Source organism: Vicugna pacos, chromosome 12 (assembly GCF_048564905.1).
Source record: "Vicugna pacos chromosome 12, VicPac4, whole genome shotgun sequence".
In the NCBI taxonomy this organism is placed as follows: Eukaryota; Metazoa; Chordata; class Mammalia; order Artiodactyla; family Camelidae; genus Vicugna; species Vicugna pacos.
In genome coordinates, this window is record NC_132998.1 from 10,750,367 (window position 1) to 11,007,216 (window position 256,850).

Genomic DNA, 256,850 nt, shown 5'->3' on the forward strand with positions numbered 1-256,850 from the left:
ATCCAACCTCACAATGTTATTATAAGAATTAAATAGCTTAATGCTTGTGACTGACCTGCACATGGTCTGGCACAGACTAGATCCTCAATAACTTATTTCCCTTGTAAGTGACCATGATGGGGAGGGCAGAACTGAGTGCATGGATTCAGAGTTTAAGACCTGAGAACAGAGGAGCTGATGGGAAGTCATGGGAGGGTCTGCAGTGTGTGCTGCGAATCTGGGCTGGCAGGAGGAGGGTAGGCGGGCTTGGGACCCAGGCCTGCCCCAAGTCCACATTCCCAGGGCTGGTCCTGCCCTGGGTGGGGTGTTCCCCATGATGATGAGAGGGGCAGGAAGATGGGCTGTGGCCAGACATGCCATTGAAATGAATTCAACAGAGTGGTCTTTGATCTTCTCTGGCCAAGCCCAGTTCTTGGAAGGGATAAAAGTCAAGGAGAGGAGGGGAAAGCGAGACTTTGAAGGCTTCTCATCCCTTTGACATTTTCACTCTTCTGACCCTCTGGCACCAGCACCCACCATGACTCAACGATCCTCCATCACCATCAAGTCAGGGGGCACTCGGAACTTCAGTGCATCCTCAGCTAGCCTCCTTCCAGGCTGCCGCGCCAATTTCAGCTCTGTCTCCATGTCCCAGGGCAGGAAGAGCTTTGGGGGTGGCTTTGGAGGTGGTTTCGGGACCAGGAGCCTCCACAGCTTTGGGGGTAGTAAGAGGATCTCCATCGGTGGGAGCTACCGCTCCGGCCAGGCCAGCTTCGGAGGTGCTGGCTATGGGCTGGGTCTTGGGGGCATTGGGTACAGGGTAGGGGGAGCCAGCAGTGGCTTTGGATTTGGAGGTGGGATGATATGTGGCGCTGGAGGCATCCAGGAGGTCACTGCCAACCAAAGCCTCCTGACCCCTCTTCACCTGGAGATCGATCCGTCCCTCCAGCGGGTGCGGATGGAGGAGAAAGAGCAGATCAAGACCCTCAACAACAAGTTCGCCTCCTTCATCGACAAGGTGAGGGGCCAGTGGGGTCCCTACCAGGAAAGCGGCTGACACCCAGGGGGGTCTCTGCTTTCTGTGTTCCTCTGAAGTCTTGGGGGTTGAGAAGACTGCCGACAGGGTAGAGGACAAAGTTATTTCTTACTTTGTTGAGATGAGAGAACTGTCCATCTCCAGACTCTAGAGCTGTCTGACCCACAGTAAGAACTTTGCCCTCTTGATGGATAGTGATCTTGTACTTGGCTTAAAATTAGACAGTGAAAAAGAATCAGTTTGGAAGGCAGGAGATAAAGGAAGGAAAGGTTCCAAGTTCAGCTCACAGAAATGGGCTGGGGTATGTTTTCCTGCCATTTGACAGGGACAAGGCCTGGGCAGCGTCTCTAGTGATTCAGGTGTGGTTGGCGGGGGGCATGCTCAGTCGTTCAGAATTCCTTTTGGTGGGAGGAGAGGTCTCCTTGCTGTTGGTCTAGTGTCCTAGGGATCTTCCCAGTTCCAGCGGAAGAAACAGTCTAATTTACACCACCTCCAGTTCACACCTGAACCGGAAGAACAAGTTCAAGGATCCTGGATCATTCAGGCTCCATACCTGGAGTCTGGAAGAAATAGCACTAAACCAAAGAAAAAGAAAAAGAAAGAAAGAAAGAAGAATGTCAGGGACGGAGGGCAAGTAGCCCAGGATCCATCCTCAGCTCTCCTGCTAGGAGCATCCCTAAATTCTTGGGCCTCGGTTGGGTTGGACAGATGGACTCTAAGGTCCTCTTGCAGATCTAACAGGACATGAAATGCCTCATCATTTGGACCTAGACCTTTGAAAGTATAAAGTTAACCAAAGGTACTGGTGAGGACTTCATCACTCATGCCCCACAGTCAACCTGGTGTTTGCACCAACAGATGTGAGATTTCCAGGAGTCCAGTTCTTCAGGGAAGGATGTGGGCCCTGCCTTTCCTGGGTTCATCTGGAGGGGTCCTGGGGAATGAGGGGATGGGGCTGGGGAGGACTTGGAGCCAGGACAAGGAAAGAGGAAGTAGGGAGTGGGGAGTGGGGTGCGTTTGTTACAGACCCTCTGCAGGCACACAGCCAAAGTCTTGGAGGCTCTGTTTTTCCATTCTCTGAGGCTGTGTGTCATTCCAGCTACTCCCAACAGAAGGATTTGTTTAGGCAGAAAGGTTTTGTGTATTCCCAAGTCTACCTCCCGGACTGAGGAGCAAATAAATGCAATTCAAGAAAACCAGATTAGTAGCACAGGACCACAGGGACCTAAGAGAGCTGAGAAAAGAAGGGGCTTACCCAAGGCCATACAGCAGTGAGGGACATGGCTGGGATTGTGCCCAGGCCCCCTCAAGACAACTCTAGAGTGACCCATCCCAGCATTCCTGGACTGGTGAGTCCAGATTCTAGGTCTGGAAAAATCATGTTGGAAAGAAAATGAATCCAATTTTCTGCCAAGACCCTCCTGCCCATTTAACAGGAAACAAAATCTCAGTAACGTGGTCAAGTATCCTTCCCTTCAGCTACTGCACATCAACATGGTTTTGTGTATTTAGACAGTTTCCAGCCTCTATGGCCCTACTTACTGACCCATCTTCAAACCAAGCCACTGCCTGTCTCCCAGGCTCATTGCACCAACACTGGCTTGGCTTTAAGTTCCGGTCTTCTTCCAGACTCAAGACAAAGGGGAGGAGCCTGACACCTGGACTTTGAGGTCTTGCAGGACCCCTGCAATGTTGAGGGTCCTGTATCTCAGAGCCCTCCAGGAGACTGATGCTGCAGGGAAGTGCTAACAGTCTCTTATCTCCGGCTGGGGCAGGTGCGGTTCCTGGAACAGCAGAACAAGGTCCTGGAGACCAAATGGAGCCTGTTGCAGGAACATAAGACCACCAGGGCCAACATCGAGCCCATGTTTGAAGCCTACATCAGCAACCTGAGGCGGCAGCTGGACAGCCTGGGTGGAGAGCGCTTGAGGCTGGAGACAGAGCTGAAGAGCATGCAGGATGTGGTGGAGGACTTCAAGATCAAGTGAGTGGGGGCTCAGCCCTGAGGTTCCAGGGGAGGCTCTGCTCTCCGGAAGTGCCCAGTCCAGTGGGAAATAGGGCACACACTTTGGGACTGGAGGTGGAATCAGAAAAAGAACTGGGACCCTGAAGTCAAGAACATTGAGGCTTTGGGAAGGGGCTGGGGTTAGATGGTAACTAACACGGGCACAAAGGGCATGATACATGCAACGTGGTCAGCTCTGCAGATGAGGAAATGTAAGGCTCTGAGATAGCAAATGACTCATCCAAGTTTATACAAGTAGCAGCTCATGAGTTATGAACTCATAGAATCTCATACTCACATTTGTTTGGCTCCTTCCCATTGCTGACTTCACAATGTTCATGCATCCACCACAGCCCTGGCTAAGGTTGGGGAATGAAAGAAAAGGAGGCCTATTTGCTGCCTTCTCCCTGGAACTTCACACACACACACACACACCACTAAATATAATGGTATGTTTCTACTATAGATATGAGTAATTTCTCATTTATATTGTTTTAATTTATTTCTAATGTTCTTGGTCCAAACAAAATAAGTGACTTGATAAGTTTTGGTTGCTGTTTGTATAATGGAGTAAGAATCCAGGTTTTAGAGTTGTGCTAACATGATAGCCACTAGCTACTTAAATTTAAACCAAGTAAAGTTATATAAAATTTTAAATTCAGCCCCTTAATGACACTAGCCACATTTCAAGTGCTTAGGTGCCACATGTGACTAGTGGGTCCCATAGCAGATGCAGATACAGAGCATTTCCATCACCACAGAAAGTTTTGTTGAACAGCACTATAGAATAGAGCACCAGATTTAGAAACTTGGTTCAACCACTCACTAGCTCAATGACCTAAAGAAAACTAACCTCTCTAAGCTCCAGTGCCTTTGTCTGCTAAAGGGGATATTAATAGTACCCATCTCATAGAGGCATTGAGACTGTTAAATCAAAACGTGCATATAAAGTGCTTGGTAGGCTGCCCACTGTCTGACACATAATAAGCTGCTGTTAATACGTGTTAGCTATTTTATTGTATTGATGATTAGGTATATGCGTGTACGGATGCAAACATAGACAAGAGAAGCAGATGGGTAATTTATAACAGCATGCAAAGGTGGGGTAACAGTGATTCAATCCAAGAGGACTTCCTGGAGGAGGAGGTAAAAGCTCAAGGTTGAGTGGGGGATGTGTCGAAGAGCCCTCTCCTGGTTAATGGACAGCAACGTTCCAACGGCAGGTGTCTAAGAGCCCTGTGCAGGGCCACATGATTCTTGCCCTCTGGCAGGGGGACTATGAACTGGGAAACACAGGACAATTGCATGAAGTCAGGTGAAGAAAAGATGGTCAGATTTAATGAAAAGACACCTCAAGGAAACAATAAGGCGAGCAAGATCAGTTTCCCAGAGCGCTGGGGAGGAGGCACAGTACTGAAGAGTCAGTGAGTCAGTGGCAGAAAGAGGTTTCTTAGATACTTCTGGACAGTAGAGGCAATAAAAATAAAGGTGGAGATTTTGGATGTATAGTCGTGTGGGATAGTACTTTGTAGTTCTAAAAACATAACGAGAAGCCGATTCATAGGTGGGAAAGAGCCTCTGAGAGGTTAAGGGACCTGCCCTGGGTTATTCAGCTAGTAGGTGGAGGAGACAAGCCCAAACCACAGCCGTCAGGAGCTGCCAAGAGGGTGGGATTGGCTGATGCTTAGAAGGCAGGGTTACCTAAAGCAGATGTGAAACTTCCTTCCCAGAGATCAGAGGGTGGGGGACAGTGGGGAGTGGGGTTGCTGCCTAGGGGCAAATTGAAAATGAGGAAACTTGGTGGAGAGGGTAAGTGGGAGGTGTCTTATTAACCTGAGGGCTGCTTCCCAGGCTGCGGGTCAATGGCTGAGAACAGGACAGTGAGGCAACGTGAGGATGTCCCGGGGTGCAGGCGCCAGCCGAGGCCTGGGCCGCCGGCCTTACTGCTCTCTCTTCCCCCTCCCATGGCCCTTGTCTGGCTTGGGGTGAGACCATGGGGTAAGAGGAAGCAGCACACGCCTTCACGGGACCTCTGTGGAGCAGAGCTGTGAGAAAGCGACCTCACAGGGAACGAGAGGTGGTTCTGTTTTGCTGTTGCTTTGCATTTGGGTTTTGTCTGCGCAGCGTGGATGTTTGATGGATTTGGGATTGGGGGGCCCACGAGAGCTATGCTGTAGCAGCACGTTTTCCAAGTCTTCCCTGGAAACCCACCTACAGCCCCTGCCTTGGCCCTCACGCCCAGAATCCCTCGCTCTGAACACCCATCCGCTCCTTCATCCTTCCCGCAGGTACGAAGAAGAAATCAACAGGCGCACAGTGGTGGAGAATGAGTTTGTGGTGCTCAAGAAGGTGAGGGGACAGGGATGCTCCCTCCTGACTCTTGGACCCTGGCAGCCCCTTCTGGGAGTGACAGCTGCCACTTAAGCCAGAGGCCCTGTATACATGGCTTCATTTAATTTGCATGATCTTAAAAGCAGGTCTTACTTCAGAAGTGAAAAAATTCAGGCTCAGGGAGGTTAAATCGGTTGCCCAAGGTTACCCAGATCATCAGAAGCGAGTCCAGATCCAGGACACCAAAGTCTGAGCTGTAAATCACTACACCAGTTCTCTCCCCACGTGGGTCTGGTGCAGGGAGAGGCGAAGCAACATGAGCCTTGTGCGGAGCTGAGTCTCCAGGACCTCAGGTCAGGCTTAGGGGACAGGCATGGGACGGGGACCGACTCCAGGAGTTGTGGACCTTCCTGCTCAATGAGGATGTGCAGAGGGAGGGAGAGGGCCCGCCCCAGAGCTAATCTGGAGGAAGAGGAAAAACAGAGCAGCAGTGTGTGGAGGGGAGGAAGGGGCAGGGTGTGAGGAGGAGGGGAAGCCTCGGGGTGGGGGTGGGGGGCTGGGAGAATCAGGAGGCAGCGGAGGACCGGGATGGGTTGTCTTCACCGTGGGAAGGTGACATGTCTTTCCACGTGGTACCAGCTGATAAGCAGGTGGGCATCCTTGAGTGCCCTGGTCCTCACACAGTTTGGACCCCCCTGGACATTTCACTCCATACACAGCCTGGGATAGGGAAACACTCTCATCCCTGGCAACTAAAGTTCTCCAGCCAAACTCACAGACGGAGGGTCTGGCTAGCCCAGGAAGGGTGGGACTCGGAGTGACAGCATGTTCTGTGCCCAGGACGTGGATGCCGCCTACATGAGCAAGGTGGAGCTGGAGGCCAAGGTGGAAGCCTTGATGGATGAGATCAACTTTCTGAGGGTGTTCTATGATGCGGTAAGCCATGCCAGGTGCTCCCCCAAGAAGGGCTGGAGGTTGGGGGCCTCAGCTGGGCATAGAGGCCACCAGCCCCTTCCAAGGCCTCCTTTCTACTCCTCACCCAAGTTGGAATTGATGGAGCAGATGCCACTTCCCCTACCAAAGGAGAACATGAGGTTTCCCAGGGCAGCTGGTGGATCAGGCAAGGTGAGAAACTGAAGCATGTGCTGTGGGCCTGACAAAAGAACTGCCTGCCGTTGAATGACGTGCAGTTCCATAGAGCTGAGCAACCTGGCACCCGGCCCAGCTCAGATGTATTACCTGCTGCTCTTCCTAGAGTGGAGGCAATTACGCAAATCAAGTGGCAATTGATGAGCCCTCAGGTGCTTCTAGAAGCACCCAATGCAAATGCCTGGCTCTCCTGTAGGCACATTTTGCTGTGAACCTCTGGACACCCGACCCTGCCCGGGGCTGCAGGCACAGCACTGGGCAAACACAGTCAAGGCCCTAAGGTCTGGGAGCTTCCATGACGGGAGGGGAGACAGGCGGTACAGGGAATCAAGTCAGGATACCATTTCAGGCATGATAGGGGCGATGGAGAAAACGCCAACAGGAAGCAGCGGCAGGCAGATGGTGGGTGATAACCTGAAGGAACTGGGGTTCCAGAAATGCCAGGAGGAGGCCCAGGTGGCTGGAGTAGAGACAGAGTGAGGCGGCAGATGGGATGAGCATGTCGGGGAGCGGGTGGGGGACAGGATGCACTGTGTGCCACAGGCAAACCTGGTAAGGACAGGTGATCCGCCCTTGGGGTACACGTCTGATGCCCAGCAGAAGTTGGTCATATTCCAGGAGCAGGAACATGGGATCTGCATCTGTAGACAGCTTCAATGATCATCCCACCCACTCGGGGCAAAAAAGACATCATTTTCTCTGCTCATTCACTTCAGTGCCAGGGTGGTGTTGGCTCCCAATTCCAAACAGCAAGCCTGTGGGCTGAGATCTCCCCACCCCACCCACTGCCAGCTTGGTCAGCTACCAGGAAAAACTATTTCAGAAAAACAAATTGCAACACAGCAACAATAAAATAATCATTTCTTGAAGCAGGAAGTGCATGAACCAATTGTTAATGAGGAAAGGAAAGGGATATTTAGATTTGGGCTTTGGATCAGTGGTTCTCAAATTTTACAGCTCGTCAGAATCTTCTAGAAGTCTTGTTCGAGCACCAATTCTCAGGAAGTCTAGGGTGGGGCCCAAAATGTTGCATTTCAATCAAGTTCCCAGGTGATGCCGATGTTGCTGCTCTGAGGATCACATTTGGGGAACCACCACCACCCTACATGATCCCGGAAAGTGATCACTGACAAACTAATCGTGGGTTTTCTGTTTCAAAACCCACCTTATGTGTATTTAATGCTCACAGAAATCACGGGCAGCAGCACTCTGACCAGCCCCGCTAGACTCAGAGACGCTAGCCAACCTGCCTGGCAGAGCCAACGCTTGATTTGTCCAGTCTTTCTGCTGTTTCGAGCTGGTTTCCACTTCCCATCCCCGAGGAGCAGGGAGGAGCAACGTTGGGAAATGGCGCTGGAACACAGCACAGCTTTCTGGCTCTTTCTGGCTCAGATTTCTTTCACAAGATGATTACTTTATTTGGTGAGAAAGGCTGCGTTTTCTCAGAACGTGAGCCGTTGTGGCACTGACAGGTCGCGGCAATGTGCACTGAGAATGGGAGTAATTTCTGGAGAAATTCCCTTGGCTGCTGCTCCCTCTGTGCAGATGAGGCGGCAACAGAGGACGGGCGTAAACCCAGTGACCTCCCTGATGTCCTTCCCAGCCCTTTCAGACCTAAGCAGGCTGGCAGGCCGACAGTGTGAGTGGGGCCCTCTATGCCAGAGCCTGGGGGCTGGTCACAGCCTCCCCCCCACACACACACATGCTCACACATGCACACGCACGCACACACCCTGCCTCAGCTCTCCTGTCTCGGTCCTCGCAGGAGCTGGCTCAACTTCAGGCCCAGATCTCTGAAACCAGTGTGGTCCTGTCCATGGACAACAACCGCAAGCTGGACCTGGACAGCATCATCGCTGAGGTCAAGGCCCAGTACGAGGACATCGCCAACCGCAGCCGGGCTGAGGCTGAGTCCTGGTACCAGATCAAGGTGAGACATCGAGGTCAAGTTTGTGAAACAGTCATAAAGAACTGAGATTTCAAAAGCAAATTTAAGAAGAGCCTTGTCCTCCCAGTCTGATGGGGTCAAAGGGATCTGAGTTCAGTTCAGGGCTTACCCTCTGTTCTGAGTACTCTTCAGGCAGCACCGTCAGAACCTGGGGGAACAGCCAGACAAAGGCAGGAGGTGGTCAGACCTTCTGCCACAGGGAGGATGGACATAACTCCACTGCCCTACAGAGGAGAGGTGCGGGACTGCTGGATAGTCCCGGCCACCAGTGCCAGCAGGAACGAGAGAGGGAGGGTGGGAACAAGAGGCAGGTTTAGCCTCCTGAATCAGGAGAGGAGAACCAGCTGGGGCCAAGGGGCTGCGGCAAAGGCTGGCTAGGGGTCACACAAGGAGAGTTTCCAAGTTAGAGCGAACACGCTGAGCTGGGGAGTCCTGGGGATATGAGATGTGTTGCCAAGGAAAACAAATAGGAAAGAGCTTTAAAATCCGAGAGTGACAGGAACCCTGGCATGATGCGGAGTTTGTGAGAGTGAGCTACGTGGTGGTGAATAAGAGGAATGAAAGATGGGATACAGGAAGAAGGGTCCGGCTGTAGGGTGGAGCCTGCAGATATGGAGAGTGAGGGGCAGCGCCAAGAGGCAGTGGGCTGGACTTGATGGAGAGAGCGGGGTGGGGTGCGGGGGTGCACAGGGACATGCCTCCAAGCAGCGCATCGGAAGCCTGCTGAGCCCTGGGAAACCGCCACCTCCTCTCCTCTGGCCTGACCATCCCGCCTCCTGCCTCCCCTTCCCCGCAGTACGAGGAGCTGCAGCGGTCCGCCGGCCGGCACGGGGACGACCTCCGCTCCACCAAGATGGAGATCTCCGAGCTGAACCGGGTGATGCAGAGGCTGCGCTCTGAGATTGACAACGTGAAGAAGCAGGTAGGGCTGAGCTCCCAGCAGCCACCCCATCCCTCCCTGCTTCTAGGCAGACCTGGCCTGGTTTTAACACAGCCCCGGCAGAGAGAAGCCCCGCACCCCCAGCCGAGTGACCGTCCAGGAGTGTAAACGTGCAGTCTCCCCACCCACCAGGGACATCAGGACCTTCCTTCTGAGATCTGTGCAACATCAGCTCCTCTAGGAAAGGTGCTGTCCTCTGGAGGTGTGCATGGCAAAGCTCTGACTTGCTTTACTTACCCACAATCCAGAGAAGTTCAGCATTGAAAGGGACCCCAAACCATTTCTCCATCCCCTCTAATCCTCAGCTTATCCAAGGGAAACAGACATGAATCTTAGCTTTCAAGATGATGAAGCCCCCACCTTCTTGGCATGAAATTTCAGAAAATCCTTCCATATTTTTAACCTAAAACCCACATCTGACTGCTTTCCCTGTGTCCTCCCGGCAGTGTGCCGCGCTCCAGGCCTCCATCGCCGATGCGGAGCAGCGTGGGGAGCTGGCCCTCAAGGACGCCAAGCACAAGCTGGCCGAGCTGGAGGAGGCCCTGCAGAAGGCCAAGCAGGACATGGCGCGGCAGCTGCGCGAGTACCAGGAGCTGATGAACGTCAAGCTGGCTCTGGACATCGAGATTGCCACCTACCGCAAGCTGCTGGAGGGCGAGGAGTGCCGGTGGGTGACCTTCTCCTCCTATCACGGTTCAGATAGATGCCACCAGAGCACTGGAGCGATGCCACAGAGGCCGAGAGCCCCACGGTGCCAGGCCCCAGATAGAAAGGCCCAGGGCAGAAACACGATTGAAATGCAGATGCTCCCTGCAGGCAACCTGTGGTTGCAGGCGCTCCCATAGCTCCTGGGGCACCCAGGGCAGGGACCAGGGTGAAAGGCTTCAGGGAGAGGTGGCCCTGACTACCTGGAAGGCCATAAACAGGGCCATTTCTACCCAGGCCTTGTGACAAATGAGGCCACACTCAGAATGAGGTTCAGGGGCTCCATATTTGCCCAGAGATGCCAACCATCTGACGGTCCCTCTAGACATCGTGAGCATGGGATCCTCTTCCCATTTCTCTGTGTATCTTGACCTGATCTCTCTTCTGGATGTCCCCTCCCAGATGCACACCAGCTTCCTACAGCTTACGAGATGAATGAAATGCTTGTTAAGCACAGTGCCCGGCACACAGCCAGCCCTCTGTGCTGATAGCTTTAAATACAAAGAACCCAAGGCTCTCTAACTTCTCAGCGAATGAAATGTCTCTTTCTTTCCCCACCTGCAACAGACTCACTGGAGAAGGTGTCGGAACCGTGAATATCTGTGAGTAAATGTCTTGAGATGGCAGGAAAGTGGGCGACAAAACGGAAGCTAAGGGCATCACCAACAAGGATTTGGTGACTAGATTGCGAGCAGGCTGGGGCGAGACATCATTGAGGCCGTTTGGGGGGCTCTGTGGAGACCCCCCTCTCCTTTGGCCCTTCCTCCCAGTGGGCTCGAGAGAGAGTCATGGTGACATCCACCCCAGAGGTCCCAGTGACATCACGTGTCCACAGGAACGGACTCCAACCTGGTCTCAGAGGACCCTATTTGTGGGACAGGACTACGCACAGAGCAGTGGGTCCCCCGTCTGAGTGCCTGATTCCTCAGCTAGTTCCCGCAGGAATTCAAACCTGCAGAGCTAATAAGAGGCTGTTAAACAGCCTAAATCTGAAGACCTGTGTTTAGAATTGAAGCCAATTAATTGAACAAGTAGAGCAGGGAAGCTTGGCCTGAGGTCCCAGGGGGAAAGCCAGGGGGAGTCATCCTGTAGGAGGACCCAGACCAGCAGGCTCAGGTGGCATCCGCGGGGCACTGAGCCCCGGGCTCAGGAAGTGGAGTTCCCTTGGGCGCCACGTGAGTCAGACCACATGAAGGAGGCTGGTAAACCAGGACGGGGGAGGGCTTGAAACCAATGAATACAGGGAACACCGATGCTGCAACTGGAGAGACAAATACTGAGAAGGGAGGTGGAAGAGGCGTCTTCAGATGTTTGGCAGGCTGCGAAGAGCTGCATCCCGGGACAGTGAGCTCCGATTCCCTGAGAGGATTTGCAACTAAGCCACTGGCTCTCAGTGATGCAGTAGTGGGGATTCCAACCCAGAGGCAGGTTCACCTGGGTGGCCTTCGGGCCCCCCCTATATGGGGGCCTGTGATCCCCACACAGTTTATGGGGCCTCGCATTCCATCCAGCATTAGAGCCCGGGGTAGAGATGAAGGGCAAACAGCACAGAGACCCAAAGTGCTGGGTTCTGGCAGATGTGACCTTGGCATGCTACTTGTACCTGTGCTTCCTCCCCTATAAAATGGGGGTGATCAGAATAAGGGCGTCCTCTCAGGCCTGTGGAGGAGACCAGTGTGGTCACAGCTGGGAGCGTTCTGACACTTGCCATGCCCTGTGTACATCGAGGCAGCGTGTGACGGGGACAGCGAGGGTCCTCGTGGAGCGCTGTGGGAGGGAGGTGGCCAGGGTAGGAGACCCGAGCTGGGGAGGAGCCTGCCAGTGTGCTCTGTGTCTTCTCTCCACAGCCGTGGTCTCCTCCTCCGGGGGCTCAGGCTACAGCGGGGGTGGTGGCCTCTGCATGACGGGGGGCAGCTATGGCAGTGGCCTCAGCTACGGGGGCAGCGGCGCCAGCTTCAGCTCCACCAGCGGCCGCAGCATGAGCGCCAGCAGCTCCAGCATGCGCATCATCTCCAAGACCTCGTCCACCAAGAGTTACAGGAGCTAAAGGGCCCCCTGCCCCGCTGCCTGACCCCAAGACCCCCTGATTCCCAGCCCTAAAGCCTGCTGCTTTGCTGACCACCCCCTGCACAGAATCAACAGGAGGCACAGGGAGCGGGAAGTGGTCTGTGAGTTCCAAGGCCATCTTGTCCATCTCTCTGCCTCCAGACAAGTCCCCACAAAGGTACCTCACTCACTTTTCAGCCAAGAGCCCTCCAGGGTCCACAAGCATCCATTCCAACTGCCATGTGCCCAAGACCGGGGCTGGGACATTCTCTTCAGTAGCCTCCTACTGTCTGACCCAGATCCCCTGCAACCACAGTCCTCCCTGGGGCTGCTTATAACAGACCTTGGTGCCCCCAAAGAAGTTGAGTGCAGTCCGGGCCAGTGCTTTCCCGCCACACACAGAACATCTGCCCTGCAGGATCCCTCAGACCAGGAAATGTTGCAAACCCTGCCCACATATTCCCTCCTCACCTCTGTCCTCCTTGTCCCCTCCAGGCACCCAGACATATCCCCCAATAACTCCCATCATCAGGATATTTGAATGAGAAATCAACATCCTTCAAAATATTACCAGCTTGATTATTCATAGTAGATCAAAATAATGTTATCAAGAACTCCAAAGTTCTCCGTGGCCCGGGGCTACATTACGTGAGAGTTCAAAGTCAAATTCCTTCCACATCTGCCCCATTTAAGCCAATATTAGAATTTCTGTCCCACAGAGAATGTCCTGGTGATGAGGGGGAGGGAAGCAGGCTCACGTGAGGCTGCAGGAAACGCCTGCAACCAGCACATCAGGGACCCAGTTAGCCTGTATCAGAACTGCCCTGGGAAATGGTCCTCCCCCGAAGAAGCCCCTGAGCTCAAGAGTTTTCTCTTTCCTTGGTGCTAGCCACATCTCTCTTCTGGGAAGTTTTCTTTCCTTTCTAGCCAGCCCTTTTCACCTCCTCCCTCACCCTCAGTCCCCTTTCTGGTCATCCTCTACAGCCCCGTGTGTCTCCTCTCTCAGTTGCCCTCCCTTCCTCTCCTCGCCCTTATTTCTCTTTTCTTCCTCCCCTACTCATCCATTGGCAATACATTTCCTGCTCTCAATCTCCCGACCTGTCTTCTTCTATCTCCCTGTCTCTGTAATGTCTAAGATGTGGATTTGCCTGTGCCCAGACCTGGCCAGAGGCAAAGCTCTTTAAGGCAGGCTGCCAGATTCCCTGCCCACGGGGAGGGCGCAGGATAGCAGACCGGGAAGAGAGAGGGAGTTCTTCCTTTGGTGTTTCTCCTTGCTCTGAGAGGGGCGTTGCTCGGCCCCTTGAAGAAGCAGAGGTGGGGTGGCGGTGGAATAAGGATGCGAGGAGGCACAGGGATCTTTTTGAGTGGCCTTTAAGGGTGATTTCCCCATTGAGTCTGAAGAGTTGTAAGCCCTCAAGACACCTGCCATGTACTCAAGACCAAAACACATTCCAAAAGCATACAGACAGGCTGCCATGCTGCTGACCTGAAGACAGGAGAGTTCACGGTTTCAAAAAAAAAAAGTCACTCCCGCTCAGTCAGTTCAAACCCGTCCGAACTGCCTGCTCCTTGTGCTTGCCCACTCCCTGAAATCGCTTCAATAAACTGTCACCGAGCTTTCAAGGTCTTGACTGAGTCTGTGTCCCATCCCACACTCAGAGGACGACCTTGGAAATGGAGTTCTTCGGGAGCAGGGCCCTTCCACCCACAACGCTTACTCCAGAGCAGGATGAGAATCCCCTTCCGCTGCCACCGAGCAATAGGAGCCCCACGCCGCTTCTGCCTCCCACCCTCGCCCGTGGTCTCTCGTCACACCCCTTACCCCTCCAAGCCCCAGTGTTCCCTCCCCAGGACTGGGACCCAAAGTCAAGACGATGTAAAAAGGGACAATGTGAAATATCACAGTTAGACTGAGAGCTCTCGAGCACAAGAAACATTTGTGTTCCAGTCTCCGAATCCAGAGGTGGGGAAGCCAGGAAACACAATGTGTATTGACAGCAGACCCCTGATTCCTAACCCCGGCTACTCCCCAGAGCAGTAGGGCATGATGACATCAGAAAGGATGGGGTTGGATCCCAGCCTACCCCGGACAAGCTGTGTGGCTTGGGAGTTACTTAAACCCTCTGCTCTTCACTCTCCCTATCTGTAAAATAAAAGCTACGTCATGGTGTTGTCATAAGAACTGAATGAGATAATGGCTGTATAGCTCAGGGTGGTACCAAACGTGGCAAACACCCAATAGATGTTACTATTATCGTGTTGACTCACTTTTGACCTGGGAAAAGGTCACAGTGTGGAAGGGAAAGACCAGTCAGCCACAGCAGTGGTTTCACTAACGGGACTGAGGGAAAGGCGGAGAGGCGACACAGGGAGGAGGTGTTTCAAGCATCTCCAAAGAGCTGTGACCTGGGTGCCAGGGAGGGAGCCTGTAACCTGCATCTCCCTGAACAATTCCTGAGAGCAATGACCATCCCCAGGGATGCCCTCGGGCAAGAGTAGACTCAGCCTACCTCAGGGAGGCTCAGGACAGGGTGGGAAGACAGGCGAAGGAGCCCCCCTAATGGCTGACATCAGTGCATCTTTAGGGGGCCTGTTGGGAGATGGAGGGAACAAAAAGTGCCCAACCAACTGAGAAGGTATCTTGAGACCAAAGAACGAGGCAGGCAGCTCCATCTAATCAATGGATCAGTTTATTACAGGGTAACTTATTATAGGGTGGGATGGGGTGGACAGTGATTTGGAAGCATCCACAGCTGCATTCTGTACCATCAAGGAACCATTGGGACAATTTTTATAGTTAACTTGGGGTACTGGGGTAGGTGCTTGGAAACAAGACTTGCATTCCTAAGTCAGGATTTATGAATGTGGGTGGGGGTATAGCTCGGTGGTAAACTGCGTGCTTAGCATGTGCGAGGACCTGGGTTCAATCCCCCGTACCGCCATTAAATAAATAAATAAACAAACCGAATTACCTCCCCCTCAAAACAAACAAACAAACAAACGATTTACAAATGGTTAACTAGTCTCATGAGTGCCAGGAATATGTCAAGGAAGGTCTTCAACATTGTTTGGGGACTAACAGAGCAAAGGGGCCACCTGGTCCTAATGATTATTAAACAATATCTATTAACTACAAAACCCTTGATGACAGAGAAGTGACTCACTGCCCAGTACAGTCCTGGGTAAGCTCAGCAGAAGTTCAGGAGGAAGCGCACAGGCCCAAGATGGTGTCAGTTATGCTAACAGCCATACAAGGCCCAAAGAGTCCATCCTCTCCCCTCCTCAAGCACAAGGCATCCCCTCTTGAGTCCCCTGCAGCCTTTCTTGGACTAACCTGTCACTGGAGACAAGAGTCTGTGTCTGGAGCCTTCTACCACAGGAGCGCCAGTGGGACGAGGTTAGCTGAGCCAGAGCCAGGACCCTGCCTGACCTGAGGAGGGCCAGGGCCCTGTCTGCTTAGGGAGGCTTCTCTCAGCCCAGATCCTTCCTCCTTGGAAGCTCCTAGGATCACCCATAGCGGGCACCTGGGTCTGGAGCATCTGCAGAAAAACTTAGAAACAGCCTTGGGGATACAGAACATCCTCAAGCACCTCCAATTTGGTCTCTAATCCCAGAGCAGCCAGGGTTTATAACTCATGCCCCCATGAAGTGGCATAAAGTCCCGACTCTCCTTTTCCTCGAGGCCGAGCCACTGAATTAGCCAAACGTATCTGTCTGGTTGACCCCTTTCATCACCCCTGTAAACAAGGAAGGAGGACATATAGGATTTTTATGGGGCCCACCAGCATTGACCATTGGCTCCAGCTCTTTGCTCTTTGCTACCCTAATTATCCACCTTGGTACCTAGCAGCTGCCAATATGCCAAGCTCATAAACCTGATTTCATGGTGATCTGGGGTGTGGCCCAGCTCGGCCCTCCATCCCCTACCAGATAAAAGGACGGAGGCTGAGCTGAGCCGATAACTCGCACCTCCACCCTCCTGCCAGTGCCCCGTCTCTCTGCCCCCGCCCCCGCCATGTCGTGCCGCTCCTTCCAGCAGGGCTCCAGAGGTGGCTTCAGCTCATGCTCAGCTGTCCTCCCCCAGATCATCACCCACTATGCAGTGAGCAAGGGGCCTTGCAGGGTCGGGGGTGGTGGCGGGGGTCTCCGTGCCCTGGGCTGCCTCGGCTCCCGGAGCCTGTGCAATGTGGGCTTCGGGAGGCCCCGGGTCGCCTCCAGGGGTGGCCTGCCTGGCTTCGGGTACAGAGTGGGCGCCACCTGCGGGCCTCCTGCCTGCATCGCCCCTGTCACCATCAATGAGAGCCTGCTGGTCCCACTGGAGCTGGAGATCGACCCGACAGTGCAGAGGGTGAAAAGGGACGAGAAGGAGCAGATCAAGTGCCTCAATAACCGCTTTGCGGCCTTCATCAACAAGGTAAGGGGCGGGCCCGCGGCTCCAGGGCCGTGGGAGGCAGGAAGCACCTTGTGTCCGCTCCAGAGGGGCAGGGAGAGTGAGACTGCAGAGAAGCCGCTGTGGATCCACCGGCCTCCCCTGTGCTCCGTGACCCCTAATCACTGAAAGCTGGTCAGATTAGGCTCAGCACTTGACATTTCTGCTTGCTAGTCCTTTTTTTTAACATGTCATCTCTCTCTGAATATTATCTGATAAAATCACAAAGGGGCCTGAGATCAGACTACAAGAGGAACTTCCAGAGCAATGATAGATACTGAGAGAAGCAACCAAGAGGCAAAGACCTGTCCTCCCTGATGAGCCTTTAATGAAAGAGCTGCCTTCTGGGTGTCTGAGCTGGGGTGAGACCCTTGGGCCTGGAGGCAGGGATGGGCACTGTGACCCCAGAATTTGCCATTAGCTTAGGCCTGGAATGAGGAGAAGGTGAAACAGTCAGAGCCAGGGACACGACAGGACCATGACCAAAGTCTTACATCTGTCATTCCAGAGCCACAGCTCTGAAAGTCTTCAGGGAAGGGTGACATGCTGCCTTTGGAAGGTGCTAGACTGGCCTGTCACCCTCAGCTACCTCTGGGCCTGTCCCCACTCCCCAGGGAGATTCTTTGGGTCAGGATGCATGCCAGGGGCTGGGTCAGTGTTTCTGGTGACCCCAAGGTTTAGGACAAAGAGTCCTGGGCCGGCAGTCAGGAGAGACGGAGGCCCGGGGTTAGCTCACTCCTGACAGTTACCCTCAGGCCCTCTGCAAACCACTCACCTCCCAGTCGCAGGAACCCTGCTGCCCGGTGGGAAGGGGGTTGGTGATGATGCGAGAATTGAAGGAGGTAATATATACAAAAGTGCTCCAAAAAAAAACTTGTTCTAGTACAGGGGAATTGTTGAACTTATTCGTTTGAAAGCTCTTTAAGTTCTGGTTGTAAACCCATTCCAACAACGTGGGCCCCAATTGTCTGCTACGTCAACCACATTCTATGAGACTGGGGGCATCCTGGCGATGGGGCCGTTGACCAGAAGCAGGGCAACATGGTGAGATGCAAAATCCCAGGGCGCAGGCTGGAGACCATGTTCTCCCTGCCAGTGACCTGGGTGGCTGTGGCCAACTCACTCAGCTTCTCCTAACCTCGGTTTCCAAGCCACAAACATGGAGGAATAGGCCAGTAGCCCTCCACATTACAGTGACAGGGACATTTTCTGGACTCAGCCATACAGGATGGGGCAGAGTAGGTCAGAGTGCTAGGACGCAGCCTTTGATCTTCCTCCCCTGGGTGGCCCTGGGCGCTCCTGGGCCGTAATTGAGGAAACCCCAATTTCCAGTGTAATCACAGGCTTACATTAGTACGATGTACAAAATGCTTCCCATATGATCCCAAGTAAGAGCTTTAGGCAGCAAAGTGAGGGCTGGATTGGGTTGGCCCAGGTTACAGGTCTCGTGGGAGGCAGGCAGGCAGGGCTGGAAGGAGGGTCTGCTCAGTTCTCTTGGGGCAACCCTCTTTTCACCACTGCATGTGACCGTGCGTGGAAGGTGGGGTCCCACACACTGCCGCGGGCAGGAAAGAAACAGAGACACAGAGACAGCCGCAGGGGCCGGTCCGCACAGAGACCCTGAAAGCGCTGGCCCATCGAGCAGTGCATTGGGAGTGAGAGTGAGCGCACAGACCGATCTCACTGCCCCCACCCCTGCCCCAGCACTTTCTCTCACCAGCCGTGGTCCCCAGGGTCCCTGCCTCCCCACAACATCCTGTCCTTGGCTGCAGGTCCGCTTCCTGGAGCAGAAGAACAAGCTGCTGGAGACCAAGTGGAACTTCATGCAGCAGCAGAGGTCCTTGCAGAGCAACATTGAGCCCATCTTTGAGGCTTACATCTGTACCCTTCAGAGGCAGCTGGACTCCTCGGCCGGGGACCGGGCCCGGCTGGAGTCAGAGCTCTGCAGCGTCCAGGATGCACTGGAAGCCTACAAGAAAAAGTGAGTTGGCTCTGCTGTCACCTGGTCGGGGACATAGGGCAAGTGACATAAACAGTCTGGGCTCCAGTTTCCCCACCTTTAAAATGGGAAGCCAGAAACTTAGTTCACCAGGTGGTAGCGCAGGTAGGTGGGATAACGTAGGCAGAGCATCCAGGGTGTCTGCCCGCTGGCACGGCAGAACCTCCAAAACTCTGAACTTGTCATCACCTGCCTTCCCACCACCCTCTTCCTCTCTTTGCGTCAAACAAGCTTTCTCCTGCATTTCTGGGCTCTACCTTATCTTCCAGCAGTCCCTTTGCAGACCCTGAACACTTCCATTTTCCTCAGCAGATCCCCAAACCCTCCTTCTCCTCCCTTCAAGCTTCAACTCCCCTGTTCCTTCACCCTGATGAGCCTCTCTCAGTGTTTCTTCACGACATCCTGGCTAATATATCCCACTCCGCAACCGCCTGTCGCAGCTGGAAGCCATCGCCCCTTCTCTCACTTCCAGGTGCTCCGTCTCCCTGTCTCCCTCCCAGTTCTTGGTGGTTAAGGGTATGTAGCCGGCTCCAGACCTGACTCACACAGCAGCAGGTAGCTATGGCACATGTCAGTGAAGAGCTCACCGGCTAATAGATCCAGTGCTTCTTGTGAGAAGTGGAGGCCCAGACAAATTGCCATATGGTCCTGGGTGGGTGTCTTATGTGAGTGGGGAAGGGTCAAGAGAGATACATTTCCATTGACAAGAGACGTACGAGTATGCAGAGAGCCACGTTAGGGACACACATGCTGCAGGTGTCAACTATATGTCTACTCGGGGCCAGCTGCTGTGCTGGGCAGTACGGCTGTGATAGAGTTGGGAAGATCTGGCTGCTTCCCTCAAGCTGTCCTGGTCCAGTAAACGCAGACCTCTGTGCGTGCGTGCGTGCACATCAAAAGCTACAGCGTGGTACAAGGCAGAAGAGGGGAGGAACCCCAAGAGACTGAGAGAGCAGAAGGGGCCCAGGAAGGTTTCCCAGGGGAGGGGACATTTTGCAAAGGGCCTTGAAGGCCATGTTTCATTCCAGTTGCTTCTTGTAGAAGAGGAGCCCAGAGTAGACCCTAGAAAAGGAGACAAGGAAGGACCAAGTGAGAGAGAACAAGTCAAGCACACTGTGACAAGGAAGGACCAAGTGAGAGAGAACAAGTCAAGCACACTGTGACAGGCGAGATGCGGCGAGACCGTGGCTGGGGTGAGGCCAGCGCTCTCAGCAGGAATGATGCCTTTTGTGATGGATAAGATACGAGAGGTGGAGGAGATATATTTTGCAGCTCCAGATGAGGACTTTGGGTTTTAAAAGTGGGGCAATTGGAGAGGGATGAGAGCAGAGGGGATTTTTAACAAGAATAGCAAACGCACAGTACCCTGTGCCAGCACTGGCCTGGCTTGGCAGACGTTAGCTTGTGTGATATTTTTAACGCACAGCACCTCTGTGAGGCAGAACCAGTGTTATCCTCATTCTACAGATGATGAAGCTGAGGCCCAGGGAGGCCAAATCACTTACCCAAAGTCACATGACTAGCACAGGACAGAGCCAAGATTGTAACCCAAGCGGCCGGCTCAGCGCCCAGTGCCTTTGCCGCAGCCGAGTTCTGCTGGAAAACGGAAGGAGGGGCTCCAGGAAGCGCAGGGAAGCTGAGTCATTCCGCCTGACTGAACCCCCTGATCCTGATTCCGTTGCCTTGGGGGCCAGTGAGTGGGCGAGGAGCTCCCTTGGAGCCCAGAGGAAACAATCAAGCTGTCTCTGAGGATCTGGTAAAGTGGGTAATTGCTACCTCTGCAAGTGAGCTGCAGGTAGAGGCCAGGCTCAGAACTCCTGGGCAGCAGAGACACAGGATCAGTGACTGCAGTCAACTCGGAACAGCTCAGAAAAGACAGCTGTGCCCGCAACAGGCAGCCAGCTCTTCATCGCCTTCCCAGAGGAAATGACTAGATGAAGTAAGCTTCCTCAGCAGCAAGATAGAATAAAGGGTAGCCTTCAGAAGGACTTCCCAGAGAATGATTCATCACAGGGACAGGTTGCTGGGCAATAGGGTAGGGGGTAAACTTGCAAAGGGACAAATGAGAGTCTATGATAAAGATCATCTTGAGTAGCTGGAGGAGCCAGAGGTGTCCAGAGACACAGCTGGACCTGGTGCCTCCTTCAGACAGTCAGTCAGTGAGCGACGAATTTGCCCCCTTAGGCTCCTTTCCTCAGGCCTCGTACCAACACCCCTTCCAAACCCTACGAGCCCAAATAAAACATCTTTTTCCTGCCCATTCCACCAGATACGAAGAGGAGCTCTCCCTGCGGCCCTGTGCTGAGAATGATTTTGTTGCCTTGAAGAAGGTGAGGGAGGATGTACGCCTCCTAAGCTGGACCAGTGGGCCTGGGGGCCACTCAGCCTCTGGACAGTTCCCAGACGTGCCTGCAGCCCGCCCACCCACAAACCCCGATGCCAGCCCCACTGGCCCTGGAAGAGAGGAAGGCCAGCCTCCCACCCCTGGCAAAAGGGCAGTGACTGACCTGGCCACCACCTCCCACCTCACATTAAGGGTTGTGTCTACACCTGCCCAAGAAGCTAGAGATGTAGCTACCAAAACTCTGGCTCACACCTCCAAAAATGAAAGCCATCATGATCAGCCCTCAGATAGATAGCTCCGTATTTTCTGGCCTGAGTTCCAGCTCTAAGGACCTACATTCAAAGCTCCTGGAACCCTACTTCCTCCAAATCCTTCCCTGCTGGGATGCCAGGCCCAGGCATGGGGTCCTGGGGCTGGCGACCCCTCTCTACATCTGAGCTTTGTCACCCCTTCACATCCATACGGGCCTAACTGGGGAAAAGTGGGTCCCACACCTGCCACCAGCTTGCCCGGGAGGTGGCCCCAGGTTATGATTGTCACTGCTCTGGCTGCAGGATGTGGACACGGCTTTCCTGATAAAGGCTGACCTGGAGACCAACGTGGAGGCTCTGATCCAGGAGACTGACTTCCTGAGAAGCCTGTATGATGAGGTCGGCCAGAGACCAGGCCGGCTGGGTGACGGGGTGGGGAAGCCCCTGCCCTGTGGGTACGATTCAGGACAAGCTGACTTAAAAGTGAGCAGATGACAAAAATCAGCATGGGACAGTGGTTCTCAGGCAGAGAGACTCGCAGAGTCGGATGGCCCGGACCTTGGCTCTTGGGTCTCTGTGTAACTGGAGGGTGGGGATGGGGAACAGGTCAGTGATCGAAGGCCAGGACAGCTAGGCAAAGTCCCTGCAAGTCTGCTGCGGGAAGGCCAGACCCTCTCCTCCCCACCCCCTTTCTCCCCCACGTTACCCTCAAAGAGCTCCCCGATTCTCACCCGGGCCACCCCCCACCCCCAGGAGATCTGCCTGCTCCAGTCTCAGATTTCAGAGACCTCGGTCGTTGTGAAGATGGACAACAGCAGGGAACTGGACCTGGACGGCATCATCACCGAGGTCAAGGCCCAGTATGACGACATCACCAGCCGCAGCAAAGCCCAAGCGGAGGCCTGGTACCAGCGCCGGGTGAGGCCCACGGCGGGCGGGAGGGGCCCCGGAGTCATGCTCCCCCAGGAAGCGGGTGAGGAGGTAGTGAGAGCCACGCTGCAACCAGCCCTGCTGTTTCCGCCAGGCACCAAGTCCCAGGCCCCAGGCCAGGTCTCCGCTGAGCGTGTGGGAGACCCCGCAGACAGCCCAGGCCTGTCATCAGGACGCCCCAGCTTTATTCACCCACAGACTCGCTGAAAGTGCTCCTCTAAGTAACCTTTACGGAACACTAATTGGCAGTGATGGCAGAGGGCTCTGGGCTTCAAGGCGTAGGTGGAGGTTAATGGCATGGAGTGGTTACTAATGGTAGAGCAGAAACAGTGATTAAGGTGGCCTCATACTACGGTAATGAGGGGTTTGCTGGGAAGCCAGTTGGTGTCCCTGAGGGCAATTCGATTTAACAAGTATTATCATCTCAGTCTCAGCCATCCATCTGTGAAAAGCCCCATTCATTCACTCACTCACTCACTCACTCATTCACTCATTCAACAACTGTTCATTGAGCATCCATCGTGCGCCAAGCACCATTCTAGATGCTGGAGACCCGCAGGGAACAGAACAGACAGCACCCCCTGCCTTCGTATCTCTTTCATTCTAGAGGCAGGGGCAGGGGCGGAACAGACATATAAGTACAGTGAATGTATGTCAGATGGATGCGTGCTAAGGAGAAAATAAATCAGGGTGACACGTAGGGAGTGCGTTGGGAATACAGTTTCAAATAAGGTGGCCTGGGAAGAAGGGCCTTACTGAGGTGTGTGGCACCACGAGGATTCTAAGAGTCAGACCAGCCCTGTTCTCAAGGAGAATTACAGTCCTCCGGAGAGAAACGCGTAACCAACCAAACAGAAATACAAGGAAGTTAAGATCGAATGACAGGCTAAGGGAGTCTGACCATGATGGAAGCAATAAATTACATCTGGAAAGGCAGAGGCACTGGCATTGGATCTGGCTCTTGAAGGCCAAGTACGATTTCAATAAGCAGAGCATGGGGGAAGGGTACGCCTGGCTGAGGGCCAGCAGGAGCCAGGCTGCGGAAGCATGAAAGGGAGGTGCCGGTATGAAACACCACAAAGGAGATGGGGCTAGAGACACAGGGCCAGATCACAGCAGAGCCACAGAGCTTGGACTTTTTTCTGAAGTCAACGGGGACCAGTGTCCAGGAAGTATCCTGAGCAATGTTCTGCCCTTTGTCTGGAGATCCATGGTTATCAAGGTATCAAACCCTGGTCTGGAGTCAGCTCCCTATGACTCAGTCTGTGGCCTATCCACGACCAGGTCTCACTCCAACCTTTCTATCCAGTCAGGTGGGCTACCCATCAGTCAGGTATGCTCAGGGAAACCAACTACAGTTTCCCCTAAGTTAGACCAGAAAGCTAACTCTATTATTTAATAATTGTATTTATCTGTAAAACAAATTTCACTTGATATTTAGCTTTTTTCTCAAATAACTTGAAGTACAGAAATAGATTGCCTGTGGATGACACCAGGGTTCTATGCTACCATCAGGAAAACAGGCTCCTTCTAGCTTTCCATTCTGCCATTCTTAATGCATTGCTTTAATCTTCATGGTTGCCTCATGTCCCAAGATGGCTGCAATACCACCAATCTCACATGTTCATTCCAGGCAGAAAGAAGAACCGAGGGCAAAAGAAATATGCCAATTGAATCATCCCTCACTATAAACAGCTTTCCTGGAAACCCTATCTAGCAATGGCCATAGGCATCATTGATGAGAAAGCTGCGAAATATTCTCTTACTGGGGCTTCTGTTTGAAGAGGAGAGTGGATATTAATTAGGCAACTGCAAGCTTTCCCACAATAACTAAAGAGAGTGATTTGTGCTTAACTCTTGTTATACATTTTCTATGCAAAATGCTCTCATCCTTTATAAGCAGGAAATATAAAGTTAGCTAATTTTTAAAAATTTATAAATGTAATCTATAACACTCTATTCAGAAATTAGCTTCAAAGTGCAAGGTTAAAAAAAAAGTATTAAGCCAAGATAAGAAGTAACACTGCATTTTGTTTTCAATTGTTTTGAAAGAGAATATACACATCTGGTGGGCAGACACGGTGTGTCCTCAGTCTTCAGTCTGTTAAACCCAAGACCTGTTAGATCCCAGACTGAGCACAGAAACCCCTTCCACGGTCCACAGCAGGGGTGGAGCAAAAGGAGGGAAAAAGAGAGAAAAAGATGAGACACAGAACAGCTAAATAGAAGGGAAGCCAGCCTGGAGCTTAGAGAAGAATTTAATAAAGCCTGGAGGTTCAGGGCTGGGAGGTGAGAAGGGACCGAGGAGCAGCACAGGAAAAGACCGCAAAATGGACCAGAAATGGGAAGGGGATGGGGAGCAGGACAAGTCTAAGAATCCAGAAGCACCTGAGCCAGGAAGTCACAAGGCGAGAGACTCGGGACAGTGTGAGAAGGGGCTGGGAGGTGCCACAGTGTAAGCACCCAGGTTCTGACCTCCCTGTCCCACAGTATGAGGAGCTGCAGCGCACTGCCGGGAACCACGCGGACGACCTCCACAACCGCAGGAACGAAATCCTGGAAATGAAAAAGCTGATCCAGCGGCTGCAGCAAGACATTGAGAATGTCAAAGCCCAGGTGAGGCTCATTCCAGGCTGACCCACCGTCTGGTCCTGGTCGTGCGGGCGGGTCCATCCCCTCTGGGAGCCCAACTGAGGAGGGAATGAACTTGCACTGCCTCCCCTGGAGGGAGCGAGCCCTTTCTACAGAAGAGCTGAGCCACAGCAGGACGAGCAGCCTCAGGAGCCGGCAAGGTCCACAGCAGGCTAAGCGACTTTTATCAAGATGAAATAGCAAGGACGCTCACTAAATGGGAGTGTGGAAAGGGTGCTCTCCAGGCCCCTTCCAACCAAAGACTCTGTAATTCTATGCTCCTGAAATTCAAGGTGACTCTGCAGATTCATAAAACAAGACTCATTCTGTTCTCCTAGGCTAGTGAAGGCCAGGCAGATGCTTAAAATCTATTAACATTTATGATTATTTAATGTTTAATTAAAATATATTTATTATTTAAAGTTATTAAAATCTATTAGCCATAAAGCAATCGCTCAGCATATCTAAGAGGAGACTCTCAGATCTCCCTGAGGTGTTCTAGACAGGAGAACTGGTCCCAATCCCCTGGAGGAACTAGATGTCACAATCCTAGGGTGAAGCCCCAGCAGATTGGAATCTGGCCCGTAACCATGACTGGAGGAAAACCTCAGTCTTCCGCCTGTGTCTCTCCTTTACTCTCACACAATTACACTCCCACTTTTGACATCAGTTGTATGGGGGAGTTTCCCACATCAGCCAGTTCTGCAACACCAGCTGGGTGTTCTATCATTTAACTCAATTCTGACACTCTTTACCTAGAGATAGCATGAGATCCCACAGGTCAGGGGCTGCCCACTAAGTCCCACAAGACTGCCGCCACTTCAGATGCCCATCACAGGTCCAGGTGGTGCTCCTGGTGGTGCCAGGAACCGGGAGCAGAGACCAATACGATTATATATTTTTTCTGTTATCTCACAATGACCATGCTCTGCCTGTTCTGAGACTCAGTCCACGGCTCCAGGGCCCCCAGTAATGCCTTTCTCTGCCCTGCCCCCCAGCGCTGCAAACTGGAAGGCGCCATAACCGAGGCGGAGAAGCAGGGCGAGGCAGCCCTCGAAGATGCCAAGTGCAAGCTGGCGGGGCTGGAGGAGGCCCTGCAGAAGTCCAAGCAGGACATGGCCTGCTTGCTCAGGGAGTACCAGGAGGTGATGAACTCCAAGCTGGGCCTGGACATCGAGATCGCCACCTACCGGCGCCTGCTGGAGGGCGAGGAGCACAGGTGAGTCAATGATGCGCACCGGGTGTGTACATTCCCCCGTCCTCGGGTTGCTGCTGCTGTGACTGCTCATCCTGCAGTCGTCGAAAGCCTAAAACAGCACACAGCCTGCAGGCCCTCCTCATTGACGGGGTCCGTGGTGCGGGCAGGCAGAGGGGGGCCGCGCGTTTCCTGGCCTCGTTCTCTGATGCAGTTACCTTGTCTTCCTTTTCCTCTCCCCCTCCCCAGGCTGTGTGAAGGCATCGGGCCCGTGAATATCTGTGAGTAAATGAGCACTCCTCAGGGGCTCTGCGGTCTTGGGGGCTGATCAATCCAACACAGACAGACCACCCTGCCCGGGCCCAAACCTCAGCGTGCCTGCCCCACCCAGAGGAAGAGTCCTGTCTGCCCGGAGCTCCTCGGGGATGGAGAGGCTCTCCCTGGGAGCTGTCCATATGTTTGGCAGTCAGAATTAGGAGCAGATATACAGCATGATCCCAGTGCTTCAGGGCCCAGAAGCTGCCAGGAACCCTCCAGACAAGGGGATGCTTTTCTGGAGAAGGGTGTTAAAGTAGACTCAGACAAGTAGAAACAGAGAGGGTAAAACAGAAGCTAGAAGACAGACATGTGGGGAACTTCCAGCACTTTACATGGATGGGGTGGGAGCCATGGAAGTTGGTAGCTGGGGTAGGAGTGTCCTTAGAGGTGGGGACATGGCCTGGCTCAGATGTTTCGGGGCAATGTCCTTAGCGCCACGTGGTGCAGGGCCCTGAGCATCCCTTCCTTCTCCGCAGCTGTGAGCAGCTCCAAAGGCGCTGTCCTCTACGAGCCGTGCGTGGTCAGCACACCCGCGTACTGTCCAGGGGGCACCAGTTTCCTCGACAGTAGTGGGGGCTGCAGCATCGTGGGCGCCGGTGAACTCTACGCACCCTGCGCGCCCCTGGGCTGTGGGGGCGGGCGGGGCTCTAGCCTGAAGCTAGCAGCTGGGGGCGGCTCCTCCTGCCACAAATGTTAGTGCAGCTCCAGAGGCTGGAAGCCCAAGGGGCAGGGCACCAGCCCCCAGCCTGGATGTTGCCCCCACCCACCAGAGTTGAAGACAGGGCTATTTCAAAATCCCACCTTCCTATACTAACCAAAGTTTTCCCTTGAGTTTACACTGGGAGCTGCCCCATAGGTATCCTCAAGCGTCATCTTTCACTGAGGTGTGTGCAGACCCTGAACTAGACCCTGGGGTGCGGGTGGGATGCAAAGAAAAAGAACGCATCCCCGTATCCGTGGACGGCTGGCAATCAGGCCCCAGTGTGGCCAAGAGAATGGCCGCAGCCCCCAAACACTTCTCTTCCCCATGAGAAGGCCAAATGGGCACATCACAGTTCTGCTTTGTGGATTATCCCATGGAAATTTCCCCACCAAGCCAGACTCCCCTACCCCTGGTGGTTCCCCACCTGTCTTACCTCTGGCTCTCATGCGCCTAAGAAAAGTAAAGTTCTTTTAACATCCACCTCATACATGCACATTTGCAAATATCAAAAAGAGACAACCCAGAATCCCATTCTGAATTCCAAAGCCAAGGGCCAGGATTTCAGGATCACTTAGGATCTGTCAGTGGTCATCAGCTAGCATACAGAATCAAGAGTTGGTCTTTGGGCATAGGTTTATCTGCTCAGGTGTGTTGAACTTGCACTATAGAAATCCTTCTTTTCCCTGAGCTCACATTGGCAGCCAATGGCTGAGAAATGCCTATCACAAAGGCCAGGAGACATGGAATATTTCTCAACGAAGGGAGACTGACTTTATCTGTTCAAAGGGAATCAACCTAACCCCTGCCCGTGTACATAGGAACCCCTGTCCTGCTCCCTCTCGAGTTCTGCTTGCTTTGGTCTAATACGAACATGATTTCCTGGCTACAGTGATGAGGGACTGCCTCAGCGGACTTGGAGGCTCTGGTTCAGGGGCTGTGAGGAAGGAGGAGGTGCTCACCTGCCCTCCATCTCCCCGTAGTGCAGCATCTGCAGAAGCCCCACCCACCCAGGGATCCACCGTTCAGCCATGAGCCTCTGGGCACTTCTGCCCCCAATAAACTGACTGTTCACAGGCTACAGGAATCAAGATTATTCACCCTCTTCTGTGGAGGGCATTGACGTGGAAGGAGAACTATGAGCCGCTTTTGGGGGCCGGGGGCCAGGGGAGGGGAAATGGAAGGTATTATACAAATGCAAAAACTACATATGAATGACTGGCAAGTAAATGGAATAAATGTGGATCTAGATTCTAATGAAAATCTGCCCATCCCACCCCAATAGTTGGTGAGTCACTTGCCATGTTAGAAGCCATGGGCCTCGTACCCATAAGACTCCTCACCACATGGTCCCCTGCATATGTCCTAGGGAAAGGCCATGGGGCCCCTATCATGTCTGTACTTAGCGGCCTCCAAGCCTGGGCTTTGCTTCCCCATCCTGGACTATGTGTCCCAGGTGCTCGGGGCAGGGCCGCTGCAGGCCTGGGGAAAGCAGGGAAGATGGGTGGCTGCTTGGCCAAGGAAGAGCACCCCCATCCTCCTCTCCCTCTCAGGAGCCCCAAGACCTGGAGATGAGACTCAGTGGCAGCAGTGCCACCCTCTTGTTGCCCCACTGATTCCCCAGGACCATCCCCCCACCACAAACTCCCCCACGGGACTCCCCTCTCCTGAGCATTGGGATGCAGCTCCCCTTCTCGCACAGCCTCGCACAGGGCATCTCTTCTGTGCCAAGCCCTGCATTAGAAGCTGGCGATGCCACGGTGACTATGACACCTTCTGAACCCCGGAGGGGCTCTCTGCCTCTCAGGGGAGTCACACGTAATGAGAAGCAGAGAGGACAGGAGTGACAAGGGAAAGCATCTCCCGATTAGGTCCGGCAAGGGAATCAGAGACAGGTTCACAGAGGAGATTGCAAGCACAGAGTCTGAACGAACAGGGGTTTCAGATTGGCGGGCAGCATAGTCAAAAGAACCCACCCACTCACTTTTTCATTCACTCAATATATTTATCAAGTACCTGCCATGGGTCAGCTCCGCCCAGGGGCTGGCTACACAGTAGTGAATAAGGCAGACCCAGTCAGGGCCCGCCTACCAGTGGGGTCAGTAGACACAGTATCCAGAGGCCGTGGTAGGGACTGTAAACTGGTGTGGCCACTTTGGAAAACAGTGTGGCAGTTCCTCAAATGTTGAACATGGAGTTACCGTATGACCCAGCAATTCCACTCCTGACTTTATACCCAAGAGAAATGAAAACACATCCACACAAAAACTCATATGTGCATGTTCAGAGCAGCACTATTCACAAAAGCCAAATGGTGGAAATAACCCAAGTGTTCATCACGGAGGAACGGATAATCAAAATTTGATCTATCTATACAATGAAATAACTTATGGCCATAAAAAGGAATGAAATATTGATACATGCTACAATATGGATGAACCTTGAAAACACATGGTAGATAAAAGAAATCAGACATAGGGACCATGTATCTATGATTCCATTCATGTGAAAGCTCAGAATAGGGAAATCTGTAGAGATGGAAAGCAGATAAGTGATTGCCTAGGGCTGGAGGAAGGAGAAGATGGGGTGGGGGGGAGAGTTAAAGGTTTCTTGTTGAGGTGATGAGAATATTCTAAAAGGGACTGTGGTGACGGCTGCACGTATCTGGGAATATATTAAAACCACTGAACTGCACATTTTAAAGGAGTGAATAATATGATACGTGAATTATACCTTAATATAACTGTTTTTTAAAAATGGGGCCCTGGCCTGAATCCATGCTTCTGGGGCTTACAGCCTAACCAGGAGAACAGACCTAAAATAGGAAATTACAGGTGCAAGGCTTTTTGTAAAGGACAACATAACTGAGGGGCCCACCCTGACCCCTGGGCCTCAGGAAGCTTCCTAGGAGGAGGGATAGGCAAGCTGGATCCCAAAGGCCAGCAGGACAGAGGGGACAGAAGGAAGCAGGGCGGAGGCTCCAGGCTGAGGGCTGAGCAGCCACCATGAGCCAGAACGCACGGCATCTGACCGGTGAGGGTTGGTGATTCCTGGGACGTACATCCACACCCGGGGAAGGAGAGGGCGGAACGAGGCCTCATGACCTCCTTCCCACTAGCCCTGTGACTCTGGACCGGGCCCTAGAGCCAGCTAAGCTCCTTGCTGATTAATAACTCAGAGATCTGAACAGTACAGGGATGCTCTGGAGTCAGCAAAAACAGAGATTCCAGCAGACCTCCCAACTCTATCGCAAAGATGACTACCCAGAGCCCAGGAGACATCCCAGTGGAGGAAAGGAGGAGAGGGAGGGAAGATTCCCCAACTCTCGCTGCGAGGTTGGCTCGGGCCTGGCGACCATCCCTTTGGGGATTCCCATTCCAGAGTGGCCTAGGCCCCGGGGGAAGGAAGGCTTGTCTGGAACAGTCCACCAGGCAGACTCATCCCAATTGGGAGGGCGCCCAGCTCAGTCCTGGACATGAGCTTGAGGCCGGAGCACGTCCCTCTGGAGCTTTCACCAGGGGACCCCCTCAGTGCTGTGCTGGGCACCCCCATTCTCCCTTGAGACCCAGGGAGGAGGAGGCAACTCTAGGCAGGCGGGACAAAAGTGCCTCCTGGTGGTGGCCCAGCAGCTCACCTCCATTCACCAGGGCAAACATCTGCGCTTCTCCCAGGACCCGCCCCGCACCAGGTGCTGGGATGCTGGGAGCATCAGGCCCTGGCCCTGCCCTTGGGAGGCCAGGAGAACAGTCTGTGTGAAACCAGGGCCTCACTGCAGTCCGTTCCGCCTGGAGAATCCAAATTCCAGCCACTTCCAGAGCGCCCCCTAGAGGACAGGTGGTGAATAACCCCAGGAGGCCTGGGGAGGGTGAGGACCAGGAATGGAGTCCCTTGTTTCTGGGTCTGTCTCCCCAGAATGGCTCCCATTCCCTTGTCCCTCTTCTCCCCAGGAGGCCCTTCCTTGCCGCACCACACCCTCCCTCAGGAGCTGCTGCCTCTCCCTCAAAGGCCCTCGTCTCACCCAGATCCCTCCCTCATCCCAGTCCCATCCGTGGCCCCAGGTGGACCCTCTCCTGCCACTCTCCACTTGGTGCTCGGATTGGGGGAAATGGGGGCAGAAACGGAACTGTGAGCAGAGGAGGGGAACTCAGGATCACTGAGTCTGACAGAAGGAAGCGGGCAGCGCCCAGCAGGCAGCCCAGCACCAAAACGCGATGTCGGGCACACATCATCTCCCAGTGAAGGTGCAGTTTTTCAAAGCAGACTGACCTGCACACCCATAAGGAGCATCACTTCATCCCAGCAGGTGATAACTGTGTGGGCAGGTGAGGAATTTGGGTCAAACCTGGAAAAATCATCCTGCCTGAAAGTGTGGGGATGGGCCCAAGAAAAAGGGGTGTTTTAACCTGGAAAAATCATCCTGCCTGAAAGTGTGGGGATGGGGCCAAGCAAGAGGGGGGTCTTATCTCTCCTGAGAGGTGTTTTGATTTCCTCCACTCATCATTAGTCTGACAGGGCGGAGGGGTGGAGGGCCTCAGCCTCTCCCATTGTCCCCCTCCTTCTGCCAGGGGACTCCTGAGCTTCTCTTCCCACCAGGGCAGGTCCCAGCATGAACACCTCCCAGTGAGTACCTCTCCTCAGCACAAACTTGTCCCCAGGCAAAACGGAAGCATTCTGAAGAAGGCGGCTTTTAGCAAAGGCCTTTCATCATCTGGGATTTCCCTGTCACCCTCCTTCCCTCCCACTCACTCGCACGCTGACAGCCACACACACACAGCCACAATGTGCCCAGGGTTCCCAGGCTCTGCTCAGCCAACCGAGGCGGCACCCTCCCCTCCCACCCGCTCCTCCCCACGCAGATAGCAATGAGCCAGCAATGGTCCTACAGTAGCGCAGTGAGGAGCTGGGGCTGGGCTCAGTCAGCAGATCTATCTCAGGATGACGACCAGACTGACTCCTAAAAGGAAAAAGAAACTGTCAGAGCAGCAAAAACCCCAGCCCAGAGTTTCCAGAACAACTCCTCCCCTCTCCCCTGCCCCACCTGCCACCCCCCCACCAAAAATGGCTGAGGGTTGTGTTATGCACCGACTGGCAAAATAATGCCTCAGAAGTATAAATTGCTAATGGTGACAGCTCATCCCAGAATGGGGGCTATGCTTGACTGGTCTCAATTACCCCCACCCCGCCCGGCCGGTTAGGGTTGAAGAAAGCTGAGACGCAGGGTGGCCCCAGGAATGGCTGGTGAGGCAATGATGCCACAGCCACTAGAGCGGGAAGGAGGTGGGGTGCTAGGCGGGAACAGGGATGACTGCTTGCAAGTGAAAGGAGGACTATGCAAAAGAGAGGAGAAGGGGCAGAGAGAGAAAAAGAGGGAGGGAAGGAGAGAGGGAGGACAGCAGGGGAAAGAATGGCTGACAATAACCACACGAGGCTCCCCACACCATACACCCCAAACATTTGCATATGTAGCCCTCACAATACTGTGCAGTAGGTATAATTCCATTTTACAGATGAGGACACTGAGGCTTAGAGAGGCTAAACAGTTTCCCCAGGTCATTGGTCTCACGTGGAGGGTGAGTGTTTGCACAGTGATAATAAAAAGCAGACTTTTACTTGGGTGTATCATTGTTTATAAGTTCTTTACAGATAAGCACCCTTTCTGTCTGTACCTGGAGAGTGCCACGACCGTGCCCTGGGTGCACCACCGTCCAAGGTCACACTTGGCAGGTGGCAAAACTGGGATTGCCCCCATTTGATTCCAAGGCTGGGTCAAGCCTTCTGTCCCCAGCCTGGCACACTCACCGGTGTTCTCCATGCCATCCCTTCTGCCCTCCTCCCCACTTTCTCCTTCCCAGTCTCCTGGATCCCCCTGCCTGCCCTCAGAAGAGGAGGATGCCCTTTCCTGCAAGAGGCCAGATTCACGCCCCAGGAGCTTGGAGCTGGAGGGCAAACTGAGCTGGTCCCCTCTGAGCGCTTGGATTTCTATACCCCACCATCCTCAGAGCCAGAGTCTCCTCTTCCTGAAATACCTGCAAAACCAAATTCCTCTTTTTTCTTTTCCCACTCCTTGCTCCTTTCCCCATTTTCCTCCTGCTTTTAAACTTTGAAGTGTCTTCATTCATCCAACAAAACCATATAGCACACCGCTCACCCCCGCCCCGTTCTCCTATGCAGGGGACGAGGAGGTGGTAAAACACACACAACAGTGCCTGCCTCCTGGAGCTTATGTTCCAGCCTGGAAAGACAGATGATAAATAAGCGAATTTGTGTAGGAGAGGCTCTCAGATGTTGAGAACCACGAAGGAGAAAAGGAGGGGGGTGGGTGATAGAGAATACGTGGGGGAGGGGGCTTCAAATGGAAGAGAACCAAAGGATCAAGACCTGGAAGAGTTGACAGACCAGGCCATGCAGCTATTTCAGGAAAAAGAGTTCCCAGCAGAAAAAAAAAAACAGCAAGTGGGAAAATGTGTGAGCGGGAGTTTTCCTGCCTGTTTGATGGACACATAGGAGGCCAGCGTGGCTGGAGCAGGGTGAGCAGTAGGATGGATGGAGGGGAGTGAGGTCAGGGAAGGGGAGGGGGAAGGCTATGTAGAGTCCCACATGGCATTTACTCTGAGTGGGATGGGAAACCACTGAAGGGGTCTGAGCTTAGAAGTGGCATGCCCTGCCGTGTTTTTAAAAGACCACTCTGACTGTGGTGTTAAGGAAAGACAGAAGGGGCAAAGGAGGAAGCCAGGCTACTAGCTAGGACCTAGGACACTTCAACAGACCCTGTGAGGAGTGATGGGCTTGGACCAACATGGTAGCAGTGGGATGCTGAGAGCCGGTAGAAGCCCAGATACATTTTGAAGGTAGGCTTTGCCAATGGATTGAATGTGAGATATGGGAAAAGCTGAGGAACAGGAATGGATGAATCCTAGATGTTTGGACTGTGCAGGGATAGTGAGTCTGGCAAGTAGAAAGTATTTCGTAGGAATAATTAATCAGGAGGACAGTTCTGGATAGATTAAGATTGAGAGGCCTAACTGATACCCAAATAGAGGTACTGATCAAAGCATACATGTGGGGCACAGAAGGGACGTCCGGGATAGAGATACACCTTGGCGGTCATCAGTGGATGGGTGGTATTTAAAGTCGTGGGGCTGTATGATGTCACCGAGGGAACTAGCATGGATAAAGATGTGAGCAGGCACAAGGGCTAAGTCCAAGGGTGCTGTGGTGTGTAGAGGCTGGAGAGGTGAGAAGAAACTGGCTAAGAAGACAAAAAAGAAGTGGCTAGCAATGTGGAAAGAAAATCAGAAGAACGTGGTATCTGGAAACCAAAAGAACAAATTGTTTTTTTAAAAGAAGGGAATGATCAACTATGCCAAATACTGCTTAAATGAGGGCTGAGAACAGACCACTGAATTTAGTGACATGGAGGTCACTGGCAATCTCCACAAGAGGTATTCTCTTTTTCTCCTTTTAGACATACACCTGACAGCTGCATCTACGCAAAATAGTAGTAAACAAGGAACAGAAGGAAAAGTCCTCAACTTTATTTTTAAAAAAACTGCAAGAAACTTACAACTAACATCATTAACAGTGAGAAATCTTAAGCTTTCCCACCAAAAATCGGGAATAAGGCAAAGATGCCCCCTTTCACCACTACTTTTCAGCATCATGCTACAAGTCCTAGCTAATACAGTAAGACAAGAAAAGGAAATAAAATGTGTGGAGATTAGGAAGGAAGAAAATAGTGAAGACCTGGGCTGGATAGTTCCAAGCAAAAGCACACATCGCCTTCCAAGTAGAATCCCAAGCAAGCATCCAGTCAAACACAAGCCGCCCAGGCACAGACAAGTAGGGCAAACCACGTCCAGGTTTGGCCACGACAGGGTCAACACCTGTCTCTGGGTCCTGAAATATCTGCACTGTTGGTGACAATGATGACGATGCCCAGTGGCTGAGAACTTTTCATTTTCTACCCAGATGCTTATTGCTTTGTGTCTCTCTGTCCTAACCAAAGATTCACCAGTTATGTGAGGATCTTGCACAGACAAGACTATACATGAGCCCTAATGTGTTCTGGGGGCTCAAAATCATGCGGTTAACTTTCCACACAGATCCATGGCCAAATTATTGGCAAGTTTTGGTCTCAAATTATGCCACAAAACGTTGACTGGTGGAAGTCCTCACGGTTTAATCTTTCCCCATCTTTCCCCATCACCATGAGAGCCTACCTTTTTTTATCTCTGTACCTTCAGCATCAAGCACCTAACCTGAGACAGAGGAGGCACCTGGTTAATTGCTGAATGAATGAGTGAATGAATGAATGAATCTCCTTTAAGTGTTTCAAGTCAGACATGTATCTACACTAATCCAAAGGAGTTTCACTGATGATCCAACACTTATGTAAACAGTCAACCCAGATCATGGAGGACAGATAAAACACTGCAAAAGGTTTTTGGACTGTTTAATTCATCGATGGGGATATAGCAAACTGTATTCTCACCTGATCGTTTCTTACTTGGAGCTCTGTAGATCCTGCCTGTCTTTCACACATCCTTCATTGTTTCGGAGATTGTATCTCTACAGATATATCCTTTGCAAGCCTCTTGCTGGAGCTGGTTCCATCCTAACTTTCTGGTGGTTAGCCACCCTTGCAGCAAAAGTCTATTGGATTTATGACCAAAGCAAATGAATGTCCCCATAATGGCAATTATGGTGAACTTGCGGGGAAAAAATAGGACCATAATGTTTATGTGTTGATGTGTTTTTAATATTTATAGATTTGGTGTTGTGGGCCTGATCCTGAGGAGAATAGGTGTGTCTGAGATTAGCTCATTATAAAGGAGGTTATAAGCATGAAGAATTTCTGCTAACTACCCAAGCTCATAAATGCATCCAAATGGCTTTTTTCATTTTTATGGGGCCAGTCCTCAGATCCACACGCACATAAAAGGGGTGAGAGGGATCCAGTCTCCTCAGAGGGACTCCAGCTCCAGCTCTGCAGTTGCCGCTTTGCTCTCACCCCAGAAGCCAGCATGTCTTGCCGCTCTTACCGCGTCAGCTCCAGTCGCCGCGTGGGCAACTTCAGCTCTTGCTCATCAGTAAGCCCCCGGAACCTGAACCACTTCCGGGCCAGCTCTGTCTCCTGCAGGAGCGGGCCCAGCTTCCGGGGTCTTGGCGGCTTTGGCAGTCGGAGTGTCATCAGCTTTGGATCGTGCTCACCCCGGATAGCAGCTGTGGGCCCTCGTCCCATCCGCTGCGGAGTTGGCTTCAGTGCTGGCAGTGGGATGGCCTTTGGTTTTGGTGATAGGAGTGGTGCTGGTCTGGGCTTTGGGCCCAGCAGTTGTTTGGGTCTGGGGTTTGGAGCCGGCAGTGGCCTTGGCTATGGCTTCGGTGGCCCTGGCTTTGGCTACCGAGTTGGAGGAGTTGGAATCCCAGCTGCCCCATCTATCACAGCAGTGACTGTTAACCAGAACCTGCTGACCCCCCTCAACCTGGAGATTGACCCCAATGCACAGAGAGTGAAGAAGGATGAGAAGGAGCAAATCAAGACCCTCAACAACAAATTTGCCTCCTTCATCGACAAGGTACCTATCACAGCTCGGTCTCTGGGTCTGGGATGATGAGAACCAAATGCACTGGGGTGTTCTTTCCCTTTAGAAAAGCTGGTCCAGGCCTAGGGCATCGACCTTGACCAATGCTTCAGGCATCAACCAAAGGCATGGCAGCATGATTTCTAGGTTGCCCTACTGCAGAACAAGGGCGAGCCTGAGGAGGCACTGCACGGAGGGACAGAATAAGACAGTCGTGCTGTCTTTTGGAGGAAACATCCAGCCAAATCTGAAGGCATCTGGACAAACTAAGACCTACGACCTAGTCACTTAGAAATATCTCCTGCTAGCAGTTCCACCAGGTGTGCGCTGGTACATGTTTAAAAGGTTTTAATCCTTTGAGATCCTCATGCTCTCTTTGAAGTTTTCATGGTTTCTGGGACTGGGTGGCCACACCTGTTCAGGCTTAAGAAATGGAGAATGGATTGAGTAATTTTTGTGCAAAACAAACAAAGAATTCCTACCTGCCCCCATGTGGGGTACCCAGGTTCAGCCGAGCTGCCTAGATGGAGGGAAATGGTAGCAAATGACCACTAGTGGTCACTGACCTTCAGGTTGATGAGGTGAACAGAGATGTGGGACTGACATCCCAGAAACCATGTCTCCACAGAGCACGGATGTTCTGATTGTGTCTGAGGTTGGAAATTCACCTCTATGAGCTTCAGTTTCTTCATCTCTGAAATGAGGCGCGGGACCAAATAGTCCCTTAGTTCTCCTCCAGCTCTATGAGTCTCAGAGAATGGGATATCTTTGATGATGGGTATGACCTCTGACCTGAGAATTCCCACCTCGTAATGCCACATCCCACCCCAAATGTACTTTACTCTGCTCCTCATTCCCTGCCAGGGATGGCTGACATCAGTGTTTAGATGTAGGTGAACCTCAGCTTGGGCAGAATCAATCTCCAACTTCCCAGTAAACAGGCTCTCACCTTCCTCAGAGGGCAGAAGGGGAAACGGTACTGACGTGCTTTGGTTCAAAAGCTTCTGTCTGTAACTAAGTCTAAGGAGGAGTGAAAGTCAACAGAGGAGGGAACAAGTCACTTCTGGCCATCTGAGCAAAGGGTCGCTACGTAGGTGATTGTATCAAGCACTTCAGCTGCCGTGTCCTTGCCCCTGTGGATTTAGGTGCGGTTCCTGGAACAGCAGAATAAGCTCTTAGAGACCAAATGGAGCTTCCTCCAAGAGCAGAAATGTGCCAGGAGCAACCTGGAGCCCCTCTTCGAGAACTACATCACCAACATGCGGAGGCAGCTGGACATAGTGAACAGCGACCGGGCTCGGCTCGAGGCTGAGAGGAACAACATGCAGGATGTCCTTGAGGGTTTCAAGAAGAAGTGAGTAGCATCTGGAGTGTACTGACCGAGGATGGGCGTGGGCTGGTCCTCAAAGCAGCAGCCAAGCTCAGATGAGAGCAGCTGGAATTGGAGAGCAGCTGGAAGCATCAGGGTAGAATGCGGGTTTCAGTCCTCAGCTGGGAGGCAGCAATGGGGCAGTGATGTGTATGGGAGGAGGAGGCCCTCAGTGGGGCCTGAGGGAACAGGAGACTTGGATTTGGGCATGATTCCTCCCTAAGCCTGCTTATGGGAATGGATAAGCTGACCCCAGGAAAAGGAGCCCTCTGGTTTTGAGACCCATGCCCAAGTTGGGTCTTAACTTCCTCTAAAGTCAAGTGCAATGACCCTAAGGATTTTCCAGCAGAGAAGCATAACAAAGGTCCAGGTTTTCAGACCCCACATGTAATTTGAGAAAGTAAAGGGGATTTGGAGAACCTGAGGGCTATTGACTCACAAAATGCGTTAAAGATGGACAGAGGGGATGAAAGCATGTGGGTGGCAACAGGGAGCCAGGCTCTGAGATGCAGCAAAGAGGTCGTGACTGGGGAGCTGGGGTAATTGGTGCTCAGTTCAGAGGGAGAACTCACCCTCTTCATCCTTGTTGTCCAGGTACGAAGAGGAGGTGGGACTCCGGGCCAATGCTGAGAATGAGTTTGTGACACTGAAGAAGGTAAGAGAGCAAACAGGTCCAGGCAAACTTCTCCTCCAGACAGGCAGATATCCTCGAGACCCCCAGGAAACTGCCTGAGCAGCCCTGTGAATACTCACAGTGGAACCCTTAAGGTCACAACAGTTTCCCTTCAAAGTTCTGACTTGGCTTCCAATTACTTAAAATTAGATCTTCATGAGAGCAGAGGTCTGAAGAGATGACATTTTAAGAGTCTTGGATTATGCAGATTCTCTTTGCCTCTAAATAAGCATCAGGAAAAATTCAGCATCCCTGGGGGTTTCGTGTTGCAGGAAGGAAAAGAACAAGAGAAGAACAAGAGTCACTACATTTCCACCCAGTGACTTTCTCATCAGTCCCAGCTGACCCGGCGCTGAGGGGATGGGCCTAATCTTCCCACCCATCTCCAGACCCTGCCAAGATGAAGAGGTTAAACAGTGTACAAGAAATGAGCATTTTCCCCTTCTCTCTTTTATGCAGGATGTGGATACAGCTTTCTTAAATAAGTCTGATCTAGAGGCAAATGCGGATGCCCTAACTCAGGATATCGACTTCCTGAAAACCCTATACATGGCGGTAAGGGCTCATCCCCTCTGAGCTGCCCCAGGAGATCAAGGCATGGCCTGGACTCCTGGGAGGCTTCACTGGACTGGCATATTTTCTAACATTTGGTACCACACGTCTTTCTTCCCACTCAAATCTATGTCCTTTCTATGTTGATCTATCTGTAAGTGGAGAAGGTAAGGGGAGGAGGCTTCTCAGAAACCTGACTCGGGTCTATGAATAAGCTCCTTGGATCAATGATCCAACTTCTTGTTGGCCAATCCAAAGACTGGGGTCTAAGAATGTCACTTTCTGTCTACTGATGAGACGACTCAGGCAAATTGACTTGCTAGGAGATGTAAGAAAAATTGGGTTACCCTAATTAGTCAAATGAACTAGATATTTTTTGCTTCATAAGGTCTGTTTGGTCTGGATAGACCTGATCAGAGCTGTATGTCTGGCTCTGAGTGGAAAGGCTGAAAAAACTCCCTCTGGGGCCCTCACGATGCTGGCCAGTTCCCAGCTTTCCCCCTCCCTACCTTGGTTCTATTAAAGACTTGGGATGTAGGAATTCCTAGATCACTATTTTCTAAAATACTGTCAGCTCTCAATAAGCCATGACTGGCACAGACACTGTGCAGATCATCCAAAGAAAAGTTTAAGCTTTAGCATGTCTCTCACTCCCCGCCACCAAGTTCCTAGGCCCCCATGGTTTTGATAGTCACCTAAGCAAGTTAGTGGGTGTTAAAGGATGTCTCCAAGTGTATACCAAAGGTTTAAAGTCAAATCAAGCAGTTCTGGGTCACATCTTTCCCCTCCTTGATTTGGATGGTCTGCTCCTTTGCATTGCCCGAAATAAATAAGCAACGTCCCTCTCTTGACTCTGCATCCTGGGAACCCTGTGGCAGAGCCCTGACCACTGATGGGACTCTGAGCCCATCTGTCTCGCTGATCCTCCAACACAGGAAATCCAGTTGCTGCAGTCACACATCTCAGAGACATCGGTCATTGTGAAGATGGACAACAGCCGAGACCTGGACCTTGATGGGATCATCTGTGAAATCAAGACCCAGTATGAAGAGATTGCCAGGCGCAGTCGGGCTGATGCTGAGGCCTGGTACCAGACCAAGGTGGGCAGGAGGGCGCTGGGGAGGGGGTGTGGTCAGCCCCAGGAAAAGAACCATGGACAACGGAGTGGGCTGTGGTCTTGCCCAACCATTGAACCCTTGGAACATCCCCTTCTCCCCTCCAGTATGAGGAGATGCGGGTGACAGCTGGCCAACACTGTGACAACCTGCGCAACACTCGGGATGAGATCAATGAGCTGACCCGCCTGATCCAGAGGCTGAAGGCAGAGATCGAGCATGCCAAGGCTCAGGTGGGCAAAGGAAAGGAAAGAAAGCCCCAGAGGGAGCAGAATCAGGGCACCAAGATTTGAGGAGCCAGAGTTGATATGGGGGAGGCCACCAGGACCCAGAAACAGAGGAATGGAGGAATTAGTCCAGGAAGACTTCCTGGAGGAGGAAAATGTGGAAGAAAAGGAGAGTCTCCCATATAAAAGGGAAGTCCTGGGGCAGACTTACAGGGGCAGGAGAGGTAGAAAGAACAGCTTTACTCTCTGGACCCCATGGGCAACAGAAACCAATAAGTGTAAAATCAGCCCCTGGTGACATCAAACTACAGGGTGACAATCCTGGGAAAGCAGCCACCATGGGCTCATCACTGGCTTGGCACCAGGCTGTGTCCCCGCCCACAAGGGGCAGTGTTTCTAGCTCCACCTGGGGATCCCCTAGTCCCTGCCAAAGCCAACCTGCGAACTGCCCTCCCTGCAGCGGGCCAAGCTGGAGGCCGCGGTGGCCGAGGCGGAGAAGCAGGGCGAGGCAGCCCTCAATGACGCCAAGTGCAAGCTGGTGGATCTGGAGGGCGCCCTGCAGCAGGCCAAGCAGGACATGGCGCGGCAGCTGCGCGAGTACCAGGAGCTTATGAACACCAAGCTGGCCCTGGACATCGAGATCGCTACCTACCGCAAGCTGCTGGAGGGCGAGGAGAGCCGGTGGGTGCTGTCAGCACAGCAGGAGGGAGTGGGGTCAGACCTCAAGATCTAGAAGGACTAAGTGGGGGGAGGGGTCCAGGTGAAGAACTGCTGAAATGAGCCATCTCTAGAGGCAACTGTTCTTTTTCTGCAAACCTTATTTGGTTTGCCCTTGGCAGGGAATTAGAAGATGGCTCTAGATCTGTGTCTTCTAAGTGCAAGTTTGTAGGCAGGCTGTACCAAAATCACAGGGAGTTCCATTTGATTGGTTAGCTTATTAAAAAAAAATTAGAGACTAACACACTTCCTCAAATATTTTGATTCAATAGTTTTGAGGCAGGATCTAAGAACATGCAGTTTTACAAATCTCCCTAGATACTTGTGCAGCCAGGGGTGAGAACCGCTGGTCCACTGATCCACTCAGCCAAGAAAGCCCTCCGATAGCACACAAGTTTTCAGGGAATGACACTGCTTGTGAACTGACTTGCTTCTTTCTCTCTCCAGGATCTGTGAAGGTGTTGGACCAGTAGACATATGTAAGAACCTTAAGTTTTTCCCTTTTCACATATTTCTCTCCCGGAGCCCTTCGAACGTCCTTTAAACTTGGGTCCACACGGGCCAGGAGCCCATGGCTGGACTGGCCATGACGGCCAGGGGAGCAGGGACCCTCTGGGCCCTGGACTCAGAGCATCCCCTTAGCTGAGGTCTCAGACCTCTCCAGATCCTGCTGAGCAATCACAGAGGTCTGCAGGGCCTGGTAGGTGAGAGAGGGTTCAAGAAGAGAGGCAGCCTTTTTGCTTTGAGAGGCCTTGTCCTTCAAGGGCAAAGAGCAGGAAAGGAATGGAAAGGCCTGTACCAGGGAGTTCCCTCCCCTCCTGATGGGAGGGGATGGGACACAGCCGAACAAAATTCCCCTGCTGTTTCTGCCAGACAAAGTATTGGTTGTACCCAAAGCATGCGGGCCTCCACTGGGCCCTGCAGGGTGGGGACATAAAGAAGGGCGAGCCCCAGACCCTGCTCTTCAGAATCACAATCTGCCTGAGACGAGTCCTATCCACTGGCCCCCTTCCATTTCAGCCTGAATGTTTGCCTTTAATGGAGTCACAGTCTTTGAGTCACCCAGACAAGGGAACAGAAAAGCGGGTATTGACTAGGTAGATAAGAGGAACCAGATTTCCCCTGATGCCACTGGCCCATCCCAGGGGAGAGCATGGAGGACAGGCAGCCTCACTGATACCGTTTCTTCATCCCGCAGCCGTGAGCAGCTCCCGGGGCGGCCTGGTGTGCGGGCCTGAGACCCTGGTCACCAGCTCCAGCCTCTGCCGTGGCGGGGTCACCTTCTCCGGCAGCAGCAGCATCCGGTCCGGAGGCTTCTGCGGCTCGAGCCTGGCCGCAGGTTCCCGAGGGGGCTCCGTGCTGGTGGCTGAGGCGTGTGCCCCCAGCATCCCCTGCCCGCTGCCCACCGAGGGCAGCTTCAGCAGCTGCAGCGGCAGCCGCAGTTCCGGCGTCCGCTTCGTGTCCACCACCACCTCCCGCTGCACCAAGTAGTGAGAGCCGAGCGCCAGCCGGCCGCTGCCCAGGGAAGAACGGTCTCAGCGCCTCCTGCTTCTGCCCCCAAGGGCATCCAGCTACCCCTCCTGCCAAGAAGCCAGGGGCCGCTGTGCCTGGTCTGTATCCTCTGGGGGAACTTCCCCCACCCCCACCATGCGCCATCCACAGGCCCCAGGGGACTGGCTTCTTCCTGACTCCCAGTTTCCTTCCTTCGATCACTCCTCACCATCCAGGCAAACAGCTTCAGGAAATGCAGACTCAATACAACGACAAAAATCAGTGTGTCGTGAGGAACAGATTAATTCAAAGCCAAGAATGAGTTTGGGCACCATCGCCAACCTAGCTTTGGATTGATTAATTTGGACAAGGGAGAATGTCCACACAGCAGGTGTCCTCAGCCCACCTCTGCTTCCCTGCTCTTCCTTTCCCTGGCTGCAGAAGTTTCCTTCCTTCTTTTCCTGATCCAGAAGGATCCACCATCTTTGGTGGCCAAGAGATGGTTCTTCTCAGAGTGGCAAATGTCCTGGCTGCTTGCTTCTCTTCTTGGGCTGTTGGTGTAACCCCGGCACGTGGGTCCACAAGGTGGGTGGGTGCGGTAGAGAAGCGAGCCCCGCAGCACTCCACTCCCCTGCTGGTGGTGTGAGGGGGGCCCTGCGCTGTCCCCTGCAGGAAAGCTTATGTCTGCAAGCTCCAGGGAGGCCTGGGCTGGGGTGGGTGCCTGATTGTACCGCTTTTTGTGTTGCTGGGTTTTCAATAAACTTGTGAAGCTAACATCACTTGGATTCTGGCCTCTCCTTCCAGATCATGCCAGGGATGGGAGACATTGCCTCCTAGACTCCACTAGCCCACCCTCCTGGGGACTTGCCAAGGGCAGAGACTGGTGTCCTGGGACAGAGGAGATACTGAGGAAAGAGGGCTCAAGCCCTTCCCTGGGGGGGCTCACGGTTCAACAAGGGAGGGGAAACATAGAGCAAAAGCTCTGAAAACACATGCCAGGCAGCCCACTTCTCTCCAGGCACTGCCCGCCATCCTATAAGTATGCTCCTCCCAACCAAGGCAAACCCTTCCACTTGTCCCCCACATCCCACCCCACCCCTCGCTCCTCTGGGGTCATTGCTGGGGCCTCCTGATCTTTCCATTCCCTTTCTTGTCCCCATCCAGTGCATTTCCCATGTTGCTGTAGAGGTCTTTCTCACATGGAAAACGGACCATGGCTCTCCCCTGCTTATAGCCCTCGGTGGCTCCCCATTGCTTTCCAGAAATAGTCCAAACTTCTCAACATGGCATACAACCCCTGAGTAAATCCTTGCAATTCCCCATATATACCACTTTCAGCCTCTCATCCTTTACTTATTCAATCAACAAACAGCTGCTCCAGGCTAGGCATGATGCTGCGAAAATGGCACTAAACAAGACTTGGTCTTTGCCCTCAAAGAACTTACAGTCCAATTGCTTGATAATATGGACAAGCAGTTATATGACTTGATATACTAAGTGCTGTGTTAAGAGAAGAATCGATGCCACAGTCCACAGAGGAGAGGCTCCAACCCAGACTTAGGGCACCATTAAAATCTTCCTAGAGGGTATGATGTCTTAGCAGAGATGTGAAGGATGATGAACTAGCCATACTAAGAAGGAGAAAGTATCCCAAGCAGAAGAAATGGCATGTGCGAAAACCAAAAGGATGGAGAGAGCATGCGCAGTTCTGGGATCGGCCCAGAGCTGAGTCTGACTGTAGCACAGAGGGCAGAAGTAGCACAGGCGGGGGCAGGAGTCAGCCGCAGTGCAGTCAGTGAGGTCTGGTCTCAGCCACAGCCCATCCCTGGGGCCTCAATCACAGTCCAAAAGGTGGCAACTGTCCCTTACATCTGTGCTTACTGTACTCTTTAGAGGTCTCTTGACTTCTCACTAGCCAATCCCTCATGCTCCAACCCCCAATATTATCTATATTAAATTTCCCCTGTTCAGGTTACCGTGGGGTACCATAATACGGACGTTGGAATTAACGCACAAAGACTTTAATGCACTATTATAACTGTGTCCCATGAGATAAAGGTAAATGTATTCGAAGTAAATGAAAAGGGAGATGTTCTTAGCAGAAAATAGAAACTATAAAAACAGAAACCCAAAACTGGCTCTTTCAGAAGATCAGTAAAATTGGAAAAACTCTAGCCAAACTGATCAAAGGGGAAAAAAGAGACAGAGGATAAAGGTTATCACTATTAAGAGTGAAAAGGGGGACATCGCTAGAGTATAAAACACTACAAACAGCTTTATACCCGTAAATTTGAGAACTTAGATGAAATGGATCAATTCCTTCAAAGACACAGATTATCAAGGCTCATTCAAGAAGAAACAGATAACCCAAACACAGGGCGGCTTCATGGGCATGTATGATATTGACTTATAATAAGAAATACATATTTGGTTTTCATCCCCTCCCTGACGTAGAGCTCCTACAATCCTTGGAATTTCCTAAGTGATGAATGGAAGCGTCTCTTTTTATATTAATAAAGCACTTTTTAGACTTCACTTAAGGATGGGGGCTCATTGCCAGGGAACCCATCCCTGTATTTAGAAGATTAGAACTTTCAGTCCCACACCTCCCCCAACTTCAGGGAGGGGAGAAGGGTTGGAGGTTGAATCAACCAATCATGACTAAGTAATGAAGCTTTGTTTAAAAAAAAAATAAAACAAAGGGACTGGGTTCAGAGAGTTTCCTGGTTAGTGAAGATACGGAGATGTGGAGGGATGGGTGCAGGAGGTGGCATGCCTGAAGCGAGCACAGAGTCTCTGTACCCATTCCCCATACCTTGCCCTATGCATCTCTTCCATCTGGCTGTTCCTAACTTATGTCCTTTTATAATAAACTGGTAATCTAGTAAGTAAAATGTTTCTCTGAGTTCTGTTAGCCACTCTAGCAAATTAATCAAACCCAAGGAGGGGTGTTTGAAACCTCTGATCTATAGCTGGTTGGTCAGAAGTCCAGGTGATAATCTGGGCTTGCGACTGACACCTAAAGCGGGGTGGGGAGGGGGCAGCGGGCAGTCTTGTAGGACGGAACCCTTAACCTGTAGAATCTGATGCTATCCCCAGGTCTATAGTATCAGAATTAAGTTGAATTTGTGGGACACTCAGCCGGTATCCAAGAGCTGCTTGTTGATATGGGAACCACCCCCAACACATCACACACATCAGAATTGTGACCACAACTCTTAGGGTGCGTCCTGGGCAACCACACAGGGTCCCGCACAACAAGAAGTCTCCATACATGGTTTAATGACTATTGTCATCATCTTATAATTCTTAAGAATTTTTTAACAAGGGGCCCTGCATTTTTATTTTACATTAAGCCCCATAAATTGTATAGCCGGTCCTACCTGAATAGCTATATTTCTACTAAAGGAATTGAACTTGTAGCTTAAAATCTTTCAACAAAGAAAACCTCAGGCCCAAATACCTTCGCTGGTGCATTCTGCCAAACATCTAAGGAAATATGCAACCCAGACTCTCCAAGAAAATGTGAAAGGAGGGGAGAGTTCCCGACTCCTCTTATGAGACCAGCATTTCCCTGATACTAAAACTGGGCAAAGACATAATAAGAAAAGAAAACTACAAATCAGTACCTGTCATGCTTGTAAATGTAAAAATCTTCAACAAAATACTCGTCAATTGAAGCCAGCAACAATTAAGAAGATAACACATCATGCCAAGTAGAGTTTATCCCAGGAATGCAATCCTAGGAATGTTCAACTTCCAAAAATTTGTTAATGTAATTCATGATATCAACAGACTGAATAGGAAAAATCATATGATTATCTTAATAGATGCACGTAAGGGATTTGGCAAAATTCAACATCTGTTCATGATAAAAAAAAAATCCTCAGCAAACTAGGAATAGATGAGAAGTTCCTTAACCTAAATGATATCTACTAAATAAATAAATACACACACACAAAAACAAACAACCAACCAAAAAAACACCCTACAGCTAATAGCATACTTCATGATGAAAAACTGAATATTTTCTGCTCTAAGATTGGGAGAAGTTAAGGGTGTCTGCTCACACCACTCTCAGTGTTACATAAGCCTGCCTGCCAATTAACTAAGGCAAGAATAAAAAATAAAAGTCATACGGGTTGGAAAGGAAGAAATAGCACTGTTTCCATTTTCAGAAGACATAATTTTTTGTACATAAAATCCCAAAGAATCTTTTTTAAAAAAGACCTACTAGAACTAATACGTGAGTTTAACAAGGTTATGGGATGCAAGGTCAATATACAAAAACCAATTGCAGTGGGAAGGGATAAATTGGGAGTATGGGATTAGCAGATACAAACTACTACATACAGAATAGATCAAGTACATATCCCTACTGTATAGCACAGGGAGCCATACTCGATAATTTGTAATAACCTTTAATGAAAAAGAATATATGTGTGTGTGTGTATAACTGAATCACTGTGCTGTACGCCAGAAACTAACACAACATTGTAAATCAACTATACTTCAGCGGGGAGGGTATAGCTCAGCGGTAGAGTGTGTGCCTAGCATGCCTGAGGTCCTGGCTTTAATCCCCAGTACCTTCATTAAAAAGAAGGAAAGAAAGAAACCTAATTACCTTCCCCCCTAAAAAAAAAAAGTTAAAAAGAAATAGAAAAACAAATTAACTATACTTCAATAAAAAACCGAATTGCATTCTAGATACTAGCAAAGAACTGTTGGAAATTAAACATTTTAAAGTATCACTAACAATAACACTCCAAAAATTAAATACTTAGGAATAAGCCTTTTTAAAGGATCTGTATGCTGAAAAACACAAAACAATAATGAAAGAAATCAAAGACGATTTAAATACACGGAGACACACACCATGTTCATGATTTGGAAGACTCAGTATTATAATGACGTCAGTTCTCCCCCAATGATGGCATAAAGTTCAAACCTGCGGACTCTGATGTAGGTAGATCCCAGTTCAAATCCCAGGTTCTCTACTTAATGGTGGTGTGGCCAAAGGCAAGAATAATACTTAACCCAGATTGAGCTGAGCAGTGTTCCAAGTGCATTTTGTGTTTCAACTTACTTGATTCTTTCAACAATCTTATGCAGAAGGCACTTTAATTATTTCCCTCTGGGCGGATGACAAAATCAAGCCCCGGTGGTCAAAACAGAGCCAGTCTGACTCCAGAACCCACACACATCACCACCATGCTGTTCTGTATGTCACTTAATCTCACTAAGCCACTTGTGAAAAGTGGGGAAACAGTTCCTATTTCAAAGAGTTGTTGTGGAGATTACATACAATGGCATTACAACAGTGTTTAGCACATAGCCTGGCATACAGTGGGTGCACAATAAATGCTGCTGTTTTGATGGTGACGGTGGTGGTGGTTCTAGTTTTATTACTAATGGAGAGGAGCTGTGTTTGGCAGTTCAGTCACTTCAATACCAAACACGGGTGGATGCTGAAGTGCCAGCCGACTGTTCCAGCGTCTGCAGCCAAAGCCCTGCAGGCAGGCAGCTCCCTACCCTTTCCTGTTCCTGCAACCAGGACCGAGCCTCCGCTGGGCTGCCGGTGGGGGGTTGCTGCCCTCTGCTGGCCACCAACTTCCCAGGAGGCACCGCACAGGGGATTTTCAGAGTATTCCCTCGGAATGATATTGTGGAGAGAGAGGGGGGTAAGAGTCCTTTAAAAACAAGTTTTTTCCCTCCAAAATTGTGTTTAGGACACAAACATCGCAACAATGAATAGCAAACTTTAAGAAATCCACCCTCTCACTCACCAGCCCTCCACAGCACGGTTTTCATCATTCTGTGTTCCCACAGATGCTCAGAGAACCACAGCCTTGAAGCAGGAAAGAGCCATGTTAAAATCCCGCTGCCACTAGGAGCGCTTCTTGGATTTGTCCAAAGATAGGTGAGCGTTGACACCTTCCCGTCTTGCCCTGTCTGTCTTTAGAGCTGCCTGTTGGCCCTTGCAGGTTTGTATTTGTCGCTGCCTGGGATCTCAGGGACAGTCTCTATCTTTCCTGGCTGACTGGTCCTCTAGGACTGACCCTGATGGATTCCCATGGACAAAGGCTGTTCTGAGCAGGCCCTTGGGAGCTGTCCACACAGTTCATTCAAGTTAGGCATCCCTCATCATTTCTGCAGCTTTTCTCCACACTTATTATGGGTCCAGGTCTATGCCACCTCCTGGTGCTGGGACACAGCTCTTGAAGGATCTGTTAACCCCAGGATGCTTTCTCTGGCTTTTGGCAAGACTTGGGCATGACAGAGACCCCATATGAGAGGAGTGAGGTCTGAGCAACAGGGAGGCCCTGGATGAACCCTGGACCGTCCCCAGTGCATCTGGGCTGGGCCCCTCATCCAGCTGGCAAAGCTGCTCCCTGGGTTGTCGCATCTTTCCTCTCAAGGAACTCTAGACTTTCCTCCCAACCCTGTCCGCATCCTTCCTGCAGGCAGCTTGCCCTGGTGGCTTTGCTGCTTCCCAAGGCTGCACTGGGCCAGAGCAGATGCTTGGTATAAACAGAACCCCTAGTTTCAAAATTGGACCATATGCGTGGTTTTGATATTTCCTTCTTCTTCCTTCTTCTTTCTTCTTCCTTCCCCCATCCCCCACCAGTAGAACCATCTTTCTAAATCTTGGGAGGAAAACAGGGACCATCTGCAATGGGTGTGATCTCGAGTAATGAGGCTCCTGAGGAAGTCAGGGCAATGAACTCCAGGAATGCAGCAGATTCAAAGGGAGTTGAGGAAGTTGCCTAGGGCTCCAGGGTGGAGTAAAAAACCTGCCTCACCCAATTAGCTCTAGAAGACTTCCTGGAAGAAGCAGCCTTTTCAATTATGGGAGGAGCATTTTAAATTATGGGAGGATCGTGGATTCTCGAGTGAACATGCCCGACAGTGGGTGTGGCCTTCAAAAGGTGTGGGGGCAGGAGGGGACAGGATCAAAGAGGGTGACGAATGCCAGCACGAAGGACAAGAGGGTGCGGAGGGGGATCGGGGACTTACCAGTGGAGCCAGGGAAAGGGCATTTAATGTACTGCCTGCTGAGACAAATGAGGAGAAATCACAGCCTCCCTTAGACTAGTCCATAAAGGCTTCCTGGAAGAGGTGGCCGGCTATTCTGGGACATTCCAAGCAAAGGTGTGGCCAGGGAGAAGGCTTAGGGGTAGGGAAAGGGGTACAGGAAACCAACAGGGCACATGTGGGCGGTAAATGAGAAGGAGGCAGTAAGGGGAGGTCCGCAGCACTCAGACAAGGCTCTGGTCCCACTAAGCCGCATGCCTGGATGATGGGTAGACATGGGCGTGGGGCTATGGGTTCTCTGTCCCTCCCTTGGGTAGAACCAGATGGCAAAGACCCAGGTCTCATGTGTCTACACATGACGTTGTTCCAGATTGGCCTGGTCTATGAGTTTCTGCCCTGGATGACATGGGAACAGCTTCATAAGGACTCAGCCTCCCTCTCCAGCTCAGCCCCTTCAATCCCAAGCACCATGTGGATGGTCCTACTGAGCAGCCCCCACCAGCCCTGGGCTTAGCTGCCACCTGCAGGGATGCACATTTCACGCAGGGGCAAGAGCATGTCCCTGTGCGGGGCTGGGCCTGCCCTCACTCCCGGCACACCCGCCCAGGGGCTCACACCCTTGATCTGGATAGTCCTCCTGGCCCTGGGTGGGTATTTTCTTTCTGAAGGCAGTCAGGGTTTCCCAGGTCTCCTGAGTCCCCGGGCTCCCATTCCCCATCCTCAGTGCCCAGAACCAATTCGAGGTAGAGGTTTGGGGGGTTGTGTGTGTCTGTGAGTGTGTGTGTGCACGCGTGTATTGGGGGCACAAGGGAGCAGTTGACACAGGATCCTTTGTCTGAAGCAAAGCCTTCACGCACTCCTGCTACCAAGAGGCAGAAATGGGTCTTCCATCCTCTTCAGTAAGGATAAGGATGAGCAGAGGCTTACAGGAGTGGAGGAGAGGGTGAGGTTTTATAGACTCTCCAAGCTGCCAGAGCAGTGAGTCCACACACCACCATCCACGCTCAGCCCCCACCCTCCTCACCTTCAAAGGGCCCTAGTCCCTCTTGGCCCACACCACACCGCTCCAGGTCTACACCACCATCAGTCAGTGGGCTCACTGTCCAAAGCACAAGAATATAGCCCTGGACCCAGGCCAGCAGGGCCCCCACTGAGAAGTGGAGGCTGGGAAACCCATCCCCTCTGCTCCCCAATAGATCCTCCTCTCTCCACCCCAGAATCCACCCTAAATTTTTATACTGGTGAAATCAGGTTAAAGAAAATATTAAAAAGCAGCCTTGAAATGATAAAGACCTCCTAAACGGGCAGAGGAGTGAAAGACTGTGGGTGGCCAAGGAACCAGGGGTGCAGGGTGTGGTGTTTCTGAAAGGAAGCAAGAGGCCTTTTCCTTTATATGGAGTGTTTTGATCCCCAAAGCACATTCCTGTATATTATCCACTTAATCCTCCCAACAACCCTGGAAGATAAGAATGAATACCACATTGCAGTCAAGGAAACAAAAGCTCAGAGAGGTTAGGAACTTCCCCAAAGCCACACAGCTAGGAAATGGCCAAGCTGGCACTTAAACTAGGTCTCCCAACTTGGATTTCATTGCCCAGTTGCTAAATCCCAGCTGCTTCACCGTGGGTGACTATGATCTGAAGATTATCTGGGGCCAGCTAGTGAGGCCACCTGCTCCTCCCCTACCAGCTGCCCAGGGTCTCTCTGCCCTACTCATAAGGACAGGTGTGGGATGTGGAGATAGAAACCAGTCAGCCTGGTGCTCGGCAGAGACCTGCAGTGGGCCTGGCCACGGAGACAAGGGCACACCCAGGACAGAACATTGGGTATCTGAGAGGGGATTCAGGGAACGGTGGCACAGTGACAGCATTTGGTCCTGGAAAGCTCCCTGGAGGGGTTGTCACCCTCTGAGGAAGTTCCTCTGCTCCTCTTCCTGAAGTTCCTAACACGTTGGGTGACTTTGGCTAGCCTCCCTGGGGCAGAGACCACAACCTCAGGTCTGTGCTCAATGAACGTTAAAGAAGAGCAATCATTATCGTAGTAAGGGGCCCCAGGACACAAAGGGAAGCAGGGACGTTAGGAGGAGCCAGGATTCCAGAGCCCCCGGGAGCCAGAACTCACAGCATCCTCAGACAAGAAAAGCCATCTTCCCAGCTGGTCTCTGCACAGAGCAGTCTGTGAACATTCCTCTAGGGGTGACAATTCCAGGGCTAGCAAACAGGATGAGTACCTCCTCTGGCTGATGGTCTTGGAAGGACGTGAGACTGACAGGACCTGTTTCTTCTTAAAGAGCCAAAAGGAATCCCATTCATGGGCATAATATTTACAGTAGCCAAGACATGGAAACAACCTAAATGTCCATTGATAGGTGACTGGATAAAGAAGATGTGGTGTATACACACACACACACACACACACACACACACACACACACACACACACAATGGAACACTACTCAGCCATAAAAAAGAAAGCAATAATGCCACTTGCAGCAAAATGGATAGACCTAGAGATTATCATACTAAGTGAAGTAAGTCAGACAGAGAAAGGCAAATGTCATATGATATCACTTATATGCATAATTTTTTTAAAAAATGACACAAATGAACTTATTTACAAAACAGAAACAGACTCACAGACATAGAAAACAAACTTATGGTTCCCAAAGAGGAAGTAGGGGGGAGGGATAAATTGGGAGTTGGGGATTAGCAGATGCAAATTACTATGTACAGAAAAGATAAACCACAAGGTCCTTTTGTATAGCACAGGAAACTATATTCAATAGCTTGTAATAACCTATAATGAAAAAGAATGTATTTATGTATAACTGAATTACTATGCTATATGCCAGAAACTAACACAACATTGTAAATCAACTATACTTCAATTTAATTGACATAACGTTAACTGACTATACGTCAATAAAAATAAAAATAAAAACTAAAGTAAAAATTATTATTATTATGTTTTTCTAAATGTTAAAAAAATAAAGATCACTTAAATTGGGTTATTCGTGGACAACAAAAAAATTAAAAATAACTTTTTAATTAAAAAAAACCAACTATACTTCAATTTTTAAAAAGGACCCAAGGGAAGATACCTAAAGCAAGTTCATAGAAGCTGGGTTATCTCAGGACTGAGTTCTCCCTTCCTTGAGCCAAGTGGGAGGAAGTGGCTAAAGAGGAGGCTCCCCATTACCCACCAGGGGCCATTACTGTGGCCACTGAGAGTTGAATGGTTTGCAGTTTTGCAGGTAAGAAATGAAGGCTCTGGAACAAAGCCTTCTGGGCTGGAATCCAGAAGGTTCTAAGAGACCATGTGCTGCAGCCGTCTGTCCTGCACGGAGCATAGTCAAAACGGCTCCTCTGGACCCAAACCACCTTCCAGGCAACGCTGTCTGAGTGGGTTTGGACTCACCTGATCTATCAGCCCCTGAAAGATGATTTAATTGACAGGGTGTCCTGTGTGGAGCCAGGAGGACAAGCTAATGACCTCTGGTGGTCTCACCCAAACTGGGACCCTAGAACTTCCCCAAGCGGACTGTGGCCCCAGACTCTATCCCACACCCAGCCACCTCAGACTGTTGTGGGGTTCAAATCCGTCTCCAGGTGTGGGCTGAGGCCATCTCGCAGGGAGACTGAGAGAAAATTAATTACCTAATGTATGTAAACGAGCTTTGAAGATGAAAAGTGCAAACACAGTGTCCCTAATAACATCTTCAATACTTCTCCGGAGCCCCAGAGTCGCCACTGAGCTCAGCTTTAAGATGAGTCTTTGGGGAGTTGCTGGCAAACTCCCCAAGCCAATAAACAACATAAAATGGCTTTTCACTCCTTTCATGCTGCCAACCCCAGCTTTCCCCACCAATAAAAGGACCAGGGAAGATCAGAGGGGCCAGAAGCATCTTAAGCAGCGCACCTGCCACCCTCGAGACTCCGGTGCGCTCAGCCTCTATCCGCTCAGACTCACACCATGTCCTGCCGCTCCTACAGGATCAGCTCAGGATGCGGGGTCACCAGGACCTTCAGCTCATGCTCGGCTGTGGCCCCCAAAACTGGCAGCCGCTGCTGCATCAGCGCCGCCCCCTACCGAGGGGTGTCCTGCTACCGGGGGCTGACGGGCTTCGGCAGCCGCAGCGTCTCCGCCCTGGGCTCCTGCGGGCCCCGCATAGCGGTGGGCGGCTTCCGCGCCGGCTCCTGCGGGCGCAGCTTCGGGTACCGCTCTGGCGGCGTGTGTGGCCCCAGCACGCCCTGCATCACCACCGTGTCGGTCAACGAGAGCCTCCTGGCGCCCCTCAACCTGGAGATCGACCCCAACGCGCAGTGCGTGAAGCACGAGGAGAAGGAGCAGATCAAGAGCCTCAACAGCAGGTTCGCCGCCTTCATTGACAAGGTCAGTGAGGCCTGAGATGTCCAGAGTCTGCCCCAGTCCTGCTCTCTGGGGAGGGTCCCATTGGGTAGGAGAGCCAGCATGGCAGCCAGCAGCCGGAGAGAGATGCAGACCAATATGGGCGGAAGGATTCGTCTTCTTGTTTAATCCTGCGAAGTGTATAGAAAATCCCGTGTGGTCCAGAAATTGAGCCTGTGGTTCAGTCTGTGTGTGCTTCCTGCGACAGCATGAGAACAGCAGAGCTGTGGCTGAAACACTAAGCCCTGGGTGCTGGGAGAACGGGAGACGGTGGGGAGAGGGAAAGGCATGTGCTGGGCAGATGGCTGCTCAGAGCCGTCCTGCCTCCCCATCCCGGCTCTGCCCCTCAGCATTGCGAGACCGCAGGCCTGCTGCTTGTCTGCATGACAGAACCCGCCTCGCATGTTAGGTGTGAGGATTAATGGGTACATAACCGCACAGTGCTGGCATATAGTAAGTGCGTGATAAATGTTAGCTGTTAGCATTCTTTTCCAAAGACAGCAGTGGGAGAGGAGGTGACAGTTAACCAGGCTGGGCAGCCTCCTTCATGGATGCACAACTAGGAATGAGGAAGGGGACACTGCCAGGCTGGCGGAAGGAGACCCACCGGCGCAGAGTGTGAGAAACCTCGCACTGCTGTGCGGCTGCCTCCCCAAAAGGCCACCTGTGCCCGTCCCTCCATGTCGGCCCCTCCTGTGTCCAGGAGGCCTCACCCCTGCAGAGGAGATAGGACTACACTCTGTAGTCAGGGATCAGGGGAGACGGGGCAACCAGGGGACCTTCCTATTACCACTTCCTCTTTAGTGATCTCAGTTAATCCTCAAATGACCCAATGGGGTAGGTATTATCATCTCCATTTTTTGAATAACAAATTGAAGCTGTGAGTTTAGTGAGCTGCTTAGATAGACTATGGGGGTGGGCGGGCAGACAAAGGAGCCTCAAGAGACATCAGATCCTGACTCCATAACTTACTAATTATGAGATAACGAGCTAGTCATTTCACAGCTTGGGGTCTCCTGTTTCCCCATCTGTATCATGGGAGAAATATTTTCTCCCCGCAGAAGGATGAAATTGATTGATAGCCATAGACATAGACAAAGGGGTATGTGTGTGTGTGTGCGCGCATGTGTGTGTCTTAGCACAAGCCCTGGCAGCACACAGTAAATATTCAATAAATGTTTGTTGCATAAATGAGTAAATGAAGAGCAACTGGTAATTAAAGTCATAGTTAAATGGTTGAACACTTACTGTGTCAGAAACTGTTCTACGCACCTTACATGTAGTAACTTGTTTGATCTTTGCAACTTTAAGAAGAGTACTATCATCATCCCTGTTTTGGAAGTTAGAAAACCAATTACCCAGAGGTTAGACAGTTTGCTGTGTACAGTGGTAGATCTGGGACTTGAATCAGAACTTTGACTTAAAGCAGGGGCTGGGGGACACCTTCCCTCACACTTACACTGCCTCCCTGAGGGACTGAGAGCAAAGCCCCCTGAGTCACAGACACTCCGTGGCTCAGCCCTTGGCTGGCCCTGAGTATTCATGGCTGTTCAGACAGCATCAGGGCAGAGAGAGCTCTGGGGTGCCCGGCATCTCCCCGGGCTCCTCCTGAGTCTCTTTCTCCCGACCTGGGCGGCAGGTGCGCTTCCTGGAGCAGCAGAACAAGCTGCTGGAGACCAAGTGGCAGTTCTACCAGAATCAGCGCTGCTGTGAGAGCAACCTGGAGCCGCTGTTCAACGGCTACATCGAGACCCTGAGACGGGAGGCCGAGTGCGTGGAGGCCGACAGCGGGAGGCTGGCCTCGGAGCTCAACCACGTGCAGGAGGTGCTGGAGGGCTACAAGAAGAAGTGAGTGCGGCAAGACCCAGGGATAGCAGGGGAAGGTGGGAAGGCTCCACCCACATTCCTTCATTAAGATTCCTGCCTGTCAACGAGAGCTGCCTGGGACCCAAGGGAATGTCCAGTAGGGGCCTCAGTTTCTTAAGATTCTTTGGCTCCATCTCTAACCCCTAGAGACCTGAGGGTCTTAGAGCTGTTTTGAGAGGAGTTAGGAAATCCAGTAGGGTTCTACAGCTCTCTTGTTCCTCCTCTTCCCAGCTCACCTTCATGACACGGGCTCCGTGTCCTCCCAGCCCATGGCACTAGGTCTCTGGATCTAGGAAGCACAGATGACTTTAGACTTGGGGGATGGATTGTGGATTCCCTAATCTCATCCCAGAGGCAGCAGGACTAGGGAGGAAAAAACCAGGTTGGGGACAGGGCTGGCTGTTGAACAAGTCACAGAATAGACCAAGGAGCAGACAGGAGACCGTTTGCAGAGTTCATTGCTTTTGACCCCTGAAAGAGTTTGTCTCAGAGCTGGGATGGTGGCCAAGCCCTGAGCCCTCAGCTCCAGCCCCTCTCCCCTACAACCAGGTATGAAGAGGAGGTGGCTCTGAGGGCAACAGCGGAGAACGAGTTCGTGGTTCTAAAGAAGGTGAGGGGGCTGGTCTCGGGGCGGGGAGGGAGGGGTGCCCTCCGCACAACCTCCAGTGAGGCACGGTCACCCCCAGACCCACAGGCACCTTCTCCGGGCCTCCTCCAACATGCACACCCCCTTCTCTCTGTTCCACCACCAGGACGTGGACTGCGCCTACTTGCGGAAGTCAGACCTGGAGGCCAACGTGGAGGCCCTGGTGGAGGAGTCAAGCTTCCTGAAGCGCCTCTATGATGAGGTCAGGGGGCCCCTGCCAGCCAGCCAGGAAGGGGGGTAGGGGAGGCATGGAGATGGGGGGAGGGCGGACTGGGGTTGTGTGCATGTCTGCCCCCAGATGATGTAAGCATGAAAAGAACATGCACACATATGCCAAAGGGGCGTGTTGTGTGGCTGTCACAGACACGTGCACGTAAGTGCCGAGGACTGTGGCGTGTGCGTTTGCCTGTGGCGGGGCTTCTCTGTGCCTGTGAGCCTCTGTGGGGTAGAGTGTGTACCTGTGTGCTGGTCTTTGTGCACGTTGGTCTCCACATAGATGTGAAAGTGTATATGTCAGGGAGGGGGGGCCAGGGTGCATTTCCAGTTAGAAAAGGGTCTTAATTTAGGGACAGATCACTAGTCCCGGCAGTCAGACCCCAGCTTCCCTGCTGAATGACTTTCAACCAGGCTTTCATCACATGCTGGGCCTCAGTTTCCCCATTTGTTGTCAGGGGCTGTCCCCAGCTGACCTCCAGGGCCCCTTCCAGCTTTATCGTAACTGTGTATCAATGAAGGGGAACAGGAATCATGTATTGCGCATGAGCAGTGCCCCTCCAGGGAGTGGACACTGCCCTCAGGGTGGAGCACATGGCCCAGACCAGGTGCCAGAACCAAATGCATTGGCTGTTGGCCCCCCAGGAGCTCCAAGTCCTCCAAGCCCACATCTCAGACACCTCAGTCATTGTCAAGATGGACAACAGCCGGGACTTGAACATGGACTGTATCGTCGCCGAGATCAAGGCTCAGTATGATGACGTTGCCAGCCGCAGCCGGGCCGAGGCTGAGTCCTGGTACCGCAGCAAGGTGAGTAGCCCAGGACACCTGCCTCCTAGACTTGGCGGTGGGAAGGATGTGAGGTGTATATCAGAAAAGGCTTCTTTTGTTTGGGGATTGTGATCTTTAGGGATGGTGAGAAAAGAACAGACAGATTCAGTTTGGGTGGCAGAGTTGGACTGCCATGTATGGTTGCACAGGCTGAGCATTGCACAACCTGCAAATCATCTGAGATGTCCTGAAGGGGCAGGACGTCCCATTCTGAGCCTCAGGAGCATCTCTGCTTCCCGCTAGTGTGAGGAGATGAAGGCCACAGTGATCCGACATGGGGAGACCCTGCGCCGCACCAAGGAGGAGATCAATGAGCTGAACCGCATGATCCAGAGGCTGACGGCCGAGATTGAAAATGCCAAGTGCCAGGTAGGGGATTCCAGGAGGGCCTGAAGGCATAGCACAGGCACACTCCAGCACCAGGTCCTTTGCCCCCAGGAGAGCAAAGGCCTGGCCTTAAACAAGCCGTACAGTTTCTCCATGAGGAAGCAGGGGCCCAGGGAGAGGGCAGGGGCTGTGGCACCTCACACGGTCCTGGAGCTGGGGTGAGCCACATCACTGATGTCCCCCTCCCTGGTCACCCTGCAACCGCCATCAAGGAGAGATGGTGAAAAGCACCCATCTCCTCCCTCCTGTTTATAGTCCCAGTAACTCCTTGGCCATAGGTGGTTAACCTGCCTTCTCTCTGGGATCCTCCTCTCCCTGCCCCAGCCCCATCAGCTTAGGTGGGCCAAGCTGTGCCTTCTCTCTCTCTCATCCTCATCGTCACATCTCCTTCTCCACAGCGGGCCAAGCTGGAGGCTGCCGTGGCCGAGGCAGAGCAGCAAGGTGAGGCAGCCCTGAATGATGCTCGCTGCAAGCTGGCTGAGCTGGAGGGCGCCCTGCAAAAGGCCAAGCAGAACATGGCCTGCCTGCTCAAGGAGTACCAGGAGGTGATGAACTCCAAGCTGGGCCTGGACATCGAGATCGCCACCTACAGGCGCCTTCTGGAGGGCGAGGAGCACAGGTGGGGCTCAGGAAGACTTTGAGGGACCTAGAAGGAGGCCCTGGTCCTCTGGGAGTGAATTTCCCTGAGCCCAAGTGTGAGCTGCATCTCTGCCCACTGCCAGTACAGCTCAAGCGTCATAATAATAATTTCCTGAATGCTTATTATGTGCTAGGGCTGTGCTAAGTGCTCGTTTTAAATCCTCACAATCCAGCAAGGTAGGTATCACTTTTCCCATCCAAAGATAAGGAAATAAAGCCCAGTGTTCAGTGACTTTCCTGTGGCCATGCAGTTAATAAGTACAAGAGCTGGGACCTGCACCCAAGACATGTACCTCTAAAATCCATTCTCTTCAAATAGCTTCCTACAGGAGGCTGCACCTTGGCCAGCCCACAGAGGCACGTGCATTATAAGGACAATTCACTCCATGTGCATGGCGCTATTCATTGGCACTAAGCCATTGCACACACACTGCTGCATTCATTTGACTCTTCTTTCTGGGAGCCTGATTGCACTGACCAAGGTGGGCTGGAACACTCAAACTGAGGCAGCAAGTGGAGTTCCTAATCTCACCCACCTCTATCATAAGGCATTGTCTCCATGGTCAGAACGGCTAAGAAAGTGAGCATCTAATGCAGACTCTGAGGGAGCATTTCCTGCCTCTTAGGGGTTAGATCTGTAGACATCTGGTCCATCTGCTCTGTGCCCAAGCAACCATCTCCCTCAAGGAATTCAGCTCGGTGCCCAGAATTAACAGAGATTTCTTTCTCCCTAGGCTGTGCGAAGGTGTGGGCTCCGTGAATGTCTGTAAGTACCTGCTTGAAACCCCCCTAGAAAAATGACTTTGTTGATGGGAAAATCTGAACCTGACAGCCTAACCCACTGAAGCTGGAATGTTCCTGGTCTGGGAGAGGGCCTTCCGTCCCCCTACCCTACTCCACCCCAACTCCTGCTTCTGGAAGCATTGAGAAGGCACGATTGAGCACGCCCTCCACTGGTGGCGATGTGAACTGCAGGCCAGAAAAAATGAGGAAAGGCAGCTTCGTCCCCCTCTGGGTGGACGGAGAGGGGGTCCTTGCTTCCTTCTCGCCCCGGTGGTTTAGAGGGGCTGAGTTGCTGAGAGAAACAGGGCCTGAGTTATGAACTACTAAACCCCTTGGAGGAGGAGGAAGCTCCTGCAGTGCAGAAGCCCCTTAGGGCCTGTCCCGGGGTTGGTGACATCACGGCAGGCCACTCAGCTCTCTCTGTCCCCTCTCTTCCCACAGGCGTCAGCAGCTCCCGCGGCGGAGTCACCTGTGGGGGCCTCACGTATAGCACCACCCCGGGCCGCCAGATTGCCTCTGGCCCGGTGGCCACAGGGGGCAGCGTCACGGTGATGGCGCCCGACTCCTGCGCCCCCTGTCAGCCCCGCGTCTCCAGCTTCAGCTGTGGGAGCAGCCGGTCCGTCCGCTTTGCGTAGAGCCTGGGTGCCACCCGCGTCCCCCCACCCCAACCCCAGCACGAAATGCTGTGTGAATGGAAAATGTGTGCTTGCTTCCAGAATCTTCCACGGGTTCCCACAGAGGGAAAGACCCTCAGCCGATCTCCGCCACCTTCTCATTTTAGGGAGTTGTTTTTCTGGTTCTCCTCTGGGCTTCAGTTAGAGAGTCATTCCCAGCCCTTTCACATTTCAAGTAAAACTGCATGGTTGCTCCAGATGGCCCCCTGCCGGTGCAGAAGGGATTTGTCCGGTGCAGAGCTGCTGGGTTGGAGGTTAGGCCACTCCCTGGGTCTCCCTCTTGTTATGGCTGTCTGTGGGTGTCTCGCCTTCTGGGTTGTCTCAATCTGTGTTTCAATAAATGCTGCTGCAATGCAAAGATATGTGGTCTTGTGAACGATGGTGTCTCCTCCCCTCCAACGTGTCTGACACTGAGCACCCCCTTACAGTGTTTCCCCAACCCTCCAGTGATTCTACCTCTTCCCATCCACTTCCATAGCCTGATTCCAGCTCAGTGTCCCAAAGTCCACTCAAGCCTGGACCACAGCTCCAGATCCCCAGATGACCTCTTTCTCCTCATCCCCACCCCACACACCCTTAGCAGCCAGAATCTCAAACTCATCACTCCCATCCCCTGCCGCCTGATTCAAACCAGTTTCCAGCATAATGCGTGTGCTCCTTATGCCAAATGCAGGCTCCTCTTTCCCCACCTGCTCTTTAGCCCTGTGCAACCCCTCCACCCAGTGTTGATCTTCCCAGATGCAGGCTCCACCCCATGGAGACAAGTCCATCCTCTGAGACTGCCCAGCACCATCCCACATGGACACACAGGCCATCCCACACCCCTCTTCCAATTTGCCTGTGCTCAGTGCTCCCTCCGCTCCCCGCTCCCTACCTTCCCTCCCACATGCACACATCCCCCTCTCCCTGCCCCATGGTGTCTCAAACCCTGAGGATCCTTGATTCTATCTTTGTAGCTTGGAGCCAGGGATGTGGTTGGGTGTGTATGGAGCCTGGATCAAACTGGAAGTTCCTAGAGGGCAGGAAGTGTCTCCTGGCTCTGACCCCCAACTAAGTCCCAGGTTGGGGCTCCAGAACTTGTCAGGCCCAGGATGGTTGGATGAACTCAGGCAGCTGGTGGAGCAGGAGGTATAGACATCAGCCCCCTTGGATGCAGCTCCATTTCCCCATTAGGAGAACAGGTAGGCTGTGAGGACTCCAGGCAGATGGCCCCTTGACAGCCTCCTCTGCTGCCCCATCCCCTGGAGAAGTTAAGGTCTTGTGCATTCTGATGAATCCTCACTTCAGGCCCAAAGGGCTGTAACTCCACTGGAGGCTGCCAGCCTCTCCTGAGTACTCAGGCTGCTGGCTGACACCAGACAGACCTTCTTCAAGTGTCTTGCCCCTCCCCTTCTCCTCCCACCTCTCAGGGCCTTGAGGGCATAGTCATGATCACAATAGGCAAGCATTCAGTTTAGGGTGCATCATTCAGCCACGGGAAAGGTTAACTCTCAGGGACTGAAAAGTCAGGAGATCAAAATTTGAGCATCAACTCTGCCATGTCTCGGTGAGACGTTGGGCAAGTGACCTTCGTGCTCTGGGCATCAGCCAAGGGACCTGTGAGACGAGACTTCCAGCCCTGCCACCTCCCATGGTACTAGGTTGCTAGAATGAGTCTGTGCTTGGTGAAAACACCTTGATGTTACCAAGGGTCTGGGCCAAGGGTAACTAAAATGCCAAATCGGATACCAGAAAACACAACACCATGCATTGAAAAGTCAAACCACCAGGAGCTGGAAGACATCAAGAATCTTTTTAATAAGTAATAATTCATGCTTTGAATGCAAAAAGCAGTCAGCCAACTCAGCCAGCTCGAGGCGCCATCAGCTTGTCAACATGAAACTCTCCCCCCAGCCCTCCTTGCAGCCAACAGCAAAAATGCAGAGCAATTTTTGGTTCAAAGGATTTTGGGACTCCCATGGTCTTCTGCCGAAAAAAGAGCTATGCCCTGTGGAAAGCAACGGTACACTCCAAGATATCTGGGGATTAAAGTTTTACTAGAAAAAAAAAATTTTTAAGGAGAAGTCAAGTGATCTGAAATTGAGAGGTCAGGAACAAGCCAAAAGAGCAAGAGGCTCAAATAATAAATGAGGCCCATGTGGGTGGTTCCAGAGCTCTTTCCCAGGTGCCCTTTTGCTTTGAAATTCCACAAACTCAGCTAAGACCTCCATCAGAGGAAATCAGACCTTCTTCCATATTCTAGTCTTATGCAGACATTCGGTGTTCCTCCCCAAAATATACAGGATCTCCAAAGGATGAAAACAGATTATAGTCCTTTCAAAAACTCAGGCGTGCTTGGGCTTTGGAGTCTTCTCTGTTCCTCTCCGAGGCCACAAGCCCTCCTCCGCCACGTCTCAAGTCCCCTCTGCTTTGGAGCATCCGCACAAACACTCCCAGGCCACTCCCTCTCCCAGCGCTGGTGTTGCCAACTGTCCCCTGCTTCAGTCCTTGAGATCTCAGGAAATACGAACTGAAGCCGTTACCCACCCAAGCTGAGCATAGTGAGAAATGCAGGTTTACCACGTGATCAAGGAAATCACCAGGTGCATCCTTTTTTGAAATGGACGTGGACATGGGGGAACCACCCCTTGTCTGTATACCCTGCTGTTACTCCCTTGGTGCTAGGGGACAGCACAGTGGTAGCCAGGGAAAGGAGTGGGAGGAGGCAGGACTCAGAGGATGAGCCTTTGAGTTAAAAATGTAGGAAACGCCCCTGAGGCACAAATGTGCATTTCACACCCTCCCACCACCACCATCCAAAGGAAAGGCAGACCCTCCCCCATTTTCACACCCCCGACCCTATCCCGGGGTAGCAGGTGCCTGGTGGGACTCCTTCCCCTCTCAGAGCAGATCTGATGCCCTTGGAACCTGACTTTCTCCCTGCTCAAACTTGGCGGTATCCAGACTGAGATGTGCCCAGGATACAGCCCCTGTGGGACCCTTAACGACCAGGAGGCAGAGAGAGACTAGGAGGGCACTATACTCAGAAAGATCTCTGGCCTCCCAGAGCCCCAGGGGGACACATTTTGAAGGCATCAGAAGGCCTACATTACCAAGGAGAACTACTCAAAGTGTTTTTTCGTCTTGAGATCAAATATGTATTCTTGTGGCAAAATATCTTCTACCCAATTTTTAAAGATTTTTAAAATTTTTTTAAATTTTAAAAAAGATTTTTCAACTTCTTTTTAATTCCAAATAACATAAGGTGGGAAGAGTAGAGCTCTTCTTGTAAAATAAGTGAAAGAAAATTGTCCACCAGAAACCCCTCGCTCCCCCTCATCACATCTGGGGGGGGGCACCCTTGCATCTGAGGGGACTTTGAACTGACTTCCCTGGTGGGATTTCTCGGGGACTGTCAGTTCAGAAATAGGCCAGAGATAGAGTTCCCTGGTCAACTGCCCCTGTCCGAGCCATCAGAGGAAGTGCCCTCCAACCAGAAGTCTCGGCTTTAATTCTGGATTCCCACATAAGAGACGTGTGTTAACTGCCCCATAATAAGATCTGTCCAAGGTTCCTGGAGAGCAGAGGCCATGGGGGAGATGTTTCTACAAATGCTTCAGCAGGTTCGTTTATGCCACTTTCCACCTCTTATCTCTGTCAGGCTAGTAAAGTAGGATCTGTTAGAACCCCTCGTCCAGGAGCATTCTGATGAGGCAAGATGCTTATTCTGAAGGAACAACTGAGACAAGGCAGTGGAAAGTATATGAACATTGGCACTCCCTAGACCTCAGTTTGGATCTTGGATTGGCTGTGTGATCTTAGGAAACTGACTTAATGTCTCTGGGCCTTGATTGTCTTATCTGTAAAATGAAGATACTAATACAATAGCTGTGAGCAATGAATGAAATGTCAGACACTTAGCTGGTGCTTGTGAACACAGGCTTCCTTCTCCTCCTCTTCTCTGCCTTTGTCCCCACCCACCAGGCATGGGTGGCCCAGACTGGCTCTCACCTCTTGACAAAGTCAGAGGAGAAACGCAAAGAGATGAATCTGATTCTGTGAGAACTGGGGGGCAAGTCACCTCCACGGCCAGAATTACCTGACCTGCACACAAAACCCAGTGACTCTCAAACTTCAGTTCTTAGAGGAATCACCTGGAAGCTTGTTTAAACTCAGATTCATGGGCTCACCCCTGAATTTTTGATTCAGTAGTTCTGGATGGAGCCCAGCATCTGCATATTTAACAAGCTGCCACCCCACCCCACCCCTCAGGGATCCCGATGTAGATGGTGGTCCACGGACCACACTTAGAGACACTTTGGGTGGGCTGGGAACATAAGAAGGGCGCGGGCACTAACTTGGTTACTAGAAGAGAGCCTTTTGCCATGGACATTTAATCACGCACATCATAAGAGAAAAGGAATCCTATAGGAATCACCCAAATACAATAAAATTCCAAACCACCACCACCAAAAACCCAGGAAGATTAATTAGCCTCAGCCAATCCTGACATGTGCATAGTTAGGGGGTGCTCTGGGAACATCCAATCTCTTAGATCAAGTGAGGGATCTCCCAGAGTCCCAGTTCCACGTCCCCCGCTGCCCCCTCCACACTAAGGGGACAAGCGCAGCCCCTTGTCTGAGGCCAAGCGGAGGGTGTACCCACGCACTGCCGTCCCCTACCTGGGTCCCCGCTCACAGGGCCTAGCACATGGTCGGTACCTAGCAAATGTCTGCTAACCTGAAGTTAGTTGGGGAAAGAAAATAGCTAAGCAGTTTATATCATAAAGCCTTTATATTCTTTCCCCGACAACCAGAGGAGAGAAATCAACAGAGCTGGCAAGCATGCCAAATCCAGGGTTTGCACTCAAAGAGTAAATCATAACTCTAATGAGAAGGAAACTGGAGAGTTATTTCTGGGTTCCCAGGAAGGGGCAACCCCTACACTGACATTTGAGTCTGAGAGAGAAAATCTTTCCCCACACCCCGCTTTCCACCCTCATCCCCGGCAGACCCCATCCGTCCAGAGTCCCACCCCCCACTATGCAAACCGCACAGATCTCGCACCGGAACAGGCCCCCACTACAGAGGGGGAGCAGAGGGCACTGCTGCTGGTGGCCACGCCACCCAGGCCACGAGGGACGATGGAACCGAGGTCCCCACAGACCACGCCACCTTGGGAACGGCTCACACCTGTAACAAGACACCGGGTCAGAATTCTCTTCCATGGCAGACATGGTGTGACACAGAATTTTCCTGGCACCAATGATGAACTCTTCTCACGTGCTGTGGGACCCAGCGACATGATTTTCAACTACAGGAAAATCTAAACCCATTGCTGTCTTCCCCTTGAAGGAATGTGGTTAGCAAGTCAGACCTAACTCTACTTGACTAACCTTGAAATGTTGAAATCTTTAGGCAAAAACTGACTGATCACAGGAGAGGAATCATCTAGAAATATGGTTGCTAGAAAGGTGAGGGGAACAGGTAGACACCGAGGGTAAGGGCTGTATACACACTGAATTGTTAAAGATGTAGGTTTAAGTGTTGCCTTCCGTGGCCCCAGCTGATCAAAATATACATCTCGTGTTTTTTTCTTACAAAATATGCTACCACTTGAGAAGTATTCTGTGTCTTCTGACTTAGGCTACTTTTTACTCTTGCAGAACCGATCAGTGGGTCAGAATTTGTCACGGGCATAAGCTTAGGCTTCATGGATGTTCCAGAGGGATCCAAATATTTGGGACCATCCATTTCTCTCAGCTCCTAGCTCCCTCATTCAGTACCCTGTGGACAGAGGCTCAGTCACAAATTAGATGCCACCTGATAGTAAGGCCACTGACACCCAGAGAACCACGCCCACACACCCCGCCAAACTTACAGATATTGACAGAGCCCACGCCTTCACACAACCTGCAAGGGAGAGGAGAGTGAGCAGTTAGAACCCAGTTCCTCTGCTCTCCAGGGAGTCCTGTTCTCCTCCGTCCTGGGAGAGGGGGTGGGGAAGAGGAGGGGTGGGGGCTGGTTGCAGAAAGCATCTGTGCTAGCACTGCTCCCTGGGACCCCCAAAGGACAGGGGGATGTTAGGTGGCAGGATCTAAAAGGCCACTTTATGCTCTGTTTGCTTCTCAGCCATGGAAACTTGGGGTACTGAAATGTAGGCATGGAGTGGGGATGGGGTTACCCTCCTGGTCCCTCTGCTAAAAATTCCAGCAAAGCCAAAGAATAAGTGATGGGATACCTACTGTCTAACTGGGTAGCACCTCTGGGTAGAAAATGGCTTGTGCCTAGCATCCAAATTGATCCATTTTTAATTGCATGATTTTAAATGCTACCCTAGACATACACTGGGCTTGGTACGTTCAGAAGAAGGCTGGAGGATGTGGTGGTTAAGAAGCTCAACCTGAGAGCCAGGCCAACCTGGGATCAGATCCAGCTGAGCCACTTACTAGGTGGGGACCTTGAGCAAGTCATCTGACCTTGTCATGCCTCAGTTTCCTCAGCTAGAAAATGGGGACGATAATATGATTTCATAGGATTGTCATAAGCTCTGTGTGTAAAGGGCCTGCAAACAGAGCCTGGCCCGCAGTAAATCCAATGTAAGGGTTGCTGTGAACACTATAAACATCTCACTAGGATGAGACATTTATACCAGAACTTGCGCTCTTCATAAACTCCCTTTCTGTTCTATGTCTCCCCTTGTTAACTTCCAGCTTCAATATTTTTCCTCCAGGCAAGCTTTACTCTGATTCATTCTGCCCAACTCAGAGCCCTTCTCCCCTCACACTTCTCAGGGGAAATATGCTCCCTGCTCACCTTGCTGCCACGTGAACCTGGCTTTGCCACAGCCTTGGAACTGTGCCCTTCAGGCAGATGCTAGCCGGTGCCCATCATGGTGCCTGTTAAGCCACAATGCTGGCAGCAGCTGCCTCTGAGTTGAGTGATTATGCCTGCTTTGATTTTCTTATTTCTGTATTTTCTGCAATAAGCATGACTTGTGTAATCCAATTACATATGTTATATGCAAGAGGACAAGTTCTATTAAAAGGACAATGGCCACCATATGCAAAGCACAAAATGCTAAACCACTTTTTAAAATCTCATATGTCGGGGACAATGCATCATTCATTATATGGTGGAGATATTAACATCCTAATGATTATGATCGTAATGAAAGTTAAGTTTCACGGTGCAAATGCCAAGTGCCTCACTGAATGTTGGTGAGCAGGTTCGGGGCTTATGAGTGCAAAGGCGGAGACAGCTCTGGTGGCTTCACCCAAAGGCCTGCGGAAATGGACAGCAAAGTTCACCTGCTTTGGTCAGGCACGGTCAGCTGCCTCGGGAACTGCTCTTGTCACATTTCTATCACTAACCAGGTTAATAGGGAGCCTCTCCATGAGCGTAGCGCTGCCTGGCCATTCTGGGTAGAGATATTCTTATTCTGATAATAACCTGTTCCTCCTTGCACTTACTGTTCCATTGACTCATTAAATCCTTGCAACAGCCTGAAGTGGTGGATTTTAGGATTATCTGTTTTACAGATTAGGACACTGAGGCATAGAGGTTCGAAGCTACCAAGTGTCCAGCTGGGGTTTGAACCCAGGTGCTCTGGCTCACAGCCCGTGACCTTAACCTCTATTGTCTACTCCCCGTCTAGTCTGCTCCCCCTCCCCGGTGGGACCCAGCTCAGAGACAACAATGAGGTGGCCACCTCAAGGCCAGACAGAGGCCCACGTACCGTGCGCATTGCTCCCTCCCATGCCGACTTCACCCGGCCCCGATTCTTGGCTCAGACTCTCAGTGCGGTCTGAAATGTCCTGTCCTTTTCCCACCCCCTCAACTCTTCCACCTCTTCCCCAGAGAAGCCTCTGACAGCCTTCCTGGGACACTACGCCCAGTCACCTGGAGGATGGATGCGTGTCTGCCCCTGTCTTCCCTGCTGGGCAAGGATGCCGTGCTGTTCCTTTCTGTTCGTTGGTCCTGAACATCAGGCTATCCAGGTTGATAGGATCCCTTGTCTGTGTATCCCAAATCAAATGGCTTTAATGAATCTTCTGAATGATTCCAGCTTTCACAACCCACCGAGATGGGAATGTAGAAACACCCCTTCAGCCACCAGGTAAAGTAGCTGCCTTGGAATGAATTTCAGGTGCTGCTGGAGGGGCAGTGCAGGAGGGGAGAGATCACTGGAGTGCTAGGCAGCAGGCTGGCGTCATTCTAGCTTACCCACCAAAAAGATGCGATTTTGGATAAGCCCTTCCCCTCTCTGAGCCTCAGTTTTCCTATCTGAGAAGGGGGGAAAGGCTGGACTCCAAGACCTCTAGAGTCTTTCCCAGTTTGAACTCTCTCTGCCTGGAGATAAGAGTCAGGGAGGCGCTATTCTAGCCCCGAGTGGAGATGTGAAATGACTCCGAGCCCCGTCCTCACCGGCTCTCCTCGCCCTCCAGCAGCTTGCGGTAGGTGGCGATCTCCACGTCCAGGCCCAGCTTGGAGTTCATCACCTCCTGGTACTCCCTGAGCAGGCAGGCCAGGTCCTGCTTGGCCTTCTGCAGGGCTTCCTCCAGCCCTGCCAGCTTGCGGCGGGCATCATTCAGGGCCGCCTCGCCCTGCTGCTCTGCCTGGGCCACAGCGGCCTCCAGCTTGCAGCGCTGCGGGGCAGAGAGGAGGGAAGGAGCTTGAGAAGGGCTCAGGCTATGGGAACCCTCAGGGGTCTCCCATGGCCTTGGTCATCCTAGATCACCTCTGTTCAAAATGGTCAACTTTTAAAATAACTAGGCTGGGAATTCACAGCCATCCTGGAGTGTTCTTCCTTCCTTTTTGTAACCAATTTTATTGCAAAACTCAAGTCCATGGTGAGCCGTAAGAGGAAGGGAGTGTTAGCACTAGAACGGGACTAATGCTAACATAATTTATGATATTATCTTATATTTTTATACTGTTGTTAGTTTACAAGGCACTTTCACAGATGTTGTCTTGTTTGACCTTGAAGTTACTCTTGAGCGCATCAGAACAGGCATTGTTATTCCTATTATGCAGATGAAGAAATTGTGACTCAGAGAGGCTGTGACTTGCCCTGAGCTACCCCAGCAGTTAGTGCCAAGCCCAGTGGTTTTCAGAGGCCTCTGTACAGGGCCTCATTCTTTGGCCCGCAGGGGTCAGCATGCTGGGGGATGTTGCCTTTACAGGGCCCACACACTAACACGGCTCCTCCTCTCTTCCCAACCTAAGAAAGTGTAAGGGACTCCTATGACTCAATAGCAAAAAATAATAAAAATAAATTAACCCAATTTTTAAAAAGGGTTAAGGACTTCAATAGACATTTCTCCAGAGAAGACATATAAGTGGCTAACAGGTATGTGAAAAAAAATGTTCAGCACCACTAATTATAAGGAAATGCAAATTAAAACCACAGTGAGAATCACCACACACCTGTCAGGTTGGCTAAAATTTAAAGAAAAAAAAAAACAGAGAGAGAGAGAGACAACATGAATTATCAAAGCTGTGAGAAATTGAACCCCTGGCACACTGTTGGTGGGAATGCAAAATGGTGCAGCAGCTATGGAAAAACAGCGTGAAGATTCCTAAAAAACTTTAAAAATTGAACTACCATATGATCCTGCAATCCCACTTCTGAGTATTTATCCAAAAGAATTGAAAGCAGGATCTTGAAGAGATATAGCACTCCCATATTCATGGTAGCACTATTCACAATAACCAAGATATGGAAACAACTTAAACGTCCATCAACGGATGGATAAAGAAATCGTAGTGTGTGTATACAATGGAATACTATTCGGCCTTAAAAAAGAAGGAAATTTTGCAATATGTGAAACATGGATGAACCTTGAGGATATTATGGTAAATGTAATAAGCCAGACACAGAAAGACAAACACTGCATGACTCTGCTTATATGACGTATATAAAATAGTCAAATTCATAGAATCAAAGAGTGGAATGGTGATTGCCAGGGGCTGGGAGGAGGAAATAGGGGATTACTAATCAATGGGCATAACATTTCGGCTAAGCAGGATGAATAAGCTCAGAGAGTCACTGTGAAACACTGTGCCTAGAGTCAACAATAACGTATAGTACCGTTAAAACTTTGTTAAAAGGGTAGATCCCATGTTAAGTGTTCTCACTACAATAAAATAAGTATTTTTAAAAAGCATATCAGAATGCAAGGATAACTTCTAATTTTCTCCAATTTTACTTCTAGAAAATAAACCATTCTCATGTTCCATTACTTCAGCTCTTCGTAATAACAAATTACTTGTGACACATCTCACACAGTAGCTGAGAACAGCTACGCAGAGAGGAGAGGACAGAATTTGAGCCAGGGGGATGTGGGAACTCAGTGTTATGACAGAGGCTGTATGACAAACCAGTGGGTAAAGGATGGATTATATAATACATTTTCTTATTATATGGAGACAATTTAATTAAAACCCTACTCCCTGTACATATAAAAAAATAAAGCTCAGATGAGTTTAAAGACCTAAATGTGAAATGTAAAACTACAAAACTAGTAGAAGACAAAAATGTACAAGGAGACCTCTATGGCCTCAAACGTTCATAAGTACTAGCCGTTAAGATAAGAACTGATGGATTTGGCCACATGCAGGTTAAGGATTTCTGTTCAATAAATGAAACCAGAGCAAAGCAAACAGACCAAGTGACAGACTGAGAGAAGATTAATTGCAACATGTATAATTGATTAAAAAGTTATAATCTAGATAGAACGGACACGGGAATACTGCAAATTACCAAGAAAAAAACAGAAATTACAGCAGCAAAATGGGCAGATAATATGAACAGGCAATTCTTAGAAAGGGAAAGGCAAGTGAGTAGTAAGTGAATGAGGAGACGTTTGTTATAGTTAAGCTGGAAATGAAAATTAAAGTAACAGTCAGATGCTGCTGGCACTTATTAGATCCACAAGGGCTCAAAAGTCTGATAATAAATTAGCAAGTGCGGGAATAGAAGCCCTCAGTTGCTGATAATGGGAGCATACGCTGGCATGGTACTCCGAGGGCACTTATGGAAAGTAAGTAAGTGACTATCTTACAGCTCAACAGTTCCATTTCTTGCTTTATACCTTCAAAACGTCTCTCATGCAGGTGCACGTGGAAATATACATAAAAATATATTAAAATGTTCATGCTACAACTGTTGTAGTAGCAAAGTCTTGGAGGCAAGCTCAGTAAATATCCATCAATAGAGGAATGGATAGGAAACCATGGTTTATGAGTATTACAGAAGTCACTACAACAGAAATCATGAAACAGACCATCCGTAGTGATACGCATGGATTTTAAAGACTTCCAGCTAGCAAAGGAAAGAATCAGAATGAGATGAGATTTATGGCATAATATCATTATGTAAACTTAAGACACTAAAAAGTTTATGTGACGTTTATACATACGAAGTGTGTGTGTGTGTGTATATGTGTATATATATATATATATATATATATATATATATATATATGAAAGAGGGACTATATTAAGTACATGAGAATGAGTGCTGGGATGGAGGGGAATGGAATTGAAGACAAAAGACAATTTTAAATGAGGGACGTGCAGATGTTGTTAGTGTGCCCTTGAACAGAGTGGCGTGTGACTAGTTCAGGTCTGTGCACCTCAAGTCCAACAAGAGAGGTGGGGAAAGAGAGAGAAAGCAGGACACAAACAGAACATCAGACCATAAGGTCTAAAGTGTGTTTAGAGGAGAAAAAGGGTGAAGGGATACAGAGGCAATGAGAGCAGTATTCAGAGAAGGTAGACAGACCAATTTGCTCCCTAAATGTCTTGAGCACTTTAACTACTTAGATGCAAGTAGTTAAAATACAAGCCTCTCCAAAGACAGCAGGAGCCCCTCAAGGCAGGAGGAAAGCAGAAGGAGGACCAGAAGCAGCAGCCAGCCGACCTGCTGCTTGGCGTTCTCCACCTCGGCCGTCAGCCTCTGGATCATCCGGTTCAGCTCATTGATCTCCTCCTTGGTTCTGCGGAGGCTCTCGCCCTGCTGCGTCACTTTGGCCCTCATCTCCTCGCACTGCGGGGTGGTAGACAGACATGCAGAAACCGCCCATGATAGCGAGGTGGCTGGAGAGGGTGCTGAGATGTCGCTAAGGAGAGCCAGCCCCCTGTTCTTTTGGGATGGTCCCACCTCCTGCCCCTGCTCTGCTCGGACCTCCACCGTAGCCCCTCTGAGTACAAGGGTGCATTGCTGGGGGAAGCTCAGGTTCCGGAGATCCTCCCTGCCCAGTGGGCAACCCGGCCCTCCAGGTCACCTTGGTTTGGTACCAGGACTCGGCTTCGGCCCGGCTGCGGCTGGCCACATCATCATACTGAGCCTTGATCTCGGCCACAACCGAGTCCATGTTGAGCTCCCGGCTGTTGTCCATCTTGACCACCACCGAGGTGTCAGAGATTTGTGACTGAAGGAGGCAGATTTCCTGTAGGAGACAACACCCAGTGTTCTCAGCTCCAAACCCCCTCCAATTCCCGTCTCTGTGGGGATACCAAAAATGAGTTCTAACTCTGACTTCAGGAAACGAATTACAAAACTACTGGCAAGGCAGGAAATTTTTTTAAAGTGTCACTTTAAGAAGAAAAGTCTAGAATTTGAACCATGATCTGAAGGCAATAAATACGGTGGAATTCCATTAGTGCCTGGATCAACAGAGATAGATTTCTATGGACAGAGACAAACTGGGTCACTCCACTTGGAGTCTGAACCATCCAGATCAGCTGTGACTATTTATAAATCCAATCCACCAAGTAACAGATAGGTTTAGAGTCTTGGGTTTTCTAATTGGGTTTTCACCTGAATTAATAAGCTATGATTTATATATAGATATATATTAGGCTACTTACTTCTGCAGGATCCCTAATTCTGGAGGAATCAGAATATATCATATATACACCTTTATCTGTACTGTCAAATCTCCACTTTCTATTAATAGGCAATGAATCAGAGTCAAATCATTATAAAGGAAGAGCATCACCCATTTCCATTTTAAAAGGATATCTGAACAAGAGAAAAATCTCCTCTGGTCACAAAAGGAAAAGATGTGGGGGCCCTCGAAGACTAAGAAATGCACAACCCTTCCTAGAACCAAGGAACCAGAACTGAAAACCAAGGACACCCTCCTCTGCCCCTTCCCCCACCTGCTGTGAGATGGGGAGAGACTCACCTCGTTGTAGAGGGACTGCAAGAAGCCCGTCTCCTCCTTCAGGGTTTCCACATTGGCCTCCAGATCAGCCTTGCGCAGGTAGGCACAGTCAATGTCCTAGTGGAGACACACAGGAGAGTGGGGCACAGGGGCGACTGGAGTCCCCGGACCTCTGCATTCTGTCGGGGGCCCTGAGGCCATCTCCTGGCCCACCCCTCTCCCATCACATAAGCATCAGTGGGACCACCTGGGATAGGAAGTGGAGAGAAGTCTGACCCCTACAGACTTCTTTCCAATTCCTCCAGAATTAGGGATCCTACAAAATTAAGTAGCCTAGTAAGACAGTCCAAAATGTCAGGTTGCTGTTGCTAAGCCAAACTGGCCCACAGAGTGTGACCGTGTGGTGGCCACAGAGCCGGGGGTGGGGGCACCTCCCCAGCAGGTGGTCCTTGATGCCCAGGTCAGGCACCACCCAACACCCAAGCAGCTGACTCTCCTGCCTGAGACCAAGGTCACGCCTCTCCTGGCAGATTTTCTACCAGCCCTCTCTCCATTCCGTGATCACTAACAATTAAGGTGTTTCTGGTAAGCACAGCATTTTTTAAAGAGCATTAGCATACACTTCAACACACCCATCTGAAACCAAAGGGAAATCATTAGCAGTTTTTTCCTCTGATTTTTTCATCGTCTGCACTTGTGCTGAATGAGGGCCACAGTTCACAGTCACTAGCAAGTTGAGAACCAATACCACTCGATTCTGGGAGGTAACGTCCACAAGAGAGTGAAACTGATTGGAAGGTGACCATTTCAGCAAATTAGGGAGTTTACAAAAAGCCAAACAGCAGCATGATGAGGTCTCTTTTTAAGAAGCCTCCCTCTGCCAGGGGACTGGAGGGCCTGGCCACCACAACTGAACTGACGCGAACTCGGTAAGATGCCCAGTCTCAGAGAACCCAGAAAGATTTACTTCCTCCCCGTGTGGAAAAAGTCACTCACCTCCTTCAGCACCACAAACTCATTCTCAGCCGTGGCCTTGAGAGCCACCTCTTCTTCATACCTGAGGAGAGAGAGGATAGGAGGAGAGGCCCCCGGGAATGAGGGTCTTGGGCTGGCCAGCCAAGCCCCAAGTTTTCAAGGCTCCTGGGTCTTGCCCTCAAATTTCTGTGTGTCTTAAGAAAAGAGGCTTAGCCTCTCTGGACTTCTGTTTCTCAGCCACAAAGAACCCACCAAAACAACGCTGATTATGGAGTCCAGGTGCCTGGTTTCCGGTCCAAACTTAGGCTGAAGTCTCTGCAAAACTTCTTCATTTAATCTGGCTGCATCCTGGGTTAACCTGCCTGGTGTGCGGTCAGGCACTCAGTAAATATATTTGTGAGGTGAATGAAAGACAGTTACTCCCAGGGACCTTTCAACCCTAAAACTACAAAATGTAGAGCTCCGTGTGGCCACTCCATGACATTCCCTCCCCTCTCTCCCAACATCCAAAGCCTTGAAGTCATGGAAGCCACCCATCACGCCTGGACTGCTGGGGGCACTTCCACAGCCCTCCTCCACCAGCCGGGCCGTTCTCTCGCTCCTGCCTGTGAGGTCTTGTCCCTGGAGCAGCCCCGCCCCAGCATGACAAGGAGGACTAGGATTCCCAGAGCATGGTTTTCACAGCTTTTTAATGGCAGGGTAACTGGGGCTACAGTAAACTCTGAGCTCTATAATTACCGGCCCTCACACCCCCAGAGTGGGAGACGGACCTTGACACCTGCAAACAAAATTGTGTCTGCATTTGCATCCCCCCAGGGGAAGTGAAACCCCATTGTTGGGTCCATCTGGATGTTAAAATCTGCTTTTCCAAGACCAGAATTTCAATTTCTTCCAAGTAGAATCACAAGGACTGATTACGTCAAAATCACCCTTCAATCTGTACACACCTACCAGATAAAGGAGAAGGAGTTACTAGTGACCCAGCGAGTTTAAACTAGGTAACAGCCAGGCTAAACAAGCCAAGTTAAAACAAAGATTTCCATGGGCCTTTGAATTGTGGAGCCTTGCAGAACAAGAGCCCAGTGATTTATCTGCAGAGCAAATGAAAGAATTCTCGAAGTTGATCAGATACCTTGAATGGCATCAGCCAGATCATCTTCAAGATATCTCCCCAGGGACCTCGCCTCGCTGCCCATCCTAGCGCTGACTGCTTCAAGTTCTACTCTCCAGCCCTGCTCATCTCCATCTTCCTGCTTCATTTGTTCCTCTCTCTCCATCCCTGGGTCAGTCAGTGCCCTAGATGTGTGACCCACCTCTCGCAGAATGGAAGTTCTTCCCTGCAAATCTTTCCCCAGTTCCCAGAATGAGGCTGCAAGAGCTGGGAGCTGAGACAAGATGAAGCAGGCTGATAAAGCTGAACCGTCTGGTAGGTAGCCTGGGATGACCCTGAATTTCAAAAATGTCCATCTCCATCTCCAGGAAAGTTGTATGAACCCAGCCAAGACCCACCCCACACCTATAAGCACTCCTGGCCTGGCCACACTCACTTCTTCCTGTAGCCCTCCAGCACCTCCTGCACGTGGTTGAGCTCCGAGGCCAGCCTCCCGCTGTCGGCCTCCACGCACTCGGCCTCCCGCCGCAGCGTCTGGATGTAGCCGTCGAACAGCGGCTCCAGGTTGCTCTGGCAGCACTCGCGGTTCTGGTAGAACTGCAGCTTGGTCTCCAGCAGCTTGTTCTGCTGCTCCAGGAAGCGCACCTGCCGCCCAGGTCGGGAGAAAGAGACTCAGGAGGAGCCCGGGGAGGTGCCCAGTCCCCCAGATCTCTCGCTGACCTTGGAGACGACCTTTGATCTTCAGCAGCCCGTGATCTTCCCCCCAAGAGGCCAAATTATTTGGCCAAGTCAGAAAATTCAGGTCACAGTTGTTCTCCAAAGAATTTCCCCTCATCCTGTCCCATTTCCCAGGAAGAGGACACAATTTATTTGTGATTTATTTATTCTGCACAGAATGCTGTAACATCTGTTCCTGCAAAAAATATCCCAGACCATGTGTGATAGGCTGAAAATGGCCCTTCAAAGATGTCCATATCCCAATCCCTGAAATCTGTGAATATGTCACGTTACCTGGCAAAAAGGACCGTGCCGGTGGAATCAAGGTTATGGACCCAAAGATTAGGAGATTATCCTGAATTACCCAGGTGGCCCCACAGTAGTCACATGGGCCTTTTAAAGTGGAATAAGAAGACAGAAGAGTGAAAGATGCTCTGAAGCAGGACTAGAAGAGGGATTTGAAACCTGAGAAGCGCTGAACCATTAGCACCTTTGAAGATGGAGGGAGAAGGGGCTGTGAGGCAAGGAATGCAGTGGCCTCCAGAAGCAGAGGCCAACCCCTGGCAGCCAGCCAGCAAGGAAACAGAGACGCCAGTCCTCCAGTCACGTGGAACTCAATTCTGCCCAAAGCCTTCATGCCCCTGCAAGTAGGTCTCCCCTAGGGCTTCTGAGGGAAATGCAGCCCTGCTGACACCTTAATTTCAGCCTCATGAGATAATATATTTGGGTTGTTTTAAACTGCCAAGTTTGGGAGCATTTTTATGGCAGTGATTTTAACATGCACCCGCCATGACTCTTCCTCACTCTCACCCTGGGGAGAGGAAGCCCTGGAGGGGGACTCTGGACCAGGAATTTGGAGATTTCTCATTACCTAACTCTGCCACTCACCAGTCCACTGGATCTCTATCTGTCTGAGCCTCACTGTAAACTGAGGCAGTGAGAATACGTCGGCAATGGAACGCTGGCAGCCCCCAGGCCCTATCTGGCCCACCGGCATGTTTTATTTGGCCTGCACACTGTTTTATAAAAATTTGATTCATTGCCAACATTTAATAAGTGAGTGATTTCAGGCAAGAATCTGGATTTCCCTGACCCAGACAAACCAGCAGGTTGGGCAACATTGGGCTGTATCTGGAGGTGAGTCTCAGCAGCGCCACCTCTCGGCAGGCAGGCCTCTCCGCTTGGCTGCATTGGCAGCACGCAGTTGCCAGCCCGAAACTAGGCAGTCTTCTCTCAAGCCCTAAATTTCTGGAAGCCCAGGCCTGGTATAGAACAGCTCTCAACTGCCTGTGCTTGTGCGAAAAGGAATCAAAACCCTTATTATTGAAGAGGCATCGTCCTTGGGCTTCCAAACCCTCTGGCTCACCTGCTCTGCACACTTGAACCCACCACAGCAACATGGTTTGCAACCTGGAGTTCATCCTAAAGGAAGGATGCTGGAACAAGGTGGGCGGCTGTCTGCACCCCTAGGGGAAGAAAAGCCAGCCGGTGCAGCAGTGTGAGTCTCTCTCCAGACTGGAAATGACCCCTCACAACAGAGGGGGCGGACTGCATCCCTGGTGATGCCCAAAAGGCCACGCGCAACGATTCCTTCAAGTCTGCATGCTCAGGGCCCTCCCCGTGCTGTTGAGCAAATTAGAAACAGATGCCACCTCCAGGTAGATGCAGCCCCCCTGCCAGGGCACACAGCCCAGTGAGCATAGCATGGGCTGGATTTCAACCTCCCCCATCCCTTGGTAGGTGTCCTTGTGTAATGAATGATGCACGTGATCCTAAGCCCAGCGTCATTTTGCCGATGGAAGGGAAAAGTGGATTGGACAGCCAGCAGCATGTTAGGAGGGATGTCCAGCGTCTTGGCTTGCCAGGTGTGCCTATTCCCACTGGTGATGTTTGTCTGGGAACAAAGCTTCCACCACCCCTACCCCCGTCACCCTGGTGTGTGCCTTATTATGAAGTTCCTAGGTGGGGATGTGCACACCATTTAGCTCTGGGAGGTGAGCCCTTCCTCCAGTGGACCTCGGTGGCTGTCTTGCCCCAGAGATCAGACTGCGGGCTCTCAGGAGGGCCATCACTGGGTCAGAGGAAGCCAGAGCTAGGTACCCCACCAGAAGGCAGGCTCAGAGACTGCAACATCAGAAAAGTGCAGTTCGACAGCCACTCCACGACTCTCTTCTTAAGTTTCTCATCTTGTAGTCTTTAATCTGTGTAAGTGTTGAGTGGGGGAGGGCATCTGGGCCAGATGTCCTGGAAATTCTCAGCCTTCCCATGACATCCCCCAGCCAGGGAGGAGCAGGACAGGAGCTTCTGGCTCCTCCTTATTCCAGCTACCCTGTCCACACTGGGGACACTAGGGGTGGCAGCATCTCCTCCAGGAGGGGTCAGACACCAGCCTAAGCAGAGATGCCCATCCTACCCACCTCCCTCACTGTGTGATGGCTGAGATCCAGGAGATGGGGCCACAGGCACACACTACGCTCTTGCTGGGCTGGGTAAGCTGCAGCAATAAATACTCCTGTTCTGTCTGGTGGTTTCACATCCAGCACTGCTTTTGAGTCTCATGGTAACATTTGAAAACCATGCCCCTTGGCTATTGTAAATAGTGCTGCTATGAACATTGGGGTGCAGGTGTCATCCTGAAGTAGATTTCCTTCTGGGTACAAGCCCAGGAGTGGGATTCCTGGGTCATATGGTAAGTCTATTCCTAGTCTTTTGAGGAATCTCCACATTGTTTTCCATAGTGGCTGCACCAAACTGCATTCCCACCAGCAGTGTAGGAGGGTTCCCCTTTCTCCACAGCCTCTCCAGCATTTGTCATTTGTGGATTTTTGAATGATGGCCATTCTGACTGGTGTGAGGTGATACCTCATTGTAGCTTTGACTGGATAAAGAAGATGTGGTATATTTATACAATGAAATACTACTCAGCCATAAAAACCGACAACATAATGCCATTTGCAGCAACATGGATACTCCTGGAGAATGTCATTCTAAGTGAAGTAAGCCAGAAAGAGAAAGAAAAATACCATATGAGATCGCTCATATGTGGAATCTAAAAAACAAAAACAAAAACAAACAAACAAACAAAAACAAAGCATAAATACAGGACAGAAATAGACTCACAGACAGAGAATACAGACTTGCAGTTACCAGGGGGGTGGAGGGTGGGAAGGGATAGACTGGGATTTCAAAATTGTAGAATAGATAAACAAGATTATACTGTATAGCACAGGGAAATATACACAAAATGTTATGATAACTCACAGAGAAAAAAATGTGACAATGAGTGGGTATATGTCCATGAATGACTGAAAAATTGTGCTGAATACTGGAATTTGACACAACATTGTAAAATGATTATAAATCAATAAAAAATGTTAAAAAAAAAAAAAAAGAAAGAAAGAAAACCATGCGTCTGATTCAGCCATGTTCCCAGGGCCACGTGCTAATTGGTAGCCAGGCGAGACTCCAAGAATCTGAACCCAGCTCATCACTGGGTTCCAAGTCCCTTGCCCCTTCCTAAGCCACAGCCCCAGGGAACAACCCAGAGACCCACCTTGTCAATGAAGGCGGCAAACCTGTTGTTGAGGCTCTTGATCTGCTCCTTCTCCTCGTGCTTCACGCACTGCGCGGTGGGGTCGATCTCCAGGTTGAGGGGCACCAGGAGGCTCTCATTGACTGACACGGTGGTGATGCAGGGCGGTCTGGGGCCACAGAGGCCCCCTGCCCGGTAGCCAAAGGTGCTCCCACTGCGGAGGGGCTGCACACAACTCCCCGCGATTCGCGGGGACCCCGTCGCACACAGGCTCCGGCTGCCAAAGCCCCCGAGACGCCTGTAGCCTGGTCGCCCAGGACTGACCCTGAGGAAAGCCAGGCCACTGGAAAAGCTGTGACCCCCAGGCTTGGGCACAATGGCCGAGCAGGAACTGAAGTTCCGGACCCCATAGCCGGAGCTGACGCGGTAGGAACGGCTCGCCATGGCTCAGCTCGGCAGACCGGTGCCGGGAACGCGGATGTGGGAGGACCAAAGGACACCGGGGCCCACGTCGGAGATCGAGATCGCTAACACGCCTGCCTTTTATCAGGCAGATGATAGGCCGCCCGACAACATAAAAGGCAGGAGAAAGTTATTAGTGCCATTTATGAGCGTGGGAATCTCCCGCAAGGCAGGCAGTGAGGAAAGCTGGAACTTGCCTCCTTTAATAGGCGTAACGAGGAGACCCCCACATCACAATAAACCTGCCCCTGCCCTCTCAACCCCACAGGCCTAGACACATCTGCGGAGCCCCTGATTCCCCCGCAGCCCTGTGAGCAGACCTGAGAGCATCATCCCACAGAGGCAAGTGGAGGCTTGGGCCAGCACAGTCCTGAGACTCGAAGGGTCTGTATCCCACTAAGGTCTCCGGGCCCGTCCTTTTAGGCAGAGCATACCTTTCCCCCTAAGGCTGCAGGGGCACCTGGCGCATCCCTCAGGATGAGCATGCATGAATGATCATCTTCAAGCCTTTCCCTGCTGTTGCTGAAGGTGTCAGACATCCCGCTGCTGGGATGCTGTTTGTTGTCCAACCACTCTTCCCTTCCATCAGCGCAAGAAAGCTGACCGCGGAGTCACGCAGGTCATTCACTGCACAACTGCATTCCGTATTAAAATGGATTTATCAGAGCTACTACTGCCCCCTTGATTCAGAAATCATGCCTTATCTACTTCTCTACTCCTCGTGGCACCCAGCATGTATTAGGCCCTCAGGAAGCATTGCTTGAATTGAATATACTGGACACAGGAGGGAACAGCCAGTAGGTGGAGAGCTTCTCCATCTCATGCATGAACACTGATTGACTTCACTGTGGGCCAAGCCTGGAGGAGATGCCTTCATTCTCAGGCAAGTGCTCAAGTCCCACCAGAGCAAGATCTTGATCTAGATGTTAAGGGAAATAAGGAGAGTGAACAGAGTTTGCCTTGAAGAACCTGGACCTCATGGGGAGGCCAGACAGAGGCAGGAAAGTTTGGTGGCAAGAGAAGGAAAGATGATTGATCAGGCAACAGGAGTCCTCCTGGCTTTCCAAGGAGGGCCACTCACTCAGGGCTGGCTGGGTTCACAAAGGAGGTACAAGCCAAGGCAGGTCCTAGAGGATGGTCAGATTTGGCAGAGAACAGAAGTGGGGATGCCAGGCAGAGCCACTATGCAAGCCTGACACCGAAAGAAATTGCCCAGTGCTTGAGCTCCCTCCAGAAGCCAAGGCCCTTGGCCAGTGCTGCTCACCCCCTGCCTCCTATCCCATCTTACAAGATGCCACACAGCCCAGAAGATGGGGACAGAAATGGGGAAAAGTGCCTGCCTTTTTGATAGAGTACCGTTGGCAGCCCCAACTACTGTGATGCCAAACCCCCAGCTCCCCAGACCCTTAAGCAATGCTCTCGTTACAGGAATCTGCACACAAAGTCGAGAACAATAAATAATCTTCCAAAGCATCCTCTTCAGGAAACAGGCTCAGGGAGGGAGCATTAGAAAAGAGCCAAAGTAGGGGGGCTTTCTGCTCACGCACGCTCTATCTCTCTCTCTCACACACACACACACACACACACACACATACAGCTCATAGCAGGAAACACAGAGGACAGAATCCCACTCCATATGGGGAGTTTAGGGATGGATCAGAGGGAGCAGGACCCCCAGGAGCACCAGTCTAAGATGAGGGCTTTTTCTCTGCATCTGGAGGACAGAGCTCCAAAGATGAACCAAGTCACGGGGTGGGATGAGGAGACCCCTGCGAACTGAATTCCTGCAGTTACTCCAGGCTTACTCCAGGCTTTTACTCTTGTGGCCACAGAAACACAGCTCCACACTAATCCTAACTGGTGGGGAAAAGAGTTGCGTGAGCCGGAAGGCGAGGCAGCTCCTCTGTGCAGATTCACTGAGCAAGGAAAGCGAAATAAAAACTGGAATTTAAAAACTGATGCTCTGGAAGGGGCCTGTCTCATGCTGGTCTCTTTCTTTCATTCAACAAGTTTTTATTGAAGAACTACTATGTGCCGGGCACCATTCTCTGAGCTTGGGACACACATGTGAAAAAAACACATGAAGTTGTATACTTTTGTGGGTTTCCATTCCAGTGGGAGAGATTAACAATAGACATATAAATGAATAAATTATATATCAGATGGTGATACGCGTTATGGAAAGAAGAAATAGAACAGGGCAAGGAGAATCAGGAGAGCTGGGAGAGAGCTGGGGTCCAATTTTCACTGGGTGGTCAGAGTGGGCTGCGCCGAGAAGGTGACATGGAGCAAAGATGCTGAAGAGGGGAGGGGATGAGCCACGTGGACAGAGGAAAGAGCCAGGGTGGCTGCCCCAGGTGCAAACAGGTCTGGTGTGTTTTGAGCAACAAAAGTAAGTTCCCAGTGTGGACGAATCCAGGAGCTACATGGAGGGAGGGCTCCATGCCCATCATGGGGAACAGTAGGCATGTGAGGACTTCAGCTCCCTTCGAGGGCAGGGCAGAGCTTGGGGGCTTGATGCAGAGAATGGACATGAGCTGACGTGTTAAATGATGGGACGGCTGCCTGGAAAGCAGACTGCCAGGGAGGCGGTGGTGTGAAAGGAGGGAGAAGGGTCAGTGGGTCCTGCAGGAAGCCTGGGGAGATGGCAGAGGCTCGTGCCTAGGGAGTGTGGAAGTGGCCAGCTTTGGGTGGAATGTGAAGAAAGAACCAACCAGATTTCTTAATAGATTGGATTCAGGATGTAAAAGAAGGAGAGGAGTCAAAGGTGTCTCCACATTTCGTGTTGGGTAAGCAGCCCACTCAGGCAGGACCTGGGTCTCCTAAGCCCCACACCAAGCTGGCTGACTGTCCCCAGGAAGCCTGACATGAGAGCCAGGGGCACGGGCAGAGACTGGGAGTCCTCAGCTGTCACTATTCCTGGCTTAATGACAAGCACTCAGCACATCCCCCACATGCACAGGGATGACAACTGGCACTTAACACCTCCGCAAAAAGCTTTCCAACTTGAGCATCTGGTGTAAAGAAAACTCTGCTTCCCTGGAGGTCTTACGTAAAGACATCTCACCAGACAAGGCAAGTTTTGCATCAGGAATGAGCAAAAAAGGCCATAGAGTGGCGGAGAGCATGTCAGCTGCCCTTCCCTGAGCAGCATGACGCACTGAGCCCCAGTCCCAGTCCTGCCCGGGCTTGTCGAGGAAACGCAGTGAGACAGTCATCAAGGGACTCAGCACAGTGAGCACCTAGCACTGCACGCTCCAAAAACGATCGCCTTGCTGTTACCTCCCCCTGGGGTCCCACAGGCATCTCAAGCCAACGTGTACTAGGAGACAGCACAGTGGGTCCTTCAGTGTGGGGCGAGTTACTCCACGCGTCACGCTCCCTCTGGTGTGCGACACAAAGCTGGGGTTGGTGTGCAGGTCTCATTAAATGTGACTGTGAAACAGTGTCACACTCAGGTACTGTACCAAGGGACATGGTCCCTCTTCTGCTGGCTGACTTGAAACCAGGCAGGGACACATCAGGGAGAGAGCGCTGGCCTCACAGCAGGAGCTGGTGTCTCTGGCTCCATCTCAGCCTTGAGCTGACCGTGGGGCAGGAGGCCGGCCACTCACCCTCTCTCTGAGCCATTCACTGCTCTGTGAAAGGAGGGACTACACAATGGCCTCTGTGACCCTGAGCTACTGGGTCAGCCTCACGTCACATCTGATGCATGTCAGTGCCACAGTATCAGTAAGAGATTTTAGGAAAGTTTCCATACGTGCAGAAGTTTGGGGTCAAACTTAAGTATTTAAAGTTTAACTGTAACACCGCTTTTGCTTACCATTCCAGATCAACCTGCCTTCAGATTAGATCCCTGCTTCTAAGACAGTTTCAAGCTAAGTGAGACATTCTGAGACAGGGAGAGGACAGGCAGCCCACGCAGAGTAAGAACCTGGGACCAGGACAAGAAGGGCAGGGACACAGTTCCATCCCAGGCAGGTGGGAGGCAGGAGCAGAGCTTCTGGGGCGTGGGGTTATCAGAAGAGCATCACGTTAGTGAGGAAGAAGGTGGGGGATCAGGACAACATTTCTGAGTCCTCTACATCTGATGGGAAAGTATCTGATTTCTATGGTCAAGTAGCCATGAAAAAGCCATGAGGCAGACATACAATAAACCAAGGTAGCCATCATGGTGGTGAAGAGCTAGTGAGTTTTTCCTGTCATCCCAGAATGGCAGCCAGGTCCCAAGGCTGAGCACAAAAGGATGTCAGTCCCCTTCCAAGTTCCAAGAGAGCTACACATTAGACCCAGCCACCACTCCTCACAGTCACAGGCCCCAAAGATGGTCTGGAAGGACGGCTGACATGGAAGGGTCACAGTTTTGCCAGGGCGCAGCAGCATGGAGGGCAAGATGTGGTGAAGTCTTGCAAGGCAGCACCAGTGATGGGAGACCTCGTGGGATTCAACCTTCAGACAACAGGCTCTTGGGGCCACCACCCAATTTTAGAGGCGGTCACGGAGCCTGCCCCTCCCCCCACCAGCTGTCACCTAGGCAGAGCCCTGCTCGACGATGCTTCCCCCTGATGCAACACATGCTGAAAATCTCCAAAAAGAAGGTGGAGGTGGGTGATGAGAAGACCCAGCCCTACCTAGCCAAGCTGTTAGAGCCATAACCAGTTAACCAGTCTAGCCTGGCATCGGGAAGAGGTAGTTTAGGGGTGGGGAGAAAGAAGGGGTTTGAGCAGAACTTAAAACTGAAATTTTACAATGAATTTAAAATGTCTTAAATTCTGGAATAAGATGATTTTTTATTTTTTAACATTTTTTATTGATTTATAATCATTTTACAATGTTGTGTCAAATTCCAGTGTAGAGCACAATTTTTTAATTATACATGAACATATATATATATTCATTGTCACATTCCTTTCTCTGTGAGCTACCATAAGAATAAGATGATTTTAATAATCAAGAGTGGTTGCAGATTATGGAATCCAGTCAAGATGTCTGTTCCAGTAACTACGGCTGTGTAATAAACCACCCCAAAATTACCAGGTTTAAGAACCAACATTTGTTTTACTTGTGAATCTGTGAGTTGGGCAATGGTCAGCAGACAGCTCATTTTTCTGTCTCAAGGAGCTCCTGGATGCTCAGGCAGCATCCACAGACACAGGTGTCCAGAGCGGTGACCACCCTTGTTCTCTGCTACTCAGACCACATGGGAGGAAGGGTCCCCAGTCTCAGCCCCCTTGCTGCTTCCGGTGCTGGCCAAGACAGCACCTGCCTGGGTATCAGAGACTCCTGGATCCTGAGAGCCAGCCCTGGGAGGAGTCCTGAAGAAGAGGAGGTTTGGTGTCTGTCTTGCTGGGGGAGAGGGGAGGGGACGTGTCAGGCAGCTGTACCCTCATGCACTTAGTAAGGAGGATAGGGCTGATGCCGGGGGATGCTGAAAGAGGTGAGGACACCAGTGGGCTGAAGTGACAGGGGACTCAGCTCTGGGCTCTACCTAAGGGCCACTTCCAGGGCTGTCCAACCTGGTCCATGAGACTGGGAGGCAGTTAGCTGCCTGGAGGGTGCAGTGGGACGCAGTATCCTCGAGAGTTTCAATTCCAACAACTCAGAAGGCTGGCCAGAGAAGGAGAAATTTCAAGAGTCAAACAGGAAGAAAACTTGGTCCAGAAACACTTATCATTACCCCTTTCCTGTCTAGTTCTAGGATCTCATCCCACTGCATCACACCTGCCTAACGGGCAACTCATTTCACAGACCAAAACCCTGAGCTCTGTGGCTCCGACAAGAACATGGGGCTGTGTGAGTCACTGCTCTGGGACAGATCCCTGGGAGAGAAGATGCTCCTGGACTGTCAGGCTCACCATGCTTCCTCACTAGAGGGCACCCTAGCCTGGCTGCTGAAGGCACCCAGTGCCATGATGGGGAAAGCCCTTTTCTTCCAGGAAGCCTGCCCAGGTTGATGGACACAAAGTGTGGCTTCCCTGGCTCTTCCCAGGCTGGATTTGTCACTATCCCAGCAGCTTCCATTAGAGTGCTCAGCACCCCAACGTGTTGACTTCCTAACAGGTCTTATGTACCAGGCTTTCCTCCTCCCATCCTTTGCCTTGACAGTTTCAGCTCCCTAAAAGTCTGCTTCCGAGACACATCTATCCAGGCATCCACGGCTCAGCAGCAGATGTCTGAAGGCTCCTCAGCCCAGTCCTCCAGCTGGCCCCAAGGAAGCTCTCTAACTCATCTCCTAGGTCCTTCCCACTTTCTTTGCTTTATTTCTGGTTTTTCTTTTGGACTTCCTGGGCAGAGAGCTGAGTCCTTCACCCTCTCCAGTTCTTGGAACCTTGTCCTCATCAGCACACTGAAGCCCTTTCTCTGTTTTATTGATCTGTTTCCCCCATTTCTCATCCATCCTCTCATTGTCCGCACCAAAGGCATCCACTGTAGTGCATGTGACATCATCCCCAGACACGTACTCATCCATGTAAAATAAGCAGCAGTGCTTTCGTGGGGCGTCTGTTTTATTTATGTAAACAGTATGGTTTTGACATTGTTTAATTCAACACTATGTGGTCTGTAGGTACATCAACTTCTTGCTTTCAACTTCCATAATACACCTTTATCATCTTGTGTGCCACCTCGGCTGCTTCCCACTTCCTTCCGCTGCAGATAATGCCACCATGAATCGTCTTGTCCTTGCATGAGAACTGCTCTCAGATATGGGGCTGGACTCCTCTCAGGAGTGGGGTTGCTGGGTCATACAGAGTTTACACATGCCTAAATCCACTGCAGAGTGCTACATTGCTTTCCGGAACACCTGCACCGGCCCTCACCCCACCTCCAGTACACCAGGGTCCCCGTCCTCTCAACTCTCCACCCATAGTTGGCAGCACCCACTTTCTAATCCTTGCCATTCTGATGGTAGAAAGCTGCCTCATGGCTCTGGTCTGCATCTTCTCGGGACTGACGAGAGCTTCCTCTCCTTACGCACATGTTAGCTGCTGGCCTTTCCCATGGGGGGACCGTCCGTGCAGACTTTGCCTAACATCGCACCAGGCTTCCTGTCTTTCACTTGTTGTTCTGTAGGAACTCCTTACGTGTTGTAGATATTAAGCTTTTCCCAGGCTATCAAGTGTCTGTTAACTTTTTCTCCATAGTCTTTCATCGAACTGGAATTCTTAATTTTGATGTGATCATGTCAATGTTTTTTACCTTGTGGTTTTGATTTTTAAGGTTTTCTTAAGAAGCCTTCCCCCCCCCCCCGTAGGTTGCAAGGATATTCCCTGACATAGTCTTCTGTTTGCTTTACACTCTCATCTTTCATGTCTAGCACTTGCATTCATCGAGGTCTCCCACGGCATATGGTACAAGCTGGAATCCAGCTCTATGTTTCCCATATAGTGACTCTATTTTTACTCATCTCACCAGCTGGATAAATAGCCCTTTGCTTTTTGCCACCTTCATCAAATACCAAGTCTCCCTTATATTAAAGGGCCTGTTTTGAGCTCCCTCCTCTGTTCCAGTGGTCCGTTCACTTGCACCTGCACAGATACCCGACTTTTTTATTACCATGGCTCTCAAATCCTCACACATCCTCTGTGATTTCCTTGTCACAACTGACTTTACTTTAATTAGCCTTTATTCTTTTGTATAAATATTAGATTGATTTTATCCAGTCCCTCAAAAGAAACTCAGCTGGAATTTTTATTGGGTTTGCATTGTGCTTATAAATTAATTTAGAGGGAACTGATATCTTTAAACATTAGGTCAAATTATTTCTGAATATGATATGATTTTACTTAGATTTTCTTGTTATTTTTTTAACAGTAGAGTTTTACATAATCTTCCAAAGAGATTGTATGACTATCTTGTTATATCGCAACTACTCCACTGTCTTTATCACTCTTAGGGATGGTAATTTTATTTTTCTATTTATTTTCTAATTGATTGTCACTGATGTAGAAAAACATTTTTAATTTTTGTAAGCTGACCTTGTAACTAGCAGCACTGCTCAACTCATCCTATTATTTCTAGAGTTTATTGGTTGATTTTTGTTGGGTTTTCTATGTAGCTAATCCCATTGTCTACAAATAATGCCCGTCCTATCTCTTTTAATGCTTGTACATATTTATTTCCTTAGCCAGGAATTCCAGTATGTCAAGCATGGCATTGAGAACAGGCATCCCTGACCTGTTCCCAGTCTTCACTGGGATGTGCCTGAAGTTCATCCTTCAGGTGTGACACCCTCTAAGAGCCACCAGCGCTCATCCGCTGCCCTTTGAATATTTCTGTGTTTTTCTGCCATCCTCTACCTGGCAGTGCCTCCACCCTTCCAACTTTCTCAGGCCCTTCCTATCCTTCAAAGCCCAGCTTAATTCCAACTTTTCCCACAGAGCCTCCCTGATTACACCAGCCCGCAGTAAGCTCCTCCCTCAACCCCTGAAACAGACAAGACGCACTCCGTCAGGTAACTGACAGTCAATCATGAACTGCCTTGAAAAACTATTGTATCTACTCCCCGTTTAACTTGTGCCTATTTACAAATTTACCCGACTAAGCATTCAGCTCCTGGAGGACAGAGATGTGTGCTAAACTCCTCCTCAGCCCCTGCAACACATAGTACCTGTTGAACAGACAAGTTGTGGAGTATGTGAAGGTGCCACGTTTTATCAGTTCCAGCCCGTTGGCCTCAGTGTGTTGCAAGTTCAAGGCCAGCTGGTGCAACTGGAGGCGGCAACTGAGGTTACAGAGGAAAGCAGGCAAAGGCACGGCAGTCCCCGTCCTGGGCAGCAGGCGGTGCGGGCTCAGCCTCGGGGCGCTTTCACACAGACCACTTCATTTCATCCTCACGGAGGCCCAGGAGGCCAGCATTCTCGTCTTCAAATTACACGTGAAGAAACAAAGGCACAGAGATGGACTAACTTGTCACGCAGCTAGCCAGAGTCAGAAATGGGATTTGCATCCACATTTCCTGACTCTCAAATCCTCTGCTTCACCGCAGCAGCTTCCTCGATTCCAGGCCAGGACAGTCCTCTTGAACCCAGTGATTCTACCTCCAGTCACTTATTTTAAAGAAATTTGTAGAGATGTGCACAGAAATATATTTAGGGGTGTCCATCGCAGAGTTGTTTATCAAAAATCCATGAAGAAGGGACAAAATTTTAAAAGACCCGTAGATATTAAGGCAAGAAGAAGTGACAAAAAGCCAGAGTATCCGCAGGTCAGAAGCCAGGCAGACAGGCAGATGATCACCAGAAAACACAGTTATGAGCAAGGCCTGGTGGTGCTGGCAAGCCCAGGGAGGAGGGCAGGAGTGAAAGGACCAGAGCTACAGGGCTGTCACTGCAGGCAGCAGGGGCGGGCCAGCCCCGAGGCCGCCCCAGCCGGGCCAGCCGTGTGAAGGGCAGGCCCGGGGCCCAGGCCTTGGCGACTGAGCCAGCCTGGGGCTTGATCCCAGCCTTTATAGCCCATGATGAGGGCAGGAACCAGTCTAGCCCGAAGCCCAGGTGGAAGGGAGCAGTCTGGCAGGTGGCTACTGTCCCTTTGTCAACCTCCTATCTGTGTCTGTTTTCATGGGACTCACTTGGTCTCATATTTCTTTGTTCTGGGCCATTGATAAATAGGTGCTCTAATTAAAGCTTTTTTTTTTTTTTAAGTTGGCCACAATTGCCTTGTAAAGGTGCTGGGCTGTTTCCTGCTCATGCAAGGATGACACTTCACAGCCTGTGCTCGCTGTCCCTTTGCAAAGTCCTACAGCGTAAAACAGACCAGTCACCTAGTCGGCATGCGGTGGGGTGGGGGTGGCCCCTCCCGCCTCCAGGCACTCACTTAATCCTCTCAGCTACAGTAAGGGACCTGGGGAAACGTAATTTGTCTCAGGTCACAAAGCTAATAAGTGGCCATTTAATCTCCAGAGTCCTCGCTATCATCATCTCCCAGCAAGACAGGAGCCTGCGGGCACTAGTGGCGCCTCCAACCCAAAGAGGCAGGTGTGACCACACAGAGACCCTCAGTGGAGGGTCCAACTTGATACGGAGCCCGCTGGGTTGAGACAGATGAGCGATCAAAGGACAGAGATGCCAATCATCATCATGGTCACAGAGAAATGCTTCGTGGAAGACCCGCCACCTTGCCTCCCTCAGCATTTGATCAAGAATTCATCTCACATAACCATTGGATATGCAATGAGAACCTTCCTGAGGCCCACCAGTTCCAGCTGAGACAAGAGGAGAGAAACATCTGGTTCTCTCTTGGCAGACGTTGGACCCAGCCAAAGCCGAGCTTGAAAGTACCAACCAGCCACACCTTCCACAGAAGCGCTCCAAAAATCCCGCAGGCCATTCAGCTGGAATCAGCCAACTTCGAGCCCCCAGGCCTCGCCTCTCTGTGTGTCTCTCACACCAGAAGCCCCTATCCCATAGCCCACCCCAGACGCAAGAGTCTGTGGAAATCTATCCACAGGGCTCAGGAGGAGGGGCTGGTCGGGTCCTTTCTTTAGGATGCACGTGGGCATTGCCCAGTCCCCTGACATCTCCACAGCTCTCTCATCCCCTGACCTTCTGGAAAAGATGGGCCCTCCCTCCCCCTGGGACATAACTGGCCCACTCGCCCCAAGAGGCACTGGGAAGGGCAAAAGGTGAGGCTCTGGGAGGACGCATGAAGGGCTATTTTTAGCCCAGCCTGGTTCAGCATTTGGTTGCAGCCAGTCAGGAAACAGGTCGAACAGAGGAGTCATCCTCAAGTACAAGGGCGGTTAAGAGACATGCGCTTGGAAAGGTTTATGGGGTCAAATCTTGGGGTTAGGGGAGCCTCCTGGCTTGGTCCCACTGTCCACCTATCAAAGCCATCAGTAGTCCAAGCCCAAAGTGAGGAGGGGCAAACTAAGGGAGCTTGAGTCTCAGGACACCCACATGAGCCCCCACCTCTGCTTACCCCACGGGTCCTCTGCCAGGAGGAAGTGACACCATTTCAGGACCCTGGTGGCCTCCCCCACCTCCAGCACTGATCATCCTTCTCTGGGGGTGTGTACACACCAGTGGTCATCACTCATCTTCCCTGCTGGGAACCCACAGGACTCCCATCCCCCACATCAGGCCCCGACTCAGTCCTAGCATCGAGGGCCCATCTGTGGCTTCTCCCCTTTCTCCCACTGGGCAAGTACCCGGAGACCTGCCATCCTCACCTATCTCCAAATACCTCAGGTCTCTACTGGATTCCCAGGACCAAGGAAGTGTCTAGAGCAGAGTTGGCACCTGATTACAGTGTACTGAATAACTGAGGGGATGAGTGATGACATAGCCTAGTGTCCAAATCAGAGCGGGACTCTTTACTCATCTCCCACCAACACTGTCCGCACCCTACCCCAGCCCTCCTTAAACCCACCTCCAAGAAGCCTTCCCTGATCAATCCCTGCAGCCCTGGGGTCTTCCACATCCGCTCCTGTTCCCTAGCCCATCAGCAGTGATGCCTATAACTCTGAAGAATGGCCCTGGTTCTCTCCTGAACTCTCTGACTCGTTTCTCTCATGTTCCAGTGGGTGCCCCATGGCTCCTTCTTCTGAAGAATACCCACAATGCAGGGGCCTTGCTCCCTCCCAAATCTCTCCTCCCACCCCCATCTCTGACTAAGCTCTGCATAGGAACAGGTCAGGGGAAGCTTATACGGACAGTGAAGAAAGGGACATGCTTTGAGAGCTAGAGAAAAAGGCAAAGCCCAAAACAAGAGATTGTTTGGGACACAGCCCCCTCGTTGGGACAGGCCAGCCACTCTACCCTTGAGGCCAGGTCATAGTTTCAGGGCCCATAGCCCACCCATCCCCTATGCCCCTTCCAGAAAAGGATTTGGAGAGCAAGCTCCACCCAGGTCCCTATGCCCATTCCCTGAATTCGTAGCATGGAGTCCAGCTAGATGCTTCCAGGAGGTCTGCACATCCAGTAGCAATGGGAGGGGGAGAGGCAATAAGGAAGCTCGTAAAGGGCTTTGAAGATGAAACAAGTCGTTGGCCAGGATTGTTGACACAGCTCCACTGAATAGGCAAGCGGGTTGGCTCTTAAGAGGCCGGGGTGATGCCAAGCCAATAAAATGCAGCTATTGTCTCTTTGCTGCCCCTTTTACTGCCAGCTGCCCTGGTGCATAAAAGGGCCTGCCACAGCCCAGGGAGCACAAGCCTTTGGCTCCATCCTCTGCCAGCTTCTCCACTGCTCAGACATCTCCCTGCCTCCACCATGACCTGTGGCTTCAGCTCCGTGGGCTGTGGATTCAGCGGCCGTGCCTTCAGCTGCGTCTCCGCCTGCGGGCCCCGGCCCGGCCGCTGCTGCATCACGGCCGCCCCCTACCGCGGCATCTCCTGCTACCGCGGCCTCACTGGGGGCTTCGGCAGCCGCAGTGTCTGCGGGGGCTTCCGTGCCGGCTCCTGTGACCGCAGCTTTGGGTACCGCTCCGGTGGCGTGTGTGGCCCCAGCCCACCCTGCATCACCACCGTGTCAGTCAATGAGAGCCTCCTAGCACCCCTCAACCTGGAGATCGACCCCAATGCACAGTGCGTGAAGCAGGAGGAGAAGGAGCAGATCAAGTGCCTCAACAGCAGGTTCGCTGCCTTCATTGACAAGGTAGGTGTCCTTGATCTCACCTTTCCTGAACTCCATTCATGCTCAGAACTCAGTCTGGGCACTGAGGCAGAAGTCAGAGAAAGGCCCATAGAAGCTCTCAGTCCAGAGGGAGAGGCAGTCATATCTCTAGGACACAGATAGAAAGACAAGAATAGGGTCAGAAGCTGCCTAGTCTGGTGTGGGAGACAAATTGAAAACACAGAAACAGAACTAAGGGCAGACAGACCCTCTAGTGAGGATAGAGAACATCTTGTGAGCAAAGGGCTGCTGCGTGAGTATTCAATGCATTTGAAGCCAAACAGCTGCTCAACATGGCAAGGAGGTGCTCCCTGTGTCCAGGCAGGTTGGCTGAGTGTGATACAGGAAGACTGCCCCCTGGGGGAGCCTCCTGGACTGCACAGAGTGATTTCTACACCAGTGGTCACTTGGCCACTGAGCAGGGGCCAGAGTGGTTTGTCCAAGCCACTGTGCCTGGGGCTCTGGATCCAGAGTTAAGCAATAGACATGGTCCCCCTTCTCTTGGGCCTTATGGGGACAAAGGCAATATGTGGTCTGGATGTGGTTGAAACCACCTGCAGACGTCAGTGTCCAGCTTAAGTCTGCAGCTGTCTTCACTGAATTCAGGCTACTACCTACCATGTACAGTGGTTTGAGGGGCCAGGGGAGAAGGATTCATTGCAGAAGCCGTCCTGGGACGAAGGGGGACTCTCCTGAACCAACCTTGAGAGAAGTCATCTAGAAAGATACCCACCAGGAAGGACCAAAAAAATCTGGAACTCCTAACAGCATGAGAGACCAAGGATAGCATAAGAAAGGACTTACCAGGGATGTGGCAAAGTTATTACACAAAGGGATCTGAACGGGGTAGTGGGCCAACATCATGGCAGGGAGATGGATGTGAAATTTTCCTTGGGCACAAAAGTCAATAATTCTTATAGTAAGAGAAGTGCCCCCCTGAAGGGCAGAAAATCAAATTTGAGTTCTGCCATCGTGAGATCTCAGGCAGTCAGGGAATCTCCCCAGGCCTTCGATTCTTCATCTGTAAAATGAGGGGTTTGGAACACACAATATCCCTGCACTAATATTCCGGGTGACTATTGTTCTAATTGCATTGTCGTTGCAGGGTTTCCACAATTGGCACATACTGTATTTTTAACTTTTACAGTCTGCCTTTCTAAAAAGGTTGACCTGCTCCTTTGCAGGCTGACAGTCACACCTGCAGGTGCCTTTCTGCACGAGAGCTCCTTAAATCCTCATAGCGAGGCGGGCACTCTGCACAGGGGCTAAGTGCTATGCTTGAGGACACATTATTAACAAGCGGCAGCAGAGTCTGGCCTCAGCACGGCTTAGCACTTTCCATGACACTAGATACACTGCTTTAGAAGAGACTGAAATTAGCTCACAGGAAGGACTTTCAGGTGAGCTGATTACACTCTAATGCAGTTTAGAGGGAGATGATATAACCTTATCCTGGGAAGACTCAGGGTCGGAGATTTGGGGGACTGTGGGTCCCAGTGCTGGGACCCCCTCTTGCCCTCCGGGCCTGCAAGAAGAGGTTCTCAGGCTCTGCCTCTGGGCGGCAGGTGCGCTTCCTGGAGCAGCAGAACAAGCTGCTGGAGACCAAGCTGCAGTTCTACCAGAACCGCGAGTGCTGCCAGAGCAACCTGGAGCCGCTGTTCGACGGCTACATCCAGACGCTGCGGCGGGAGGCCGAGTGCGTGGAGGCCGACAGCGGGAGGCTGGCCTCGGAGCTCAACCACGTGCAGGAGGTGCTGGAGGGCTACAGGAAGAAGTGAGTACAGGAAGAGGCCGGCTCCAGAAAGAGCTGGAAGGAGGCCCCCCAGCACCAGGGAGTGTCTGGACCTGTGGCGAGGGCTCTGCCTGAGGACAGGGAAGAGTCTGCACCCCCTGGCCTTCCTCGAGGCACATGGGTCCCGTGGTTGGGTCCTGGCCCCCTGGGGATGGAGCTCACCTTAACTTCCACCCAGCATATCACAGCAATGATGTTCTCTCTCTTTCTCCATTCACCAGACCCTTCTCTTAGGACCCCAGAAAAATTGACATTCCTAGTTCCTTTGAGTCTGGCCTTCAAAGTCCTGGACGTTCTTAAGTTTACCTCTTTACTCAACTAACATTTTCCAAGCAGCTACCAGCCAGATACTGGGCTGGGTGCTAGCGACCCAGGGACAGGCAGTAGACACAGTCTCTGTCCTTGTGAGACTTACAGTCCGCTGGGAGGCAGGCATGGCCGATCACAGACATAGCCCTCCAGTTACGACGTGTGACACATGATCTGAAGCAGCACACTGGGCGGTCTAAAGGAATCTGGTTTCGAGGGCTGGCCAGCTTCCTTCAGGTCCGCTCTCAGCCATGGACTTCCCAAGCCACCATGCTCCCTGCCTCTGGCTCTCCACTGACCTGCCCACAGAGCGGGAGGAAGTGGCAGGCTTGATTCCTCTTGGCTGAGCCGGAAGGGGAATGACAGAGGGAAGACCTCACTACCTGTAGCCAAACCAGGGGCAAGAGGAGGGGTCAGAGGAAAGGAAAATGGAGACCTGGGTGAGAAAAGCAGGCACCTCCCATGCCCCAGCCATGCACACGCGTGCACGTACACAGAAAGCTTCCAGATCCTGCCCCCCACCCCCAATGAAAATCCCAGAGGTGGCGTGAGAGTGGCTGTTTTAGTTCTCGCCTGTATCCCAGGAAGCCTGGACTGGCAGCCTGATTTCTTCCTGGTCCTGCCCTATTTCTTTTGGAGGCGAGGAAACGAGCAGGGGAAGGGTCTAGGGATCAGGCTTGTTCGCTTGCGTGCTTCATGGCCAAGTTGAGAGCTGCTCAGACGTGGTCCTGTTTTCCCTGCCACCCTCAGGTATGAAGAAGAAGTTACACTTCGGGCGACGGCGGAGAACGAGTTTGTGGCTCTAAAGAAGGTAAGTGCCTAAAACCAAGACCCTTCCTGCGGCCCTGGCCACCCCATCCTGTCTGCCCTGCCACCCTGCCACCAAGCCCACAGAGCGCCCTTGAACCTCACGGCCCTTTGAACCCACACAGGACGTGGACTGCGCCTACGTCCGCAAATCAGACCTGGAGGCCAACGCAGAGGCCCTGACCCAGGAGATTGATTTCCTGAGGCAACTATATGATGAGGTGAGGGGGCTCTCAGCCACCCTGGGCATCTCTGACCTGAGGGCTGGAGGGAGGAAGGAGAGGGAAATAGGGAGGCAGACAGACGGAGAACCAACAAGGGACAGAATTAGTATGGGGCAGGAGAGGGCCATCTCTAGGCTGCCTGTGACTTGGAAACCAAAGCACAGGCACACAGCCTCAACCCTGTGTTCTCTGGCCCAGGTTTTCTCTGGCAGCCAATAACCTTCCTTTCTGTGATTGGTCCAGGAGATCTGGACCCCAGGAAGCATCCACAGCACGCTGGCCACAGGGACACTGTCAAAGTTCACAGGGGCCTGAGAAACCCCCAAAGCAAGCATTGAAGAAGTAGTTGTATTCTCTTCTCAAAGGGGTTTCTTACCTGTGTAGAAAGTTGTACAATTTCATCAGGGGATTTTCTGCTCCAAACAGGAGCCTTTGGCTCCAGAGGGATCAAAGAGATTACAGACATCAGCAGGTGAGGAAGAGCCCAGATAACTTGCTCATTCTTCCTCTTCCCCAACTCCCGCTTCCACAGGAGATCCAAGTTCTCCAAGCCAACATCTCAGACACCTCAGTCATTGTCAAGATAGACAACAGCCGAGACCTGAACTTGGACTGCATCGTCGCTGAGATCAAGGAGCAGTACGATGACATCGCCAGACGCAGCCGGGCTGAGGCTGAGTCCTGGTACCGCAGCAGGGTGAGTGGCCCAGGACATCTGTATCCTAGACAGGCAATGGGAAGGATTCAAGGTGTATAATAGAAAAGTCTTATTTTGTCTAGAGATTCTGATTCCTAGAAGTGATAACAAAAGGCAGACAGCTCTCAAGTTCTAGTGGCAGGACAGGGCTGCCATGTACGGTTGCACAGGCTGAGTACTGCACAACCAGCACATCATCTGAGGTGTCCTGAATGGGCAGGACATCCCATTCTGAGCTTCCTGAGCCTCTTTGCTTCTCTTCAGTGTGAGGAGATCAAGGCCACAGTGATCCGGCAAGGGGAGACCCTGCGCCGCACGAAGGAGGAGATCAATGAGCTGAACCGCATGATCCAGAGGCTGACAGCCGAGGTGGAGAACGCCAAGTGCCAGGTAGGGGTCATCTCTCCCCAAGACCAGGGGGGCTGGGGGCCAGTCCAGGGTCCCATGGGCAGTGTGCACCCACATGGGTCTCACCATTCATTTTCCAACCTATTTGCATGACCAGAGTCCTTGGTTGTGGTTACTCAGGGAGACCCAGGTGATGAAGGGGAGAGACCCTGTTCCTGGGGTGATCCCAGCTGGCTGGGAGAGACTGGATACATATAGGAAATGAGCACAGAGACCCAGGGACCATAACCCACCTTGTTTTCTTCTGGGCCCCCTAGAACTCCAAGCTGGAGGCGGCAGTGACCCAGTCTGAGCAGCAGGGCGAGGCTGCCATTAATGATGCCCGCTGCAAGCTGGCTGAGCTGGAAGGCGCCCTGCAGAAGGCCAAGCAGGACATGGCCTGCCTGGTCAGGGAGTACCAGGAGGTGATGAATTCCAAGCTGGGCCTGGACATCGAGATCGCCACCTACAGGCGCCTGCTGGAGGGCGAGGAGCAGAGGTAGGACCCAATTCAACTATCCCAAGAATTCTACTTGTATGGATTTGCCCACCTTTGATTCTTCTATATCCCAAGAAACTGGCCCCCAGCTAGACTCTGGGGTCTTTGGAATCTACATCTCAAAGGACTTAAACTTGGTCATAGCATACAGAGGTAAACTGAAGGCCAGTGCCACTCTGATTTCTAGAGTCCCAGATTGTCCAGGGCCTTCCAAGGATTAGAACCCAGGCACCCTGCCTCTCAGTTCAGAACATTCTCAAATTATTCCATCCTCAGCTCTTGCAGGATCCACTCCCTACCGGGTTTCCAGGTGGTAAAACTGCCCTAGGGTAGAGATGCTGGCCAAACTCTGATCCTGGCCTCAGGTAACTGTCCCAGAGAACTTACCCCTTCCTAAAGCTGAACCCATCCAGGTATGCCAGGTATGGTTGTTCTGGCTGTGCACTGCACAAAGGCAGCCAGATGAGGGGCGAGTGAGAGCTGAAATCCAATCTATACTCTGCTTGCCGAATAGTGTGCCCTGGCATTGCTGCAACTGCCAAAACTTATTTTTTAAAAGTTACACAAGGGCATAAATATAGCCCAGACATAGCCTGAGATGACCCATCCCGGCACCTAGGGGAAACTTGAAGATCTCATTCTGACCTATTTTCTCTTTCCCTTTCTCACCTTTTCCCCACTCAGGCTGTGTGAAGGCATTGGAGCTGTGAATGTCTGTAAGTATCTTGGGCCCTAAAAAGGAAAATCCTAAACTGGGCAACAAGAATTTCCCTGCTATGAGGATACTGGAGGAGTGGTTCCAATAATTCCCCCAGTACGTTGTAATGGATTGGTCTTGCAGCAGGAGAGACTGAGGTCAGCTTAAAGAAAGAACCTCACAAACTCATGCATGGGGTTGAGAAGGGGAAAGAATAATATGTCACTGCAGGAAGGGACCTCAGATGTCACAGACACCTTATCTGAGGCCCAGAGAAAGGAAGGGACTTGCCCAAGGTCACAAGGCAGAATCAGGGCCAGAACCCAGGGCCCCCGGGTCCCAGGCTAAGATTACTTGCACACCTTCAGAAGTAGAACTTAAAGCATTTTGTGTCCTTCCCTGGAGTGTTGGACAGATCACAGAGGCCAAAGGAAGGTGGTGGGATGGGGTGGCCTCCGACCAGTCCTCCCGACTGTACCCTTGTTCCCACAGGTGTCAGCAGCTCCCGGGGCGGGATTGTCTGCGGGGACCTCTGCGTGTCCGGCTCCCGGCCGGTGACGGGCAGCGTCTGCAGCGCCCCCTGCACCGGGAACGTGGCGGTGAGCACCGGCCTGTGCGCGCCCTGCGGCCAGCTCAACACCACCTGTGGAGGGGGTTCCTGCAGCCTGGGGAGGTGTTAGGCAGCCCCCAGGGAGAGCCAGAGAGGCCCCCTCTGCCTGCCAGACGTGTCACTGTCCCACCACCAGCTGAGAACAGCGGCGCCTCGGTAGCTATCCCCCCGTGTTCTGAGAATACACCACGCGGCTTGTGTCCATCAGCCACTCCTCTTCTCGTCTTGTCCGACTGGAAGGGGTTGCTGTGCCTGGGAAGGGACCCCTCCCTTCTGCTGTTTTGGCCTTTGGCCCCACCCAGGAAGAAGGGCTCTCCTTTCCTGGAGGGAGCACCACTGGACCCACTCCCCTAACTCTCTGGCCTCTTGTCCCCTGTTTTTTCAATAAATTGAGGGACCTTCTTTCTGTGTTTTGATGTTTTGCTTTATTGGAGTGAGCCCTCGTCTGCTGGTTGATGAGCATCCCAGCCCAGAGAGATGGCCTGAGGATGAGGGTGGCTCTGGCCTGCTCTCAACCTGCACACCTGCAGGACCTGTTCCCAGACAGTGCCAGCCTCCTCTGGCCAGGCAGGGCTGACCTCCCACCTTGGGTCACACCTTTGGGTCTGGGGTAGTTGGAGACTTATTCCTCTGACTGGTTTTGAAGGGAACCAAAGGAGGACATGGGATCTACTGGAAGGCTGTGTGTGTGTGTGTGTGTGTGTGTGTGTGTGTGTGTGTGTGGTTTTAGCCCCCCTTCCCCTAAATGCCCCACTCTCGGCCCATCACACACATGCACCACAGCAGCAACCATCACAGGTGCCAATAGCTACCTCAGGGGGCCGCCCCGTGTCAGTCTGGACCCCACCCCACCCATTCCCCCTGCTGTCCATTGAACAAGGGGAGATGACACTCTTGGCATCACCCCTTCCCCTCATGCACACACCTCTTCAGCACCTGGGACAGCACCCCCAAAGCCCACTAGCTGATTGAGAATACATTTACTTGCTTTCTCGCCTGCCCCATTCACTGCCCTCTTCCCCAGATACCTCAGAGCTTCAACTCCAAGGGGAAGATAGCACCCCTGACCCATGCATGGCTTGACCTCCCTTGTCTTCTGTTCAGGAAGAGTCTGGAAGCGCTTGGGAGGAAGTCCTTGAGAAGCCCTAACCCCTGGACAAGCCCTCCCAGCCCCTCTCCTGTGCGGTCCATTTCCTCTCACTTGCTCTCTTCTTGTCTCCCTTTGCCCTACCCTAGCCCCATGCTGGCATTTCCTCAAGTTCTGACCTTCCTACCCATCTCGCCACGCTGTCCCAGGAGGACCTAGCACCTTCCCTCACTCCCTCTGGAATCTCTAAGGTTCCTTCGGCTCCTCACCCAAGCCCCCTCTGCTCCCTGTCACGCTCTCTCCCTCCCCTTCCTGAGCCCTGAGTCTCTGGTCTTTCACTTCCTTATTCTGCAGCCCAGGCTCTCAACTCTTCCCAGGTCGTCCTGCTCCCTAGCTCACTTCCCACCCCCAGACAACCTTGCCCTCAAAATATTAAAGTGCCTCAGGCTCCTCTCACCACTCTGCCCACACTCCCTGGGCTATCACACCATCCTTTTGCTTTAAGTTACCACCACGGTTAGCATCCTCCCTGGTTCAATTCCTCCAACTGGGTTTTGAGTCCTGTTGGCTCTCCTGCTGCCCTGACCTCACTCCTCACATTCAGACTCATTTGCCCCAGTTCCTATAAGACTTCTCCACTTGGCAGTTCTGGAGACCCTTCCAACCCAACAGACCTCCAGGCTGAACTCATTATTTCTCACTCTCTCCCCTGGAGTCTTCTCCTGCCCCACCCCAACACCCATCAATATCAACTACAGTCGCCCAAACCCGAATCTATATGATCTATCCACACCTGCACCCTAGTCCTCAAAACCCCTTAACCCCCAAGTGCTTTCCTTTTCTGCCTCCTAAGTACGCCTCTAATCCAACTCTTTCCTCCTTCTTTGTTGCTACACCCACATTCCGGCCACCACCACCTTGGTTGGAGTCCTGCTTCTCTCCCCCTCCAATCCATGCTCCACAGCAGACAGACAGATCTTTACAAAGCACAGATCTGATATTTCAATGGATGGAGTCCAGACTCTTGAACATAGCATGCCAGTTCTACATCTCTGCTTGTGCCTCATCTCTCAGTGTTTCTCATCACTCTCCACTGCCCACTTCCTTCCTCCCTCGCTCTGGGACCCCTCAAATGAGGGCTGGATCAGAGTCTCTGCAAGGACCTTTTCAGTTCTTTCTGGGTACGTGACTCTGAGCTCTGCTCAAGGATTGTAACCCCCCTTCCCAGGGACTTAAGGAGGGTTCGGTAAGGACTGCCAGCCTTGGTAGGTCATCCAGGTGCCACCTGGGGGAGCCCAGCAAGGCTCCATATCTCTAGAGGTGATGCACCTGGCTTCCACCTACCAGCTCAAGGGGCCAGGCGGGACTGACGCTGCACAGTCATCTTCTGTTAGAGCCTCCTGTCCCAAGTCCCTGAGCCCCAACTCCTCTGCCATCACCACTACCTCCCGATCAAGGAGAGGTGTGGCCACAAAGAGGCCTGGGCCTTGGCACTGGAAGGAAGGAGAGGCACAGCAGGAGGGTGATTAACCAGGGAAAGGAAATCCATTCAATGCCCTTTTCATCTTCCATGTTATCATGGGCAGTAGTCTTGCAAAACATTTCATCGCTGCATAATTTGGGTCACTTTTCCCTAATGATAATAATTCCCTCACTGTCCGTTCAGCCTTCATTAATGGTCACCTTGAGGACATTCAGACTCTGTCTGATGCCTGGTCCCAAAACCAATATCACAGGTTTTAGGTTTTGTTACAGTAGCGCCCCACTGCCAGGTACCAATGTCTCCACTTATCTATTCCTATACAACATGAAGGGAAAATCCCCAAACTTTAGTGGCTTAAAAACAATAATATTTTGCATAATTGTGTCAATTGACTGGGTGATTCTTCTGCTTCATGTTGTCAGCTGGGCTCTGGGACATCCAAAATGCCTTCACTCATAAGGTTGACATCTGGTGTTGGCCACTGATTGAAGGTTCAGTTGGGGATGATGGCCAGGGGCCTCTGCTGTTCACGTGCTGCACAATTCAGAATTATGGAGCGCCTGGGACAGTCTTTCCAGTACCAAAGTGTTCCCAAAGTAAAAAACAGCCTCAGGACAAAGGTCAAATTCAAAGCACTGCTAGTAAACCACGCCCTGGGTGAAAATTCAGGTGACTACTAGCTGTTGGATCCTTTGCTGAGATCTCAGAGAGACTTAATTCAGAGCTCACAGACTCCCCCAGCTGACCAAAAAGACTATTGAGAATCTTAAACACAGCTTCACAGACCCTCTCAGCTAAGCCACAGGCCTTCTAAGACTCTCTGGTGTTGTCCCAAAGCATCCTGACACTCACCCCAAGGTTGAGAGGAACCGATCTCAGAAGTCTGTGGGTACAGCCTTTGCCTCATGAAGTCCACTCTAACTTAATACATCAGAAATTTATGAAGTTTTTAGAAGAATTATAGCGGTTCTAACCAAAAGAAACAGAGACAGTTCAAAATGAAAACAGGCCTCTGGTCTCCTTACCTCCCACAGACTGGAAGCAGGCTAAGGAAACATGGAGCCATTTATCATGGGAAAGAAAGGATGATACAGAAGGTGGAGCCAAGATTCCAATGGATAGTGCCAAGAGCAGAGGAGGACCACTTCCAGGGAGCAAAACTAGGCACTAATCAAATACACTCCCTGCCTCTTGTGGGAGGCAGGAGGAATTAGCAACGCATGCCTGACTATACTTAGAATTGCTATGAACCAGGGACTTCTAAATGTTTTTCATTTTTCTACTTTCTAAATGGGCATGCTGATTGTGGCTATCCTATTCCATCTCACCATTGCATAATGGGTGTGGTGGACATAAAATTTGCCTTTTTTTAATTCACAGGTCTTCAGAGTGAGGTAGGCCACAATGGAGGAGCTGCAGCAAAAAGGACCACATCCCAAGAACATTATGTGTACCTGGATCTGATCCAAAGAATGAGGTCCTCAACTTCAAGCTGACATCACAATGGGGTGAAATCTGGGGGGATCTTGGAAGGGGAAGCATATATTGTTTGTGGGAGGGACATAAATTGTTGTGACCAGAGAAGGCACTGTGGGACCTAGTCTCCACAAGAGGCCCCAACAATTCCTTCCCTCTCTGTACACATCAGCCATCACGAGGTGGAGCCTCCTTCCCCTCCCCTTGAATCTGAGTTGCCCTGTGACTTCTTTGGCCAAAAGAATATGGGGGAAGTAAACTTCTGAGCTCAAGCCTATAGGAGGACTGGCAGTTTCTATTTCCTACCTTCCTTCTTGGAACACAGCCACGAGGCTGTGAGGAAGCCCAAGGAACCACATGAGATAGGCTCATAAGGAGGACAACCAAGTCCCTGAATGCCAGTTATCAACTGGTTGTCTCTCAGCTCCAGAGTCACCTGTCATTACCCAGTCTGTGAAAATGTAGAGGGGCCCTTTGAATATTTTCCTTTGTCTGCTGTTACGATGTTGAGCTTTGTCAGCGAGGATGCTGGAAAGATATTGCAGGAGGAAGGGGTTTTTTTCCCCCTGGTTCCAGTGCGTTCCTCCTGGCAGATTCCTGCGGCACCACAGCTTCTCCAGAACTGCTCCTGCAGTGTGATAGCTTCACTGCTGCTGTGCACGGGGGCCAGCAGTATCCCAGGGCCGGCAGCTTCCAGTATACTTCTTGGGTGGTTTTGAGGTGGAGACACATCTTCATGAGCAGGTTTTCCTACCTTTCCCTGGATCTGAGGTCCAGATCTCAGCTGCAGGGGGTCAACTTCCTTGGGTACACTCTCTCAGGCCTAGGGGCAGGGGCTGCTCCTTGTATATGCAGCTCCTTTACTCTGGATTTCTTGCTTCTTACCAGCCAATCTCCTATTACTCAATTCCCTATTCTAGTTAATAATTCTCTATATTAAACTTCATCTGTTCAAATTATTATCTCCTGATTAGACCCTGATTGACAGATCTTGGCCAATAGCTCCAGCCGAACTCCTAGCTGGTGGCCAGCACCAAACCCAGCCATGTGACATGAGGCCATTTTGGACCATCTAGACATCCTACCATCCCAAACAGCATCACGTGAAGTAGAAGAACTGTTCAGTAAGCCCATCAAATCATGAGAAACAATAAAGCATTATTGCTTTAAGCCTCTAAATTTTGGAGTGATTTGTTTGGTGCAATAGATACCTGAAACAGCTCCCTACAGCACAGTAAGTATCATCATTCCATTTTACAGATGCAGACACTAAAAGTCAGTGAGGACCAGTGACTTGCCCACAATTACAGAACTAGTACATAGCTGAACCAGCCTTTAAACGTAGGTTTGTATTAGCCAAACCCCTTTAAATACATATTCTTACTTAGGGAGCCAGAGGGAACTTTAGGAATAGTGTCCAACATCCCTCATCCTATAGCCAAAGAAACTGAAGCTCGGAGGGTGAAAGCAATTTGCCCAAAGTCACACATTTAGGAAATGGTAGAGTCAGGACTCTGAATTAGATGGCTGATTCTCCTGACCCTCAACCCAGCGCTCTTCCTCTCCCTCACACTGTTGTCTCACATGCCTTCCCTCCATTCTCACCCTCACCCACTTCCTTATGTACTTTCCCTCTCCAGGAATGCCCTTGCAGGGGTTGGGGCAGGGGAGGAGAGGATCATTCTGGTTGAAGAGCCCTAGGGCACATCTGGCCAAGTTTAGAGACATCTTTAGGTGTCACCATTGGGGTTGAGGCGTCCTGGTGGCATTAATGGCTGCACGCCAGTGATACTGCTAAAGATCCTTCAATGCACAGGACAGGCCCCCAACAAAGAAGTCTCCAGCTCAAAATGCCAATAGTATTGAGCTTGAGAAACCCTGGTCTAGAGAAATCCATGACCACGCAGACAGGGAGGGATTCCCTGCCTCCGCGGGTCTTCTCTTGTTTTCCCAAGGCTCGGGTTGCTCAAGGCCAGTTGGAGAGCGTCTACTGCAGTCATTTCCACCTACTGAAAAATAACTAAGTAAACAGAGAGGGCCTGAGGAAATCTCTCGCAGGGAGCACCTGTCACAGGAAGGCCCTGGTATTTCCAGGAATCAGGCACCAGGTTTAATCAGCTATAATTAGTTTATTGGAAGCAAAGAGTGAAACGAAGGTAAAGAAACATGCAGGCAGTGGAGTCATTGGCTTTTTAGAGCTTCTGCAGGCATCCCTGGGATGTGATGTTCATCCCTTCCCACCAGTCACGTCCCTCACAGAGTTACAGGAAAACCTCCAACACTGTTCTCCATCTCCATTCCACAGGTACAAGCACACTGGCAGATTCCGAGGATGTGGGCATGGGGAGGTTCTGGGGCCTGTCCTCTTCCTCCAAGCTTAGGTGAAGGGGTCACACAAGACCAATGAATCCAGCAAAAATCAGAAAGTAGAAGAAAGGATGAACCCTCGGAACAATAAAACGACTACTAGGAAAGGCTACAGAAAGAGGCCAAGATGCACCCCAGCCTCCACAGGACCCAGGTTCCTGGGGGATGGCACACCAAGGGAGCAGGTCTGGGGACTGGTTCTCAGGATGCCGGCCGCTGGCGGTGCAGAGGGCAGCGGGGAAGGCGTTCCGGTTGCGCAAAGTCCTGGCTGGGCGGAGGGTGACCCTAGCACTTCTTACAGCTCACGCTGCTGCCACCCACCCCGGCGCAGGGGCTGCAGGCATTGGCGGTGCCCACTACCACGTTGCCGCTGCAGGGGGCGCTGCAGACGCTGGTGGTGACAGCAGGGGCAGCACCAGAGGCGCATAGATCGCCACAGACGACGCCACCGCGGGAGCTGCTGACGCCTGATGGGAGGGAGAGAACAGGCAAAGACGCGGATCAGGCGCTGCCACAGCCAGGCGGCTTGGGTGCAGGGAAAATGCCACCTCCCCAAAGGCACTGGGACCACCCAGCTGGAGAAGGGGGCGGGGCGGGCTACTTACAGACATTCACAGCTCCCAAGCCCTCGCACAGCCTGCAGGGAAAGGAAAAGACAGAGGTCAGTGCCGTGGAAAAGCCACTGGGCCACGCAGCCAAGGTGAAAGGTGAGGTCCTCCGCCCTCCTTCTGGGCACTTGTTCAGGAGAAGAGGCGATAAACCGCAGCCAGTTCACCAAATGGGTTCTGGAGACAGACCGCAGGTGCACCTGGCTCTCCACCTCTTATTAGCTGAGCATCCTCAGATCTGCCTCCCCTCCTCCTCCTGGAGAAAATCTACTCCATGATCTGTTGTGAGGACAAACTCAAATGATATAGCGCTTGGTGTGTGCCACCTAGTGAGAAACGGTAACTTCAGAAACGGTAGCTTCTATTTCTGTTGGTTCTGGTTGACTTGAAAACGTATCTGAGGGGCAGCAGATTAACTTCCTAAACCTAGTCTGATTGGTGTCACTAGAATGTGGGCTTCAGGAGGACAGAAGTGTTTGTCTCTTCTTTTTTCCCATTGCAGAATCGACAGTGCCCCCAGAACAATGCCTGGATCAATAAATGGCATTTGCATGAATGAATGGAACATGAGAACCCATCGAGAGCAGGCTCACAGACTAGCTACACCAATTCCCTCACTTGATGGATGGAGAAACTGAGGCCCAGGCCAAGGAAATAACCAGTGCTAGAGGCAGAGCTATCACCCTGGCCACCCAATCCCACCCAGCCCAGTTCCTTCCCATACCACAATCTCTCCTTAAAGAAAGCACACGGAGTCCATCTGAGAGACCGTGGCAAAAGGTTGTCAAAATCAGCTGCAGAAATAAGGAGAATCTGCAGCCCACCATCTGCCATCCCATGCCCAGGTTTCTTAGGGAACCCACACCAAAGTTTCTGAGTTCACCCTAAGAGCACTTTGTGGCAGAGGGGAGGGCCACTCCTTTCTTAATGCTATCTCCACATGCCTCTCCAATGTCCAGAGTTTTGAAAAAATATCCCCCCAGAATTCTTCACTAATGAAACTTCCCAGTGCCTCTGAGCTCTCCAATGCAGTTACTTCAGTTTGTTGTCAGTCTCACCATGGGATCACCTTGATTCCGTCTCCCCAAAACACAGGATGCTCCCTCTGCATCCTCACCCTCCACTCTGCCCTGCCCAGGGCCAGGGGCCTGATGTGCACGAGAAGAGGAAGACTCAGACTGTGAGCACCTGACTAACCTGGGGAAAGAGCCAATGGGCAACATTCTGGAACTGTTGTCCTCACAGCTGTTCAGCTGCCCTCTAGCCACAGGAAGCCTGAATGATCAAGGGGCCTCCCCCTTCCCCCAAAACAAGCAACAAGCAAAAATGCCCAGAGCAGGTCATAGCTGCCTCAAAGGACCAGTCACTGCTGTCTAGCCTTAGTCCTCCCTGCTGCAATGGAAGACCACTTTGGGGCACTCAGTGTAGTTAAAATATATATGTGTATGTTGATAAAAATCCCTTATTGAAGCTATCATTTGGGGATAAATCTAAACTCCAACAATTGGAGGCAGGGCCAGGCTTGAGAAGAGAGCTGAAATCCTGAGAGGACTGTGCAATGAGGGCCCAAAGGGAAGAAATTGTTTTCAGGGAAGGTGGCCCCGAGCCCATACCAGGCTTTCTAGAGCAGTGATTACTATGGCCTTGATTCCATGCTCTGAGGAACACATGTGCTAAAGGGACCAATCCCAGATCAGCACCTAGGTGAACAAGAGAGAGTCCCATGGGGATAGAAACATACCCAAAGCATGTACTCAAATTACCTGTCCAGTTACAAGATGGGGAGGTTTGGAAACAGAAGTCAAGTGATACCAGGAATGTGAGGGACACGGCACTCTGAGACCCAAGGAGGGATGGGATAGAAATTTGGCTATGGCACCCACCTCTGCTCCTCCCCCTCCAGCAGGCGCCTGTAGGTGGCGATCTCGATGTCCAGGCCCAGCTTGGAGTTCAACACCTCCTGGTACTCCCTGACCAGGCAGGCCATGTCCTGCTTGGCCTTCTGCAGGGCTTCCTCCAGTCCCGCCAGTTTGCAGCGGGCATCATTAATGGCGGCCTCGCCCTGCTGCTCAGCCTGGGTCACTGCTGCCTCCAGCTTGGAGATCTAGGGGGCCCAGGAGAGAACAAGGTGAGTTATGGTCCCTAGGTCTCTGTGCTTATTTCCTACATGTGTTCAGTCACTCCCAGCCAGCCGGGATCACCCCAGGAACAAGGCCTCTCACCTTCGTCACCTGGGTCACCCTGAGTGATCACAACCAAGACTCTGGTCATGCAAATAGACGGGAGAATGAATGGTGAGATCCATTTGGGTGCAAACTGCCCCCAGCCCCCCTGGTCTTGGGGAGAGATGACCCCTACCTGGCACTTGGCGTTCTCCACCTCGGCTGTCAGCCTCTGGATCATGCGGTTCAGCTCATTGATCTCCTCCTTAGTGCGGCGCAGGGTCTCCCCTTGCCGGATCACCGTGGCCTTGATCTCCTCACACTGAGGGGAAGCAAAGAGGCTCAGGAAGCTCAGGATGGGATGTCCTGCCCATTCAGGACACCTCAGATGATGTGCCAGGTGTACACTGCTCAGCTTGTACAGCCATACATGGCAGCCCTGTCCTGCCACTAGAACGTGAGAGCTGTCTGGCTTTTGTTACCACCTCTAGGGAACAGAATCCTCTGACAAAAGAAGCCTTTTCTATTATACACCTCAAATCCCTTCCATCACCATGTATAGGAGGCAGGGGTCCTGGGCCACTCACTTTGCTGCGGTACCAGGACTCAGCCTCAGCCCGGCTGCGTCTGACAATGTCATCGTACTGCTCCTTGATCTCAGCGACGATGCAGTCCAAGTTCAGGTCCCGGCTGTTGTCCATCTTGACGATGACCGAGGTGTCTGAGATGTTGGCTTGCAGAACGTGGATCTCCTGCAGATGGTGGGGTGGCAGATGCATGGATTTTGTTTACACCACTGCCTCACCAACCAAGTCTGCATCCAGCCTTCTACGCCCTTCCCTCGTCTCCAGCCACTGCCCCATCTGACAGCCTCATGGACTGCAGCTCCTTGCCCAAATCCCCTTCAACTCCAATCCCGGGCCAGCTGCTGGTTTTCTGCCTGGACCACAACCCCTCACCTCCTCATAGAGTCGCCGCAGGAAGTCAATCTCCTGGATCAAGGCCTCTGAGTTGGCCTCCAGGTCTGACTTGCGGAGGTAGGCGCAGTCCACATCCTGGAAAGGTGGGGAGTCTTTGAGCTCAGAGAAGCCTGGTGAACATCACCTGAAATCCTCTCTCGTCACCCATTACATGGAGGCAAGGAGGAAAGGATCCCCAGTGTTCCTATTCCCATCCCATTTCCATACCCTTTCCCCAGAGGAACCTCACAATCTTCTCCCCTTCTGTGAGCAAATGCTTTGTGCCTTGGAGATGGCCCACCAGCCTTTCACCCCTCCCACCTGAGACGTCTTACCCTCCCAGCTCTCCTTTTCACCCTCCCCTGGACCAGGAAGCCTGCCAGACTGCCTCACTCACTCGGCCACCTTGATCCTTCCCTGTCCCCCAGCAGTCCTCCAAAGCTCCACCTGGCCTCTCCTGGTTCTGCCCCATCCTCCCCCAGGCCCTGGGACTGTGCCCCTCCTCTGAGCAGACTTCTCGCAACGCTGGACAGGACACCGTCCCTCAGCTGAGAGACTGAAGTTGCCACGTCTCCATGGGACCCCAGCCACAGAGCAGAACCTCTGAAGCAGCACAGAACACCCAGAGGTCAACCCAGCCACCCTCCTGCTGCAGGGAAGGTGCTCGAGGAGACTCCAAAGTCCTTGTCCCTGTGAAAAGCCTGGATGTGCCTTGCATGACCTGGTGTCTGGGATATTCTCCTCCTGACCTGGCAAGGTCAGTGCAGCCACACTGAGGGGGAGACCACGGGTCTCCCCAACACGAGCCTGTCGTTCTGAGCCACCACGCATCTGTGCTTCCCGATCCCGTGTTCCTCACCTTCTTCAGAGCCACGAACTCATTCTCGGCTGTTGCTCTCAGAGAAACTTCCTCCTCGTACCTGAGGCAGAAGAGGCAGAGAGGGAGGTCAGGGGAGGACAGCTCTCCCCACAACTCCCTCCACTTCATACCAGCGAAGGGGGCAATTTTAGGGGCCTCCCAACACAGCCCAAGCCCCGGCTGCCCTGCTGGGCCCTCCCTGGCTGCCTTTGGGGTGTGTCTGGGATTCTCTCTCTGCTTTGAATGAGGGGTCCAGGGGGCTACTCTTGTGGGACCTCACAGCCCTGCTCCCAAAGCTGCTCCGAGGTCACCTCTGGAGGAAAACGAGGACTCCGCACGAGCTCCACGCTAGGAGTGGACAGCAGCACCGGTGGGGCCGTGCAGCCCCAGCCTCCCCTCTCCTGGGGGCCCAACTTGCTCAGCTGTGGGGGACCCTATGTGTCCCAGAGGCTATCAGCGCTCAGCACCCGAGTGGGTTGGACCGGGAGTCCCAGGACCTGGCAGCCCTGAGTGACCCTGGGGCTCAAATCACATCCAGGTGCTCCAGGTGGGAGCCTGAGAGGCCAGGAGGAGAAGGTCTGGGAGACTGCAGAGGCCTCCTCCCCACAGAGCACAGGGCACAGCTGCCAGGTGATGGGGCTCAGAGAAGGCACGGCTGAAGCAAGAGAGACGTCTCCTGGGGAGTCACGGCCCTCCTCCTAGGCATCTGGGCAACAAGTGCCCCATGGGAGGGTCCTGCTGCACGTGGCCCCCTGGCCTGTGAGGTCACCTGACCTTCTGGGAAGTTATTCTCCAGTCCCATCCAATGGGCTTTAAGCCAAGTCCGTTTCCTGGGCCCAAGGTCACTCCCGGCCACACTCACTTCTTCCTGTAGCCCTCCAGCACCTCCTGCACGTGGTTGAGCTCCGAGGCCAGCCTCCCGCTGTCGGCCTCCACGCACTCGGCCTCCCGCCGCAGCGTCTGGATGTAGCCGTCGAACAGCGGCTCCAGGTTGCTCTGGCAGCACTCGCGGTTCTGGTAGAACTGCAGCTTGGTCTCCAGCAGCTTGTTCTGCTGCTCCAGGAAGCGCACCTGCCATTGGGGTGGGAGGAGGGGTCAGATGGCTCCTACTGCCCCCAAAGTCTTTCGGAGGGTTGGAGGGGTGCTGTTGTTTTAAGGTAAACTCCCAAACCAGGAGCTCAGCAGAGATTAGACAGAGGTGGGCAGTGGGAGGCAAGGCAGCTTTTGGGTTTTGGAGATTGTGATCTATGTTTGGATTTTTCAACTTAGGGGTGAGAGCAAGAGTCTGGGAAAGATCAGTCCATCCTTAGGTGAACTGAGTTATCTCAACCTGCTAAGTCCAGGTGGCATGTGGCCAGGAGACCGGTAGAGGCCTTTTTGTCACTGACTTCTCCATTAGTGCTCAGCCTGAGTTGAGCACAGGCGGGTTCAGGAAAGGTGTGATCAAGGACTCCCACCTTGTCAATGAAGGCAGCGAATCTACTGTTGAGGCTCTTGATCTGCTCCTTCTCCTGCTGCTTCACACACTGCACATTGGGGTCGATCTCCAAGTTGAGCGGCGTGAGGAGGCTCTCATTGACAGACACGGTGGTGATGCAGGGCGGGCTGGGTCCATACACGCCTCCTGAGCGGTACCCGAAGCTGCGGCCACAGGAGCCGGCGCGGAAGCCTCCACAGATGCTGCGGCTGCCAAAGTCCCCAGTGAGGCCGCGGTAGCAGGAGATGCCACGGTAGGGGGCGGCCGAGATGCAGCAGCGGCCAGGCCAGGGCCTGCAGGCGGAGATGCAGCTGAAGGCTCGGCCAGCAGAATAAGATCCACAAGTCATGGTGCTTCTTTGGGGCACAGGAGGCTCTGAGGAGGTAGACTGCCTAATGGAGGGCACAGTGGACGTGCTGTTTACCTGTGGGCCATCACTGGGCCTTTTATATATGTGCGGAACATGATGTGTCCACCGGTTAGGAACAATTAGGCGTGTTTATGGGCTTGGGTTGTTTAGCTGCTGTTGCTCCTTCCTTAATGTGCTATGCAGACCAAAGGCGACCAGATGTTTATGACCTTTTACCCTAAACTGCACAATTTTTGTCTTCAAAGAGCCAGCTCACCCCACACACACACACACCCCAACTTCCCCGTAGACAATTGGCGAAACTCATGATTTGGAGGATGCTGGAGTCGTTACTCAGGTTGGAAGGGAGGGCGGGGAAAGGCGGGGCTACGGCTCCTCCTGTACCGCCCCTTCTGATGCGGTCACGCCGCTGTCCGTGGTGCTGATCGCACCGGCCCTGGAACCCTGAGGAAGTGTGACGTAAGCAGATGATGTGGAACCTGAGGTGTGTTCGATGACTTCCTTCACACTGATATCTGCAGCACCAAATTCCCACACTTACACAATCTCTCACTTAATCACACGCGCACACACCCAACACCACCACACCTGCTCCCAAATCCTTCACCTACACCCATCAACATATTCTCCCTCTCTCTCACAGACACACGCCTATATACACATACACTATGCACTCATATGCTGATCTTCTCATTCATAATCTCACACATACTCCCACATGATCATGTACACACTCACCTACCCCTACTTGCACACAGACCAGTCCCTAGGCCAACTTATCAGGCCTTCTTGGCCAACCTATGCTGAGGGGAGGCACTCTCTCCCTCAGAGTCTTCCGTAAAATCTAAGGGGACACACTGCTCAACGGCCTCAAGAATGCTCAACCATTTCCAAAAAGGTCCCAAGCAAGGGTAACATGTCTGGATTTCACCTCGAGGCTCCGTGTTTCCTCCAGGGTCCAGAATGACTGGCTTGGACAACACTGTTATGAGTCTGTATAGCATTAGGCTCAGAATACTAAAGAGTAATTCTAGGTAGAGTCATATGAGGAGAGCATCCACCCCCTACCATCGCCCCCTTGAGTCCAAGCTGCTTTCCATGCTATACCAGCCCTGCAATCCCCGTCCCTTTACAGCAGTTTGTCAGTAGCCTTGCAAGACGTCAGAACAGATCCTTATTGGTGTGTGCCATCCATCCAGTGTGGATAGCATGGGTCATGAACCCTAAAGTGCTGGGAAGAAACCAAGGTGCTTCTATGACTAGCTCTGTGTGATCTATGGACAAGGCACTTCACTCTTCTGGGAAATGAATTAAGCCTTTTCTTCCCAGTACTGCCTTGGAGAATTACAGAGATGTGCACAGTCTCAGTAGACTCCAGCACAGAGTGCAGATGTGTTTTATTGTAATCATTAAGAAGCAGGAGCCTCTGGATAGACTATAAAATATCAGAGTGCATCATGTGTAGTAAAAATAACGTTCCATGACCTTTTGTTTCAATAGTGTGTGATATGTGTACTTACTCACTATGCAAAATTATGTCTTAATATAATTGTAACTAAAAAGTTTACATACATGGCCTATCAGCTAAGAACATAGACTCAGATTCAAAACTGCCCTGTTTCAAAGTCCAATTCTGCCATTTTCTAGCTGTGTAAATTCAGGCAATTACTTAACCTTTTCATACCTCACTTCATGATTTGTAAAACAGGGATAATAGTACCCAGCTCATAAAGTTCTATAAGGATGAAAAGAATTAATCTATGTAAAGCACTCAGAACAGAACTTGACATACTCTAGGTGTGTAATCATATTAGCATTTTATCAGTAAATAACATTAGTAATCATATTAGTTGTTGTCGCTGCTGCTGCCATCGCTATAGTGGCAGGTTTGATTGGGAGGTAATGATATGTGTTATTGTTGTTGTTAATACTGCTACTACAGTAAATGTAGCAGCAGACTTGATGGAATATACCTACCCACATTCCTAAACCATCTATGTAAAATTCCCACTAATGGTGCCTATCTAAAAGGATGAATAGAAGGATTAAATTAAATAAGATATGGACAAAGCTTAACACAAGCTTAACACAACCTGGCACATAGCAAGTACTCAATAAATATTACCAACTATTATTCTACCATGGGGGTCAGTCCAAGGGAAAGGGAGGACTAGAGACCTTTGACAATGGTACTTCCTTTATCCTGGAAAAGAACCCATGATCAAATGTTTGTCCTCTAGCCCAACTGCCCCAGGGAAGGTCCAATGAGAATCTGTCTTCGTAGGCAAAGGGAAAATGTCACCAATCCTTAGGCAACCACACTATTAGATGAAAAGTAAAGCTTAGACAGTCCAAAAAGTCTGTTATCTGTAATAATTGAAAAATTGGTATTTCTTATTTAGTCTTAATAGACCGTAGAAATTCTCAACCATAAATCCATTAACATGATCATTCATCTTGCTTTTTGCCTGATTCTGAAAACTCCTGATTAGTCAGTAGCCCAGGGGTTGAGGGTAAGAGATATGCGTCTGATAATCCATCCTAGTGTAGTGGAACTCCAAAGAGAGCAAAAGAAGTTAGGTTTTCAATGCAGCTGGACAGATGGAAGTTGGGTTTGAGGAAGAGCTTGCCAGAAGGAGAGCAGGTAGCCCTGGTTTCCTAAAGAGCTTGCATTATGGCTGTCAGTTAGGGGAGCTTTATGTAAATGAGAAACACTCTTGATTCTGGAGTGGCCATCATGTTTGTGGAGCCAGGGTGAACCAAAAGACCTTCAGATCTAGAGATCAGAGCCTCTTCTTTTAGCCCAAGTAGACCTTGATTTGAAAGGATGCCTGGAAAGAAGGTGTAAATCAAGTGATTTTAACATTAGGAAGTTCCTGTTCAAGGCTCCCTTCAGTCTGCCTTCCTCCTGTGGAGGATGTTATAAGGAAGATTTCCCCAAGACGGGTGATAGATTAGACAAGATAAAATCTTGTCTCATTGTAGGATCCAGGGATTCTGTGATTGATGTGCCCCTGCAATATGCTGAATCCTGTCTTAATTTTGGAGGGAGGGAGGAAGACATTAAGAGGAGGAGGAGACATGGATTCCGGATCTCCTGACCTGACAGGGAAGATAGATCCACATTCATGAGAAAGGCCAGAAACTTGAAGAGAGCAATACCATCAAAAATGCAATGCCTACTGGCAGCACCCATTCCGGGGCAATGTGGAATGCAACTAGTCTGATGGGAAAGTTCAGACAGGCTTCCTGGAAAGTGTGAGGACAGGTTTCAGTAAGGCAGCCAGAGGGAGAGTGTTCGTGAAAAGATTTGCAAGGAAGTATTTCAGAGAGTGGGCGGTAGGGACGCCTGAGGGCCCTTGCAGAAGAGGAAGGGATCCTGAGATGCTGTGATAGTGGAGATCCAGTTGAGACAGAGACCTCAGAAGAAGGGCCCATGTCATTCTGCTCCATGGCTATAGGCTGGGAATCAGCCTACGGACTCTACATCTGAAAGATACTAAAACTGCTCTCTAGGCTTGCACTTTTGTGCCCTTTCTAACCTTGCAGCTCATGCTTTCTGTTCACAGAAAGCAGGTGCAGGCCAGGTTCCAGTGAGGGAAATTGAGGGATGAGAGGGTGGCTGTTTGCACAACACACGGGCTATTAGAGGCGGAGTTGCCCTCTGGTCCAGGCACCAGGCAGCACCTTTGGGTTGGTGATGTGAGGAGAGGCCCCCGTCAGAGCCCCTGCCTCCTCAACCAAGACAGTTTGGGACAGCAGCCAATTATCCATGAGAAAATTCACCAGAGGAGGGAGGGCCAAAGGCCCTCGTGGAGAGACTGGCAGGGAGTGAAGCCTGACTCAGGAGCGCCACCCTTGGTGAGATCTGTTCCGACTAACCAGGCTGAGCCTCGGCGCCTTACCCAGCCCATGTCCCTGCTCCGTGAGGGTGTACGTCCTTAGAGCTGGAGCCAAGGCTGCCCACCTCTTCGGGTAGGTCTGCACCTTGTCCTCAGTGCTTTGCCCCTTCCCCCATCAACCTCCTCCTCCTCTGCTCTTTCACCCCCAGAGCGTCCCCCACCGTTCTCTCCTGGGGCTTCTCCCTCTTTTTCCTCCACTCTCCTCCACTCCCCTCCTCTCCCTTTCTGTCTCCCCTAATTTCCTCACCCCCCCAGCCAGTATCCAACCTTCTTCCAAGTGGCCCTGGAGAGTAATAATTTAAGACTAAGCATCTTCTCCTTCCTTTTCTCTAGAAATCTATCTTCTATCCACTTCTCTCTTCCCTTCTCCAGTCCTTGCCCATCTCTACTCTGGTGTATGGCCTTCAGAATCCTTGTCCTTGTTGGCCGCCTTTCCCTGCCACCCCCATCATTGCTCAGGTCAAGGACTTCACTTTGGTAAAGGATGCATCTACTCACTTCATCCTTCCTCAGGTCCCAGCAGGAACCTCTCCCCACCCCACCCCCACCCCCAGGAATGGCCGCCCTCTGGTCTGCTTCATCTGGTCCCCACCCCATCCTACTAAAAAGCTTTGCCAATTAACCATCAAGCTTTGATGGCTCCATTACTCAGCACTTAAAATGCAGCTGGCATTCACTTCATTCACTCAACAAATATTTATTGAGCACCTTCTATGTACCTAGCCCTTGGAACATATCCATGAACCAACCATTGGAACTCATTGGGATGCTGCAGGGTTTGCAGTTTTGCTTATGATCTGGGTACATGTCCAGCTTTTGTCTTAGAACTGGACGCTCACAACAAACAAGGGTGAGCTCTCCCCTATCCTCTGGTCCTGAACAATGACAACATGCTGAAGGGCCTTAAGGAGGTGCTGGAGGGAGGGGACTGGCGAGTGTGTGTGTGAATGTGTTATATACAAACACCATCTACCATGTGATACTTTTAGATGGTGGATGGATAGGCGTGAAATGAGATAAACTCACCCCTTTCACTGAGATCAGTAACACCAGGCTCTGAGTGGCAGCTCTGCCTCTAACTACACCACCTGAGCCAGCCTCTTAACCCTCTGGGCCCCAGTGTTCTCATCTGTAAAGCTAGAATAATAACACCTGCCTCAGAGGGTGATTGTAAAGATTAAATGCATTAATGCATTTTGGCTATTAGTATAGTATCTAGTATGAAGTGAGATGTAAGTATCCAGTATCAAGAGATGTTATTATTTTACAAGTTTAGAAGAATATTCATGAAATATTCTCCACTAAGCATATACTAACTGTATAATTTTCTCTTAAGTAACCACATACCCTAGAAAAACTCCTGCGCAAATATAGCAGAAGACAAGGAAAAGAATGCTCACGGCAGCTCTGTTTGTAACACAAACTCTGGAAACAACCACGATGCCACGGAAAAGATAAATAAACTCTGACATGTTCATGCAATGAGTATGATCCACAGTGAAAATGAACGCAATACAGCTACAGGAAGCAACACTGAAGAAAGGAATGCACAGGATGATTCCATTTACATGAAGTTCAAAAACTGGAAATGGTTTAGGGATGCATTTCTTGGTCCTAAAATTGTAAAGAAAAGTAAAGGAAGGGTTCACCACAAAATCCTGCAGCGGGGCCATCCCTGGGCCAGAAAAGAAGGGAGAGCAATGAGACTGAGGCTCAGAGGAAACTCCTAAGTTCCACTCTGTCCTGTTTCTTCCCGTAGGTGGTGATTCTGCCGGCCCTTTCCCTTCCCTCTCCCCTTCCCCCACCATAGCCTTTTTCACGCCAAGAAAACCTACAGCTTGAACATCACTTTAGGTCTTCAAAATGAGCAGCCATTGGTGATACCTGAAGTTTAAGGAAATAGTGTCACATTTTAAATTTTTTTATAACTTGTTTTAAATTGCTTCTTGCTTCTTTAAAATTGCTTAGCAAGGGCCAGCCATTAGTAATTAGCTCGTGTTTATTCATGTCATTTTTATAGGGAGTTACACGGGTAGAAAAGGTAAATCATGTGTGAGCTACACCCTGACTCACAGGGCTTCTCCTTGGGACACCCGGCCAGCTGGCCACTCCATAGTGGGCAGTGCCCAGAGTGCCAGATGAGGGCATAAAGGACCTCAGAAGAGCTGGCCCAGCTTCCCAAACATAAAGTGACATCAGGTGCCACACCCTCCTCTGAGATGACCAGACAGCTGATACAGTCCATGACCCCATGTCTATCTTGTCACAAGCACTCACTCCTGAATTTTTGCAGACATACTATTCCCTTCCTTCTCTTTTCCCTCTAGCCCTGCCCCCACCAAGCTGCTCTACCTTCCTGCACCCCTACGACACAGCAGCTACAGGGGTTGCCAGCCACAGCATTTCACTTCTCTTTTCTTCCCTTCTGTTTAATGCATACTCCTGTACTTTATGAGATAATTTTTCTAGAGCTGCTCTGTTGGAATGAGGAGCTTCATGGGTACATAGAATATAGTACAATCTATCAAGGTACTTGCAACACACCAGAGGTATACAAATAACTAAAACTGCCATTTTCCATCCCTTCAGTCAATTCTCAGCCACAGGGTCCTGCAGATCTCTTGACCCCCAGGCTCTCCTTGCCCTTGTGACACGCGCATGCCCACTGGCCCTCCTTGTTCTAACCCTCCCAACCACCTCTGACTCTACCCATCTTCCTTGAACTGACTCTCCCCAACCTTACATCCACAGATATCCTCCCCTAAACAACTTTCTTCATCCTCTTGAAAGTTTCCAGGGATTAAGAAATCCAGGGGTTGACGTTGCCTGTCAGTGAGAAGGCATTGCTTCTCCTGAGCTCCACTAGTTATTAACTGGGAGATTTGGGATGGGTTATTTATCCTCTCTGAGCCTCAATTTCCTCATCTGTAAAATGGGAATAGCCATACACACTTCTTATGGTTGAGAATTAGAGCTTATTTACGGCATATAATGATGGTCACATAGTCAGTGACCAATAAAAAGAAAATCGGATCTGTGTTGCCCTACAGAGTTCTTTCTAACTGTGAAGGGGAAGATGCATTCAAGTGATCTGATTTAGCATCACCAATAACAGGACAACCTGCCATTTTGTGCTTCCTGGGGTGATCCAGTAAGCATTATATAGCATTGTTTATGATGTATTCTGCCCCAAAATGTTTCCGTTAAACCCAACCAAGCTTCTAGACCAGCACCATCCAATAGATGCTGGTAGGATGGTGGAAATGTTCTGTATCCGTGCTGTCCAATAAAGTAGCCACTAGTCATGTGTGGCACTTGGCTAGTGCCACAGAGGGACTAGATTTGGAATCTATTTAATTTTAACTAACATATATAAAGAGCCATATGTGTCTATAGGTTACCACATTAAACAGCCCAGCTTGAGTTAACTTCCAGTTTATAGAAAGTACAAGAGATACAGCTGTAAGTTAAATCAGAGAAAATCTGGTTTTAGAAAGCCTTAGGACAGACAATTGGGAAATTTTAATACGGAATGGAGAGTAAATGATTCTTTGGAATTATCGTCCTTTTTCTTGCATGTCAGCATGGTACTGTCCTTATTTTTAAGAAATGCGTGCGCAAGTGTTTAAGGGTGACATGCCATGCTTTCTGTAACTGTCAAATAGTGGGGCGAGCAACGTGAGAGAAAACATGACACGGCGTTAACGGTGGTTGAATCCAGGTACCCAGTGGAACACGTCAGGGGGTTTATTATACTACTCTTCCCACTTTTCTGTATGTTTGAAAACTCTCATAATAAAAGTGGAAGAAGACATAAAACACAAATATTTCATAATCTGCTGGCTGCTGCCGTGACAAGAAAAGACAGATATATTTCAGCAGCCAACTGGACTATGTGGAGATGAGGGAAATACAGATTTATGTTATAGTAACACCTTGACCACTACTGCGATGGAAACTTCTAAAAGTTATATGTAAACACTTCAGTCTTTCTTTCCTGGGTCCCCCACTCACACCCTACATAAGTCCAAGTCCCCTGCTTCTCCGATATCTGGCCTCCCTTCTCCTCCCTTTCTCTTGGCCCCGTTCCTCCGACCCCTCCCCTACCTGCCGATCTCTCTCCAGTATCCTCAGATGAGTGCGTGCCCTACTGGCAAGGTAATTTGAGATGAAACGTGCAGAGTTCCCCGACAGCCCAGGGGTTGGCATCCTTTACACAGACATGGGGCGGGCCACTCCGCTATTAAAGCACATTCTCCAGAGGCTTTTTGACCTGGCTAGACACCCAAGCCCATAAAGCGCAAATCGCCGCGACTTCATCTGCATAGCCAAGCCCCTTCCAGTCTGAGCATAAATAAGCCTGGGCTCCTTGAGGAGCACATTGGAGTTTCCACAAGGCTCCAGTCCTCCACCCCTTGCGCTGCCGCCAAAACCCTCAGAAGCATCATGACCTGCGGATCAGGATTCACAGGCCGCACTTTCAGCTGCGTCTCCGCCTGCGGGCCCCGGCCCGGCCGCTGCTGCATCACTGCCGCCCCCTACCGCGGCATCTCCTGCTACCGCGGCCTCACCGGGGGCTTCGGCAGCCTCAGCGTTTGCGGAGGCTTCCGCGCCGGCTCCTGCGGTCGCAGCTTCGGATACCGCTCTGGCGGCGTGTGTGGACCCAGCCCGCCCTGCATCACCACCGTGTCTGTCAACGAGAGCCTCCTGGCACCCCTCAACCTGGAGGTCGACCCCAATGTGCAGTGCGTGAAGCAGGAGGAGAAGGAGCAGATCAAGTGCCTCAACAGCAGGTTCGCTGCCTTCATTGACAAGGTGAGTGTCTCCTTGATCACACCCTTCCTGAACCTTCCCTTCCAGGGTAGGCACTGAAGCAGGAGTCAGGAGCAAGAGAGATGTGGTCCCAGGGAGCTCCCAGTCTGATGGAGGAGTTGGACATACATCCAGGACACAGAGAGATCAGAGAGATGAGGATAGAGCAGAGGCTCCTGGTAGGATAGCACTGTAAATACAAGCTCTGTCCAGACAGGCAAAATCACCACAGAGAGACACGGACAAGGCTTAGAACTATGTGTCAGAGGAGAAAGGCCGTACATGCAGACAAGACACAAGAAATGCACATAAGAAATAAGAACATGACCACAGGGTAAGCCTTGGGGGTGTCCTTGAACACACCTTTCCTGAACCCACCTGTGCTCAACTCAGGCTGAGCACTGATGGAGAAGTCAGTGACAAAAAGGCCTCTACCGGTCTCCTGGCCACATGCCACCTGGACTTAGCAGGTTGAGATAACTCAGTTCACCTAAGGATGGACTGATCTTTCCCAGACTCTTGCTCTCACCCCTAAGTTGAAAAATCCAAACATAGATCACAATCTCCAAAACCCAAAAGCTGCCTTGCCTCCCACTGCCCACCTCTGTCTAATCTCTGCTGAGCTCCTGGTTTGAGAGTTTACCTTAAAACAACAGCACCCCTCCAACCCTCCGAAAGACTTTGGGGGCAGTAGGAGCCATCTGACCCCTCCTCCCACCCCAATGGCAGGTGCGCTTCCTGGAGCAGCAGAACAAGCTGCTGGAGACCAAGCTGCAGTTCTACCAGAACCGCGAGTGCTGCCAGAGCAACCTGGAGCCGCTGTTCGACGGCTACATCCAGACGCTGCGGCGGGAGGCCGAGTGCGTGGAGGCCGACAGCGGGAGGCTGGCCTCGGAGCTCAACCACGTGCAGGAGGTGCTGGAGGGCTACAGGAAGAAGTGAGTGTGGCCGGGAGTGACCTTGGGCCCAGGAAACGGACTTGGCTTAAAGCCCATTGGATGGGACTGGAGAATAACTTCCCAGAAGGTCAGGTGACCTCACAGGCCAGGGGGCCACGTGCAGCAGGACCCTCCCATGGGGCACTTGTTGCCCAGATGCCTAGGAGGAGGGCCGTGACTCCCCAGGAGACGTCTCTCTTGCTTCAGCCGTGCCTTCTCTGAGCCCCATCACCTGGCAGCTGTGCCCTGTGCTCTGTGGGGAGGAGGCCTCTGCAGTCTCCCAGACCTTCTCCTCCTGGCCTCTCAGGCTCCCACCTGGAGCACCTGGATGTGATTTGAGCCCCAGGGTCACTCAGGGCTGCCAGGTCCTGGGACTCCCGGTCCAACCCACTCGGGTGCTGAGCGCTGATAGCCTCTGGGACACATAGGGTCCCCCACAGCTGAGCAAGTTGGGCCCCCAGGAGAGGGGAGGCTGGGGCTGCACGGCCCCACCGGTGCTGCTGTCCACTCCTAGCGTGGAGCTCGTGCGGAGTCCTCGTTTTCCTCCAGAGGTGACCTCGGAGCAGCTTTGGGAGCAGGGCTGTGAGGTCCCACAAGAGTAGCCCCCTGGACCCCTCATTCAAAGCAGAGAGAGAATCCCAGACACACCCCAAAGGCAGCCAGGGAGGGCCCAGCAGGGCAGCCGGGGCTTGGGCTGTGTTGGGAGGCCCCTAAAATTGCCCCCTTCGCTGGTATGAAGTGGAGGGAGTTGTGGGGAGAGCTGTCCTCCCCTGACCTCCCTCTCTGCCTCTTCTGCCTCAGGTACGAGGAGGAAGTTTCTCTGAGAGCAACAGCCGAGAATGAGTTCGTGGCTCTGAAGAAGGTGAGGAACACGGGATCGGGAAGCACAGACGCGTGGTGGCTCAGAACGACAGGCTCGTGTTGGGGAGACCCGTGGTCTCCCCCTCAGTGTGGCTGCACTGACCTTGCCAGGTCAGGAGGAGAATATCCCAGACACCAGGTCATGCAAGGCACATCCAGGCTTTTCACAGGGACAAGGACTTTGGAGTCTCCTCGAGCACCTTCCCTGCAGCAGGAGGGTGGCTGGGTTGACCTCTGGGTGTTCTGTGCTGCTTCAGAGGTTCTGCTCTGTGGCTGGGGTCCCATGGAGACGTGGCAACTTCAGTCTCTCAGCTGAGGGACGGTGTCCTGTCCAGCGTTGCGAGAAGTCTGCTCAGAGGAGGGGCACAGTCCCAGGGCCTGGGGGAGGATGGGGCAGAACCAGGAGAGGCCAGGTGGAGCTTTGGAGGACTGCTGGGGGACAGGGAAGGATCAAGGTGGCCGAGTGAGTGAGGCAGTCTGGCAGGCTTCCTGGTCCAGGGGAGGGTGAAAAGGAGAGCTGGGAGGGTAAGACGTCTCAGGTGGGAGGGGTGAAAGGCTGGTGGGCCATCTCCAAGGCACAAAGCATTTGCTCACAGAAGGGGAGAAGATTGTGAGGTTCCTCTGGGGAAAGGGTATGGAAATGGGATGGGAATAGGAACACTGGGGATCCTTTCCTCCTTGCCTCCATGTAATGGGTGACGAGAGAGGATTTCAGGTGATGTTCACCAGGCTTCTCTGAGCTCAAAGACTCCCCACCTTTCCAGGATGTGGACTGCGCCTACCTCCGCAAGTCAGACCTGGAGGCCAACTCAGAGGCCTTGATCCAGGAGATTGACTTCCTGCGGCGACTCTATGAGGAGGTGAGGGGTTGTGGTCCAGGCAGAAAACCAGCAGCTGGCCCGGGATTGGAGTTGAAGGGGATTTGGGCAAGGAGCTGCAGTCCATGAGGCTGTCAGATGGGGCAGTGGCTGGAGAAGAGGGAAGGTCGTAGAAGGCTGGATGCAGACTTGGTTGGTGAGGCAGTGGTGTAAACAAAATCTTTCCATCTGCCACCCCACCATCTGCAGGAGATCCACGTTCTCCAAGCCAACATCTCAGACACCTCGGTCATCGTCAAGATGGACAACAGCCGGGACCTGAACTTGGACTGCATCGTCGCTGAGATCAAGGAGCAGTACGATGACATCGTCAGACGCAGCCGGGCTGAGGCTGAGTCCTGGTACCGCAGCAAAGTGAGTGGCCCAGGACCCCTGCCTCCTATACATGGTGATGGAAGGGATTTGAGGTGTATAATAGAAAAGGCTTCTTTTGTCAGAGGATTCTGTTCTCTAGAGGTGGTAACAAAAGCCAGACAGCTCTCACGTTCTAGTGGCAGGACAGGGCTGCCATGTATGGCTGTACAAGCTGAGCACTGTACACCTGGCACATCATCTGAGGTGTCCTGAATGGGCAGGACATCCCATCCTGAGCTTCCTGAGCCTCTTTGCTTCCCCTCAGTGTGAGGAGATCAAGGCCACGGTGATCCGGCAAGGGGAGACCCTGCGCCGCACTAAGGAGGAGATCAATGAGCTGAACCGCATGATCCAGAGGCTGACAGCCGAGGTGGAGAACGCCAAGTGCCAGGTAGGGGTCATCTCTCCCCAAGACCAGGGGGGCTGGGGGCAGTTTGCACCCAAATGGATCTCACCATTCATTCTCCCGTCTATTTGCATGACCAGAGTCTTGGTTGTGATCACTCAGGGTGACCCAGGTGACGAAGGTGAGAGGCCTTGTTCCTGGGGTGATCCCGGCTGGCTGGGAGAGACTGGACACATCAGGAAATGAACACAGAGACCCAGGGACTATAACCCACCTTGTTCTCTTCTGGGCCCCCTAGATCTCCAAGCTGGAGGCAGCAGTGACCCAGGCTAAGCAGCAGGGCGAGGCCGCCGTTAATGATGCCCGCTGCAAACTGTTGGGACTGGAGGAAGCCCTGCAGAAGGCCAAGCAGGACATGGCCTGCCTGGTCAGGGAGTACCAGGAGGTGTTGAACTCCAAGCTGGGCCTGGACATCGAGATCGCCACCTACAGGCGCCTGCTGGAGGGCGAGGAGCAGAGGTAGGACCCAAACCAGCCTGGTTCTGAGCTGCCCCTTCCCACTCTGTGCACAAGCATCCCCCTGGTCCTGGCCGAGCAATGGCCCCAGATCCGGGACAAACCTATCATTTATCACTTTGCGGTGGGTGGCTCAGAAGACTATTCCTTCAGACTCTCTGCTTCTACCTTCTTGACCACGGCTGGACCCCACACCCAAAATGTGTGGAGCTCAGTCTGCATCTCGGCTGAGTCACTAATGTTGCCTCTTTCCTCTTCTTTCACAGACTATGTGAAAGTGTAGGGGCCGTGAATGTCTGTAAGTAACTTGGGCCCTGTGTGGATGGATTTACTTGCTTCCTGTAAGGGATGGAAGGAGATGTTTTGTTGAGACCTAAATAGAAGAGTGGCCTGGCATCACAGCAGGAGGAATTTGGGGTCAGTCAGCAGGAAAGACCACAGCTTTGGTAGTTGATGGACCTAGAGTTGTGAAGTAAAGATTCTTGGGGAGGGGCATCACTTGGGAGGTGGGAAACTTGGCTCCCCAGAATTTTGACTCAGCCTCTGGGTTTCACAGGTGTCAGCAGCTCCCGGGGCGGAATTGTCTGCGGGGACCTCTGCGTGTCTGGCTCCAGGCCGGTGACGGGCAGCGTCTGCAGCGCCCCCTGCACCGGGAATGTGGCGGTGAGCACCGGCCTGTGCGCGCCCTGCGGCCCCTGCAATTCCATCACGTCTTGTGGCCTGGGCACCGGCGGCGTGGGCTCCTGCGGCATCAGCTCCTGTGGCGTGGGGTCCTGCGCCAGTAGCTGCCGCAAATGTTAGGTGCCCCAACTCAGGCCTGCCCTGGCATCCCTCCCTCTCAGCCTGGTAGGGCCTGCCCTGTGTGGCCCAGCCCCGCCCCAGCCCTGGGCAGAGCAAATCCTAGGCTACTTTTCTGGCACTTTGAAAGATGCTTTTTTCACCCCTGGCCTAGTGTCTATTTGTGATCCCCTGTTCTGAGCTCTGCTGCCGGTGCTGGGAAAGGCTACCCTAGTCCCTGTAGTGCCCACAAGAAGGGGGCCTCTGGGGCAAGGGGTTTCAGGACCAGGACCCTACCCTGGACTGCCATGGGGCCAATGACCAGAGCTCCCACTCTACCCTAGCTTCTCCTCTTCCTCCTATGCGGTGTTCATCTCTTTCTTGATCTGTGCTTCCAATAAATCAATGTAGACAATGCTGGATGTTGTTAGCACTTCTGTTATCCTCCTCGGGGTTGGGGTTTGGGAGGGTCCCCAAAGTCTCAAGGAGCAGAGAAAGCTCTAGATCTGGAGTCTCCAGTATGGTCCTCTGCCCCTGGGCTCACAGCAATCTTAGATTTAGCCAAAGACTGCACTAGACCCCTACACCCTGTAATTCTGTCCCCACCACCTTCATGATATATCTTGTGATGAAGAAACCGGAGCTCAGAGACCCACAGTAAGGGTACAGGGCCGCACACTGAGTTCAGTGGCCCAACTGGGGTTTGAACCCCGTGTGCACGTCTACTACTCATTTCACTAAACCACAGCTGCCTCCCAGAAAACATCTCTGTGCACATCTGTAAACTGATGGGTAGAGTCACCGGTCACTCAAAGCTTAAGGAAACATTACTCCTGGCTTTGGTGGGGAAGACTCATGGCTAAGTAATTAATGAGAATTCTTTATAGGGTAAATACATGAACATGATTTAAACTTTCAAAAAGCTTTTGATATGGCTACCTTTTTTTAAGTGGAGTCCTTTTGGGGTTTGGAGACCTGCCATAGCTGGTAAATTGCTTCAAAGCTAGAAAACAGCACATAACAAGATGGTGATGTGGCATAGAGGCGGGTCACAGACTCTGGGGCCAGATTGCATGGGTCCAAAACTGGGTTCTATTTCTAGCTGAGTGACTTTGGGCAATTTACTTACCCTCTCTGTGCCTCAGTCTTCACACGTCTAAAGTCAGAATGATTTAAAAAAAAATCACCTCCTAGGGTTGTTGGGAAGATTAAGGAAATTCATATATGTACAATGCTTAGACAGTGCCTGCCACAAAAGAATTACGATGTGTGTTCATAGTTATCCTTTTGTAGAATGTAAAGTAGAAATCCCTCCAGGGATCAGGGCCGTGGCCAGCCTCTCATTACACTTGTATCTGTGATCAGAGATGTAAGTACAGAGAGAAATCCCCACCTCTTCCAGGCCATCAAGGTCCTTCATGCAGGAAACTGTCCCCCCGACACTGATGAGGCTCTTACAAGTGCTGGTGGAAGTGAGGAGATGGTCCCTCAGTTTCACTACAGGCCGAGGAGAGTCCCTGAACATACATCTATACAGCAAAGTGAATCTCTAAACTTCCAATTCTGGGCCCAGGAAACTGTAGAGGAAGTGTAAGTCCCCATCCCCATCTTTAAGTGCAAAAGAAATAATTAAGAATATTGAGAGACCAGAAATGAGTGGTCTGAAAAGATACAGGCTCTTTTAAGAGGTAGGATCAATCCCTGGTCTCCTGCCACCAATGTGTCCCCTCCGCTCCCGCTTCCCCCCGCTACCCATGGAATTCTGAGGACAGAGCCCTCGGAGAGGTCCAGAGGGTACAACTGTTCTAACCAGCCCTCTGTGCTATGACCCCACACAGCTCAGGAGCAGGCCCTGTCAGGAGTCCAGCCCAGAGGCCCCAGCACCAGTTCCACCCCTCCAGTCCTCCCCAGGTCAGAAGCCATCAGTCCTGAGGGACTTCTCCTCTCTATCAACCAATCCTGCCCTCCCCGTCTCACTAGTCTCATCAGCCCCACTGGGCTTTGGTGACCTGTCGTACTTCACTCTCTCATCTTCCCTCTGGCTCTGACCTTCTCCTCTCTCCGACTCCAGCTCCACAATCCTCACCTTCCTCTAGGTGTCCACCTCTGAACAGGCTCAGGCAGAGGAGCGAGGGTGAACGAATCATGTACATAAGGCCCATGATGCGGAATGGTAAAGAAAATGAAACAGTTTACTGTGTGATCTTTAGCAAGTCACCTCCCCTCTCTGGTCCTCCATGTATTCACTAGTAGGGGGAAAAAAATGCCTGGACTAGACGGCTGCTAAGGTCCCTGACTAAGTTCAAGCTCTGTGATTCTTTAGGACACATGAGACAGGACGGGGAGCCAGAGGGAAGCTGGGTGCCCAGGTGCCATGCACTGTGCTGTGTGCACATTGACTGTATCTTTACCCTGCTCAGCAATCTATCTCTAGGCTGCTGTCTGGGAGTGGAACAGAATGATTGCACCTAGGTACATGTACATATCTGGGCATCTGTTCGGAAACGTGTGTGTGACAATGGGAGTTCCTATATGGGTGATGATGTGTGTGAATGTGTGTATACCTGTGGATACGCACTGAAGAGAGTTTTGTGGGTACATGTGGGTATGATTACAGTGTGAGTGTGCAAGTGGGCTCATGTGCTGGGGAGATGGGGTCCCAGATGGAGAACTGGGCTATGGTGGGAGTGGCGATGGGCAGGTGCTGCTGAGTGTCCTACCAGGGAGGTGCCCTCTGGCTAGTGACCCCTAGCTCTAACCCTTGGGCTCCCCTCCCTACCCCTCCTGCCCTGCAATCACTGTAGCTCCAGCCCAGGCAGAGGGAGATCTTGAAGTTGTAGAGCCTTCTTTAAAGGTGCTCAAAACCCTTTCCAAGAACTCCAGCAGATAAAATATTAAGTACTTTGATATAAGCTTACTATGTTTTAAGTACTTTACATATAGTAATATATTTAATTCTGAAACAACCCATGACAGGTACTGTCTTGTTTTACGGATAAACTGTGGTACAGAGAGTTTAAGCAGGAAGGAAAACTCCAAAGGATAGATGAATCTTCAACAGTTCGATCTGGGGTGGGCAGAACCAAGGCCCATGAACAGGTGATGTGTTTGGCCAAAGTAATAGCAAGATTGGGAGCAGAATCCGGGGCCTTCCTTCCTTAGTCCAGGCTGGACTGGTTAATACACTGCAGCTGGAATCGCATCAGGAAGGACTGCATTTAGATGTGTCAGAAGACTCCCAGGGAAGAGGGGAGAGCTCAGTGGTAGAGCACATGCTTAGCATGCATGAGGTCCTAAAACTCCCAGTACCTCCAGTAAAAATAAAATAATAATTAAATAAATAAATAAACGTAATTACCTCGCCTGCCAAGGGGGTGCCCATAGGGATAAACATGCTAATCGTGGAAGAACAGAGCCCAATTCACCCAAAGACAAAGCAGACTAAACGACATCGCAGAGCCCTGGCCCACTCACACCTGCTCCATGGCAGGCTCTGGGGATGAATGGGTGAGACGGCCCTTGAGGGGCTCAGACAGAGACTCTAACAACGTGAAGTCACATCTCACACATTTAAGTGCCACTATTAAATATGATAGTACTTCTGCTGGGAAGTAATGACTGAACTTCCAGAAGTCACCCGCCTCTCAAAGCTTATAAATGGGCTGGTGACTGACTCTCCAGAAATTTCCCAGCCTGGAATGTGGCCCAGGACCAGGGGAGCCACTCCAAAGATTGGGCCCCAAGCCACAAACCTTGCTAATGGCCCACGTGGCCCTGGCCCAGCCAGAGACTAAAGCCTGATCCCACGGCCCTTGGGAGCTCCCTGGCTGACATCAGATTTGGGATTTGGAAAGGAAACATGCGGGCAACAACCAGTGTTCGGTGATACAGGCTGCCGGCTGCTCACCATCAGTCCTGCCTACAGCTCCCGGGTGGGAGGAGCTTCTGCACTTCTCACAGAGTTCCTTTACTGACATGATCAGCCCAGCAGGAGCTAAAAACCTGACCTTGAATATCACAGAATGTCATTACCTCCTAGCTAAATGCGGGGAGCATGGAGTCTGAAAAATCTTGCAGAGAAGCAGCTCTGCTTTTAGGCAGCTGCCTTGCATTGGGGGTGTTGATAAGAATGTTTATGCAACCAGTGTCAGTCTGAATAGATCGAATGGGGCTGATGTATGAGTCCAGTAAGGCCCTGTCCCCTGCTCCTCAGATAGGTGGCAGCTTGCCAGTCAAGCTTCTGTCCCATTCCTCTGGCATGAGACTGCTCTGTTTATCCGGGAAGGGGCCCTTTTGGACACCTGTTCTCTGGGCAGGGATCCAAGAGAACACAGCAGACACCCTGGCACTAGCGAACCTTAAAAGGCAACGCTGGTGCCTCTGGCCAATGACACACCTTAGCCCCACCCAGGGACATAGAAAGCAGGGACTATTGTTCCCCAGATGGCTCGCTGATGTAATGCTTTGTGCAACAGAAAAGAAAGTGAGCTCGCTGAACCAAGGCTTCTCTCAGGCCTGGATGGCAAGTAGAGAGCACAAAAACCCAGCCTCTCTCTGGCCATCCCACCCCCTAAGCTGGCCTACCTTCTGACCCCAAAGTCCAGTTGCCTTGTGAAAACTCAGACTAAACTACACCATAGACCTGGAAGTCAAAGCAGAGCTGGAACCTCCTCTGATTCCAAAGCCCATGCTTTCCTTCACCATAGTATGTTGTTCCCAGCCACCATCAGATCCCTTGTTCAACTAAAACCCGGACCTGGGCCACCCAATTGTGTTCACGTCCTCCAGCCTCAGTCTATGAGGGCCATCTTCCCCAGGGCCTGTCCCCGACAGCCCCTGCCAGGGCAATAGAAGGAGGCTCGCCTTCATCCCCATCTGAGCTTCTTTCTGGTCCATTTCCTGGTTTACAGACTGCTTCCCTGCCAGACCATCATCTCCAGAGGGCCAGGACTAGTGTCCTGTCGACCAAACACTATGCCGGACCCTCAGAGGCCATTCTGTAAGTGTTTGCAGAGCGAGTGAGTCGATGAAAAAATGCAGTTCTCAGCAACTCTACCAAGAACGGCTGCCTGTGGACCCCAGGCTGGAAAGGAAGCCACCGCCCTGCATGAATTAACCCCCCTCATTTCCCTCTCACCCCAGGCCCTCTGACACACACATCCCTCCAACCCTGAAGATCCTGGTGCTATGACACCACCGTACACTGAAGTCATGCATACCCACACACCACATGAGGAGGGTTGCTTCCTGTTCGTGTTCCCCCTTTTCTTTCCCTGCCCCCAAATCCGGCCAGCTTTGTCTTTGCTTTGGGAATAAGTAGCCCGAGGAAGTCAGGCACAAACAGCCCACAGTGTAGTGCACTGCAGAACTTTTTATTGCAATAGAGGAGTCCCGGGACAAAGGGAATGGGGCGATTCAGAGGGTGGGGGTGCTGGGTCCTGGTGAGCCTGGTAAGCTAAGCGCAGGCGCACAGCGTCTGCACCGAGGGCAGGTCCGCCGTGGTCCGGTGAACTACATTCCAAGACTTCACGCACCGGGGTGGGAGGGCAAGAGGGAGAGGTGAGGAGAGGGCCAGCACCATGGGAGGGGGCGTCTGAGACACAGGGCCAAGACTTTGGGGCAAAAGCTAGGGTTCCTTTACTTCTCCGGAGCAGATGAGGAAAGGTTCAGCATCCGCAGGAGCCTCTGCTGCCGAAGCCCCCGACACAGCCGGGGGAGCCGCAGAGCGCGCAGCCGCCGCCAGGGGCGCTCGTCTCCGGGGCGCCGGGCCCGCTCCAGGCGGCAGCAGGCCAGCGGGGTCCGCGGCGGAGCCCGGCCCGGAGTGGGGAGCGCTGCCCAGGGCTGAGCGGAGAGCGGCTGTCGGAGGAGGAAACCGCTTCTCCCCAGCTTTGCCCGCGCCGCCTCGGACGACAGATATACGGATGCACAGGCCCTCCTCCCCACCAGGAGACAAGCGTGCAGACTCCCCAAAGTGACAGATACACAGACCCCTACTCCCAAGAAACAGACTCAGGAATCCCCCTTCCCTGAAGTTAGACACAGATGCTCCCCAAAGAGGGAATGAAACAGCCTCTTCCATGAGCATAAACCCGCAGAACTTCCTCTCACACCCCAGGACACACCAACAGATCCTCCCTTCAAAGAACAGACCACAGAACCCCCTCCCACAATACACACAAACACAAAAAAAATCACCCCCAAGAGAAGAAACAGCCACCCCCACAAATGGGAGACGTCCAGAAGAAGCAGACCCCTTCTCCCTTCCCAAGAGGATACACACAAAGGAAGAGCGGGGCGGGGGATAAGATTTGACCCTCCTAACCCAAGTTACAACTATTATTTACTTACTGACGCTCCCTGCTCCAAATCCCAGACCAAGCCTGCGGGGAGAAGGAGGAAGCAGGTGAGTGAATCTACCTACCAGGCCGAATATTCTCCATTCTCCAAGACAAAACACTCCTGGCCCTCTCCAGACAGGAGGAAATCCTTCCATCCTGCAAGCTGCTTGGTTGTCTCAGGTCCTCTCAGCCCTTTTGAGTAAAAACTACCTCTGGACTTTTAAACTCAATCCTGTCTGCCTTAAATTCAAATAATTCACTTTTATGGATGGATTCTTGGAGAAGGGAGAAGGCAGAAGATCTACACTGTCTTTGGTCTAAACTTATCTTGAAATTAGAGACCGTGAGGGGGGCGTTTTGAAGGAGATCACAGAGGAGCTAGGTACATTGTCTGAAGCCTATTGTTGAAGTCTCACCCAATCACTTTCTATCTGTGTGTCCTTGAGGCAGTCCTTTACTCTCTAAGACTCAGTTTCCTCATCTGTAAAATGGGAATAATAGCACCTTCCTCCCAGGGTTTTGTAGAGTTTAGAGGAGGCAATAAATTTCAGCACGTCTGTTGCATCGTGAGTTTCCCTTCCTTCCCCTCAGCCAGGTGGGCCCAGTTGGAGCTGGCAGCCCCTGGGTCCCTACTGCTGTCTAAGGTTTAAAACCAGGAGCTACCTGTTACCACAAACCCTGCCTCACCCAGGCCTCTCCCAGGTGGAGAGGGGCAGAGTTGAGGAGAAGGCACCCCACATTGGGGACCTTCCTCCTCCTGGCTGGGCCTTGGTCCTTGCAACTGTCTCAATTGACAAACTGGCCACTGCTCTCTGATCCTAAGGAGTGAATGACTTCATAAGTCGCCCCATCCCAGGTGCCAGAGGTGCTTAGTAGCTAAGACCTTTTGTCTAAAGGACTGTAAGACAGTGGGGAAAAAAACTTACTCCAGAAGAACAGATCCCTGGATACCCAGATCACCCCTCCTCCCCTCTCCCCAGCTGGCAAGGCCTCAGGTGGTGCCCTCTCTGTGCCCCAGCCCCCCTCACCACCAACACCTGAAGCACCACCCAGCCCTCACCGGCTCTCCTCGCCCTCCAGCAGCTTGCGGTAGGTGGCGATCTCAAAATCCAGGCCCAGCTTGGCAATCATGAGCTCCTGGTACTCCTGCAGCTGCCGCACCATGTCCTGCTTGGCCCGCTGCAGGGCGGCCTCCAGCCAGGCCACCTTGCCCTTGGCACTGCCTGAGGCACCCTCCTTCTGCAGAGCTGCTGGGTCCTTGCCTGGTTCGCAGGGCTGGGGGTGAAGGGAAGACCAAAGAGAGAAGGACATCCTTGGCCTCCCCCCGCCCCTCTCAAGGATCCAGACCTTTCTCAGAGGCTGGGGGGCCAATGAGGGATTAGAGACCATTGTGAGGAGTCAGCGTGCCTGTTCTGAAATACACACTTGTGTGTCTGCCACTCTCCCAGATTGCAGGTTGGGGGCCAGCCCTCTGGGGTGGCTGAGAGAGAACCTTTTCCAAAGAGTATTGGTGACATTTCCAGGAAGCATCCAATGTTTTTCAGCATGTCATGCTGGGATTATTGTTTCATCAGGGAAACTAACAGGAAGAATAAATATCCTTTCCTCACAAGAGACTAGAATTTGCCGTCTCTGGGGGAGAATGATGATAAACGCTTGTCTTGGTGAGGTGTGCTTGCTGCTGAGAAAACCAGTCCAGGAATCAGAGCAGCTGGGGAGGCTGGGAGACTGAACCACAGCGGGCCTACCCGCTCACTCTGCCACCCCCTGGAACCTGGACAGTTCATCCCTCCTCAAAGGCCTGGGTTCCTGGAGAAGGGAGAACCCCTCACTAAGAGCCCAGGACACTGGTATCTGCAGAAAACAAGAACAGAGCAGAAACAGCACCCCTTCCCTCTGCAGGATGGAGCGTGGGTCTGGAGGCTTAACAGAGAGGGCAGCTGGGAGAAGAGAGAGGAGGTTGAGAGGGAGAGAGTTCGGGAGAAAGAAAGCATTCATGCTGGAACCTCTTCTAAGACCTAAAGCCCGAGTCACAAACACGAATGTCTGCAGAGTCTGGCTGGAGGCATCAGAAAGTAAAGATCAAATGTGGACTAGCCATCGACAGTATCCAGTTCCACGAAGAAAGGTGCACGTTCTCATTTTCCTGAAATCACCTGGACCTCTCTCATGTATTCAGTCCTGTATGTCTCTACCTTAGATAGAGACACAGGCCCAGCACCATTTACAAGGATCACAAGAGTACTAACCAAGGTGATCGTAAATGGCAAAGAACCCTCTGCCTTGGTGTCAAAGGATGCAATTTGGAGTGGTGGGGACTGTGGCACACAAGAGGAGCATGTCCCCCCCCCCCAAAAAAAGAGGAGCATGTCCCCATGTGGAGATGACAGAGAAGACAGAGGCCTCTCTTCTCTTACCAAATATTACCATGTCAGATCATAAGTTAATATTGCCAGGTCAGCACATTTTTGGACAGAACCCAGAAAACTGGATTGCTGCATAAAATCTTGCCATTTCTGAAGATGGACTCAAATTTCATGTTGTGTAGAACAAAACCTACAGCATAGAAATGTGCGTACCCATAAAAAACAGTATACAAACAGGCGTACATATTCAGAGATATTTACCTACGTGTTAATTACTTACGCACATGAAATACAGAGTCCTGGGCAAATGTAAGCATGATGTACACATACAGCCACACCCCTGTTTGCTCAGACATTCACAAAGAGAAACTCTATGCGTCTATTCCAATGGATGGGGGAAGATCCAGTCTAGTCATTCTAAATAGTGGGCCCCCTCCCACCATCACCCCTCGGCAGCGCCCACGCCCGCCCCTCGCCTGACTCTTGGTGCTGCCCGCCTCCACGGTCAGCCTCCGGATGGCCTGGTTCAGCCTGTTCAGCTCCTCCTTGCTGCGCCTCCGGCTCTGCATGTGTTTCTGCACCGTTGCCTTTTGCTTATCACACTGCGGAGTAAGGGTTAGCAGAGTCCAGGGGGAGGATCAGGGAGATGAGGAGGGCAGCAAGGGTCCTCGACTGAGGCCAGAGAGACAGTTCAGTGCCCACCCATCCAGCTTCAATCGTGGGTGGATCATTTAACTTCTCTGGGCCTGTTTCTCCATCTGTAAGATGGGGATGATCATCTTTCCTGTCTCCAAGGGTCATTGAGAGAACGAAATGCACTTGGCTGGCCGAGTGGCGGGTGCACCACCACAACCGGAGATGCTGAAGGTAGCGTGAACTCGGGCACAAAGGGAAAAACTTCAGGGTAGCAATCTGTCGAGTTTTTGGACTGAGATTACCCAGGGTTTATCCCAGGAATAGGGATAGTTACCTCTACGAAATGAATTATCATCCTTCTCTGCATAGAATCATTTAAATGAATACAAAATGCATTTAATAAAACTCAACAATAGTTCCTCATTTCAAAAATGCTTTTTAAAAATCTAAGGATATGAAGAAATTTCCCTAACTTGATGAATGCTCTCAGTGACAAGAGATCCAGATTCCAGCTCCTTCCCCAAACCCAAGGGCTCTCTGGGAAGTGCTGTCCACAAGGGACAAAATCAGTGGGCCTTTTCCCTTCCTGCACCGGTTCTGCCCACACCGACACATAACCAGCCAAGCACAGTAAGAGATGCTTTCACTCACCAAAGTCTTATGCCTCCACCACCTCACCCAGGCTCACGACCACCTGTGAAGCAGACCAGGGAGATGTTACTGGGCAAGCTGATGCTCATTGTATCCACCGTGCAGGGAAGCAGGGACCCAGAGGGACATGAGTGACCCTGCCATTCAGTGGCCGAGCCAGGCTTCATCTTAAGCTCATGCACTTGGCTCTACACCCAGAGGGACAGATAAAGTCACACACTCACATCAACCCAGAGAAGAACTGTTCTCATCAACCCAGTGCAAATTTCCTTCCAAGGCAGATAGGGTGTGGAGGGATGAATATAAAGAGATGGCAAAACATCATCTCCCACCAGTCCCTGCTTTATTCCTACTGCCCACCCTTTCCTGCTCCCATTCCTTAAAGCTGGAGACACAGTAGACAAGCTTGTCCTGGCCAGGTCCCGCAGATCTGGGTGGAGTCCGAGGCCCATCATCCCATGGGAGCCAGTGAACCATGTGGAGAGTTCTCACCATGATGAACAGAGCTGCCGTCTCCTCCAAGCCTCCCGTGGGCACCGAAGCTCAGCTCCAGCCCAAGAAGTTCCCAGAATGCTCACCTCTGAGGAAAAGGCCTCTCCTTCCTGGGGGCTTTGTGACCTCACCTTGTTACAACTGCAGAGTTCTGAGAGGGGGCAGAAGGGGCCATTCTGTGAGCCCAGATGGGAAAGTGGTGGTTTCTGGGCTGGAAAAGGCCTTGAAAGAAAGAGGAAGAGGAGGAGGGGGAAGGAAGGCTCTTTTAGGTTGGGGAAATATGTGGAGCTGAGGAGTTTGGGCTTATGGAGTGAGCAATAGGGAGCCATAGAAGGCACTTGAGCAGGCCAGCAGCCTGGTGCACAACACAATTTAAGAAGGCTTGTCTGGTAGCAGTGTGGAAGACAGGAGGGAGAGAGACTGAGTCTGGGGTTCCACTTCCAAGACTAGGTAGGAAGCTGGGGGTAAGACAAGACTCTAAACTGAAGGAGTATTGCTTCTCGGCCTTTTGGCTAAGATCAAGTGTAAACTGAAGGAGTATCAGGGACCAGAGAATGCAAGCTGATCAGCATTTCTTTTTGTTTTATAAATTTCTCATACATGCAAGAGTTTATATAACATGGACTTAATCATTTAAATAGTGACAGTAATAAAACAAATCCTCAGGTACCCACCAGTACCTTCAAATCCCCCATGAGACCTTTCCTGATTACAGCATCCTCCCCCTCTGACCTAATCCAATATCCAAGGTAACCACTATCCTGGGTTTTTGTGTCAGCACTCCCTTGCTTTTCCTTATTACTGTATCATGTGTGTATGAATCCCTAAGCAATTGTTTAGTTCTTCTGGCTTTTAAGCTTTCTATAAACAGAATTACATATACACTTTTATGACTTGCTTTTTCCTACTCAACATTCTATTAGTAAGAGTCATCTATTTTGATGCATGCAACTTTGTTTATTTTCAGTGCTGTATAATATTCCGGTGTGTGCCTATTCATCCATTCTCCTAGGGGTATACATATAACAAACCACACTGCTATGAACTTTTAAGTACATATCTGCTGGTGTACTTTGGCAAGAGGTTCTTTAGGGTACTAGATGTAAAACTTTTTTTTAACCACAATCAAAATAAGAACTATGTTTTACACCACAAGTCAGTACCTACATACATATTCACATAAGTAAACTAACTTTTACGAAAAATTATTCACTTTAACTATATATGATGCCCTCTGATCCTCTAATCAATCACCTTAATATGTTCCACTTTCAATTCATGGCCTTAGTTTTAGGTAAGGTTTTAGGTTTAGGAGGGGTTTTTTTGTTTGTTTTGTTTATTGTTTTTTTGTTTTTTAAACAGTGCTCTACCACTGTGCTCTTACCCGCCTTCATAGGTTTTCATATGTTTTATCTTTAGGTTTTCAATCAGGCCTTATGTTTAAAGTCTTCATTTGTTAAATCCAAGATTTGGGACATCTTGGGCTCCATTTTTGTCGATTTCTCTTTCATGTTTTCTGGTTTCTTCTCTGCTTTCACTCCAGGTAATTTCTATAGATTTATCTGCCAACTTTCTCTTTAATTGTGTCTAGTGTGCTGTTTAACTATCCATTGTTTTTTTCCCCCTCTTTTTAAATGTTTACTAAGCAATGATTTGGGGGGGAGATAATCAGATTTATTTCTTTTTTTTAATAGAGATACTGGGGATTGAATCTAGGACGTCAGCATGCTAAGCACAACACTACCACTAAGTTATACCCTCCCCCCACTGAGTTTTAATATAATTGTTACAGTTAACGTTTCTATAAATCTATTTGATCCTTTTTCAAATAAGTCTATTAATTTTCTAAAAGCTCTTATTCTTAAGTTATATTTTAGTACCCTCTTTTTTTAAACACATGAAATATACTCTTTTTTTTTTTTTCTGACTCTAGTTAATTCCAGCATCTGCAGTCTTCCTGGTGTGGAATACTTCTGCTCATCTCCACTTATGGTGGCATTTTGGCTCACATTTCTTGATTTTTGTTTAACTGTGAGCTTGCATCTGTTGAAACACTCTCTGGGAGAATTCCTGGAAGCCTGGGTTTTAATGAGATTCTTCTAGAGAGGATTTGCATTTGCTTTTGCCAGATTTAGGGGAGCATCACCAACCTGGGCTGATTTTAAACTATGTTCTCACATTGGGATTGTGGGGTTTTGCTACAGAAAAAAAAGAAAATGTGAACTCCAGCCCAGAACTGTATGAGGGTAAACTTGGGGTTTAAAATTATCAGGGGAAACTTTTTTCCCCTTCACCCAAAGCCAAGGTCAAGACATGCATGTTTCCTTCCTCTCCCTTTGCAGTGCTTTTCCTGCTTCCTCTTTCACGGAGGATCGTCCCAGTTGTCTGTTAGGGACGTAGGATCCCAGTCTCCCTTTCACAGACCTAGGCTTCATGCTCTGTCCCCTGACCACAGCAGGCTTCCCTTCCACACCACCAGTGACTGACAAATGCCCCCACCATGCCACCAGGCTCCATCATTCACGTACACCCCTGAGGCATGCTTTCTTACTGTTTTCCACCTCTCATTGTCTCCTATACCTTCTTGCTGGCTCATGATGCATTCAAATATATTTTTCAAGAATGTTAACCAGATCTTTAATAACAAAAGGGTTTTTCAGAGTTCCTAGTCTGACGTATTATAAGAAAATAATTTCCTCGTGGCGTTTTTCAAAGAAAAAATTGATAAGTTTGGTGGTTCAACTGGTCGGGAAATTAGGTACTGAAGAGTTTTAAGCTGGAGACAGTAGGAAGAACTGATGGAAAGAAGAAAAGTTAATGCACGGGCATCAGTAGAGGGGGAAGTGATGTGGTGTCTTTAAGGCCTTTGAACTCCAGATCTCACTGCAACATTCAAGTGGAGATGCCCTGTGGGGCAGTTAGAACCTGAGAGGTGAATTCATTCATTCTCTTAACATTGCTCAGTGCCTGCTACGAGCCCACACTGTGCCTGACACTTCCCAGCACTGGAGAATTACCCCAGGAGCCCTGAGCCATCAGAGCAGCCCTCCTCAATGTCCCCAGCCCTGAGCACACAACTGAATAAATAGCTGGCAAAGCCCTGGCAGCAGCCCCCGCCAGGATGATTTCCTACCCAGCTGTGATCCCACCCACCCCCTCGGGGCCTGAAATCACAGACAGAAAGATGCACATGTGTGATGCGAACTAGGCGACTTTATTTGAAGCACAGACAGCAAGGAGGAACAGAATCGTCGGGAGAGGAAGGAAAGCACAAGAATGCAAGGGAAAGGAAGGTTGCGATGGGGACCGGGGGTGCTGTCCTCTTCGTTTTCAGCAGTCCAGAATCTTCAAACAGAATACATCCATGTTTCACTCCTCCCAGAGGCATTTTTCAACCTGAGGGAGGCAGGAGACAAAGAGGGGGCCTCCCACACAACAAGAAATGAGAAGTGAACAGTAGGGAAGATGGGTCAGGAGAAGATCAAGCCATTGCACCCCACCACCAGGCTGCACAAGGTAGAGCTGGGCAGACGGGCCAGCCAGGATCCGCGAAGAGGGTGAGATGGGCTGGGGGCTTGGGTGCCTCCGCCAGTCCTGCCAGCTTAACACTTCTTACAGCTGCTGCCACAGGCTCCCGTCCCACGGGACCTGTTGCCGCAGGTACGGGTGGCTGAGAGGTCCCCACACACGACTCCGCCCCGGGAGCTGCTCACACCTGCACAGAAGCAGTAGCAATGTCAGAACTATCAGTAGGGGTGGAGAGCTGGTCCCACACAGGACTCCCTCCCGACCAGTCAAGAGGACCCAGGAAGATGACTACTGCTCATCCACACCTCCAGGGAGAAAGTCAACTTAGGCTTCCCTGTGGTCCGCCCGCGGGACTCCCACCCTCCCCGGAAGGGAGTCCATCTCCTGGTTCAATCTCAATCCCATCTTAATCTGATTTTCAAGACCTCCTTGGGGACAGCCGCACTGATGGAAGAACTGTTTTGTTCCAGAAAACTGTTTGACACCTGGAACATGGGCAAGTCTGCTTGGATAGGGAGAAAATCAGAGCTTCCTATAATGTGGAAAGGTAGACTGACACTCTGACAGGTCTGGAGTAAGGAATTAGCCCACTCATGACCCGTCGGCCAACTCCCTTTTTGTAACTGTGCGGCTGGAAATGAACGGAACTCTTCTCCCTGGCTCTTTCCACCCGCAGAGCTAAAACATTCTTCCCACTGTCTAACTTCAGTGTCTCCCCTTCAGGGCCAGAATTACTCACTGATGTTCACAGCATTGATGCCTTCACACAGCCTGACGTGGGAGAGAAAAGGTCAGCATTAGGACCGGGCATTAGCTCCTGACAGTGATCCCAGAATTTGTGTGGTCACCAGCTCTAAGCCCGATCACGGAAGGAGCCACCCAAGTCCCTTCCAGAAGGTCAGAGGAGATGGTCTGGGGTCCAGCACCCCCAGAGGCTCAGAATCTCCCCAACCCTGCTCAAAAGAACGCAAGGGGCAGGTTCCCCCAGATCCCTCTGGGAAGCAGGACCTGCCAAAATCTAGCAGGACACAGAAATCTCTCCACCTGCCCCTAGGAATCCAGCTCCAGGCTGCCTCCCCCATCCCTACTGACTGGCTCTACTATCTTGAACAATCCAGTCAACCAGGGCCACAGGTTTTCCATCTTTTTTTCTATTTATCCTTTCAGTTTGATCCATTTTTATCCTGCCCTCAACCAATGATGCTCTGGCACTAGCTGTCATCAGTTCACAAGCCTGTTTTGAACTTTTCTAGCCAACACTACATGAAGTCACAGTGGTAGCTTGAAATCAGCCATGAAAGAAGCATTTACATCACCGAAATCAGCAAATGTTATAAATCAGGGACTTTTCTTTTTCCTCAGAGAGCCAGATGTTAAACATTCACCAGCACACCATCCTCCCTAACTAAATCAGGCAAGGAGCCTATTGGAAATCAGGCAGTGGACCTCAGCTAAGACTGTGCTCCTTAGCCTCTCCTTAAGGCAGGAAGGAAGCCTGAAAGGGTTCCAAGATGGGAGCAGAAGAAACAGAGGCTGAGGCACTGGACACAACTGTGCTGGCGGCACCCACCTCTGCTCCTCGCCCTCCAGCAGGCGCCTGTAGGTGGCGATCTCGATGTCCAGGCCCAGCTTGGAGCTCATCACCTCCTGGTACTCCTTGAGCAGGCAGGCCATGTCCTGCTTGGCCTTCTGCAGGGCGCCCTCCAGCCCCGCCAGCTTGCTGCGGGCATCCTTAAGGGCCGCCTCGCCCTGCTGCTCCGACTGGGTCACGGCGGCCTCCAGCTTGGAGTTCTGGGGGCCCAGAAGAGAACAAGGTGGGTTATGGTCCCTGGGTCTCTGTGTTCATTTCCTGCATGTGCCCAGTGTCTCCTAGCCAGCTGGGATCACCCCAGGAACAGGGCCTCCCCCCTTTGTCACCTGGGTCTCCCTGAGTGACCACAACCAAGGACTCTGGTCATGCAAAAAGACTGGAGAATGAATGGTGAGATACATTCGGGTGCACACTGCCCATGGGACCCTGGGCTGGCCCCTAGTGCCTCTGGTCTTGGGGAGAGATGACCCCTACCTGGGACTTGGCGTTCTCCACCTCGGCTGTCAGTCTCTGGATCCTGCGGTTCAGCTCATTGATCTCCTCCTTGGTGTGGCGCAGGTTCTCCCCTTGCCGGATCACCATGGCCTTCATCTCCTCATACTGAGGGGAAGCAGAGAGGTTCATGAAGCTCAGGATGGGACGTCCTGCCCATTCAGGATGCCTCAGATGATGTGCCGGTTGTTCAGTGCTCAGCCTGTGCAACCGTACATGGCAGCCCTGCCTTTCCATCCCTACCTGAGAGCTGTCAACACTTTAATTACCATCCTTAAGGATCAGAATCCTCAGACGAAAGAGGCCTTTCTAACATACATCTTGAATCCTTCCCCCCACCGTGTCTAGGAGGCAGGTGTCCTGGGCCACTCACCTTACTGCGGTACCAGGACTCAGCCTCAGCCCGGCTGCGGCTGGCAATATCATCATACTGAGCCTTGATCTCAGCCACAATGCTGTCCATGTCTAGGTCCCGGCTGTTGTCCATCTTGACAATGATGGAGGTGTCTGAGATGTGGGCTTGGATGACTCGTATCTCCTGTGGAGCCAACAGCCATTCACATTACATACACCATCCAGAGCCAATTAGAAGAGAGTTCACATTCCCCATTTACACACACACATATGCACACAGAGCCACCATTTCCAAAGCCCTCAGGCCTGCAGACCCCGCTTTCTGTTTCCTCTGAACACAGGCTGGCGTGGGACACAAGGGACAGGGCTGAGTAACGTCCTCCCTGCTGGTGCTCACCTCCTCATACAGGGTCTTCAGGAAGCCCACCTCCTCCACCAGGCTGTGGGCGTTGGCCTCCAGATCTGCCTTGCGCACGTAGGCACTGTTAACCTCCTGGGGAAACAAACACAGGGCAATCCCTAGTTACTGCAGAGGATTCCTAGGGGGCCCTGCCTACCCGAGTCCAACCCAGGAAAATCGCCAATCCCATTGCCAGTCCTGCAAAGCAAGTCATAGGTATCGATCCAGAAGTCAGGGGTCAGGACACTGATACCTCCCATCAACTCTAGCAAAATGTAGTATGTGGCTTTGGAGAGTCCTTCTACCTCTCCGGGCTTCTCTGTAAAGAGTGAGCCAGGGAATTCCTGCCCTGGGATCTCCTGGGCTGTGAAAAGTAAAATGCCCTTCCATGGGTGGGAATAAAGTGTCAGCTTAGTAACTGAAGGAGGGAGTGCTGATGGCCTGAGAGCTGCCAGACCCCCAGACTGCCAGCCCACAGGCACACCCACTCACCTGCTTGATTCTGACAAATTCATTCTCTGCTGTGTTCCTCAGGGCAACCTCTTCTTCAAACCTCCACAAGGGAAGGGGATTTGGAACAAAGGAAATTATTCAGAGATCTGGAAGTAACAGAAGGGAAGGGAGACCACCCCAAACTGACCCATCACATTCCTCCCCCAGGATGCCCGAAATGTCCCTCTCATCCATCTCCCTCGCCCCAGGTCTGAAATATCACTCGTAGCCACATTCCTAATAGTACATTTCTCTAACTTAAACATGATTCATTTTCAAGATCTTGGTTTTGTTATCATTCTAATACAATAAGCTGATTCCCTGAGCTTAGATCTGGGAGGGTGGGTGGAATTAGTAACTTGAACCAGTGGGTGTGAACAGTGGAGCAGCAGTGGTGTCATTTCTTTGTACCCCTAGCACAGAACAGGTTTATGGAATGGTTGGATGGATGGATGGATGGATAGAGATATGGTCTGTGTCCAGAGAAGTTCATAATGCGATGGGGAAAGGTTCTTTGCTGATATTTCAGCTTCTCTTCTCTTCGTGTGTCTGCCTGTCACTGCCTTTGAAGCTGATAAAAGCACAAAGTGGATTAATGAAGAAAGAAATGTCTAAGGCCAGTGTGCTCAGCAGCTCCCCAGTTGTCGTATCATTCACCCCTTCTGACATTTCCCGCCAACTCACTTCTTCCTGTAGCCCTCCAGCACCTCCTGCACGTGGTTGAGCTCTGAGGCCAGCCTCCCGCTGTCGGCCTCCACACGCTCAGCCTCCCGCCGCAGCGTCTGGATGTAGCCATCGAACAGCGGCTCCAGGTTGCTCTGGCAGCACCCGCGGTTCTGGTAGAACTGCAGCTTGGTCTCCAGCAGCTTGTTCTGCTGCTCCAGGAAGCATACCTGCCACCCAGGGAAACAGCCATCAGGTCACTTCTCATCCCAGCATCCTGGATCCATTCCCCCGATGAGCCTCCACACCAGCCCTTTCCTCATTTCCTCCCTGCCACCACCCCTGCCAAACATACACACAGGGCCTCATTTGAAATTGCTGCAAATATTAGTCCATGTGTCCCATGATCAAGTGAAGAAGTCCTTTCTAAAGCCTGGCTTCTCCACCCCAAGGATCAGAATTCCCTCCCAAATGACAAAGCTTTCCTCTAGGGAACCTTCGCTGGCTAACTCTCCTGCTGGCCCAGTCCTATCTGAAGTGAACAGTACCCAGGAGGCCTCAGCTGGCCTCACAGTTCACTATGAGAGTGTGTGAGTGTGTGAGTGTGTGTGTGCATGTGTGTTTGTGTGTGTGAGAGAGACAGACAGACAGACAGAGACAGCATCAGAGACAAAGAGATAGAATGGGCTGAAAGTTTCAGGCAACAAGATCATTCTGAAGGATGACCCTGTGGTCTTCTTTCTTTCTTATGTGTGTTTCTTGTGTGTGTGTGTGTCCTCCTCCCTCTGACAGGCAGTTCCAAGCCTTGTCCTTGTCTCTTTCTGGAGACCCCGCTCGTCTGGACAGAGGTTGTATATAATAACAGTGCTATCCTACCAGGAGCCCCTGCTCTACACACACCTCTCTGGTCTGGGCCCATCTCCTCCATTAGGCTGAGAGCTCACCAGAACCACATCTCTCCTGCCCCTAACTGCCCCTTCAGTGCCTACCCAGGAATGGAAGGTTCAGGAAGGATGTGATCAAGGACACCCACCTTGTCAATGAAGGCAGCAAACTTGCTGTTGAGGCTCTTGATCTGCTCCTTCTCCTGCTGCTTCACGCACTGCGCATTGGGGTCGACCTCCAGGTTGAGGGGTGCCAGGAGGCTCTCGTTGACAGACACGGTGGTGATGCTGGGAGGGCTGGGTCCACACATGCCACCGGAGCGGTACCCGAATTTGCGGCTGCAGGAGCCGGTGCGGGAGCCCCCGCAGACGCTGCGGCTGCTGAAGCCCCCGGTGAGGCCGCGGTAGCAAGAGATGCCGCGGTAGGGGGCGGCCGTGATGCAGCAGCGGCCGGGCCGGGGCCCGCAGGCAGAGGTGCAGCTGAAGGCGCCACCAGAACTGCATCTCTGAGTCGTCCCACAGGAGCTGGATTTGCAGACTCCACTACGGGAGCTAAAGCAAGATGATCCACAGGTCATGGTGACTCTGGGCTGGAGGAGATGGAGCCAGAGGAGGAAGAGAAGGATTCTGGCCTCTCCCTCACTGCCCGTCCCTTTTATAATCCCAGACACCTGGGGCCGCCTGCCTCATTGTGTGGAGTGGCCTTCTTGTCACCTTTATGGGCTTGGGGAATTTCTCAGTCATTTTCCTCTCTCCTGGGAAAGCATCATTAAGATGGGGTTTGGAAAATCCTACACTCAGGCAACTTTGAAGCCTTGGCAGCATATTTTCCACAGTTGAGGGCCTGAGGGTGCCGCAAAGTCAAGGTCAGCCAAGGCCTGTGGACTCTGCACTTTGTGAGATAATTGAGGAGAGGAAGGGACGCCAGGTTGAGATGCTTTCTTTCAGGTGGTCAGCTGGACTCATCACTCTGTCTTTCATTTTGGGTCACAAGATGAGCTGAGACTAGGGACAAAGGATAGGCCATCCTAGGGGGCAAGGACAGGTGGACCCAGGAAGCTTTGAGAGGAAGAGCCTTCCAGAGACTTCTCAAGTAGGGTCTCAGGAGCCAAATCTTCAAGGCAATCTATGACACTTGACCCATGATATAGCCAGAGGGGGACGGGGTTCATCCCCACCAAGACATGGAAAAGTTAATCACACAACCGAAAAATAATTTGTTTGACCACTTCATGCTGGAGGATCCATGCAGTTGGTAGATGTGTATGAGCAGTGTGGTGTGAGAGTTCCAAATATCTGACTTCCTGAAACTCCCAGTCTGTCCACCCACCTCCATTTCTTTTCATATGCCTTCAAGTTTCTTCACCCCCACAGAACACAGAGTCTCTCCCTCAACTAGACCATGAGCGCGAGGCCACACTCCCCAGCCTCTATCAAAATGGCTCTCTATTTCCTGGGACATTTTCAGAAGAGCTTCTCCAATACGCCCTGAGCTTGGACTGAGCGGTGGGGGCTAGGGGTCCCAGGCAGGAGAGCTTTAGTATACAGGATGCCCCACCTCCCAGACCTAGAAGAGCAGGCTGGCCCGGGGTAGGGGAGGGGAGAGGGGGGAGGCTGAGGGGTTACAGGGCAGGTACCTGGGTGACCAGTGGGCCACAGAGGGGAAAAAGCAGCGACAACAATAATAATAGTAACAGCTGATATTTACTGCCCACTTACTCTGCACCAGGCATTATATTAATCTTTACATACACACCTCACGTTATCCTCACCACAACCCTGGGCGAGTTTTTTTATTTTTTTCACTAGTCCAGATTCTTCTTTTTGTACCTGGACAAGTTTTATTATCTTCATTCTAGATACAAAGGAAACTGAAGCTCAGAAAGGTTATGGACCTTCTTCTCCAGATTGTAAGTGGCAGAGCCCAAGCCTGAACCCAAGTATGTCTGATTCCAGAAACACTTTGACCACTATACTATGGGGAAAGAAAGGAAACGTGTCTCTGAAATGGGCATGTTGATGTTCAAGATGTTTCATAATGGTGCCTTAGGTTACCAAAAGTAGACACACACACACACACCCCCGCCATCAACTATCCCCACGTCCCATTCGCCCCATGCCTGAGTATGACCCTCTCCAGGTCAAGCACCTCTCATGCTCATCTTGACATCTGAAGCCCACCCTGCCTAGCCACCATAGCCACCATCTGCCCCCGGCCTGTCTCCTTTCCCCCGCCTTCTTCCGTCCCCTATGTTTCATCCACAGTGGACTGCCAGCTGTTCCTCCCACATCCTCTGGCCTCCCTTGCTTTGTGTCTTTGCTCATGCCACTCCCTCTGCCTGAATCCTCCTCTCCTCCCTCATCTCAGCACATCCAATTCTTCACCATTCTTCAGCCTCAATCAATCTGTCACCTCCTCCGAGGACCCTGCCCTGAGCTCTGGCCCCAAGCCCCTGAACTGGAGGCTCACTCTCCCGCCCAGTCCCCATGGCATGGTGTCCTGGCATGAGAGCAGACCCCCCTGCAGCCTTGTATTAAGGTCCGTCTGTATACGCATGCCTCCCGGCCTGGAGACTGCAGTCTCCTTCGAGCTCTGAGCCTGATTCCTGCCAGGTGCCTGTTTGCTAACTGTCTTGAATTGTCTCCAGGGGCCCACAAGAGGGTAAGGAAGGGACACGAAAACCAAGACAGAACATTAGCTTTTCATCAGTAGCCTGGTGGATTGGAGACAAAAGGGGCAAAGGAATGATTTCTAGAAGATCCGGCTGAGATTGGAGCAGCCCTCCCCTTCCCAGCACCTGTGACTACTAATCTCTCTATAGGGAAGTCGGTCCTTGATTGTATCTGAAATCTCTCAGGCTTTAGTTCATTTCTCCCCCCTGGGTTCCAAGAATAACAAAGGGGACACCAGTGAGTATACGTCCCTGAGGCTGGGCCAGGGATTAACACCGACCCTTGGGATCCACTGTACTCTGGCTGTGTCAGACCTTTCAACTCCATCCCTTTCCAGTTGTGTTCGCAGAGGGCGCAATTCAGCCTGAAGCCCTTCGGACTCTCCGGACCTTAAATGCACTTAATTATCAGTGCACACAAAGGCTGATTATTAACCTCCTCGTTGATTGTGATAGCACAGAAAATCCATTCCATCCACCCACCAAAACCCAGGAAGAGGTCCAAGCAAGCATCATGAAAGTGCCTCCATAAGTCTAATTTAATTCTTTAATTAAGGAAATTAAATGCTTCAGGGTAAGTCCATTTCCTCTTGTAAGCGATATGCCAAAGGAAGACTTCTCCGATACTACTATTTCCATAAGAAAGTTGGAGGAGAAATTTATAATCCTGAAGCCATTAGCCACATGGCTGATGACCCCAGCTGGAGCTGGGAGTGGATGCACAGACACTGTGGAGCTGGGCTCCATCTTCCACAGAGGAAGGCACTAAGGTTGCACTGAAACTCCTGCAAAATCAAAGCCAGACCAAAGGGATTCAGGCCCACAAGAGCTTTGGGAAAGACGACACAGAGGGCAGTGGGGCACTCCCTAGAAAGGAGATGCCAGGCAGCCAAAGCTAGGCACGGCTGGCTGTGATGACTTCCAGAATTCCAGGATTTAACTACCCTTTACGCAATAACAACTCATATTTAAAAGCAAAGGAAGCTAAGGGTGATTTGCAGGTTTCTCTTTAATACTGGCTGCTTAGTTCACAGTCCAGTTTCCTCTGCCTATAGTTGGACACATAATTAACTTTCATTATGCTGGATCATAGCCTTCTGGGGTTGGTGGCCATGACAAGCATCAGCTGAGGAGAAGGATGAGGCTGATTTCTCTAAGACCCCCAAATCCTAGCCATCTGGGCTCCTTACAGAATTCTTACTCTGTCCCCAAGACTCAGACCCTGGGAGGGGCCAGCGTTGTTTGGGGAGGGCTGGGGGACTCCTGTCAGATTCTGACTCTGCCCCTCTATAGAGTCTTCTATGCTTGACCTTAAACAAATCACTGGACCACTTTGAGCTCAACTTCCTAATCAGGCAAATGGGCACAATAATACTGACCTCGGAAGAATGCCCTGGGGGGTTAGATGAGATAATACACTATAAAATCCTCCCACATTGTAGGTACTCCATGAATACAAACGCCTTTCTTGAGGGGGAGGGGTAGAAATTTTTAAATAATTAAAAGGGGGATTATAAAAAATAAAAATGAAAGATTCCCTTCCCCTCTCCCAAGCAGAGTGGAGGATATGGTGGGTAGAGGATATCCCACTTACTAGGGGAGGAGCCATGAGCTGAGTTCTGAGAGAGAGAAAAAGGTTTTGCCCCAAGGCAGACAGGATGAATGGCAAAATAATAATAGTAAAATAAATAGAACAAACAAACAAACAAATAAACAAACTTTTGTGGAGCTCTTATTAAGCGCTAGGTAGGGCCTTAAATGCTTTCCTGTCCCTTGTGCCATTAGGTCCTCCCAGCAACTCCCTGCTGCACACACACACACACACACACACACACGTACTCGCCCCCAACAACATACGGAGATGCGCAGGTAACTAAGATCAGGCTTCCCAGCCTGCAGGGCTAGAACTGAAATGAGGGGGCCGAGTGTGCCCAGGTGCGCAGCCTGGGACTAGAGCTAATGACCCGAGCTACCTGGTCGAGTCTGGCCCGAGGGGCCGAAGGGGACTGCCCCGAGCCCGCAGCGCAAGGCGCCGGCGGAGCCCACCAGGTGCTTCCGGGCCCCATGAAGCGCAGGCGGGAGGTGAACGCCGTTTTATGGAGGCGGCCAGGAGGCCCAGCTCGCTTTGATTCCCGGCTAGCAGAGGCGGGAGGCCCGCCTTCCAAGCTTGTAAACACGTTCACCTCGCGCTCCCTCTTCCGGCCCGCGGGCCGCGATATAGGGTGCAGCGCGGGTGCCGGGGTCCAGCCTCCGCCGCCGCACCATGTCCTGTCTCTCCTCGTGCCTCGGCACCCCCTGCGGGGTCCGCGCCTTCACCTGCGCCTCCGCCTGCGGGCCCCGGCCCGGCCGCTGCTGCATCACGGCCGCCCCCTACCGCGGCATCTCCTGCTACCGCGGCCTCACCGGGGGCTTCGGCAGCAGCAGCGTCTGCGGAGGCTTCCGCGCCGGCTCCTGCGGTCGCAGCTTCGGGTATCGCTCAGGCGGCGTGTGTGGACCCAGCCCTCCCAGCATCACCACCGTGTCTGTCAACGAGAGCCTCCTGGCGCCCCTCAACCTGGAGGTTGACTCCACCGCGCAGTGCGTGAAGCAGGAGGAGAAGGAGCAGATCAAGAGCCTCAACAGCAAGTTTGCTGCCTTCATTGACAAGGTGGGTGTCCTTGATCACACCCTTCCTGAACCTTCCCTTCCTGGGTGGGCACTAAAACAGGAGTCAGGGGCAGGAGAGATGTGGTTTTGGTGAGCTCCCAGTCTGATGGAGATGGACATACATCCAGGACACAGACAGACACAGAGAGACGAATAGAAAGGAGGGGATCCCATTTAGAACACTGTTATTATATACAGCCTCTGTCCAGACAGGCAGAATCCCCACAGACAAGATGCATGTCCTTGATCCTACCCTTCCTGAGCCTGGAAGTTCTGGAAGGACCTGAGAATTTCCAGGCCAGTCTCTCCTAGAAATGGGGAATGGAGACTGCTGCTATTTTATGTGATATTTTTAGGTGGTCCATTAAAGCATTAAATAACATTGAAACACCTGATGAGAAAATTTATCTCTTTTCATGTTTGTTTCAGTCCTTGAGATGAAATGGAGAAAATCTCATTGGATGCTAATATGTCTTTAATATCTCTCTAACACTTACTCCATTCCCACTTCTAATAAAAGGCAGCAGGCCTCAGCTTCAGTGCTGTCTGGGACAAAAGTTTCAGCTAGAATTTAATGCCTTCTGATTTCCCCTTATGTATGCCTAGTGATATTGGTCTTACAAAGATGGTGGTAATACAGTTACCCCTTTAACCCCATTGAAATGTAAATGTTAAACAGATTCATTTATAGATCGATCATGAGTAAAATAGTACGAGGGGACTGCAAAATCCTGAAGTCAGCCTGTGAAGGGTTCATACCGGAGAATCACTGCCACCAGTGCAGCCCTCTCAGCGCACACAGAAGGGAAAAGAGGGAAGGATATAGGGCAGGGTCTGCCCAAGAGCCACTGAGAGTGGGTGGCAGAGTAGAACTCCAAGCCCGGGCTCTCCTCTGCTCTCCAGGTCCCTGGGGCTAGAGGATCCCAAGCTTGGTCCCCTCCAGCAGGAGTCAGTCCTCCTCAGCAGACACTGCGCCCGGAGTGTTTTAGCGCGCCCATCCAGAAACGGTGGCCAGAGGGTGAAGTGGAAAGGGTCCTGGCCCACAAGCAGGCTTGGGCTCCATGTTCAGTTTCTCCACTGATTCTCTGTGTGCCGCTGGCCAGTGGCTTCTCCTCTCAGACCCAGAGCTCTCCACTCCAGAGCTGTGCGTGACGCAGAGTCTGAGCCGTGACTGTGAAAGGAAAGATGGGGACAAAGCAATGAGACGCCCCACCACAGCTCAAGCCTTGTCAGCTAAGATACCTAAAGTGATCCCATGTAATATCAGCCGTCCCCATTCCCCATTTCCAGAAGTTCCAACTGGGGATTTCCCAGCTGCACTCACTGAGTTGGATGAAAGGATACGAAGGCTAAAAGGCAAGGGACTGTCTCAACTCCAGCTAAAAAATCTGCGAAGAGGAAAACCAGAAGCCAGGGGTCCTCCACTTGGCGTCTTGTTTGCCGGTGTCCTCTCTGGCTCCGCAGTGACTGGTGCCGTCCCATCTCTCCAGCCTGAATGACTTGCAGTGAAGGCTTGCATGCTTTGCTTCCCTGCAGTCCCCACCCTCCCTATTTTCCAAAACCTTCCCTTGTTCATATTACCTGCCTGGCCTCCAGACACATCTGAGTGTCCAACATAGGACTTTAGCCCACCTGAGACCCCAGCCATCCTGCTTGGTGGAGATTACGTTCCCTGCTGGGAAGCCCCTCCCACCTTGACCATCCATTCAGACAACTGTTCAGCAAGCCCTCAGCTGTCCACAAAGGACAGAATCTCACTCAGGCCTGAACAAGCAGTCATGAAACAAAGATTCTCTGGGTGCCTCCTCAGGCCACGAGAGCCCAGCTGAGGCCATTCCATCCAGCCCTCGATTCTGCGTGGCTCACTGATAATTCCATCTCACTCTGCCTGCTCTCTGCAGAGGGCTGGGGATATTGGCTCCTCCCATTGAGTCTCTCCCACCCTGGGTGGCAGGTGCACTTCCTGGAGCAGCAGAACAAACTTCTGGAGACCAAGCTGCAGTTCTACCAGAACCAAGAATGCCGCGAGAACAACCTGGAGCCACTGTTCGAGGGCTACATCCAGACACTGAGGCGGGAGACTAAGCGCATGGAGACTGACAGCGGGAGGCTGGCCTCGGAGCTCAACCACGTGTAGGAGGTGCTGGAGGGCTACAAGAATAAGTGAGTGAGTGCCTTGGGGAGGAGGGTATGGAGAAAGGAAATGAGATGAAGTCAAAGCAGGATAGATTTGAGTTAGACCACAAGAAGAACTTTCCTACAAAAATGTGCAAGGCACCCACCCCAGCCCATATCAGGAATGAGATTCTCTGAAATGGGAAGAGTTGTGTGTGATGTGGTTGGTTTGAGTGCCCAGACGAAAGGGATGTACACTTTTTGATTCTATGACCACCTCCAAAAGATCCATTTTCTGGAATGTGTTTGTCTGGGCCTTCATTCTCTTCTTTTCTCTTCAAATCCCAGCCTACTGAAGCTCTAACCACTGAAACTTATACCCTTTGTGTCCCCAGGTATGAGGAGGAGGTGACACTAAGGATCACCACTGAGAATAAATTTGGGGCCCTGAAGAAGGTGAGTGATCCCAGATTACTCATCCCACAGCTCAGAACCAAGGACAGAGGCAGGAGGGAGCTCTCTGTAATTCAGAAAGGCTGAGCGACTCCTCCAGAATCACCCTGCCCAACCTGTCCCTGTTTCTCCCCCAAATATCCCAATGCTCCCTGGGCGGTCCTGGACATCAAAGTACACTGCCTGCTCCAAGCAGGGCAACCTTCCCCCATCCAAGGTAATTCCCATCTGGCAATGGCTTCTCACCTCCTACTGCCCTGTGCCTGGCAGAGAATAGGCACCCCATACATTCTTGTGAATGAAAGAGCACATGAATGCTAGGGTATAGCTCCATTCTCAGGCTGGCAACAGTTGGGAAATGCTGGCGTGAACAGTGCCGGTGTTCCTCACCTCTTAATCTTGACTCAGCACCAGTGCCATTCTATGGACTCTCATCAGGTCCTTCCAGCCACCTCCATGTGAGGAAGGCAAGGATTACTGGGAGGAAACTGAGACACAGAGATCAAGGGTCTCTCCCTGCGTCACGCTGGCTTGGGGGCAGATCTCTAGATTTCTTTCCATAAGATTCCAGAGCAGAGAGGGGTGGGGCATCATTAGAACTGAGCCATTTTATACCCAATCCTAAGTTTCATGATAGTGCAAGATGTGGTTTCTAGTGGGACCATCCCAGTGGGTACCAGAGGAAGTGCCTAGAAACCTTGGGACCCCCTCCTTTACCCAGACCTGCTCCTGACACCTTCAACTGCATAGAGGACTTCACCAAACCCCTAGACACCAAGCTCTAGGATGAACAGCTAAGGAGGGTCCGGGGAGTGTGCCCAGCCTATGGGGTGCCCCTCCCTGGTGGGGAGAGCTCTATGTTGCCTCCCCAGTGAGACCCCTGTGCTGCTCTCTCGCTTTAAGAGGTGGACTGTGCCTACCTCCACAAGTCGGACATGGAAGCCAACTTGGAGGCCCTCATCCAAGAGATAGATTTCCTGAAGCAGCTGTATCAGGAGGTGAGAAGTCACAGAGCAGTGGCACACTGGAAAGGACTTGCCACCATTTGGCTTCTGGGTAGGGGGGTGCAGAGCAGAGTTGAGGGACCCAAGGCAGGTTTACTGTCAGAAGGTGAAGAACAATAGTTTCGTGTGTCATTGGCCAAGCCCACACAAGCTGCGTTCCTGGTTACTGTGGTGGCAATTATCACACATTGTAAATTCTGGTCCTAGACCTAAAGGATGGAGGCAGGAGGCCATGACTGAAATCAGGCAGTGGGCCTCAGACCTGGGCTCCTCTCAGCCTTGGGATTCTGGGCCTGAGGAGCACTGAGAGGTTCCAGGGTTGAGGTGGGGAGACCGCCTTGGAGATGAAGCTTCAGAGACTGTGAAGGAAGCAGGGGCAGGGGATAGGGAAGGACTGGGAGAGGGTGGGCTGCCGGGAGTGGGGTCCTGGTCCAAGAAGCTCTTATCACTCCCCCATACCCCACCCCCAGGAGCTTCAGGTCCTCCAAGCCCACATCTCAGACACTTCAGTCACTGTCAAGATGGACAACAGCCGGAATCTGAACATGGACAGCATTGTGGCCGAGATCAAGGCTCAGTACGACGACATTGCCAGCCGTGGCCGGGCTGAGGCCGAGTCCTGGTACCGCAGCAAGGTGAGTGGCCCAGCGTCCCCTTCTCAGAACCCCAGCAGGGCGGATGCATAAAGACTTCAGCCTTTGTCTAGGTGGGATGGGCAAGGGAAGGGCAGGCAGCTCTCAGGATGCAGTGGCAGATGTGCAGATGTGCAGATGTGGGGTTCAGTGGGATGACATATCCTGAGCGCCATGAGCCTCTCTGCTTCCCCCCTCAGTGTGAGGAGATGAAGGCCACAGTGGCCCGGCCCGGCACAGCGAGACCCTGCGCCGCACCAAGGAGGAGATCAACGAGCTGAGCCGCATGATCCAGAGGCTGACGGCCGAGGTGGAGAACCCCAAGTGCCAGGTACAGGCGCCTGGTGCACCCCTCAGTGTAGAAAGAGAACAGAGCTAACCTGCAGCTGAGGGATTTTAAGTCAGACCCCTTGCCAAAGTGTGGGGAAAGGAGCAACATCAAACTTTCGGCAAGTCCCCTCCATGGAAACACAATCCGTTCCCACTGAATGTGGGGTGGAGTGGGGAGAGGTATTGGAGGGGGATGGAATGACCGGGGCTTTCATGGTCTTAGGGGCAGAATGGGGCAGAGGAAACAGCACTGGTCTGCGGGACAGGAAACCTGGGGTCTCAAACCAGCCCTGCCACTAGCTCACCATGTGATTTGGGGGAAGCCATTTCACCTCTCTGGCCCATTGTTCTAGATCGGTGATCACACACTCAGAGGTCCCCAGAGGTTGTGAGTGAAGCAGGCTGTATTGGAGGCACTAGGGTGTGGTAAACTGGAAAACACTAAGGGCAAAGCTGATCAGAGACAACTGAGGCAGTTCCTACGGTCCAGTGTGGCCAGGTCCTCTGATTTTTCAAGAGAAGCCAGGAATCTGGATTTTAATATTGAAGTTCAAAAATTAAAGACACTGCCAACATTCCCAAGGAATGCTAATTTGCAACCTCTGACCTAACAAATGAGTAAGGCCCCGCCTTCCTCTGACAGTCAGTGGTCAGTGGGTACCTGGCCTCTGACCTTGAATGCAGAACAGGGAACCTCAATAACCCTCCCCTGCTACCAGAACTCCAAGCTGGAGGCAGCAGTGACCCAGGCTGAGCAGCAGGGCGAGGAGGCCCTGAATGATGCCTGCTGCAAACTGGCGGGGCTGGAGGAAGCCCTGCAGAAGGCCAAGCAGGACATGGCCTGCCTGCTCAGGGAGTACCAGGAGGTGATGAACTCCAAGCTGGGCCTGGACATCGAGATCGCCACCTACCAGCGCCTGCTGGAGGGCGAGGAGCAGAGGTGAGAATCACACCTGGGGGAGGGTATCTCTTCATCCTCCAAACTGTTCTTAGAGTCAGGAGCATGTTTGCATGTTATTTGCATCTAATTTGCATCAACATTACTTGAAGGAGGAAATTTGCAGGTTCTGCTCCCCTCAACTAATTTTTGTCTCTTTGCTCTCCCAACAAGGTTATATGAGGGTATTGGTGCTCTAAATGTCTGTAAGTAATCTATACTGTGGGTTCTGAAATAGGGGGTCAGGTTTCCTGATGAACAAACGTTTTCTTAAAGGGCCAGATAGTAAATACTTTAGGCTTGTGGGTCAGGCAGTGTCTGCTCAACTGCTCAACTTGTCCTTGTAATGTGAAAGCAGCCACCACCAAGCAATACTTAACAAATAGATGTGGCTGGGTTCTAATAAAACTTTATTTGCAAAAGCAGGAAGCCAGTGCTGGCCACATTTAAGATCCTGAAAGGAAGGTGGGAGATGTGGCAGTGAATGATTATGAGAACTTAAATAGCTATTACTGCCTAAATGGAGGGCCTGGGCTAACAACTTTCTCAAGGATGCTTGAGGTTAGACTGCAGGAAGGTCTGCCCAGATGTGAGGGTGTATGAGGGGGAAGGGAGAATAGAAACAGAGGGAAGGAGCTCTGAACAAGGGAAGGCGGGGGTACTCTGGACAGCAGGCAAGGGGCTGCTGCTGGCGCCCACCTCCCTCGGGTACTAATTCCTGTCCTCCCCAACAGGTGTCGGCAGCTCCCGGGGAGGGGTCATCTGCGGGGACCTCTGGGTGTCCGGCGCCCGGCCGGTGACGGGCAGCGTCTGCAGCGCCCCCTGCACCGGGAACGTGGCGGTGCGCACCGGCCTGTGCGCGCCCTGCGGCCGGAGCAGCGGCGGCGGCCGCCTGCTGCGGTTTGTGTAGCTCCTCCCACTTTGTACAGACGCGGCTCCGCGAGCCAAGCGTCCCTGCCTTCAGCGGCGGGTCCCGGAGATCCTAAAGCCCCTGCACTTGCTGGGCAGAAGGGCCTCGGGAACCAGCCGGCATGATCAGCCCCAACTGCTGCCTTCTTTACCTGCATCTCTCTCCTGCTTCCTCTCTTCATTTCTTCCAGGGAGGGCCGGGCGCCTTGCCGGCAGGTCTGGCATCTCCCCTCCATCCCCAGAGTCTAAATGACTGGTTTCCTCCAGCCCTAGGCAAATCCTGACTCTGGCTGCTCTAGGGGCTTGGATGCCTGTGGCTTCTAAGGGACAGATTGGTCGCAGAGCCCCTCTGATGTGGAGCTGCTGCCCCCTCCCCAGCCTTCTAAACTCTCCCGTGGTGACTGAGGTTGTGTCTCCCAGGAGACAACATTAGCTGCTGCCTGGCTCTCTCTCCCTCTCTCAGCCGAGGTCTCCAAGTTTCCAATAAAGCTCCTGGGTCATTTATAATGTGCTCCAAGAATCTCCCTACACACATTTCTGCCTACACATGTGACCTTCCGGCTCAGTTTTCGCCCCTCTCTGAGGCAACAGAGGAGATGTTCTCAGCAAAGAGGGACAGCGGACTGAGGGACAGTGTCTCTAAGGCACCACCCCCTGGTGCCACACTGAATGGTGCAGGGGGACATGGACCCACAGCCCCCAAAACCCAGACACAACAGAAGCACGAGGAGGAGCTAGAAGGGAAGTGAGAAAGGCCACAGGGAGGAGCCTGAGCCAGAAGGGGAAGGGCCTGGCTTTCCTGACATCTCTGGTGTGGACCTCATCACTTGCAGCCGCTGGGACTCCAGTGGTCCACTTCCTCCACTCCCCCACTCCACCCCCACCTCAACATATGAAAAGTTCTGACTGTGAGATCAAATACGCAGACTTCACCTCCCCCTAGAAACCAGCACTCCTGAGATAGTACCCCCAACCCCCCACACACACCACCACCATCACCCCCAGGGGGTCCCAGACATAGAGACCTCCTACCTCTCCCCCAGTGCCCATCATATGTGCTGCTGTCCGTCGGGGATGGAGATGACCAAGCACAGACCCCAAAACACTGCACATACTCACAGACAGACCCCCCTTAGAGACCCTGACATATATAGATGCCCCATTAAGCACACACAATACACAAATACCCTCCTCTCCTCCCACCCCCAGGGGTTGATTCACAGCCCATCCCTCAGCCCACGACCTAGGCCCAGGGCCCCCTACCAGGCATCTAGACTCTGGGACCCCTCCTCCACCCCGCACCCCTCCCAAACACACACAGACCTTCTCCCAACACTATCACCCCCACCGAATCCCAGGCCCCCAGAGCCCCCTCCAGGACCCCAGACACACACCCCATCGTGGGCCCCAGGGACTGGCAGATCCAGCACCAGGAAGGGCTGAGGGCGGCTGATCTGCCAGCTGGCTGGTCCACGCGAGACCCAGGCCTGGACGGCTGAGTATTTGCAGCCTTCTCACCACTAAGGAGCGTTCTCTGACAGCACAGGGTATTGGGAGTGGGGGTGCAAACAGCCCTCCCACCCCCTCCACAGGGGAGGACTCCAGTGCCCACTTCCTGGCAGAGCCAGCACTTCTGGGGTCTCTGGGCTTCTTCAGGAAAGAGCTGAATCAGCCCTGGCCCTGGGTGGGGGCCAAGGCCTCTCTCTGGATAAAAACCAAGCTCCTCAGGGCAGCTCCCCCATGTCACCCATGTGCTCCCCCAGTAATCAGGACAGACGATGTGCTCCCTAGAGCCCCTCCCTCCCCACCACTTTCCCTGCCCAGCCTAATGAAGCCAGGATACCAGGGGCTGAGCTGGGGCTGGCCCAGGCCTCAGAAAGAGGCTACTTTATTGGAAGCTATTCTGACATCATTTTTCAGACTGCCTTGCAGTCTTGGGACCAGGGATGGGACTTGTCTTGTAACTATGGGGTCAGGGTAAGGGTCTCCCACACCCGGGGCTCAGTTGAGGGTGCTCCTGCCAGTAGCAGATGTGGTCCTAATGGAGTAGGTCTTGAGGGCCCCGGGCCCTCCGCCACTGGAGAATCTCAGGGCATTGCTGCCCATGGTTCCTCCGAAGGTCAGCCGACTGCCAGCACCACCAGTGGAATTCACCACAGCTGAGTGAGAAGGGAGGAGGTCTCCATCAGAGTGAGGCCCACCACCCGAGGCCCCACCCTCCTGCCGCAGCTGCCCATCTCCCTCCCCCCACCCACCTCCCCTTCCCACAACAGCCAGGGCCAGCCCAGAAGGAGCCTCCAACAGTGGTGAACCTCTGGTCCACGCTGCCCCCAGCCCCACCCTGCCCTCTTGCACGGCTCCCCTGGGCTGTTGAGCCTGCCTGGCTGGATGGGAGCATAAGGGTCCCTACTGAAAACTGTCAAAGGGAAGGAGGCTCCCGGCTGCCACAAGGCCAGGCCCTCAGGCCAATGTGCCATCCTACAGACCCAGCCTAGTCTGCACAGCAGAGGGGACGGGCCCACAGCCAAGAACTTACAGATGTTCACGGCTCCCACTCCATCTCCGGTCAACCTGGGGGCAGAGGAAAGACCTGTGAGGGCCTCAGCACTGGAAGAAGAACTCCCACACCCCTCTGTCCAGGCCTCAGGCAGGACTGATGCTCCTTTGCTTTGTCCCCACATGCCCAGCCTTCCTTCAGCCTTGTTACAAAATGAGTGAGGAGTAGGGATGGGGGTTCACTTCAGCCCTCCTGACTACTGGCTACATGACCTGGGGAGTGTCTCGGAGCCTCCATTTCCTCACCTAACTCAGTACCAACCTCACAGGGTTGTTTGTTACTTATAACATAACTTACCTAAAACCCTGGCACTCAGGAGTTGGTCAACAGCAGCCACCTTCATTGTTTATGTGGATGGCTGCCTCCCCTGATTGGACCATAAAATCCTCAAAGTAGGCTGTAGCTTATTGAATCCTGCATCTCCAGTCCCTAGCATGAGATCTGGCACACGGTAATCACTTAATGTGTGTTGAAATAATTAGTGAATTGTTGATTGAGTGAATTCAGCTCCAGCCTGGACTGAGGAGAGAGGGGGAGGGAGGTGGAGTGGCTTTCAGCAGCCTGTGGGGCTGAAACAAGTCTTGTACTGGAAATTAAAAATCCACCCCAGACAGCTGGATACATTTGCTTTTTGACTCACAGCCCCATTGACACCAAGCCCTCGGCCTTCCAGATGCATTTACTCTGCAGAGGGGTAAAGGAGGTCTCCATTTAGTGGAGGGAGGGAGGGAAGTCCATTTATCTCCAGCAGCCCCAAGTCCAGGAAGGGGGCGGAGCAAAACTAAGGGCAAGAGATGGGGATGCTAGGAAGCTTCCAGGCCCCTTGTCTATTGACCAAATGAGTCAACCAATCAATCACAGTAAGTATGAAGGCCCAAGTTCAGAGGTTCCGCGGCTCTCATGAAAAACTTCCTGTAAGACTAGCCCAGTCCAGCCTTGTCTCAGGCTTCAGGTGAGTATGCAGATCTCTCTAGGGACAGGGGAAATTCACCTCTCCACCAGGATCGGGCAATACCATGGGACTTAGCACTCAGTTATGTAGTGAGACACTGACGCCACTAGAACCAGGAATCAGCAGAGCTTGACTGCACACTGGCCCTGTCCCCTCAATTGATAAAACTAACCAGTTTTCCTTCTGTAAACTAGGGACTCAGTAATACCTGACTTGCTCACCTATTCAGGTGTTCTGAGGCTCAGATAAGATGACCCTGCTAATGGCCACACACACCAAAAGCGCTGTTATCCCCTCAACTTTCCCACCCACTAAGCTTTACACCATATGGTCTTTCCATCTAAAAAGTCATCTCATCCAGGGCAATAAGCAAGCATCATCTGTACCCTCCCTACACCTCCCACTCCCAGTGCCCTGCCGAAGAGTGTACGCAGGAAATGCTTGCAGGTGGAGGGATGTTAAGCCCCAGGCCCTACTGAGCCCCAGAGGGATCCCCTTCCCAGCTTCTGTGTCCTCACCTGCTCTCCTCGCCCTCCAGCAGCTTGCGGTAGGTGGCAATCTCGATGTCCAGGGCCAGCTTGATATTCATCAGCTCCTGGTACTCCCGGAGCTGCCGGGCCATGTCCTGCTTAGCTCGTTGCAGGGCAGCCTCCAGCTCTTCCTGCTTGGTGCGTGCATCCTTGAGTGCCAGCTCCCCACGCTCCTCAGCCTCAGCGATGGCAGCCTCCAACTTGGCACGCTGTGGGCGGAAGTGGAGCTGTGAGCTAGAGGGCAGGCCTTACCAGTCACAGCCTTCCTGCCTCCCCATCCTGCAGTCAGCATGTGGGCAACTTGCTTACAGTGGCTTCACTGGCACCAGCCCACTCCCCCAAGCACCACGGAATCCTAAGGGTTTAAGACATAGGTTTTGATATCTAATACCTAGGTTCCAACTCTGGCTCTGCAACTTACAAGCCATGTGATCTTAGAATCAACCCTTCTAAGCCAGTCTCCTCTTTTCTGAAATAGCATCAATCACAGTTTCTACCTCACAGGGATACTGCAAAGTATTAAATGAGATAATATACAAGGCCTCACAGTGTAATTAACATACAGTAAATGTTTAATAAATGCTATTATGATTTACACATGCCCACCACCCTTAAACCCTGGCTGGAGAAGCTCCAAGTCCATGGGATCCTAGTTTAGTCCCCAAATTTCAGGCAGCTGACCGGAACCAAAAGTACCTTCAAAACATGAACCAGTTTGGAACATGCCCAGAACAGGGAGACCTGGAGCATAGAGACACTGCTTGAAACCCTCACACCCCAGATCAATAATTCCCCCGATTTGGACAGGGGTGGTGTGATGCTCAACGGACTTGCAACGCAGCTGCAGCTTCCTGCCACGCCTTACTATTCCCTCTTGTGGCCCATCCCCAACTAGAAGAGCCTGTCCAGTCCTGGGTGGCCTCTTGTCCAGCTCAGAGGGCCACCATCCCCATCCCCAAGCCCAGCGCTCCTACTCCTTCCTTCTCATGACTGTCCTCTGCCCTCAGATCCTTTCCTCTCAGCGCATGCACTCTGCCTCGCTGCCAACACCCCCAATCCTCCCCAGGAGGCTGGCTGATGCCCTCTGCCCCCATCCACTGGTCGGTGCCCTTCCCTGTCACACTGGTGCCCCCTTGGCAGGGCCATCCCACTGCCTCTGAGCCCCTTGATGGTGGTAGACTCCCCCAGCTCCAGGGTGTGGCTCTGCCTTGGCATGGGAAGAGGAGAACCAGATGTGACAAGGGATTTTGGAAATGGTCATTTATTATTCTGTGCCTCCCCTCCTGGCCTGGATGCTGGGCTCGCTGCACCGGTGATTCATGGCCCTGCATCTATGCCAGGAGGCAGCCTCTGCCCTCCCCCTCATGTAAACAGGCCTGCAGGAATCCAAGGGGAGGACATTTCTGGGTAGATCACCCCCACCTCCCAGGCTCTGGCTCACCTGAGACTTAGCCCTCTGAAGCTGCTGCACCCATTGGCTTCTCTCCCTCCCCACTGCAGACCCCTGCTCTGGCTTCGCTGCCCTCCCACCCCCATGCCTTGGCCAGGGCTTGGGGGACCCTTCCTCATCAATGTGCCCCACCCCAGCTTCACAGCACATCCTCCCATCAGTCTGTTATCTGAAACCTGTGCCCTGACCATGAGTGAGGTGCTGGGCAGGGAGGAGCAGTGAACCAGACAGAGACAGGGTCCCTGCTCTTAAGGCATTTTGAATATTCCAGTGGAGGTGGGGGACAATACTTGTTTATACTTAATTAATAAGACTTACCTAGTAAGTCAGTAGTCAATAAGACAGAGAATTTCAGAGAGTAATGAGTGTTTCAGGGAACCTCATACAGACTGCTGAGAGAGATCCCTGAGAAGAGGTCTTCCGTCCTAAAGCCCAGGGGGGAGAAGGGGGTAGCCACGTACGGAGCTGGGAGAACCACATTCCAGGTGACAGGAACACCCAGTGCCAAGGCTCTGAAGCATGAAGATGCTTGGCAAATGGAAGATACAAGAAGCAACAAGAGCACAGCGGGAGAGGGAGCGGTGGGGAGTGAGGTCAGTGGATGGGACAGGGCCTTGCGAGCCACAGCAAGGGACTCTGCTTCCTCCGGCCCCCCGCTCCTAGGGACAGCAGATGACACCCAGAGCTAGGTGCATGAAGAGGGCCTAGTATCAGTGTGGTAACAAATGGTGGCTCTGGCCAGCCAGCCTGAGGCTCCCTCCATGGGCTGTAGGCCCAGCTAGGACCCCTATCCTCCCTTCGGTCAAGCCAGGACCTAGCCAGGAACATTCCGTCCTGGGGAGCTCACACGTGGGCCAGAGAGACTTGAGCTGCACCAGCCTCTGCCTCCAGGGCGGTAGGGGCAGGGCTGACACCCTCGCCCCAGCCTCCGGCTCCTCATCCTGAGCTTGGCCTTAGCTGGCTGCCCTTCACATGCCCCAGGGAGGAGGGCTGGGGCCCACCTGGTTCTTGATGCTGTCGATCTCCGCCTGCAGCCTCTGGACGGCCCGGTTCATCTCCGCAATCTCATTTCGGGTATTCCGAAGTTCATCCCCGTGCTTCCCAGCCTGGGCCTGGAGGGTCTCAAACTGGAGAGGCCACACAGAGAAGGATGGCGGGGGTGGTCATGATTACAGGTGACTCGTCTTCTCCCCACCCAAAGAAAGCCCCAGGTTCTGAGTGACAAGCCCTCCAAGCTTATCTTCCCAGGGAGGGACAGTCTGACTCCTAGCAAGCTTTGCCCGATGCCAGGAGGCCGGACTCTTGGACATTGGGGCGGGGCAGGGCTTCAGTCTCCTCCCAGCCATGACAAGGACAAGGATGACTCCCCGGGCCCATCCCCATTGATCCCGGGGCTCTTCCCATGCCCATGATGTCCCAGTGCTGGAGAGTCACTGGATGTCTCAGATCCTCACCCGTTCACCCCTTGATCAGCACCACCCATTTCACAGATGAGGAGAATGAGTCCCAGAGAAGGGAAAGGACTGCCTGCAGGTCACACAGAAAGTCTAAACCTGGGTATCCTTACTGGCATACCTGTGTTCTCACATGGATGACTTCCTATCTCTGCAGAGACATTCCTTTGTGCTGCTTTTAAACCCTCAGGCTTCCTCCCCCGGGACACTGGTTTACCCCAGCACCCCGCTGCCCATTCCCTCAGCACCTGCACCATCAGCTGCCCTGCTCCCATATGGTGCATGTAATGATTAAACCTGCCTGGTCCAGAGTCCTTGGACCCAGGATTCAGTCCCTGCTCCTCCATTCACTAGCTGTGTGGAGTTAGACAAATAACTTAACCCCTAGGTGCTTCAGTTTCCTCATCTGTAAAAGGGGGCTAATAACAGTGCCCACCTAATAGGGCTGTTCTGTGGGTTAAATGAGTCAGTGTCGGTAAAATATCTGAAACACTGCCTAGCACTGTGCACACTTGCCAAATTTTAGTTACAGTAATTATTAATCCATGTGCATTTCCTCTGCCCTGCCCTACCCCATCAGGCTGGACTCTCCCTGGGCAGGGACCTGGACTTCGCCTCCTCTTCTTCCCAGGACACTGGAGACCACCACAGACTTAACCCTTGGTGCATGTCAGCACAGTGGGACCCAGGCCCTGAAGGCTTGGGACTGAGTGAGGAGTAAGGGAAGCCACCACCGAGGACCCTGCCAGGAAGAGGAAATATTCCTCCAGTGGCGGCACACCTTGGTCTGGTACATGGCCTCAGCCTCCGCCCGGCTGCGGTTGGCGATCTCCTCATACTGGGCCTTGACCTCAGCGATGATGCCATCCAGGTCCAGGGAGCGGCTGTTGTCCATGGACAGGACCACAGACGTGTCTGAGATCTCGGACTGCAGCTCTTTGAACTCCTATAGGGACAGAACAGAATGTCAGGACCTGGGGCATAACTCATTCCTGTTCCCACCCTGGGATCTTTCCACCCTGGGACCCCCCTTCTCATCCTAGGATCTTCCCCATACACTAGAGCAAGAAAAAGGGAGATGAGGCCAGAGTGCGAGGGAGTACCCAGGCAGCAAGGGGCACAGCCCCGGCACCTGCTAAATGGCTCCGCCCAGCCCTGGCTCCCGGAAGAGCCCGTTAGCAACTTCCCAAATAAGAGTCTGGCAGGACCACAGCAGACAAACAAGTGAGAGAGTGTGGTCAACTGTGGTGGCTCCTGGCTGTGAGGTCTCTTGTGAGGGGATCGATCATGAGTGGTGGGTAAAATGTCATATTCCACCTTATAATGGAACCCTCTGCAGCCTTTAAAACTGATGATACAGCTGTATTTACAGACAAGGAAATAAATGCATGATATATCATCACATGAAAAAACAACTGATTCTGTTTCATTACAATATATATTTCTGTGTCTCAGTGTAAACATGCACAGAAAAAGGCTGAAAAGGTAGACACCAAAATGATAAGAGTAGGTATAGGAGGCCTGTTTTCTATTTTCTGCTTTACTTAATGTTCTGGATTTTTTGCAATGAGTATATATTTCTCTTATCAAAGGAAAAGAATTGCATATACATGTATTTAATACACACACCCACACACACACACGTATATAACATATGAAGACTTGCACTGAGACGAGAAGAACCCAAAGTCAGACTCAAGGATCCAGCCCCTGAAATTAACACATGTGGAAATTCTCTCGGAAGGGCTAATGGAGGCAGGATGCTCAGGCCAAGACTCAACTGAAGAGAAATGAGAACTAGTCTGTGATCAGCCTCAAGTGTAATTATGTCCCAGATCAACCAGATGATCGGCCACCCTCTCTTCTGCACAAGGCCAGAGACGCACACTGATGGGAAAGAAGAGGTTTTTAAATCCACATGAGGGAAAGGAGCTGGAAGCCGAGGGCAAGGCAAGGCTGAGCAGCAGAGGAGATGGGAGGGGTGGACAGACAGAGTGGCTGAGGGGGTGGCGTAAACCCTCAGGCACTCCAGTTTCTCCTGACTCAGGCTCCCCTGCCAACCCACCCAGCCACTTGGTTCCTTTCAGCCCCTCCCAATCCCCCTCCCTGGCAAATGGTCATCCCACGTCTCTAGAAGGCCAGTTTTGACTGACTCCACTCTTCTGTGCTGCCCCAGCTTCTCCTGAACTCCTTGCCCACTATAGATTCCTGCATCCAGAAAGATTAAAGAGTAGAGTAAACTCCCCAACACATACCCAGACTGGCCCAGAGGCAAGTGGTGGACCAGATGGCTCCCTGGTTAGGAAATGTAGGACCTAGCATCTCTCCCACCCCTGAGGTCCTCACCTCCTCATAGAGAGTCCTGAGGAAGTTGATCTCGTCATTCAAGGCATCCACCTTGGCCTCCAATTCCACCTTGTTCATGTAGGCAACGTCTACATCCTGGGAGGGGTGGTGGTGAGAAGAGGTAGAGTGTCACCATGTTCTCGGTACACGAATCATTTATCAGGGGCGGGAGCAAGCAAGCATCATCCAGCCCCGACCACTGCCCTACCAAGGAACACACAGCTCCTCCAGGCTGCGGGACGTGCCCACGGCAGGAAGCTCCCTCCATTGGAAGCCTCAGGCTGCGAGATAGGTACCATCTCCACGCATCCCTGGGACTGAGGTGCCTTCTCAGCCCTGATAGTCCCAAACCTAGCACTTCACCAGTTCCTAAAGGCTTTGATGGTTTACACACCCGCCTGGCTCTGCCACCTACGAGCTACATGAACTTGAACAAATGACTTCAACTTTATGAGCTTCAAATTCTCACCAAATGGGAGATCATGAAATCATTCAGACTCGAGGACATTGCTCCCAGAGATGGAAAATCTCCAGCCTAAATATGGAGCTTGCTGCTTGGGTGACACTGAGGCAGGCCGGCCACAGGTAACACCTCAGGTCCAGGTGACACCTAGGCCCCTGCTAGTCATCCTTCCCCGTGGTTAAACTCCTGGGAGGAGGGCTCCACTCATCCCTGAATCTCCAAGGACCCAGCACTCTGGGGAAGATTACATTTCTGTGTGTGGGCTTGGAACACAGAGTGAGTGTGCTTTGAATCAGCATCTTAAGTCAAGCCTCTCTCAGATATTCCTTAGGCCTTCCAACCTCAGCTTGCACACCTCCAGGGATAGGGAACTCACTCTGCCTCAGGGCGGCCCACCCTATTCATTCAGCAAATATTGCAGGCCCACCACACGCCATGCTTACTTTCAATTAAATGTTCTGACCATGATAGAACATTCCCTTATTCGGGGTTGAAATTGCCCTTTCTCATTTCCATCCTGTAATCTTAATTCTAACCCCTCCAAGCCCAGAAACAAGTCTAGTGACTTGCCAGACACACAAACACACACACACACACACACACACACACACACACACACACAAATACACACACAGATATGCACGCACACACACACGGACACACATACACGCACGCGAGGCAGGCTGGACTAGAAGGACCTGGCTCCCAGATCTGTCGTTCTCCAAGCCCATCACTCCCTTCTTGTAGACCCCAGCCAGATCTCGACCACAGGACCCTACTGGCTGCTCAGGCGAGAGGCCTGTGGTCCCTTGTCCCATGTGTTTTCAAACAATGCCCCCCCATCCTACCTGTCTACCCCGCTTACCTTCTTCAACACCACGAACTCATTCTCGGCAGCCGTGCGACGGTTAATTTCATCTTCGTACCTGCAGTGAAGGAGGGCAGTGTGATGCGGATGCAGTTTTGCCTCCATCCACCCCCCATATCCAGGTGTGAACATCTGCCCTGCCTCACCCTCATCCCCTTCTTAGTGACACATCTGAGAAAACAGGCATCAGCTGTGAAACAAAATGTCCCTGACTTTTCCATATGGCTGTTTCTAGGGTTCTGAGTCTTAGCAAGGGATGAGGGTGGGGGAGCAGAGAACATATGCAAATTAAAGGAAAAGGCTGCATATACTGGCAGTGAGAAGGCAAATAATAATCATGCTTAGGGACCACTTCATACAGAGCCCGCACTGTTACGTGTTACCCATGCATTCACTCATTTAATCCCCACAACAGTACTATAACATTGATGCCATGCTCAGCAGGGAAAGGAACAGAGGCACAGTGGGGCAGCGTACTCTGCCTAGTCACTAAGCTGCTAAGCCCAGACTTGAAGCCCAGAAGTCTGACTCCTGAGCCCACATCTTAACCACTACTAAATCCCACTCCCTGAGGGTGAAGAAGGGGCCTGAAGGAGCAACCTTGTGGATTCAGGAAGGGGGAAGAATCAGGCCCCAACTAGGTGGCCAAGCCTCCAGCCCCACTCCCACAGCCGCACCCCCCATCCCTCTTCCTCCCAAGGAGCCAGCCTGCCCATAGGAGGACTTTGGCAAAGCAAGGAATAGAGCAAGAGAGCAGTGGGCCTGACCCAGGATTTATTTAATGACTCAAAAAAGGTGTCTGGAACAGGAACTCAGCAGTGCCCACGAGCTGCTAAAGTAGTAGCAGGCACAACGTGGGGCAACCACGGTAGGGAGCAGGATGCTCGGGCAGGCAGAGGCCCTCTAGGAGCCCAGATTCCCAAAGTCCCACTCCCCCATGTCCTCTAGAACAGCTGTGAAAACATCCACGAGGCCGTCTGTCCTGCCTGGGCGCCTTGCCGCTGGGCCCAGAGGTGTGCAGAGAGGAGCTCCCCAGTAGCTGCACTCAGGACCCTTTCCTGCATCCCCTTCCAGGTCCTCCTTCAGCCTGAGCCTGGAGCTCAGCCTGGCCTCCCAGGAAAGCACTCTGTGTGGGGGGAGTTGTATGTACACACGCGCGCGCACATATGCACACCTACGCATGCACACCTGACAGCAGGGGCTCACCGGTTGCCCCAGGACTTCCCAGCCCTGCACCTGTCTGGTTCCACCTGCCGCAGGATTAATCCTGTTGACTGTTGCCCTAGGGAAGTCCAGGGGGAGGGGGAGGCACTCCCTGCAGAGGCCTTTGTTTGTTCTACCTCCAGGCAGAGCCAGTGTCCCTACTCAGGCTTAGTCATACATCCCCGGGCAGAGCACAGAGCTCACTCATTCCCCCAGAGTGCCCACTGGGCAGGGATGCCCAGCCAAGTCTCAGGCTTTGGTGTTTGTTCAATGAGAACAGGCACCCCAAAGGTCTGTCCTCAAAACCCAGTGTTCCCAGCCTCTGCACTCCCTGCCCCTCCTCACAGCCTCCTTGCTGGTTCCTGCCCAGGCCAGACCCACCCCCACAGCCATGGCTCACAGTAATCATTCTCTCTGCTTCTTTCCATCCCAAGTTGGCTCCAAGTCTCCTCCTGGGAGTCAGAGGCCACAAAACAAGCCCCAGCCCTCCCGGTGATCTGCTAACGTGAGCTCGATCAAGCCCCTGAAACTCTGGACTCCCATTCCTCACCAGAACAAAATGGAGCTGTTCTAGAATAATCTAAGAGTTGTGCCCATCTGTCATAGGACACCTTCTGCCCTGCCCTCTCCTGGGCCTTGGTCAGGCACCCAAAGGAAAGTGCCGATCGGGCCGGGCTGAGATATTTTCACTGGGAGTAAAAAAGTCGGGAGAAAGACCAGAAGGACTTGAAAATAGCCCCCAGGAACAGAGAGAGAGGAGAGGCAGGAAAGGTGTTAGTCAAGCTCTTCCCTAGTCAAGATCTTCCCTTTAGGAGACCCAGCAGCTGCCACCCTCTGACCCCCGACCCAGAGAGGATTTGCAGAGGGTCAGCTGAGAGGGGCACATCGGCCCAGGGCATAGATGTCGCAGGTCGCACTGGGGGGCAGTACTTATTCTTGAAGTCTTCCACAACGTCCTGCGTGTTCCGAAGCTCCACCTCCAGGCGGCCCCCATCCAGCTGCAGCGTCTCAAGCTGCTTCCGCAGGCCGGCAATGTGGGCCTCAAAGATGCCCGGGAGGCGGCTGCTCTTGGTTGACTTCTGCCCCTGCAGCAGCGCCCACTTGGTCTCCAGCAGTTTGTTCTGCTGCTCCAGGAAGCGCACCTGGAAGGGGCAGGGAGGAGACAACTCCTGAGGGGCAGACCTCACCACCCGCAGCGGGGTTTGGAGGGTCTCCAGCCTCCCAGGAGAGTCCACGCTCCCACTGGCTCTTCCCCCAACCTGTGCCCCCAGCCATTGACCTCCTCCTCCAGGAAGCCCATTCTGAACAGGCCTCTCATTCAGGACTCTCTGTCTCAAGTGTCTCCGAGTGTGTCCAGGGCTTAGGTCGACCTGGTCATTGACGTGTCCCCACGCTTGTTCTTTAGGGTCTCCTCCCTCCTCTGCTCCCCATCACATCACAGGTGATGGTCTCCATCTCCCCATCTGAAGGGCTGCCCCCTTCCTGTCTGCATCCTGAGCCTGACTCGGCCCCTCTCCCTTCAGGCAGGGACCTCATCTCTTCCTCTCTAAATATCTCCCCTTCCCTCTTTCTCCAACAAAGCCTCAGGACAGGACGCTTTAATCAAGTAATGTAAATGAGTCCTGGTTATGTGCCCCTAACCACCCAGGAGCACCCAGTATGAGTGGTGGTGGGAAGCAAGTCTCCTCAAAACCAGCAACTCAGGCAGCAGGCCCCAGGGCTGCAGTTCAGCAGCAGGGGAGGAAGCCGGGGCTTCCTGCAGAGGCTGCAGCAGAATCTGAAGGATGTGTACGGTCTGAGGGGTAAAAGACAGGAGGATACGGGGGACCAGGGAAGCAGAGGGGTAAACAAAGGCAGGAGAGCGAAAGCCTGCTCTATGCCCAAGAAGGAGGCCCTGGACAGGGGGGCCCAGTGGGGCTAGCCCTTAGTTTTTGGGTCCAGCTCCACCAGTCTGTCCCCCTAAGCTCCATCCCTCACCCCTTTGGGACCTAAATAATAAGGGAAAACATCTCTTAAATGACCCTTCCCCGGGATCCCCTCAGTGCCCCCAGATGAGATCTCCAAGAGCAGGTATAATCTCACTTCCTACCACCAAAAGGAGGCTGGAGGACCAGATAGGTGGGGCAGATGAGTCTGGGAGCCTCCCTCCTTCCAGCTCTTTATTTCCAGCATCTGCTAGGTAGTAGCTTGTGGGGTGGAGAGCATCTCTGACTCCACAGCCCCTCTCTAGAGAGGGGAGCCCAAATAAGAAGTCCTGGCCCTGGCATCTGGAGAGCCCAACTTGACTCAAATTACAAAAACGGCCCAAGAACCCCAGCTGGAGACACAGCTCACCAGGGCAGCTGGGCAGACCCAGACACACATTCCGGGAAGAAAAAGCAGGGCGATTTGGGCAGCTTGCTAGAAGAGAGGGGTTGGAGACTTAGGGGAACCAAATAGCCATAGGGTTCTTGGGGAGGTTATGGTCCCTGATACCGGCGTAAAGAGAGCCGGCACCAGCGCTGCCAGGGCCTGGCCCACGTGCAGCATGGCGGGGCGGCTGCTGGGGCCTGGGGCCTGGGGCCTGGAGCCCGGAGCCTGTCTCCAGGCAGTGCCGGCCAGCTCACCTTGTCGATGAAGGAGGCGAACTTGTTGTTGAGGGTCTTGATCTGCTCGCGCTCCTCCTGGCGCACCTGCTGGATGGAGGGGTCGATGTCCACCTGCAGCGGGGTCAGCAGGCTCTGATTGATGGTGACCTCGCGGATGCCGGCGCCCACGGGGCCCCCGTAGGATGAGCGCACGGCCACGCGCGGCCGCGAGGCGCCCAGGCCGTAGAGGCTGCTACTGCTGCTACCGAAGCCGCCGGGGCGCACTGAGCTCAGGCGCACCTGGGTGCTGCGCCCCGGGAAGGCGGCGGAGCGGGAGCTGAAGTGGAAGGACATGCTGGCTGGGCTGGGCTGGGCTGATCGGTGGGCGACTGGGGACCGAACCCGCTGACCTCCGCAGACTCGGCCCCTTTTATCAGCTAGACGCGGGCGGATCAGCTTACACAGGTAGGGGCGGGGCTGGCCGCCGGCCACCTTTCTCTGCCTGCCCGCCCCTCCCGGGACCGAGCTTCCGCCCTCTGCGCGGTCCCCTCCAAGGCAGCCCAGGCTTTCGGTTCCAGGCGGAACTGTCTAGAGTAGGGAGGAGGGCCGTAGACGCCAGACCCTTTGATGCAGGCGAAGCAGAAAGCTGAAGGAGACAAGTGGTCCCAGGCGATCCGAAACGGGTTCAATCAGGGAAGGCTTCCTGGAGGAAGCTTGGGGAAAGGGGTGAAGAATATCCAGAATCCTGAGACGAAAGCGAAAGCTCAAGCCGTAGAAGATTGGGAGAAGGGGTGGACCAAATGTTCTAGTCTAGGTTTCAGCCCCTAGTCCCCTTCCCAGGCTACTTAATGCCAGAAAGGCGTTCCCTGACAGCCTCCCTCCCAAGTCCAGCTCCTCCTTGAGACATCAGCTCAGTTCTTGAGTAAGCTGACCCAAGGGTGGGCCTGGCCTAGCTGGTTTGCCTGGCCACATGCCCCTCCACCTCGTTTCCATATAGAAACTAGGCAAAACGGGGCCCCACTTCTTGCCCCTCTCCGCCCCACTCCAATCTGAAGCCCAGAGGCCCCTGGTAATGGTTACCCTGGGCCTGAACTTCCCCCCACCCCCAAATCACATTCCTGTCCATTTTTTTATTTGACTCTGGAGAAGGGGACACCTGTGTGTATTTGGGACGCTACATGTGAAGGTATATACACTTCTCTGTGAACACACCTGCAGGCCCTGAACTTCACTGGGTGCACACCCAAGATGTGTGTTTACGTCTGTGTTTGCATGTCTGTGAACGTATTTCTATAAGCAGGAGTCTGTATTCAGAGGCAGGGGCATAAGTGTGCCTGGATACACACTTGCACACTTTTGCACGCATGTCTATGCACTTGCTTGTGTTTGCACTCAGACACTCCTCCCCACCCCACGACCCCTGCCCTTTTGCTGTTTAAAGGTCCCCAGCTCTCATCATCTCCCCCACCTGAAGCCACCACCAAACAATTCCCAGCAGTTTCAAACTGAGCCCAAGATGGGGATAAAAGTTGTCCTGGAACCGGGACCACTGGACCAAGACAGCTAAGCACTGGCCTCACTTCCCAGTAGCCTCCAGCCACGAGGGCCACACCCTCTGCCCAGCCCTGTCCCCATTTCGCTCGGCTAGAGGGGCAGCCTGAGGAGCTTTTGGAAAAGACAGCCAGCTGGACTGTCCTCTAGCCCCACCCAGTGAGCTAGCAAGGTGTCACCTCAGACCAAGCCCTTGGGGGCACCCTGGGTGGAGGAGGGTGGGGACAGAATGCCATCCCTGGTTTTCATTTCAGTTAGACAAAGACTAACGGGCAGCAGCCCCTCTCAGTGATCTCAGGAGAGATCCAGGCCCCCTCCCCTTCCTCGCCTCCATATTGGTGTTGGGACAGGTCAGGCCAGAAGCCGAGGGATGCCCAAAGAGAACTTCAGTGGTGTTGGCTGGAGTGTGTGTGTGTGTGTGTCTGTGTTTATGAGAGAGAGTGAGAGAGAGCAGAGAGAGAAATTTAACCTGGAATTCTCAGGTGTAGCTTAAAAAGCATACAGATTTGGCCCCATGCTATTGCAGTCATGGGAACCAGCTCCTCCCCGCCCCTAACCCCCAAGCAGGCAAAAGAGACCAACTATTTAACTTCCACACACCGCACACTATCATTTACACACACACTCATACACACACACACATAAACATATGTACAAGTACACACCACATCATTCCCACACATATGCACACACACGAACACACACACATGCACAATATGTCATTCAGATAGACACATACCACATCAGATAGACACATCACACATGCACCTACACACATATGTACCACAACACACACACACACTCACGCACTCCAACGTCCTTACCCATCAGTGCCCATCCTCAGTTCTTTTCCCACTACTTCCCGCCCCAGCCTCTAGCCCTCCACCCACCCCAAACCTACCCAAGTTCCACAGCTGGTCCCTTAGCTGCCCCGCCCCCACCAGCCACCGCACTGGCAACCCCCACTTTATCTGCCCTCGAGAGGCTGCTTCCCACCCAGGCCAGGAATTCCTCCAACTCCCCCCCACCCACTACTGCTCCCCTAGAGCCTGGCCTGAGAAATCTTTGGCAGACCACTGCTGGTAACCCTGAGTAAGTCACTGCCCCTCCCTGGGCCACAGTTTCTCCACCAGAGATAAAAGCCCCAAGTTCAAGGGGAGAGGGGGCTGGGAGGACACTGCAAAGGAGAAAAGTCTGCAGGCTTTTCAGGCCTGGGCCGCAGCCTTGCCTCCAGCCACATTTCCCCATTCCAGACCCACCCAGTATCCGCCCCTCGCCTCTCCATCCCCTCCCTCAAGTGTTCCTGGCGGCTCCAGCCTTCCCCAGTCTCCTCCTGGCTCTCTATTCTCAGGCTGGCACCAGGAACCCACTCTCAGTGCCAGGCTGCACACAGAAATACCCCCTCTGGAAGGCTTCACCAGGAGCTGTCCACACCGAGAGGCAGGGCCAAATTCCCAGTCCACAAGAGTGCCCCATCCAGTGGTTCATCTGAACTCAGTCTCCCACCAACCCATGCCTCTGCTGGCCTCCCAGAGACCCCCTTAGGGGATTAGGGAAAGAATCTTGAGATGAATTCATCCCCCAAACCTTTCCCAGTTGCCCTTCCCTACCCAGAGGCTCACTCCCATCTCTGTAGAGTTCTGTCACTCACACATACGTACACACACGCACACGCGCACGAGTGACAGTGCCATACACACTCACGTGTATGCACTCCCTGCCTGCACCTAGCTATGAAAAAACAAGCAGCCCCAGGTCCTAAGGCCCCCTTGGCTTCAGTAAACCTGCCCAGACATCGCGGTCCTACAGCCCTTGCAGATGGAACTGGCTGATCCTCTCCTGAGAGGTGGGGGAGACATTCTTTCTGGCTCCTGGAGGCTTTCAGAACCATTACTCACTGTCCATCCCCTAAAAACACGTCCTCGGATTCCTAGAGGAAAAAAAAATGTTTAAGATATGATTTGTTTTCATTATCTTGGAATTCCAATGATTGCGATCATAACAACAGCCATTTAACATTTCCCCACGGCATGTAATACTTTAAAAACAAAGTCAAATGATGAAACACAAAGAAGCAACATCTATGACAGGCAACAGGCTACTTTCCAGAAGAGACAAATCCACAAGGAAGAGACAATGCAAGCAGAAAAGTGAGCAACAGACATGGACACTGTCAGCCGGCGCTTACGTAGTACTGACTTTCCATGTTCCTGGCCCTGTTCTAATCGCTCTGCAATAGTGTATGTTATTATCTCATTTGAAGAGAGGAAACTGAGGCACAATGAATTTAAGCCTATTGTCACATGCCCAGTGTGTAAAAAAGCCAAGATCCTCTTCAGAGGGCAAGTTGGTGGTAGCTATCAAAATTAACGGCATTTGCCTTTACCCTCAGTAAACAAAACACATCAAATGAAGACACTTGTCCTTGACCAAATTCTTCCACTGCCAGGAACTTAGCCTACAGATGCTCTCACCAAAAGTGCACACATGCGTGTGGTCTCTGCCACCATTATTTTATATTCACGAAAAACAGGAACAACATGAATGCCCATCCGTGGGATGTGACTGAATGCATTGAGCTACATACATTCTGAGGAATGCTATCTGTTGAAAAGAATGAATTCCTTTATATACTGATTGAAATTTTACCTTTATATATTCATTGCCCAAATAACTGTAATTTTTAAAAATCCTAAGAGCCCGATGCCATCAGCTATACCATGTCTACCCCCTCCCTTGTCGCTGGTCCTTGCGGGCCCCACAGTCACCTCCCGACCGCCTGGCCACACCCTCACACTCACCAGGGACTCTGGCACCTGGTTCCTGGTGTCCTGCTCCACCCTGGCACCCTCACTCTGCAAGCACATGACCCACTCAGCAACTTAGCCTGGTCATTCCTTAGCATTCTTCTTCACTGAGAAGAATCAAAGCCCTCTGATCAAAACTCTTACCTTCTTTTCCCCACCCACACTTACCTCCCCACCCATCCTTTTCTCTCCCTTCAGGATCTGAAGACAAATTGTCTCTCCACCTGCGCCCTGAATGTCAACCTCCTTTGCCTCTTCAGATATAGGATTCCATTCAGCAGCCACCACTTCTGAACACTGTCACCCTTTTTCTCTTGTTCTCCCTCCCCTCCCTCCAACTGCCTTCCCGTTGGTCTGTGTGCACTTTTATTGGAGCTGGAGTGCTAGAAGCCAAAGGTCAGTGGGCCTAAGTCTGAATGGGGTGAGGAAGTGGAAACCATGCATGCAAGAGACAATTTCTAATGGAGTTTGGCAGTAAGAGGAAGTGAGATGGGAAAGTAGGTTGAATGGAAAGCAAACTGCAGGAAAGGATTATTGTAGGATAAGAGACCTGAGCGTGTGTGTTGGCGGAGGAGCAAACGGGCCACAAAGAGAGATGTTGAATATGAGAGGAGAAGGGGGCACTAATTAATGAGGGAGGGGGTGGGGTAGAGGAGGGGTTAAGAGTGGAGGGGCGGGGGGCGTGTTCAGCCCTGGTGCAGAGGAGAAACCCCTCTACATCTGCGGCAGGAAGGAGCTACAGGTGGTATCTAGATATTCAAAGGTGGGCAGAAGTGGCTAGTTCAGAGAAGTTTCTACAGACTCTAAGAGAATGGCTATTTCTGCTTCCAGAACAGCGTTCTGTGGGGCCGTCCTGACCAAATGCCCTACCTGATCATCCTGTGCATACACCTTCTCTGGTCTCAGTCACATGACAGTGGCTCTCCCTGAAAGGTCAGCAGTCTCTGGGGACACCATACAGCACCAGGTGAAAGGTGGGAACTCTGCCTCAAGCTGCTGACTCCCAGCTACACGACCTTACAGCTAAACTCTATGAGACTCAGTTTCTCCTTCTGTAAAATGGGAGATTAATTGTGTCTGTCTCATGAGGTCTTTTAAGTATTGAAGAAGATGATGCAGAAAATATACTTAAATAAATGGGAGTTGTTGCTGTTGTTGATGTAACTGTGGCACTAGAACATCTGCTCATGGCGATTCCTACCTTCTCTTTGCTGATAGATGCCAGAGGAGATTAGGACTCAAGACACCACTTTCTTTGATTTGTCCCTCGTTTGATGACTCAGTACTACTGGTAGTCTACAGGGTGTTACACTACCACTCCCATCCCACTCCCATCCCCCTACCCCCCATCTCTGTGGTTCTTCGCTTACTTTCCTGCACGTTGCCCATTGACCATCCTCATCCGCCTTCTCTTTCCTTCCATCTGCATCCTGGCATTTCCCATGTACCTGCTGAACTTCCTGGGCATGTGGAACTGGATATGCAAAAAATGGTTCCCCTACTTCTTGGCAAAGTTCACTGTGATGTACAACGAACAGATGGCGAGCAAGAAGCGGGAGCTCTTCAGCAACCTGCAGGAGTTTGCGGGCCCCTCCGGGAAGCTCTCGCTGCTGGAGCTGGGCTGCAGCACTGGGGCCAACTTCAAGTTCTACCCACCTGGATGCCAGGTGACCTGTATTGACCCCAACCCCAACTTTGAGAAGTTCCTGGTCAAGAGCATTGCCCAGAACCGACACCCGCAGTTTGAGCGCTTTGTGGTGGCTGCCGGGAAGAACATGCACCAGGTGGTGGGCGGCTCCATGGATGTGGTGGTCTGCACCCTGGTCCTGTGCTCCATGAAGAACCAGAAGCAGATCCTCCAGGAAGCGCGCAGAGTGCAGAGGCCGGTGAGTGCGGGGGTGTGGGGTGGGAGAGACCATCTTCATTATGTGCTAAGCTCATAGAGCACCGGCTGCTTGGATGCCTGTGGGCTTCAGGCACAGTTTGCACAGGCCTTAGACAAGCCACTTCACTCATTCTTTTATTCATTGATTTAGTCAACAAACATTTAGAGAATGTTGACTTTGTAGCAACACAGTATTTCCGGGTTGAGAAATGAGTCTCAGAGGGGGTCAAATGACTTTCATAAAGAAGGCTCACAGAAATGGCAGATATACAGCTAAAATGGGGGCGCCTTAACTTCTAAGTTAAGAAGACCTGGCCAGAGATCTTCTCACCAAGCCACCTCTCTAGTGGCTTCCAGCCTGGGACTTCCTATGTCCCATCACAACTATGAGAACAGTGAAGCCCTAAGAGCATCTTTCTGCAACAATGAGTACAGGTAAGCACGCAGATAGCCATCTTTACTTACAGCTTATGTTCTTCATTCTTTACTGCGGGGCCTCAGGAGTTATCTACATACCATTCTCTAGCCCTTTCCTCAAGCAACAGTCATTAGTCATTTGTAGAAAACGAACAATCATGCTGGGAAAGACAGGGAGAGTCAGGGAAGAGTGGTTTTTCCAGAGACACTGCAGATGGTATCACCTTGCATCTTTGGCCACTGCTAACATTTCAGAGTTTCTCTCTTTGTTGTCTTGAATTCTAAAAGCAATTAATCAATGCATCCAATTGTTTAAAAGAATTCAAAAGTTGAAGAGCACAGAGGGAAAAATGAAAGCTCTCCCTTCACTTCCTTAAATCCCATTCTCCTTGTCTGTTCCCATATATCACCATGGTAGTGGGTGTCTTTCCGGGTTTTTTTCTATTTTAAATTTGTCTTTCTCCTCCCTGGTATTTGGAAGTTGTCCTATTCCTATCTCAAGTTTATGAATAGTTACTCTCAGATTTCAAGTTATATTTCAACCCACACTTCCCCATCAACATACCAGAACGATGTAGTCATGTGACACCCTCAACCTGGCCCAGACCTGTAGAGCTTTATATTTCCCCATCCTCATCCCCCATTTCCTGTCAGCCTCATCAGTCTCTCCATCCATATCCGGGGCTTGGTTGACATAATCTGTCATTTTAACTTCAACCTGTTTCTAAGGATTCCTCCCAACCTTGTCTTCTATTTCAAAGATCTTTTCTAATTTATAAGATAGTTAGAAGTCAGTCTATCATCATCCATTTATTTGCTCTGAATTTTACCAAATTTACTGCTCTCCACTGTTTGTTATGCTCTTTGTCTTCTCTTCTCTTGAGATGTTTCTGTTTTCTTTCAAATTTAATTTTTATTTGTCTGAACTACCTTCTAAAGGAGGTTCCTGAGAAGTGGTTCACGGAGCTATCCTTGCATATCTGAAAATGTCTGCTTTTTACTCTCACACTTTAATGATATGTTGGCCAAGACGCCTTGATCCTGGAAGCTGTGAGCATTGTTTCATGGCCCCAGGACTTTCCAAGTTGCAGATAATAACTTCAGGCCAGCCTAATTCTCTTTCCTTTTCAGGTCATCTGTTTTTGTCATTGTTTTTATGTCTGGAGTTTTTTAGGATTTTCCTTTTTTTTTTTCTTTAATTTGTAAGTTCTGAAATTTCACCAGGATACGACTAGGTGTGTATATGTTTTTTATTAATCTTGCTAGGCATTCAAAGAATTCTTTTTGTGTTAATACTCAAGTCTTTCTTTCACTCTGAGAAGTTTTCTTTTATTGTTTCTTTCTGTGCCAGTTCTTCTCTATTTATTATTCTTTTCTCTTCTTCTGGAAAACTATTATTCAGACGTAATTTTCCTAACTTTGGCATCCTTGCTCTTATCTTTCACTCATAATTTCCATTTCTTTATACTTTTATCCTGTGTCACCAGATAGGTCCTTCCTTTGATCTTCTGGATGACTTTCTCTATCCCTCAGCAGTGTTTATTCTACTTTTTATTGCCTCCATTAAATTTTAAATTCAGAGCTTTTTCAAATTGCCAAAGCCTCTTTCTTAATCCCCGATCAAAAACATATTCCTTAGCAATATGTTTTTGAGTCCTCATAAAAGTGTTTTTGTTGTTGTATGCTGCTTTTAAGTTCTATCTCATTTATTCCATTGTTTCTTCAGTAGAAGGTACTTGTTCTGATTGTTCGAATCAGTGTTCTCCCTTTAGGGTGGCAGTGAACAAATTGGTGGGCAGGACTCTCTTGTCTAAAGAATGGGGAGAGCCTCTAGATTCTTTAGCTGCTCCGGGTGTGAGCAGATTAGGGCAATTTTCTCCCAGCTCAGACAAAGCTGGGTCCCCACTAGAACAGCCATTGTCAGAAGATTTAGGGGGCTTCTCGCCAGGCGTTTTGCAGAGTGGCCAGGGCTGGATCCTTTGATGTCCTGAGGGAGGGGATCTGCCTGCCCAGGTGCCTCAGGGGGTCTTGGCTCTGCTAGAAAAATGAGCATCTCCAGGCCTTTGGTTCTAGGGTTCTAAGAATTCAAACCTTCCAATGTATCAGAATTGTAGGCTCCCAGCCAGCTTAAGTGTCAACTTTCTTGGGTCTAAATAGTGTGTTAAAAAGCCTACAATTCTCCTCCTGTATGTCTCCTCTACTAATCACACAGAACACTTCACTTCTGACACTTGTGGTCGCCAATTATGTGAGAAGCCTTCCCCACACCAAGCAAATCTGCAACACCATCTGGGTGTCCTACAATTTAACTCAACTCTGACACTGATCTACCTAAAGATGGGGTCTGATCCCACATATAAAGGGCTCAGTCCTACAAGACTGCCCCCCTCTTCAGCCACCAATCACAAGAATCACAAGCCCAGGTTGTCACGTGTGCTTCTGACTGATGGGCTGTAAATCTGAGGTTCCCATGACCCCCTCCTTAGGTTCCACTGATTTGCTAGAGGGACTCACAGAATTCAGAGAAATGCTTACTTACATTAACCAATTTATTAAAGGATATGACAGAGGATCCAGATGGACAGCCAGATGAAGAAATATACAGGGTGAGGTGTGAGAGGGTCCCAAGAGCAGGAGCTTCCGTCTCCGTGGAGTTGGAGGGCATCGCTCCTCCCACCAGCCCCGTGCATGGATGTGTTTAGCAGTTTGGAAGCTCCCCAAGCCCCCTTGTCTTGGAATTTTACAGAGACTTCCTCACACAGGCATGATCAATTATTAACTCCATTTCCAGCCCCTCTCCCTTCTCTGAAGGATTGGGAGTGGGGCTGAAAATTCCAAGCTTCTAACCATGGCTTGCCATCCAGTTCACCCAGAGCCCCCTGAAAAGGACAAAAGATGCTCCTAAGGCTCTTATCACTTAGGAATTTACAAGGGTTTTAGGAGCCCTGTGTCAGGAACAGGGTCAAAGACCAAAGGTTAAAACAACAGCTGCTCCTAAGATTCTTATCACTTAGGAAACTACAAGGGTTTGGCGAGCTCTGTGTCAGGAATGGGAGGTTGGGGCAGCAGAGATCAATATATATATATTTTTTTTTTTATTATCTCACAGTTACTTGCAACTTGTTCTGCTTTCTGGCTTCCAGGGTGTTCTGCAATCATCTCCCTTGCTGTTTTGTCTAACAGAACAATCAGTTCTGCTAAAACATAATATATACCTTCCTAAAAATTACTGTTCTATGTGTACATTAAATATACTTCAACAAAAAAAAAACACTTTTTAAATCACCATACTATTCAAAATCATGACCAAAACCATAGAGCTTATGGAGGGAAAACAGGGTTAGGGAAACAATACTTTAAAATTTCATCAATAGCCCACTAAAAAAATAAAAATAGAAGCCTAGTAAAAATGGCAGCACAGTTTTACACATATTAAATGGTTAAGAAATGCATAGCAACTACAATAAATAAAGCATTTTACCTGGAAAAAGATTTGACCTTTGTTTGTGGACGTGGGCGCCGGAAGGGTTGCAGCTTGTGAGGGATTATGAAGTTATTGCGAGTGTTATACGTTATTAGCAGGAGGAGGGTTCACTGAAATCCAACGGAAAGCGGTAATGCCTGATGTGGATGAGTGTGGGTTGTGAACTGAGGCAGCTGGTAGGTGTCTGAGGTGTGTGTATTTTGTGTTTTTCTACGTGGCTCAGTTATCCGCATCCACCCACGTTCCTCACACGCAAAAGTGCTCATAAGCAAATGCGAAGTTCACATTAGGCTCAAATTATTCTGTAATGTATCAGTTGTGTTGAAGTGAATTCTCATTTTCAAAATAACCAACTGACTATTTGTATCTAAACAAACAAACATCACTGTAGTTTCAGTGGGTTTCAAAGGGGAGCAGATGTAAATGTGTGTTCAATCTGCTATATTTATTCTTTACACGGGTTACATCATAAGTAGACAGTGGGACACTCAGGTAAGAGCTGGTGACCCTGTCTCCACTTCCCCACTGTCTAGCACAGCATCTGACCCTCATTGGGTGCTCACTAACGTTTGCTGAATAGAGTTGAAATGAAAGTTGTTCTGTTAGCCATTTAATGCATCAAATGGACAAAATATTTGTGTGAATTTGTGAAGACAGACTATTTAAAATAGGTTCCCATCTCCAGGAGATGCCATTAAGTTCATGGAACATACATCAACCAAATATTCTAGCTGAAATTTCTCTGCTCAGCAATTCGTCAGCCCAGCTAGACACTTCTGTTTGTTTAATTGAAGTATAGTCGATTTACAATGTTGTGGTAATTTCTGATGTACAGCACAGTGATTCAGTTATACTGATTACATATATTCTTTTTCATATTCTTTTTCATTATAGGTTATTACAAGATATTGAACATAGTTCCCTGTGCTGTTCAGTAGGACCTTGTTTTTTATTTGTTTATATCGTAGTTAGTATCTGCAAATCCCAAACACCCAATGTATCCCTCCTACTTTCCCCGTTGGTACCCACAAGTTGTCCTCTGTGTCTGTGAGTCTGTTTCTGGTGGTGGTGGGGTTTCTGGGGCGGGGGGCAGGGTTATGGGGAGGTAATCAGAGTTTTTTTAACTTTTTTAAATGGAGGTACTGGGGACTGAACCCAGGACCTTATGCACACTAAGTGCACACTCTACCACTGAGCTCATACCCTGCCCTGCTCTGTTTCTGTTTTGTATTTTATTTTATTTTTTTAAACATTTTTCATTGAGTTATAGTCATTTTATAATGCTGTGTCAAATTTCAGTCTAGAGCACAATTTTTCAGTTATACGTGAACATACATATATTCATTGTCATTTTTTTTTCGCTATGAGCTACCACAAGCTCTTGTATATATTTCCCTGTGCTATACAGTACAATTTTGTTTATCTATTCTACATATGCCTGTCAGTATCTACGAATTTTGAACTCCCTTCCCACCCACTACTCCCCACCCCCTTGGCAACCACAAGTTTGTATTCTATGTCTATGAGTCTGTTTCTGTGTTTCTGTTTTGTAAATAAGTTGATTGGTACCATTTTTTAGATTCCACATATAAGTGATATCATATGATGTTTGTCTTTCTGTGTCTGACTTACTTCACTTAATATGATAATATCTAAGTCCATCCACAGTCATGTTTCAGCTAGACGCTTCTTGTTGGAAACCTGTCAAGAGAGACCAGAATACTCTGGTAGAGGCTGCATTCTCTCAGCCGACATCACAGCTCCCACAGGCCACTGACCTGGGAGCTATCTCTTCCTCATACCTCTTGTACCTAGGACTTAAAAAAAAAAAAAAAAAAAAAAGGCATGTAGGCACCACAAGGGCCTCTGCATCTCAGAGACTCAAGATCTTCCCTTTGTCAGTCAGTCTCCAATAGGGAGAAAACAGTCACACAGTTATCTGGACAGAGATAATTCAGTGTAAAGAATTAACTCGATGACACAACATTGTAAACTGACTACACTTCAATTAAAAAAAAATATATATATATAAAGAATTACTTTGGTATAGAGTTGTTAACTGGGTGCCTGAAAGTGTAAAAAAAAAGACCCCTGAGATATCACAGGACTGGCACTGGGGGAACTAGCCACTATAACTAGGGCTGAGGGGACAAAGGGAAGAGGTCAGAACTGTTAAAATTCAGAAACATGGAGGAGGGGCCCCTGAAACGCAGAACTCTGGGGAGGAGGCGCTGCTTGGCTGGTGCTGGTATCTCTGGTGGGAGGACACAATGAAGCTGATTGATTCAAGTGTTGGGAAAACTGCCAGCTGGATTTGGCTGCTGCTACAGGAAGGCACGGCTGCTGCCAGGGTGAAGACGCCTTGCTGGGGCTTTGCAGGCGGACAGGAAACCCGCAGAAAGCAAACATCTCGCAGTCTCCCTCTGGCGCCCCCTATTGGCAGATCCAAGTGCCTACTCCACGTTGGCGCGAAGACACAGTAACTTAACTCTCGCTCTCATCAACGGGGAATCCCATCTACTGCACATCACATTTTTCCTGAGCTGACTAAACCAACCCATCGTTTTGGCATTTGCCCCCACATCACCCCTCAGTCTTTCAGTGAGGGCCTCACCAGCACAGCCCCTAAAACAGTCGGCTTAGTCAAAGGTTGAATTCACTGAGATGTCTTGCTGTTGGCTTTCTGATCGAGCTGTGCAATAAAAATATCTTGGTATCGCTTCTCGGCCTTTTGGCTAAGATCAAGTGTAAAAATATCTTGGTATCTTCCATTCCTGCCGTCATTCTGGTAAATAGCAGGTACTCCTTAATTGTTTCTTTTATAAAACCAAACTTGTATTTAAATATATGCTAATTAAATCAAGATAAGGGGGGATCGCCTGCTAAATTATCAGCAATTTTTTTTAATGATGATATATCAATGTCACTTTAGCGTGATATTCAAATTAGGACAACCCTTTAGAAAACAATTAGTGAAAAACCATGTCCATGAAGACGTTCATTAAAGCATTTTGTGTGTGTGTGTTTATAGAGAGTGAGCAGCCCACATATTCTACAATGAAGGAGTAGCTGAGTAAATTATGAAAGAGTCTCTCATTAGTAACGTGCCTGCAATTAAAATCAGAGTTATGGAACTAGTGTACTACGGAAAAAATGCTTTTCTTCAGGGAGGGTGGATAACAAACTAGACTTTGGAGTCAGAGATACCTGGGTTCTAGTCCTAGCTCAATCACTCAATAGAAGTGTAACTTTCAATACTCTCCCTGAGCCCCAGGGTCTTTATCTCTAATATCAGGAAAATATCTACTTTGCAAGATACATTAAGGATTAAATAAGAAAGAGAAAACAACCTATACAGAGCCTGGCACATACTAGGTATTTCCTAAGCAGTAAATGTTTTTTATTGTTGCCTTAAGTAAACATGCAGATGGAAAAGTGTAGCAACATCACAACTCTAATTATATTTAAAAGAAAACAGGTGCACTCAGTGGGGGGGGGGCAAACTGAAAGGAAATACACTAAAATATTAAATAATGAGATTGTATTTGACTGGTAAAAATATAGGTGACTTTTCTCTTTCTCTGTTTTGCGTAGTTGGGACCATTTAAAACGGCAACACAAAAATCGTTTTTTTATTGAGTTATAGTCAGTTTACAATGTTTTGTCAATTTCTGGTGTACAGCACAGTTCTTCAGTCATACATGAATAGACATGTATTCGTTTTCATTTTCTTTTCCACCATAAGCTACTACAAGATATCGAATATAGTTCCCTGTGCTATACAGTATAAACTTGTTTATCCAAAAATCATTATTAAGGACAAGTTTTGAGAAAAACCTCCCAAAGATCAGGGAAGTAATGATTCACTGGTAAAAAGTTTAAAGTCAAAAATGTTGCCTTCCTACCTTCCTGCCTGCCTGTATAATTCAGACCCAATGATATTAAATAGGGCTGAAGAAAGCAGGTATCCATGCCAGAGTGCAGCTGGGGCCAGGGCAGGGGGGACTAGTCCTTACACAGAAGTGGGCATCTGTCCTGGGAGCAGTGGCTTCACCGGGAGGTGACGGAAGGGAGAAAACTAGAATGAACCATGTGGCATTGGAATTGATATTGAAGGTGTAAGTGAGGAGTCACGGCCTTCAAAATACAGATAAAGTACATAGATCTAAGTTGTGTATGTGTGTGCGTATATATATACCGTACCTCTCTCCACTGATGTCATAGATTCAATGAAGTATTATGTTTACTCAATAAATATATCATATATTTCCATTGTCTCATTATTCTCATGTCACCTACCACCTGAACAGTTTTGCAATCAGTGATCTAGAATGTTAAAGCTTGAAGGTAACATTCTGTTCCTGGCTTAAGAGTTGGAAAATCACTGACAACATTTCCAAAGCTATGAACATACCTAGTGCCCAGATCTTGGTTTCTAATTATCATTCTCCACTAAAAGAAACTAAGTTTCCTTGGAGAAATAACTGATTCTAGGGCTGGGACAGATAAACCACAAGATAACACAGGGCTATTTTGTTCCAGAAAGTTAAGAAGTGCTTAAAGAATATGTCAAAAGGACACCGAAGCCAGCTTGCAGGGGTTCCTACTGGCCAAAGAGGAGACGATCTGATCCTCAAAATAAGTAAAGAATAAAATAGGGATCCCTGAGTCTATACTACTGTAAATAAACATGGAGAAGAGAAAGGGTGTGGGTTTTTTCCATATGAAAGATGCCAACCAATAAATGTGGAAGTAATCGTGGATTTGGCAACCATAATATTAATAATTAAACCAAGAGACATCAGTGATGCTAGGCCAGTGGGAGGAAGTTTGACGAGGATCAGGATATTTACACTGTCCCAGAGCATCTCTTCTCAAAGTGCATTTTAATTACAAAGAGGAAAAAAGTAATTTTCAGTGGAGAAACCTGGCAGACACCCTCTTAATCAAGTCATCAAAGTTAACATCACCAGTAATGGGACACACTGAAATCATGCACAGTCTGATAGGATACAGGAGGAAGACACAGCATCATTTGTGTGTGGGATTCCCACCCAAAATGCATCACCTGAATCTAAGCATGAGGACGCATCAGACAAACCCAAACTTGGGGTCATCCTATAAAATAACTGACTTATCATTCTCAAAAATGTCAAGGTCATGAAAATCAAGACTGAGGAACTGCTCCAGATTAAAGGAGACCAAGAAGATTCAGCAACCACGTACAATAACACGATCCGGAACAGGATCCTTTCCCTGTAAAGGACATTACTGAGACGACTGGTAAGATCTGAACGGGGTCTGAGGAGGTATCAATACTAACCTCCCGGTTTTGATGGCTCTAATATGGTGAGACAGACAGAGAGAGAGAGAGAGAGGGAGAATGTCCTTGTTTGCAGGAAATACACATTGAAGTATTGGGGGGTAGGGGGACATCAGGTAAACAACTTACTCTCAAGTGGTTCAGAAAAAAAAGTTCTTCCTACTATTCTTGCCTCTTTTTCACAAGTTAGAAATGATTCAAAAGAAAATTTCAAAAAGTTTGTTTCAGCTGTGGCAAAAAGCTCTGACTCTTTATCTCACTGAAAACAAAGGCTGCAGCCTGTTCAGTCAGCCAAACCTGTTTGTCCTGACAGTCGGGGGCAGACTTCCAGGCGTGGGCTGGGCAAACAGCTCTCTGTCTGGGGGCCCAGACTGGAGGCTGGGCCTGGGAAGGCTGGGATGGCAACTCGGCCCCGGCTTACGCTAGGAGCCTCAGCACTGAACACGCAGGAAGAGCTCCGAAGCTTACGGCCTCTGGGATTTGGGGTAGGAGGAGAGAAGCAAACCAGGATTCCTTCTACACCCGACTAGGACCAAGCCCCCTCCCATCAGCTCCCAAAGGCTCAGAGAAGGAGGAGCCTGGGGAGAAGAGGGAGAAGGGCGAGAAGGAGAGGGAAGAGAGGGTGGCCTTGGGCTTCTGGTATTGCCACACTGTTGGTACCATAAATATGTATTTAATCCACAAAAAGTCACCAAACTCTGTTGTCCTTGGACCTCTGTGTCCTGTATTGTGTCCCCAGCAGCAGTGGGCAGGGCCACACTGATGCAGTAGCCGGTGAAACCAGGAGAGGGCCGCCTTGTTAGCAGGTGTTCCAGCGGCCAGTCACTGAGGGTTTGTGGGGCTTTTTTCCCCCCTACTCAGCAAAGCAGCTGCTTCATTGTTTGCATATTTTAATAGGTTTAATCTTATCCCTGAGATAGTTTTACAGATTTTGAGAATGTAAAAGACATGTTTGTCAATGCCCGTCTCCTCTGTGCAACTGTGAGCTGCCACAGGATGAGGGCAAAGTAAGGCTGTGCTATGGCAAACTCACATGACACTGTTTTATCCTCTCTTCCCCAGTCCCCAGTGAGGGCTGGGCCACAGTCAGGGTTCAGTGAATGCTCTGTTTCTGTGTGTGCGTACGTGTGAGTGCATGTGACTTAATGAACTTTTTTTGCAGGCCTGAGTGGCAGAGGTAAGTCCCATCACCACACAGTTTCCCTCCATTTTTCCACCTGCCAAGGTTCTCCGAGGCATCTCAGCCCAAAACTCATGAGGTATGTGAATGCCGAGAGTGGTGTGTTTACTGAAGAGATGGATTCGCCATAGCTATTTGCCCTAAGAAACCAGTAAGTTCCCAGCTCTAGAGAAGCAATGGCTCCTAAATATGAGAAGCGGGGCACTGGGGATCCGCACAGTGTGGCTAAAATGTTGAGTGTTGCAATAGACGCTCATCCCCACCTAAGCCCACCCAGCACATGGGTGCTCTCCATTGTGTTGAACGGTCACAGTTTGCAGAGACAAAGCCCCCTGCCCAGAGTCAGAGATGTGGGAGAGAGAGCTCAAGGCAGGAATTTTCGTATCTCAGATGTTCACCAAAGCCTAGAGAAAACTCATCTGGGTTTTCATTGGAGACCGCTGAAATCTAGAGGAAGAAGAGAAGTTCTCAGGGAACCAAGACAGGGCTCCGGACCTGGCAAACTGGATTCAGGAGCTCTGATGAAGGCGAGGCAGGCCAGAGGCCCTGCCCCCAGCAGCAGCAGCAGCTGCGACAGCGAAGCCTGCTAGGGCTTGGCTGGGTCCTTTTCAGGCTGTTCTATCTGAGAAGCATCTGCATATCACAGAGTCCGTGTCAACAACACCTTCGGCCCAGAGACCTGGGGTGCTCAGTTCAGCCCCCGGGCCCTGCCTTCCCAGCTCCTGAGATCCAGTTACTGGCCAGGGGCACCACATCGTGATAAGGCAGCTGCCAGGCGCGTGCCTGCTCCTGCCTGGGTCCAGCATCTGACCCCAGTGTGACCTCCCTCCTCCCAGACTTGGGCTTGACTCATGCTTCCAGAATGGGAACCTGAGGATTCCTGCTGCCTCGTGATAGCTGATTCACAGCTGGTCCAGGGGTGGCTGTGAAAGGGGCTCAGGGCGGCTGTCGGCCATCAGGGAGGAGACACCTACCACTTCCTGAGCACCAGCCATGAGCACCAGGTACACCGCCACATTTCACTGGTGTGATGACTCTGTGGGATCATTCTTAGAAAGGGGGAAAGTGAGGTCCAGAAAGGGTCATGCACTACGCCAGCCCCCCACTTTCCCCTGGGGGTCTTCCTGGGGGACTCCCTGGGCCCAGCCAGCACCACCTCGGGGACCCAGCATTTGTTCATTCCTCCAGCCAGTGTTTATTGAGGGCTTCCTGCCCTCTGCTTCGTGGCCATTCAGTCCTCGAGGGCAGCCTGTGGGAGGCCCACTCAGCCCTGCTGGAGGAGCCAGGCGTGGCTGGAAAAGGGGTTCCTGGACCTCAGGACCACCAAGGCATCCGACAGGTGCCCCACACCCTGCCGGCTTAATGCCTCGGCAGCCCAAGTCAGGGCCTTCTGATGGGGACCGGAACATCAGATGGGCAGTGTGCCCCTGCCCCCAGCAGGTGCTTCAGAGCAGGAAATGTGCTTGCTCTCCCCAGGCCTCAGTCTGCAGCGGGTGGGCAGGTGGGGGAGGCGGCCTCTTTTCATTCGTGTGATTTCAGGCTCCTGGGTGATGTCAGGCCTGAGTGATGCGTGGGACTCACTGTGTCTGGAGCCCGTTTGGGGGTGGAGGCATTTCTTTAATAGCGTATAAATCACTAACTACTTCCCCTTTCAGCCCAGCCCCACCCCTGGCCGAGGAGGAGTCGCCCCACACGTACACAAAGACAGATTTCCCCTTGGTTCTCTGCACTGCTCACACGTGTCTACGGCACTGCAGATCCGAACAGTCGCCCTCCTGAGGGTCTCCTCGTCCCCACGCTGCAGTGAAGATGTGTATACACAGCAGCCTAACTCACGGGCAGCCAGGCCATCTCGCACACACGGGGGCACATGGTGCGCAGCCCCATGCACACACTTATAGCCCCTCACCCCCTCACACACATGCTCACGTGTCTTCACGTTACTCCCATGCTCACTGGTGTCCCCAGGCACAGATGAGCTCCTACCTGTCAGAGCCCTCAAGCTCCTCCAGGTACCCACAGAAACATGTGCCTGTCCACTGTCCCACATGATCATGAGTGTGCACTTGCACAAGCATACAAAGGGCCTGCACACAGGCAACAGTCTGCAGCAGCGCCCATTGCATTCACACACACACACACACACACACACACATTCGTGCGTGCCCTCTGTACAGACACAGACACACTCCAATCACACACCCACACCAGACACACACGTGCATGAGTGAATGACAGGCTGAGTCCAAGTCTTCACACACCTTCACACACTCAAGGGCACCCCACAAGAACTTTCAGGATGCCTGGGGTGAGGATGTGAGCAAGCAGGGAGCTGAAGCCGCAATCCCCAGCCTCACCTCCAGGGGCCGCTGCCCAGCCCAAAGCCCCAGCTCTGCTTCAGGGATGAGAGGAGCCTCAGACACCGTTCTCCAGCCTGAGGCAACAGGTAGCACCATGCAGCCTTGGGCTGGGGTCCTGCCAGTCTTTAAGAGGAAAGGGACATTCTGGAGAGAAGACAGCCCTGGACCCCCTGCAGCGTGTGGGGTGACCAGTTACAGAGATGGGCAGGGGCTCCAAGAGGGAAGCCTGAGTGGGAGCAAGTGGGTGGAAGAGGACCACAGGGAACAAGGAGCAGATGGGAAAGGGAAGATCAGGAGGTCTTGGGGGAAATAGGGGAGGGGGAAGGACTAGGGGAAGAAGAAGAGAGAGATGGTGGGAGATGAAAAGGATGGTGCCAGAGGTGGGAGGGAAACTGTAGAGGGAGGAGTTAAGGCAGATGCATGAGAGATGAGAAGGGAGAAGGGGAAAGAGGATGCTCAGAAACAGTGCAAGGAGGCTGAGAGAGCACCTTTTCCAGGACCAGGAAGGGAATGGCGCTTTCCCCTCTTAGGCTGATGGGACCACCCTCCACCCTACCCGACCAGCAGCCACCCCCTGGAGGCTATACTCTGCCTCAGCACCTTGGCCGGCCCCAAACTGCCGCAGGCCTGACACCCACATGAGGACAACTTCCAACAAGACCCAGGTGGCAAGTGCCCCGGGATAGGGGAACGCTGGGGTGTAAGCATCTTTTGACCCTACTCACTCAGCTGCTCCCTTGGGGTATAGGGAAAGCTGGGGACCCTGAGACAGAGCTGGAAATTCTCCTTGTTGCTGGAATCCCTCCTGCCAGCCAGAGGTGGAACTATTGCCTCCTATTCAGGGCTCTGTGGGGTCAGAAAGCGAGCCATAAAATGCCAAGATTTGGAGACTTTCAGAGCTGGGTGAGTCCTGGGTTCTCACCCCTTTCTGCCTGAGCGGTCAACCATCTTCCCTGTCCCCCCAACCCTGGAGGGCTTGGTCCCACTCTCACAGGACTGGGCGGTAAGCGTAGAAAGCTAGAAGCTTCTGAGAGAGCAGCTCAGATTACAGAAGAACAAAGGAGGCCTTGGGCCCTGGATCTTGTCCATGCTGGACATGCTCCCAGAACCCCCCTCCTTCCAGCCCCTGCCAGAGCATTCCAAGAGCTTTGCATCCTCCCCAGAGCCCACCTTGGGCCATTTTGCCACAGATTCTGCTTCCCAAAACTTCTGTATCCCAGAACTCAGGCCCAGATGGAGGAACAGTGACTGTTTATTGATGGATACCCCAAGTGGTCGGGAGAAAGGTATTGCACTCTCCATTTTTCAGATGAGAACACTGAGGTTCAGGGAGGTGTCATGTCTCATCTGAGGGTCTGTGGAGCATACCAGAACTTGAGGTCTAAAGGGAGGAGGTGGCTGAACCAAGGCCATGGTCAGGCCCCTGGCCCGCTCTTCCTCCAGCTTCAGCCCTCCGCCTCGGCCTTCCCCCTTCCGCCTCCAGCAGAGCCCTGACCTGACCCCTGCCCCTGTATCCCACCCCCCCTGCCCGTGCAGACCCAGCTCAATCCCTGCCGCAGGCCCACACACCTACTCCGCAGTCATCCCGCCCTCTCCCCACCCCAGGAGCACGCCAGCTGCCATCACCCCCTCCTCCGTGAAATCTGAAGTCAAACCGCCCCCCCCCATTCCCATAGTGCTGCAGCCCCTGCATCTGACCAGGTCTCTCCCCTGCTTAAAAACCTTCCGGTGGCTCCCCCCTTCCCTTGAGACAGAGTGTTCACTCCTCGGCATGGCATCCCAGGCCCCTGCAAACTTTTCCAACTTCGTTTCCACCCACTCCCCCAACGCCCCATGCCCCATCTGCTCTCCAACAACTGCTTTCAGGTCCCAGCTCAGCCTGCTGGGCCCAGCTCCCATCTCCCCTCAGGCAGCTTCACACCACCATTCACGGTGGGCCCAGTGCAGCCCTCAGGGCTCCCATAGTCCCCTGGGCTTCCCCCCAGCACACCCCTGACAGATGCCTGTCTGAACCCACTCTGCACAGGAAGGACCCAGTCAGCCTTTGCCAAATGGTTATCCTCAGTACCAGGCACATTGCTCAGCTTCTAGTAGGTATTTTACAAAGCCTGACTCATAATATTAGACCATTTCAGTGAAGGTGTGTCTAGCTCTCCTCTGCACCAGTGCCAGCCAAGGAGATGCTCAGTGTGCGGTAGGGCAGCTGGCAGTCAGTTCCCCCTCAGCCCCCAACCCACGATCCCTCTCTGGGCCCTGAGTCTGCCCCATCCCATGGGGTTTACAAGCGGCAGTAGCCCCACTGCAGTGCCTGAGGCCCCAAGGACCACCCCTGGGAGAGTTGGCTGTACAGCCCCGTGAAGAAAGTCAGTGCACATCTTGTCAGCATGAATCTTCCTGCTCGCCTTAATCCCCTCTGACTCTACAAGCCCAGCTGGTGGCCAAGAGGGCCTGAGACACCACCGTCTGCCTCTGCCCACCTACGGGTCACTGGGACCTCTGCAGAGCCACCCAGAGGCCCCAAAGTTCCACCCTGTCTTTGACAGCTTTCCCAGCCCCTGGAGCAGCTTGAGCAGGGAGATCACGCGTGTGGGCCCTGCCCTTGGGGAGCTTCCAAGCTGGAAAGTGAGGAGTGACCCCATCACTTGTGGCCCCAGACAAACCCAGGGACAAAGCTAGACCAGGACGTGGGTGGACATGTGTTGGTGGATGATGACAGCACCAGTAGTAATGGCGGCTGTTCCTCATTAAGCTCTTACTAAGCGCAAGACTCCAAGCTGAGCAATTTATAGATGTTTTCTCATTTCATCCTTCCCATACGTCTCTGGAGTGGCTATAATTCTTACTGTATAGACTGCAAGAGGAAGCCCAGAGACATCTAGCAGTCTTGCAGCATCACACAGCTAACCAGCGGGAGAGCTGAAATGCCCTTCAGATCCACTGATTTCAAAGCCCAAGCCCTCTCCATCCCATTTCACGGCCACCCCAAACGCCAGGTTGGGTTTTGTTACTTCCCTTCCCAAGAGGCCTCAGGATCTCCCCACTGCCAATAGCATAACTGATCCTGGCTGAGACCCCACGATCTGACCCCTGCCTGCCTCCCGCTGCCACCCCGCCCACCCCGGCCACACCTCAGACTGCAATCATACCATTTTCCAAGTCAAGCCCTCTGAGCTTCGCTTCTGCTGTTCACTCAGCCTCAAATGCCTGCCCCATTTTACAGATGAGAAAGCAGAGGATTAAGAATGTTAAGTAACTAGCCCAGGGTTACACAGTCGGGAAGCAATTGAGCCTCGGTTAGAACCCAGGTCATTAGAGCATCAAGTAATAAAGCATTAATTTGTGTTACAGACAATTAGGGAATGGAAATTAGCAAGGCAGGTTGCCAAGGGTGCAAAGGTGGCAGAGGAGAGAAATCAGGCTGGTTCCAGAGTGAAGGAGGGCCAGGCCAAGCCTTGAGGAATGGCAGGGTCTGGATGGGCAAAAGGAGAGATTCTAAGAAAAGTGCAGACAAGAGGAAAAAAAGGGAGAGAAAGGCTGGTCAGAATTCAGGAGGCCTGGTGGAAAGGGCTGTGTCATGGGGAGGTCCACGGTGTTGTCCAAATTACTGTGTGATCTTGAGCAAGGCCCTTCCCTGTCTGGGGGATGCCTTGTCTGTCTTGGTGGCCTCTGAGGTCTGTGATGCTACTGAGCCTTAAAACACAAGATCTGACCCCAGGCCCACTGACGTGGGGCACAGGCTTGGTCACCAAGAACAGACAGGGGCCAGCAGCCAACATGGCAGCTGACCGGGCACATAGAAGTCTGGCCCCAGGCTCATGCCGAAGATCACCCATGAGGCCCTCTGCTCCACTCATCCAGGCTGCAAGTGTGTGTGAATTCACAACAGTGGGCCCGGTCCTGCAGAAGCTAAAACACAGGCATGAATGAGTCAAGGAGGAACTAGGGGCTCGGGGGGAGGAACAGGATGTGCCCAGCACTAACTTAAAGCCCGGACCCCTGTCCCTCCTCAGGAAAGGGGAACGGAATAGGGGTCCTTGGAGAAGGGGCAGAGAAAACATCCTGAGAGCAGGGATGAGGGTGTCTGGACTAGAGTAAGTGGTCTGCACAACTGGAGGACATTTGAGGAACAAGAATGGTCCCCAGTCAAGCCAGTGTTGCACCCAAATATAGAGTACATTCCAGGCTATCAGCAAGGGAGACGCTCTCCCTTGGGTGTCTGGGTGCAGCAGCGCAGACTCACTGAAGGGCTCAGAGCCAGCTGGATAGAGAAATGCCTCATTAGAGGCTGTGGATACACGAATGTTTGCGCTCACACGTGCACACACACGACCTCCTGCACAAAGACCCCCAGATCAGATCGTCAGTCCCCTCACTTCCAGACTGAGCCCTTCCAACTGCTCTCCCTCCCTCCCCAGGGAGCACGCCCTTCACGTGCCAGTGACACGCAGCTCCGGAGCGCAGACGTCTTGCTGTCTCGTCTTGCTCCCTCTTGCTGCAGTTTTGATGCGCTTGCTTCCTTTCTGACTCAAGAGGTGCCAAACAGAAACAGGCCCACCCACCTCTGTGTGGCTGACTTCCACCCTCTGGAATGTGAACTCACCTCTTAGCTTTCCTGCCTCTTTGACCTCCATCTCTTGAACCTCAAGAACCCTGTCTTATTCACCACTGAAGGCTAAACGAGGGAGGGAGGGAGCACTTGGGAGCCCGCATGGTCCTCCAGTAGCCCACCTTCCTGGATCCTCAAGATGTATCAAAGAGCTGGAGATTCGGGCACAAGTACCAGCTCCTTCACTTGCTGGCTGTGACACCCGAGTCTGAGATTCCGTATTCTACAAGGTCACAGTAAAGATTACATGAGAACCACCTGCAAAGTGCTTAACACAGAGCGGAGCATGAAGTAAGTCCTCAGTGAGGACTGCTCCGCTTATTAGTTTGTCTTTAGTTACCCCACCATCCCATCTCTTGGGTCTGAAGTCCTTCTTGAGATCTAATCTCAAGCCTTCATTTCACGTACGAACCAGTGTTCCTCCTTTGTTGGGGTCTGAGGACCAGAGGGGATGAGGCTACGCTAGCTGGTTGGAGGAGCCGCCTCCCTGGAAGGGGATGAGGCCACGAGGGAGATTATAGAGGCGCCGGGCCCAGGGCTCCGCCATGCACCTGCTGTGGCTCTGATGAAGATGGGGGGCCTGCCAACTTACCCCACCCCATGATCTCATGGCTGCATGTGCCAGGTACTGGCTCAGGGAGCAGGTGCTGACAGCTCAGACTGGGCACTGAGCCCCAGGACAAGAAGGCGGGAGGGCTGCAAAGGCCAAAACAGAGCTGTCCCCATGGGGCTCAGACACGAGGCCCCTCTGGCCTCCACGTGCAGCCTTTGGCTCATGACTCCCGCTTGTCGGCTCCTCTTCCCAGGCCTCCTGCACTGCCCACTGGTGCCCAAAGGACAGTGGATGAGGCAGGGAGAGACTCCCTTTCCTCCCCAAGGGCCAGTCTCTCCATTTGTATCTCTTCTGGCTTCTCTCTGCTCCAAACCCCTGGCCCTGAAGAGGCTGCTACTTTTCTAAGCATGGAGAGTTTGCTGGGCAGGAGACAGATGACCGAATAAGTCATCCCTTGGGCTGTTGCACACATGCAACTAAATGCCAGTTACAAGTGACTCTGAATCGCCAAATAGATGCCTCTGTCCTAGTTTCAGGGCGTCCCTGGATGTGAGGACAGACCAGGTCCCTGTGTCTTCATCTTTAACCCCTCCTTCCCCGGGTGCCCTTCCCCAAGAGCTCCTCTCCACCTACCACAAAATCTACCTCTGTGGTCAAAAGACCCCTCAACCCAGCCCTGGTTGGCTGGGCTGCCTCTCCTGAACACAGCAGGGGGACACCTGGTGGAAACCCCAGGTCTCAGAGTGTAGAGTCATCTGCATCCTGGGGCTTTGGTCAGAAGCCCTGTGGGGCCATCAGAGGCTCCAATAACCTCTTGATTCAAAGCTGAGGCCCTCATCTTGGGCAGCCAGCTTTGTCCCTCAGGGACCCCCTTCTGCTCCCCAGGTCGCTCTCACCTGAGCCAGGCTCCCTCCGCACGGCCCCTTCTCCCTCCCTTGTAGCTGTTCAGCCCAGCTTCATGACCCCCTTCTTACAGGGCGCCACCCAGGATCTACCCCCTCCCTCCTCAGCCGCGGCCCCAGCACTAGTGCCCAGGGTGTCTGCTATTTCCACCTTGGACTTCGGCCTGGGACGTGCCAGTCACCCTCCAGGGAGCACATCGAAAACCATGGCAGTGCCTTTTCCACAAATCCTGGGTCTATTCCACGCCCACCCCCAACACACACAGTCCATCCTCCCTTCCCAGCTCCCGACCCTCCTCCAGGTTCCTCTCTGTAAAGGAAGTGGGTAGATGAAGGCCCCCTCCCACTCAGGAACTCTGTGAATCAGAGGTTTCTCTCCAGGCCAGGAGCAGCCAAGCATGGAGACAGGCTGACTGTCAGACCTGCCCCCTGAGAAGGAGGCAGGGGGCCCTATTAGCATCCTCCCTCCACTTCTCAGAATCTCCCTCTGCCTCCCAGAGGCCCCGCACTCCTCTCCCATCTCTTTTCCCAGATAGCCCAAGAGAAGACACCTGGATAGTCCACAGGCCAAAACTTAACTGAACTTCCTGGAGAGGAGGACCTGGCTCAAGGCCACACCGCATTTCCATGTCATTTCTAAGTGGTATCAAGTGGGCCGGGCAGGCGTGTGTCTGGATGATCCCCACCCAGGAGGCAGGGCAAATTCCCGGAGTACCAGGTCGCTGAGCCAGGGCTCTGGGGCACGGCTCCTAGGGAGCAGATGATGCTGCTGGGATGCTCAGTGCCTGCTGCTCCCCCTGCGTGTCCCCACCCCAAGGAAAGCCTTGTCCCTCCTCAACAGGTCCACACCCTCCCACTCCGGGAAGCCTCCCCAAGACAACCCCACCCAGCTCTTACCACCACTTATTCCACATCCCCTCAGCACTTAGATGCAGAGTTTTCTCTGAATTTGGCTGCCTGTGTTTATGTGTTGCTTTGCAAATATTCCCATAAATCTATACACCTCATGATCACCACTAGTTACAAGTCCCGTGTAATTAAGCCCATTTTGCTGGAGGATTAGTCCCTGCCCTTAAGGAGCACCAAGAAAGACTCTGAAATTTAAGTCACGTCTCTCTTCCTGCAATTTTTGCCTCTTGATAAGCAATTTCACTGATGAAACGCCCAACAGTGTGCAGCTTCTCCCCATGGCCAAGCTCTTGCCTTGATTGCCAGGGAGGCCCTCGATAAGGTCATGTTGAAGCAGGAATCTCTGGGAAGTACCTGGAAGAAGTCAGCAACTCCTCAAGGAAAGCGTCTCGCTTCGGAGCCCTGCAAACCCTTCCGAGGCCAGATTCCCTCTTCCTGGCCTCTGGAACCAGGCTGAGAGCTAATGCTGTATTTGCACAAACACCCTGGGGCCTTTCCCTCAGATGCTGCAGTAGAATGTGGGGAGAGACTGCCATGGGATTGAACCTCAGCCCTAGCCCTCACGAATTTTGTGGACTGACTTCAGTGCTCTAGACCTTAATTCCCCCATCTGTAAAATGGGCACAATAGGAAGAACACTTGAAGAAAGTGGTAAGGACTGGAGTTAATATATGTAAATCAGGCTGAAGCAGGCAGAGGAGAATGCTGCAAGTCACTTCAAGGTCAGAAGGCTAGTTCTAGGGGGTACATTCATTAACCCAGAAACCCTTCAGTGAGTCCCAGCTGAAACCAGGCAGAGGACTAAGTTTATCTGCATATCTAGATAAACTTACAGAAGGCTCTTTTAACTTCATTTCAAACATAGAAGATATTTTGGTCTGGCCAGCAGTCAGTAAATGAGGCTTCAGGAGTCAGTAAATGAGGCTTCAGCAGTGGGACTACAGCGGGTGGCTTGCCCTGGATGCTTCAAACTCCTGGGCTGCCCCAGACCTCCTTGCCCTACAGGGGGCAGCCTAGATCAGAGCCTCTTGGGCACAGAGTCTTGCTCAGAAAGGATCTTTTCATTTGCAGAGGTGAGGGGGGTCTGGAAGGCAGACTCCTGTCTATGGAAGCTAATGCGGGTCAGGCTGTCAGGGGTCAAGGGCACCTTGTGGTGGGGGGTGCATCAGGGAGCAATGCAGGGCCCAGGCTGCAGCTGCCCCGCCCAGCCAGAGACAGAGGGCAGGGCAGAGAAGAGTTCTTCCCGCCCAGGAGTGCCACCAGCCAGCTGAAATTCCCAGCCCACACCACGCACCCTGGAGGGCTGCGGGGGAGGGTGGGATTTACGCTTCTCCCCATCTCCCCGACACCCCAATAGGAAATGTGTTGAGCTCGTCAACATCTCTCTGGCTATAGGCCGAGCGCGCCTGTGGCTCCTAAATGATGGGGCAGAAGCCAGATCATTAGACAGGGGAGACTGTCATTAGTGCAGGTAATGCCACCGCCACACAGACAATGGCAAACAGTCATTAGTGGCTGTGTCACAGGGGTGAGGCCATGCTGGTGAGGTGCGGGGAGCTGCCCCTCCCCCAGCCCAGCTCCCGCACACTCACCTGTGCACACACAATGAGGAGAAAGCAGGCACACACTCACCCACACACACATTAGCACACTCACAAACGGTGTGAGTCGATACACCTGCACACTCTTACATTCATACTTGCCCGCTTACGTGTTTCACACACACGGGGCTGCTGAACAGACACACTGCCCAGAGGGGCCCACAGGATCTGATGCCTCCCACGTACACATCAGAGGGGCCCCCAGATCCTTCCACAACCAGGTACGCAGACATACAGGTAACGCCCCTGGCCTTGAAATGGACACACAGACCTCCAGGGACCCCAGGAGAGATCAGATACCCTCTCCCATAGCACTCACTCCCTGCTTCAAAGGAGCAGCACCAGACCAGAGAAACCAGGCAGACTGCAGAAGCAGGCAGGCTTCTGTGTTGCTTTGCAAATGTTTCTAAGCACTTCTGTGTTTCTAAGCACTCCTGAGCCCCCAGCTGGGGAGAGACAGGAAGGGATGGCTGGGGGCATCAGAGGAGAGGAGAGCCTGAAATCTAGCCTCTGCCCCAGTTTTGAATCTTCCCTCCCACTTTCCTCACCAATTGGCTTTCTTATGTCAAGCCATGGGACTCTGGCTTTCAGTTCAGAAAATGTGGGTGGGGGCAAGGAGGCTGGTGGGCAGGGCCTAGCCGGGTAAGTTGGAAGGGGGCAGCGGGGAGGCTGAGTCCTGGGTTCCCTTCCTAGCTCTGCTACCCACTGGGTGTGCTCATCTCCTGCTGCTGCTGTAACCATGAACTTAGTGGCTTAAAACAAGGCAATTTCATCATCTTACAGTTTGGAGGTCAGAAGTCCAAAGTGGGTCTCAGGGGGCTAACATCAAGGTGCCCATTGGGCTGCGCTCCTTCTGAAGGTACTAGAGGAAGATCACTTCCCTGCCTTTTCCAGCTTCTAGAGGCCATCCACCTTCCTTGGTTCCCTTCCATCTTCAAAGCATCGGCTGGTAGAGTCGTTCTCACAGCATCACTCTTCCCACCACCCTCTTCACATTTAAAGGAGCCCTTGCGATTACAATGGGCCCACCTAGATAATTTAGGAGAGTCTCTCCATCTCAAGATCCTTAATTTATTCGTGTCGGCAAAGTCCATCGCCACATAAGGCAACATATTCACAGACTCTGGGGATTAGGACATGGAGATTTGGGGGGTGGGGTCCATTATTCCATCTGCCACCCTGGGGAGAAGTCATCTGACCTCTTAGGGCTTTGGCATCTTCAACTGTAATCTAGAAATAGCCCTTACCACATGGGTGGTCGTGGGGATTTAGGAAGCCACATGAACCGGAAGCACTGTGCCTGGCACTGGGGGGTGGGGCTTGTCCTGATCCAGCAGCCCTGCTTTCTCACTTCTTGGCTTCCCAAGGATAGAGGAAGGGCAGCCCGCTGCAGGAGAAAGCTGGGTGAGGGACCTCAGAGGATAATGAGGGGGGTTCTGGGCTCAGGCAGGACTGGGAGGGGTTGTGGGTACCTGTGAGGGTCCCGGATCTAAGCAGCCATGAGGCCCTGCAGGAAAGGGAGCCACCCCGCATGGCTGGGGGCGCACGCACAGGTAGTGACCTGGGATGGGGCAGCAGGGTGGGGCTGGGGCATCTACTCCTGCTTCCTCCTGCCCTCCTCTCCCTCATCTGCTGCCATCTATTTGCAGGACCCCGGGGCTAGCGGGCAGGCAGGAGCCCCAGACCAGGCTGCTATTACCTTGCTAAGTGCAGACTGCAGAATGATGACCCAGGAAGATAAACCCCACATAGTGGAATCGCCCACTGGAAAACACTCATTAATCCCCAATCTCGTCCAGCACTGTTTGCTCACTCAGGAGGCGGCCGTACACCTCAGAGAGGAGCTGAGGTCATCAGATTCCCACTGGCCAGCCCTGCCTCATCCAACAGCCCAGATCTGCCCCCTCTGCTCCTCACCCACCTCCCATTCCCTATCCCTCCCTGGCCCATCCCCCCCCCGGCTCTTCCCCACTGTCCTGGCCCCCAGCTACTCCCAGCTCCCTCCAGCTCCCCCAGAACCTCAGAGCTTAACTCAGGAACTAAGACTCCAATCGGCCTTCCACGGACAGCTGCCTCGGAGACTCCCCACATCGCACTGTATCAGGAGATCCCCAACGGGTGCCGGAGGAAGGAGACAGAAGGATGGAGTGGGAGACAGCGCCCTTCCAGGTCCTGGATGGGATCCTGATCCATAAATCACTTAATAAAGCCAATCAGATCTTTGAATTTTAAAAAAGAAGGATGGAGGGGGGAGGAAACAGCCCCCTGCAAATGGTGGGTCCTGACAAGTAGGTGCTGAGTGCATAATGTTTAACCACTGAGCTCCTACTGTATGCCAGGCACTGTGTTCAGTGCCTCAGATACGGAGATGAATGAACCATAAACCACCAGCATTCAAGCCTCAGTTCTCAAGTTCCATTCTGAGAGCCTCCTGTGGGCCATGTATGGGCACTAAGGACCCCTGGAGGAGTGGGACATTCTTGCATGGGGGATGGTTGGCAGGCTGGTGGCTATCCACCTGGCTGTGGCTTCCCAGGGTCAGCCTACGTCAGCTGGCGCAAGGCGCAGCGCCACCCTGAGCTGCTGTCATCTTGGCAGGCTCCCAGAGGCCGGGCTCTGATCACTACACAGGGAGCAGAAGATGGTTTCGGTCTATTATCAGGGCAGATAAAGCAGCAGCTGAAGCTCAGGGAGCGGTTCAGGCTAACAAATGAGCATCTCCAGATGCCTGACCACTCCCCCATCCTGCCTTTGTCAGCCACCCCAGCCTTCCAGTCCCGCTTTGTTCCTCTCTGAAAGCAGCCCCAGGGAGGGGACACCTCCTAAATGGCTGTGTGCTGTGCCAGGAATGGAAGGGCAAGGAGGCTGGAACCAGCCAAGCAGCTGGCCTGCAGGTAGGGGCTAGATAGAAAGAGGTTCCAGAGCTTCAGAAAGCACTGGACTGGGAGGCAGCCAGGACGGGAATGTGAGGAGAACACTCGAGTTACTGCCCTGCCTCACTGATCTTAGCACATGTCCCCCTGCTCAGCACTGGGCCAGGCACCCAGGAGGGGTGCAGAGAGCATTTCCTGAATGAAGGCACAAACGGCAGTGGTAGGTAAGACAGGCTGGTGTCTCCAGTGACCTGGATTCCAGGCTCAGTGGAGGGGAGACCAGGTCCCCAGACCCTGTCTAACGGGGAGGGTGCTGGAGGAAAGAGACCCTCGCCTGAGACAGTCATAAAAACAAGTGCTAAATAATTGAGGACATACAGTGTGTTAACTCAACAACTGTTTCATGTGCACCTACTATGTGACAGTGGTGATGGAACAGTGAACAAAACAAAGTCCTGCTACCAAGGAAGCTGCTTTTGAGAGTTCCCCCTCACCAACGGACAAGTGAGGAGGCTATCTGGGAAGACTTCCTGGAGGAAGGGAGCCGGAGGATTGGCTGAGTGGCCAGCATGAAGGCTCAGAGGCGGCCAGGAGGGAAGGGTGTGGGGGAGGGTAGAAGAAAGCTGAGCATCTGAGACCTGAGAAATGAGGGCTGCTGGGAGGAACCGTCCTCATGGGTTGAGTGGCCAGACACAGTGGATGGATGGAGAGTGGGTGAGAGGCCACTAGGAGACCTCTGTTGCTAGGACCTGGCATTTCTTCCTGGAGGAAGATGCGGTGTTGGCCCTCCCTGGGAGGCAGTGAGCAGCCTGCGGAAGCAGGGCCCTCCTGCCAGTTTCCCTTTGTGCAATCCTCCTTCCTGCCCCTCTCCACCCAGGAGCAGGCCTGGCAACCCTGCCGAAACGCCACTGGCATGAACCTAGCACCCACACGGCTGGGCACAGGCTGGGGTTCCCAGGGTAGGTAAAGCCTACCTTACACCCAGACCAGGAGTCCTACCCCCACGGGCTCCATCCTCGGGTCCTACATGGAGGGAGAGGGACCTGGGGGGCCTGTGGCTTGGTCCTCTCCCCCCCCCAAATGCATGCCTGACCAAACTCTAAGCCTAATGGGGCTTCTGCCAGCTTAGAGAGACTTCCTCCTGCCTCTTTCTTTTGCCGGGAGGACCATCCATCTTCTCGCCCCACTAAGGCATCTGGTGGAGACAGGAGGGCATCAGAGTTCCCACCCCATGCTGAGCAGGAAACAAAGTAGTAGCATGCTAGGTCTTCGAGATTCCACCATGGTGGGACACGGACACCCCAGGCAGAAGGCCCAGCTCATCCTGGTGAGGAGGCAGCCAGGTGCTGTGTGTCGGGGCTCCGAGGCCTGCCGGCCAAGATGGGGAGTCTCCCCGTCCTGCCTTGCTTGGGGTCTGTTGCTCTGCACTAACCGAAGCTCTCGATGTTGTCTCCTATGTTGCAACATGGCACCACAAGTGTCCTGTGTGGCCTTTTACTCATTCCAGAAGGAAATAGTCATCAAGGACCCACTACGTGCCAAGCCCTGGGACACCAAGGGAACAAAACCACCACGTGGCCCCTGTGCTCACAGAGCCTCCCAGGGGAGGCAGCACAAGTAAACAACCAATGACAAATAATTACAAATTGGACTAAGTGCTCTGAAGATGGGAAAGGGTAATTAGCCTGTGCTTGCCTCTCCCCAGCCCCAGAGGCCTGCCCTCATTACAGAATGCCCACATCTGCCTGCCCTCCCTGTCACACAGCTTGGCTAAGGACCTTGGATCACTCTGGAAACCACTGAGTTCCCGGCATAACAAAGGGACTGACAACAGTGTGAGGAACATTCGTTGAACCAAACTGGAAAAAAATTTTTAATTAAAAAAAAAAAATCAAAGCATCCAGTAAACCCAATTTTACAAGCCACCGAGGCCCAGAGAGGCCGAGTTTTTGGCCCCAAACTACACAGCTGCTGAGTAGCAGAGCCCAAAGCAGAAATCAGCTCTGCCACCACCGCCTGCCCGCTGGTCTGTCCTGAACCAGTTCACAGCCTCCAAGGATCTACAGCCTCCTGGGGCATCTCAGATGCCTTCTTTGCAAATCAGCACCATCCGATAGAATTGTACACAGTGATGGAAATGTTCCGTATATCCGCGCTGTCCACCACGGACACCTGACATCACTCAGCAGATTCAGGGAAATGGGGCCAGTTTTGGTGTGGGTGGGAACAGAAGGGGGAATGAGAAGATGGGACACAGAAAGGAAGAAGGGCAGCAGGTGCAAAGCCTCCTGCTTGACACTATCTTCTAGACCTTACCCCATAATCCACAGAGAGCCACTGAAGGACTTGATGCCAAGTGAAGAGACACCCGGATTGCAGACTTCCTGGGCCCCCGAGGAGAAAATCACTGCTCCTCTGAGCTCCGTAGCACCTCCGACACTCCAGTCAAACTGGCTCTCGTCCCACATGAGCGGTCTCTCGCCCCTACAGCTCTTGCTGCTGTCTCAGCCTGAAACAACCTTCCCCTCCCCCGCCTGGACAACTCTTCCTCTGCCGTCAAGCCTTTGCTCAGCGCGCCCTCTGGGAAGGCACCCTGACACCTTCGCTCACATCAGTGCCTCTCCTGGGTCTCCACGGTCAGCCTGGCACGTGGAGAAAGTTTCATAGGCTCTGTTTCAACTTCTCCATCCTTGCTCCTTTCTTGGCCCTGGCCTTTCCCAAATCGACCCTCAGCTCCCCAGGCCTCGGAAATTCTTTTCACAGAGCCGCAGGTTGCCCAAAGGGAGAGGGTACTGACCCAGGTAAGGATATAGCTGTGGATGTGCTTTTTTGGAGACAGGAGGAGAGGGGCTGGAATCTGAGCAGGCTCATCTGGGATGCTTCCTGGAGGAGTGGCCTGGCCTTCCCATTGTGCCCTGTGGTGAGACTAAGAGTTTCCTCTGCCCAGAGTCCCTGCCTGTCTCCCCAAGAGCCACATCCCGCCCCCAAGCCCAAGCCAGGCTGGAATGTGCTCACCAGAACATTCATCCAGCAACTATGCATTGCTGCCCTGCACTATCCTGGACCCGCCAGCTCCACAGGCCAAGCCTTGGGGCAAATGGGGAAAGGACAAAGATGAGGCACTGAAACTGTGACACAGAGATGCCATTCCCATAAGGCCATCCAGCCAGGCTGCGGGGGCCACCAGGATGCTCTCCTCCCCCAGGACTGAGATGGGGGAGCCCTGGCCAGGACTCTCTGGGAGGGACGAGTAGACAGGGAGGTGAGAAAGAACAGGTGGATGGAAGCAAGAGGGAGACAGATCAGCAGTTGGGAGACAATGACATGGAGAGAGAAACGGAAGGAAGGAGGAAGTAGAGAAAATGAGAAAACTCCCCTTTGCTTCTTTGAGGACCAATTTCAAGTTCCCAAATTCTTACCTCAAGCCGGCCCTTGTCCCTCCTCTGCCTTTTCTCAGCCTCCTGGATAATCAGGATTGCCTCCTGTCTCCAGGCACAGGGGACCAGGGGCAAAGGAGGTGGACTCGAGATGGAAGGAGGGAGACAGAGATTTCTGCCCCCAGAACACATAAGGATCAACCAGGACAGGGCTTCAGAATCCCAAAGGAGATGGGAGATGCCGTCTCCAGCTGGGGTCACCCATGCTCACACTCCACCAGAAGCCCCAAGCAGGCTCGTCTGTGAGTACATCCAGGAGGGGCTGGGAGACTGCCCAGCTCCCCAAACGTGCCTCAGAGAGACTGAAACTTTCACCCACCTGCCACTTTGCTCTCCCAACCCCTGCCAGCTTTCCTGCTCACTGGGGGCCTGAACCCTTGGGAAGTTTGGGCTCTGTGTCAAGGCCAGGAGAGGATCATGTCAGGTCCTCAGTGAGGGTGGAGAGGTAGAGGCCTATACATTGGACCCCAAGGATACCAATCCGGGGGGGCAGGAGGGGAGGCGTGGGTGAAGCTGGGGTGGGGGGAGGGAGGCAGGGCCGGGTGCTTCCGCGGAGCCATGTTTATTTGGGGCTTTCTTGCTGCTCTTCCTGTTCAGCAGCCAGAGCTGTGACAACCGAAGATACCTCTATGACTGCACCCAAGGGACACTGCTGGGCCAGAGAGGAAGCAGCAGTTGGGACCACATCCCTCCCCGCAACCCCCAGCGCCCCAGCTTAGCGTGCCCTCCACGCCTCCAAGAATTCAGGCCACCCGCAAGGAAGGCCGCCCAGTGCTCGGGCCCCAGAGACAGCCCTGCAAAGCCAGGGACTCAGCAATTAACAGCGACCTATCAAAACTCAGAGGCTGACAGAGGTCAGCAGAATTCAACAAGAAATAGCAGACTTGGAGGGAGGGTATAGCTCAGTGGTACAGCACATGCATCAGGTCCTGGGTTCAATCCCCAGTACCTCCATTAAAAAAAAGAAGCAGAAAGAAAAGAAATAGCAGACTTAAGTTACACAAAGGCGCTCTGGAGAACTGGACATCCAGCTTAAAGACAGTTCGGAGGTGGACTCAGCCCTGAAGGGTAAGAAAACAGCTCCATTTTCTGTCCCACTGCCCTTTCCAGGGGTCACCAGGCTTCAAGACTAAGAGGAACGGCCCATAACTCCAGTTGTCTGGGGTCAAACCCATCACTTATAAATTTCTATCATTAGATAGGCACTTAACCCCCGCTCTGAGCCTCAGTTTCCCCTCTATAAATTGCTGATGAAAATTAAAGCGTGTACCTCAAAGGCAGCTGTCATGAGGATTAAGAGAGTCAGCCCACGTGAAGCATTTGGGTCATACCTGACAGGTGGGCTGCTATTTGGCATCAGCAGAGCCTGCATGCCTTTGTCTGCCCTTCCCTCTTCCCACCGAGCACACCTCGGGTGGCCAGAGTTGGGGCGGGCAGGGTGCTGAGTTTGACCACATGCCATTCAGATACCAAGTCAGGGAAGTTGGGTGGGCCATGCAGGTGAGTGCCAAGTGCGGAGGGGCCACACACTTCAGGAGTTGGGGTACAGACACCCTTGCAGTGACCCCTTCCCCCAGCAGTGTCTGTAGCCCACTCCCTGCCTGGGAGCCTGGGATCCAGCCTCAGGATAGGCTCGTGGCCTCAATACGGATCCCTGTGCTCCAGTGAACTAGAAATGCCCACTGTGTAGGACAGAGGTCTGGCCTGGGAGGCAGGAGGCCTGGAAAGGGCAATGTGACCTGGGCAGGGGCACCTGTCTCCAGCCTGTCTCCTCCTCCTGTCCCAGAGGGAGCTGAGATCCCTTCCACTTCTGACCAGCAGGACTCTCTCTGCCACAGCCCCACCACCCAGGGTGGTGCTCCAGGTCCAGGGAGGGCACACAGATCCAGCCAGCCAGGACAAGAGCGCCCAGGGGCATCAGGCCAGGGGGGAAAGAAGAGACAGGCCCGGGAGAGCCGGCAGCCCCCTAGAAGTGGAAGACTGGGACCTCCAGAACTTCAGGAAGGTGGGAGGGAATGCCCTAGGCTAGCTGAGCCCTCTGCCACCCCATCAGAGGTTCTGTGGGAGCAAATCGGTGTCCCTTCATCTTTAAGATGAAACCAGGGCAGGAGACAGGGGTATGGTATGGTTCAAGTGGTAGAGCACATGCTTGGTATGCACAGGGTCTCTAGGGTCAATCCCCAGTACCTCCTCCAAAAAAAATAAATAAATAAGTAAACCTAATTACCTCCTCCCAAAAAATTTTTTTAAATTTTTTAAAAAGAAACCGGGGCAGGAGATGGAGAAGAGAGGCAGGAGAAATGGAAGAATGGGGAGAGAAGAGGCAGGGGCACCTTCTCATAGCCCTTGAGACAAAGAGGCCCTTGACGACAGCCATCTCCCCCCAGACTCATCTCCAGGAAGGCGACTTGGGTCTCAGCCACCATCCAGTGAGCACTTGGTGCCCAGCCCTCTCCTACAGTCTTCATGTCCACTACCTCCTGTGCCGTTGGTCTCTTCATCCCCATTTTACAAGTGAGGACAGAAGTCAAGGAAACTGCCAGAGATCACAGTGCTGAGTAGCCATTCTGAGTCTTGACCCTGAGTCTCACTTGTCCAAAGCCAAGGGCTCTTGGCCTTGACCATCTGTCTCCTTCCCAGCCCTGAGACAGTGGGATGCATGTAGGTGCTCAATAAATGACAGATCAAAGGCAGGAAGGAGGGAGAGGGGGAGGAAGAAAGGAAGAGGAAAAGATAAGCCAAGGAGACTCTTACACAGCCAGAAAATAAACAGTCAAGGTGCTGTTTTCCAATGCCAGGCTGGCACGGCGCCCAGGATGGCTGCCCTACAGCCGGGAGCCCAGGGCCTGCGCTTGCCTCATCTTTCCCAGAGGTATGTAAGCCCAGATACGTCAGTCTTCAGGTATGCAGCGAGGTCTGCAGTGAGAGGCATAGCTCCCAGACGCTGAAGAGTACACTCTCTCTCTCTCTCTCCTTCCTTGTTGAATCTGCCCTCCCTCCCCACCACCCCCAGCCAGCCCGCCCAGCCCAGCACCCGCTCCCTGGAGCCAGACCTGCCTTGGTTGGGGGGCCTGTGAGCAGCCCCCTCAGCAAGTCAGATCCCAGCCCTGGGAGGAGATGGGTGCGTGGTGCCGGGGGAGGGGCGGGAGCCACATCATCTAACAGGTTGGTCGGGCTGCGAGGCGTCCCGCCCTCGTGGAGCTAATGAGCACTGTGCGACAGGTGTCTGCTCCTCAGTCCCCAGCCTGCCCTGCCTGCGACCAGAGCCTGCCGCCGCCACCCCTCAGAGGCTTGCTCCCCAGTCCCTGCGCTCTGCCGGCCCCGGGGCCCCAGGGGGCTGCGATGGCCTGCCGCTCCTGCGTCGTCGGCTCCAGCAGCCTCAGCAGCTGTGAGGTGACTTCCTCAGGTGGCTCCTGGCCTGGGACTGCGGCATGGGGCAGCTGCGGGGGCCCCGGGCCGAGCTTCAGCTCCCGCAGCCTCAAAGGCTGCTGGACAGCTGGCACCATCCCCAAGGTGACCGTGAATCCCAGCCTGCTGGAACCTCTGGACCTCAAGGTGGACCCAGCCATTCAGCAGCAGAAGAACCAGGAGAAGGAGGAGATGAAGGTCCTCAATGATAAATTCGCCTCCCTGATTAGCAAGGTGAGCAGAAGGGGTGGGGGGGGTCCCAAAACTAAGGCCGTCAGGCCTGGGCACGCAGCTGAGCTCTGTATTTCCCCAGCATCATGCCCCACCCCTGTCCCCAGCCAATGGGGAGCTGGCATTGCTAACTCCACAGGCTAGCTCTGAGCAGAGAGTTGGGGAGGGAAGTCCCTGTGCCTTCCTGACCTGCAGCAGGAAGGGACCCCAGGATGGCTTCTGAGGGGTGTCTGGATAATAATGTGCTGCATGGCCTGGGGTCACCCTACCCCCAGGTGTGGACTAGAGAGAGACTCTGAGTGTGACCAGGCGGATGTCCCCTGGTAGGAAGAGCTGATGAAGACATGGGCTGCAACTCCAAGGGAGATGAACAGGGGCCACCTCCCTGTCCAGGTCGCTGGTTCTGTTCAGCTTCCTGGGGTCAGAAGCACTGGCATGGCCAGGAGGACATGTAGGGCGGCCAGAAGGAGGCTGGGGAGTGGGAATGCAGCTGTGGCTCATCAGGAGATAGGAATATGGGGGGCAGATGCTGAAAGTCAGAAACAGGTGGCCAGCCAGTCCTCCCAGCAGCCACCTGAGTAGAGGGATTACGTTTCTGGCACCCCATTTCCTGGACCACACTGGGCATGGCCAGCATGCTAGTCTGGTCACTGGTGTCTATTTCTAGCCCAGGGCAAGAGCTTCCAGAGCTCCACGGAAGTCCTGTCTGCCTCCCAAACCTGCTCCTCGCACACCTCCTCTGAGAAACCTCCCCTGACCAGCCCTCCCAACTCTACTTTCTCCCTCCCTGCCCGAGAATAATAGTCACATAGTAACAGCTGCCGTCCTTCAACTGCTTACCATGTGCCAGGCACTGTGCTGGGTGCTTTGCATACTTACCTCTATTTCCATCAACCTTAGGAAAGAAGTTATTTTTATGCCCATTTTACAGATGAGGAAAACAACCTTCTTGCCCCCCACCCTCCCTACAAATAAACCAGAGCCCCATCCTTCTGCCCCTGGCTCAGTCCTTCTCTGCCCCTTGCTCTCCCTGCTTCTGTGTCCCTCTGCATGTGGCTAGTGCCCCCCCCCCACTAGATGGGCACTTGCAAAGAGGGGCAAAGGGAAGAAAGTAACACATCCAAAGCACCGGCTTGTGCCTGGCTCTGCCCACAGAGCCACAATCCACAGTGGCTGCTTCCCCTACTGTGCAGACAGGGAGACGGAGCAGCCTGGAGGTGATGTGCCTTGCCCAAGGTCACACAACCAGCAAGGGTGCATTCTGGACTTGAACTCAGGTCTGTGAGACACAAAGCTAGCAGTCTCTGAGGTGGGAGCCCTTTTCCCCAGGCCTGGCCCTGCCCCATTTGTGTGTCCAGACCAGCACTGCTGAGACGAGCACTGCTGCACCCACACCTGGGGTGCCCGGGGAACGGAGATGTGGAAGGGCAGTGACAACTGGAGGACAAGCGTCCTCTGAGATGGAGCATCCCCTCTGCCACCCCTGCTAGCTATACAGAGCCTGCACTGCCAGGCGGTCCGCCCTAGGAGAGTAGCCTATTGCCCTGGGGAGGCAGGTCCCTACAGAGTCACCTCCTCTCCAAACCCAACTTAATCCCTTAAAAGGAATGCTTCATGAGCTATGTAATTTGGCTCGGTTGGGTGCTTTTCTCCCTGAATGCCAGGGCTGATATCACCCTGTGCCTCTGCTGGCGACAGGATGGGTATGTAGGCAAAGGGAAGGGCCCGAGGGGTCTGGATCTGGTGCCCAGGGCCAGGGCGTTGCCCTCCAAGGTCTTTAGCAGAACTGGAGCCTCCCCGCCCTCAAATTCAAGACTTGACCTTGAGACAGATGCTCTTCAAGGTGGGATGCCGGGAGCCATGGGTGTCAGCCCCTTGGGGACCAAGAAGTCCCAGCTGATCCACCAACTCTATGGAGAACATCTGTTAGCTCATGTCCCTCCTCTCCTCATAAAGACCACAAGGGCCTGAGTAGAAGCAGGCAGCGGTCGAGAATGTGAAATCCAGAGTCACATTACTGGATTTGAATCCTGGCTCAACCTCTGACCCTCTGTGTAATCTCAGGCAAATTATTTAACCTCTCTGTTCCTCAGTACACATCAGGGTGATGGGCTTGTCAGAATTAAACGGGATCATTTTTGAAAAGCACTATAGCACCCTAATCATGTACCAGGTGTATTCTGTTTCTTGAAATAAAAGTACCACAAATGGGCCCGGCCCAGGGAGCTCTTGAACCCAGTTAACCCCTGCCAGGTAGGAGCCTGAAAAGGAGGGAGGAGCCCTTTTGGAGGGAAAGGTGGAGGAGCTTCATGGGTAGGGGTGCCGCACGGGGCTGGAAAGAGATGCGCAGGCCCAGAGGTGAGATGCTACAACCAGTGCAGGGTCAGGGCTCTAACAAGGAGAAGAGACAGGCAGCGTGGCCCTCCAGTTCCACATCCCCTTCTGGGCCCTCCGAGGCAGCGAGAGAAAGCAGAGAGTGCTGGGGGTGGGAGGAAGAAGAGGAGGAGAGTCCGCAGGAAGACCCCCAGGAGTCCATCACGGGGCCCTGGAGCAGTACGGTTCTTCTGCTTCCAGGCTGTGTTTCCTTGGACAATCACCCTCTCTGTGCTTCACGTGCCACCTCCTTACTCTGGTCCTGCTCTGGGGGTAGCTCTGAGCTCATGCCAGTGGGAAGACTGGTACAGCTGCAGCTGTGAAGGAGGGGGATGAGCAGAAGCAGCAGCAGGAGAGGAGGCTGCGGGAGGCAGGGAGAAGGCAGTGTCAACATGCCGACATCCCGCAGAGGCTGCTGGCAGGACCCTCTCACCTTCATATGCAGACATCAGAGAGGACGAGAGTGGGATAAGAGGAAGGGCTGCAAGGGGTCGGCCTAAGGAGGCTATAGAAAAGGAACCCAAGAGGGGCGGTGAAACGCCTGGGGACAGAGGGATGGGCACAATGTCTTCCCTTGGCCTATGTGGCCTCTGAAAGTCACTGGAGCCATGCCCCTGCTTGCACGCAGGAAAGCACAAACCAGCCCTTCCTGACAAAGAGACCATGAGGCTCCTTGAGCAAAGCCAAGTTCTGGCCGGAGGCAGGGGATCTAACACCGCCTGACCTGGGAAGTAGGACCTGCCTGCCCCAGAGGCATCACTCTATAAGCTCACCTGCCTGGACTGTGGGTCCATGGGCTAGAAACGGGAAGCCTCCCAGGTGGTCAGCCTCCCACCCAGAGGGAGCCCCAGCCCAACCTCGGCTGCTCAGTTCCCCACAAAAATGGCACATCTCTCCCCGCCCTCATCTGAGCCTGCTCCTCAGCAGGGCAGCCCAGCCCCCTGGAGTTGGATCATAGTGAGTTCTGTGCTTCTGGGCCTCAGTTTCCTCATCTGTAAAATGGAAAGTAGGTAGTCCAGGGGCTTGCTCTCTGAGGCCCTTCCTAAAGCTGCCGCCTGTGGTCTAAGGGCAGGGGGCCTGCCAGAATGGGGAGGGAAAGGAGTGAGAGGTGAGTACTCCATGGCCTTGACAGATTGGAGGCAATTAACCTGGCACCTCTCAGGGTGCTGGGATTTGCAGCCCTCCCTGGGCCTTTGTTCTGAGGGAAGTTTCTGGGCTTTTCTGCAGGGAAGGTTCTGGGTAGGGGATGAGATTTTATCCCCACCCACTGACACAACCAGCAACTCCCCCAAGAGCAGCAGGGGAGGGGACCTCCCTGGATCCCCCACAACCAAATGTGCCCTCTGGCTGGCCACATGCACACCATTTCCCAGGAGGCAAGTACTGAAGCATAGGAGATCGAGGTTAGACTAAGGGAAGGACTTCCTGGTCTAAAGAGTTTTGGGTTGCTTATGGGTGGAGGAAGGAGCCTTACATCTCTCCTCTCACCCCACCCTCAGTCTAAACATGGGGCTCCTACTTGTCAAAACTCAGGGCAGGTGGAGTGAGCAGAAACCTCCCCAGCAGCGATCCCTCGCACGTACAGGGAGCACAGAAACCTTCTTGACCGTGTCCCTACTGAACCTGTTTGGCTGCGACGACAGCAAACTGGCTTAAAGTTGGCTTCAAGCAGAATTTACCAGCACAAATGGGAGTGAAGGAGGGGAGTGACAGCCCACAAATGCCACTGTCCAATATTCCCACTGATGTTGTCTACTGTGAGCATCAAAGGGGCCCTCCCCAGGGCATCAGAGTACCTCAGGAATGTGGGTAGGGCAGAGAGAGAGAGGAGGGCCCACCGGCACCCCGAGTCAGGAGGAACAGGGAACACATGAAGGTCCAGAGTAGGCAGCTGCCATCAGATGAGCCTGTCTGGGAAGCTTGGCCACCAAGTTGCTGTGTGACCCCGGACAAGCCTCCCAGCTGCCCTGGGTCCCCATCTCCTCCTCTGTAAATGAAGGGTGCAGACCAGCTGTGATTCTGGCTGTGGCTCTGGTTCTCTCAGGCTCTGACTCTGGGAGCCAGTGGCAGCCGTGGACCGGAGGAGGTCCAGCTACTTGCTTGTGGTCATAGGGAACATCACCGGGCTGGTTGTCACAGCATCCTGATGACAACAGCAGCCCAGCCCCAGCCACCCCTCCTGTCCCAGTGGCCTACCTCTGTCCTGGGCACTGAGAGGGTAGGGGACCTAAGAGGCGAGCAGATGGCTCCCAGTCTGCAAGGGAGGGTGGTAGATTAGGACAAATGAGGAGCAGATATACTGAGGGATGATGCTGGAGGGAAGAGGGGAGGCTTCCTACAGGAGGGGAGCTGGCAGCATTTAGGGGGAGAAGCTGGGATGGTAGAAAGAGAGTGGGTGCCCAAGAGAGGCTGAGCCTGGAGAGGGCAGGGAGGGGAAGAGGCAGGGAGAACCCCAAAGCTGTGCTGGGCTAAGAAGGGTGCAGGGAAGGAGAGGACTCAAGAGGGACTGGCTGGGCTGGGACCCATGGGAGCCCCTGCAGAAATCTGAGCAGGAGAGTGTGGAGGACACAGAGTTTGAGAGCACTGAGTCCAGAGCCCTCCCAGTCTTTGTCCTCAAGGCAAGACTGGCCCTAACTAGAGGACAAAGCCAGCCCAGGAAGGGCAGCTGGGGCCCAGGGCCGGCAGAGACCTTGCAGCAGACTCGAGACAGATGTTGTAGTGGTTCAAAGATTCTAAACCCACATTGCCTGGATTCCACGCCTGGCCCTGCCGCTTGCTAATTGTGTGACCCTGGGCAAAGTCTTTAACCTCTCTGTGCCCTGTTTCGTCGTCTGTAAAGTGCAGCTGACAATAATACCTACCCCATCAGGTTGTTTGGGGACTTAATGAGTGAAAGACGTCCACCACGTAGAACAAGGCCTGGCACACAGTAGGGACCACATGAGCATTTGCTGTTTGCTGCTCCAAATCACGTCCCCGGGTTCGTCTCTCTGCCGGTGGGCAGGGCAGGTGACATCATCCCCAACTTGTAGCTGGGGGAAACTGAGGCTTGGAGAGGCTACAAGTCGAGGGTTGTCAGGAGGATTAGAATTTAAGAACAAACCAGGCCCTACCCTGCTGAGTTGCCAAGGCAAGATGAGACCAGGCTTGTCGAGGTGGGCGGCAGACAGGCCTCTGACACCACAGGTTCCCTGGGGTCTCCCACCCAAGCCCCAGGCGGGCCTGGAGAACCTGTCACATGTCGGCACATCCACAGCTTCATCCCCCTTCCCTCATCTGGCTGGCCCTGCTCCTCCCCTAGGAAACCTCGGCTAATTGGCTCCCACTCCCTTGGATTCTCTGATTCCTTATCTCACTATCTTCAGTCTGAACAATCAGTAATTGGAGATGCCATCTGAACACACTGAGTGAGGGCCCCTGGGTGGGTGCACTCCAAGCAGATGAGCTACCACTTCCCAAGGAGGCCCCGGGGGTTGTGGGGTGCTGGCTGGGCCGCACCGGGCCTCTCACGGCAGCCTGCCCGCTCTCCCAGGTGCAAGCCCTGGAGCAGCGCAACCAGCTGCTGGAGACCCGCTGGCGCTTCCTGCAGAGCCAGGACTCGGCTGCCTTTGACCTTGGGCACCTCTACAACGAGTACCAGGGCCGGCTGCAGGACGAACAGCACAAACTCAGCCAGGAGCGGGGCCAGCTGGAGGCCAACCTGCGACAGGTGCTCCAGAAGGTGGAGGAGTCTCGGATCAGGTAGGGTGCGCCCTAGGGGGACCATGGACCAGGACTTAGACTGGGGACCAGCCTGTGCTCAGGTGCACGGTCTGAGCGCCCAAGCCAGAAAAAGAGGAAACTTCTTTAAAGAACGTTTCTTGACTCCACACTTAGTTATTGAAGACCTGCAATGTGCCAGGAGTATTCTAAATAATGAGAGGATATGGCAGTGAACCTATAGCTAACCTGCCCCTCCCAATAGTAACCCTTACAGCGAAGTCAGTCTTGTGCTGGGCAACAGCTAAGCCCTGTGCTTGCTGGCCCCTGGGCACTGTCGCAGCCCCCAAGCCCTATCCCCTGTTCTTGTGCCCATAAACACACTTGCTCTCACCCACATGTCCCACTAGCAATGGGAAATTGTGTCACTGGCTACAGCAAGCAATGGGCTCCTGCTTTGAATGTAGCTTGGGATTTTGATCTCTCTTGGGCTGGAAAGAGAAGGGGGTGGGTACAGGCAGGGGCCAGAAATGATGGGGTTTGTATAAAGAAGCAGTCCCCTATAGGTAATGCGAACCTGACCTCAATGGTGGCCTTGGGGTCTAGAGAGATGAGGGAAACACAGCCCCAGCCTGCAGGCTTTCATAACTTAATGGGACAGATAGGGAGACAGGCAGATGGCAGGCAGTCCAGCCCAGAGGTTAGGCACGACTATGTCCCTATGGAAAAGGTGCGGTCCCCCCGCCCACACCCCTCACTAACTCTGCGACCTTGGCCCAGTTGCTTCACATGCAGACCTGTTTCCTCCTGGGTAGAGTGGGAACAGTGATGGTTGGTGCCAAGCTGAGGCTGGTACGATGAGGAAGCAGAGTTCAGCATAGTGCCTGACAGTTATAAATGACTGCTCTTCCATCCCCTAGAAGGCTGAGGTCCCCAGCACACAGCAGTCCTTGACTCAGGTTCACTGAGCTGACTGGACCTATCTAGAAAGGTACTTGGGTAGCTCAGAGGAGAGGTGACCCTCTCTGAGCAGGCCGTGGCCAAAGCTTCAAGGACACGGAGGCTGAGCAGTGAGGCCAGTCTTCTTGAAAGGAGGCCCCCAGCCAGGGTGAGGTGGGGACAAGGTGTGGTTAAACCTTCTGTCCCTCATTCCTCCTCCAGCGCTCGGGCCGGACCCAAGCCCTGTGATCTGAGGTGAGGCCCAACGAATGTCTCCAGAGCAGAAGGGTGGAGGCAACCTGTCAGAAGTCCAGGGATCTGGGCCACGGCTCAGCACCCACTGCCCCTCCATGTGACCTCCCCTGCTTAGACCACTCTCAGAGGGATGTCACACAGGAATCTCTCCCCGCTCTGAGGAATTCAGTTTCCTCGTCCGTGGAGCTGGCTGGAACTTCCCAGCCAACTGGCATGATCTGCAGCCCTGGCCTGAGTTGGTCCTTGTGGCTGGGCCCCTCCCTGACCAGCCGGCCACCTCTCCCCGAGCCCTGCCCTCCCAGGTCCTAGGGAAACACACAGGGAATCTGACTGCCCATCCTGACAGTGACAAGGGTAATCACGTTGGTGCACCGGAACCCACGACTCACCTCACTTATACCTAGCAGGTCTTTGGCCCTCAAAGGATCAGAGGATGGCAGAGCTGGATGGGGGCCTTGGGTCCTCCTTTTATGGGGAGGGAAGCAGAGGCCTGGAGAAGGCAAGGGCTTGTCCTTGGTCACATAGCCGTGCATACCAAGTCCCGTACCTCACCTCGCTGGCTGCTGTGTGAGGCTGCTCCCACGGCAGCACCCAGATCACATCCACGCAGGCACTTTGTAACTGGAAGTTCTGTGCAAACACTACTTGTTGTTTTAATCTGGCTCAGCCCCCTCACTTGGCCTGCTGCCTGGTTTCCATCTGCTGCCTGATTTCACTGTTTAGGCTCAGGGCCTCTCTTGCCCTCTCTGGGTAGGGAACCCACCCGAGCTGGGGGAGGTGAGGCTGGAGGGTTTCTGGGTCTGCAGGCCAGAGCCAGGGAAGCTGCGGCCTGGTTATGCAAAGCCTGAGGCCCCCAGAAGCCAGGAGACACCAGGCCAAGCCCTGGCAGGGAGGGGTGTGCCCTGCCCTGACAAGGCTGATGAGATCAGCTTCACTTCTAGAAATAAACAAGTTTGGGGGAAGGGGCGGTTCAGTTGTGACAAGCTGAAAAGGGCTGAGAACAGATTTGGAAGCCGGTGGCTGGCAGGCTGGCAGGGGCTGGAGGTGGAATTGGGGGGAGACAGAGACATCGCCCAAGCCTCTATGGGAATGGAGACTTCCAAAAGCTTTGATGCAGTAGGAACCCCAAGGATCAGCTAGCTAATCCTACTGACTAAGGATGAAGCACAGCAAGGGGAAGCCACTTGCCCAAGGCCACACAGCAAGTGACTCAGGAATGCCGTGTACGGTGGTACAAGCTGTCTGCTGCACAAGGGCTTCTGGTTGAGGGGGTGAACTTGACTGAAATGCAGTGGAATCAATGCGAAGAGGGGAGGGAAGAGCAGTGAGGGGTAAGAAGGAGTTTTGGCACCTCAGAGGGCCCCCCCAACAGCTCTCCCTAAGGTCCTGTGCCCAGGCAGGCAGAACTCTGCTGTCCAGAGGGGAGGGGAGAAGGGGAGAGGCTGGACATAGGGATTGCCTGGGGAGGGCCAGTCAGTGGGGGCCTCTTAGCTTGGGGCTCCCCAGACCCCTGTCCCCAAGGCAGGGAACTTTTCAGAGGCCCCCAGATGCCAAAGGGAAGCCTGTTGAAGTTGGCCGAGCCCTGAAGATTTGTGAAGGATGTGCAGAGAGCCGCCCATGCTCTCGGCAATGAGGCTTTCCATGGTTTCTTTCTGGAAATGCTGAGGCAGAAGGCCTGAGGGCCGGGCCGGTGTTGGAGAGAGCCGAGCTCAGCTAGTAACAAGAGCAACAGCTTTAGTGGGTGCCACGCACGTCGTAAACGTTTTACGTAGTAACTTATTTACTCCTCATGACATCCTGCCCTCATGACAAAAGCACACACAAGCAGCCTATCCAAGGTCACACAGCTAGTTAGCAAGAAAGCCAGGAACTGAGCCTAAAGAATCCGGCTCTGGAGTCCCAGGCTTAACCAGTGCACTGCGCTAGCCTCCAGGCCCTTCTCTGAGCCTCCGTTTCCTCATCTGTGAAATGGGACCAGCAGAACATCCCTGGCTCAGGGCTCTGTGGATCACAGGAGAGGAGGCAAATAAAACTTCTCAGGCATTTTGTTTGCCCTGGCCGGCTCCAGACTGCAGACCAGGCCCCCTGGCCCACCCCAGCACCCAGCTCAGGGTCCCCTGAAGACTCTCAGAAGCCGAGGCAGGGGCCAAGGAGAGGGTATGCCCTCCACAAACTGAGTTCTCCCACCCACTGGGTCTGCTCCTCTCAGCCCCTCAGGTGGCTGGTGGAAAACAAGGCCTGGGGATGGCAGCCCAGCTAGCTGACGTGGATGATGGCTGACGCTGCCCCATCTGTGAGGTCAGAGGCTGAGGCAGGCAGGCGGCTATAATTAGAGCCTCCGTGATTCAGGCATTCCCTCGAGAGGAGGAAAGGAGACAGGAAGGCACAGAATCCCCACATCCACTGGGGCAGGCAGGACCGGCGGTGGGAAGCGTGCAGCTGGCAGACACCCCCTCTAGGGGGGCTGAGAGGGTAAAGTCAAGGATCAAGGTCACTGTCTCCCCATCCAACAGTATCCGTGTTCCAAACACGAGCCGAATTTGAGTAAGGAGGAGGCACATCTGAGAAGAGAGGGAACCCAGTAGAGCAGTGACTATACACATCTGTCATCACAGCAAGAAGGGACTTCATCAGCCCCCACATACACACACACACATGCACACACACTTACACGCACACACCCCTGATAGACAAGGGAGAAGGGGTGGCATGACCTGCCCAAAAACAAACCGGGGACTCATCTGACTGCAAAGTCCATGCTCTTCCTGTCCCCTCTCTGGAGGGAAGATGATGGCATGGTGTCCTAGCAAAGCAGAGAGGGAAAGGGTGGGGCTGTGGAGAAGGGCAGAGGTAGGAGAGGGTGATATGTGAGTGGGTGCACTCCGAGCAGACTTAACTGAAGGCACAGCTTATTTGAAACTGAGACTCTCAGGGGAGGAGATAGGGAAAAGACGAGGGAACAAAATGTCAGAGTGAAAAGGTTGCACAATCAAGAGAGGCTTCCCGGAGGAGGTGAATGTGGAACGGAGCCAGGAAAGGGGTAGATGCCACTAGGAAAGAGTGAGCATGGGGAGCAGGAGGCTTGCTTCCCCAGAGCCAACAATAGGGTGTCATAGAGACAAGGATCTGTGTCTACCTAAAGGAAGGGGCCACCTCATTCTAACTGGCAGGAGGCACCAAATGGGGCGGCAGAGGCCCTGAGCCCCACTGAAAGAGAGTTAACTAAACCCTGGCCAGGTCCCACCACATCCAGCTGAGCAGACTTTCTCTCTCTCTCTCTCTGTCTCTCCCTGTCTCCCCCATCCCCCCACCCACCTCCCAGGTATGAGGAGGAGATCGCCAAGCGCACAGACATGGAGTTCACCTTTGTGCAGCTGAAGAAGGTAACCTGCTCAGCCTGCCCCAGGGCCTCCTTCCTCATGGACTTTCTGCCCTCTTTCCCTCAGGATCCCCAAGCAAAACCCCCAGAGGCCGATTCCCAGAGCCACAGGCAGAGAGATACGTGCCTGTCCCCACCCTGCTCCTTCTCCCAAGCTCTGAGCCAGGCCTCCTCTAGGAATCGCCCCCGTCTCATCCAGGAAGCAAAGTTCCCCCACCCCACCCCTGCCTGGGACCCCTGCACTCCTGCTCCCATCCCTCACCGCTGCTTTCACACCCAGGACCTGGACACAGAGTGTCTACGACGAACCGAACTGGAGACCAAGTTAAAAGGCCTGCAGAGCTTTGTGGAGCTGATGAAAACCATCTACGAGCAGGTGAGAAGCGGGGTCAGGGTCCTTCTGAGCAAAGAACTGATTGGTCCACGGATAAGGGATACAGGAGAGGCAAAGGCGTCCCCTGGGGCATGGAAACTTCAGCAGACACTTGCTGTTTCTGGCCACAGATGCAATGATTTCCTAAACCCCTTGTGTGCTGCTGTCAGCAACCCAAAATGTCCCCTCATCACTCATTCCATAGAGCATGGCAGGTTCCCACAAGGCCACTCCCTCAGGGAAAACCCTGCCTTCATGTGTGCTGGAGCATTGAGGGCATGCGGGGGACCAGGCACTTCCAGGTAAGGGTCAGGAGGTGGCCTCAAAACAGGGAGCCAGGGGGCTCTCAGTGGCCGTTCTTATCACTCTCTCATCCTCATCATCCATCTCACTCTTTCCCTCATCCCTGCCACTTACATCACAGGCACCCACAGTTCTAGCCCTAATAGGCATGAGCTGCACCCTCCTCTGTTTTGGGCTCAGGCAGAAAGGTCTGCAGCCAGATTCTCTGGTTCCCAGACAATAGTAGATTCTTCTGGACAAAAATGACCCAGTGAACGTAGACAGAGGAGCCTCCGGACACATTCTCATTCGTCCCCAAGTCCTCAGCTAAGCCTGGGGGAACAGTGGCTCAGCAAGGCCTGTCCCACTGCCTGGGCCGCCAGCGGATGGGCCCTGCCCGTCCACACCACTGGGCCTCCCGGGCATCCTTCGGGACGTGTTCTCCTCCCTACATTCCCTGTTTCAGAGGTGAGGAGGCTAATGGGGCGATGCTTCGATTCAGCTCCAAGCAGGCAGGACCACTGCCGGGGATGACGGGGCTCGGCAGCACTGCTGCCAAGCTGCGGCACTGGGGCCCAGGGCAGAGCAGGATCAGAGTCACCAGTGCAATGGTGATATGTGAGTGGCCCGTAGGGCTGCTGACCACAGCTTTGTGGCCTCAGCACATGGAGAGGGAGACTGGGCCTCATGGCTGCACCGGGGCCTCCCTGCTCTCCAGCAGCTCAGCCCCCAGCCTGGGCTCTGTGGGCCTGAGACCTGTCTGCTGCCGTGGGAGGCAGCAGAGCAGAGAACACCTCACCCCTTGCCAACATCAGAGAGGCAGTCCCCGCAGGCAGACCACCTCAAAATGCTTCCTGTCCCTGGCAAAGGCCGCCACAGCCAGGCCAAGCCCTGCAGGGCGCCATGCCCACGGAGCAGCTTGAGAAGTGTGTCAGGGCTTCCTCTGCCCAAACTCACCGCGGGCTAGTGCAGCCCAGGCAGACACCAGCCAGTGTTCCAGAGCCTCTCCTCCAACCGGCTCGCCCACATCTCAGCAAGCCCAAGGCCAGACGGAGGCAAGGGGACAGAGCTGAGGAAGGCCGGGCGTAACCAGCCATATGCCTGGGCATTGCTGGGGGCACACCCGGGAAACTCTTGGGTCCTGCCGCAAGAGCCGGGCTGGGGACTCCACTCAGACTTTGCAGTCCTTGGACCCCAATCCTGACTCTACCTTTTTTCTTTTTTTTTTTTTTTAACCATTTCTGTGACTTTAGGCAAGTTACTTCTGTGTGCCTCACTTCCCTCATCTGTAACGTGGGGGAGTGGTAGTAGCAGGCTCATCGGGCTGTGATGGGATAAATCCATTCATCCACTGAACAAACGTTTCTGGCAGGCCTGCGAGCTGCCAGGCGCTGACATCACAGCCGTGAGCCAGACAGGCTAAGTCCCTGCCCTTGGGAGGGTACAACTTAGCTACTCCTTAGAGGGGACAGGGAATGGGCAAGGAAACAAATATCTGGACAAGATCATTTTGGAGGATGAAAAGTTGCTGGGATGCAAAATGCTGAGAGGAGGGGAAGCTTCAGACCCCCAGGCCGGGGGAGGAGGCCCAAACTGGGAAGACCCAGCTCAGTAGAGATCTGAGGAGGCTTGGTAGAAGGCAGAGCTGTGTAAAGCGCCTCAGGCAGGAGCGATTTGGTCCCGGGAGCGATTTGGTCCCGGGAGCAAGAGGAGGCAGCAGCTGCAGCTAAGGCAGAGCGCGCAGGGGCCAGCCCACACGGGGCCTGGGACGAGGTGTGGGCCTTGGTCCCAGCATGATGGGCAGCCCCTGATGGGCACGGGGAGGAGAGGGGGCGCTGCAGGTGGGCTGAAGGGATAGCGTGTGCTGTTGGAAGACTGCTGTGGAGAAGGAGCTGCAGTGAATGCAGGAGGTGCGCGGTGCATTTATTATTATTTTACACATTATATACTATCCTAGTCTATATAATAATATGTCGTATTATATTATTATCACATATTATATATAATAATAGCAGTTGTTATTACTTGGGGAAGCAGCAAGGTGGCGAGTTGGTGTCAGGATGTGAGGTTTGAGTTTCTCTCCACGTACCACTGCAGGCTGAGAAGACCACACTGACCCATTGCTAAATTGATTCCCCACACTGGTAGATCTCTAAGCCAGCACCGCCTAGTAAAATAAAACAATAGTGCGAGCCACATAGGTGATTGTAAGTTTTCTAGTAGCCACATTTTTTAACTTTGTTTTTTGTTTAGTTTTGTTTTTAATGGGAGTACTGGGGATGGAACCCAGGACCTCATGCATGCTAAGCATGCACTCTAGCACTGAGCTATTACCCATCCCACAGCGACATGTTTTTAAAAAGCAAAAAAACAGAAAAAAAAATTTTAATATAGTCTATTTAGCCCAATATATCCAAATTATGATTCTTCAACATATAATCTGTATTTTTTAAATTGATGGGCTATTTCATATTCTTCGAAATTCGTGTGTTTTTCACACCTACAGCTCATGTCAATTCTACTGGTCACACTTCAAGCGCTCACAACCACATAGGGCTAGTGGCTACCGCATCAGACAGAGCAGGTCCAAGCAAAGGAAGGTGCCGGCCATGGCCACCAAGAGAGGAAGAAAAATATGGTGGGATGTGAGGAGCCCCAGGAGGGCTGGACACTCTAGTTTCAACTTTGGAGCAGACAAGATAAAAAGCTCTGCTGTATAGGCCCACCCCTGTGTCCCTGGAAAGAGCCCTTCACTCTCCCCAAGACACAGACAGACAGACATACACACACACACACACACACACACACACACACACACACACACACGGTCCAGGATAGGTTATGGAGACACTTTCCCAGGAGCCAATGGCCATGGGCTGCTCAGGGCCTCATCTACACATTGCAGCCTCCCAGGCAACCCCCTGCCCCTCACCTCCAGGGACACAGGCTGGCGAGAGAGCCCAGGGGTTGCCGAGGTCCTCCAGCTCCCAAGTGTATCTGGGCCTGGTTGCATCCAGCCAGAACGCCACCCGCCCCACCCATAAGCTCTGGTTCCAAGGAGATTAACTACAGAATCCACTGACAACCCCCTGCAGCCAGGCACACCTCCCAGGATGCTGGTCCCTACAAAGAGGACCTGGCATGTCTAAGCTGCCTTGGCGCCTGCCTTCGTGGTGCCTTGGGAGGCGCCAGGAGTAGGCTGCTCTGGCCCTGGACACTTCATCTTGGCTCCATCCCCCTTACCAATCACAATAATAGTTTCCCTGGCTGTTGTGTATTGTACTATATTCCAAGCACTGGCTGAGTGCTTTCCAGATATAATCCCAAAAACCCTACAGAGCAGGGATCCTAATTAAGAGAGCATGGACTTAAGAGCAGCTTGATTTGAATCCTGGCTCAGTGATTATATGAACTTGAGGTTCCTTCATCCCCTTATGCCTCAATGCGGAGAATAGGACACCTAGCTCACTGGCCTGTTGTGAGGATTTATTTTGCTAACATATCCTAAAGCACTTAGAATAGTGTCTGGCACATGGTAAGTATTTAATAAATGTTAGCTGTTTTCAGTTCTATCATTATACCCATTTTATAAATGAGAAAACTGAGGCTCAGCTAAGGCTACAAACTTGGGCAGGGTTACCCATCTAATAAGAGGTGGTGGTATTCGGAGCCCATTGCCATTAAGCACTACATTTTGCTGAGTGGTATTGTTACCCTCCCAGAGTCACCGTCTTCCCTGACGTGGGGGACCACGACAAAAGTGGCCACACACATGGCAGCCTCCTCAGACTCTGGCTCCTAAGAGAAGCTATAAACTGCAGCTCAGCTTCATTCTTGCCAACTTGGAGGTGTACATCCTCTCAAGGGCCCCGTCCCACAGTGGCACTTTCTCGCCACACAGGCCAGCATTGTTATGCCCTCAGCAGCCTGGCAGGGGCCGGCATGTCTGTGCAGGTCTGCAGGTGTTCTGAACTCTCCATGTCCCGCTTCTGTTTACCACACTCAAGCTTACACTGCGTCTTCCCAGAAAGGATCCGAGGCTGCTCCACCAGCTGTGTTTTGCCAATCCTTTTGTCCCGATGGTGCCCTGTGTTCTGACAGTGCCCTGGCCTTTTCCTGGCCCATAACAAATGCTACCTAAGGCCTGGGCTAGAAGCACCCCTAGAGAGCCTTGTCTAGAACACCCCATGCCCACCCACCCCCACAACATGGTGACCAAGGAAGCCCCAAGCTGCATCTCTAAAACTGTCCTCAGCTAAGCCCTGGCTGGGATGTCGGTCCCATTTGGGAAATGTCAGTCTCCAGTGATGACCAGGGACAGAAAAGGTGGGGTATGAGTGTGCAGGCACCATTAACCTTATTCTGGCATGGGCTGGGGCCTCCTCCTGGTTTTTCTCAGCGATCTCTGTTAAGTTCACTTGAAGATCAACCAAAACCCTTCATCAGGAGAGCCCCCAAAGGGCAGCTGGCCATGGAGCTCAGAGCCCTGCTGGCTCCAGGGTGGAGACAGGTGGCCTGCCACTGCCCAAGCTTCCTTTTCCAGGGGCGATGCTTACAGCCTGGATGCTAGTGGGCAGGACCGGGCAGCAAGCAGGGGCTAGGGGTGGCCTTCCTCAGCAGGCCTCGCAGCTGCCCGTGTGGCCCCAGCTGACCCACCCCGACCCTGCAGTCTCCAGGCACAGGAATGCAAGCGGCAGGTATAGACCCCAGAGGCTCAGCCACAGCCTCTCTGAGCACAAGGACAGATGAGGGGCAGGATGGGACCCAAAGTCAGGACCAAGATCAGAATCAGGAACCTGGATCTGAACAGGCCTCCGGATCCCACTGCTACTTCTCAGGAAATGCAGGGGCCAGAGAAGCATGTTAAACACCAGCACATGGTGCAATCAGTAAAATCCAGACTGTGGGGAACTCTACAGGGCAAGCAAACTGGTGTTTTCAATAAGAAAAGGAGCAAGATCGCTTCTCGGCCTTTTGGCTAAGATCAAGTGTGAAGAAAGGAGCAATAAAACAGAAAAAAAAAAACAAAACAGAGACAGAGAGAGATGGAGGTTATCTATAGTATAAGAAAGACAGATATGCGAACCAATTACAGTGTATGGACCTTGTTTGGATCCTTAAACAAAAAGGTTTTTTAAAAATTATATATATGGGGAGAGGGTAATGGCTCAGTGGTAGAGTGTGTGCTTAGCATGCACGAGGTTCTAGCTTCAATCCCCAGTACCTCCATTTTAAAAAGTTATGAAGATCCCAGTCCCCACCTGCCTTTCCACACACCCCTGAGCATTCAGGCCAGAAGGCTGTCAGGCTGCGGGCGTGACACAGAGCAGGTCTTGGCCCCTCTAAGGCTGCTGAGCGGGAGCAGTGAAGGGTCTGGCGTCCAGCCCGGCATTCCCAGCTGTTTCCATCAACTCCACGTGTGGCAGTCTCTTTCCTCTCTGTAATCTGGGGCCAATAATCATGCCAGCCTGGTGAGGATGACATGTGAGGATGCCTGGAAAGCCCTCAGCACATACACAGCCTGGCCTGTCATGATCGCCCTGGAAACCGGAAGTTTTTCCTCTTTCAGGAGTCTCTGAGGACGTGGGCTAGCATTTTCTAGGCAGAGAAGAGGACAGAGAGGAGGGAGAAAGGGGATCCCAAGGGACAGAGAGAAGATAAAGATACTGAGGCTAAATACTGTTCTTGTAGCCAGGCAAGCCCCTTAGCTAGACTTGGGGTGAGGTGATGGGGGCGATGAGTCTCCAGGGTGACCATAAGGTCTCTTCTGCCTCCTTCTCTGGCATGGGTGTGGGGTGTCATTTGTCAGCCACTAGGCCTCTCCTGCCCTCTTCATTCATGGCCTCCCATTCAGACATGTATTCAACAAACAGAGACATACCCCTGCCAGACGTGGGAGCCTGGAGGTGAAAATGGCTCAGCCGGGCCTTCAGGGAGCTCCCATCCTAGGAGGGCAGGGGATGAGGGAGGCTGAGCTGCACAGCTCTGAGCCCAGTGGTGGGACAGGGAGCAGAGGGCCAGACTCCCTCAGGCCCAGACGTCCTGAGCCTTTTCCCTTCTGCCAAAAGGAATAAGGCTTGCAGAGTGGGCCTCTGCAGTCAAGGGTCCTTCCCTGCCCCTCTCCCCTTCACTCAGAGAGGAAGGCCAACAAGTGGGTAAGTGGGGGCTGCTCCCCAAGAGTCCAAGCTGGGGCATGGCAGGGAGGCCGTCTCTCTGGGGAGACAGGAGGCGGCTCTCTACTCACGCTGGGGATGAAGGGATTCTGGGGACTGTGGCTGGCTGAGGGTCTGCTGCCCCCCCCCACCAAACCAGCCCTGAGCCCCTCCCCCTCACGTCTATGCCGCCAGGAGCTGAAGGACCTGACAGCCCAAGTGAAGGATGTGTCGGTGACCGTGGGCATGGACAGCCGCTGCCACATTGACCTGAGCGGCATCGTGGAAGAGGTCAAGGCCCAATATGATGCCATCGCAGCTCGCAGCCTGGAAGAGGCCGAGGCGTACTCTCGGAGCCAGGTCTGGGGCTGATGGTGCAGGCTGGGGTTGCAGCCAGGACAGGAGGGGCTGCACTAGCCCTGGCTGAGGCTGCCTGCAACTCTGGGCACTGAGATTCTGTGAAAAGGGGATGGGAAACATGAGGTGATGGAGACCACAGCAGTGGGTTCCAGGGCAGATATGGAGAATTTGAGAGCCCAGCGTTGTGCCCTGCTCCAAGGGTGACTGGGACAGGGGAGAGCCCACGGTCTGCAACCTCCAGAGGCTCACGGTGGTGCTGCCACCCAATAATGCCCAGCCAGCTGTGGCACAGCCTGTGGGGCTCAGGCTAGGGCAGCCAGGAGATGGACATGGTCGGGGCAGGAGACGGGAAGGAGGGGGAAGCAGGCCTGGAAGCAGTGCGCTGCAGAGGAAGCAGTGGGGCTGAGGGTAGGAGAAAAAGGAGCCGCAAGGGGCGAGGGCTGGGGGCTGCTGGGAGGGACACAAGCCCTCACTGCCACCTCCTCCATGCCCTCCAGCTGGAGGAGCGGGCCGCCTGCTCAGCAGAGTTTGCCAGCAGCCTCCAGAGCATCCGCAGCGAGATCGCTGACCTCAATGTGCGCATCCAGAAGCTCCGATCCCAGATCCTGTCCATCAAGAGCCACGTGAGTGTCTGGAGGACCCACCTGAGGGTGGAGCAGGCAGGAGCATGGGACATACTCTCTCACACACACGGACACACAAACACACACACACACACACAGGCTAAGTCCACACAAGCTCTGACTGTGTGACCCTGGGCAGCTCACTTAGCATCCCTGTGCCTCAGTTTTGTCATCTGTCCTTCTGAGATGGCTGTGAGGACCACATGAGCTTTACACGGAAACGTGCTCTGTAAACTGGCGGGTCTGCTGGAACATTGGCGAGCCCCATCACACCCACCCAGGACCCACCACCTCCCCTCAGGCCTTCTGCCAGCTACAACGAGAGAAGGGAGGGGAGGCCTAAGCCCCAGCTTCCAGCCAGGAAAAGCCTTCAGAGCAGGCGTCACCCTGTAAGGACTGCTGGGACAGGATCCTTCGGAGGCTTGTCATACTCTCCTCCTTGGTGGCTTTAGGAAAGTGTCTCCTTAGGTCTGACTGAATTCCCTCTTGCTGTGATGCAACCCATTACCATACTGAGGAGTACTGCGGCTTAGCCCTCCCTCCCCGTGCCCAGCCCCACCAAGGACAGAGGTGGGCTCCTGGCCCTGGCCCTGGCCGGCTCTCTCCCTGCCACCCCTATGCACCCTGTCCCTCTGTTCTCCCGGCTGCAGTGCCTGAAACTGGAGGAGAACATCAAGGCAGCCGAGGAGCAGGGGGAGCTGGCCTTCCAGGACGCCAAGGCCAAGCTGGTCCAGCTGGAGGAGGCCCTGCAGAAGGCCAAGCAGGACATGGCGCGGCAGCTGCGCGAGTACCAGGAGCTGATGAACACCAAGCTGGCCCTGGACATCGAGATCGCCACCTACCGCAAGCTGGTGGAGGGTGAGGAGAGCCGGTAAGGAGTGGGGCAAGTGGGGCAGGGCTAGGGTAGAGAGAGGACTGGAGGACCAGCCCCAAGCGAAGCCAGCCTCCCACTCTGGCATGATGCTGTGAGCCTGGCCGGCCTGGGTTCATGTCCTGGCTCAGCCACTTACAAACTGGGACCTTGGCCCAGTTCATTAAATTCTCAGATCCTCCCCTGGGAAAATGGACGGATCATAAGCATGGCCCACCTGTGTGGGGAGGATTAAGATGGTCCTGCATGCAAATGCCTGTCACAAATCAGTGCTCGGTAGATGTTGGCTATTCATGCAGGGAAGAGAGAACAGAAGCCCAGAGAGGACATCCTGGCTAGGCAGGGTCACCCAGCAGGGGAGCCCATGGCTAAGAGTGACAGTCAAGAATTGCCCTCCACCTGCCAGACCCCAGGCTCCCAAACCCAGGGGAGCTTAAGCCACAGGCTCCCTTCACATCCCGCCATTTCCTCCTCCCCCAGGATGGACCTGCCCTCAGCCACCGTGGTCAGTGCTGTGCAGTCCAGATCTAGAACCGGTGAGCCTGCTTGCCCCAAGAACCCATGGTGGGAGGCAGACAGGGTGTGGGGGATCATGGCCCTAAAGGCATCATTTTAAATGCCTCCCAAACCTCCAGCCCCTTTCCTGCCCCACCCCTTATGTTCCCTGTAGCTGCCTCCAAGTCCCGCCTCTCGAGAGCCCCCTCCCAGAAAAAGAAGAACAGCAAAGGCCCCGTGATCAAAATCACCGAAATGTCAGAGAAGTTCCTCTCGCAGGAGTCAGAGGTCTCAGAATAAGGCCGCTATTGGGACCCCAGGAGCCCCAGGTCACTCCCCTGCAGCAAGAGGAACTTAAGCTAGACTCTAGAAAGCAGCTTGGAGCCTCTAGGTTGAGAAGGGAAGCAAACCTGATCCTGAACTGAGAAGAGGAGGGTTCAAAAGAGTGACTGCTGTTTTGTGGGTCACCAGGAATGGGACAGGACTGTCACCAGTTATTCAGAGTCACTGGGCTCCACATTGATATCTCAGTTCCTTCCAAACTCTGGCCAGAGGTTTTCCTGACTGGGTCAGTTTTGCCTTCACCTCCTTGCTCCTCTGAGGCTCCTCCTCCAACAGAGGGCTCTGACCAAGATCCCTTTGATCCTTTGCCCAACCCTTGCCCTAAACTCACATCTCAAGCCTTGCCTTGCCTCTGCCTCGGAACCGAGGCGGGTGCCCTCGCTCACCCAACCCCTGCCAGCCACGGACCAGGGGCTAATGGGGACTGTTTGGGCATCCTCCTGTATCTGGAGTTCCTGGGGAGGCTGGGTGCTGAGGACCCCTGGCTTTCCTGCACCACCTAGGCTCCCCAGAGACCTGACAGTATTAGGGAGAGAGAGAAGGAGGCTCCCTGGGTATTTGGAGCCTGAGCCCAGACCTCTGTGATCAGCCCAGAAATCTGTGCCCCTTCCCTCCTCCCGTGGGTCCCTCCTAGCAGGTCACAGTCAGAATTGGACAGGCTGCCCAGCCAGCCCCCAGCACCTTCTCTAGAAGCTATTCTTGCCATGACAAACTGCCGAGGGTGGGGGTAGGGGGCAGAAGGGTAGCCAGATGGCAGCCTGAGACCAGGCAAAATTGGATCCCCCTTTCTCCTCCCTGCCATCCTGGGGTTCACCACCCTGACTGGGATCTGAGCTCTCTGCCCCCTGCCCAGGTGTTACTCAGCCTGAAACCGAGCTTGGGTGCACCTCGCCCTGAAGACCCTTAGCCCACCCCTTCCATGAAACCCCAGTTCCATTTCCTGTGAATCCCAGTCCTTAAGCTCTCTGTTCTCTCCATCAAGCCAAGCAGCCTGGCCTCTCCTACACTCTGCACCCACACCTGTGGGTTAGCGCTCCTTCCCTTCCGCCCCCTCTGCCCCTCCTCCCTCTATGCCCATCCCCTGCCACTACCGGGGCCATGAAGAAGGCACGTCCACTCGGGTCTGGGAGCCTCTGAGCCCTTGAGGTCAGGCTTAGGGGCCCCAATAACAGCCAAAGAGAAATCTGCTGCCAACAAGAAGATCTGGGGCTGGGAGGAAGGCTCCTCTTCCCTCCTCTGGGCTCTCGCCTCCGGGGCTTGCAGGGGGATCCTGGCAGCTTCAGCCTCCCAATCCGGACGCCACCTGCTCTCCTTCCCTCTCCCCTCCCTACCTGCCCCTTGCCTCACCTCCTCTTCGAGCCCCAGTCTTTGATTCATTCATCTCATTTTCCAGGATAGGGTGGCCCAAGGCCTTGGCCCTTCCTTGGCCTCAAGGTCCTCCAGGCCTATGGTGGGCGCCAAAGGGCTACTGACTCTCAGACAGGAGGGAACTCACATATACTCACCCCTCAAGTCCCAAAAGGGTGCTGCTTGCAGCTTTTTTCTCCGCCTATTTATTGGTTTCCAAGGGAGCAAATCCTCAGTGGGGGTACAAGATATAAAAAGTTTATATATTATTTTTTCATAACTTATGTGGCTTTTAACTTATTGCTTCCCTTCCTGTTTCTGCATAATCAGTGCTATGTATTATACTATCTGGATAGACCACACATATCCCAGGCACCCCACCCAACTGGCTGACTGTCTTGGGGAAGTGCCCCCTTTTCCCTGCTCAGGGATGAATAAAGTGCAGAGATTTATCCATGGACAGAGCTGTGTGTCTGTTTTTATCTACCCTCTCGGGATTGGTTAATCACTGGTCAAATGGGTTGACTACAAGACTTCGGGAATTCTCCAACTATGGGAAAAGGAATCCAGGCACCTGGTTATACCTTCAGACCAATGCAACTTAGACATGAAAAGTTCTCCTGCCCCGCCATCCTACCAGGAGGCTGTAGCAGAATCGACCTATGCTCCCGGCTCCTCCCAACATGCACAGGCGCCACATGGTCACCTCAGCAAGCACAGACGTGGGGGTTTCCCAGGGGGCGGCATGTTCCCTCTCAAGCTCTCTGCCCGACCGTGGGGCTTGGCACAGCCCAGAGTATATTCTGATAAGTACAGGCCTAATCCTGCCAGATCAAATTCTAGATCAACAAACTAGAGGGGACTTCTCCAAGCCCAGCCCTGCGCTAAGACACCTACAGGTGCTCCCCACCCCTCCACCTCGAGAAGCTCACAGTCAGGTCAAGAGAGAAGCTATCAACTCAAGACAGCCATTCTGGACTTCCTCGCCAAGTGAGGAAGGCAGGGAGGAGAGGGGCTTGTTCCGGGAACCCGGGAATCAGAACAGGAAGTGGGGTTTCCAGTGAGCTTGAAGGAGACAGACTGAAGGAAGAAGAGGTATCTCAAGGATGAGCATCTTGGCGGGTGAAGAAGGGCCTTTGAGAATAAGATAATGCCATTTGAAGCAATATGGATGGATCTGGAGATCCATTGTGAAGTAAGCCAGAAAGAGAAAGAAAAATACCATATGATATCACTTATATGTGCAATCTGAAAAAAAAAAGAGAGAGATACAAATGAACTTATCTACAAAACAGAAACAGACTTACAGACATAGTAAACAAACTTATGGTTACTGGAGGGGGCGGGCGAAGGAGGTGGGAAGAGATGAATTGGGAGTTCGAGATTTGCAAATACTAACTACTATGTACAAGATAGATTAAAAAACAAATTTCTTCAGTATAGCACAGGGAACTATATTCAATATCTTGTAGTAACCTATAATGAAAAAGAATATAAAAACAAATATATATATGACTAAAACATTATGCTGTACGCCAGAAATTGACACATTGTAAGTGACTATACTTCAATAAATTAATTAATTTAATTAAGTTAAATTACATGCCCTTAAAAAAGAAACAAAAGAAGAACCTTTGAAGCATTCGTGTCCTGGCTCACGCACTCACTGGAGTGAGATCGCAAACTGAGCCTCAGTTCCCTCACCTGTAAAATGGAACACACAGCTTCGCTGCTTACCTAAAAGGCTATTTGGGGATCTGACAAGATAGCTGGGCTCATTCCTATCAGGGGGAGCACATGCTTTGTTTCCAGCACCCTGAACTGTAACAAACAAGCGCAACAAAGGTTGTGATGTCATTTCTGATATTACAGACGAAAGACAATCCACCAGCCAGGAGACCAAAAGCAGGCAAATGGGCCCGGGGCTGGCTCTCTCAGCGCACAGCACAGCCAGGGCCCTGGGCTGGAAGATCAGAGACCTCCATTCAGTGTTTATCCATTCTCCTGGGGCCCCTGAGGGGTGGACTCTGCTCTCAAAACTCAGGAGAGATGATGGGTAAACCCCATTCCCATCCAAGAATGGATGGGAGCCTGGAGCCGAGACCAGCTCTCCACTTATTTTATCTTTGTTTTCCATTCTATCAACTTCTGGATTATCGATTTCTAAATACTAATTTGAATTTCTGAATCTGAATATGCATGTCATAGTAAAAATATACAATGTATTTGTTATTTTCTTCCTTCTACTTCTTTGAAGTTATTCTTTTTTTTTTTCTTTTTTTTAAATTGAAGCATAGTTGATTTACACTGCTGTGTTAGTCTCAAGTGTACAACAGAGAGATTCAGTTTCACATATATATATATACTTTGCTTTTTCAGGTTCTTTTCCATTATAGGCTATTACAAGATATTGAATATAGTTCCCTGTGCTGTACAATAGGTTCTTGTTCTGTTTTTATCATTTTTCCACTTCTTGAGCTGAATGCTTTAATTTTCTGTCTTTATTCTTTTTCAGTTCTATAAAGACCATAAATTTTCTTTTATGTGCTATTTTGACTGCTTCATATGTAGCATTTTTATTAGCATTTAGTTAAAAACAATGTTATTCTTTGACTCATAAGCTATATAGAAAGCTCCCGACGCAAGGGTCATTCACTTCACAAACATTTATTGAGCACATGCTTAACCTGGCTCTGCCCTGGAGACTAAGGGAGATATTAAATCCATCCAGCATCTATCTCTGTGTCCTGGCCTCCTTACCCTGTGCTTTCGCACTGCTTCAGTTGCCTACTTCTGTGCCTTTTATCCTCTAAACTCCTTTTAGGCAGGGATTGCATCCCATTACCTCCCCAGGGCCTTTGCACAGTACCTGGCCCACAGTAGGTTTTCAATAAATGTGAAGTTAAGGAGAGAATGAGTGAATGCTGTACCTCCCCCAGCGGAGGTCTCCTAGCCTAAAAGTCCCATGAGGGTGAGGGCCTATCTCCTTGACCCTTGTGTCTCAAATGCTAATGCAATGCCTGGCCCATTAGTACGTGAAGGGCCACAGTTAGTGTATGAAGAGAGAGAGCTCCAGAAGGAGGGAGGGAGGAAGGGGAGAGGAAGGGAAACAATTATTTTCCTACCTAAACAAGGAGACTCTCCTGTCCCTTTCCTGCTGGCAGATCCTGATTGGTTCTCAGGAAAGCTGAGAATGCAAGCCCCCTCCTCCCTCCTCCCTCCTCCCTCCTCCCTCCTCCCTCCCACTCTTGGCCTCCCCAGTGAGTCAGTGAACACCCGGCCAAGGGCACTGCTCCTGCTCTGAGTATAACAAAAATAAGCCTCTATTCGCTCTCACAAATAGAATTTATCCTCACAAATCGGTGTTCTAAACTTATTACAAAGAACCCAATTAAATAATTGATGCATTAAAAATAAATAACTAAGCCCCGACTGGGGTTTTGCTCTTTCTCCTCTGTGATCTCTGGTCTTCCTAACCACCTATGACACGGGCAGGACAGGTACAATTCGCTGAGGCCTGAGAGGCCAGCAGGCGAGAGCAAGCACGTTGGTTCCCTGGAACCACTTTTTACCTGTACACTGCCTGCCAGAAGGACAGTAAAAATGACCAAACCTGGGAGTTGGTGAACTGGAGACTGAAGGCCCCTACCCTCAAACGCAAAGGGCACTGGGGCTGAGCAGGTCCCCAACAGCTGGCGCCCAGCCTGAGCCCCCAGGCTCAGCATGGAAAATCAGGGCTCAGGGGTCTTGGGCCACAACCAGCAAGTCAGGGCTCCGGTGGCTCCAGAGAAACCTTCCTCTAAGGGGGTCCCAGGGCCCAAGCCCAAGGCAAGCCCTGTGTGTTGGGAATTGACTGCATGACCCCCTCCTCTTGCCTCTCCTCCTGGTCTATTTAGGCTTGAGGGAAAACAGCTGGAGGGGAGGAGGTCCTTGTATTTGGGAAGCTCCAGAAGCTGATGGGGAAGGGGGAGGGGGCTCACATAGAAACAGAGAAACAGAACCAGAGATACCTGGGCAGAGCTCACGACCTCAGCACTGGGACCCCACGGAACAGCTAGGGGATGTCAATAAAAGAGGGCTTCCTGGAGGAGAGGAGGGAGGCGCTTGGGAGGAGGGGGTGTTAGGGCTGGCAAAGAAGTGAGTAGAAATGGCCTGGAGGAGGGAGTGGAACAGATTGCTCAACCTCCAGCCTGGGCAGAGAGCAGGCTGGGCAAAGGAAGCCTAAGCTGGGAATGAGGAAAACTATGGGAGCTCATGTCATAATGTGGGGTAATCTCTGAAACCCCTACCGGAAGATAAGCCAACAGGTGCAAGCACTGTATCTTATTCAATTGTGCATCCCAGCAACGAGCAGGGTGCCAAGTAGACATCTGGCGTTTACTAAATACTGGATAGATGGACGAAGTCATGAATGACAGGTGACTGCAGTTACTGACTGAAAGATTTACTCATCGTAGAGGACTTTTTGAGCACCTACTATGTGCTGCACCCTGAGCTAGGCACAGCAGGGAGGAGTAGGGTAAAACGGGACCCTTGCCCTCAAGAGGCTTCTGGCCTCAGGCCAGGATCCAGCTCATGGCGCCCTGTGGTGCCCAAGTCCCCACGGTCAGCCATGTGATCACTGTGGGACCTTGGGCAAGGCATGTCCTTTCTCTGGAACTGTTTCTTCATCTGCAGAATAAGGAGTCAGGTGAGAGCTCCTGCAGATCCCTTCTGGGTCAGTATCCTGATGATCCCCTCCTGCTCATCCTCTTTCTGGGCAACACGCCCTCCTACGAAGGCAGCTGTCATAGCAATTGAGGCTTGGCTGGTAGAGCAAATCCACGTCCTCTGCGTGGGCGGGGTGGCTAGAGTGCCTGCCTCATAGATCTGGTGTGAAGCTTTAAACAGATTGACGCATGATGTAAAGAACTTAGCGCAGCGCCTAGCACATGCCAAATGCTTGAAAATAACAATAATAGCAAATACACTAATTGTGAGAGCCTTTCCCCTTTTCCCGAGTGGAGTTAGAACCCGGCCAAGAGTGATTAGGCAAGGGTCTATACCGTCTGCCCAGCTTCATTTGCATCTCCTTCCCCTCCACATTCCCAAGGAGAGCCTAGGGTTCAGAGATCGGTTTGAGGGCCGCTGAGTATTAGAGAGGGTAAGGAAATGGCCCAACCCTGGAGTTCTCTGCGGAAACTGACTGCCCGCATTCCACCAGCGAAAGGTCAGTAGTGCCCGCCCCGCCTACATGCACGGCGGCAACCACTGCCCTCTGCCGGCCGCGGCGAGACCAGCACTTCTTAGGAGCCAGAGACCGCAGAGGCTTCCGCTTCCCCAGGGTGAGGGTGGAGGGGTGGGGCGGGAAGAAGGGAGGTGGGGCTGCATTTCCAAGCGCCAAGTCCGGAACTCAGATCCCCACACGCAGCCCCAGTCTCAAACCTAAGTGCTCAGAGGCTCCCAGGATGAGCCCTTGGAGCTGGGGACAGAGGCTGAGCTATCCTCCCTCTCCTCCCCTCCCCCCAACCCCCCCCCACACACACACACAAGCGCCCGTAGAGGCAGGCTCGGCACCTTCCACGGAGAGGCTGCCACAGCCCACCAGCCTCACAGACCCTCACCCCGCCTGGAATACTCACTCCACCCCACCTCTAGTCTGGCTGCTTCTCATCTGTCCGCTCAAACTCAGAGAACCCTACCCATCTAAAATAGCCTCCCCGCCCCCACCTCTGCACTACTTTTTATTTTCTAATTTCATTATTATTACCTTGTCTTGTGTTCTTCACAGCACTTAGCACAACCTGCTTTGTCTTGTTAATTTTCCCTCTTCTCTAATGAACCAGTTGGGATCCCGGGTCAGGAAAAGAGAAACAGGTTAGGCATTTCATACAGAAGATTCAAAGCAAGGAACTGATAGTGTGGGTAAGAAGGTGCAAAGAACAAAGAGGGAGAGCTGAGGTATTCTAGAGATGAAACAGAGATAACATCATCCCTAGAGCTGAAAGAGTGGCCAAACCCAGGAGCTCAGGTGAGGACCCCAGGGAGCTGGTTCTTGGATGGGGGGAGGGGTGGGAGCAGGGAATGGACAGGCAAAATATGCTCCTTCTACTGGGAACAGTTGGCACTTAAAGACTGGGTGATTGTTCTGAAGAGGTGGCCAAGGCCCGTGTGGGCTTCCAGAAGGTGGGCTGACTGCATGTGTGCCCCAGTGAAGAATGTCTAACCCTGTAAATCCCCTGCTGCAACTGTCTGTTCAGAAATACAAACATCTCCCCAGAATAAAATGGGACTACATCAAACTAAAAATTTCTGCACAGCAAAGGAAACCATCAACAGAATGAAAAGGCAGCCTATGGAATGGGAGAAAATACTTACAAATCATCTTTGATAAGGGGTTACTACCCAAACTATATAAAGAATTCATAGGATAATAGCAAATAATAATAATAATAATAATAATAATAATAATAATAATTCAATTAAAAAGTGAGCAGAGGAACTGAATAGACAGTTTTCCAAAGAAGACATACAGATGGCCAGCAGGTACATGAAAGCGTGCAGCATCACTAACCATCAGGGAAATGTAAATCAAAATCACAATGAGATACCTCACACCTGTCTGAATGGCTATCGTGGTAAAGACGAAAAACAACAAGTGTTGGTGAGGATGTGGAGAAAAGGCAACCCTTACGCAATGTTGGTGGAAATGTAAATTGGTGCAGCCACTATGGAAAACAGTATGGAAGTTTGTTCAAAAATTAAAAATAAAATTACCATACAATCCAGCAATTCCATTTGTAGGTATTTATCCAAAGGAAACAAAACCGCTATCTTGAAGAGACACCTGCATCCCCATCTTTCTGGCAGCCAAGATGCAGAGATAACCTGAGTGTTCATCTATGGATACATGGGTAAAGAAGTTGTGCTAGCTACAGATATAGATATAAATAATGGAATACTATTCAGCCAGAAAAAGAAGAACATCCTACCATCTGCAACCACATGGATAGAACTTGAGGACATTATGCTAAGGGAAGTTAAGTCAGACGCAGAAAGACAAATACTGTATGATTTCAGTTATATGTGGAATCCAAAAAAAGCAAACTCATACAGAGAACCTCAGTTTGGTGGTTGTTAGAGATAAGGAGTGTGGTGGGGTGGGAGGAAGAAAGAGAGAAGCAGGGAGGAAGAGAGAGAGAGAGCATCTCTCCCACTATGCTAGATTTTTGTACATTTTTTATTATTTTCAAAGGGAGAAACCTGCCTCTCCCTGTCCCAACAATGGCATATGAGTTTGGTGGATGTTACCATAGCCACTCAACTTCAAAGGGAACAAGAAAGAACCAGAATACTCCTGCCTTCTCCTCCTCCCTGCCCCCGTGTCCTCCAGGCCCTGACAGGTGTGTGGCAGTTTGGCTCAGCTGCAGCCTCAAAGCTGTCGGGGGCTGGACTTCCCTGTCACCAGCCCCCATCACGCAGGGATGCACACCACTTAGAGCCAGCACTCAACATTTATTTGACAAATATTTATTGATGCCTACAGTGTGTGCAAGGCATGTGTTAGGCTCTGAGGGGACAGCATGAACAAATGTGTCCAAATCCCTGCTTACATGGAGCTTACATCCTCATGGGGAGGGACAGATGAGAAAGAAACATATTGTAAAAGATACAGTTGGTTAGGTGGCAGTAATAACTGTTGTGAAGAAAAATTCAATAGAAAGGTGCGTAGAGAACGTTAGGGCTGAGGGGGACTCACAGGAGGTCAGGGAAAGCCTCACTGAGAAGGGGACAGTTCATCAATACCCAGAGGAAGGTGAGGCAGCAAGCCACGTGGATGACTGGGGAAGAGCATCCAGCCGAAGGAACAGCAAGGGCAAAGGCCGGGACGCAGGACCCCGCCTGGCATGTTTGAGGATCTGCAGGGAGGCCAATGCGGTGGGCAGCAGAGGGATGAGAGGGAGCGAGGGAACGGACTGGTTGGAAGTGGGGGCCAGACAATGCCAGGCCCTCTGGGGGTCCTTGAGTCTGTTGGTGTGAGGGTAGGTCATTGGCCCTCCGCGGAGGGGATGTATATCTAGGAATCTGCCCCTCGTGGCGCAAAGTCCGTTCTTTCGCTCCCATCTCCACCCTGCCTGCAGGTGGGTCTGTACCTGTGTTTCTGCGCCGCCCTCCCGGTTCCTGTCCCGCGGGCCGGCAACGCATCTCCATCCGCGGTCTCCGAGCGCCCCCTGCCGACCGCTGCTCCCGCCTGCAAGTCCACGAACAGAAGGAACCCAGGGGCCTCAGTGCAAAGGGTCAGCGCTCCGTGCAGTTCCTGGGGCCAGAATTTGGCCTCAGCTCTTCTCCCTCCACACCGAGGAACCACAGGGGAATCCCGTCTTGGATTGAGGGGGGAATGTCTGGCACACAGATGTGCGGACAGGGCCAGACCTCCCAGGCACGTCCCGGCTCTGGGCCTCTCCTGCGGGATCCCTGGTGCATTTCCCTAGGTCGAAGAGGGCTGAACCTTGGGAGAGCTGGGTGGAGAAAGCCGGGGCAGGTGGGGGCTCCCGAGACCAGTCCTCAGGGGGTCCTCTGCCTCTGCTTGGGACTGAAGAAAACCCAGGCCGATCCTCAGCCCCAGCCTTCATCCCTCTCAGCCCACGTCTTCTTGTTCAACCCCCATCCTTTACAGTCTTATCTCTCCCCAAAATGTCTTTCCTTCAAACCCTCAGAGGTTTCAGTGCCATCAACAAGGCCATCGTGCATCTCACCTTGACACTGAGTCAGGAGCCTGAGAAGGGGACTGAAGGTGGGTGAGCAGGAGGATGAGGTCAGCCTTTGGAGAGGACCAAGTACGCACAGGCTCATAGCTGTGTGCCAACATGAACACACGTACAGAGCATGTGCACATGTGCACACACAAATGCAGGTGTGCTCTGCACGCATGTGCACTCAAGTGTGTGCATACACGAGTCACATGCTCGCACATGACAACTGCGTGCACATCTCTATGCCTGGGCACAGGCATCCACACCTACAAGCAGGCATCCTTAGGTAGACACAGACCGGTACAGGTCCACCATCAAACCCCACATCTACACACAGGTACACACCCCCCGCCAATCTGTACACACGTCTACACATGCCTAGGGGTAAATGAGACTCTGGAGTCAGAAAGACCTCAGTTCGAACCCTAGCTTGGCTTTACCACTCTCTCGCTCGGTTACGTTGGGTGTTTGCCACTTTTCAGAGCTTCAGTTTCTCCATCTCAAGTGGATAATGAAGGTGCTGTCGGCTTATAAGGCTTAAAGCTAATGAATGCATCAGGCCTGGCACACAGTGAGCACTCAGCAAGTCAGCAGGCAGAACCCCCTATCTTCAGGCCTGTTTGTGACTGTGACTATAAAGTAACCGGAGAGGTTCCCAGCGGGGGTTTGAGGCAGGGAGGCCCCCCAGCACAGGTACACACACGTGCACACACACAGGGGCTGCTCTGTGTGTTCCTGCTGTTTGTGCAGGTTGCTTAGCTCCAAGCTGGGTCGAGGAGCACGTGGCCCAGACGGGAGCCTGGCCTTCCTGCCCCAGCCTGCTGGGACAGGGCCTGGCCAGGATTCCTGCATTCCTGCTGCCTTCCCTCTTCCTCTTGGCCATAGACCTTTGGGGTACAAAGTGGAGGCTTTAAGGAGGCACTCACCCTCCCAGCCACCACAGGCTTTGCCCTGCCCACAGTGAGTTGGGGGTGCTGTAGGGGTCCTCCCTGGGCCTGTTGGAGCCTGAGGGTCCTCCTGGGGGCTCTCCAGTCTGCCTGACATCCCCTCCCAATCTCTATCCCCCTACAAGCCCAAGACTGCAGGGGCTATACCTCTGGCAGGGAGGTGTGGGGGACTCTGCCCCCACATACACACACACACACACACACACACACACACACACCCTCCATGGCTTCCTGGAAAAAGGAAATCAGCCAGTATCCCATAAGCTCCTCCGCTAGGACTCTAAGTCCCCTCACAAAACCCTGCCCCACCAGGACACCCCCATGGCCACCCCAGTGCCTGGGCGGGTGGAGAGAGGAGCTCCTTGTCCTGTGTCCAGAGCAGAGAAGAGCCAGCTCTTTGGCTAGCTCTGAGGACCTTCCCAGGCTCAGGGATGCCACATGGCTTGTCACCCCTGGCAAGTTCACCTTCAGTCACCAAGCCCCCAACCTATTGGACCCCAAAGGTATGACTGGGACTCCTCCCCTTGTCTGACCTCACCCCAGGGTGGGCAGGGAGCACCTGGCAGAAACCTCTGCCCTACGTGATACAGTGATAACGTATTCATACCACCATGCTGTAGACAAGGAGCGCCCCTTTCCTTTGTCTTCTGGAAACTAAACTGGCCCAGAGGTAGCGAGTGCAACCCACCCAGGCCCTTCAGCTTCCAGATCCCTCCACAATAGGTCAGGGCCACCTCATACCTCAGGGGTGACAGCCAGCACCGTGAGTGTAGCCCACCACCTCATTTTTCCAGACAGAGAGACTGAGGCCCAGAGAGAGGAAGGGCCCTGCTCTAAGCCCACAGGAGAACTGGGCCTCCTGACCCCAGCCACCCTCCTCGGATACAGCCAGAGCACTGGCAAATCTCCCACTTGGAGCTTTGCTCAGTGTCCTGGGACTGCCTAACTGGTGGGGTAGAAAGAGAAAGAGGGGACCCACACCCCCAAATCAGCTGATGTTCTGTGGGGAAGAGGAGTAGGCTGCAAGGAGACTCCTTCCCAAGGCCTAGCCTTAGGACTGGCAGGAGTAACAGTTCCCAGAGGGGGACACTGCCCAGGGTCCCTTCTGGAACTCCAAGGGCCTAGAGCATGGCCACAATGAGAGGGTCACTAGTGTGACCACAGACAGGCCTGGGTTTGGGAAGGGAGACTGAACATATTCTGAGACCTACACCCTCTCCGCCACTGTGGCCTTGCAGTTGTAAACCTACACCAAAAATGTGGAGATAAGAGAATGGAAAAAGAGAACTAGGCTGGGAATTGGGAGGCTCTGGTTCTAGTCCAGCTTTTGTCACTAACTCACTCGGGGCACTTGAGCCTCAGTTTACCCATCTGTCTAGTGGCAACGGGATTTGTGCTCTCCTTGCCCCCACCACTTCATGCTGCCAGAGCCCACCCCTCTGCCATGGGATGTGGTGGCGGGAGGACCATGAGGCCCCTTCCTCAGAAGCCCTGCCCCGGGGAGCTGCCAGGCTGATGGGGGAGGTGGGCAGGGACAAGTTTTGGCACTGTCCTGGGCCACCATCCACGAGCCATTCCTATGGGTCAATGTGCTCGTCAACAGTACTGCAAGGTGGGGCCATCGCCCTCTTTTACAGATGGAGAAACTGAGGCAGAGCCAGGACTCCAGCACAGCTCGGGGAGCCTCCAGCAGGACCGAGGGGAGGCCCCCTGAAGAGGGGACTAGGGTTCTGGGCCTGGAGCCACCCACCAGCTGGGCAGGTGTTTCATGCCGCTGCCGGCGGAGGATCCCCAAGACGCGGAAACTCAGGAACTCGGGACCTGTGTCCCCATCAGCCATTCGGCGCCCAACCCAACGGCGCCCGGACCGGGGCAGGGCCGGGTGTGGCGCCAGGTCCGGGGCGGGACTCGGAAGCCTCTGTTCCCGCAGCGCCGACACCTGGTGTCCGCCCGCCCGCGGATCGGCGTGCCTGGGCAGGGAGGCCGCTCGGGGCCGCCCGGACTGGACGGGATGGGACGCGGGCGGCGCCGCCACATCTGAGCCCCGCCGCATTCCGGGCCGCCCCGCCCGGGGCCGGGAAAGAGGGGCCTCCCGAAGCCGGTCGGGCACCGCCCCCTGCCGGCCGCCGCAAGCGGATGCAGGTCCGGGAGCAGGAGGCGCCTCCCCGGGTCCCACCATCCCCACTAGTCTCTCATCAAACACTTCCTGCCTACGCCTTGGGCTGAGGGTCCTGCCCGAGGGCAAAGCCAGAGTCTTGTAGAGAGGCCTTGCCCTCTACGCACTTTGGCAAAGGCTCTCAGCCACACCCCACACCTCCTAGAGCACACCAGCCACACCCTATGCAGACCCTACAGCCAGGCTGCGGAAGTGGCCTCCAGTTTCTGGACTCCCCTTGCCAGGGAAGTGGGCGGAGCTGGAACCTCCTCTCCCTGACTTGCAGCTGCTCACGTATTCTCCAAGCCCACCTGTCACGCGACCCTCGATGCCCACCCCTCCTGCCTATAACCCAACCAGGATTCTTCCACTCGATCATTGTCTGCCTCCTCTAAGACCCCTCAAGGTATCAATAGCAAAATGCTTCTGGAGCAATTACTATGGGCAAACACTGTTCTTCCTACTTTATAAACATTCATACATTTAATAAGCCTGCCCAGAACAAACCCTGCACAACCCCTGCCTCCCACAGCCACACACACATACACACACACACACACTTTGTGCCTGTTCATAACTCCAGGTTCCTGGGTCTGGAGTTCTGTGGATTTCCTGTCCGCCACCCCTCCACACACCTCCCCTCCAACCCCACACCCAACCTCCGTCAATGTGATTCAGGACACCAGACACCGCGTGGCCTTCCCTGAGCTGGAGCCTCCTTCCCCACATTGGGCCCATACTCAGGCAGCTCTGTGGGCAGCAGGTGCTGGAGAAGGAACCAGGGCTCTAGTCCTGGCCACCATGCAGCTGTGTGACCCAGAGCAGCACAGGACCCTCTCTAAGCCCCAGGGATCCAAGCTGTGGAAAGAGGCCATTTCTAAGGCCACATTAGACCTGCCCATGCGGGACCCAGGGTGGGCCTGGGCTTGTTCACGTCAGAGTGTACTCTCTCTCCACTTCCCAGGGTCTTGGAGCTTTGTATATAGTAAGTGCTCACTAAAGCATGAACAGTTGTTCACAGATTGTGACCCTGCTCTCAGCCCCACTTTGAGCCTAGGACCTGGGAAGAAATACATTCCTGGCCTTCCTGGCTTCAAGAACCTCCTGAGAGATCCTGGTCCAGGCCCAGGGCAGTCAGTGACACAAGGAGGGTGTTGATCTGTGAACAGGCCTGGCAGTCTCCCACTCTCTAACCTCTGCAGGGCCTGGCACCCGCCTACAGGCCACGAGAGAAAGATAGTCCAAGTTCACACGTGCACAGGTGCCCCCATTAGAGCGCTGTGAACCAAAGATCCAATCTGGAAAGCCAGGGAGAGCCAGCTGACCATGGCTTTCAGCCTGTACTTGAGGGGCTGCCCTTAACAAGCCCGTAACAAACACTTACTGGGCACTGACTGGTGTCAGGCGCTGCCTGAGGCACTGGAAACACAGTGCGGGACACAGAGAAGATGCTGGAAACCAGCTCACAGAGTCAAGGACAGAACCTGGGGTGGCAGGTTCTCTTCCCAGAGAGGTAAGTGTAGGCGAGGTATGGAAGGCCAGGCCAGGGCCAGGCGGCTGGGGCGGGGCAAGGCCGTGGGAATTCGGTACAGAGTCTGGGGCTTCCTCGAACCCCACAGGTGGAGGAGAGGAGAGAGCACTCGCAGTCCTGACCGCCAGCTCACTGTGGCCTGAGCACTAGACAGTCACATCGTCCAGTGAACAGGGCGAGAAGAGAGGGGGGGTTCAATACAGCAGGAGAGACCAGAGCCAGGCACCAGGCAGAACTTCCCGCTAGGACTGTCTGAATTCCAAACTGGCAAGAGACTGAGGGATTCCCTGACCCCCAAGGCTTTAAAGAAAAGGTGCCACCAAGGGGCTTCAGAAGGGTCCTTTCTGTACCAAAACAGGGGGCTGGGATCAGGCTTCTCAGGGCCGCTCCACACAGGGGAGGCGGGAATGAGAGAGGACGGCTCAGCCATTCTCACGTGTTTGGCCTTGTTTTCTTCACACAGCAAAAGCTGCTTCGTCAGCTCCCTGGAAAACCTCTGTGCCGTCACTGATGGAGAGCCCTGCCCCGGGCCTCTCTCCCTTGGCCCTCTGTTCCTGGCAGGAGCACAGACCTGCCCACTCCCAGCGCAGGCTTGGGAACTGGCCCCCACCCTGGCCCCTCCCAGCTGGGCCATCGAGGCGCACTCACTGAGCAGAATCCAGCGCCCCTCGGGCCCAGGCCCAGCCAGACGGGGAGGGAGGAAGGAGCACACAGCCTGCCCCTCCCGGGCAACCGGGCAGGACTGGGGGTCAGGAGTCCTGGGCTCTAGTCCCAGCTCTGGGCCTCAGTTCCGCCAAGCTCTACAGTGAGGGGCTGAACTCAACAATATCCAAGGAGACTGCCAGCTCCGACAGTTTTAGGCCAACAGGACGACACACTCCCTTCACGGTGCCCACAAGGGGTCCAAGGCCAGAGCAGGTCCAGCTCTGCCCCTCCCGTGCTGTTTACCCTCTCTGTTAAATTCAGTCACCCAAGTGTCCTGCTAGAGGGGCTGTCGCAAGGGTCCAATTAGATGCTTGGGAAGTGCTCTGGGAGTGTGGAGTCAGTGCTTTCATCTCCAAGGTGAGATTCCAAGATGGCACACCTTGGTGCCCACAGGACTGACGTAGGAAGATACAAAACACTGCACCCAAGGGCTGGAGAGAGCATAGCCAGGGCTGGGCTGGGGGCCTCTGGGGAAGGTCAGCCTCTCAAGGGAGGCACTCGTTGAGGGCTGGAGACAGGGGCATTCCAGGCAGGGATACAGGTCTAAGGACGGGGCGCCTGCTTCCTCAGGCCATCTCCACCGGGCCCCCTTGCTGGGAAGTAGGCAGGCTAAGCCAGGCTGCCCCACCTGGAGACCTGGCCAGGAAAACTGCCCTGGACCCCCAGCTCCATTGGACCAGAGGTGACCCTCACCAAGGGAGCCCCGCAGGGCAAAGAGGGCCGCTCCTGGGCTTGGGGAAGGGGCTGGGGCTGTGCCCGGTGTGGCTGGTATGGCCTGGGCCTGTTAAATGTCTGTAAGTGAAAGGGCACTCCATGGGGCTTAAGACCCTCAGGGGAATCCATGGCCCCCAGCCCACACCCCTTAACGTACGGAAGGGGAAACGGAGGCTTGGAAAAAAGTAGTCACTTAATCAAGGTCACACAGCGCCAAGCTGCCTCTCCTGCCTCCCAAGTGGGGAGGGCCAGCCTCCCCATGCCAGAGGCCCCTGCCCAGGTCTGGGGCAGGCGTCAGGGGCTCCATGGGGGCGGGGGGGCATTGCTGGGCTCAAGGCCAGGCCTGGGATACCGCAGAAGGTAGTTTCTGCCTGAGCAGGGCGGGGAAGCCTGGAGGCAGGGAGGTAGCCTGTCCTCTACCTGGCAGACAGCATTTGTTACCTTATAAGGCGCTTTCTTCTCTCCCTCAAACAGCCTCTGACAGAACCAGGTGAGGCTGTGGGCGGAGGGGGCAGGGCCCATACTTGGAGCAGCGGTCTGCTCACCCACCCAACTGCCTGAGTCGCCCTCCCTGGGAGGGCAGGATCCAAAGCAGCCCCCCGGCCTGTCAGAGAAAGTCAGCCAACATGCAGGCCTGTCTGAGGACGCCAGCCTGGCCTGGGAGCCAGGACCCCTGGGTTCCCTCGCCCCTGTGGGAGGGGGTCGTCCACCTGCCCTTAACCTGCACCATCTCCCTCTCACCCCAGATTTACAGCCAACCTGGCTCTCCTGCCCCCTCACACTCACACACAGACGTACACACAGCAGCCTGGGGGGCCTGGCCTTGGCAGGGGAGATTGGAGGTTTACCTACTGTCCTTCCCTGGGGACAGTGAGCCTGGCTCTCCAAGGAGGGCCCCAAGGCCTCTTGCCCCTTGCCCAGAGAAAGCAGGCTGGGCACTGCCCGGGAGTCCAGCAGGGCCATGTCTGTCTCCATCCTCAGAGGCATGGAAGGGCCTAGGACCCAGACCCAGTGGCTGGGAGGGGCAACAGGGCTGTTCATTCACTCTGACTCTGAGTCAGGGGAGGTGTCAAGGGGGTCCCAGTGGTGGGCTGGACTGAAGCAGAGGGCCTGGGGTCCCACAGCTGGCACAGGGCAGGCCACAGCGAACGCCCTATGAGGAGGTTTCAGGCTGGCCAGCCGCTCACGCTGTGTAGCTGGGCAGCCACGAGCCTCCTGAAGCCCTGGCTTCCTCTCTGTAAAATGGGAGTGACAGTTTCCTCCTCCTGGAGTTGTTTCAGGGCCCACTGGGTTGACGGTTTAGACAGTAACACACAATGGCCTGCAAATGGCCTTTAATGGGCGGCGGGGGAAGTGTCAGGGTGCCCACAGGGTCTCCAGCTATGTTTGTGGGTGCCAACTCCATTCCAGCCCCTCCAGGGACACAGGGCCCTTAGACACTGAGGAACACCTTGAGAGGGGCTCCCAACACCACCAAGGAAAAGGCCCTGAGGACAGTACCCATGCCAGGCAGACCCCTCTGCCCCCAGGTTGCCACGTCCTGGCCCCAGTGTCTCCGGTGCAGGCAGCTGTGTGTGTCCGAAGTGCTGCCAGGCCCACTGGGCCACACCCTGGTGACTCAGGGCTGTGGCATGCATCCTACCCAGCAGTGGGAGAACAAAGCCACCAACTCAGGGCCTCGGCATCCAGGCTGAGTCAGAGTGAACACACCCAGCCAGGTGCCCCCAGGGTCCCACCCCAAGGGATCTGCAATAGATGAGCAGAGGCAGCCCCTCACACTGATGAGAGGGGATGGGGTTAGGACTAGAGTTGGGGGCATGCCTGGGTGCAGCTGCCTGAGAGTCAGGAGCTGGGCCCAGGGAAGCCTGGAGTTCTCAGGCCCAGACCAGGACCACCAGCCCACCTCTGGACCCCAGATTCCACTTGCCGTAGGGAGCAAAGCCACAGGCCCGGGGCCCAGGAGGCCAACTTTCTGGGAAGCAAAACTGGAAGGGAAGATAATGGAGGAGAGGGGAGATGCTTTCCATGAGGGCCGTGGGCCCCAATCAGTCTGGGTCAGGGACAATCTGTGGACACAGCCCCGACCCCGGCCCCCAAGTCTGGTCCTGAAATGGGTGAGAATTGTGACAAGGTGAGGATGCCAGGTCTTCCAGTTACCACTCTGGTTAAGGCCAAGTGAGGAGTGGTTTCCTGGGCTGAGCCTGGGAGTCAGGGTTGGCAGGAGAGGGTCCAGGGTTCACCCTGCTAAGACCCTGCCATCTCCCCAACCAGTAGCGGCTCAAAGAAGGAATCGAGGCTCCCAGAAAAGGGTCCAGAGTGAGAGAGAAGGCCCAGGCAGGGAGACAGGGAGCTGGTAGGGGGCGGGAGAACTGCATTCACTGGCAAGGAGGAGCCCCAAACCCCAGGTCCAGTCCAGTGTGAAATGGGGTCCCTGTTTCAGCCGATACCAGACTCTAGAGTGGGGCTCAGCTGCAGGATGCTGTCTCACCAGGCCCCAGTCTGGGTGCAGAGGGAGGAGGGGGTCCTGCCACCATCTGGGGCCAGAGGACCCAGTCTTCAGCCAAGGCCATAGCTGAGAGCAGCCCATCAAGAAGAGGGCAGACAGACTCAGCAGGACACCCCAGGGCAGACAACCAGATCCCCACAACCCTGACTAGGCTGTGACCATGCCTGGCCCTAACATGGAAATCCTGACCCCAGCCTAACTCTGCCTGTGTCAGATCCCACAGGCCCAGGCTGGGAGCTGAGTTGGCAGGGCAGGGGCTGGGGACAGGACGTACCCCCAGTAAGAACAGCAAGTACTCAGCCAGCACCGTGAGCCCAGGCACCCAGTGACCCCCTGGTAGACCTTATATGGGGGGTGGGGGTCCTCCAGACTCTGAGCCTGGCCTGGCGTGCCTGGCCTCCCAGCAGGGGTGGGGGTCTACTCAGAACAGTCCCGGTGCCCACAGTGCCCAGCCACAGCAACACAGCCCCCAGCCCACTACCCCAGACTCCAGGGTCTGGGGTCCCTGTGCCTCAGGGGAGGGGAGTCAAACCCAGGCCACTGGGATTGTGCCAATGTCCGCCAGGCGGCCCCAGCACCCCCTCCTAGCACCCTTACCCACCGCCCCTGGTCTCTAGGCACAGCAGGCTGAGTTTGAGGCCCTCCCTCTGCAGTCTGGGGAAGAGGGAGCAGGGCTGCCTGGATGGCATCAGCCCCCACCTCCCTCCCCCAGGCCCAGACTGCATTCCCTGCAAGCCAGGACCTGCCACTCAGGTAAACATGCGAGCTCAGCACCCTCCTCTGCCATCCTCCCAGCCTCCGAGGGGGCCACTGCAGCTCGATGAGCAGGTCTCTCTATCAGCTGTAGCCTGAGCTGCAGTCTCTGCCACAAGACTCCCCACGACCTTTCTCAGGCAGGCCCAAGCATCCCAAACTCCTCCGGCCTGCACAGCCTTCTCTCACCCCTCAGCCCTGCGCCCCAGAGACCCCGCACCCACAGTGGCAGGACAACCCACTCCGGAGTGGGTCCTCTCATTAGCCTGCCAGTCCAGCAGACCCAGCCCAGAGCGGGACAGTCAGGAGCTGCGGCCCCACGCCCCCCACCACCGTGGTCGTAACTCATCACATATCACATAGGAGGGTTAGGACACAAATTCCCTTGTCCCCCAGACTAAGATTCACCCCAGAAGCCTGGCTAAGTGTCTGGGGCATCTGGAGGCAGGGGAAGCTAGAGAGAGGCAGGAGACTCGGGGATGCATAAGGCAGGGCCAGGGCTTCCCCAGACTTCAGGCCTGCAAGTTCTTGCAGGCATCCAACCTGATTCCCTACAAGGCAGTCCAAAGGGAGACGGAGATTTTTCTCCTCTCCATCCCTCCAGGCACCAGCTAGGTCCAGACTCTGGTGCCTCTGGCCTGGTGCCCACTCCGCTCCGCCCCACCCCTGCTGGTCTCCCTGGCTCTGGCCCTGTCCCCCACCCCAGCCCCCATGCTGAGCAGAGGGCCCTGGGCCTCCCTGCTCCAGGTGTCTGGGCTGCCCAGAGTCTACGAGAAGCTCCCTGCTGCCTGTGGAATTCACCACAAGACTGTCACTAGCAGTTAAGGACTTCTGCAACACGTCAACCCATCCCAGCAACCGGACCCCCACTGCCCTCCACCTGACCCTTCCCGGAGGGGCCACCAGGGCCCCTGATGGTCCCCAGAGAGGCCCTGCAGTTTCAGCCTCCCAGCTTTGTTGGGCTGCCCCATGGCCTGGAGCGCCCTCCTCTCCGCTTTCAGGTAGAGAGCAAATCCTGTCTGTCTCTCAAGCATAGCACAAGGGTGCCCCCCAATATCCCCAAGAGATTCCCCTCTTGGAAGCCCAGAACTGCACTCTTTCTGATGGCACATCCACCTCCCGTGTCCTGCAGCTTTCTGGTGGGTCTTTGCCATCCCCAATCTCCAGCTTCCTGAGGGCACAGACTATCCTACCACAACCCTCCCTCCCTGGCATGGTAGGCAGGAGACAACACTGTGATCTTCTCTGCCACCTCCATCCCACCCCAACCAGCTTCAGGCCACTGGAGGGGGCCGAAGGGAGAGGGCAGGGGAGGGGAAAGAGTCCCAGCTGGAGCTCCAGTTCTCATGACAGTCTTGTGACAGTGGTGTTATTGTCCCCATTTTACTTACAGGGTCACTGAGGCTACCACAGGGTGACTGCCCAAGTGGCAGAACGGGATTTAGACCCCAAAGCCCACCCTCCAAAGAACTGAGGACCTGTCCCAAGCGGGTGTGGAGGTGAAGTACCCTGGGGAAGGGCAGGGAAGGTGGCAGGGCCAAGGCCAGACTTTCACCTAAGTCCTTGTAACGCTACAGCAGGATCCTCAGGCCTGGTCGGGAGCAGCCAGAACCCCAGGCCACCTCCACCGCAGCACATAAGGTGACTGATGCCTAGCCCCGCGCCCCGTCCCGCCCCCTGCCGCTACACGCACATTCCAAGCCACGTGTGCAAACCCAGCACCGCAGCCCCTCCACCGCGGAATGCACCCACGCACCTCCTCCCCGCCCTCACTTCCGCCCCCGCCGTACACACCCAGACCGTCCCGACCGGCTGGGCCGGCCCTGCCGCCTCCCAGAGAGGCTCCAGAGGCTCCCCGCCCCCACTTGGAGCCAGGTTGAAGGGATTCCGTGGCGCAGGAGCGCCCCCAGCTGACCAGTGTGGGAAAGGCAGGGCACAGGGGCCCAATCCAGACCGCAGGCCAGTAAGAGGAGTCCTGTGTGCCCCCGGGTCCCTGCCCTCCCACCATTCCTTGACCTCCTTGAGCACCCAGGGCCAAGTCAGGAGGAGTGGGCCACGAGCAGAGGGGAGGAAAGGGCAGCCCTGAGGACCACAAGAGCACAAACAGGGAGGGGAGGAACAGCAAAGCCGAGGCAGATGGATGGCTGGAGCACAGGTTTCCACCTTGGACTTGGTGATGGATTAGCCGGGCTGGAGAAGGGAGAATAGAATGGGCCTCCCAGATTCCTGGCACCAGGCGGACGATGATGGAGACACAGGTGAGGACAGGTCTGGGGTGGCAGCTGAAGGGCCCATCTTAGACATGTAAACCTGGAGCGACCTGAGGGACATCCAGTGGAGACCAGCAGGACATGGACAGTCTGAAGTTCTAAAGGGTCTGTGGACATGCAGGGGGACAGGGACACCCATCCCAGCGCTGCTCCCCTCTCCGGTTTCTGACCTGTCCTTGGGTCAGAAGTCTCTTCTCAAGATGGGCCTGGTGTGGATTAGCTACTCCGAGGGTCCCTTCCTGCTCTTGTATGTGTCATTACCCACCCAGCCTCTCTCCACCTGGGCCTCAGTGCCCTGCAGAGCCCTCCTGAGAACACACTGAGCACTCAGTGTTAAGTCCCGTTTGCTGAGCACATAAGACCCGTAAGGGTCAGAGAGGTTAAGTAACCTGCCCAAGGTCAAACAGATTGGAACAGAGGCACGTCCAACCACAACCATATGCCTGGCATAGTATGAGGCCCTTTGTGAGCTGACTCCTGCCTGCTGGCCTTTCCAGACCTGGCTCCAACGTGCCTTCTCAGTGAAGCTTTTTCCTACCCACTTGGCTGAGTGAGATGCTCCTTCTATGTGCTGACAAATATGATACTTTTCATTCATTCATTTAATAAATAATCACCATCTACAATGTTCTAGACACTGGATTACCTCTGTGGGCAAGCCCAAGATCTCTCTCCTCATGGAGCTTACCTTCCATTGGTGCGGGTGGGGCGCGGTGGACATTAAACAAATATGTACAACACTGTTGGGGCCATTTCATGGGGGTGAAACCCCTGCAGGCGCCCCGGGCCCCACTCTCAGAAGGAAGCCGCGCTTGGGTTCCTGCTCTGCTGTCCCTGTCTTGGAATTCTCAAAACTTTTTTAACAAGGCGCCCTCCTGTTCATTTTGCATTGAGCCTGCAAATTACATAGCCAGTCTTAAACAGAGTGTGTTAGATGGTAGTCACTGTGGAGAAAAATAAAACAGGAAAGGAGAATGGGGGTGACAAGGAGGAGAGATTATACATTTCAGTAGGAAGATCAGGAAAGATTTCATCAGAAGGTGATGTTTAGTGAAGACTTGAGTGAGGTAAGAGCGCCGGCCACCAGGTATTTGGCCATCATGGCTGAGGACAGGGCAAGGGCAGAGGGCTGGGGTGGGAGCCTGGCTGGTGTGGGAGGAGAGGCAGAGAGGAAGGAGGCCAGGGTGGCCAGAATGGGTGATGGACAGAGGGCTGGTAGAAGGGGAGGTGGGGTCACTCGGGCCCCGGAGGCGGTATCAGGACTGGGCTTTACTGTAAGAGAGATAGGGAGATACAGGAGACTGGTGACCAGGGAGCTGAAGTGATCTGACTTGAGGACTCACCAGGAGCCTCCCAGATCCGTGTTGAGGAGAGCCTGCCAGGCAAGGGCAGAGGCGGGAAGACCACTCTAATGCTTGCTTGGCCTCCTTGTGACTTTCTTGTTTCCCCAGGAGACCTGGTGGACTGGGGGTGGGGAGGCAAAGTAGAGGGTCAGGGGTGATGCCCAAGTGTCTGGTTTGGGTAGCCAGGTGGGCAGAGGAGCTATTCCACGAACCAAGACAGGGACCACTGGAAGAGGGCAGGGGGAGGAGGGGAGATGACTGCAACTTTCATCTAAGAAGATGACCGCAGGCCCAGCCAGGTCCGGGTCCACTACAGATACCCACACCGCAACCACCCTCAAGCTCATCCATTCCTAGATGCTACCTTTTCCTCCCAGTCCCCTCACACCTCCCCAGCCCTTCCGGTCCCTCTCAGGTCCTCAGGGAGATGAGGGCTCCAGCAATAGTTAATCTGCATTTCACTTGGAAATGCGACCACCAGGCAGGGCCGCCTAGTCTAGCCTTCAAAAAAAGTCCCCTCTGCAGCATCCAGTGTGGCAGGTGCCATCACCTTGCACACCTCTGGGGCCCAGGAGCTCACTGTCTCCCCAGGAAGCCTGCCTATGCTTAGACAGCTCAACCAGCCATGGTCCACCTCCCTGGAAGGCCCCGCCTGGTCTTTTCTGAAGCCACATGGAACACAGTGGCTCCCTCTTCTCTGACATGGGAGCAAGTGGAGGGAGAAATCGCTTACTAAGCACCTGCTCTATGCAGGCATCTGGGGTGCAAGGTGAGCCACAAGCTGGGACCCCTGTGCGCAAGGATCATAACAAGACCTTGCAATACAAACTGAAAAGAAAAAGAATAGCGAATTTTATCAAGCACTTGCTATGTGCCAGACACTGTTCCAGGCACTTTATGTGAAATAAAATCATTCTGTCTTCAAAGCTGGGCTCTGTTCATTATCTGCACATATGCATTGGCCCACAGTCCTGCAGACACTATGGTAAACCAGAGTTTACGCTCAGAGAAGCAGGAAGCTGGAATCTGCAACTAATTGCCTGTTTTAAGTGTCGGCCAGAGTTTCCCTTCTCAGTTTAAAGGATTTCTCTCTTCCATCATCTCCAAAACACAAAATGCTCTCTTCTCCCCAAAATGGCCTGAACAGTTGGGAAGGGGCACAGTCCTGTGGCGCCCTCTAGGGGCATAAATATGAATTGCAGAAGTTTAAGTGCAGTCGAAGGGGACTCCAGCCCTCTTGTAGGGACTTAGAGGAACTAACTGGGAAAAAGATCATACTAGAACGTCAAGCACCAACCACCTCCCACCACGCGTGTGTCATCGGTGCTGTAGTGATGACTGCACTTCTGATCAAGTTGCTCATCAGGAGACGGCTCGCTATGGAACTGTGTCTCTAAAACATGGTTATTTCTTCAGGGGTCCCAAGCCCTTTTTTGTAGGAACACAGGTGACTTTAAGAGTTCTTAAACCTGATGCTCTGACAGACGGCTTCATGCAGTCCCTGAGCACTGTTAAATTGTCCACGTGTCTGGAGTTAGGTAGGCTTGAAACGGAGGCGTTATGGGGGATGCATGTGAGGGGGCGTCACTCACAATGTTGGCAATATTCTTTTGCTTGGAGTGGGAATAGGTACATGGATGTTCATTTCATCATCTGTTAAACTTTGTATGTAATTTTTTACAGATATGAAATCCTTTATTTAAAATGTATTCATTCTTTTAGACAAACTTCCCAGTGTTTGAGTCTAACTCTGTTATCACCCAGTTGTACAGAGGACCCACAATGAACCCCCAGCAGCCCTGGAGGCAAGGCTGGCAGGGAAATCTCGGGTTTTGGCCCCACCCCAGCCACCCACAGAATAAAACCAAGCCCCGAGTTCAGGAAGCTACGTGCAGCTCTATCCTGAGAATGCTAACCCTTGAGCTACCAAAGTTTAATATGCAAAAACTACAAGGTGTATTTCATTCATTTGAAAAATCATCAGTAAGTACTTAGTATGTGCTAAGCACTGTGTGAAGTGCTGGGAGTCCAAAAGTGAGTTGGATGTGTCTCCTTCCAGCAGAGAGGTGACTCTGTCAGAAATGAGTCCTGACCATAAAAGACAATGGGATAAGATAAAGAGTGGGAGATGCTGTACGAAAGACATGGGGACGAAATGATCACTTTCTCCTTGGAAAATCTGGGAAGGCTGCTAGGAGGAAGAGGCATAGAGCTGGGCCTTTAAGAGCACTAGAGATTGAATTTTTTGAGAGGAAGAGACTTATTCTGAAAGAAGGGAACAGGGTCAGGAAAAGCCCAGAGGGAGAGAATCCAAGTGTAGGTTTAGGGAACAGCAAGAAGGAGATGGATTTTAAAAAAGAAATCCTGGCTTCTCAGGCTGGAGAGGTAGCAAAGTTCCCATGGTGACAGGCCTGGAAGGAGTTTAGACCTGACTCAGGGGGAGTGGGGAGCCATGGCAGATATTTGAGCAGGAGAGTTGCAGCCGTGTCCTGGGTGGTGGGATCAGGGAGCAACTGGAGGCAGGAAGAGCACTAAAGCTGACCAGTGAGCCTGAGCAGGGACGAGTGAGCAGAGGGAGAAAGGAGTGCCCCTCGGGTCTGTCTCTGTCAGTGAGTCTGCCCTAGGTGAGGAGTCACGTGGCAGACCTTCCCCGGCCAGAGGAGGTGGGAATTAACTAGCCCAAAGCCAAGTCTGCCCAACCCTTTCCTGTCTGACTCCATTCACCCCACTCAGTCCTCCTGTTAACATCTTCCCTGCATCCTCAGCCCCATGCCACCTTCAGTCTTCCAAGCACACGCTGAGGGAGGCAGACATCTCAGCATGCACTGAGCACCTGGTGTGTGCACAACACCCACTGGACCTTGAGGGGCCACAAGAGACACAGGACAAGAAGCCCAAGCCCCCTCTCCCCTCCCCACCCCCGCAAGAGCTTACATCTCCAGGCCAGGAGGGGCTCCATAGGAAAGCTGCCTCTACAAGGTAGAGCTTTTAGGAGCCATAGAGCCCTCTCCTCCCACCCAAAAAAGAAATCCCCCAACCCATCTACTCACTCAGGACTGGTCTCACCGTTAAAGAGACACATTGATTAGATCGAAAACTTTAGTCTTTCTAGTGGATTGAGTGGTAGCCCTCAAAATTATGCTCACACCCCAGAACCTGTGAATCTGACCTTGTTTGGCAAAAGTGTCTTTGCAAATAAGATTAAGTTAAGGATCTTGAAGTAAGACCATCCTGGATTATCCAGGTGGACCCTAAACTCAAGGGCAAGTGTTCTGTTCAGATACAGAAAAGGAGGCATGATCAGATATAGAAAAGGAGAAGGAGTAGGCAGTGTGGAAGTGGAAGCAGAGATTGAAGTGATGCAGCCACAAGCCAGCCATTATTATGATGATGATGATGCACAGAGAGGTTAAGTGACTTGTCCAAGGTCACACAGCTTCTGAGTGGTGGATCTGAGATCAGTGCCAAGGTTCCCACCAGAGCCCTGGATCATTGCAGGGGCCCCTCCCATCAGGGCTAAGGGCACCCTGCTTTGCTTCTCTCAAAACATTGCTCCACTTCCTTCCTTCTGAAGACAGCCTTGTAACCACCCCTTTCTGCCCCAGCTGCGGGGAAACTCGAGTCAACACTGACACTCAAGTACAGCAATGGATGACCCTTCATGGCCTCCAGTTTTGTTTTCCTCCCAAGGTAAGAAAAGGGGCCCTTGTCTTCTATTTTACCTTTAATAAGAGCCTGCTTCTTTCTAGAGAGAACATGGGAGGCAGCATGTATTAAAGACGTAACAGTCAGAGCAACACAGAGGACTAAAATGCTGGGTTCACAGGAAACAGAGATTGTAAAATGCTGGCCGAGCCACCACAGAGGCTGTGATTAAGCCTCAAGGCCGCCAGGGTGGAAGAGGAACTCTGACCTGTTACTATCTGCAGGAAGCAGACACTTTTCTCATGGGAACAGACTTTTTCCCTTATAATAAACTCTAGTGAAAATTGCTCACATGGCCCTTGGTATAGGGAACGCTGAGTGATATGACTGACTATGTCCCGAAAAACCATTTTTGCAGCAAAAGGAAAGCATATTTAATGTGACTGTTGGCCAACGTCAAGGACACTGAGGACACTCAGGGAGGGTCCTCCAGGAGAGAGACCAGGGTGGTCCAAGGACAGACTCTCCCATGACAGGGGCAGAACTCAGAGACCCAGCCTGGATGGATGGCTCAGCCCTTCAAAGCCATGCCTGAAACACCCACCGCTGGCTTTTGGTCCCCAGGGCAGAGTCCACTCCTGTGTCTGTGAATCTGCTCCCAGCTCAGTGCCCTTAACAGCTGAGCTGGTTGGCAGGGTGGGCAGATGGATGGCAGGGGCCAGCGCCCACGCCCCTCACCCAGTGGGGCAGGTACTTCCTGTGTCCCCCAGTGTCTGCTCTCCCCTTCTGTAGACGCAGTGGGGACCTGATCTGTCGTTGGGCACATGGGCACCCTTACTGCCCAGAGACACTAAGTGGTGGAGTCGCCTCAAATCCAGGTCTACCTGCCCCAGAGTCCTCGCTCCCCTGACAGAAATGAGAATTGTCACCACTGAACCGATGCAGACCAACTATTCCTTTAGCAGGAGAGACCCGTGTCTGTGCCAGATGCCTTGGTTAGCTCCCTGGGGTCTGAGCTCTGACCCCCAGATCTGGGTGACAGTGGTGACAGTCAGCAGGTCTCACAACGTGCATCTGGGCTTTGCAGCGCTACTGGGCCCTTGTTCCCTCAACAACACTGAGTGTGGGACGCGGCAGGGACCCCTGGAAGAAGGGCTTTTGCATGGGCAGTGACCCCAGGCTACCGTTAGCTGCTGCAATGTTTCAAACCACTTCCGACTTAGTAGCATAAACAGCATCCAGTTTATTGCATTAGCAGAGTCCATGGGTCAGGGCTTTTGGACATGGTGTGTGTTGGGGACAGAAGCTGGGACATTGGTTGGGAGGACTCTAGTGGCCAGGAGGGCGGCTCAGAAGGACGTCTGGGGCTGGAATCATCATCACTCCAGCTTCTTTCCTCACATATCTGGACTGGATGATTCAAAAGCTGGCCTCGGCTGCAGGATCTACATGGGCCTCTCCCCGTGGCTTCTCACAGCATGCTAGCTGGGTCCCAAGAGGAAGTGTCCAGAGAGCGACATCGGGAAAGCGCCATTCCCAGGGACCCAGGCCGGCACTGCCTGGCTTTCAGGACCTAACCTTAGAGGGCAAGTGGCTTTGTGCCCTCTGTGTCTATTGGCAAAGCGCTCTCAAGCCCAGCAAAGGGGAGGGGACACAGATCCCACTTCAACGGGAGGAGGGTCAAAGAACTCGGGGCTGTGTTTTGAACTGCCACATCCCATAACATCTGAGGGTACCTCCTCCACGGCTTACCTGTATGATTTCAGGGTGTTTTAACATCAAAAATTAACTCCCCCTCATAGACATAGAAAACAAACTTATGGTTACCAGAGTGGGAAGTGGGGGGGGACGGGATAAATTGGGAGTTTGAGATCTGCAGATATTAACTAATATATAGAAAACAGATAAACAACCAGTGTGTACTGTATAGCACAGGGAACTATAGTCAATATCCTGTACTAGCCTAGGGTGAAGAAGAACATGAAAACGAATGTATGTATGTTCTTATGTGACTGAAGCACTGTGCTGTACACCAGAAACTGGCACAACATTGTAAACTGACTGTACTTTAATAAAAACGTATTTTTTAAAGAAGGAAAGAATGGAAGTTGGGGGGAAAAAAACTCCCCTTCCCACAGCTGATGCCTGAAATTCCCCAGGAGAGATTTAGTCTCTGACCCTGAAGGGACTTTATCCTAAAACAAGTCCTCTGGCCCCAGCACTGCACTCTAGACTTGACACTTCTGCTTTAGTGTCCATGGATGGGCTCACCAGATCTTTCCAGAGAGCAGCAGTAGCTAAGAGAGGAGGAGGGAGCACCTGGGCCATTGTGTTTCCCTAAAAGTCCATCCTGACTGGATGCCTGGGAAAGGAGGGAAGGAGAGAAGGGAGGTCTAAGGTCGGGGGGGTAAACATGGCAATATCACCACCATTCAGTCAGAGGCTGGTCCTCCCGCGAGCTTCTGACTACCCCCCCGCCCCCACTATCCCACGGGCTTCTGAGAACAGGACTCCCGTCCAGCCTTGTAGCTCTGAGGGTCCCTTCCCACCTCTTATCCCCTAATCTGCTGTGGCCCTCTCTCTTTTAGAGCCAAATGTCT

At 52.5% G+C, this 256,850-nt stretch overlaps 13 protein-coding genes across 21 annotated transcripts; 9 read left to right on the top strand and 4 right to left on the bottom strand.

Moving 5' to 3' along the window:
• Positions 1-466: 466 nt before the first annotated feature.
• LOC102532430 (keratin, type II cytoskeletal 75-like) lies at positions 467-13,745 on the top strand. Its single transcript, XM_006203011.3, has 9 exons — positions 467-997; positions 2,791-2,999; positions 5,309-5,369; positions 6,192-6,287; positions 8,266-8,430; positions 9,245-9,370; positions 9,835-10,055; positions 10,661-10,695; positions 11,941-13,745. Exons 1-9 carry the CDS (start codon positions 518-520, stop codon positions 12,138-12,140), a joined length of 1,593 nt encoding a protein of 530 aa, XP_006203073.1. The 5' UTR covers positions 467-517; the 3' UTR covers positions 12,141-13,745.
• A 2,337-nt stretch (positions 13,746-16,082) lies between these two features.
• On the top strand, positions 16,083-28,017 carry KRT82 (keratin 82). The gene is made up of 9 exons (XM_006203010.4): positions 16,083-16,553; positions 18,341-18,549; positions 20,837-20,897; positions 21,466-21,561; positions 21,916-22,080; positions 24,583-24,708; positions 25,722-25,942; positions 26,168-26,199; positions 26,713-28,017. The coding sequence occupies exons 1-9, from the start codon at positions 16,155-16,157 to the stop codon at positions 26,931-26,933; spliced, it is 1,530 nt and encodes a 509-aa protein (XP_006203072.2). The 5' UTR covers positions 16,083-16,154; the 3' UTR covers positions 26,934-28,017.
• Positions 28,018-35,907: 7,890 nt separating this feature from the next.
• On the top strand, positions 35,908-43,426 carry KRT84 (keratin 84). The gene is made up of 9 exons (XM_006203149.4): positions 35,908-36,511; positions 37,663-37,871; positions 38,481-38,541; positions 39,019-39,114; positions 40,047-40,211; positions 40,334-40,459; positions 40,914-41,134; positions 41,618-41,649; positions 42,369-43,426. Exons 1-9 carry the CDS (start codon positions 35,960-35,962, stop codon positions 42,659-42,661), a joined length of 1,755 nt encoding a protein of 584 aa, XP_006203211.2. The 5' UTR covers positions 35,908-35,959; the 3' UTR covers positions 42,662-43,426.
• A 10,157-nt stretch (positions 43,427-53,583) lies between these two features.
• On the top strand, positions 53,584-60,504 carry LOC102531931 (keratin, type II cuticular Hb5). The gene is made up of 9 exons (XM_006220184.4): positions 53,584-54,088; positions 55,743-55,951; positions 56,519-56,579; positions 56,722-56,817; positions 57,474-57,638; positions 57,903-58,028; positions 58,445-58,665; positions 59,420-59,451; positions 59,910-60,504. Exons 1-9 carry the CDS (start codon positions 53,669-53,671, stop codon positions 60,101-60,103), a joined length of 1,524 nt encoding a protein of 507 aa, XP_006220246.3. The 5' UTR covers positions 53,584-53,668; the 3' UTR covers positions 60,104-60,504.
• Positions 60,505-64,496: 3,992 nt separating this feature from the next.
• LOC102531690 (keratin, type II cuticular Hb5-like) lies at positions 64,497-80,181 on the bottom strand. Its single transcript, XM_006203009.4, has 9 exons — positions 79,652-80,181; positions 75,818-76,026; positions 74,292-74,352; positions 73,317-73,412; positions 72,411-72,575; positions 72,047-72,172; positions 68,548-68,768; positions 66,002-66,033; positions 64,497-65,313 (listed from the first exon to the last, which is right to left on the bottom strand). Exons 1-9 carry the CDS (start codon positions 80,072-80,074, stop codon positions 65,162-65,164), a joined length of 1,485 nt encoding a protein of 494 aa, XP_006203071.2. The 5' UTR covers positions 80,075-80,181; the 3' UTR covers positions 64,497-65,161.
• Positions 80,182-92,219: 12,038 nt separating this feature from the next.
• LOC102531445 (keratin, type II microfibrillar, component 7C) lies at positions 92,220-99,127 on the top strand. Its single transcript, XM_006203008.4, has 9 exons — positions 92,220-92,685; positions 94,269-94,477; positions 95,555-95,615; positions 95,737-95,832; positions 96,368-96,532; positions 96,797-96,922; positions 97,198-97,418; positions 98,103-98,134; positions 98,608-99,127. Exons 1-9 carry the CDS (start codon positions 92,302-92,304, stop codon positions 98,793-98,795), a joined length of 1,482 nt encoding a protein of 493 aa, XP_006203070.1. The 5' UTR covers positions 92,220-92,301; the 3' UTR covers positions 98,796-99,127.
• A 5,753-nt stretch (positions 99,128-104,880) lies between these two features.
• KRT86 (keratin 86) lies at positions 104,881-144,443 on the bottom strand. 5 transcript variants are annotated; one of them, XM_072972758.1, is made up of 10 exons: positions 143,994-144,443; positions 142,982-143,190; positions 142,298-142,358; positions 141,803-141,898; positions 141,425-141,589; positions 141,034-141,159; positions 140,539-140,759; positions 106,805-106,943; positions 105,744-105,775; positions 104,881-105,605 (listed from the first exon to the last, which is right to left on the bottom strand). In XM_072972758.1, exons 1-10 carry the CDS (start codon positions 144,420-144,422, stop codon positions 105,434-105,436), a joined length of 1,650 nt encoding a protein of 549 aa, XP_072828859.1. In that variant the 5' UTR covers positions 144,423-144,443; the 3' UTR covers positions 104,881-105,433. The 5 variants fall into 5 exon arrangements, with proteins under 5 accessions (XP_072828859.1, XP_072828860.1, XP_031538712.2 ...); XM_072972759.1 differs by lacking the exons at positions 140,539-140,759; positions 141,034-141,159; positions 141,425-141,589; ... (2 more) ...; positions 142,982-143,190; positions 143,994-144,443 and adding exons at positions 107,630-107,850; positions 108,105-108,230; positions 108,496-108,660; ... (2 more) ...; positions 110,589-110,797; positions 111,184-111,641; XM_031682852.2 differs by lacking the exon at positions 106,805-106,943.
• On the top strand, positions 119,847-125,374 carry LOC102534162 (keratin, type II cuticular Hb1). The gene is made up of 9 exons (XM_072972762.1): positions 119,847-120,290; positions 121,017-121,225; positions 122,027-122,087; positions 122,851-122,946; positions 123,154-123,318; positions 123,584-123,709; positions 123,963-124,183; positions 124,447-124,478; positions 124,737-125,374. The coding sequence occupies exons 1-9, from the start codon at positions 119,922-119,924 to the stop codon at positions 124,979-124,981; spliced, it is 1,524 nt and encodes a 507-aa protein (XP_072828863.1). The 5' UTR covers positions 119,847-119,921; the 3' UTR covers positions 124,982-125,374.
• Positions 130,309-135,650, bottom strand: LOC140700116 (keratin, type II cytoskeletal cochleal-like). 3 transcript variants are annotated; one of them, XM_072972765.1, is made up of 6 exons: positions 135,441-135,650; positions 134,949-134,991; positions 134,138-134,263; positions 132,356-132,570; positions 131,306-131,337; positions 130,309-130,892 (listed from the first exon to the last, which is right to left on the bottom strand). In XM_072972765.1, exons 3-6 carry the CDS (start codon positions 134,228-134,230, stop codon positions 130,624-130,626), a joined length of 609 nt encoding a protein of 202 aa, XP_072828866.1. In that variant the 5' UTR covers positions 134,231-134,263; positions 134,949-134,991; positions 135,441-135,650; the 3' UTR covers positions 130,309-130,623. The 3 variants fall into 3 exon arrangements, with proteins under 3 accessions (XP_072828866.1, XP_072828865.1, XP_072828867.1); XM_072972764.1 differs by having other exon boundaries at positions 130,309-130,858; positions 135,441-135,646; XM_072972766.1 differs by having other exon boundaries at positions 130,309-130,798; positions 135,441-135,640.
• Positions 144,444-148,432: 3,989 nt separating the features above from the next.
• Positions 148,433-156,053, top strand: LOC102545800 (keratin, type II microfibrillar, component 7C-like). Its single transcript, XM_072972763.1, is given in 10 exon segments — positions 148,433-149,163; positions 151,117-151,325; positions 151,673-151,733; positions 152,633-152,728; positions 153,205-153,369; positions 153,567-153,590; positions 153,593-153,697; positions 154,416-154,636; positions 154,808-154,839; positions 155,368-156,053. Coding segments are annotated over 10 exon segments (1,473 nt in total). The 5' UTR covers positions 148,433-148,779; the 3' UTR covers positions 155,544-156,053.
• Positions 156,054-157,390: 1,337 nt separating this feature from the next.
• On the bottom strand, positions 157,391-204,197 carry KRT7 (keratin 7). Its single transcript, XM_015238147.2, has 10 exons — positions 202,700-204,197; positions 169,972-170,677; positions 168,296-168,507; positions 166,160-166,220; positions 164,832-164,927; positions 163,267-163,431; positions 162,033-162,158; positions 159,570-159,790; positions 158,079-158,113; positions 157,391-157,701 (listed from the first exon to the last, which is right to left on the bottom strand). The coding sequence occupies exons 2-10, from the start codon at positions 170,284-170,286 to the stop codon at positions 157,544-157,546; spliced, it is 1,389 nt and encodes a 462-aa protein (XP_015093633.2). The 5' UTR covers positions 170,287-170,677; positions 202,700-204,197; the 3' UTR covers positions 157,391-157,543.
• Positions 175,716-195,559, top strand: LOC102545542 (thiol S-methyltransferase TMT1A-like). Its single transcript, XM_072973880.1, has 2 exons — positions 175,716-176,176; positions 195,533-195,559. Exons 1-2 carry the CDS (start codon positions 175,733-175,735, stop codon positions 195,557-195,559), a joined length of 471 nt encoding a protein of 156 aa, XP_072829981.1. The 5' UTR covers positions 175,716-175,732.
• A 2,662-nt stretch (positions 204,198-206,859) lies between the features above and the next one.
• On the top strand, positions 206,860-229,409 carry KRT80 (keratin 80). Of its 3 annotated transcripts, none has more exons than XM_006203006.4 (9): positions 206,871-207,462; positions 213,365-213,573; positions 218,048-218,108; positions 218,385-218,480; positions 225,107-225,271; positions 225,769-225,894; positions 226,545-226,765; positions 227,246-227,301; positions 227,401-229,409. In XM_006203006.4, exons 1-9 carry the CDS (start codon positions 207,025-207,027, stop codon positions 227,433-227,435), a joined length of 1,407 nt encoding a protein of 468 aa, XP_006203068.2. In that variant the 5' UTR covers positions 206,871-207,024; the 3' UTR covers positions 227,436-229,409. The 3 variants fall into 3 exon arrangements, with proteins under 3 accessions (XP_031538815.2, XP_006203068.2, XP_006203067.3); XM_006203005.4 differs by having other exon boundaries at positions 206,873-207,462; positions 227,436-229,409; XM_031682955.2 differs by having other exon boundaries at positions 206,860-207,462; positions 218,048-218,480; positions 227,436-229,409.
• Positions 229,410-256,850: the final 27,441 nt, after the last annotated feature.

What these genes read in the sequence shown, in the direction of transcription:
- LOC102532430 (XM_006203011.3), top strand. Translation starts at nt 518, where the DNA reads ATGACTCAACGATCCTCCATCACCATCAAGTCAGGGGGCACTCGGAAC. An exon ending in CTGGAGGGCGAGGAGTGCCG is followed by an intron (nt 10,056 to 10,660) that starts GTGGGTGACCTT and finishes CACCTGCAACAG; the next exon opens with ACTCACTGGAGAAGGTGTCG. An exon ending in TGTCGGAACCGTGAATATCT is followed by an intron (nt 10,696 to 11,940) that starts GTGAGTAAATGT and finishes TTCTCTCCACAG; the next exon opens with CCGTGGTCTCCTCCTCCGGG.
- KRT82 (XM_006203010.4), top strand. Translation starts at nt 16,155, where the DNA reads ATGTCGTGCCGCTCCTTCCAGCAGGGCTCCAGAGGTGGCTTCAGCTCA. An exon ending in TTGAGAATGTCAAAGCCCAG is followed by an intron (nt 24,709 to 25,721) that starts GTGAGGCTCATT and finishes CCTGCCCCCCAG; the next exon opens with CGCTGCAAACTGGAAGGCGC. An exon ending in CATCGGGCCCGTGAATATCT is followed by an intron (nt 26,200 to 26,712) that starts GTGAGTAAATGA and finishes CCTTCTCCGCAG; the next exon opens with CTGTGAGCAGCTCCAAAGGC.
- KRT84 (XM_006203149.4), top strand. Translation starts at nt 35,960, where the DNA reads ATGTCTTGCCGCTCTTACCGCGTCAGCTCCAGTCGCCGCGTGGGCAAC. An exon ending in CTTGAGGGTTTCAAGAAGAA is followed by an intron (nt 37,872 to 38,480) that starts GTGAGTAGCATC and finishes CTTGTTGTCCAG; the next exon opens with GTACGAAGAGGAGGTGGGAC. An exon ending in AGGCCTGGTACCAGACCAAG is followed by an intron (nt 40,212 to 40,333) that starts GTGGGCAGGAGG and finishes TCTCCCCTCCAG; the next exon opens with TATGAGGAGATGCGGGTGAC.
- LOC102531931 (XM_006220184.4), top strand. Translation starts at nt 53,669, where the DNA reads ATGTCCTGCCGCTCCTACAGGATCAGCTCAGGATGCGGGGTCACCAGG. An exon ending in AGTTCGTGGTTCTAAAGAAG is followed by an intron (nt 56,580 to 56,721) that starts GTGAGGGGGCTG and finishes TTCCACCACCAG; the next exon opens with GACGTGGACTGCGCCTACTT. An exon ending in CTGGAGGGCGAGGAGCACAG is followed by an intron (nt 58,666 to 59,419) that starts GTGGGGCTCAGG and finishes CTTTCTCCCTAG; the next exon opens with GCTGTGCGAAGGTGTGGGCT.
- LOC102531690 (XM_006203009.4), bottom strand. Translation starts at nt 80,074, where the DNA reads ATGGCGAGCCGTTCCTACCGCGTCAGCTCCGGCTATGGGGTCCGGAAC. An exon ending in AGTCCTGGTACCAAACCAAG is followed by an intron (nt 72,173 to 72,410) that starts GTGACCTGGAGG and finishes ACCACCCCGCAG; the next exon opens with TGCGAGGAGATGAGGGCCAA. An exon ending in CTGGAGGGCGAGGAGAGCCG is followed by an intron (nt 66,034 to 68,547) that starts GTGAGGACGGGG and finishes TCTCCCTTGCAG; the next exon opens with GTTGTGTGAAGGCGTGGGCT.
- LOC102531445 (XM_006203008.4), top strand. Translation starts at nt 92,302, where the DNA reads ATGACCTGTGGCTTCAGCTCCGTGGGCTGTGGATTCAGCGGCCGTGCC. An exon ending in CTGGAGGGCTACAGGAAGAA is followed by an intron (nt 94,478 to 95,554) that starts GTGAGTACAGGA and finishes TGCCACCCTCAG; the next exon opens with GTATGAAGAAGAAGTTACAC. An exon ending in CATTGGAGCTGTGAATGTCT is followed by an intron (nt 98,135 to 98,607) that starts GTAAGTATCTTG and finishes TTGTTCCCACAG; the next exon opens with GTGTCAGCAGCTCCCGGGGC.
- LOC102534162 (XM_072972762.1), top strand. Translation starts at nt 119,922, where the DNA reads ATGACCTGCGGATCAGGATTCACAGGCCGCACTTTCAGCTGCGTCTCC. An exon ending in CTGGAGGGCTACAGGAAGAA is followed by an intron (nt 121,226 to 122,026) that starts GTGAGTGTGGCC and finishes CTTCTGCCTCAG; the next exon opens with GTACGAGGAGGAAGTTTCTC. An exon ending in TGTAGGGGCCGTGAATGTCT is followed by an intron (nt 124,479 to 124,736) that starts GTAAGTAACTTG and finishes TGGGTTTCACAG; the next exon opens with GTGTCAGCAGCTCCCGGGGC.
- LOC140700116 (XM_072972764.1), bottom strand. Translation starts at nt 134,230, where the DNA reads ATGCAGAGCCGGAGGCGCAGCAAGGAGGAGCTGAACAGGCTGAACCAG. An exon ending in CTGGAGGGCGAGGAGAGCCG is followed by an intron (nt 131,338 to 132,355) that starts GTGAGGGCTGGG and finishes TTCTCCCCGCAG; the next exon opens with GCTTGGTCTGGGATTTGGAG. An exon ending in ATTTGGAGCAGGGAGCGTCA is followed by an intron (nt 130,859 to 131,305) that starts GTAAGTAAATAA and finishes CTGTCGTCCGAG; the next exon opens with GCGGCGCGGGCAAAGCTGGG.
- KRT86 (XM_072972758.1), bottom strand. Translation starts at nt 144,422, where the DNA reads ATGACCTGTGGATCATCTTGCTTTAGCTCCCGTAGTGGAGTCTGCAAA. An exon ending in CTGGAGGGCTACAGGAAGAA is followed by an intron (nt 142,359 to 142,981) that starts GTGAGTTGGCGG and finishes TCCCTTGTGGAG; the next exon opens with GTTTGAAGAAGAGGTTGCCC. An exon ending in TGGAGAACGCCAAGTCCCAG is followed by an intron (nt 140,760 to 141,033) that starts GTAGGGGTCATC and finishes CTGGGCCCCCAG; the next exon opens with AACTCCAAGCTGGAGGCCGC.
- KRT7 (XM_015238147.2), bottom strand. Translation starts at nt 170,286, where the DNA reads ATGTCCTTCCACTTCAGCTCCCGCTCCGCCGCCTTCCCGGGGCGCAGC. An exon ending in TCAGGACTCTCTATGAGGAG is followed by an intron (nt 163,432 to 164,831) that starts GTGAGGACCTCA and finishes CTGTCCCTATAG; the next exon opens with GAGTTCAAAGAGCTGCAGTC. An exon ending in AGTGGGAGCCGTGAACATCT is followed by an intron (nt 157,702 to 158,078) that starts GTAAGTTCTTGG and finishes CTTCTCACTCAG; the next exon opens with CTGTGGTGAATTCCACTGGT.
- LOC102545542 (XM_072973880.1), top strand. Translation starts at nt 175,733, where the DNA reads ATGTACCTGCTGAACTTCCTGGGCATGTGGAACTGGATATGCAAAAAA. An exon ending in CGCGCAGAGTGCAGAGGCCG is followed by an intron (nt 176,177 to 195,532) that starts GTGAGTGCGGGG and finishes CTCTTTTCCCAG; the next exon opens with ATAGCCCAAGAGAAGACACC.
- KRT80 (XM_031682955.2), top strand. Translation starts at nt 207,025, where the DNA reads ATGAGCACTGTGCGACAGGTGTCTGCTCCTCAGTCCCCAGCCTGCCCT. An exon ending in GTGGAGGAGTCTCGGATCAG is followed by an intron (nt 213,574 to 218,047) that starts GTAGGGTGCGCC and finishes CCCACCTCCCAG; the next exon opens with GTATGAGGAGGAGATCGCCA. An exon ending in GTGGAGGGTGAGGAGAGCCG is followed by an intron (nt 226,766 to 227,245) that starts GTAAGGAGTGGG and finishes CTCCTCCCCCAG; the next exon opens with GATGGACCTGCCCTCAGCCA.